This window comes from Thermobia domestica, chromosome 8, assembly GCF_964235325.1.
Source record: "Thermobia domestica chromosome 8, izTheDome1.hap1.1, whole genome shotgun sequence".
Lineage (NCBI taxonomy): Eukaryota > Metazoa > Arthropoda > Insecta > Zygentoma > Lepismatidae > Thermobia > Thermobia domestica.
Window position 1 is genome coordinate 285,175,417 of NC_137461.1, and position 288,358 is coordinate 285,463,774.

General features: G+C 36.6%; 5 protein-coding genes across 10 annotated transcripts in view; 3 read left to right on the plus strand and 2 right to left on the minus strand.

Moving 5' to 3' along the window:
• The first annotated feature begins 23,057 nt into the window (after positions 1 to 23,057).
• LOC145692597 (protein GVQW3-like) lies at positions 23,058 to 24,205 on the plus strand. The gene is made up of 2 exons (XM_081767916.1): positions 23,058 to 23,390; positions 24,095 to 24,205. The coding sequence occupies exons 1-2, from the start codon at positions 23,058 to 23,060 to the stop codon at positions 24,203 to 24,205; spliced, it is 444 nt and encodes a 147-aa protein (XP_081624042.1).
• A 4,488-nt stretch (positions 24,206 to 28,693) lies between these two features.
• On the plus strand, positions 28,694 to 147,826 carry LOC145693666 (dynein regulatory complex protein 9-like). Of its 2 annotated transcripts, XM_081769899.1 has the most exons (7): positions 28,694 to 28,875; positions 89,866 to 90,038; positions 131,780 to 131,881; positions 137,900 to 138,140; positions 138,447 to 138,653; positions 142,491 to 142,622; positions 145,884 to 147,826. In XM_081769899.1, the coding sequence occupies exons 2-7, from the start codon at positions 89,875 to 89,877 to the stop codon at positions 146,094 to 146,096; spliced, it is 1,059 nt and encodes a 352-aa protein (XP_081626025.1). In that variant the 5' UTR covers positions 28,694 to 28,875; positions 89,866 to 89,874; the 3' UTR covers positions 146,097 to 147,826. The 2 variants fall into 2 exon arrangements, with proteins under 2 accessions (XP_081626025.1, XP_081626026.1); XM_081769900.1 differs by lacking the exon at positions 89,866 to 90,038.
• On the minus strand, positions 147,822 to 192,302 carry Bcs1 (mitochondrial chaperone BCS1). 5 transcript variants are annotated; one of them, XM_081769898.1, is made up of 7 exons: positions 192,282 to 192,302; positions 182,770 to 183,196; positions 177,285 to 177,424; positions 170,620 to 170,814; positions 157,248 to 157,481; positions 155,357 to 155,474; positions 147,822 to 148,321 (listed from the first exon to the last, which is right to left on the minus strand). In XM_081769898.1, exons 2-7 carry the CDS (start codon positions 183,090 to 183,092, stop codon positions 148,063 to 148,065), a joined length of 1,269 nt encoding a protein of 422 aa, XP_081626024.1. In that variant the 5' UTR covers positions 183,093 to 183,196; positions 192,282 to 192,302; the 3' UTR covers positions 147,822 to 148,062. The 5 variants fall into 5 exon arrangements, with proteins under 5 accessions (XP_081626024.1, XP_081626019.1, XP_081626022.1 ...); XM_081769893.1 differs by lacking the exon at positions 192,282 to 192,302 and adding an exon at positions 191,973 to 192,114; XM_081769896.1 differs by lacking the exon at positions 192,282 to 192,302 and adding an exon at positions 191,919 to 192,007.
• A 278-nt stretch (positions 192,303 to 192,580) lies between these two features.
• LOC145693663 (uncharacterized) lies at positions 192,581 to 230,141 on the plus strand. The gene is made up of 5 exons (XM_081769892.1): positions 192,581 to 193,627; positions 214,952 to 215,489; positions 218,415 to 218,585; positions 220,358 to 220,507; positions 229,735 to 230,141. The coding sequence occupies exons 1-5, from the start codon at positions 192,681 to 192,683 to the stop codon at positions 229,888 to 229,890; spliced, it is 1,962 nt and encodes a 653-aa protein (XP_081626018.1). The 5' UTR covers positions 192,581 to 192,680; the 3' UTR covers positions 229,891 to 230,141.
• An 8,003-nt stretch (positions 230,142 to 238,144) lies between these two features.
• The window catches only part of LOC145693662 (coiled-coil domain-containing protein 39-like), an 82,479-nt gene continuing 32,265 nt past the window's right edge, over positions 238,145 to 288,358 (minus strand). The window contains exons 10-17 of the mRNA XM_081769891.1: positions 283,558 to 283,812; positions 279,586 to 279,725; positions 273,576 to 273,651; positions 269,227 to 269,386; positions 255,159 to 255,265; positions 246,015 to 246,218; positions 242,540 to 242,870; positions 238,145 to 238,412 (exon numbers count right to left, since the gene is read on the minus strand). Of these exons, the coding sequence (XP_081626017.1) occupies positions 238,330 to 238,412; positions 242,540 to 242,870; positions 246,015 to 246,218; positions 255,159 to 255,265; positions 269,227 to 269,386; positions 273,576 to 273,651; positions 279,586 to 279,725; positions 283,558 to 283,812 (1,356 nt within the window). The 3' untranslated portion in view covers positions 238,145 to 238,329. The remainder of the gene's footprint in view (positions 238,413 to 242,539; positions 242,871 to 246,014; positions 246,219 to 255,158; positions 255,266 to 269,226; positions 269,387 to 273,575; positions 273,652 to 279,585; positions 279,726 to 283,557; positions 283,813 to 288,358) is intronic.

The window sequence follows — 288,358 nt, forward strand, 5'->3', positions numbered from 1 at the left end:
GGACTTAACAAGTGAGTTGCAGATATTTCCGCCCAGATCATGTTATGTGATGGGTTGTGTTCAAATTTTTCATTAAAATGTAGGTTTTCTTTACTCCAGAAATAAATGGCTTTCGGATTGCGATATATTAGATAATCGTCCGAGAAAAACACTTTCTCCCTTGAAGGAAGACTTGTAAAGACATCGAGCATTCTCCCACAAGCCTGTCACTATCAATCAATTCGCTATCTACACCTACAAACGAAGATTTAAATGCTTTTAACTGCAAATCCTTCGTCATAATGTTTTTGTAATGTCGAGTATGGAACACCCAATTTTTGTGACCGCTTACGAATGGAGATTTTGGCGAACGTTCGATAGACGCTGCAGCCTTTACACACGTTTCCAGTCGTGTTGGTGGTCGTCCTGAGTTGAGCTTATCTTTTATGCACTTGCAAAGATCTTTTTCTTCCACCGTAAAATTGTTGGTTTTGGAGGAGAAGGTTTCTGACACCTTACAGTGAAGCCATGCTGGATATTCTCATTGATTCTCCTGTATGGAGTCATTCGTAAACCCACGTGCTTATTAAGATCAGTTTCTCTATGGTGGAAGTGGACTCATCAGCCATCTGTTCTACCTGCAACAGCAAGAAACAACAATTCATCAACATCTATGTAATTCAGAGGGGGCAACGGGACTTTCTGATCACTCTGTAGAACAGATCACATTATAGAGGAAACTGAAATATACAGAGGAAATGAAAGTTATATGAGTAAAAAGATGGCGGCCATTTTGGGAGGAATTGTTTCGAACATTTTGATTGGCGCTCATCGTGTGCTTCCGCCTTCTTCATTGGTCATTCCATTCTCGATCGGAATTCTCTATAATGTATCTTCCATTTACTTTGGGCAAATCCATAACGGCTAATAATTGAGGCTATGAACTATACATTTTATTCAATCTTTATAAGTTTGTTACCATATAAAAAAAAAAATCTAAAATCACATGTATTTAACATATGCACCTTAACCGTAGTGTGCTAATATGTTTTAATACTCTATAGATACTAACACGGGCAAGTTTTCACCCACAAATTTTTTTGGTGCATAATTTTGAAAAAAGCTAATTTAGTGTATGTGACACTTTAATACAAAAATGCATAACATACCGCTATAGAAAAAATAATAAAAATATTATATAAATTTAAAAGTTTTAATACTCTATAGATACTAACACGGGTGTGAATTTTCACTCATGTTAGTACTCTACAGTTAATATCGTTAAGTGATTAATAGACATGCCGATTCCCGGTAGAATTTACCTCAAATAGCAGGGGCAGACCAAGGCAAAATTTTTCACCCGGGCAAAATGACTTTTTGTCGCCTCCCCTAGTTCTAACCTATATTTTACATTTTATTACAGTGATTGTAATATTTTAAACCCATTCATCAAAAAGAAAAATCAATATTTAAATACGTGATAGCTATAGGTATATTTAATAGACATGTTTACTGCTATATTGTAAATTGTTTTGTTATAACAATAACATCAAGAGTCATTCTGCCATATATCCGACTGTGTAACAATCTATTTTAATATCAAGAGTCATTCTGCCATATATCCGACTGTGTAACAATCTATTTTAACATCAAGAGTCATTCTGCCATATATCCGACTGTGTAACAATCTATTTTAACATCAAGAGTCATTCTGCCATATATCCGACTGTGTAACAATCTATTTTAACATCAAGAGTCATTCTGCCATATATCCGACTGTGTAACAATCTATTTTAACATCAAGAGTCATTCTGCCATATATCCGACTGTGTAACAATCTATTTTAATAACATGAAATACCAATAAATACATTTCACATATGTTGAACGTGTTTTTACGCACAGCGCTATAAACAACCCTTTTATGTAGGTCCTATTCAGAGGTGGATCCAAGGGGGACGATCGGAGCGATGTGTGCCCCCAGAAAAGAAAACTTTCTTATTTTATATATAAATAAAACCCATCCCAGAGTTCGGAGCTCTTAAAAGAAGCTCTAAGTAGCAGTATTACAACCCATCGCTCCCCTTCCAGAAGTCCGTCCTGGATCCACCCCTCTTTCTAGTAGTTGAAGTGCATAGCATTCATAAAACGTATCTCATGAATTTGTACAAAAGCTGAACGCTATTACAAGACTAAAGTTTAATAACAGGCTTTATCAAGTAATGCTCTCAAACGGGTCGGGTTGTCGGGTCAGATTAGGTTAGGTTAGGTTAGACGGGTCAGCTCGGGTCGGGTCGAGTCATTGGGGTAGGGTCACGGGTCGGGTCGGGTCGGGTCGGACTTCAACCCGTCCCGACCCGTTGAGAGCACTATTATCAAGTAATATTAGAAATCCTTCAACTTCCTTAAGTTTGATAAGTAAGTAGAACATATCAAAGTTAATTTAGGGAGTTTATGAGAAAGCGTCTATATCTTTTTTTCTTCCATAAAAACAGTATCTTAAAATCGAATAATTTACACAAATTGTTTTCCTAATTGTGCAATCTTGGGCCTCAGGCACATAATAGGAATACAAAGTAAAAACTGGATCCATTTGGCTAAGGATAGAAGTCAGTGGAGAGCATTTGTGAACGCGGCATTGAACCTTCGGGTTCCATAGGACGTAGAGTTCAGTTAGTTATAATGAAACATAAGAAAAACCAAATAAGAAGTTAAATTCCAATATTACTGAAAATTAGCAACAAATTGAACCACATATTTGTTTTCAGCACCTCACAGCAATTACATAATTTTCCAACTTTTTTGTCTGTAAAATCTCTGACAATGACATCTATGTCAATGCCTTGAAGAATGTCGCCTGGTGAAAGTTCACAAAGAACTTTGTCCACTATGAACAATACCAACTCCCCCTCCACTTTTTCTTCTACATGCCATGTTTCCATTTGTCGATACAGCTCCCCTAGTACTATGAAACTCTCTTCTTCTATGGTGGAATGGGAAAACAAATGTAAAAAAAATGAAATTTTTGAGTTTTACGTCCCACTATTTATGCCGGTTAGGCTAAAGGAGACGGTGATGATGAATAATGAATGAAAAATGGTGGAATGAAGAAAGTGGGAGGAAACGGGAGAACCCCGAGAAAACCCACGCACACGGTGTTTGTCCACCACAAAGTTCACTTGGCGGGAGCAGGGTTTGAACCCGAGACCCCTACCACTGAGCCACCGCGGCCCCCTGAAAACAAATGTAATTGACGCTACTTTATAAGAATATAAACAAAAAAGTCTGTAGAAAACACGTTATAAAATTTACTTTTTGAGGCTCGTTTTGGCGCCCCGGACAGTCGCCCGGGTTGCCCGGCCCTTGGTACGCCCCTGTCGAATAGTAACCTGAGTAGTTACTGGGATCCTACTTTAAAGGAGCAGTTTGACTTAGAAATTCATTTTTTACAATGTATTTTCATTTGTAGAGTTGAAAATTCTAAAGGGAATGGTGTTTGATTGCGATACGTTCAGTCGTTAGCGAGTAACAGAGGAAGAAAAATTGTGTGATGACGTCATAGGTGGGCAAGGAGCGAGAGCAGGCTTACATACTACACAGTGCCAAGCATTTCGTTTGTGAGAGGTGCGGTGGCACGTTCTAAGTGCGGTTTCCTTTTCCAGAACTGATTTCAAAGACTTACAAATATCATCTGCATGTAAAAAACGATATCTGATGGTGGGCTGTACAAACGTTTTTATAATATTATAAAACGTATCCTATAAAGCATGAGTTCAGCGTTTCAAAGAAAAAAAATCGAAACCAATATATAAATAGATGGCGGACGAGATTGCTGCAACACCTAAGTACCTTTTCTTTAATCACTCTTCCGATTCCCAAACATAAGTATGTTCATTTTCACATTTTGCTGCAATTTTTAACGCTGATCCTATAATTTTGTGCTTCAAGGTATGTACAGGAGCGTAACATATGAGGCAAAAATGAAATAACATCTGTAAAGTTTGCCAGAATACGAAAAACACTTCACCGGTTAAATTTATTTTATTCTCATAGCTATCCGCGGAACAACTCTCATCACCCGTTTCATCATCATTGTCACATGATGCAGAGAAATTAAACGATGACTCAATGTCTTGAGGAACAGTCATCGTCACTGATTCCTTCTACAAGCCGGTATATTTCACTCCCTAATTCACATTGTATAGCTTATTTCTAAAGTAGTATCTTCAGAATCATGAGTGACATCGTCTCTATTACCCTCTAATGCCTCGTCTTGACTGCAACCATCAATTGTGTCTTGTACGATATTTGTACGTTGGTAACTGGACATAGATCGGTGCTTGTTCAATGGCTCGGATTTTAAACTTTTCAATAATATACTTGGAACAGCATTCTTTCCTAGTTTGCGTGTAAATAATTCTCCTGGAATTAGCCAGAAGTGGATCTAGACGGTAAAAACTCAGGGGGGATCAAAACCCAGACTATGATATGTATATCATGTTTACTAAAAACTTTCAAAAATATCTAAATAATAGCTTAAGTCAATTTTACCACCCAAAAAGTGGGGGGACTAGGGCCCCGGCCCAAGCCTAGATCCGCCACTGGCATTAACTTTTCTTTTAGTAAACTTGACTTTTCGAAGGCAGGCTCTTCAAGATGTTTGGAACACGAGTGATTTTATTTGGTACATTTTTTCCCATTGATTTTCTTGGGCCATAATTTATTTCTATATCGATCTGGTGATTTCTCACGACTTAGAAACATAAGAAAAGATACTTTACGTCCCCAGCTTCAATTGCACAAGAATTACAACCGAAAACACAGCAGGTGTTAGGCATTTCTACTTCACTTCACAGACACAGCACGCGCTGGACTAACACGTGTTTTCTACTTCACACTAGTGTTTCTTTCAGAAAAAAAATCCGGGGGGGGAGGTACACTTAGTATTCGGAGAGGCACATTATTTTTACACAGTACTATTATATTTATTACATTATAGACGTATTATTTTGGTCTCCTCCGGGGGAATCTCTCAAACCTCCGGGAGACATTGCCACCCTAACATCATGTCTGGAAGAAACACTGTTTCGCACAACAAACGTAATTACTGCTCTCTCTCTACTCTTTTTTATACTAATGCTACAGGAAAAACAACTAACAAAAACTTCCTTCAAGAATTCAACACAGAGCAAGATTGCTAACAAATCCAAAATACAATATATTAAATCCAATGCACTATTAAAAGTTTAACAGCTGCGTACAAGGGAGTGGTTGCTGACTCACATTGAGTTTCTCGCGTATCCCACCAATGACGTCACTATTTACGATTCATCAAAAACAAATGCCTGTAGAAGCTGAACGAGACAGCCTATCAAGATATAAAAAATACGGGTCTCTTATTTTTTGTTTCTCTTTCTATTGCACCAAACTTGTTTTTAACTCGAACTGCTCCTTTAAGCAGTAGGTCCCTCGGCAGGCACGTAGCCAAGACTTCGCAATAGGGGAAGATCCGTGACGAAATACTGTGGTTATAACAGCAGAGGGTCGATCATTTTAAACGGTTTTACTGGCAACATGTATTCGTTCGTTTGGCCAGGATTTCGTAATCGGAGAGAGGGGGTCGTGACATGAAATACTATGGTTACACCATTTACTATCGATCAATCTAAACTATTTTACTGGCAACATATCCATATTGGTCTTTTAGGACAATAAAATGAGGATATGTTAATAAGTATTTTAATTTAAAAAATTATGAAGAAATCTTGAGTAAACAAATATAAAAAAGTATTGAAAAAGATATAGTCTTCCAAGGTCATTCGAACTCGGTTCTACTTGTCTTCTTTTTTCTTCTTTTTCTTATATTCGTTTAATGCCGTCAGGATAGCAACGAGATCTCTTTCTGAAGTAAAGACATCCTATGAAATGGATTAGCGCTGCCACGATATTCAAAATGACTCATATTATTGATAATTCTGGGCATTTCTTAAGTTCTGCCTGAGAGTCTATCTTATCGAACCGATTTATCGATCGTCATTTGTAGTCCATAGGATTAGCATGGAGATGGAATTCGGAATACTTCGTTACAATAATATCCACTTTAAACTGCCCCCCCCCCTCCTGTTTCCTCCACACAAAGCTCCTCATAAGAAAGAATAACCTAACACTTGCTGTAGCTTTATATTGTTACCGCTGATTCATCTTTTGCTCGTTTCTTTTTCTTTTATCCTTCCTTAATATTTTTTGTTTCTGGATCCGAAGGGGGGGCCGGACCCCGCGGACCCACCCGTTGGCTACGTACCTGCCCTCGGTCTCATACAGCCTCGGCGATGGAAACGAACGATGAATTACATTCAATGAGCTTTAGCAAGTGTACATCAGTTATTGTATTTTTGACACACGGTTCAAAATGTAAAGTGCATATCCCCATTCCCTGTTTCTTGACGTCATTACATATTCAACAATTAATAAAATCATTCTGTGAGAAGGTTAAAATCCAACTGCAGGTTTATACAGTCTGTATGGAAACCGGGAGTTCCATGGCGCGTTCACAAAAGCTCTTAGAGGTTTTTTTTTTTACTTGTAGCACCTACACTAATGAAGCACTAACGTTAGGAGTCGGTCCACTAAGAAGCACTAATGATGGACTAACAATTGACTAGAAGAGATCATTAGTGCTTTTGAATTTGGTTGGAATTTGACACAATGAAAAATTAACCATGTATTTCTTATGGGAGTTTTGTGACACATATTCTAATTTGGCTATATCTACACTACTAGTGAAGCACTAAGGAAACTATCAGTGTTTTCTAGAAGCACTAACGAATGACACTGTTTTCGTTAGTTCCTTAAGACCCATATCAGTATTGTCACCATTTTCAAAGGTATTTGAACAGATTATCTATCAACGTGTTCTAAATCATGTGAAACCCGTGCTATCGACCTATCAACACGGCTTTGTACGAGATAGATCAACATCCACGAACCTGGCCATCATTACTAACTACATCTCAATGGAGATTGATAAAGGTAATCAAGTGGATGAAATCTATACTGACTTTTCTAAAGCCTTCGACCTAGTGGATCATGACATTTTACTAGCCAAACTAAACTCTTTCCACTTTTCTCAAGAGTACAAACAGTTAATATCTTCCTACTTAAGTAACCGTAGGCAATCAGTTGTTTATAAAGGGTGCATCTCTGAAAAGTTCAATGCTTTGTCAGGAGTTCCCCAGGGCTCAAATCTCGGACCGCTTTTGTTTCTCTTAGCAGTGAATGATTTGCCGACTAGAATTAAACATGCTAACTGTCTTCTATTTGCAGACGACCTCAAAATATATATTAAGGTAGATTCAATTGATGATTGTGAGAAAGTATAATACAACAAGACTTAACTAACATTATGGAATGGTGTAATGAAAATAAATTTAAAATGAGTGTAAATAAATGTAACTTCCTACGTTTTACATGTAAGAGTAGTTATATAGACTATACTTATTCGATTGATGGGACAAAATTAAGCTCTCCCAAGTATATCAAAGATCTTGGAATTTTCTTTGATCAAAATTTAACATTTAAGCATCATATGGGAACAGTAACGAGCGAGGCTTATAGAAACCTTGGTTTTATCATGAGGCTAGGTAAAGAGTTTCGTAATGATTTAACTTTAATGAAATTGTACTTCACTTACCTTCGGTCAAAATTAGAATATGCTACTGTTGTGTGGACACCAAATATGCAAAAATACTGTGATATGATTGAGGGAATACAGAAAAATTTCCTAAGACTTCTAACGTACAGGAAAACTGGGCCTTACCCGAAATATGAATCTTACAGAGAGTTACTGGAAAATTATCAACTACCCACTTTATACGAAAGAAGAAGATATAATGATCTAATATTTTTATATAAATTAATACATGATAAGATTGACTGTATTGTGCTGCGTTTGTTGCTTTGTTTCCAAGTCCCATCAACCAGAACGAGGATAGGAAACACATCTACGTTTTATCAAAGAAAGGCAAGAACAAATATCCTTCGGAAATCTCCTATATGGAGGATAAACACTCTCCATAACAAGCTCGAAAAATACTTCAATATTGATATATTTAGCATGTCGGAAAGTGTGTACAAAAGAACAATTAAACAGGCATGTTTTGGAAACGGCATATAAAGAGCACATATGCTAAAGACAATATAAATGTGTATTTTTAAATTGTCTATTTTGTAATGTGTATTTCTTTTAATTATTTGTATATCTCATTGTTCTGTACTAATATGTATTTCGTTGTCAAAGACAACACAATAATTGGGCCTAGAGCCTGTTGTGTTGTGCTTGAACTAAAATAAAATAAAAATAAAGTGGGGGGGGGGCCAAGTTCACGCAAGCCCCCCAGTTTTTTTTACTTGTAGACCTACATTAATGAAGCACTAACGTTAGAAATTGATGCACTAAGAAGCACTAGTGATGCACTAACGATTGCACTAGAAGAGATCATTAGTTTTTGTTTTTTTGTTTTTGTTTTTTCGAATTTGGCAGGAATTAGACGCGACGAATAACTTCCCATGTAATTCTTATGGGAGTTTCGTGACATGTAATTGGCCATAACTATACTAATAGTGAACAACTAACGAAACTATCAGTGTTTTTTTAGAAACACTAACGATGAACTAACGAATGGCAATAATTTTTTCATTAGTGCTTAAAGTGTGTGGCCAAGTTCACGCTAGGCCCCAAAGGTATTTTACTTGTAGTACCTACACTATTGAAGCACTAACGTTAGGGATTGATGCACTAAGAACCACTAATGATGGACTAACGATTTCACTTGAAGAGATCATTAGTGCTTTTGAATTTGGCGGGAATTTACGCGATGAATAATTTCCTATGAAATTCTTTTGGGAGTTTCGTGACAGGTAATTGGCCATAACCATACTGATAGTGAAGCATTAGTGAAACTGTCACTATCACTTTTATAGAAGCACAAATGATGCACTAACGATTGGCAGTATTATCGTTAGTGCTTCAAGTGGTTGGGCAAAGTTCACGCTAGGCCCCAAAGATTTTTTAATTGTAGTACATACACTAATGAAGCACTAACGTTAGGAATTGATGCACTAAGAAGCACTAATGATGCACTAATGATTTCACTAGAAGAGATCAGTAGTGCCTTTGAATTTGACACGAATTAGACGCAAGGAATAATTCCCCATGTAATTCTTATGGGAGTTTCGTGATATGTAATTGGCAATAACTACACTAATAGTAAAACACTAACTAAACTATCAATGTTTGCTAGAAGCACTAACGATGCACTAATGAATGGCACTAATTTTTCGTTAGTGCTTAAGAGTCTTCATCCTGGCGAAATTAAAATACCGCTTATTTTACAGTAATTATGTGATATCTTCAAATAGATAAAAGATAATTGAAATATGGGACAAGAGCGCCCTAGACAATATTTTTTGCGTGAGGTACCGTTATCACAAGTCAGCTAGTGGTTTTCCGTTTTCAGCTGTTTGGAAACGCGAAAATAAATGCCGATTTTCAAAATGGCTCGAAATCGAAAGCAGATAAGTGAGTCGTGATAACGGTTTCTAATGTAAAATAATATTGTCTAGGGCGCTCTTGTTCCACATTTCGATTATCTTTTATCTATTTGAAGATATCACATAATTACTGTAAAATTAGCGATATTTTAATTTCGCCGGAATGAAGACTCTTAAAGTGGGGTGAAAGTTCACGTTAGCTCTCCAAATGTTTTTTACTTGTAGTACCTATACTAATGAAGCACTAACGTTAAGGGTTGGTGCACTAAGAAGCAATAACGATGCACTAACGAATGGCACAAATTGTTTAGTTAATGATTGAAGTAGGGGACCAAATTCACGGTCATTTTCTTTCGTTAGTGATTGAAGTGGAGGGCCCGGGTGGTCTTGGTCTTGCACATTCAGTCTTTGTTCTGATCTTGCACTGGAATCCTTAGACTGCATTGCCACGTTACATGTATCTTGTAGCTGTCATAAAAAAATCTTGAAACCCTACCATATTTCACCATGTAAACATAGTCTTGAAAGGGACATACAACATTTTTTTCCATCTTGCAAGGAGTTGAACCATATGCAACTTTCTGGGACGTCTTGCTTGCTACCTGTTATAGCCCTCCCGCTGACATGAAGGAAAAACCAGTTACGCCGCTTCCGAAACAACGTATTATTTTGGACAGGGAGGGGGAAAGTGCGCCAAAATACACGTTTTAATGAGGAGGTTCACTATTTGTTCACTAAAGTGCAATGCTGCATGGATGGAGATTAGAGTGGGCCGAAAAAAACTTTTTATTTTTTTAAGTCGCTACAGCGCGGAAAAGTTGCCTTTGGTACTGATTAGAAAAATTAAGAAAAAAAAATTGAAATCGGTTAACATCTTCCGTTCGCGCATCACAGTTAAAGTTTACCAAAAATGACGAAAATCTTGCGATTTTTAATTTCTTTTATCTTATAAATAAATAATAGTTAATCAACTCCATTATTTATTTTCTATAGTATAAATTGTATTAAACTGTAAAAAATAGTTATTGTATTTTTTTAAAAAAAAATTCACAACATAACTGAAAATTATTTTCCAAAAAAATAACATTTTTCATTTGTATAACATAGTTTGGATGATTTCAATTAAATGACTGGTTTAAAAAGCAAAATAAACATTGTAAAACTGTTCATACAACTTTTTTTTTAAATTGTACTTAAAATTTAAATAATTTCATCTAAAACTCTTCGCCCATTCGTAAACAGGAATGACCCAGAACTCACCACGAGGAGGTGGCTGCAGTTCGAGTTCCACCCACACCCTTCCCAACTAACCATCCAATGCAGGTGTGTTTTACATATTTTTAGTTAATCATTGATTTTTGTGGATTTTTTCACTTGTTTTAGCCATGAGGATTCACTTTGAAATGGGATTTTTGGCTGAAGTGTGGCATAATAGCTCTGGATTGCAGAGTTGCCCTGATATATCCATCTCTTGACTGAGCATCACATACTTTGCCAGCTGCTTCTGTTAACAGTTTTACATGTCTCTCGACAGCTTGTGTGGGGCAAGGGAATCCTCTTACAACTTCCCAATCGGGTACCATGCCCTCTGTATAAGGAGTCTGATTTCATCATCATTGATTCGACGCAACAATGGAGGAGAAGATACTTTGCAGGTCGATCAGTCAATCATTTCAGTATAATCTTTAGCACCAAAATTGAGTTTGAGTGGTATGAAGTTCCTGATTGTCTTTCCTTTAATTTTTGCCTGTCTTGCCTTTATTATTCGTCTAAGAGCAAGTTCTCTAATATATTTCCTTTCGTCCGTTATCATAGCCAAGAGCGATTTCTGGATGGGCAAAAAATGCGTTTCTCTCAATTACAGGCTCTACCACTTGCCGAAGAGTTTCAGGGAGGTATCTTGTTGTAGCAATTGCTTCAAAAAGATGTTTCGAACCATCTAAAAAGAATGGCTTGTTTTGATTTTAAACCACAAAGGCACGTGCGAATGCAATATAAAAAGTACCAATTCTTTAAGACCTTCTGAGGGATTTTCAGTACTGATGTACAACCTAAGAATTTTGTTTGCGGTTGTCAGCCATCTTGAGTGCGACATAGGGCCAGGGTCTCGATAGGACAAGTCTTTTGGACATTACCCTGCATTTACTGATCTTGAAATATCCAAAAGGTACTACTGGTCTTTGCTGATAATTTGACGGTCTACTTCAGGGATTATGCAGTCAACTCTTTCAAATTCAACTACAGGTAATCCTTTACAGCCATTAAGCAGTTGACCGACCGGCCCACTAAAGATTTTAGGACATGTTGTTTCCTCATCAACGTGTTGAAATAAGTGGCGGAGACACAACTCATTAAAATGGAGAAGACATACAGCCCACTGCAACGGTCTACCTATATGAAATTCAATTTGCCGAATTACACCATTCCTCCATCCTGTATTGGTAACAGTACTATCACAGCCAACAACATCTAATTCCTCCAAAGAAATGTCAACTTCAGTCAAGTAGGAAATTATGCTGGAAGCGATATCAGTAGAAGACCCCGATGATGGAGAAATGTGGCCAATATATGTCGACCCAGGTTCTTGAATGATAGTGTAGTGCTCCTCTTTTTGAAGTCTACGAAATAACTTAGAATCACGTTCTTGAACTACCAAGGTATCATCTTTGCGCCCATCAAAGTATAGACCACGAAGCAAAGTATCAGGTTTAAACTGAAAAGATCTCCTGATATGACTTTTCTCTCTCCGTATTTTATTTTTATCGACCACGTGAGAATAGTCCGTGTCTGTCACCATTCCAATATCTTGTAGAGCGCTGGAAGCAATTGCAGCAGTAGCATGGTCAGATACACCAAACCTATCACTATTTAGTGCCGTTGTCTTCAGTGTTATTCTCATTTGCCATTATGACGGAGTTTTGGTGGGGATATCTGGGACGAACTCATCATTTTCACTTTCACAGAATTCGGAAGAGCCCGAACCGTCTTGTTGAAGTCTTGAACTGAAACAATCTGTAGGGTCGTTTTCAAAAATGGTTGAACTCGAAGGCGTATCATTATTTAAATCATTATTTTAAAAACACGTTTGTGTTTGTAGTTCCTTCTTCTCAGTCTTGAAGTTAGCCTTTTCGTTTCTTGAAGATCTATTGATCCAATTTTGCCCAAACCACACTTTCTTTGAAAATAGATGAATCGTAACTCAAGGGCAGGTATCTTCTTAGACTTTTCACACTTGCACTTGATAGAAATTAAACATTCACACAAATCTTCTGTCTTATCACACATACAGTTCAAAATGATAGGACATTTGCATGCTGCCACATCAAATAACGACAATGATCTTTGCTTGAAGTCTGCAATCTTCTTTGCAAATATTGTTTTGTTCTAATCACGACCGTACGACTTTCTCAGTTTATAGTAACTGTCATGATATGCGGCCGTCAAGATGGCGGCCGTTGCAGTAGTGATGTGAAGAAGCTCCGGCATAATTACTGAATTAAGTTGTTTAATATATCTGAAAACTTGTAAATTGTAGTGTTATAGTTACGTAAAAGTACAGTGATAAGTATGTGTTAAAAGGTTTTTCATCTTTCGCTAGAATACTGACTATCTAAGTATTTTCTTACGGGTTTGCTCTGCTAGGAAAGAAAGCCATATCGCTCAAAATGGCAGGTAGTGTTGAAACTACTGCGAGTGTAACTAACAATATGTTCGAAGAACACATTAAATGTCATAAGTGCAACAGAGTTATGAAAAATAAAATCTACTGTAGCACATGCAAGAATGCGTTTCATCTCGGAAAATGCAGTGGCGTTCTAAAAAGTGAAAATGTCCTAAACTGGGTATGCTCATTTTGCATGTCCAAAACACAGCAAACAAATGAAGATCGGAGTATGGTGCCAAGTACTGATGTAAATCTTGAACTAGTGTCTAAGCTTTACGAAGAAATAGCCTCACTACGCAAAATAATTGAAATACTAAGTACAGAAGTGCGAAACTTTCATGTGTCAATGTCTAACGAAAGCCCACCTTCAAATGTTAGCAGTGCAAGGCCGAATCAACTTTTGTGGAGTGAAGTTGTAAATAATAAAGTTCCTCCTCGTTTACAACAGGAAACATGTGGAAATCTCAATCCCCAAGTGAATGTGAAACGACAGAAAAAAGTAGAATATGCAAAAAACAATGACAAACAAGTACTTTCATTATCTCGTTCAACCCCTAAATGTCCAACAGAACCTGTAAAAACTGCAGTGCAAGGCAAAAGAATGACCACGTATACCGCTAGTGAAGGTGATTTATATTCAGTGTGTGTTAGTAATAGGTTCAGTGTATTAACTGAAGATGACACGTTCTCATCTATTCAAGACTCAAAGAGCCCAAATTCAGTACATACCAGAAACGACAAGGAAACGAATAAGTGTACTCGTAACACAGTGAACATAAAATCAATGAAAAAAACGCAGATTAACTTGTTCTGTGATAGTCACGGTAGAAATTTACGACAGTATATCGAAGAGAAAAGTGTTTACTCCGTACGAAGCGTAATTAAACCATCCGCCAAATTTCAAGATGTAACAACAGACTGTAAGCTACCCTCAGGTAAGAATGACTTCTCTGTATTTATAGCTGGTACCAACGACATTGGAAGAAATGAACAGAGGGATCTAATGACAGCACTACGGAGAAAACTTAATGAGCTACGAAGCTCAAATGTTATTGTTGTGTCTGTTCCTCATCGACATGATTTGACCACTTGGTCTTGTGTTAACTTGGAAGTGCAGAAAACGAATGAAGAAATGCGCAAACTTTGTAAATATTTCAATAATGTTACATTTGTAGATATAAGTAGATTAGGAAAAAGGTATCATACTTCACATGGCCTCCATCTTAATAGATTAGGCAAAATGTATGTAACTAACAAGATCATTGACATTGTAAACAAATCAATAACTTCAAATATGTCTACTGTTTCTAACATTATTCCAATTGGTTGGCCTAAAGAATCTTTAGATGAGCAAGCTTCAGTAAACTTACAAAAAAACTAACTTGTATGACCGATCAAATAGGCTCAGCTTGTTTTAACTCTGATCGGTCAGTAAAGACAAAGAGTAAGAACCTCAAACAATTAGATCTTGACAAGAAAAAATTAAATGAGCATGAAATAGAACTTAATAATAAGTTTAGCATCTTGCATTGGAATGTACAAGGTCTCTCCAATAAATTTCACTCAGCAGCCAGTTTTATACAAGATTTGGATATAAGTTTAGATGTGATATGTATGGTAGAACACTGGCTTGATTATGACGAGATTAAACTTCACAATATTAACGGCTACAACATTGCAAACTATTACTGTAGACCCTCACGACAACATGGTGGCTGTTTAATTTATGTAAAAAATGGTATAGATTATAAACGATTAGATGGTGTTACGGGATTTTCAGTTGAGATGGAATTTGAAGTAACAGCTATATACCTTGTAAATTTAAAAGTAATTATCATTTCCTTGTACAGACCAAATACAGAGAATAAGAATTTTGATTTATTTTTAGATAGGTTAAGCTGCATCTTAGAATATGTTTGTAAATACAATTGTAGAATATTTCTGTGTGCTGATTTTAACGTTGATTTTAGAAAAAGAGAAAGTATAGAGTGCCAAGACTTAAATAATGTCATATCCTCTTTCGGCCTAAGCATATCAACAACACAAGTGACTAGACCTAACCCACCTAATGGAGGGAGTTGCATAGACAATATTGTTACTAACAGTAGTAGTAGTATGGGTTGTTATGTGATAAAAACTTGGATTTCAGACCATTGGCCAGTAATAGGTAGCTTAGATTTAATTGTTACGAAAAATGACAGGTACAAAAAATTTAGTTCTATTCCTCAAGTTCATACTAAGCAACTGGCACGCAACATCACTGATGATAGTAAAGTTACTTTCAGACATCTTTTAAGTAACGTTAATTGGACCAATATGTATTTAGAACCTTCAATTGATTTTAAAATTACGTTTTTGTTAAATTCATTGATTTACGCAGCTGAGACTGCATTTCCCTTAAAGCCATTAAAAGACAAATCGACGATGCCTAAAGCTAACAAAGTTAAAAGCATAGAACTAGATCGAGTTAAAGATCTATGTAACATGTATTATGATTTCTACATAAGCACTGGCGATAAGTCATTTAAAGAACTTCATATAAAATATAAAAAGCAATTTAGGAAGTTATTGAAAGAGACCAGGATAAAAAATAATGACTCACTAATAAATAATGCTGGAAACAAAAGTAAGGCCATGTGGAATATTGTAAGAAGGGAATGCAATTTAACTAGGAAAAATGAAAATGAACCTACTTCAATTACCGCTACAGATTTGAATAATTTTTTCATTAATAAAATAAATGAAATAGTAAAGAAGATTAAGGCAAAAACTCCTAGTAGAAATTTTTATAATTATCTGAATTCTATTCCTCAACCATCTTGTACTTTTAGCTTCAAATTAGTAACTGTTAAGGACGTTGAAAAAGCAATTTTGAAGATGAAAAATAGTAGCACCTGTGATGTATATGGTCTTAATTCTATTATACTTAAAAGTGACATACATTTTATTGCTGAACCTTTAACACACATTGTCAACAGTTGCATATTAGAGTCGATATTTCCTGATATGTTAAAACATGTTAAAGTAATTCCAGTACACAAAAAGGGCAATAATTCAGAATGTGACAACTATAGACCTATATCTATAATCCCTGTAGTAGCCAAGCTTGTTGAAATATTACTCAATGATCAAATAGTTAAATATTTTGAGAGTAATTCATTGTTTAGTAGCTCCCAATTTGGGTATAGAGAAGGATTAGGTACAATTAAAGCAACAACTTCTTTAGTTAAAGATCTTTTAGACAGTTTAGAAAGTAAATACTTTACTAAAGTTAGATTTTATGACTTGTCAAAAGCGTTCGACACGGTATCTCATAAGATTATTTTAAGTAAATTAAAATACTACGGTTTTCAACATGATGCGTTAAACCTTATAAAATCATATTTATCAGACAGATATCAAAAAGTAGAATTCCATAATTCGAACTCCAAATACTTACAAGTGGGTTCTGGGGTACCACAGGGATCTGTTCTGGGTCCCATTTTATTCCTTATTTATATCAATGACCTTCCCAAAGTAGCTACTATTCCCGCTAAAGGCTATCTTTTCGCTGATGACTTTGGAGTCTGTGTAAGTTCTAAATCAACTATCGAAAAAGAACAATTAACCCAAAATATAACAACCGTAGTTGAGGATTGGTGTACTGCAAACCTTTTGTGTTTAAACCTGAGTAAAATACAAGATCTTAATGTTACATATAACAATCTAGATTACACAGAAAAATATTCTACAGTTAAATTTTTGGGATTTGAACTTGATTCAAAATTAAACTGGTATAATCACATTGAAATCACGGCAGCTAGTGTAACAAAGGGTATATACATGTTGAGAAAATTAAGAAGTTGCGTTAGTTTGAAAATCTTAAGAATTGTTTACTTTGCCCAAATCCACAGCTTTCTATCATATGGTACTATTCTTTGGGGTGGATCTAGTAACATTTATAAGCTTTTAAAGCTGCAAAAGAAAGCTGTCAGATTGTTATGTAGTCTTCCTTCTCGTAGTCACTGCAAACCTAGTTTCAAGCTACTCAAAATAATGACTCTTCCTGCTATTTTTGTTTTTCAATGTTTAATGTATGTAAAAGAGAATAGAGATAACTTCCCTGAACATTCCAGGTATCATTCATATAACACAAGATACAAAGATAATATAATGGCAGTGTATTACAATTATACCAAAACACAAAAGAGTTTTATTGGCACGTCCGCAAAATTATTCAACTCTCTCCCAAAAGCACTGAGAGATACCGAAGTGGGTACTTTTAAAAGTAAACTCAAATCACTCTTATTAGATAATCCAATATATGATATAGAAGAGTTTTACGAAATTACAAAGCAATTAAAGTGAAAAATTGAAGAACTATGAGAGAAATAAATAGACATGTATAGTACGAGTAGTTATCTATTGTATTGTGTTGTGATCGTTATTCTTTGTATTGGAATTACAATTGATATGTATTACAGTTATATCTTTATATATTTTTTCTTTCTTTCTTTTCTGTCTCCATATTTGTAAATATTATGTATCCAATTTTTTCCTTTTGTAAATATTGTATATGCATTTTAATCTGTAACTTTAAGATCTGACGATTGTAATGCTTTAGATGTCCTCTGAAGTTTCTGCAATAAAGACGATATGAATATGAATATGAATATGCAACAACAAGTTGCACGATCCTGTACTCAGTAACGGTAGGAATGGACGCTCTATCATAAATGTTTTTTATTTTTCTTGCTACTATCCCAGTAACTTTTGAAAAACTCACTTTTGCATTGTTTGTTTGTGGGTACAATTGTAGTCTTTCGTGAAAACAACACCGAAGTAGATCTTCATATGTAGGCAGTTTAGTTAGTGGCAAATCTGTGGGATGACCAAAAAGAGGACACTCAAAGTTTTGCCTCGTAATCATCTTCGAAGCTGCCATTGTAGCGCTACGAAAGATCACCGCACGGAATGCAGCAAAAATACTAAGCACTATAATTCAAGATTATAAAGAACAACTAATACAAATGTAATAACACAGCGAACACTGAAGAGGACTTCTGCACAACGCCACACGTAATCTCTAAGTGAGGAAATGACGAGGACGTAACGGACACGGAATGCGTGTCAAAACTTGCAGCGTTCAGCATTCAGTAACAATGCTCGAAAATTCTAAGTCAAGCTATCTTGCAGAAGGGGAGGGGAAGTGGGATTAAATCCAGTAAATTGTCGGACTGCGGTGAAATATTTTCCTGTCAATCTGCTTGTTTTTTAAACCAATCATTTAACTCATATGTGCAAAATTACCCCAAACATAAAGTATGAAAAAGTCTTTTTTTTTTTTTTTTTTTTTTTTGTAAAGAAAAGTTTTCAGTAAAGTTGTGCAATTGGAAAACATAAAACAAAACAAAACAACATACTGTAACTATTTTTATACTTTACTACAATTTATATTAACGAAAATAAATCATGGAATCGATTAAATATTATTTATTTATAAGACAAAAGAAATTAAAAATCACAAGATTTTCGTCATTTTTGGTAAACTTTAACTGCGATGCGCGAACGGAAGATGTTAACCGATTTCATTTTTTTTTTCTTAATTTTTCTAATCAGTACCAAAGGCAACTTTTCCGCGCTATAGCGACTTAAAAAAGATAAAAAGTTTCTTTCGGCCCATTCTAGTGGAGATACCTTTCTTGCTTTCAGGAAGTTGTAACATGTAAACAGTAAATAGGAAGATTGGGTTGCAAGATTTTTTATGACAGCTACAAGATTCATGTAAAATGGAAACGTGGTCTTAGTCTTGGTCTTGCTTGCAAGAGTCTTACAAGTTTTGCTTTTAAGAATTCTTATGCTTTTCATAGGTAAATTTTACTTTGGATATAAAGGTAAATGATAATAAACTCTACAATGCGCCAATAGTAACGGAAATACAATGTATGTTTCTAAATGTAATATAGTTTACCTTCGTGTAAATATAACCAATTACCTACATTATTACCTCAGTTACCAATTACGTATGTAAAACCATATACAGGGCCGGTTCTAGACATTTCTTAAGTGTAAGCAAGCAATAATTCGGCGCCCCCATCTAAACGATGATAAAAAAAATTAGAAAGTTGTAATGGACAAAAATTCTTAAAATAATTGTTACAATTGCAAATTGATTTAATATCTGTAGTCTTCCTGTGAATAGTAACGAAAAATGGAGAAATTATAACTAATGGACTGTGGATGAATACTGGACAATGTTCCATTTTTAATAATTAATAGTATTTTTATTAAAAAAGCACAAGACACAACTATGATATATAAATAAGATGCATTTTGACAAGTACAATTGAAACATAAGAGTTGAAACTGAATAAAACTCATGAGGTTCAAGTCCAACGTTATCACTGGTTTGATTTTGACAAAGAGGTATGCTCTTATGCTTCATTAAAAGATACTTACACAGTACTTTCTAGTGATACGATTATGGAAATTCGCTTAATTTCCCATTTTCTTTGCTACTGAAAAGTTCATGTTATAAAGACACTTTTCTGGCTTTTCATTTGGCAGAATCTCTTATTATTGCATCCGTATCGATTTCATTGAGTATGTCATTTTCAATGGCCATCAAAGCTGATCCATTTAATCGTTCTTGAATTATAGTTGATCTCAAATTATTAATTTTAGCATAGAAAAACTTCGTTCATTACTGGCCGCTGAGACTGGGAGAGTGAGAGGTATTCTTAAGCTTGCTAAAATGTTTAGAAATGAATCCACATACCTATTTTTTTATGATGAAAGAAAAAGCTTTGGCAGGAGAGATACCGGAGGTCAAAATAGGTCTAAATATTTGGAGCTCGCTGAAGACATTATTTCCATCAATGTCACGTTCCTCTTCATCACTCAACATAGTTTCAAGATTCATACATGTTTTCTTCAAAGCCTCTTTATCCTGTGTTTGCTGATGGTATATTTGGTATAGAAATTCACGCATTTACTGTGGTTTTCCATAAGTTGGAATTATTCTTTCAGTAATGTGATTGCTTTGCCAAGCATAATGTTAAAAAAGTTGACTTTGAAAGATGCTTTCCTGCCTCAGTAGGTTCATCCTCACTTTTATATTCTTTGGGCGGATTTGAGTTTCCTTTTCAAACTTAACACTGATTCCGATTTTGTCTGCAAGCTTTGTTGCGTCTATAATTTCACCATTCATTTCATCATCAGACCTAATTTTTTCAAGAATTCCTTGGACACTTTAGATGAAATTCATTGAACTTTGTAGGTCGGAGGTGACATTTTGTAACATTTTACTAACCGTGTTAATTTTAAACAATATCTCATGCCAGGTGACTATACAGCAAAGAAATTTGAAACTCTGCAATTTTATAGTAATTTTCAAAGCAGTGTTTCTGCCAAAGGCGTCAATTTTTTTGTCTTGGAAGCCTTCATACACAGCATCAAGAAATTCTACACTCCCAGTGTTTGCTGCTGAGAGGTTTTACTTACTGTCAATCTTGGTGAATGTTTAGTTAGAATGCACCAGCGGTTATTTGATGCTGAAAAAAAAGTACATTTGTTGAATTTTACGGATAAAAAAAAGTCTACTGGAAGGGGGCGGGACAGAGCATTGTTTACTACTAAATTTTGAGAATGGTTCCCACATGACGCAAAAAAAGACCCAGTATTCTCTTTTTGACATCATTATGCTTTTCTTTCATATTGGAGCCATTGTCATACCCCTGTCCTCTGATGGTTTTTAGAGGGATATTTCGTCTGCATAATTCATTAAGTAGAGATTCTGTTAGACCTTCGCCTGTGGTACTTGTGATAAGTACCAAGCCTAAAGGGTGTTCCTTAACATTCACAGGCTCATTCTTAATAATTTTAATAAATGTTACTACCATCGTCACTTGTTCAAGATCGGGGGTGGTGGCTCAGTGGTAGACTGAACTTTGTGGTGGCCAAACACCGTGCTCGTGGGGTTTTCTCGGGGTTCTCCCGTTTCCTCCCACTTTCTTCATTCCACCATTTCACTCATCTCTTATCATCACCGTCTCTTTGGCCTAACCGGCGTAAACGTGGGACGTAAAACTTAATGATTTCATTTTTTGGGGGGGGCGGTTCAAGATCCTCATCGTGTGGCTTAAATCAGGTGTGCAATCAGGTATGATTGAATATTATTTTGCATTTTCAAGCTTTGTTTAAAGGTTGTCTTGAATCTTGGTAGGCAGAAGACCGATAAATTCATTTTCCATTGTTTTAAGTAATGTACACGTGTTTTATCGGTAGTGAGCCTCCTCACATTTCAAACATAATATTGTCAAATTTTGCAGGATGTGTTCTACCAATTAAAAGAAAAAAATCCAATGTTACTTTTGTTAAGAGTTTCATTTGTACTTCTAAACGTCAAACTTTGAGTGTCATGAAATTGAACAATACAAAGTATGCGTTTTGGAACTTAATGCCCGTGTTCTGTTTCGTCTTGAACAAGGTGTTCATTTTCTTTATCAAATGTTTTATCCAAACGTAACCGTTTGTTCAACTCAAGCTATAATTGACAATTTTTTGCATGAGCCGGGGACTTCTGCCAATCCCGGGGACTACTAGTCAACACTCTGATCAAATTCTGCCAATCAGAATAATATTGATCTCTATCTAACAAGAGATGAATTTAAATTTTCAAAGAGTTTACAGGTAGAAAAAAATTACAGAATTTTTGGTTACAGAGTATATATCAACCAAATCCTTCGAACTTATTCCCCATTACACAGCTGTCTTACATAGCAGCTCAGAGAAAATTTTCTACCTTTAGTGACAACACAAAAGTCAAAGACAGTTATTTGTGCAGGAGGGTCTCGTTGAACTATTAATTTTTCGGATATCGATAGTGATTGTAGACGGACAGTCAGTTGGTAGTATCATGGGCTTGTTTTTGGGCAATTCCTGACACGTCCTTAATATAACATCTATTATTAAAAAGTTAAATTTCCCTACATTTTATCTCATATTCGTAAAATCTTCCTTTTTCCCCTCTTTAAAAAATCTGTCCTGAATCTCCCTGCGCCGCGGGAAATTTTCCTCAAGTTAGCATAAGTGTAGTATTGGCACCAATTGATGTATGAGTCCATTTCAATTGTAAAGGGATATTTTACAGCGAGCAAAGATTCGACTTTATTGTCCTTTTGATGTATTTTATCTGTATCTCAGTCTGCACAATAGTTATTTGAAGCTATTTAGATAATTTATCATCATAGTATTTTCCCTAATGAAGATTCACATTTAAACACAAAATGTCTTTTCCAGTTTGGAGCCACTTTAACCCTGACGCCTCCTGCGATCGCGTAGTTCGCAGGATTCTAGATCCGGCCCTGACCATATATGTGTTTTCTATATGTAAATTCTGAATATCACATACCTTTCTGTTTTCCTTTTTGTTTTCTTTTCTCTGTGAAAAATCTGGCAACACTATAGGGTGATTGTGCCTAAAGTCAGCCGTCTCCAGTAGTCAGTCATTTGTAGTAAAAAGCACATTAAATAAGCATGTGGTAGCCTGTTATCAAACAAATAGTGAACTAAAATCTAAATCAGAGCTCCAGTAGTCAACCTTATGCGTTCTGGCCTGGTGTGACATTTCGTGGCTGAAAAGAAAAATTAGCATTTGATGCTGCTGATGCAAGTAAACATTTTTTTAATAAAAAAAATCAGGAAGAAACTTTACTTCAAAGTTAAGTTAAAACTACAAAGGGTGTTCAAAAAGTTTTGCACAGTGGTCTCTAAGTTTTTTATTTGTTTCAGAAGGAGAATGAATTTTTTTTTGTGAACATACTTGGAACATTTAGCGATAAGTTGGTATATAAAAAGTATTTTCTTTTATTTACAGGTGAGCCATAATGGACCGTGAATTAGATGTCAGGTTGCGACAACGGTCGGTGATGGAGTTCCTCTTCAAGATCGGCGATGACTCTGCCACATCGATTCACAGGAAGTTGCTATCTGTTTATGGGGAAGACACATTAGATCGCAGCAGTATCCAACGGTGGTTGCAGAGGTTTAAAGAAGGTGATTTCTCCCTACTGGACAATCCACGATGCGGTAGACCATTGACGGTAGTGAGTGATGTGAATAGGAATACCATTAATCAAATCATCCAAAATGACAGATGTGTGACGACACGACAGCTTGCTGAAATGACTGGTTTGTCATTAAGTAGTGTGGTATCAATGGTACAGTCACTAGGGTACAGAAAAATCTGTGCACGTTGGGTGCGTAAATTATTGACAAGAGAAATGAAAAAGATAAGGAAGGATGTGTGCAAGGGTCTCATGACGACCTTTACTGGAAAATGGAAACAGTGTTTTGACTGCGTTATTACCCAGGATAAAACATGGTTGTTTTTGTCCGAATCTGAGAGCAAAACACGTCTGAAGGCCCACCTGCGCGGTAAAACATTTGATAGTGAGAAAGACCTTATTTCCTGTGTCAAGCGATGGTGTAAAAGTCAATCTCCAGAATTTTATCAAAGTGCATTTACATCATGGAAAGAACGTTGGACCAGATGTGTCACAGCTGATGGAGGCTACATTGAGTAGATTCAGTGTATAGCTAAATGTTCCAAGTATGTTCACAAAAAATTTTATTCTCCTCCTGCAACAAATAAAAAAGAAATAGAGACCACTGTGCAAAACTTTTTGAACACCTTTTGTATATTGTAAAATATGATAGTATGAGTTATTGCTTTCTTCGATGCATGAATGTCTGTAGTTTGTTAAAAGTTTCGTAATTGTTGATACAAAACAAGATATTGCGTAGACACAAGGGGGAGCTGACAACAGGCTGTATAACGTTTTCCGATACTCAGCCATTAGGGGCTGACTACTAGAAATATGCATGATTTGCGTTATCGCATTAGAATTTTCCACTTTTGCAGATGAAAGCATACTCGACACAAAGAAGTAGCGGTAAAAGACCCTTGACTTCGTTTTCCAGTGGTCAGCCCCTCATTACTTTCAACGGACGACTACTGGATGCATTCCTGTAGTCAGCCACCTATCATTCATTCAATTTAAATGCACATTTCGACAACTGATACATTTTAATTAATATGTATAAGGCTTTTCTAACGATGTAATGAAAAATTAGGTCTTATGAAAATAAAAATATAAGAATAGTCCAATTATAATATCAGCCACTTCAATTCTTGTATTTTTCTGGAACTGAGGGGAAAAAAGATTACGGATTTATGACTGGTCTGAATTCCCTCTAAAATTTAAAGGACAGGTAATGAGTATTTTTTTTTACCCTGATCATAGGTTAGTCTTTTAATCTAAGGTACCTATGAGGAAATCAGGGATATCAGTATCTAATTGATTTGATAATTTAAATTATTCTGCACAGTGTCGCGTTTCTGCTTATTTTCTTCTTCCAAGGCTGCAACTGCTCTTTAACTATTATTATTATTATTATTATTATTATTATTATTATTATTATTATTATTATTATTATTATTATTATTATTATTATTATTATTATTATTATTATTATTATTATTAATTGTTCCGTTCCTAGAATTGCCTGATTTCCAAAACAATACAGAATGTAACTCGTGTTTCTCATTCAGTACCTCATAGCGTAGCTACAGTTTCTCATAGTAGCCTACTTGCTTTCTAAAACAATCTAATTAAAAACGCAGTTTATCTTTTTAGAAATATAAGTAAATTCACGCATAGACGCACGCATTACTAATTTTCTTGTGGATAAAAAAAAATAAAGATAGGACTACAACTGCAAATAACTTTTGTGATTGTGAATAGAATTAAGGGATATTGAGCGTCTATCTTCAACACTCTGAGTTTGACTCTATTTGTTGTAAATAAATACTGTAAAATAATGAAAATTAAGTATTTTTGTAACGTATACTGCAATAATCTATAAAATGGCTATAAACAATAAAATGGAAACATAAAAATTGATTTCACTCGATGCGGAAATTTCCCTTTTAATGCCGATGCTGTGGACTACATCAAATGCATTCAAAATGCCTTAGGAAACATGAATGACAGTTATCCAACTGATGACCGACTCCGCACAAAAAAATTCAACAGAAGTGTATTAAAACGTACCAATTAAATTCGTTGAATATATGAAAACTAATCTTGAAGAGGAAGGAATGAATATTGATGTAATTCTTGAAGAAATCGTAAATGCGAAAACACTCCCCTTCCAGATTTTGAAAAAAAAAAAAAAAACACCTCTCTTGGTCTGGACCAATAAAAGACAAGACACCAGTGGCTTTAACCAGCAAACAACTCCTAAGTGCGATTTCTTCAAGATCCTGGAGAAACTACGAGGATTTGAAAACACTAAAGAAGGAAAGAGCCGAAGAACAGAAAACACGTCGTAAGATGAAGAGAAACCAGAGAAGACTGGGAATGAAGAATAAATCCCAGTAACTTTCTAAAGGACGAAAACACAAAGCGAAGGAGGGTGAATAATTTAGAAGAGGAATCATCAAACCGATCCAAAGACCATGTTAGGTGTGCAGCTTGCACCGAAGACTTAATTAGTGACGTTGAAGATGATGAACTTAAAAATATAGGATGTGATTCCTGTGAACGTTGGTATCATCTGAAATGTACAACTAGGAACAAATTATCATATGTTCAAGCTTCCAAGAAAGATTTTGTGTGTATGGTTAAAAAGTATGCTGATGTTATGTAACCAAAAGTTCATTTTAAAAAATGATATATCATGAAACAGCTTATTAGTTTCGACAGTTTTTTTTGAACTTTTGAGACTATGCAGGCACGTAGCCAAGGGGGGTCCGGATCCCCCCTTTGAGGCCAGAAATAAAAAAAATTAAGGAAGGATAAAACGAAATGAAATGAGTAAAAGAAGAATCGACGTTAAAAATAAAAAAAAATACAGAAAGCTTTTGGTTACTCTTTCTTATGAGGAGATTTGTATTACTTGCAATACATGGTGACGAGGTGAGTGAGATATCCTGGAAGAGTCAGGGAATTTGAAATTTCCGGAAGTTATGCAATTCTTAGAATGTCTTCTACTAGTCAGAGAGATTTCAAGCTTCTGAAAGCATAATGCCGGTTGTGTAACAGCGTGGACATTTTTGATAATAATTTTTCGTCATCGCATGCTTGCAGTATCAAACATGTTATTTCAAAAACAATTTTCTACTACTCCTTTAACCTGTCACTTGGAACAGACAGTAGTGAAACAAAAACTTATGTGAAAATAAAGTTCTGTTAACATTTGATTCAACAGAGAAAGGAACGCAGATATTGTAAAATATTTTACAAGACATTATTGAGTTTGTACACTCATGTCCAAAATTATTGTCGCATGTCTATAAATATGTTGTTGTAGGAGTATAATTTGATAACGAATTCGCCCTGTATTTCTTATAGTGTTAGTATGTGTATAATCGGCAAAGACATGTAAGTGGCAAATTTTGTCAAAAAAGCAGTAAATAAGAACAATGAAACAAAAATATTTTTTTTGGCCATTTAGAAACATTTCACTTTACTCACTCTAATTTTCGTATTTATAATTCTTTCCCTATGAAATTTACCACAAATAGGGTCTATACATTTCCCGATTATACACATGGTATCAGTATTAAATGTACCCTGCAAAATCATTATGGAATTATATTCTTACAAGAAGACAGTCATAGATATCCGACAATCATTTTTGACATGAGTGTAGTTTTTATAATAGCGAATATGTACTTTTTATAATAGTTGAGATCGTAATGAAAGAAAAAATGTTATATTTGAATGAACAGAGGAAGAACGTAAATATTGTAAAATCATTTTCAATACTTTTTTTTTTTTATTATTTTACTCGAGATTTTTTCGTAGTCTGTTGTTAAAATACTTACCAACAATCCTCATTTTATTGTCCTAAAAACCAATATATGTTGATAGTAAAGTAGTTTGGATTGATTGGGCCTTCAGTGTTTCATGTCACGTCCCCTCCCCCCTCCCGTTACGAAATCTTGGCTATACGAACCAGTATATGTTCCAGTAAAATAGTTTAGAATGATCGAGCCCGTGGTGTGGTGACCACAGTATTTCATGTCACGGATCCCCCCCCCTCACGAAATCCTGGGTACGTGCCTGGACTATGCAGTTACTAATACTTTTTTTAAGCATTCTGGTCTATTTAAGAACATGAGCCTAGGCTCATTTGAATAAGTTTGCATAGCATATATTAGAAAATTAGCTTAATAGGTATACTTTAAACGCTATTAATTAAAGTGTAATATTTTGTACTTTGATTTAGATATACACAAAGGTTTTGGTGTGTCCTCTGTAACAGCTGAATTTTATTTAAGTCTGTGTAAGTGGTTTATTTACGTTTAAATCCATGATATTGAATGCGGCTGACTACTGGGGTGAATACTAGCTGACCTCTGGGTAACTGGTGGCTGACTACTGGATTTTTACAGGTGATTTTGGAAATTTGTTAAAAATCGAGTTAATAGTCTACTTTCGCGCACAATCATGCTATGTATTCACGTTTTAAGCTTTATTCGTTGTACTCTCGCGATGTGAAGGAGATGTGATGAGAAAATCTACATGTAATAATTTGTCGAAATGGAATTCACCCTTAAAGGCACATTTGCTGGCACATTTACCCTATGCGATTTCAATTTTAACTGTCCAGATTACAAATAGAACCGCTTACCTATGCGTGTTCGGTAAATACATTTAGTTACATCATTTAGAAGTTTGGGCTGGACCTGCATTTATTTTATGAACAGTGTTGAATTCAGGCATGTTCAAGGGGGACTCAGCCCTCCTTGAATATATATGTATATGCGCCCCCTCTAGAATATCTATACACATGCATTAAAATATTTGCTTTTTTCTGTTTATTTTTCTCGGAAATAAAAGAGGCTTAAAACCAAAGATTTTTTTGTTTGTTTTTGCCCAGCCTAATTGTTCAAAGTAACACAACATGTTCTCGCATAAAGTCGAAGTTAAATAAAAGTTTGGAAATTAGATACAGATTCACACAAATGCTTTACAACGTTAGTTAGTGAAAAATGGCAATATGTTGATTATTGCAACCAACCAGACAATAACAAGTCGAGAGTTTTGTTGCGACAAATTCCTACTGCTCTATTGCAATCTATAACAGAGCCCGCCTATTTTTTTTTTTTTTTTTTTGTCCCCCGCTTGTACAAAAGTCTGAATTCAACACTGTTTATGAAAACCAAAACTTTAATAGAAAACATTATTTCAATATCCAAACCCTGTCATATTCAATAATACAGTCAATAGATTACGATGCTCGATATTGAGTTATATTTGTTTTTGTCTAACAACGAAATGTTGCTCACTTATTCTAATCCAGCATCGTGTTTCCTATTTTTTATTTATTTGTATAGACATTCTGTAACATAGCACAAGTTTCATTTGTTACGCATGAAGTGAAATTGTGATATTTATTCTGTTACTTTTTCTGTATTGAGCTGGCAACTACTTTTCCGTTGCCAAGCAACGCTGACAGCGGCCAACACGGGAGAAGCGATATCGGTATCGGAAATGTGTTCACTGCGTGTATCGTTAAATAATATGTAAACAGAGACATGGAAATGTGTTTGTATCAAATATGAAGACTGACTCGATTTATAATATGTAGAGTTTAAGACACCTTTTCAATGATTGTGTGCTGGTTATCGCGGTAAGTGTATTTATGTTCCAAATTCATTTGTTACTCGTATATTTAAATTTGCCTGTAGTTGAGCTGTTGATGACATTTACGCTTAGTTATTTCTTATTGAATATATACAATTCATTTTGTTAGTTTTCTATGCTAGGCTCGTGCTCTCTAATGTAAAATACGATAAGAAATTACTTATGATGGTTAAATTATGAATGAAGTGATTAATAATGTTTATTTATGCTCTAGGAAAGACTTGTTTAAATTGGATTCTTTCGGTTTTCTTTTCCTTTAGGCTTGTGTATAGCCCGCGTCCCTCAGTTCTTTGTCACCGGAACTGGAGGAGTCACTACTACTACTGCTACTACTACTACTACTACTACCAACGGCGCCGATTTCTATAAATTTGGGGGGAGGGATTCAGATGCAAAATGCATATATGAGGATTTTAAGACAAATTGCATTCAAATTATGTCAAATATTGTATATTCATAAATAAAATGCGGGAGCCTGCATGAGCTTTGGGGGGCAGGTCGCCCTGGTACCCCCAGGATCGGGGCCTTTGACGACTACTACTGCTACTGCTACCGGTACTAGAAAAATACTACTACTACTGCTTCTACTACTTCTACTTATATCGAGAACAGAACCCAACCAACCCCTGCGGGGCTTCTAGCCCGTTCCTACTACTAGTACTACTACTACTATTGCTACTAACTACCACTACTTCTACTACTAATACTACTACTACTACTACTATTACTACTACTACTATTACTACTACTACTATTACTACTACTACTACCGCTACTACTACTACTTATACTAAAGCTTCCTTACCACAATATTTACATCTTAAATCTTTATAACATGCGATTCCGATCCATTATGAATTAATATGAATCGTTAGAATCACTATGAGTCGTTAAAATCACTGGTGAAGCGCGCTATACTCAATCCTTCTTTTATGTCGTACTTGTATTTTTTGTCTTTCTTTCTAGTGGCTAACGCCTATATCTTCAGAGTACGTGCTCTCAGGCTCGACTTCGGGAGAAAGCACAAAAAATTAATTTCACAATCATTCACTTCCCATTAGTCACTAGCAGCAGCGCAAATCTGTCTATATAAGCGAGTTCAAAATATATTTATGAAGGTAAAAAAATGCTGTGGACCATCAGGGGAGCAGAGTTGTCTTCAACATTGGGAGACGGGCAGATTTGGAGACTTATTTTGGAGGAATATCAATTTTGTCTCACTTTCCTTTGTGGCAATCAGACACAAATCATCACATTTCTCCATACACAAAAAAAGAAAACATATTTCAAATCGGACTATTGGGGGGACAGTCGCCCCAGATCAAAGACTGGAGGGAACATGTCCCCCTCATTCCCCCGGGATTTGCGCCAGTGGTCACTAGTTTCCTTTAGCCTAAAAAGCATAACTGTGCGACGTTTATACTCAAATGCAAAAGGAGACAGTGATGATGATGATGATAATAATAACAAAATGAAATGAAATCTTTCAGTTTAACACCCTTTAGGCTAAGGGAGACGATGATTAAGACAAGTGAATGATGATGGAAGAATTGATGGAAGGAAAATGTGCCAGGAAACGGGAGTACTCCGAGAAATTCCACGGACACGATGTTGTCCACCACAAACATACGTGGTCTGGGATAGAACCAGAGACCTTACACACCGCAAGATCGAGCCGAAGTCTCATGAAACACCATCAACTTTATTATTCTCAGAGGTTACATGTACATCTCACAGATGACGAGAAGAACCCTAGCAGAAATAGTGTGACGTAGGTATGGGCTCGCCCACTTTTCGCACGGGGGTTTCTAATGACACCACGGAATAGCACATATATAACTTTACCCGGAGTAGCAGACGATATCTAAGTATAGACCACACCTCAAAAACCTAAAATGAACTTGACCATGTCGTTGCCCTTTCCCCGCTTCCCTATTTTAGGGTTCTTCTTGTCATCTGTGAGCTGTACAAGTTAAAAAATTATCTAACAAATAAACAATATGAGCAATTGGTAACAGGTAATGAAAACGGCAAATTTTTCGAGTAAAACAGTACACCACTGCCATATTATTCGAGTAAACAGTAACATTATAAGGATAATAGAGCGTCACAGCAAAGGCCGCAGCCAAGAATTCAGTTATAAAAATGGATAATTCCACACAATATTGGTCTATTGAAACACAATTTCTCCAGAAACATCAACCACCGCAAGGCATGTTGGCGTTGCGTCCACGTAACATTGATGCGTGAAAGTTTTGGTTTGACAAATCGATTGCGGTTGTGATTTGACATTGAAAATATTACACTACGAATGAAATTAAGTTTCTTATGTAACACTGCATAGGCAACAGGACAAGTTAGGTTTGTGACGAATGAACACCATACAATATACCGCCTACCAAAATCTGCCGAATGCGTTGAGAATTAAAAAAGTAAAGTAAAGGGCAGGATTGAATGATATGCAGGTATCGTTGGTCAATAGATAGTTGATTGTTATCGAAGTCAGCCCAAGTACTAAGGTATATACAATAGTTTCCTCACAGGAGTAAGTACAGGCTTTTGGACGTTGATACCCCATGTTGTCTCAACTCTGAGCCACTGGCCGTGCCTTCCAATAATAACGAAATGATGGAATGAAGTGCAAAAAATTAGGATAGCCTTTTCAGTTTCACCATGAACGAAATGCATGTAAAGTTACGCATTCAAAATGTAAATTGCTACCCACTACCTTTCTGCTTAATCAATCTCATAAAGGAGAAGTCTCAAACTGGGAGACTAGAGGGTGGAGTCCCCACATAGCACTACTATGTACGGTGAGTATCCAAAATTGCTCATAAAGTGAGTATTCAAAACAAGTTCATAAAATTTTTCCATTGCAGACGACCATAAAAGGTTAGGATAGTGTAGGCTATAAATATTTGATATTGTTATGCACTATCTTCGTCATTACTATCTACAAAACATTTCCCTAATATCATTCCTAACTTTTAAAAGCCTTACTCAAACATTCAAGGCCAAGTCTGTTGGCTTGCATTTAGACATCTGGATACCTAACTAAGGCTATAACAAATTTGCTAGCTCTGCAATAATTGCAAGCTTGCATCAGATTTATCAGTAAAACCTCGTATAAAGAGATCCTTAAAATGAATTTAAATTTGAATATCTGTTTGACATAACTTAAAATTTATATTTGACAATGCCATACACAGAGAGAATCTCTAAGGTTAAGTCTATTAAGGGCAAACGTAGACTTACCGTAGACGTGATTGCTTACCGGGTATCTCTGTCATTGATATCGTTATATACAAAGGCAACACTCTATATGAGACAAGCACATTATTTTTTCTACCTGGAAAATTTTCAGTTTTTTTTTTAAATAAAAGCGGAGGGGCTGTCCTAGAATAGCTCCAGCACCGAGACTATATGAGACATAGACTTATAGATTCAAGGTGGAATCCGAACCACCGTAGTAGTAGGGGTCCCCGTATATCTAGTCGAGTCAGCAAAAATTCCTCGATTCTGATTGGCTGAGAGAGGTCACGTGACGTTAGGCCCCGCCCACGCGGGAAATTCAAATTTTCAGGTCACGTGGTATGATGACCCGCGGGGAAATCCCTCATTCTCTTTTATGACCGGGATTTTTGAAATTTGTTCCCTTTTACGGGTAAGATGTGTGATTCTGATTGGTTGATAGCTGTCACGTGATTTTAGACCCTGCGATATTTGAAATTCGTTCCCTTTTACGGGTAAGATGAGTGTTTATGATTGGCTGATAGAGGTCACGTGATCTTAGGCCCTGGGATTTTTAAAATTCGTTCCCTTTTATGGGTAAGATGAGTGGTTTGGTACCTTGAATTTGATTGGTTGATAGCGGTCACATGATCTTAGACCCTGGGTTTTGAAATTTGGGTATCCTCTTTGATGAGTGCTTTGGTACCTCGATTCTGATTGGCCGACAGAGGTTACATGATCTTAGACCCGCCACACGGTGAACAGGTCACATGGTATGACGTCATGAGTCACCCCGACCTCACCCTGGATTTTTGAAATTTGTTCTCTTTTACGGGTAAGATGTGTGTTTTGATTGGTTGATAGCTGTCACGTGATTTTAGACCCTACGATATTTGAAATTCGTTCCCTTTTACGGGTAAGATGAATCCTTTTGGTACCCCAATGCTGATTGGTTGATAGAGGTCACGTGATCTTAAGCCCTGTGACTTTTGAAATTCGTTCCCTTTTTACGAGTAAGATGAGTGTTTTGGTACCTCGATTCTGATTGGCCGACAGAGGTCACATGATCTTAGACCCGCCACACACCCCATGAGTGAAATATAGAGCGATATGTCGGTGATCCTGTATTTTAGAATTTTGTTCCCTTTTATGGTTATCCTTAAAGTTCCCATGGAGGGTTCAACCTCCTCCTTAAATAACCCTTTTTTGGTATCATGATATTGTACTGAAGTTTACATTAAATATTATCGTTCTCTTTGACAGATAAGATGATTCTTACCTTGATGGAGATCCTGTCCTTGAATTAGTAGTCTATGTCTCTGGAAGTAACAATGGTGAAAGAGAGGTGTCGCTTGTAGATTTCTTATAACACATTGTTGTGAGTTTAAGCGATTTATTGCTCAGTAAGCGCTTCAATTATGGAAACAGCGTTGCCAGATTTTTCTTACCTAAACTGCTCCGATTCTTTTCGAAACGGTTCCGCAGAGTGCAAGAAATTTTAAACTAAAAAATTTTTCGAACTAAAAAAATTTTTGTAACTAAAAAAAATTTTCGAACTAAAAATTTTGAAACAAAAAAAAGTTTCAAACAAAAAATTTTCGAACTAAAAAATTTGAAACAAAAATTTCAAAAAAATTCGAACTAAAAAATTTAAACTAAAAACTTTCGAACTAAATTTTCAAATCAAAAAATTTTCGAACAAAAAATTTTCGAACCCAAAAAAAATCGAACTAAAAAAATTAAAAATTTTTCGAAAAAAATATTTTAAACTGAAAACTTTCGAACTAAATTTTAAAATCAAAATTTTTCGAACTAAAAATTTTAAAAAAATTTCGAACCAATTTTTAAAAATAAGTTTCGTACTAAAGATGTAAACCACATTTGAAAATTTTCAAATTAAAAATTTTTTCGAACTAAATTAAAAATCAAATTTTGGACACTAAAAAAATTCTTTAATTATTTTTCGAACAAAATCATGTAAACCAAATCTTGAATATATTTTTCACCTTAAATTTTCAAGATTACCATGATTTGAAAACAAGTGTTCAGGGTTTCAAGAAATAATAAAACATATTTTTTTTCAACTTGTTGTATTTAACGAAAAGTATGTGGTCTTCCTATACATGTTTATTAACATAATAAATACAGGATCTAGTTAATGAATATATTGGACGCGTCATCATCTTCGAATCTTGTAGCCGTATCCTGTAAAGAAAAAAGAAGAAACGACGGATTACTTTATGAATTTCCTTTTTTTCCTGAAACAATAAAAATGAGTCAATATTGATAAGAGAGAAATAAAACTTACTCGTAAATGATGGATGTGCTTAGGCTCATCTTCCTCCTCGGGTACAGGATCACTGCATTTTTTTTTCACTGATGGATGTTTATGAACTCTTCTGGGTACTGCATTTTTCTTGGTGTTGCACCTTTATGGTCAAGGTTCCTCCTTCGGTACGAGATGACTACATTTCTTCCACTGATGGTTGTGTTGATGTTTATGAACTCTTGTGGGTACTTCAGTTTCTTCTTCTTGGTGTTGCTGCTTTGTGGTTAAGGAGGGAAAGAAGAAAAGGAAAAGGAAAAAAGAAATGGCGGCCTTATTGGGTATTTACAGTTTTTTCTTCTTCATCATCTTCTTTTTCCAGTTCCATCTTCTGTTTTTTAACGTACCCGTACGGAACCGTATCATAAGAATTGAATTCTTTAAATCGACGTTTTGTGTACTGGATACTGTACATTTTTTCTTCTTTGCGTGTGACGATGGTATGGTCTTTGGTCCTGCATATCTTATGGGGGATAGTGATGGTGACTTGTCCACGGCATTGATTTGTAATCATTTCTTTTAGCGTATTGAAATTTAATTGTTGTCCTGCATTGTAATTTAATGTAAATCCTCTAATTTTGCATATGTAACTGGTGACGTTGGTATCCGGATTGTATATTTCTAGGCTGTAATTTTTTGGTCCTCCACTGACAAATGTCTTGATGTATGCTCGTGGTCCGTAAGACTCCATCTCATTCGATAAACATCCCAAGTACGTAGAAGGTTCAATGGTTGGCTCCCCGGGCTTCTCCGTAAATATCACAGAATCCGTGTCGAAATATAAAACACGTTCCTGCAACATTTCCAGGTACTTGTACAGTTCCAGACGTGCCTGACATGTTGTAAATGCACCTAACACGACATTGGTGTTTCGGTTTTGAACAGGCACATGTTCATTGTACTCCCAGAACGCATACAACATCGTATCATTGATGGGTACAATTTGATGGAGTTTAATGTCGGGGGAAGTGAGTTTTTCATAAAATTCTTCCGGCCGATCAATAATTGTGGTCTGGCTAAAGTTTGATCTTTGCGAAAGTTTTCCCCAAAGAGCATTAAGACAAAGCTTAGATAAGCTTCTTCGTGTAGGATTATTTTCAATTTTGGACCGATCCAATGCAATACCTTCACGCTCCAGGACGGTTTGTATGAATTTTGATTTGTCTTCTTCGGTCACACAGGAACTGGGCCAGCCAGACGCTTCCATTTTCGATTTCAAAAACGTATTGATATATTCCGTGAACAAGCCACCTGTTTTCGTGATGGGATCATATTGTTCAATGTCATAATCCCAAATTTCAAAAATTTCCACTGGTTGATATCCCAATTCTATTGCTTTCTGGATTTCATATGATACCCAAGTTCCAGTGAGGCATCGCTCCTGATCGTTGTGTGTACACGTTGCTGTAGGATCTGGGTTCATTTCTTCGGCACACGCAGCACACAGTGGAAAGAGTAGTTTCTTGTTACATCGGTAAGGCAGGAGACCATGATAAAGATGTTGACTTGGTAATATCGTCATTTTGATTAGACCATTGACTTTATTTATTGGTGGTATATTTTCATCACCCTGTAGATAAATTCGTGGATGGCCTACCGGGTATTTAGCACACTTATTGATGTAAGGATAAAGCGAAACAATATCGAAATATTTTATTACTTCCCCTGCTTTTTCGTCGACTTGGTGGTACAATTTCACGCAATTGGTCCTTCCTCCAAAAAAGCTATCTCTTGGATTTAATGGTCTGCGGTTCATGTACGGGTGATTCTTCAGATACGTCGCCATTGCAGGATTTTGTTTTAAGAACTGATTAAATTCGCACTCCCACATTTCATGTACAATGTACCCCAATTCACGCAGTCTTGCATTTTTGCGTTGCGTTCGTTCATAACGGAATTCCATGGTGTCTTCTGGATTGCTGTAGATGGGCTGATTACGGCCTGTAGTAAAACATACTTTACACCCGTGGTAAAAACAGCCAGCATGCTCGTAGACGTGCTCCTCTAACGTCTCAGGATCTTGGTAGTAACCATCAACATGGAATCCCGCAATAAACACTTCTTTTTGTCGGGCCGCATGTAAGATTTGTTTTCCTTCGCTTTTTTCAATGTAGGCCAGCCATTGCATTGCAGCGATCGATTGGGTACTTCTCCATCGATAGCCATGTGCCGGTAGAATTCCTATGGTGTTGGGTTTAAGGAAATTCCGGCGGAATACTAAATTAGAAGCACTGGCAATCGTGATCGTCTCCAAGAAGGGATTCACTTTGGTTTCTGTTTCAAATGACGTCATAAACGAAACGCATGCTTGTCGCAGTACATTGACATCTTGAATACAATACTTGAGAATTTCTTTCTGAAAATCAAACGTGTCATTACGATGATCGTTGTACCACTGCATGAACTTGTTTCTGTCTTCGACGGCCATTTCATTTGCACCATAATACTTCGTTTCTGGAAGTGGTCCAATATACGATTGATTCTCCTTGGTGTTGAAGAAATGCGGGAAGTAGCCTTTGGTTGCGGGTAAATTAAACGCTTTTGACAATTTACTTAATGCCATAGGTAGGAAGTTCAACGAGTCAATGAACGTCAGATTATTCAACGTTAAACTCAGTATCTTGGTCCCATTTAATATGACGTCAGGTCTCCATTGACATTGTTCTACCATAGCCTTTAAAATAAAATGTCCATCGTAGCCCTTAGCATTGTGCGCGACACAGAAAATCCTATTTATATTGGGACGCCGTTCCCGCAAGTACTGGAGAAAATCATAAACTGGATCCTCTCCTTGGAAAATATGCTGGCGCTGACCACACGTACTGCAAGACTGCTGGATATTAGCGTTTTCAACACATGCATAACATACTTGTTGTGCAACCAATAAATTTGGAATGTGTACATACGTATTATCGCCAATATTCGTGTCTTGCATAGATTCTATATCATAGAATATCAACAAGGCTTTCTTTGCGTGCATGAGTGAAGGAACACCAGGTTTCAAACATTGTCGATCGGGAAGCATAAAACATTGATGGGATCCTGGAACAATCTTCTTACAAACATTGCAAAAGATCTCATTACAATCATGATGTCGTTGTCCACTTCGTACAAAAGAATAAACTCTGTAACATCTAGTACATTGCTTCACCATTTTGCATACAGGTTCCCCTTGATGATATACAATATTACGATGATTGTTAAAACATTGTTCGCCGTAAAATTGACGATTGCAGTCGTTGCATAATATCGGCGTTTGAGTCTTGTCGCATAGAGGTCTCTGTAGACATTTGGAGCATGTTACAGGACAATTTTTCACATGTCTGTTACGTTCACTATACTTTTTATGGCACGCCTCACAGTAGAACTTGGTTGCAAAACAAGCAGTTAAGGATTGGATGATGTCAAAATGTCCAGCCAAACAAATCAAATTTATGGGAGTGCGATTTTCATCGTTCGGTCCCTCGTACATGATGTCATGACCTGTGAAACTGGTATACACTGTAATTTTATATTCTTTGAGGTATGCCTGGAATTGTCGAATTTCATTTACACTGGCACCATGATCCAAATTGACTCCTGCATTTGCACATAATGCATCCACTTCATCGTCCACAATACATTTTGTTTGATATTGATACTGCTTATGTCGTTTCATATCTACATTCTTGTATTTTTTCAGGCCAATAGCAATAACAAGGGCGTACGCCAAACACCTTGAATCTTGATTTTTTACACGTACAATCCCTCGCTTGCAACGTAATAATTCTTCATTTTGAAGTACTCCTTGCCGCAAACCGCCATAGCCACGTGGAATATCGACACGATGAAAATGCACGGTGAATGGCTCGTGCAGGAGAAATGCATTGTTACTTTGTAACACTCTTTCGAACGAGGCCCACATCGTTTCCAGTGTCAAGTTTCGTGCTTGGCGAAAACTCACCCAAAACGGTTTATTCGTGTTACGTGGCGATATTACCGATAAACCAACCATCGCCTCATCGTCGACATTGGCTAACAAATGGTCTAGCATTGCTTGGAAACTGTTGTGTACATACTGTATGATATCGGTTCCTACGGGTGGTGCATTAAATTGAACTTCGAGCATTCTGCCCTCGATGTTAAATCGTCTATAATGACGAGTGATTTCATTGCGAACAATAAAACCCGATTCGGCCATGTTAATAAAAGGAGAAAACAAACAAACAGGTACGGTAAAACAAATATGTAATGTGGGGAAAAAAGGAATTGAGCAGCGTGAATTTACTACAAAAGAAAAGAAGAAAGAAAAATCTTAATCACCTGATAACATTCATGATAAATTCTTAACTAAGCAATTCATGTAAAGGTCCTGAGTTTGATTCCCTAGCGGTGACGTTCAGAATCTCATTATGAAAGCACGTGTACTAGAAATCAAAGTTTTTTTTTAAATAATTATGTTACTGAAATGAGTGTTTTATTGTCGTCAAACTCGAGAGCACTACATCAGCATATAACTGACCTATCATTCTATAGTGATAAAAAGAATGCATGAATGAATGTTTCATCAGTGCTGAGATGTGACAAAGTACGCGTCAGCATTTTTTTTTTTTTTTTTCACTCACAACGACCTTTAAATGATGCGTTTGCAAGTTGAAGAGATTCATCAAGCATTAACGATACACATACGTAATTGTCGAAACAAAATCTGTATAGCGTATTTTTTTTTATTGTGACTAAGCGGTTAGCGTACATGCTTCGGACGTGGAAGGTCCTGGTTCAAGCCTCGGTGGGTTTGCTTTTCCACGTCGGGGGCATGTCAAGCCTTTTCTGTAATTTAATATTCTCACACGTTATCATACATTCTTTTCAAAACTAAGCTAAATGGTTGACGTGCACACCTCATAATACATAAACGTACATAAATCGTCTATAATGACGAGTGATTTCATTACAAACAGTAAAACCCGATTGGACCATGATTAAAAAAATGAAAACAAACAAACAGGTACGGTAAAACAAATATGTAATGGGAAAAAAGGAATTGAGCAGCGTGAATTTGAGTTGATTTTTTGATTTTTTAGTTTAGCGTCCCTTTCAGTAGCGAGGCTATATGAGACGTGGACCTACTGATTAACGTGGAATCCGAACCACATGAGCTCCCGCCGGGAATCGAACCCTGGTCTCCCACGCCAAAGGCGCGTATGCTAACTGCTTAGTTCGGGAAATCATAACATTCATGATAAATTCTTAACTAAGCAATTCATGTAAAGGTCCTGAGTTTGATTCCTGGCGGTGACGTTCAGAATCTCATTATGAAAGCACGTGTACTAAAAATCAAAGTTTTTTTAAATAATTATGTTACTGAAATGAGTATTTTATTACTGTCAAACTCGAGAGCACTACATCAGCATATAACTGACCTACCATTCTATAGTGATAAAAGAATGCATGAATGAATGAATGTTTCAACAGTACTGAGATGTGATAAAGTACGCGTAAGCATTTTTTTCTACTCACAACGACCTTTAAATGATGCGTTTGCAAGTTGAAGAGATTCATCAAACATTAACGTTATACATACGTAATTGTCGAAACAAAATCTGTATAGCGTAAAAACTTTTAACCACATATTCATGCACTCGTGGCTAAGTGGTTAGCGTACATGTTTCTAACGTGGAAGGTCCTGGTTCAATCCTCGGTGGGTTTGCTTTCCCACATCGGATCGCTGTCAAGCCTTTTTTGAAATTTAATATTCTCATGCGTTATCATACATTCTTTTCAAAACCAAGCTAAATGATTGACGTACACGCCTCTGGCCCTGGTTCAATCCCGGGGCGGTTGCTCGAATATCACGTTAAACTGAAGGGGCCGCTAATGGTTTCAAAGGGTATCGAACCATATTATTCTCAGGCATAGTTTTAGAAATTTTGTAATGCATTCTTTTCAAAACTAAGCGCACACATTTTCTGGCCATGGCTCAATTCCCGACGGGAGTTCACATTCAACATTAAGCTGAAGGGACGCTAAACCATATCATTTATCGTGCTTAGTTTTAATGTGTGGGGTTCCTGATTCGTACTCCCACTTTCCCATTCCACTAATTCCTTCATAGTCTAAATATTTCGTACTAAAAGTAAAACAGTGTATTCGCGATCCACCCCCACAAATATAAAATAAAAATGATTTTGGAATCTTGGGTGACTCACTGAACTTACCTCAAATTCAATGAACAAAAAGTCGGTGCAATGAAGCTTCTTAAATGAAGACACTTTTAAAAGCAGATCTTCTTCACACGATAGTTGAGAGCGATGTAGGATTTGAAAAATGAAATTTAGATTTTTATTTAGGTCGTTGTGAAAACGATGTCACCGTCAGCCAATCAGAAACGAGGAAATTTATAAAATGACATCACAACGAACCAATCAAAACGCTCGCTGCTCTTGTCATGAATCACGAACCAAAACGATGTGTAACAATCGATCGTGACGTCATTCAAGTTTCTCAATAGTTACAACATCTAGTATCACAGTTCTGATCCCAAAATGCTTTCTGTCAGGATCATGTCACTACTTGTCGTAACTGTGACGACATTTCATTTTCCTCATATTCCATACGAGAATGTCAATGTTTGCTTTTTTTTTCCATGAATCATGCTGACACGTTCGTAGTAAAACTAAAGTAATGCGATCCGCTGACGTTTGCATTTTTTCAATCATATGTGCTTCTATGTCGTCACACAAAGAAGTCTATCAGCATTTTATTTTAATCCACGTTACACTGTCAGATTTATTTTCTTAAAGTATATGTGTATCCTTTTCAAGAACCATGGTTCGAAACCCACCAAGCATAATTAAATCCGAATTCATTCATAGCTAAGCGGTTAGGATACACGTCTTTGGTTTGAAAGACCTGAGTTCGATTCCTGGAGAAACATTTCTTAGGATTTTTCTAAAACTTGGTTTCAATTTCTAGTTCGAAAATTTTAAAAGTTTAGTTCGATAAAAAGTTTGATTTGAGAAGTGTTACACTGTCAGATTTATTTTCTTAAAGTATATGTGTATCCTTTTCAAGGACCATGGTTCGAAACCCACCAAGATCGATTAAAACCGAATTCATTTAAGCGGTTAGCATACACATCTTTGGTTTGAAAGACCTGAGTTCGATTCCTGAAAAAAAACATTTCTTAGGATTTTTTCTTAAACTTGGTTTAAATTTCTAGTTCGAAAATTTTAAAAGTTTAGTTCGATAAAAAGTTTGATTTGAAAATTTTTAGATGTGATTTACATCTTTAGTTCGAAACTTTTGTTTTTAAAAATGTTTTAGTTCGACAAAATTTTGTTTCAATTTTTTTAGTTCGAAATTTTTTTTGGGTTCGAAAATTTTTTGTTTGAAACTTTTTTTGTTTCAAAATTTTTTTAGTTCGAAATTTTTTTTTGGGTTCGAAAATTTTTTGTTTGAAAACTTTTTGTTTCAAAATTTTTTTGTTTAAATTTTTTTAGTTACAAAAATTTTTTAGTTCGAAAAATTTTTAGTTTAAAATTTCTTGTACTCTGCGGAACCGTTTCGAAAAGAATCGGAGCAGTTTAGGTAGAAAAAAATCTGGCAACGCTGTTTCCATTAATGAAGCGCTTACTGAGCGTTTAAAAAATCGCTTAAACTCACAACAATGTGTTATAAGAAATCTACAAGCGACACCTCTCTTTCACCATTGTTACTTCCAGAGACATAGACTACTAATTCAAGGACAGGATCTCCATCAAGGTAAGAATCATCTTATCTGTCAAAGAGAACGATAATATTTAATGTAAACTTCAGTACAATATCATGATACCAAAAAAGGGTTATTTAAGGAGGAGGTTGAACCCTCCATGGGAACTTTAAGGATAACCATAAAAGGGAACAAAATTCTAAAATACAGGATCACCGACATATCGCTCTATATTTCACTCATGGGGTGTGTGGCGGGTCTAAGAGCATGTGACCTCTGTCGGCCAATCAGAATCGAGGTACCAAAACACTCATCTTACTCGTAAAAAGGGAACGAATTTCAAAAGTCACAGGGCTTAAGATCACGTGACCTCTATCAACCAATCAGCATTGGGGTACCAAAAGGATTCATCTTACCCGTAAAAGGGAACGAATTTCAAATATCGTAGGGTCTAAAATCACGTGACAGCTATCAACCAATCAAAACACACATCTTACCCGTAAAAGAGAACAAATTTCAAAAATCCAGGGTGAGGTCGGGGTGACTCATGACGTCATACCATGTGACCTGTTCACCGTGTGGCGGGTCTAAGATCATGTAACCTCTGTCGGCCAATCAGAATCGAGGTACCAAAGCACTCATCAAAGAGGATACCCAAATTTCAAAACCCAGGGTCTAAGATCATGTGACCGCTATCAACCAATCAAATTCAAGGTACCAAACCACTCATCTTACCCATAAAAGGGAACGAATTTTAAAAATCCCAGGGCCTAAGATCACGTGACCTCTATCAGCCAATCATAAACACTCATCTTACCCGTAAAAGGGAACGAATTTCAAATATCGCAGGGTCTAAAATCACGTGACAGCTATCAACCAATCAGAATCACACATCTTACCCGTAAAAGGGAACAAATTTCAAAAATCCCGGTCATAAAAGAGAATGAGGGATTTCCCCGCGGGTCATCATACCACGTGACCTGAAAATTTGAATTTCCCGCGTGGGCGGGGCCTAACGTCACGTGACCTCTCTCAGCCAATCAGAATCGAGGAATTTTTGCTGACTCGACTAGATATACGGGGACCCCTACTACTACGACCGTATTGAGTTAAATTCTATCGAATCCAAAACCATAAGCACTTAAGGCGTACACACCAGCCACGCCTGCTTAAGTGTTTAAGAGGCCTCATCACTGCGAAATTAAAATACCGGTAATTTTACAGTAATTATGTGATATCTTCAAATACAAAAAAGATAGTCGAAAAGTGGAACAAAACCTCCGTAGACAATATTATCTTGCGTGAGATACAGTTATCAAGACTCAATTATCTGCTTTCGATTTCCAGCCATTTAGAAAATCGGCATTAATTTTCGCGTTTCTAAATAACTGCAAACGCAAAGCTACTAGGTGACTCGTGATAACGCTACCGCATGCAAAATAACGTCGTCTAGGGAGGTCTTGATCCACTTTTCGATTATCTTTTATCTATTTGAAGATATCACACAATTACTGTAAAATTAGCGGTATTTTAATTTCGCAGTGATAGGGACTCTTAACTACCACGGGCTCAATATGCTTTCATATAAGGTTGGGAAGAGATAACAAAAAAGACGTGCATATCTTTAGTGGTGTCATTAAAATCATGGATCCTATGATTAGTATAGTAAGTTCAAATAGTATAATTATAACGATTATGCACTTGTATATTGTCCATATTATTTATTTAAGTTTACAGTGACTAGAATTAAGTCATACAGAGTATTTATATTGAACATTGTTGGCAAAACTTGTTGTTGAGTTAGACCTAGAATTAAAGCAAATGCTGTAAGGCTAGTTGATGTTTAGTATGATTCAGCTCATTGAAAACAGCGCAATGCAACTTTTGCGTTTCTAACAGGAATCTAAACAAATGTATTCTATCAGAAATGAATTGCGCCTGCACATCAACAGAAATACATTCCCATTGATGAAATGCTGTGTCATGTCTCAAGTGCAACATTTCTTCATTGTCTATTAAAAGCTGGATATATCCTATAGTTTCTAAGTTAGGGCGTTTTGAAACATGATTTTTCGAATATTCGGTGGTTCAAGGAGACGTTTTTGGACAAATGTTTATTAGAACTTTTTCCTTTATTTCATATAAGGAATCACTTCTCAAAGTTTTTTCGGTGTTGTTACCTTTCACTCTGTACATACATTATAGGTTGTCAAAAATGGTGGATGCGTGGTCAGTGCATCAGCTCTCACTTGTCATTAATTTTGACTTTCCGGACCTGAGTTCGTTACCTCTTAAAATTCACATAGTTCCTCAATTGTCTCATGATACAAAAAAATGAAATCAAAATTTTTCAGTTTTACGACCCACAATTATGCCTTGGAGGCTAAGGGGGGTGATGATAATGAACGAAATGAGGGATGAGAAAAGTGGGAGGAAACGAGAGAATACGAGAAAACCCATACAATGTGGAAGTTCACCACAAGGCCTACTTAGCGCAAACTGGGATCAAACCGGGAACCCACGCACCAGAGGGGGAACACTCTAGCACTGGGCTACCGCGGCACTTCTAAGATGATGGTCAAGGCCCAGAAAATGTTAGTGATCCAACTGGGAGCGCAGCCAGGGATCACACACAACCGATTTATTAGAGTTGAGTTGATTTTGAGTTTAACATCCCGTTCAGCAGCGAGGTATATGAGATAGGACCTACTGATTAATGTGGAATCCGAACCACATGAGCTCCCTCCGGGAATCGAAGCCTGGTCTCCCACGCCAATGGCGCGTACGCTAACCGCTCAGCTACGAAGGAGCTCCACCGATTTGTTAGAATCTTGTGTAGGGTTAAATGAAACTTCTGGAAAGTAAGTTTTGTGTTTAACATGACTGTGATAAATTAAAAGAAAAGTGGTACTATCTAGGATCACAAATAGAATATACTGTACAGAGGTTGTTCAGTTTACATTTGGCCAAGTTCGACTTACCTAAAAATTTAGAAGAATCCATAGCGCCAGGTGCGTAAGTGCTCGGTGCGTTTCCCTTGGTTTCTAACAATAGTCCGACAGCGTAATATCCACTGTAATAGGCTCCCTGAAGAACTGGGAGGGGAATCTTGTCCCATTCCCTTTGCACAGCTTTCCTGAGTCCTTCCACAGTTGTCACGCGCCGTTTTCCCAAAGCCCGCTTCAGCAATTTAAATCCACAATAGTCCATAGGACTTGCATCTTGTGTCGCTTAACTATTAAACACATATATAATTAGTTCTCTATAATATATATATAGTTGATAATATATTACATATATACTTTCAAGTGAAAATTTCGCTCCTTCCCGGTCTAATCCGGGGAAAAAAGAATAAAAAAAAAATCCTAACGGTTTCCTTGAATAGAGCTACACAAGTAACAGGAAAAATATAGAGACTATTCAATAACTTGTGAATCAATCTTTGTTTTTGCGAAAATTAAACATAAAAAAATATAATTATCTTGGTTTTAATTCTTTAATGAGTTCCCTTAAATTCTTTACAATTTTTGTACAATTTTTATACAATATTTATATTCTTGTTCATATCAAATTATATTCTTCGACCTACTATCTTTTAGGCCGTCAGTTCATTTAGCCGAGCGGCCAATATCCATTCCGGAAGAGGACTCATTCGATCCCCGACCGAAGCAAACCTAGTATTATATTTGTCGCCAGCTTGCTCGACTAGACGACTGTTAAAAAATGGGACCTAGTAGAAGACTCACTCGATCTTTTACAGGTTAAAAAAGAAATTACTCTTTCAGCTTTAATTCAGCTGTTCCTACTTAAAATTTCTTAAATAATAGAAAAAATCCGCAGCTATTCATCACTCAGATAGCTGGGTTAAAAAAATCAGAAATGTCCCCTCATTTAAGAGACAATCAAAAATGTTTATCTAAATGCCCCCTCATTCAAGAGACAATTAAAAAATTAAAACTCTAAATGCCTCCTCATTCCAAAGGCAATAACAACTCAGTGAATGCCCCCTCATTCAAGAGACAATCACAATATTCTAAAAAAAAATCCGCAGCCGACATCATTCAGGCGACTGGGTACTAAAAAGCAAAAAAAAGAACAGCGCCTCCTCATTCCGAAAGCGGTTCCAAAAAAAAAATTACCTTTATCTGGTTCGTCGTATAACGACCGCCATCACCTATTAAAAAAAATAGCTAAATTTTATCTCTATCAAATCCTCTTCCAGGCTCACTTATCCCGAAAGAAGAGTTATCATTATTAACTTAAAATGAACAGTCTCTATCATTCAAGAGAGCTGCCCAAATAAAATTAAGCAAAATATTTTAAAAATACTACATCAAAAAATAAAAGGTAGACTCCCTTATAATAGGAATCTAACAAAAAATCCTTAATTCATCCTATCTAAAAATATCCTAATTTCCTAAGATTTAAAAAGAAATGATAGGGTATATCTCAGAGCCGACTACTCATTGTGTAAGTCCGGTTGAGTGGTAGAAAACTTCATCCCTGCGTCCCTTCACTAATGGAGGCGCAGAGGGGTAAGGATCTCTGGGAGTTGTGAAGAAGTTAGTGGTTGAGAAGAGAGTGCCTCCCCCACACAACATGGACCGTATTTATACGATCAGCCTCCCAGCTCACCAAGCATCCATATGTTTATAAAAAAAAATCTTTTCCCACGGCTACTTCTTCTAAGGAGAACAGTAACTAAAGTGCAAAATACTGTATGTAAAACATCTTAAAAAACAATTTAAAAAATTCATGACAATTAATATAATCAATATACTATAATTATTTATGTAAATTATACAAAAATTAATGTGTAGATTTTTAAATCAACACAATCTGGAGACTTAACAGGTACCTCATTGAAAGGTGTGAGGTGCAGGTAGCCAAAGCCGAAACTGAGGATACCAGAAAAACACCACCACAAATAAAATTAATAAAATAAGGTGGAGTGGCTGGGAATATTCAAATTACGGTCAAAATTTACATAAAATGCAAATTACAGGCATCTGCATACTTAATTCCCTCCTTGGAGATAAAGTTGATCTCCTGTAGAAGCCGCCACTGCCACTAATAAATTCGGTAGAGCATATGAAAATTAATTAAATAGAACAACAGATCTCAGGGTACTCTGTATGACAGTCATGGCCTGGAAGCTACTATAGTGAGTTTCACCAATAACAATAGGTTAAAAAAAACTACTATAAACAAACAGGTAGCAGCCTGTTAACACTCACTATACTCATGACTGTATTCTTATGGTTCTATGGGCATAATTCTCCCTGGGCCCCATTCAGGGAGCTGGTCAGATGTACAACGACAAGGGAAAATGTTTCCTTGTCTCACACTCCTGAAACAAAACATTGGAATTAGTGTCAGGTACTCACCCTGCAGGAAAAACAGACCACTAGAAATACTGGGTAAAGATGGCGGTTTATTTCTGTCTTGGCAGACCATTTGATGAATGTTGATACACGTTAACACTCCATTTATACACCAATAATGAATTTTTCCTTTGATGGTGCACCACTCACACACACTATGAAATTTAATATTTCACACAACAATTGCTACTATTAGTTAAAAAAAATAAAAGAGGATTTGTTGAAACTTAATTTACACAGGAGATCTGTTTGATCTCAGAAAAGATTGGATTTTTAATATATAATTAGAGCTCCTCATTATTTTGAGTTCAAAGTCTCTGACTGTCTCAGAGAGGAGGATCGCAATAACACAAACATAATAGTAATACACACTTTTACGGAAAATAAAAATTAAAGAAAATAAATTGGTCAAATATTGTATATATTCGGTGCACTGTTCCTGTAGCAGATGTGACAAACACAGTTCCTGCTTGAAATCACCACATAGTGTTCCACATTTTCATTCCACTGAAGAAAAGCAACATTCTTGTCGATTTGATCGTCGGGACGACGAACTATAATGAAGTTGACATATTAAATGTCAGTAAACAAGCAATTCAACTACTGCTTGGGTCCTTGTACGATAGTCCAAGGAGGCACTGCCCTAAATGACTTGACAGGCCTGAAATATCTCAAATAGAGATATTATATATTTATATTTCTACTTCCATACTGGAAGTTGCCAACTGTACCACTGTGCTAAGAGGAAAGTTTCTAGACAAAACTGTCTACTTAGTTCTGCTGCCTAAAAGTTACAGATAGCAATGAGCCATGGATAAAAATAAAAAAAAAATCTTAAAGTAACTCTTCATGATCGAACGTCGTAGATAGGTATGACTCAGTTTTAACAACTTTGAAAAGTAAGCACTGTTCAAAACCTTGGTATATGTCACAAATAAATGTGATGAGTCGAAGCACTATTCACTACACAAAATGTTTCCCGATACATGTCGTTACATGTATGTTCACAGGAATTCCACGGGAGAACGATTCTCACACTTTTCCTGGGTCAAACTGCCCGGTACTTAGGAAGTATAGGAGACTTCCTACCGCAATTGTACGACGTTTACTCTCCTAGAGCTATGAATCAACCATCCTTGTTCAGACACAGAACAAGTATATTAACTATGCCAAAACTAAGAAAGGAAGGACTCGCTCTTCTTTGAGTCTTCCAACAAAGGTTTTCATGCCTCCGGCTATATCCACTGGGAGGTCTTCCGCAAACAACCACGGAAGCTTGCTTCTAGCTGCATGGACTCCCAGCAATCCTTTGGTAGGTGCTGCCATCATGTCGAAATGGCGGTAACATTTGAAGCTTCTGATCAAAACAGAAGTCCATGGAGTATTCACAGCAACATAACTATTTTCACTTGGAACTAACACTTAGAATAATAGAAATACATGATATTATATACACAATAAAAGAAAAATATACATAGAATACATTTATATTATTGTAATAAACTGTCATCTCTCGCAGTATCTGAAGGAAGTCTCTATTCCTGCGGCTTCCTTTCAAACTGTCTGATACCAATCCGCAGCCATGTTTGTAGGAGAGAGAGAGAGAAAACATCTTTGGTTACTATTAATTTTGAAAATTACAAGAGCCAAATGTCTTGTACGAAAGGGATACACGTTGACAAAAGTAGTCATGAATTTAGAACGGTATTTCAAAGAACGAGTGAGCGTAATACGTTAATATTAATATTTTACATAGAAAATGAATCAAAATAAAGTACAAATTTTCAAAACTGCTGTGCATCTTGGGTAAAACTTAGGGATGGTATCGAGACGAGACGAGACGAGACTTTGCACAGTCTCGGTCTCGTCTCGGTTGATAAATAATGGTCTCGGTCTCGGTCTCGTCTCGAGTAAAAAATCACCATCTCGGTCTCGGTCTCGTCTCGGTCAACAAATGCTTGTCTCGATCTCGGTCTCGGTCTCGTCTCGAAAGTCTCGAAAGTCTCGAAATAAATAGTGTGAAATTAAAATAGTGAAACTATCATTCTCGTACAGTCTGTCGTTTCCGCTTATTTTTTCCTTTCATTCTGACTTAGAATTATGGTATCGTGTACCTCTTCGTAGCTAATTTGCTAGTGGTAATGCTTTCCATGCGCGTATTCCAGGTTCAATGATCAGTGGATATATCACGCTAAAAACCTAATAGAACTCATATTTGACTCTCAGCAATAGACTTTGTCTCATATAGCCTCAGAACTGCGGATACATTTAAACTCTATTAAATTAACTCCAGTACTCTACAGTAGTTTATTTCCTTCCTTTGAATCAGAATTGTTCAATACCTCCTAACGGATAACGCAACACATAGCAGCACGAATGTATTTAATCGTACCGAAATTGAAACTTTACCATTTCTCATTTATTATTCAAAATATTCTGCTTTGACTGTCATTTTAAAAACCAAAAATAACGTTCACTATAGTAGTATTGATTTAGTATGGTAAACATCAAAGAGATGCCGCGCCTTGAAAAGAGATAGTTTATCGATTGTTTAATTAAGGATAAAGGCAGATAGTGAGTATCGAAGGAGGTGATGAAATAGGGTCAGGTTTTTTTTCCTGGAGATAGATGACGAAAGGAAAGGTTGAATGACCACTACGAAGGTCACAGTGGATGCTCCCTATTGCATGGTCCCTGTGCAGGACCACAATGGATGACCCCTGAAGACTTCCCCCTGTGCAGGACCCATGGCCCCTACGCTTCATTAGAAGCTACCTGTTAAAAAGCAAATAAAAGGAAATGGTTTCCTTCCCTGCTTGCAGGGACAGTGAATGACAGCAGGCCTCATGGCCCCTGGAAATGACCCCAACCCATGGCCCCTGAAGATTGCCCCCTGTGCAGGAACCATGGCCCCTATGCAGGACCCATACGAACAGAATGTGAGAAGTGAAAAATATAGCAAGCCATACTCCTTGCTAAAAAGGTGGGAGCAGATAAAAGGAAATGGTCCATGGTTCCCAGGAATACAGTGGATGACCCCTGGAAATGACCCCCATACAGGACCACTGTGGATGACCCTAGGCCCCATACGATTAGTATGTGAGAAGTGAAAAATATAACAAGCTATACTCATACACTATGTGTGTGAGCAGATAAAAGGAAATGGTTTTCTTCCCTGTGTGCATGGCCCCTGGAAATGACCCCATAGAGGACCCAAGATTGCCCCTACGCTTCATTAGAAGCTACCTGTTAAAAAGATGTGAGCATATTTTAATGTTTCGTATGGCAAGCCATACTCCTTGCTAAAAAGTGTGAGAAGATAAAAGGAAATGGCCCCTGTGCAGGGACAGTGAATGACCCCAGGACCCAAGATTGCCCCTATGCATGACCCATACGAACAGTATGTGAGCTTATATAATTGATTAGAAGCTACCTGTTAAAAAGATGTGAGAACAATAGAAGCTTGTTGGTAAAAAATAGGACCCATACGAACAACATGTGAGAAAGTTTAAAATAACCCCCCCTCCTTTTACCCCCTATTACAGGTATACTATGAAAAGGGTAATATTTATTAAAATTATTTTTCTTACTTATGAGCTGAAGACTAAATGGCACAGACGTCCTTCCTTGAGAGCCGTTGAAATTGAAATGAACGAGTGAAAAGCCGTTTGGCGTGGCTTTAGTGACGTCAAGGTTAACTTTGTACCGTATCAGAATGATAAAAGTGATTATAGACTTTACTTATTTACACGAAATAGAGATTACTTGCAATCATCTACAAACATTTGTATGATTTGAACTTAATGAGAACTCTGAATAACAATCACGTGTAAGGTTAAAAACCTTTATTATCGACAAGCATGAGTGATATCTAACAGAGTTAATCACAGATGGATCACGAGTTTATGTGTCTAAGTTTAAATGATATTGACGATAGAGAAAAAATAAACCGATAATCACGAGAACTGATGGGTTATTGAACGCTTGCCCTATCACAAAGAGATAACCAGAGAATGGCGAAAACATTTATTTTGTTATTAGAATTTAATACTAAAAAAATAAACTGCAACTTTAGAGATTAATACCTTGAACTGCACAATTATTATTATTATTATTATTATTATTATTATTGTAAAGATTTAATGTCCACGGTGAGAACATTGAGCATGCACCACTTATATGCAATAAAGCATATGGACTTATGGGTAAAAAAATGGTTCCGCCTATACTAAATAAAGTACTTATATATAAATCCCTATGTTCCCTTTTTTATATATTATAATTGTTGCTACTGATAGTGTCTTTTATAGTAATTAATTGTATGATTTTACGTGTGTGTGTGTGTTTGCTATTTTTAAAAAGTTTGGACGACCAGCGAAAATTGTAAGTTATTATTGTAGTTGATGTATATATTTACACATATTCACTGACGCGCCTTTTGTACATTAATATTTAAACCTAGGGCTAACGAACAAATGTAAAATTGTAATTCACTTTAAAAGTATAACACATAATCGTTAACGTGCCACCACAGGCATTTACATTGAAACGTGAGAAAAAAGTGATTAATTGTAAAATATTTTGGCATTAATGCTACGCGTTTGTTTAAAATGCTATTTATGTTGTGCGCTTACACAAAAGATGTATTTTTAATTATAGCAAACATTTACGGAAATAATTTTAAAATACCATTTTCCCCTATCACATATTGGTTACGCCTTTGTTATAATTGCACTTACGCGAAAGCGAAATAAAAATCAGTGTGTTCACCTAACACATGTTGGTTGTACTTTTTAAAATTGCACGTACGCGGACATAAAATAAAAATTACTGTGTTCACCTAACACATGTTGGTTGTACTTTTTAAAATTGCACGTACGCGAACATAAAATAAAAATTACTGTGTTCACCTAACACATATTGGTTGCACTTTTTACAATTGCACGTACGCGAAAGCGAAATAAAAATTAATGTGTACACCTAGCACAAGCTGTTTGTACTTTTAAAATTGTATGTACGCTAATACGGCCACCAACTTACATTTGAAAACGCGTTATAAAATAGTTCGTGTTATATAACTTCCGCGGACAAATTAGTTGCCTAGCATAAAATTTAAATTGCCTATCTATTATTAAGCTAAGCTAAGATGTTTATATTTGCTAATGCGCCTTTACTGGAAAACCATATTTTTTTTACTAAGCTATTGTAACGTAACCATCGCTAATGCGCCTTTACTTGAAAACCATATGGTTCATTACTAAGCTAACATAAAATGGTTATAATTGCTAACGCTACCTATCGTAACGTAACCATCGCTAACGCGCCTTTACCGTATAACCTAACTTAACGCAGCATTATTCACCTATGATAATAATGTATAAATTAATTATTATTTTGTTTTAACTTGTTGCTACGCGTTTGCTAATACTGAATAATTGCTTGGAAATGCACACCGACTTTGCCCTACCCTGAACCACTTGTTTGCGCGTATGCTTTACCCTGCCCTGAACCACTTGTTTGCGCGTATGCTTTACCCTGCCCTGACCTGCTTAAATGTTGGTGGGTATGCTTTTTATATAGAATAAGCGACACTGCTATGTATATACCCTAAACTTATTTGTGGTAACAAATGTATACCCGTTTTGCACGGCCCCGCCCACATGATGGCACGCACGTTTTTCAACATGTACACCGACTGCTACGCTTTTAATTTTATTTAATGTAATTATTGTACGCATGCTTCCCTATAAATGCAAGCACGTTTTTCACATGTACACCGTCTGCTACACGTTTAGAACTAACAAATATACGCATGCTTCCGTATAAATGCAAGTATTTTTTCCGAATGGACTTGCACTGCTATACGTTTAAACTAATAAATGTAATTATTGTACACATGCTTCCGTATAAATGCACGCACGTTTTTCCACATGGAAATCGACTGCTACGGCTAGAAATTAATAAATATAAACATGCTTCCGTATAAATGCACGCACGTTTTTTCACATGGACACCATTTGCTAAACAATTGTTTAATGTATATAAAAAATCACGTTTATATTTTAATAATAAATTAAGCACAACACATAAAATCATGTACATATATATCAAGAATCACGAAAACCACAGGAATAGAAAGTTGAAAATATATTATCCCTAGTGGAAGCGAGCTGTTTTATGATTTTGTAAGCAGATACATACTAAATAATACATAATAAAAGCATATACATACTAAATAATTTATTGCTAAAAATGATATTAAACTTACCTTTATAAATTCTTCTTATTTTAATACATATTTAATGATTGCACATAAAAGCACTTGTAAGCGGCGTGTCTGGTTACATTGAAGAGAACAGGAAGTGACTCAACTTCCTGTAGCAGTGTTGGTAAAACTTAATACTTTGTGTTTAGTTAGTGAATGGTAATGGAAGATTTTTGATTTAAAGAGATTAATAAATAAGAAATCATTATGAAATGGGGGTGGTTTTTTTGATATACTTTATTTACAAGCGCAGAAAAAGTATTTGTGTTGCCTAGTTTGTAAAATAAAAATAAATGAAAATGCTTTAGGTCAATTTGTATTGTAGCCTATAGGAATATGAGCCGATTCACTACCCTTTATGATATTTAGACTGCAAAACACAGACTATAATGTAACACATTTGCTTATTTTATGGATTTTGCGATGGATTATTTACGCAAACTAGAATGCGAAGACAATTTAGTAAGACACAATGTGTTAGTAACAGAGAAAAAAGGGGGCAAACTAAGAATAGTTAAGGTCTATTTAGGTGGTAATCAGGGATTAGTTACGGAATACTAAAGATAGGCAGGGAATAATTAGAGTATACTAAAGATAGTCAAGGGGGTAGTTACGGGATACTAAAGATGGTCAGGGACTATTTAGGGAATTTTCACAGGGGGAATACTAAAGAAAGTCATGGGGTATACTAAGAATAAAAAAGGACTATTCAAGGAATATTCAAAGGATATTCAAGGACTATTTAGGGGATATTCAAGGAATATTTAGGGGATATTAAAGGAATATTTATGGTATATTCAAGAACTATTTAGGGGAAGCTTAATTATAGAGTACAGAATGAGGGCCTTTTCTTTTTTGTTATACTTAGTTTGAGAATGAATATTGCGGTGGGGCGCAGTACAGAATGAGGACCTTTTCTATTGGTATATTTAGTTTGAGAATGAATATTGTTGTAGGCAGCAGTACAGAATGAGGCCCATTTGTTTTGGTATATTTAGTTTAAGTATAAATTTTGCGGTTGGCCGCAGTACAGAATGAGACCTTTTTTTTGCGATACTTAGTTTCAGAATAAATATTACGGTGGGGCGCAGTACAGAATGGGGACCTTTTCTATTGGTATATTTAGTTGAGAATGAATATTGTTGTAGGCAGCAGTACAGAATGAGGCCCATTTGTTTTGCGATACTTAGTTTCAGAATAAATATTACGGTGGGGCGCAGTACAGAATGAGGACCTTTTTATTGGTATATTTAGTTTGAGAATGAATATTGCTGTAGGCTGCAGTACAGAATGAGGTCCATTTGTTTTGGTATATTTAGTTTAAGTATAAATTTTGCGGTTGGCCGCAGTACAGAATGAGACCCTTTTTTTTGGTATATATAGTTTTAGAATAAATTTTGTGCTGGGCTGCAGTACAGAATGAGGGCTTTTTCTTTTGGTATATATAGTTACAGAATAAATTTTGTGGTGGGTTGCAGTACAGAATGAGAGCCTTTTTTATATACTTAGATTGAGAATAAATTTTGTGATGGGGCAGAATGTTCCTTAGCTTATTTTAGAATTGGAATAAGGCAACATACAGGTATACTGTTAACGCAAATGTGTATAAAATGGGCTTTAGGATATTTTAGGATTGGGATAAGCCTACATAGATGTGTACTGTTAACGCAAATACGTATAGAATGGGCTTTAGGATATTTTAGGATTGGAATAAGCCTACATAGATATGTACTGTTATTGGAAACACGTATAGAATGTACCTTACGATATTTTAGGATTGGAATAAGGCTACATAGATATGTACTGTTAATGCAAAGGGATATAGAATGGGAATTGGAAAAAATGGGCAGAGACCTGTTATTTTATGAATCCGTTTGCAGACGACTTAATACTATACTGAATGCTTTTGAGTCAAACCGCTAAGTGGCATTACTTAACATATGATTTTGTGAAAACATGGGTGAACTTGTTGAATATAATGATATATATATTAACATAATATTTTATTTGGCATTATTTTGTATGTCCAACCATATTTGATCACCGTACTAAAGACGGAGTTTTGTTTTTGTACATCCATCACCGAAGAACTTAAGACATGAACTGAGGTTTTGCGCGCGTTGAAAACCCGGATGAATTGACCTTTGTACGATTAGATAAACTTGTTGAACGACGAAACATCATGTGATGATGAGTAATTTTGACCGTTGATACATGACTAAACATCATGTGACTATGAGTAATTTTGACCCTTGATACATGATTAAACATCATGTGATAAGTAATTGGGGTCATTGACGTATGACTAAACATTATGTGATAAGTAATTTGGGGCTACAACCGTATGAATAAGTAACATGTGATTGATAACTAACCACGTTTGATTAGGCATAAGGTGAACACGTGATGGGATGTTCACCAACAGATGAATAAACATTATATGACACTGCCACAAGTAATGTTGATTTTACGTATTGTGAACATGTGATGGGAACGCTATGATAAGATATTATAAAAGAAACTGTTGACGTACTACGAAATAAGATAGATAGGGTATTGAACTTATATGATTAAAGATCCTTGTTACTAATTAAGATTGCCAGAGCGTTGAATACACAAGCGAGAGATTACCAATGATAAATAAAACTGAATTTAACATTATAGATGTTTTGAACTTTGAAAACTTGTTGTTTTCGAAATAATATTTGTTTTAATAGGATGGTTTAAAATATCATGTGGTTTGACTACAACATGATAGCATATTGTTTACGTGTTTTCCGTATATCATGTGCTTATGATGATGGGTTGTTTTCGAAATTATATTTGAAAAAATATAATGATCATGTGATATGACGTTGGTGATAAAATGTTTCCTTATATACTGGGGTTTGAAGAGAAGTTGTTCATAGAGGCATCAACGCTGTAGAGTCGATTAAGAGTTAAGTAGAGAGGCAGATTTGAGATGGATCCTAATATTGAACCGGCAATGAAGAAGTTTAAGTCTTTAGACGCTCCGGAATCTCCAGAAATAATTATTGAGGAGATTATTCATCTTAGACATGAACCGGTTTTAATTCCAACATCACCAGTGGGATCACCTTCATTATTGAGAGCATCAAATACTGGACCATTGTTTCGTACAACATTAAAAGTACCAGCAATGAAATGGACGCTGGATGTTGAGAAAGAAGAAGAAGCAAGACAATCACCACCACCAGCGATATATGTGGAGAATGAGAAAGCAAGACCCCCATCGCCGGATTTATTTATTGAAGAGGAGGAAGAAGGAAGAACAGCAGCACAACCACCATTGATATATGTGGAGGAGGAGGAAGAAGGAAGAACACCAGCACAACTACCATTGATATTTGTGAATGAGGAAGAAGCAACACCAGCACAACCACCATTGATATATGTGGAGGATGAGGAAGCAAGAACCCCATCGCCAGATTTATTTATTGAAGAGGATGAAGAAGCAAGGTTTCCATCATTATATGTGGATGCGGAGGAAGCAAGACCATCATTGACAAGTTTATTCATTGAAGAGGAGGAAGAAGCAAGACCACCAATGTCACATGTAAAGGAGGAGGAAGAAGAAGTAAGGTCCCCATCGCCAGACTTATTTAGTGAGGTGGAAGAAGAGGAAATTCTTCGTTTATTTGAGGAATTGGACGAATGTAAACCTGATACACCAATTGCAAGTGTTACACCATCACCACAAAAAGAACCAATGGATTTATCAGTGCAACGAAAAGAAAAGTGTGAGTGCGGTTTTGATATTGTGGACAAAAACTGTGTACATAAAAGTATTTTAAATTGGAAACCTGAAAATGTATTACTGTGTCAAGGCTGCAACTTTAATTATTACAATCAGCTTGGACATCATTGTTTGCTGGCTAACCAACTGTCATTAGAGGCGGAAGCATGGCTTATTATGTCAAGTGAAAATGTAAGAAACGACGTTTATATTATTTATTTGATTTCACATGCTAATACGTATGTTAATGAACAATTGTTTAACAAACAATATAATGAATTATTACAAAATCCGAAATATATTGAGGAATTACCCAATATACTATTGGAGAAAGATAGAAATGTAACATTTAAAGCATGATTTTTGTATTCATATTTTGTTTTGTACATATATTATTTCTTTGTATTACTATTATTATTACTTTGATTGTATATATTTTTCTGTTAGTGAAATAAATATTTAACCAAAATTTTATTTTTGATTTTTATTTATTATTAAAAACTTTTCATGAATAATAATAAAAATAGGTAATATACTATTATTGGATATAAGAATTGGTATTTACAATGAGCTTTAATCCGAAGAAACTTATTTTTCAAATACACAACTTGTAAATTATAAAAAGTTATACGTTAATTAGAAATGCAATATGAAAACTAAAAACTTTTTCATATACATATGGTATAAAAATTCGAAAAAAACAAGTTTAAAAAACTAAATGCAAAAAACGCAAACGAAAAAAGTTTTCTACTTGCATGCATTATAAAATGCACAAGTAAATTTTATGACATGTGAATTTTTGTTTTGTTATATGCACATGTTAAAGTTTTTTTACTTGCATGAATTAATTTTCACAGAATACTTTAAGTATAATAATATTGTAAAACGCATTTACACAAAAGAAAAATACATTTAAGGAAATAAAAAATGAAAACAAGTAATATACACTGATAAAATTTTATTAGCAATAAAATATACACACAGATACATTTGTATTTTTAATAATGTTAACATTCTTTGATATATTGTTTAATACATTCAAAATTTATATTAGTATATGCACAATTACATATTGCACAGTTTTCTGCTAATTTATACACAATGTTTTTATTATTTACAAATTGATTAACAGAAGAGTTTTCATTACAAATTTTTAAAATGCGGATTATATAGTAAATCTTTTTGTAAAAATAATTTGGTAATTAATTCAATGTTGTCTTTGTTTAATAACATGTTATATAATGTACATGTAAATTCCCAATCATCAATTTCAGTATCAGAATGCAGTGCTGCAAATTGTTCATATAAATCATCAAAAGTTTGTGCGCTTACCATTGTACGCCATGCATTATAACATAACATATTATAGTCCGAAGTAATACAATCGTGTTCTTCTATTTTGCTTCTGTTTTGAAAACATCCGTAACATAAAAGTTCTCGATGTGGTTTCCAACGGGCAATACACATTAACACACAGTGTTCTTTTATAGAAAAAGAAGAACAATGATATTCACATTCCTCGTATCTATTTAGGAAAATACACCGGTGTTTACAATAACGATTTTTGAAACACATTTTTATCCTTTTCAAGATATACTTCTCTTAAATCAAAAATATGATAATCAATAAATGTAATTTCCTGATATGTATAGTTAAATTTGTTTATAAGATTTGGATTAATGTTGGTATTTATATACTTTACATGAATTTTCAAATATTGTTTTATTATTTGATCACGTGTTGATTTTTTAATTAGGAAATTCCACACAACAGTATTTAATTCCTCATCGGTTTCAGTTAAACATTTATGTGCAGTTTTATTTTCACTACGATTTGCACAACCTTCACAAAGTAAAGGTTCAAAAAGTTTATAATTTTCTAGTAATTGTTTTACACAAATTTCACTTACGTTATTAGGAGTACAATTACACTTTACGTCGTTAAATATAAAATTATCATTAAAAATTGTATTTTCACTTGTTACTTTCTTTTCAAATGGTATTTCACTTAATTCTTTGAAACTTCTTCTATACACTTGTTCGGGTATTGACTCCTGTGTTGGAAATATTATGCGACATGTATCATTTTCTTCAGGAATTTCAGGATCATTTGGATTAACAAGTATAATCTTCTTTTGTTTTTTAAGTTGAAACTGTTTTTCACGTGGTGAAATATACTTAGACTCTACAGTATTACTTTTGGATAATAAAAGACTAGTTTGAATTTCACCTTTTTTTTATTATAAGAAGTTGAAAATGGTTTCATATGTAGTGATGTATTTCTTTTTCGTTTTGCACTAGCTGAAACAGACGGCCTTTGACTGTACATTTTATCATGGTAGAATCCGCTTTATATCAGTATGAGTCATGACCTGATTTATAATCACAAACCTGCGCAGAAGATTGAGCATAAGCCTTTTTACATAAGATTTCCTGGAAATCTAGAAAAAGAAGCATATGCTCAATCTTCTGCGCAGGTTTGTGATTATAAATCAGGTCATGACTCATACTGATATAAAGCGGATTCTACCATGATAAAATGTACAGTCAAAGGCCGTCTGTTTCAGCTAGTGCAAAACGAAAAAGAAATACATCACTACATATAAAACCATTTTCAACTTCTTATAATAAAAAAAAGGTGAAATTCAAACTAGTCTTTTATTATCCAAAAGTAATACTGTAGAGTCTAAGTATATTTCACCACGAGAAAAACAGTTTCAACTTAAAAAACAAAAGAAAATTATACTTGTTAATCCAAATGATCCTGAAATTCCTGAAGAAAATGATACATGTCGCATAATATTTCCAACACAGGAGTCAATACCCGAACAAGTGTATAGAAGAAGTTTCAAAGAATTAAGTGAAATACCATTTGAAAAGAAAGTAACAAGTGAAAATACAATTTTTAATGATAATTTTATATTTAACGACGTAAAGTGTAATTGTACTCCTAATAACGTAAGTGAAATTTGTGTAAAACAATTACTAGAAAATTATAAACTTTTTGAACCTTTACTTTGTGAAGGTTGTGCAAATCGTAGTGAAAATAAAACTGCACATAAATGTTTAACTGAAACCGATGAGGAATTAAATACTGTTGTGTGGAATTTCCTAATTAAAAAATCAACACGTGATCAAATAATAAAACAATATTTGAAAATTCATGTAAAGTATATAAATACCAACATTAATCCAAATCTTATAAACAAATTTAACTATACATATCAGGAAATTACATTTATTGATTATCATATTTTTGATTTAAGAGAAGTATATCTTGAAAAGGATAAAAATGTGTTTCAAAAATCGTTATTGTAAACACCGGTGTATTTTCCTAAATAGATACGAGGAATGTGAATATCATTGTTCTTCTTTTTCTATAAAAGAACACTGTGTGTTAATGTGTATTGCCCGTTGGAAACCACATCGAGAACTTTTATGTTACGGATGTTTTCAAAACAGAAGCAAAATAGAAGAACACGATTGTATTACTTCGGACTATAATATGTTATGTTATAATGCATGGCGTACAATGGTAAGCGCACAAACTTTTGATGATTTATATGAACAATTTGCAGCACTGCATTCTGATACTGAAATTGATGATTGGGAATTTACATGTACATTATATAACATGTTATTAAACAAAGACAACATTGAATTAATTACCAAATTATTTTTACAAAAAGATTTACTATATAATCCGCATTTTAAAAATTTGTAATGAAAACTCTTCTGTTAATCAATTTGTAAATAATAAAAACATTGTGTATAAATTAGCAGAAAACTGTGCAATATGTAATTGTGCATATACTAATATAAATTTTGAATGTATTAAACAATATATCAAAGAATGTTAACATTATTAAAAATACAAATGTATCTGTGTGTATATTTTATTGCTAATAAAATTTTATCAGTGTATATTACTTGTTTTCATTTTTTATTTCCTTAAATGTATTTTTCTTTTGTGTAAATGCGTTTTACAATATTATTATACTTAAAGTATTCTGTGAAAATTAATTCATGCAAGTAAAAAAACTTTAACATGTGCATATAACAAAACAAAAATTCACATGTCATAAAATTTACTTGTGCATTTTATAATGCATGCAAGTAGAAAACTTTTTTCGTTTGCGTTTTTTGCATTTAGTTTTTTAAACTTGTTTTTTTCGAATTTTTATACCATATGTATATGAAAAAGTTTTTAGTTTTCATATTGCATTTCTAATTAACGTATAACTTTTTATAATTTACAAGTTGTGTATTTGAAAAATAAGTTTCTTCGGATTAAAGCTCATTGTAAATACCAATTCTTATATCCAATAATAGTATATTACCTATTTTTATTATTATTCATGAAAAGTTTTTAATAATAAATAAAAATCAAAAATAAAATTTTGGTTAAATATTTATTTCACTAACAGAAAAATATATACAATCAAAGTAATAATAATAGTAATACAAAGAAATAATATATGTACAAAACAAAATATGAATACAAAAATCATGCTTTAAATGTTACATTTCTATCTTTCTCCAATAGTATATTGGGTAATTCCTCAATATATTTCGGATTTTGTAATAATTCATTATATTGTTTGTTAAACAATTGTTCATTAACATACGTATTAGCATGTGAAATCAAATAAATAATATAAACGTCGTTTCTTACATTTTCACTTGACATAATAAGCCATGCTTCCGCCTCTAATGACAGTTGGTTAGCCAGCAAACAATGATGTCCAAGCTGATTGTAATAATTAAAGTTGCAGCCTTGACACAGTAATACATTTTCAGGTTTCCAATTTAAAATACTTTTATGTACACAGTTTTTGTCCACAATATCAAAACCGCACTCACACTTTTCTTTTCGTTGCACTGATAAATCCATTGGTTCTTTTTGTGGTGATGGTGTAACACTTGCAATTGGTGTATCAGGTTTACATTCGTCCAATTCCTCAAATAAACGAAGAATTTCCTCTTCTTCCACCTCACTATATAAGTCTGGCGATGGGGACCTTACTTCTTCTTCCTCCTCCTTTACATGTGACATTGGTGGTCTTGCTTCTTCCTCCTCTTCAATGAATAAACTTGTCAATGATGGTCTTGCTTCCTCCGCATCCACATATAATGATGGAAACCTTGCTTCTTCATCCTCTTCAATAAATAAATCTGGCGATGGGGTTCTTGCTTCCTCATCCTCCACATATATCAATGGTGGTTGTGCTGGTGTTGCTTCTTCCTCATTCACAAATATCAATGGTAGTTGTGCTGGTGTTCTTCCTTCTTCCTCCTCCTCCACATATATCAATGGTGGTTGTGCTGCTGTTCTTCCTTCTTCCTCCTCTTCAATAAATAAATCCGGCGATGGGGGTCTTGCTTTCTCATTCTCCACATATATCGCTGGTGGTGGTGATTGTCTTGCTTCTTCTTCTTTCTCAACATCCAGCGTCCATTTCATTGCTGGTACTTTTAATGTTGTACGAAACAATGGTCCAGTATTTGATGCTCTCAATAATGAAGGTGATCCCACTGGTGATGTTGGAATTAAAACCGGTTCATGTCTAAGATGAATAATCTCCTCAATAATTATTTCTGGAGATTCCGGAGCGTCTAAAGACTTAAACTTCTTCATTGCCGGTTCAATATTAGGATCCATCTCAAATCTGCCTCTCTACTTAACTCTTAATCGACTCTACAGCGTTGATGCCTCTATGAACAACTTCTCTTCAAACCCCAGTATATAAGGAAACATTTTATCACCAACGTCATATCACATGATCATTATATTTTTTCAAATATAATTTCGAAAACAACCCATCATCATAAGCACATGATATACGGAAAACACGTAAACAATATGCTATCATGTTGTAGTCAAACCACATGATATTTTAAACCATCCTATTAAAACAAATATTATTTCGAAAACAACAAGTTTTCAAAGTTCAAAACATCTATAATGTTAAATTCAGTTTTATTTATCATTGGTAATCTCTCGCTTGTGTATTCAACGCTCTGGCAATCTTAATTAGTAACAAGGATCTTTAATCATATAAGTTCAATACCCTATCTATCTTATTTCGTAGTACGTCAACAGTTTCTTTTATAATATCTTATCATAGCGTTCCCATCACATGTTCACAATACGTAAAATCAACATTACTTGTGGCAGTGTCATATAATGTTTATTCATCTGTTGGTGAACATCCCATCACGTGTTCACCTTATGCCTCATCAAACGTGGTTAGTTATCAATCACATGTTACTTATTCATACGGTTGTAGCCCCAAATTACTTATCACATAATGTTTAGTCATACGTCAATGACCCCAATTACTTATCACATGATGTTTAATCATGTATCAAGGGTCAAAATTACTCATAGTCACATGATGTTTAGTCATGTATCAACGGTCAAAATTACTCATCATCACATGATGTTTCGTCGTTCAACAAGTTTATCTAATCGTACAAAGGTCAATTCATCCGGGTTTTCAAAGCGCGCAAAACCTCAGTTCATGTCTTAAGTTCTTCGGTGATGGATGTACAAAAACAAAACTCCGTCTTTAGTACGGTGATCAAATATGGTTGGACATACAAAATAATGCCAAATAAAATATTATGTTAATATATATATCATTATATTCAACAAGTTCACCCATGTTTTCACAAAATCATATGTTAAGTAATGCCACTTAGCGGTTTGACTCAAAAGCATTCAGTATAGTATTAAGTCGTCTGCAAACGGATTCATAAAATAACAGGTCTCTGCCCATTTTTTCCAATTCCCATTCTATATCCCTTTGCATTAACAGTACATATCTATGTAGCCTTATTCCAATCCTAAAATATCGTAAGGTACATTCTATACGTGTTTCCAATAACAGTACATATCTATGTAGGCTTATTCCAATCCTAAAATATCCTAAAGCCCATTCTATACGTATTTGCGTTAACAGTACACATCTATGTAGGCTTATCCCAATCCTAAAATATCCTAAAGCCCATTTTATACACATTTGCGTTAACAGTATACCTGTATGTTGCCTTATTCCAATTCTAAAATAAGCTAAGGAACATTCTGCCCCATCACAAAATTTATTCTCAATCTAAGTATATAAAAAAGGCTCTCATTCTGTACTGCAACCCACCACAAAATTTATTCTGTAACTATATATACCAAAAGAAAAAGCCCTCATTCTGTACTGCAGCCCAGCACAAAATTTATTCTAAAACTATATATACCAAAAAAAAGGGTCTCATTCTGTACTGCGGCCAACCGCAAAATTTATACTTAAACTAAATATACCAAAACAAATGGACCTCATTCTGTACTGCAGCCTACAGCAATATTCATTCTCAAACTAAATATACCAATAAAAAGGTCCTCATTCTGTACTGCGCCCCACCGTAATATTTATTCTGAAACTAAGTATCGCAAAACAAATGGGCCTCATTCTGTACTGCTGCCTACAACAATATTCATTCTCAACTAAATATACCAATAGAAAAGGTCCCCATTCTGTACTGCGCCCCACCGTAATATTTATTCTGAAACTAAGTATCGCAAAAAAAAAGGTCTCATTCTGTACTGCGGCCAACCGCAAAATTTATACTTAAACTAAATATACCAAAACAAATGGGCCTCATTCTGTACTGCTGCCTACAACAATATTCATTCTCAAACTAAATATACCAATAGAAAAGGTCCTCATTCTGTACTGCGCCCCACCGCAATATTCATTCTCAAACTAAGTATAACAAAATAGAAAAGGCCCTCATTCTGTACTCTATAATTAAGCTTCCCCTAAATAGTTCTTGAATATACCATAAATATTCCTTTAATATCCCCTAAATATTCCTTGAATATCCCCTAAATAGTCCTTGAATATCCTTTGAATATTCCTTGAATAGTCCTTTTTATTCTTAGTATACCCCATGACTTTCTTTAGTATTCCCCCTGTGAAAATTCCCTAAATAGTCCCTGACCATCTTTAGTATCCCGTAACTACCCCCTTGACTATCTTTAGTATACTCTAATTATTCCCTGCCTATCTTTAGTATTCCGTAACTAATCCCTGATTACCACCTAAATAGACCTTAACTATTCTTAGTTTGCCCCCTTTTTTCTCTGTTACTAACACATTGTGTCTTACTAAATTGTCTTCGCATTCTAGTTTGCGTAAATAATCCATCGCAAAATCCATAAAATAAGCAAATGTGTTACATTATAGTCTGTGTTTTGCAGTCTAAATATCATAAAGGGTAGTGAATCGGCTCATATTCCTATAGGCTACAATACAAATTGACCTAAAGCATTTTCATTTATTTTTATTTTACAAACTAGGCAACACAAATACTTTTTCTGCGCTTGTAAATAAAGTATATCAAAAAAACCACCCCCATTTCATAATGATTTCTTATTTATTAATCTCTTTAAATCAAAAATCTTCCATTACCATTCACTAACTAAACACAAAGTATTAAGTTTTACCAACACTGCTACAGGAAGTTGAGTCACTTCCTGTTCTCTTCAATGTAACCAGACACGCCGCTTACAAGTGCTTTTATGTGCAATCATTAAATATGTATTAAAATAAGAATTTATAAAGGTAAGTTTAATATCATTTTTAGCAATAAATTATTTAGTATGTATATGCTTTTATTATGTATTATTTAGTATGTATCTGCTTACAAAATCATAAAACAGCTCGCTTCCACTAGGGATAATATATTTTCAACTTTCTATTCCTGTGGTTTTCGTGATTCTTGATAGATATGTACATGATTTTATGTGTTGTGCTTAATTTATTATTAAAATATAAACGTGATTTTTTATATACATTAAACAATTGTTTAGCAAATGGTGTCCATGTGAAAAAACGTGCGTGCATTTATACGGAAGCATGTTTATATTTATTAATTTCTAGCCGTAGCAGTCGATTTCCATGTGGAAAAACGTGCGTGCATTTATACGGAAGCATGTGTACAATAATTACATTTATTAGTTTAAACGTATAGCAGTGCAAGTCCATTCGGAAAAAATACTTGCATTTATACGGAAGCATGCGTATATTTATTAGTTCTAAACGTGTAGCAGACGGTGTACATGTGAAAAACGTGCTTGCATTTATAGGGAAGCATGCGCACAATAATTACATTAAATAAAATTAAAAGCGTAGCAGTCGGTGTACATGTTGAAAAACGTGCGTGCCATCATGTGGGCGGGGCCGTGCAAAACGGGTATACATTTGTTACCACAAATAAGTTTAGGGTATATACATAGCAGTGTCGCTTATTCTATATAAAAAGCATACCCACCAACATTTAAGCAGGTCAGGGCAGGGTAAAGCATACGCGCAAACAAGTGGTTCAGGGCAGGGTAAAGCATACGCGCAAACAAGTGGTTCAGGGCATTGTAAAGCATACGCGCAAACAAGTGGTTCAGGGTAGGGCAAAGTCGGTGTGCATTTCCAAGCAATTATTCAGTATTAGCAAACGCGTAGCAACAAGTTAAAACAAAATAATAATTAATTTATACATTATTATCATAGGTGAATAATGCTGCGTTAAGTTAGGTTATACGGTAAAGGCGCGTTAGCGATGGTTACGTTACGATAGGTAGCGTTAGCAATTATAACCATTTTATGTTAGCTTAGTAATGAACCATATGGTTTTCAAGTAAAGGCGCATTAGCGATGGTTACGTTACAATAGCTTAGTAAAAAAAATATGGTTTTCCAGTAAAGGCGCATTAGCAAATATAAACATCTTAGCTTAGCTTAATAATAGATAGGCAATTTAAATTTTATGCTAGGCAACTAATTTGTCCGCGGAAGTTATATAACACGAACTATTTTATAACGCGTTTTCAAATGTAAGTTGGTGGCCGTATTAGCGTACATACAATTTTAAAAGTACAAACAGCTTGTGCTAGGTGTACACATTAATTTTTATTTCGCTTTCGCGTACGTGCAATTGTAAAAAGTGCAACCAATATGTGTTAGGTGAACACAGTAATTTTTATTTTATGTTCGCGTACGTGCAATTTTAAAAAGTACAACCAACATGTGTTAGGTGAACACAGTAATTTTTATTTTATGTCCGCGTACGTGCAATTTTAAAAAGTACAACCAACATGTGTTAGGTGAACACACTGATTTTTATTTCGCTTTCGCGTAAGTGCAATTATAACAAAGGCGTAACCAATATGTGATAGGGGAAAATGGTATTTTAAAATTATTTCCGTAAATGTTTGCTATAATTAAAAATACATCTTTTGTGTAAGCGCACAACATAAATAGCATTTTAAACAAACGCGTAGCATTAATGCCAAAATATTTTACAATTAATCACTTTTTTCTCACGTTTCAATGTAAATGCCTGTGGTGGCACGTTAACGATTATGTGTTATACTTTTAAAGTGAATTACAATTTTACATTTGTTCGTTAGCCCTAGGTTTAAATATTAATGTACAAAAGGCGCGTCAGTGAATATGTGTAAATATATACATCAACTACAATAATAACTTACAATTTTCGCTGGTCGTCCAAACTTTTTAAAAATAGCAAACACACACACACACGTAAAATCATACAATTAATTACTATAAAAGACACTATCAGTAGCAACAATTATAATATATAAAAAGGGAACATAGGGATTTATATATAAGTACTTTATTTAGTATAGGCGGAACCATTTTTTTACCCATAAGTCCATATGCTTTATTGCATATAAGTGGTGCATGCTCAATGTTCTCACCGTGGACATTAAATCTTTACAATAATAATAATAATAATAATAATAATAATAATAATAATAATAATAATAATAATAATAATAATTGTGCAGTTCAAGGTATTAATCTCTAAAGTTGCAGTTTATTTTTTTTAGTATTAAATTCTAATAACAAAATAAATGTTTTCGCCATTCTCTGGTTATCTCTTTGTGATAGGGCAAGCGTTCAATAACCCATCAGTTCTCGTGATTATCGGTTTATTTTTTCTCTATCGTCAATATCATTTAAACTTAGACACATAAACTCGTGATCCATCTGTGATTAACTCTGTTAGATATCACTCATGCTTGTCGATAATAAAGGTTTTTAACCTTACACGTGATTGTTATTCAGAGTTCTCATTAAGTTCAAATCATACAAATGTTTGTAGATGATTGCAAGTAATCTCTATTTCGTGTAAATAAGTAAAGTCTATAATCACTTTTATCATTCTGATACGGTACAAAGTTAACCTTGACGTCACTAAAGCCACGCCAAACGGCTTTTCACTCGTTCATTTCAATTTCAACGGCTCTCAAGGAAGGACGTCTGTGCCATTTAGTCTTCAGCTCATAAGTAAGAAAAATAATTTTAATAAATATTACCCTTTTCATAGTATACCTGTAATAGGGGGTAAAAGGAGGGGGGGTTATTTTAAACTTTCTCACATGTTGTTCGTATGGGTCCTATTTTTTACCAACAAGCTTCTATTGTTCTCACATCTTTTTAACAGGTAGCTTCTAATCAATTATATAAGCTCACATACTGTTCGTATGGGTCATGCATAGGGGCAATCTTGGGTCCTGGGGTCATTCACTGTCCCTGCACAGGGGCCATTTCCTTTTATCTTCTCACACTTTTTAGCAAGGAGTATGGCTTGCCATACGAAACATTAAAATATGCTCACATCTTTTTAACAGGTAGCTTCTAATGAAGCGTAGGGGCAATCTTGGGTCCTCTATGGGGTCATTTCCAGGGGCCATGCACACAGGGAAGAAAACCATTTCCTTTTATCTGCTCACACACATAGTGTATGAGTATAGCTTGTTATATTTTTCACTTCTCACATACTAATCGTATGGGGCCTAGGGTCATCCACAGTGGTCCTGTATGGGGGTCATTTCCAGGGGTCATCCACTGTATTCCTGGGAACCATGGACCATTTCCTTTTATCTGCTCCCACCTTTTTAGCAAGGAGTATGGCTTGCTATATTTTTCACTTCTCACATTCTGTTCGTATGGGTCCTGCATAGGGGCCATGGTTCCTGCACAGGGGGCAATCTTCAGGGGCCATGGGTTGGGGTCATTTCCAGGGGCCATGAGGCCTGCTGTCATTCACTGTCCCTGCAAGCAGGGAAGGAAACCATTTCCTTTTATTTGCTTTTTAACAGGTAGCTTCTAATGAAGCGTAGGGGCCATGGGTCCTGCACAGGGGGCAGTCTTCAGGGGTCATCCATTGTGGTCCTGCACAGGGACCATGCAATAGGGAGCATCCACTGTGACCTTCGTAGTGGTCATTCAACCTTTCCTTTCGTCATCTATCTCCAGGAAAAAAAAAACTGACATTATTTCATCACCTCCTTCGATACTCACTATCTGCCTTTATCCTTAATTAAACAATCGATAAACTATCTCTTATCAAGGCGCGGCATCTCTTTGATGTTTACCATACTAAATCAATACTACTCACTATCTTAACAAATAGGTTAAATTATTACTACAATATACGTATTTTGTTTGAAATTGATGAAATGTTATATTACCGTTTCACATCTCCGTGTTTAATTGACACTTTATAACACGAACGTCCTGAACCTTGTGGTGGGAGCTACTACACTCATCTTTGCTATCTGAGGTCTCGAGTTGGATCACAAAACAAGTTAGATTCAAAGTCCGCTGTTTCATATAGTTCGCGTCTCATTTTAAGTGCATTCTGTGTCTTATACAAGTTCATAAGGTCGTAATGCATTACGTAAGCACATATCCAGTGCCATAACATAGATTAATCTTATTCCTGAGCTCTCAACGGTGCATGCAATCTTTATTCGAGAAAACTAATCTTGCTTCATTACCTAGAAATTTTATATTGATTTAAAATTACTTGCGAAACATGGACATACATATTATATAAGTATATAGGTAATTCGAGCTATCTCCAAAACGAATCATTCTTAACTTTCTAGTTTTCTTTTGTATTAATTTTCCTAGATTTGCTGCAACATGATGAATTGAATAGTCAAAAATATGTTTTTCGCTCTATGATTTTAATTAAATTTTGGATCCATTTTTACCCTACCTTACCTAGTAAAAGTAATATATTTAGTCTTAGTTGAGGAAACGGTTTTTTGCATCTGTAAAATTACGAAATTATGACTTGGTTTAGTTTACCTCCGAGGTCCAGATATAATAAAATCATCACCATCATCATAATCAACAATTATCAATCCATTGCTAGATTTCCAATTCTTCTCCACAACTATCTAACTTGGGCAATTCTTTTCCAGGTTACTCCTCAGTGGCTCTTGATTTCGTCACACCTTCTTGTTTGGGGAGGTTTCCTAGGCTGGTTTTGTCTCGTGGTATCCAGTCTAGAATTGTTTTCGTCCGTCAATCATAATTTCTTCTTGCAATACGTCCAGCACACTTTCCAGCTCATATTAAATTATTTCATTAGCACCATCAGTATTCGTTTCTATATGTTTGAGCTGCAAATAGTTCGAATTCGCTACTTTCGGAGTACCGACACGCTACTTTTTAATCTTCAGATCTGGAAACACTGACGGAATGATTTAAATCAACACAATGTGAGGACCGCCATTTGGTCTGGCGACTAGCACTTTTGGTTTCGGTTCCCGTGGTCTGGAGTTCGATTTCCGGTAGGGGTAAAGTTGAACGACCGAAGTGGTTCCGATTCCACTATAATCATTAGCTCCACGTCTCCTTTAGCAGCCCTAGCATAACTGTGGGACGTTAAACTAAAACAAAACAAAACAAAAGTGAACACTGTGTATTACTAACTGTAAGTCCTTGAATAATTGCATATAGCTATATGGTATAGATCGAGTTTGAGGTGGTCGGTGGTCAAACTAAAGCAAGTGAAATGTAATTAGAATGTAATTAGAACTTTTAATTAAGTACGCTCTTAATCTAAAATGTACACCAGGCATAAGGCTTAGCGGGAACAACTAGTGTTATTTAAAATATATCAGTTACATTTAATTTCAGTTACAATTTGCATTTACATGTATTGCTGGAACGAAGACTTAAACATTAACGTTATAAGTAGCCCAAAGACTATGAAAAACGTCGTCTCTTGAAAGCATTCTTGCATCATGAAACAAATTACAAGTAATTTTAAAATATTTTTCAGTTTATCTATTTGCACATATTTAGAATAATATTTAGAAATTTATTTAAGTGAGCAACACTGCTTAAAATAATGTAACTGCGACTTGTAATTAAAACCACCAGAAACTATTGTTGTAATGTTATAGAAGCAAAGAAAAGCAATAATCATCATAAAAATTTAATACAAATACGTCATAAGCCGTATAACAATCACTACCAATGTGTTTGGTATCTCTGAAACGATTTGAAATAACAATTGTTGTAAATGGCGTTATAAGCATATAAGTCTTTTGGAAGCATCTGCATGATGAGACGTGATATGTCAGCGCGTTTTCGAAGTAAAGTCTTTAGAAACATTTAAATTTTCCGTTTCTTGTAGCTTTGTTCCTTCATTCATTCGAAATATATTATACCATGATCAGTGGCGTATTTACGATTTTGTTTCGGGGGGGGCTTGGCTAACTTTGGGGGGGGGCTTTGCCTGAAAATGTGAAAATTCTGCAAGATATTTCATATACTTTACTATAGTAAGTAAGATTTCGGGGGGGGCTTAAGCCCGGAAGCCCCCCCCCTAAATACGCCACTGACCATGATCATAGTATTTGACGCTAAGGTACAGTTGATGCGCATTGCACTGTCCATGTCATTTGAGTTATTAGAGATTTCCAAGCTACACTAAATAATGTGTGGGCTATTGTGGTTTTGTTAAATAACTAAATTAGAAATATGTAATACTTTACGTAGCGCAATTTGAGAAAATACAACTTTATTTTGCTTTAGTAACATTGCTTGTTTATCTAGTGATATTGCAGAGTATATCCAGGATGGCTATATATATCCAGGATGGCCCATTTTAATCTTTCCACAGAGATATCTCGAAAACGGTTGATCATAAATGAACCAAACAAAAACTCAAATAGGAAATGCCATGGGGGCACTGAATGGTGTTGTCGCGGTGCCTCCCGGGGCCGCCTTTCATGGGATACCAGGGCCAAACTTTAAAATTTTAAATGGAAACATGGGGCGAGTAATACCTCGTTCCATAGATCTTTGTTATGCCCCACAACTATTCTTGTTTATACCTTGTTTATTCCTTTTGCTTGTCATGTTGGTTTATTTGTGTCTGTGCTTTCTGTGTTTATATTCGTGTTGTTCAGTATGTAAATTTTATTTGTTATATGTTTTGTCATATGTCAACTTAATTTTGGTCGGTACCAGAAATTAATTTATTTAAATATTAGATGAAGAAGAAAGAATATTAAGAATAAGAAGAATATTAAGTGAAAGAAATGTAATTGTGATTGGAAATTGTTAATCTGTTACTTTTAACGGAAAATTTAATTAAAATAATAATCTTCAGAAGTGATTAATGTGTTTAAATTGTCATCGGCCAAAGGTTACATAATTTAATTTATGATTATTTAAGTTTCGAACGTTTTGTGTATATTTTAAAAGTGCCAAGAAAATAATGAATATGCAGAGTTAAATACTTTCTTCTAGGGCTTAGGCCCTTACTCTTCCCTACCGCCACATCACCGTAAAATGGTTCTAATGTAAACTATTGTGTAATCTACAAGTATAAAATCCAAATTTTAGTAACCTTCTACAATTTAATCAATATAAATCTTTTGAAAATAGTTATTTGTTTCGGCACGACTTTATAATAATCGTAATGCCTATTTTGTTACGGAATCTTTATCTACATGATTGAATGACATATGAATCCGCATATCATTAGATGTAATCTATTCCTTTGTGTGAGACTGAGTTAATCCATGAAATTTAAATATTGAATTATGAAGTTAAGTAGCATATACAGCAACGCCGGAACGACGATTATTTATACAGAGGCTATATATAAAAGGAATAAAAGATATAATTATGAATATGAATATTTAAAGATAAATGTATTAATGGAAGATTTAAGAATGTATTTGAAATATGATAGAATTTATAGTTAATATACGTTGCCTTTGTGGAATTAAGGAGCTGTGGCGAATGCTGGATATATAAATAGTAACTTTAGAGTCATAACAAGATAAGTTCTGATCATGGAAATGCTATATGCGGAATTCTTAACTAAGTTCGGTAACCAAACGGTATTATTGATTTGTATTAAGTTTAGTGTTAGAAATTCGTATTTTACTTGAAAACTTCCATACATTCCGTCAGTTAGTCACGGTTTATTCTCATACTGTACCGTGCAATGTGATCGTATAGATCTTCATGGTTATTTGCTTCTGAAATCAAGGATCTGGAACTAAAATACTTTTTTCCACGTTTTGCGTAAACGTGGTGGCGACTCAGTTTAGGCCAATACAATAACTCTAAAATAAATGTCAGATTTGTCAAAATAATAAAGCGTTGTCGAAGAGCGTGACATCTTTAAAAAGCAAAAAGCGTTGTGGCAAAAGATTTTTCATATCGGTCACCGTATTCAAGATGGCCGCCAAGACATGATGCCTGTATCTGATAAAACGTCCAGTACTACTAATACGAAAACAGTTGGAGATAAACGAACAGTCAGAAAGTGAAACAGGAAAGGATGGGGCGCGTCGAATAATGTTCTGGCGGTACTCCCAGGGCTGCCTTTCGAGGGAGCCAAACTTAGAAATTTTAAACCGAAATATGGGTCAAGTGATACGTCGTTGAATAAATCTTGAAACACTAAACAGTATTGTGGCAAAAGATTTTTCATATTGGTCACCGTTTACAAAATGGCCGCCAAGACATGGTGCCTGTATCAGATAAAACGTCCAGTACCACTAGACTCCTAATATGAAAATAGTTGGAGATAAATGAACAGAATAAAACTCGTATAAGAAAGCACAGAGGGTATTTATTATTCCACGGCTCGAGTATAATGTAACGGAGAAAAAGATTATTAAAATATAATTGACATGATGCAAAAGAGAAAATGATAGAAAATTATCTTTCCGGTCTCTGCCCGTAAGTAGGTGAAGCGGGAATGAATGGTAAAATCTCAAACGAGAACCTCACTTTTATTTGCAATAGATGTGGTTTGTCTGAAACACTTGTGTGTACAAATGACTGGTACTATAATGAATAAAAATAAAGTGAAATAAGGTGAATAAAAATAAGGTGAAATTCAAGTTTAACAACATTTTACCCGCCTCTTCGCCCTGATAATTTAACGCATTGCGTGCAAGATTTTTGGGACATATCTGCATCAGTATGTACCGTTTCGTTACCAAGGATCACAACTGAAATTACCGCTGAAAGTTATTCGGAATGTAGCTGTGGACATTTCAGTGAAACTCATCACATGGAAGGAACAGAAGACAGAAGGAAAAGAATCGAACCAATATCATAATATCATGCAGAGGACTGTTGAAGAAAACCAACGTTCGTAAACATTGTTCTAAAATTGCATTGTTCGACAAATTTGTTTTGCATTTCAGTTGATTCATTTCCGCATCAAACCATTGCGCGCAATCAAAATGGAAGGTACCATTTAACAAGAATTTTATATACTTTATCCCATTACAAAGACATTTATCTCTTTTAAAAACATATTTCAAATAACTTTGTTTCGTAGATACAATTTGCAAAAAACTAAGGCTCTCATTTGCAATTTCACCGATCCTTCCCGCTTCACTCACTTACGGAGTGAGGTTGGAGCGATAATTTTCTAGAAGTTAAATTTCTTCCTTTCCATTATGGCACTTTCACTCTAATCATCTTTTCTACTGTTGCAACATTCCCGAGCTATAGAATGATAAATACCCTCTGTGATTTCCCATTCGAATATTTATTCCGGTGTTTTCATATTAGTGATACTGGACGTTTTACCTGATGCAGATACCATATCTTGGTGGTCATTTTGAAAACGGTGACCCATATGAACAATCTTTTGCAACAGCACTCTTTAGTTCTTAAAGATATGTCGAACGAGGTATCACTCACCCCATGTTTCCATTTACAATTTTGAAGTTGCGCCCTGGACCCATGAAGTGTGGCCCTGGGAGTCTCCGCGACAATATCAATCGATGTGCCACATGACATTTTCTGTTTGAATTTTTGTTCGATTCATTTATGTTCAACCGTTTTCATATTAGTGGTACTGCACGTTTTACTGTATCCGATAGAGGCAACAGGTCTTGGCGGCCATTTTGAATACAGTGCCCGATATAAAAGATCTTTTGCCACAACGCTCTTTAGTTTTTCAAGATCTATCGAAAGAGGTACCACTCACCCTTGCTTCCATTTAAAATTAAAGTTGGGCCCCCGGGAACCCGCCAAGGGCGGACCTCGGTGGCAACGCGACCAGATCTCTCTCTCTCTCTCTCTCTCTCTCTCTCTATATATATATATATATATATATATATATATATATATAGAGAGAGAGAGAGAGAGAGAGAGAGATGAATTCTAGTTGCATCAGCAGTGGATTTTGTTTCTGGAGAGGCTTGAGGAACGAGTAAGAAACATTTGCGTTGTACATGCAATGCAAAAAAATTATCAATTTTTTTTTCGGAAGGGGTTTGAGCCCCATAACCACCCCCTAAATACGCCACTGTACATGAGTCAACCGTTCTCATATTATCAAACACAGCAACGAAACAAATTTTGAGTGAAGGTAATTTTAGTATCTATCAATATCAATATTCGAGACGAGACCGAGACTTTCGAGACTGACCTAAGTCTCGTCTCGGTCTCGTCTCGATTTATAGAGGTCTGTCTCGGTCTCGTCTCGGTGTTTGAAAGTCCGTCTCGGTCTCGTCTCGGTGTCTGAAAGTCCGTCTCGGTCTCGGTCTCGTCTCGATAATTCGAGACGAGACCGAGACTAGTCTCGGTCTCGGTACCATCCCTAGTAAAACTATAGGCCCGTTCGCTGACGGAGTACTGGACATGGGTGAAGGGGGGCGGAAGGACGCTACGAGCTCGCTACTCAAGAAATCACACCTATACAAATTCAAAAACTAACATGTTGACGCTAAAAATTTTACATTTTCAACAAAGGATGTTGAGCGTCAGTAAGCAATGTTTCCAATTCAGCTTTGCTTTACTAGAGGAAGTGAGTAGGATCCTTCCTGTATTTAATGAGTCGTATTCTCTCGCTCATTTTAGTGATTTCCTGCAACCGTGAGTTGTGAAGGACCTCACATACAGTTTTCCAGGCGACGAAGAGTCGCTGGAAAAAAAATTCTCTGTCAGCGTAGCTCCGTCTTCCAAAGTTCCAAACTTCAATGCATGAATCCATAGACTATGCCTTTATTTCTTCGTTAATTAATCCAATGTAGAATATTATAATAACTATCTTCCTTCATCCCCATGTATAATATATACAATACAATGTCCCAGTAATGAGATGCACGCAATAAAATCAAATATCATTTGCCTATAAAGGAAATAACATACATGAATAAATACAATATAATACAATATTGTATTAATATTTCCGTTCTACGCTCGGTGTTTCTCATTTATATTCATAATAACAAGCTAATATTCAATATGCATACTAATTTCCAAGCAATTAATTTTATCACAAATTAATATATTTACATAATAACATGTAAATGTGCCCCTCATCTGCATTTTGATATGCAGATGAAGGAGAAGGACTTCGGCCTTCTACAAAGGGTATCACCCAGATTGGCGTCATTTCCGTACATTGTTGGAATCTCATGCTCGTAGATCGGCCGCATGATCTGCTCCTGAAAATACTGCGAATTTATTTTGCAGTTCTTCGCCACCCTACGAATCTTCAGTTTACCTCGGTAACAGTAGCCAGTAACGACCATGAACCTTTATGGGAAGGATTCTTTACAGACACGAACTCACCTTCTGAAGTTCTTGGCGTCTTTCTCTCGGTACATGATGGCTCTCGGTTTGCCGCAGTCGGAAAGGTAAATCCATGCTTCATCGAGCGTTACACTTTCGTTCCTTTTGGTGGGCATTTGTGAGAAGATGGCCGCGAGCTTTCATGACTTCTTCCAGCTTGAGTTGATAGTGTAACGTCCGGCTCACAGTCCCCACAGACACGTCAAGACGATTAGCCATACACCTTTGTGTTGGCGGATTTTCTTGCATTGCCATTTTGCGAACTTTCCTCTTGTCACAATTCTCGGTATCGCGGTCAGAATGCTTCCTGTATCTATTAGCCTTAATAGTTTAAAAGGAAACTAAATGTGACCCCGAGTGACTTAACCACACCTGATTGGACAAATCCTGTAAAAAAAGATATTATTATAGCAAGTAAATTACTACTAAGTACCATTCACACCAGCACACAATCTTAAAACCTAAACTGAGTGAAGGAGGGTGATTAGAATTACAGATTTTATTTAATGAAATTCCAGAAGTGTTGATTTAAAATATTTAATGCAATTCAGATCCTTCAGAGCAGTTATAACAATTAAACAAATTCTTAATAGGTTCTTATTTTCGAAGGAGGTGTTCAAAATTTTAATTGAAAAACCTTTACTCTAACAACTACAGTTACTTTTTGCAAGGCAGAGATCATTTACAATAAATAGATTTTGAATGAGGATAACACAATCAAAACTCTCAATTCATTAAATATTAAACGCTAAATTGAATTCTATAATTCATAAACAGCAAAGCAACAACCACGTCAATAAATTTAATCTAGCTGTAACAAAAAGATATCGTGACTTTAGAAGTAGCCTCGTATTATTATTAGCAATTTACCTTCAAACTATTTATCTATTTAATTCTCTCAGTATTTCTTAATTAAGGAATGTTCGCAGTGCTTGTGCTACTATGAAACTATTTAACTAACTACAATACTTTTAACTAGCATTACTACTTCACACTTACCGTAATACAGCAGGAAATAATAGTGACAGTATAGCAGAGGTAGTTACCATTTCTCATTTCCAGATCCTCTTGGGTTGAGAGACTGTACCTTTCAATACCATTCCATACAGTACAGTGCACGCGAATATTTCAAGCATTTAAAAATTAAGCAAAAAATTTATTCGGTCGGAAAGCATGTTCTAGATTTAATCAAAATTATTCGTATTACTTCAATTTTACGTTTGTAACCTAGCCGAGATATCCAATAGAGCTAAAATAGCAGTATATGCATTTAACAGCAATTAATTAGTGAACTAGGTAACTAGTGACGTTTTCATTAACAGCACTGTAAATTAGTTAACCTACTTCCACAGCAGGAATTACCAATTTATAATTTACTTTAGTTCTTCAAAACCTTAATCAATTTATTAGAGACTGTTTTAGATTTTACAATTTAATAGAACGAAATCAAAAGTAATTAGGAATTTAAATTACCATTAATTACCGACAAAGTTTAGTAATGAATGAAAAGAAGTTATGGAAATCCTTCTTATATTAGTTACTACGCGAGTATGCAATTTAAAAGTGGAATTTTAATACTTGATTTTACTTTTTATTTTTCTTCCCCCATTTAAAGTTACCCAGTTAAATTTCTTACTCGACCTTCAGTGGCACAACGAAAGCAAGAAACGCACTAGACTCGATGACATAACACACGTGTTCCGTCTCTCACAAAACAGCGTTAGGAATTTAACGTAGTTTTTAGCCTTTAAAAGGGTTTAACTACGGAAGTATTATTAAGAGGAAATTTAGACCTTATTAATTTCATTCACTTGCAAGATACGTCTTGCTTTAACACAACTTCACACACTAGAAACACAAGTAACTTTTTCACTTTTAAACTGATTTAGCTTTTCAGAACTTATTTAAACACAATTTAATTTTATATTTCTGAAACTCTTATTAATTTAGCACTATGTTTTAGAATCACAGTTGTAATTAAGACACACTTCACAAGTTTAAACGAGGCACAGCTATAACGAACTCTCGACCACGTTTTTTAAAAAGAGCAAATTTCGGCGCGAAGTAATGATGTCTAATACTTGAGTCCAACCCGTGTTGGCTCAATAAACTACAATACAGTTATGAGGCGCAGCGGATCAGAATGCCATATATAGGAGCAAGACTCTCGCTACTGCGCAGCGCCCAACTCATTACATACGTCACTCCAGACCCCTGCTCTAACTGAAGTGGTTGTGTAATTTAAAAAAAATCAGAATTGATTCTCTGCCGTATTACAAGAATAACCAAGCTAACATATAAACATATATATATATCATTTTAAAGCTTTTTTCATGCTCTTTACAATGAAAGTACTCTCATTTCAATCCAACAACGCATAACAAAATAATTCTTCAAAAACAAAAACAGTAAACTTCTTACTTTTTTTAAAAAAAGGAAAACAAAAAAAGTAATTTTCCATAATGAAACTATGAACCAAAATGTAACGATTTTGCAATCGTTACAAACACCACCTCCTTGTTAAATATAAAATTTTAAGAAGAAAAAAATTTTATATACAATATTAAATATACAATTTTCAATTTAAACTTCAATTATTTTCACATTTTATATCATTCCTTTAACGATAATTTTTCAAAAGTCCATTCTGAAATTTTTGTCATTTCTGTAGAATTTCCATTTCAGATTGATGAAACATTCCACTCAAATGTGGACCAATTTTCCATGTCTGGGTTTAAGAACATCCAGCCAGATAAGAGATTTCCAAACTTCCAAATTTAAAGCTTTGGTTCCATTCGAGACCATATACCATTCTACAGGATGCGTTGACCATTTTGACATGTTTCCATAAAATTACATCAATGCAAGGAAATACAAAAGGCAATCTAAAAATATAAATAGAAACATTAATTTCAGGCAATTACTAGATGTTAGCTCTGAAAAGTAACAAATGTTTAATTTCAAAATGAGAACAGATCTAGTTTTTCCCTTTCACATGTAGATTATATTATTTCAGATGTAACATTTCAATTATTAACTACACTATAAATGATATAATTCTACCCTAATGCATGATTTACAAATGCAATTTTTAATGAACATGAAAAAATGAACGTGAAACGATTATGATCATAACCTAATTCTACATGACATCTTAATTCCTACATTAACCTACTTCTAAACCTAACTTAATCTAAATTTTCTTAACCTAAACTTACATAACTAATGATAGTTTAATTTCTTCTAGTTAAACTCTACATGTGTAGGATTCTCATTTTTATTTGTTCAGTTGGTGTTTGCTCCATTCCTTCTCACAAAGTATTTTTTAATATCACTTACATGAGCTCTCTTAGTATTGTTAGCATTGTTTACATCTTCTAATAACACGGAATTGTAAGTTAAGAATTTAACAATTTTGAATGGACCAATCCAATGATATGTTAAACTTTTGGTTACTTTATCCTTCAGAGATGATTTTTCGTGGTTTTTCACTAACACAAGATCATCTACAACCAAATTTACATCCTTTCGTTTACCTTCAAATAGTTTACGACGTTTTTCCCAAGATTTAACATGTTATCCATTGCATTTTTCCAAAGATCTTGACTATTCAAACCTTTAAGATCAGCATCCATAACCTTCCATTTGATCTCTAATGGACTATTTAACTCTCTACCAAAAAATAATTCTGAAGGTACAGCTTTTAGTCCTTCGTGCTCACACAAATTAAGATTAAACTGGAGCTCACGAATAACCTTACTCCATTTGTTTTGTCTTTCAGCAAAGTAAGATTTCAAAGAGTATTTCAGAGTTTTTATGAACCTTTCAGCAATATTTGCCTCCGGATGGTAAGGACTCAGTTTTATATGCTTAATACCCAAACTATACACAAATCCCTGAAAATACTCAGATGTAAATACTGAGGCGTTATCACTAGATATTGATTCTACAAAACCGTAACGGGAGAACAAATCATACAATTTGTCACAAATTATTTTAGAAGATAATCTCCTTAGTTTTTCAAGCATACAATATCTAGAACAATTATCTACTGCTATTAGAAGATAAGTATACCCTTCAGAAGAAGGTAGAGGCCCTACAGTATCAATCATCCAGTTTGAATTTATTCTGTTATTTACATGAGACCCTAATCTACCATATTTCTTAGTGTTTAAAGGCTTAGCCTTTTGACATTCTGGACAAGACCTAACAAATTCCTTTACGTACTCTACTAAACCATCAAATGTAAATCTCTTCATAATTTTACGTAAAATTTTATATATTCCAGAATGACCACCTGTAAGATATTCTAAATGGTAGTATTCGACCAGACTTCTTCTAAGATCTTTTGGAACAACGATTTTCCACTCATTGTTCTTTGCCCTAGTCTTTTTTAACAAAAACCCATGTTTGATCTGATACTTATTACTATTCTCACCACCTTCTACCTTAACAATTAACTCATTTATTTCAGGATCTTTACGTTGTAATTCAATCAATGGTTCACTTAGAAAAGGTAATTTCCAAAGATTTGTCAAAACTAAATATGTTTTATCATTATTTTCTTTGACTTTAACACTATGATCAAAATTAAACATATCATACTGCCTAGAAAGGAAATCTGCTACTTTATTCTCATTCGTTTTCAAATGGTGGATTTTAAATGAGAACTGAGAAAGTTGTTCTATAAGTGAGCCGTACTTTAATAGTCTTTTAGAGTTATTAATTATCCAGCTTAAGGCCTTGTTATCAGTATACAAATCAAACTCATTAAACAAAAAATGTTTGAATCTTACTATGGTTTTAACTAGACTTAAAAATTCAATCTCGTAGATTGATCTATGCCGGTCTGCCTCACTTAATTTCTTCGAAAAGAAACCCGCAGGAATTAAGTCACCTTTATCATTTTTCTGTGAAATTACGCCTCCTAAGCCTCGCGAGGACCCATCGACGTGAACTACGAACCTCTTAGAAAGATCAGGTGTTTTTAGAATAAGCTCTTCTGAGAAAATTCTTTTTATTTCTAAAAAGGAGTTATTTTGGGCTTCCCCCCACTCAAACTTCTTCTTAATAGATCTTAACTCAGATATAGGACCTATAATTTCTTGAAATCCTGGTATAAACCTTGAATAAAAATTAACTACTCCACAGAATCGCTGCACAGCCTTTCTGGTCTTAGGAGGTGGAAGATTAAGAATAGACTCAACTCGTTTAGGATCCATGGTGATATTATCCCCATCGACTATAAAACCTAAATATTTAATCCGTTTTTTAAAGAAAAAACTCTTATCAGGAGATATAGTCAAACCATATTCTCTAAACCTATTTAACACCATTCTAATCGCCTTTTTATGTGACTCCTTATCCCTATTTGCGATTAAAATGTCATCAAAGTATACATGAACACCATACGGTTCAAGGTCACCAAGTACATCTTTCATACATTTAGATAAAACACTACTTCCAACCTTAATTCCAGCTGGGAGCTTCTTATATTGGAAGATACCAATCGGAGTGACTATCGTAGTTAAATCTCGACTCGCTTCATCAAGCTCCAGCTGAAAATATGCTTTCTTTAGATCACACAATGATATATAGGGGCACCCAGATAGGTTACTTAAACATTCTTCCATGTGAGGTGTCGGAAAAACATAATCTGACAACATACTATTTAAATTTACAAAGTTAGCAACTAATCGATATGAACCATCTCGGTTTTTCACAACGAAACAAGTGCTGCCAAAATTTGAATGATCAGTTTCAACTAACACATCTTGTTCTACTAATTCTCTTATAACATTTTCAAAAATTTGTCTTTTTTCCCTGGGTATGGGAAAAGGTTTTTCTCGAAAATATTTTTGCTCTCGAAGGTACAATTTACATTTAAAACCTTTGAGGCAGCCCACCTTCTCACCCACAACATCAGGAAAATCCTGTTTGAGAGATCGCACAAATGACTCTATATCTGGATCAATCCAATAGTCACTATCATCTTCCGAAGAACTACCAATAGGAGATTCATCCTCAAGTTCATGAAGTTCTTTTCTATCCAAGTTAATTTCAGTTTCTTCAAGTGGTGGTTTCTCACAAACTATTATGTCACTCGAAGATTCCAGTCCAAGTTGTTGTTTTAACTTCTTAAATCTTTCACTAAATTCTTCTTCAAAGGATTCACTCCACTCGTTAGCATTTTTGGTTTCACCTGAATCTACCCGCTCTAACACTCCATCCTTGTCGGCGTACACTTCACCAGTTGCTAAGACGATTTTAGCTATTTGGTTCTTTCTAGTATGATCACGAAGTCCATTAACACGTCCAAGTTGATCCACAAGACCAGAAACTGATGTTGGAAAAGTGTTAACTATTGTATCTTCAGGTTCCGGATAGTCCAAATTAGGAACTGGTTCACACTGGATTCCAGTCTCCCTAGAATCAGACACCACTGAAGGAACGGAAGGGATGAAGTTGTTTCGACGACGGAAGCCATGTAAATAAATACAAACAGGCTTCAGACCCTCATCCTTCAAGCCGCTCGAACCGTGGATGTCATCTACTTCAAAGAAATTTTTTTAAGTCTCCATTGATCTCAGAGGAATGTATCTTCTTTGGTTTCGAAAATAAAGTTTGTTTCCAAGTACGTCAAGCATGGCACCAGTTGAACGCAAAAACGGAGTACCCAAGATCGCATCACAGGGTAATGAAGCTATCACTACGAAGTCCACTTCAAATCTGAATCCACCTAAGTTCAAGTCCACAGTGACTTCTCTTGGTTCTGTCACATTAGAACACATCATTGAATTCATTTTCATCGACGGAACCGATCGTTGCCTCTTAATCAGATGACTAATTTGATTAATTAGAGTCGACGATGCTAAATTTACAGAACTCCCGCTGTCAATACAAAGAGGAAGTCTCTTATCACTAATGGACCCAATCACAAAGGTTGCAGAACAATTATCTCCACTAGAAGGCACTCTGTACGTAGGAGATGCTTTTACATTCTTTCTGTCATTTATGGATTTCCCAGGACCTCCTGTGTTGAGACTGAGTTGGTTAGACTTACCTGAGTACAACCTCACATTATTACCCCTTACACATGTCTTACCCTGTTCAGATTCAAAGTTTTTCTTATTGACATTATTTGAAAAATTATTTTCAGAAACTTTTTTAGAATTATTATTAGATCTATAATTCATGGTATCCTTAAACCTATTCCCTCCATTAGGATAATTAAGCTTAAATCTATTGCCTTTATAAGCATTCTCAGCTGATGGACCACTACTGGCCACCCTTACCTCCTGATCTTCATTTGCAACAAAACAAGTTTTCAAGTTTCTGTTTGTAGATGAATTAATTTCTAAGTATTCCCTTTTTGATCTTTTGTACAAATCAAATTGCTCAATTATATTTTTCATTTCAGTAAGGTTTCGTGGAATCCTATCTGAAAAACATTTATACCTATACACAGCATTCAAACCATGAATGATAATTTCCAAGATTTCAAACTCGCTTGACCCTACATTTAAAACCTTGGCTGAATTATACACGTTATCTATAAATTCCATCACATGTTCACTAGGTTTCGTTGGCCTATAAACTTTAACTCCTATTAAATATCCCCTAACATTTAAAGAAATAAATTTATTCAACAAGGTCATCCTTATTTCAGGCCAAGTTTTATTTAATGTAAGACTATTCATTATTTCTGTATACAACAACCCTGAAGTTTTAACAGAAACTGCATACAAAATCATTCTTAAAGGGAAATTGTAATTTAATACAGGATCGTTTAAAATAAACATCAATTCAAATACTTGAAAACTGTCATTACCATCAATATTTTTCAAAGAACTAAGTTTAGTGTCAATAAGAACACTAATCTTATTGAAAACATACTTATCAATTAAAGGATCAAAAGATTTCCAATTATCCCCACAGTTTGTTACTACCGGAAATCTCTCAGGAATACTGTATGTATTTAAAGGCATAAAGGCTCTAAAAGGTTCACAATATTGAGACCTTACTGATTCGTGACAATGTCCATACGTATTAGGAATACCATCAAATACTTGAGCTCCCACTCTATCTACATACTGAGGCGGTTGTTCAAAGTTCCCTGAGTTTTGTTGGTCATGTACTCTTTGCTTTACTTCAGTTTCAATTTCAGAGTTCTTTTTAGAAATATTGTGAATACTAGATTTCATCTGAGACCTAACGTCTCTTACCTTAGGGATAGCACCCTTGTAATACAAGGGAGGAGGCGGAACAATAAATTTTCTATCATTACCCTGACTTTTCTGATTTAAATTATCAAATTTTATTTCCTTCTTATTTAAATGTTGATTCTGATCTGGCATGTGACAATGATCATTTAATCCTAAACCACTAAACACCACTGGTATGTTTGGATTACCTAAATTATGACCTTCATCAAATGGTTCTTGATGACTCACTTCAAACGACCTACCAGGCTCAAACCTTACCGCCTGTTCGCTTCTATGACTAAGATATTTATCAACAAAGTTAGGTTGTACTGTAAAATTTCTATTCGCATAGCGATGAGAACCAACAACTCGATTAAACGATTCAGAATTTTGTTGTAATTTACTGGAAACACCTAATCCTGCAAAACATCTGTTTGCACCTTTACTATTACCCCCATTTTCTATCTTCAGTTTATTCAATTCATCGCTTAGTTGGTAAACAATATCATTTTCAAATCTAGGTGGCGCTACAATATTCTCCTGTAAAAACTGAGTAGACATGTCAGCAACCTCAACTACTTCTATCATAGGATCTTCAATGTTAACTGAATTAGCATTTGAAACATCAGACCGATTGTCAAATTCCATGTTTAAACAACAAAAAAATAAACAAAATTTAAATTAAACACACAGTACAATTTGAATAAAGAAGTAGTAATACAGAAATAAATTCAACAGTTACAATATATAAATACTCCAATTTAACTACACTACAACTACTTCTACAATGAAACTCATTCATTCAATCTCTAGCACGCAAGCCAGTACAAATAAAGGTTGACAAAATTTATTAAATTTCACTTTATTGAACAACAACAAATGTAAATAGAAAGCATCCACAGCTGACAGCTTGTGTAGTTTCAAGTCACTCGTGCTTTTATAATTAATGGAGCTATGAACTTCAAACTGTTTTTAGAAAACAGCTAACACTGATAATTTTTACTAAATTCCAACTAATTCTCTTAAAATTTCAAACTCTAAACAAGCAAACCTAATTTTTATCAAAAATATTTTTGCAATCATCAACTGAACTGATTTTAACCAACAATGACTTCAAAAAAGCAAACGCGGAGTTTAATATTAATTTAGGACCTAAAAATCCTATCCCCCAATCAAAATTCCGAAAAATGATTCCCACAATGAAAGATCCTACACACCTTAACTTTTAAACAACTCTCGTAAATCCGGAATTTAACTTCAATCATGAAAATATTAACAATTACTGTAATTCTTTTTACTCTGGTCGGTGACCTCACAATAGGCTTAATCTACAGACTAATTTATGAATCACCGAAACCAAAAATATATAACTGTATCGTAGTTTATCTTTTCTGTCACAATTCTCGGTATCGCGGTCAGAATGCTTCCTGTATCTATTAGCCTTAATAGTTTAAAAGGAAACTAAATGTGACCCCGAGTGACTTAACCACACCTGATTGGACAAATCCTGTAAAAAAGATATTATTATAGCAAGTAAATTACTACTAAGTACCATTCACACCAGCACACAATCTTAAAACCTAAACTGAGTGAAGGAGGGTGATTAGAATTACAGATTTTATTTAATGAAATTCCAGAAGTGTTGATTTAAAATATTTAATGCAATTCAGATCCATCAGAGCAGTTATAACAATTAAACAAATTCTTAATAGGTTCTTATTTTCGAAGGAGGTGTTCAAAATTTTAATTGAAAAACCTTTACTCTAACAACTACAGTTACTTTTTGCAAGGCAGAGATCATTTACAATAAATAGATTTTGAATGAGGATAACACAATCAAAACTCTCAATTCATTAAATATTAAACGCTAAATTGAATTCTATAATTCATAAACAGCAAAGCAACAACCACGTCAATCAATTTAATCTAGCTGTAACAAAAAGATATCGTGACTTTAGAAGTAGCCTCGTATTATTATTAGCAATTTACCTTCAAACTATTTATCTATTTAATTCTCTCAGTATTTCTTAATTAAGGAATGTTCGCAGTGCTTGTGCTACTATGAAACTATTTAACTAACTACAATACTTTTAACTAGCATTACTACTTCACACTTACCGTAATACAGCAGGAAATAATAGTGACAGTATAGCAGAGGTAGTTACCATTTCTCATTTCCAGATCCTCTTGGGTTGAGAGACTGTACCTTTCAATACCATTCCATACAGTACAGTGCACGCGAATATTTCAAGCATTTAAAAATTAAGCAAAAAATTTATTCGGTCGGAAAGCATGTTCTAGATTTAATCAAAATTATTCGTATTACTTCAATTTTACGTTTGTAACCTAGCCGAGATATCCAATAGAGCTAAAATAGCAGTATATGCATTTAACAGCAATTAATTAGTGAACTAGGTAACTAGTGACGTTTTCATTAACAGCACTGTAAATTAGTTAACCTACTTCCACAGCAGGAATTACCAATTTATAATTTACTTTAGTTCTTCAAAACCTTAATCAATTTATTAGAGACTGTTTTAGATTTTACAATTTAATAGAACGAAATCAAAAGTAATTAGGAATTTAAATTACCATTAATTACCGACAAAGTTTAGTAATGAATGAAAAGAAGTTATGGAAATCCTTCTTATATTAGTTACTACGCGAGTATGCAATTTAAAAGTGGAATTTTAATACTTGATTTTACTTTTTATTTTTCTTCCCCCATTTAAAGTTACCCAGTTAAATTTCTTACTCGACCTTCAGTGGCACAACGAAAGCAAGAAACGCACTAGACTCGATGACATAACACACGTGTTCCGTCTCTCACAAAACAGCGTTAGGAATTTAACGTAGTTTTTAGCCTTTAAAAGGGTTTAACTACGGAAGTATTATTAAGAGGAAATTTAGACCTTATTAATTTCATTCACTTGCAAGATACGTCTTGCTTTAACACAACTTCACACACTAGAAACACAAGTAACTTTTTCACTTTTAAACTGATTTAGCTTTTCAGAACTTATTTAAACACAATTTAATTTTATACTTCTGAAACTCTTATTAATTTAGCACTATGTTTTAGAATCACAGTTGTAATTAAGACACACTTCACAAGTTTAAACGAGGCACAGCTATAACGAACTCTCGACCACGTTTTTTAAAAAGAGCAAATTTCGGCGCGAAGTAATGATGTCTAATACTTGAGTCCAACCCGTGTTGGCTCAATAAACTACAATACAGTTATGAGGCGCAGCGGATCAGAATGCCATATATAGGAGCAAGACTCTCGCTACTGCGCAGCGCCCAACTCATTACATACGTCACTCCAGACCCCTGCTCTAACTGAAGTGGTTGTGTAATTTAAAAAAAAATCAGAATTGATTCTCTGCCGTATTACAAGAATAACCAAGCTAACATATAAACATATATATATATCATTTTAAAGCTTTTTTCATGCTCTTTACAATGAAAGTACTCTCATTTCAATCCAACAACGCATAACAAAATAATTCTTCAAAAACAAAAACAGTAAACTTCTTACTTTTTTAAAAAAAGGAAAACAAAAAAAGTAATTTTCCATAATGAAACTATGAACCAAAATGTAACGATTTTGCAATCGTTACACTCTGCACGGTGGACATGGCTTTGGTGCATTCCCGCTTCCTAGGCAACTTCGTTGGTGATCCAAATGGTGGAGCTTCGTTGCCCTTGTACTTTTTAATAACATTTTTTTATTCCACTTAAACTGATGTTGCAACCATTCTTCTTGCGCTGTTTTCTAATGACAGAAACACTAAAGTGGGCGTCATAAAGAGCCGCAACATAGCCTTCCCAAAACCGTCTTAGTTTGGGCGGCATTTTGGTCACATAGCGGAAACCCACACACTTGGAAACAAATTTAACACAACACTCACAACAATGCTTCTGTTATGTACGTTATTGTCGTCCGCGCGGAAAAACAACTCCGTTCCCAGGAAGCCACTGCACAACACTGCAGGACGCCATGAGCCAGGTCGGGTGAGTCCATTCTGCCCGGAAGGGGGATGGAACGAAGTCGGCCAAACGTAGGCTGAACAACCTCTGTATTTGTCTATATAGTTTGTTGTTGCACCTTACTCTAAGCATTTTGAATTGAAAATATTGCAATCTAGATTCATTTTTTCGTCCATTCCAAATAGATTGTAATCATGTCACAGAGCGAAGGCGTGAACAATCAGACCTTCTCGATGACGGAAGCATGCTGTGTGATCTCGGTATTAGAGGATACGATAGATCAGCTAAATATTATGGCTCACGTCCTTCCGGTGGCAGAAGTGGAATGCAGACCAGAGTATAGGACTCTAGAAGATAGGTAGGTATATTATATTTTGTTACATGTATATTATATTTATTTTTTCTATTGTTAACCCAGGGCGCAAAATTTCCGGTCGCCATTGGCGACTTGACATTTAGATTTGGCGACCAGTGTTTAGAAGGAATGGTTTTTACCTAAACTCTCAGGGCTGTGCAGTTTCTGTTTCGCGCGAAAATAATTGTCACTGACTGAGAGAAAACACGGAATGTGAAGTCTTCACAACAGATATGGAAGGGCAGTCTTCACAACGTTGTAATTCGCCCAGCTCCTTTTTCACCCTCAATCGAAATGGTTTGCCTCCCGGTGTATCAACGCGAGAGATCGTTTCCCCCGCTGTTTGAAGGTAGTATAGCCGGGGAGACAGCCCATTGCCTAGAATAGATCAACCAATCACGTCACGATGTCAGTGATAAATAAATAACAAAATAAGTAAATATTTTAAAAATAGATATTTGCATGAGATACCGTTATCACTCCAATTGACAGACAGCTGGTGCTTCAGTGCAGAGAGAGGGAATCTAATTGTCTGGCTTTGAAATTTTATGCCCTAATGTAATCTCTTTCCTTATCAAACCAAAGGCCGTTAAGGGGCGAGAGACTCTCATAATTTGTACGTGAGAGATCCTGGCGACCATCAGTTTTGGATTGGCGAGTGCATCTGACTTTGAAATTTTGCACCCTGGTTTATCCCTTGCACTGAAATGACGAGTCTAGCTCGTCATGACCTTCTTCCTGTGGCAAATCGCACAATGACGAGCTACACTCGTCATAAAATTTAAACTATTATAGCATCACGTAGGGTTGCTATATTGATGTTTTGAAAGTTATATAATTATAAACCATCTACCAGTATAATACACTTTTATAACTTCAAGAAGTTTAATGCAACGGAAGGAGAGGCAGGAAATTCAGAAAATAAATCGTAGTGGAAGAGGTTAATGTAATACTGAAATCATACTTCATTGGCAATTTATTTTTAATTAACAAATTTTATTATGGTTTTCTCAACTGATTTTTGGGATAGAGTTAATTCCTTTTGCAAGGTTTATTTAAACCTTCTTTACATGTATACAATATTGTATATAGCCTGCCCATGACCCAGGGCCTAAAATTCAACGAAATCACAGCTCCACACTGGTAAAAATTTTATATAGTATAGAAAACTAGTCTATTCAGCATTTGTTTAGACATATAATCAGTGTTCTGTCCAGTACATCATGTTTACCTGCGACCCCCCCCCAAAATTATTATTATTTAGGAAAATTTTGGCATCCAGAGCAAACAAAATTAAAGGCACATTAGAATACATATTTATTTGTATTGTATTAAATCATAAAATACAGGAAACAAAATGGTAAGAAAAATAGTCACATTGGAAGAAAAAAGTCACTTTTTCTTACATAAGAATTTCACTGTCATTTTTCCGTGATCATCACGCTGTCTCAGTCTGTTTTCTGCCGAGGCAAATACACCGTTATACCAGGGCTGTTCCTTTGACTTCCTACCAACTTCAAAACGCCTTTACTTTCTGGCCAGCAGGGGTTGGGCTAAAAATCTTGCAACGGACCCATATTTATATTAACGTTAAGGTAATTTTTCACAGTAGTGGGAGCTAAAGACAGTTTGTTATCTGTTTTCAATATGTTGTAGTCACTTATAAGTCTTTTAACATCGGAAGAAGATGGTTTCAAAGCAACAACTCGGGCTAGACTTGTTGACAGAGCATGAATTGTCTGATTTCCAAAGATTTTCATGAGAAGGCTTTTAGCGTCCAGACCTTTCAACATACTACACGATGATGCCTCTCTATATTGCATTGCGAACTGCAAAAGATCTGTATCAAGACAAATAACTTTGTGGCATTCTCTTAGGGCATCATCAGTTACATCCTCTTGCAAAACACGCAAAGGCTCCAAAGCAACAATACTGTCTTCATGCAGCAAGCGCTGACTAACAAAGTTAATTATGGAATCCAGGACTTCGTAGCGTACTACAGTAAAATCTCTTTTCTCACTGACATATTTGTTATGGGACTTATTGCAACGTGTGTTGCGATAAAGTTGAATACCATGTAATGAGTACTGTATTTCTCCGTTGACGTTCTCTTGCACACGTTCGTTATTCTCCAATTGTGCTATAGTTCTATTTTTATTTGCTATTATGTCCAAAAGAAACATTTCATCACTCTCAAACTTCTGCTGGCAGTTCTTGAAAACATATAGAGCGCCTGTCACAAGACATAGAAGATGAAGGCGATCTACTTCTATCCATTTACGCAGATGGTCATTGGCTTCAATACATACATGGCTTTCCGTTTACAAGTAAAGGCAGCTTGGATAGCAATTTTTTAGGAGAGTAGTGAGCATACTGAATGAAAATTTTGTCCACCTGACGTCAAAATATTCTGGGTAGTGCAAAACTTCTAAGTTATTTTCTGAAGCTACCATCGTTAAACCTTTCGTTCGCTGCTCTGAAGGGTGATAGAAAACACACAGTCCAGATGCTGCTTATATGAGAGATGAAACTTCTTGGACATTCTTGGTGACATCTTTTCATGCTAAATTAATGCGATGGGCAGCATACCAAATTTTCAACAGAGGCAACGTTTCACCTGAAGCAACTCTTTCATCAGTTAACAATTTCCACATTCCTTTGTGTTCTCCTTTATTCATGTTTTCATTATCAGTAACTATCGAAGTCACTCTGGGAAACATTACTCTTTCTACTGATTTTCGTAACACTGTGCTTCAGCTAAATTTTTGGCGGTTATTGATGTATGTTATCTCTGGTAGTACATATTTCTATAACGGGGTTCAAAGGATTGTGTAAGTTTTATCTACAAAACAACACATTTCATTATATCGGAAAAGTGTAATGTCCTATTGAAACAACAGATAAACGTGCAGTTAGTTGCATATTTTAAAACTATATGAATGCAACCGAAAACGTTTGAAAACTAAATATAGTTAAAAAGTTCCTTCACCTCAAAATTGGCAATGGTTTTTCCTGCCATCTAGGAGACACCTATACGTATTAACTCTGACTTAATGTCTTATACTGGCAGTTATATGGAATTGAGTAACCTCCCATTGCATAATGAATGTATTGAATCAGTAAGACTTAGTTTGACACACTAAACGCTTTGAAATGTATAATCCGAGAAAAGTAAGGTACTCACATTAATACCACTCCACACTTTAAGAATTACAGTTCCACACTCCTTTCCTACAGTTCCACAAAGTGTGGAGTACTCCACTCAATTTTAGGCCCTGCCATGACCACTCATGCAGAATTCCCTTGCTTCTAGGTGTAATTTATGAGCGATATGAAAGAAACCCTTGGTAGTTCCGACTCATGAGAGTCAGTCTGCTGACGATTCTGTCTGCCCTTTTCTGTACCGTAGTTTCTAGTGTGACCGAGGATCAATGGCTTAATATTAAGCCAGCCAGATATTGATCCTAGGCAAGAGAGCCATGCCGAGGCAGAAGAGGATGCGGAGACAGAGGCTTGTATGTATTGACCGTGTCTTTCAATCAAAAAATTGGAGAGACTTTTGTCTGGCACGTTCTTAAGTGAATATAAAGTGCGGGGCCTTGTTGCATTGCTCAACCTCCGCTCGGTTGTCCTGTGTCCTCTGGTCAATGTACAGCCAGCCTTAGCCTAGATGCATATTGAGCACAGCCGAGGGCAGCCAAGCTGAGGAACAGTACATGCAGTAAACTGTAAACGATGTTACAAACCCTAGTGCCGCATAGCTATCAGAGAGCGTATGCACCGTACAGCAAGTAGACAAGTTAGATCCTCTGCCACGTTGTGATCTAACATAATTTCCTGTGTATCTCTAAAATAAAAATCGGAAAAGTACAATTCGTCCCTCTCACGATACTAAAGCCTGTGACAAACATCTTGGCATTTCAGCTAAACGAATAAAACGCAAACTCTGACGCGACGTTGCCGAGTGAAAAAGGGGTGCTATGGCTTGGCTAAGCAGACGAACTACAGCGCGATCAGGTGACAGGGGGTGAATGTATACAAAATAAAGGTGGCAATACCGCAGCCCTCTCATTTGCTAGCAGCATTTAAAGGGAACTTGGAGCGCCGCCTTCAAATGCAAAGATGTTTGTCACGACGTTTAGTTTAAAACCTTTTACTGGAAAATATTTTCTTTGGTTTATTTTCTACAATGTGCTTATTGTCCTTCATTCCTTGAGTAGCATCGTTGAACAAGCCCTTAGAAAATGGTTTTTAAAAAATCATTTTGGGTAGTTTTTTAAATTTAAAAAAATTCAACATAATCTCCTTTTACCTGGACACATTTCTCCAACTTTTGTAAGCCGTCCAAAAAGTAGGATTTCGAAAGGTCCTCACAATAGGCATCTGCTTGGATGGTGACCTCTCGTTCGACTTGAATCGTTTTCCGTCGATCCGTTTATTTTTTTCATGTTTGGAAATAAAACAAAGTTAATTAGGGCCAAATCTGGTGAATACGGCCTTGCATTTTCTTTTGTAACCCTTTCTTTGTCTGTTTCTTTTCGCAACTCATTTAACTCCCTGTACATTTTCCTGTATCAACATATTTCCACTCTCTCCTTTCCCATTTTTTCGGCAACATCTTCTTTGCAACACATGGTTTTTCAGCTGTTTTGTGTTCGCGGTAAACCTACTACTTGTTAAAGTTTATTATGCTCCCACCGTCTATTACTTCTCGCATCTATCCTTTCCTCGTCTGAGTATTTTTCTTCAAATTTTTCAACAAAAAGATTTTTTACTTCCTCGTTTTTCAACTTTTCAGTATTCAACATCTCGTTGCCCACTTTTCTTCTGCCTGCAGCCTTTTTTTTTATTTTTTTTTATTTTATTTATTTTTTTTAGTTGAATGTCTAGCAACAAAAGGTTAATTGTAGAAAATGTCGGCCCCGGGAAAGGTCTTCGCATTCTTCAAGCTATTTCAATACCTGTGATGAACTGATATCTTTGAAAGTCTAGTGAATATTCTCATGTATATCTTGTTCTCTTGTGCCAATTGAACTATGTGTTTCCAATTACTAGTGAATTCTGTCTACAGAAACTAATCACTCTCTCTCCCTCTTTCATTTCTTCCATCTAAACCATATTTACCTATGACACGTCCTTCTTGTTTTTCTTTCGTATTAAAATCTCTCAGTTGTATGTGAAGTCGTCGCTGCGTGTGTCTGTACCGTCACAAGATCCTTCTTTTCTCCTTTAAGTCTTAACATCATCAGTGATGTAACTAAGGCGGGGGCAAACGAGGCTTGTGCCCCGGGCGCCAGATTGTGGGGGCGCAAAACTTGGAAAATATTTAGAAGGTAAGAAAAGGGTTTTTAGCAAAATAAAGATCTTAAAATATTACCTCAGATACTTAACAGAACAGCAACGACTCACTAGCCTTAGGATCATATCCATACAGCGTAAGTTAGCTTCAAAACTACCTTTAGAGGACATTGTAAAAACCTTTGCAGCCAAAAGACCCTGCAAAGTTAAAGTTTAGTTCCACCTTTTCGTGTTTTCACTTAATTTACATTGATTAAAGATATTTGCAAAATGTCCGAATATACCTAGTTATATCATAAATACTGTCACAAAGTTTGGAGTGGCGCTGTAGTCATCCGGAGTGGCACAGTGCTGCCATGTGTGTATAAAGCGGAAGATGCATGCAGTGTGTGTTTGACTGTTCATTACATACGTTGATATTGTACTGAGTTCTGATGGAGTGGGGCGATTACGAAAATCGTGTAGCAGTAATTGCACTACACAAGATCGGGAAGACGGCAGGTGAGATTTTCAACCTCCTGAAACCCCTACAAATCAGCAAGAGATTCGTGTATCGCGCCATACAGCGATACACCAAGACTGGAACGGCAGCTGACCACGCAAGGAGTGGAGACCACGAACGGTACGAACCCCGCAGGTCCAGAAAGCACTCGCAGCAAGAATTCGAAGAAATTCTGTTCGAACACAAAGTGTGATGGCTGCTGAGATGAACATCAGCAGAAATTCAATGTCTCGTGTGCTTAGGAGTGACCTACATCTTCGGGCGTATAAGAGGCGGACTGGTCACTTTCTGTCCCAAACATTAATGTCGCAGTGGGTGCTTAAATCAAAAAGACTGTTCCGACCCTACGCCAACAATCTGCACAGAAAGATTCTGTTCACTGACGAAACGGTGTTCACAATTGAGCAGGCCTACAATGCTCAAAATGACCGTGTGTATGCCACGTCATCTACTGCAGCTGCTGAGGCAACTTCAAGGGTTCAGAGGGCACATCATCTTGCCTCAGTGATGGTATGGTGGGAAGTGAGCTACTCAGGCACAACCCAGATGCATTTTTGCGAACAAGGTGTTAAAATATCTGCCAAGGTGTACCAGGACACAGTGCTAACACTTATAGTGAAACCACTGTCTGCTACCATGTTCCCTGGAGAAAGGTGGACCTTCCAGCAGGATTCCGCTCCAGGCCACAAAGCGAAAACAACCCAGAACTAGCTGGCACGGAACGTCCCCGACTTCATTCTACCGCTGATTGGCCTTCTAGCAGCCCGGACCTTAACCCGTTGGACTACAAACTTTGGGCAGTACAGACAAAGGACTACCATAAATGTCTCCATCTATAGACAGTCTGAAACAATCCTTGACCCGAGCAGTGAACAATTTTCTCATGGACGTGGTGCGTAATGCCATTGGCAAGTGGCCGGACAGACTTCGTGCCTGCATCAAAGGCCAAGGGGAGACATTTCGAAAAATGATTCGTGCGTCAGATGTACAACATATCTAGAAAATATGTAAAACATGATCAAAAAATTGCCTTGATGTTAATACTCTCTGTGTTATTCACATTCAAGCTTGTGACAGTATTTATGATATAACTAGGTAATACTGGAGACAACAGCTTGACTGTTTGTCACAAATTAAATATTCTATTCTAAAGCAACAGATTGTTGATTCATTCTACACATATGCACATCCCGATAGAATTCCAAAAACATGTGATTTGCAGTTATTATGATAAGACTATAAGAATATATCAAGCATGTTATTCTCAGATTATTTGTTAATCAAATACTAATTAGGTTGGTGCTTTATCTTGTACTAAAAGTCAAATTGAGGAGTTTGATGTAATAAGGACGTAAGCGAGTTTACGCCCTTTTTGCATCAAACGCATTTGTGGCTTTTGTAATGCTTGTTTAGCCTCCTGGTAGCATTTCAATTCAATATCGGAATAAAATGCTGCATTACTGCTTAAGAAAAAACACTACTTAAATTTTCAATATCGTTTTTTTTTTTTTTTTTTAATTGCGTGTTTCAGACTTACGTCCTTATTGCATCAAACTCCTCAATTACATACAGCAATTTTGAAATCAAGCTTGTCTACTTGAAGAGAAAATGGAATAGGAGAATTACTGTGTAATGCCAATATCAGGTGTAGTCGGGGATGGTTTTGGTTTGGTTGTTCAGGGGAAGGGGCGCTAAGGCGATTTCTTGCCCCGGGTGGCAACTAGCCTACTTGCCTCGCTGAACACCATAGGCCTTATGCAGAGTCATTTTGATGTATGATTAGCGTCATACTAAAAGTTTGACTAGTGCAGGATACATATGTTAATCGAACTTTTTAGTATGGCATTAATCAAGCCTCAGAACGACTCTGCATAAGGCCACGTAAGTCTATCATTAAGAAATTTTACCTTCACTACCTTCTTTTCTAAGCGCTTAGCAAAAATTATTCCCACAGCATTACGACCGAGCTTTTCGTTAACTGAATAAAACATTCTATATCCTTCGCTGTTCAACCCCCCATTACCTTGCCATCTACTTTCACGAACTCTTAGCAAGTCTACGTTATTTTGTTTTCTTTCTGCTTTGATTTCCTAACTTCTCTTCCTATTACATGGTACGTACCTACCACGTCCCTATCCTAAACCTTTTGCTCTTCCTTTCTCTATCTAGGCTTAGTCTTCTCCACATTGTTACTTTCTCGTCCAACAATCCTTTGCAAGATATTCTCCTCCCGGAAATCCGAATAGGGGGATATTTTTCCTTCGAAACTATATTTTGACCTGCAAAAGACCATTGTACACTCATGTCCAAAATTATTGTCGCATGTTTATGAACATGTTGTTGTAAGAATATAATTCGAGAACAAATTCGCCCGATATTTCTTATAATGTTAGTATGTATATAATTTTCAAAGACATATATGTGGAAGATTTCATGTCAAAAGAGCATTAAATAAGAACAATGAAACGGAAATAAAACTTTCTTGTCCATTTATAACATTTTGTTTTACTCATTCTAATTTTTGTATTTAATATTATTTTCCTATTAAATTTACCACAAATATACATTTCCCGACTATACACATAGTATCAGTATCAAAAGTGCCCTGCAAAATCATTATCAAATTATATTCTTACAAGAAGACAGTTATAGACATGCGACAATCATTTTGGACATGAGTGTACATGTATTCTCTTTCTGCTGTCAGCAAACTAGGGAAAAGTAGTGTGGTGGTGTCCCGTTGCCTTCCGCCCTACAGTATCCCAGTTGTTAGTCACTCTGACGACGCCTGGGATTCATTATATTAGAAAATAAATAACATTTCGGGCCATAATAACTACTTTATTTACCATCTTATGGATCCACACTCACCGTGACGTCCCTATAATATACATAAAATCTTATTCTCGATATTGGGAAGAGCGGCTTTTTAAAAAATAGTCTTACTGCCAAGGGCGACCATGTTGTGGTTTCCAAGGTGGGGGGGCAAGTATAAGCTGCGTTTCAAATATAGTTTCAAATCTTGCTGTAACTAATGTAAAAATTCTATTGGGTTTTCGATATTCCTAAGTATAATTTCCTCTTAGGGGGAAAGCGCCCCACCTTGCCCTCCCCTGATGGACGCCCTTGCTTACTGCATTTGGACAGGTTAAATTTAGAATGATGTAAGTAGCTTTTCAAATAGAAAGACTTGGTCACAGAAACCAGATCTAAATAAGCCAATCTGTTAACAAAGAACGTGAAGTAAGCCAGAGCTTCACTCAACTGCCAACACATGGCAGTGGAAATTCTAACGATAAATGAAGCAGCTATTTTGTTGTTGAAATTATTCGGTGCAATACCTTTTGCGTTAAGATCTGGAAAAGAAAGAAAATGTAACCCTAACCCGTCCAATTCTTTATTTTACCCCACCAAAGAAATTATTTGTTTTTCTTTTTTTTCTGCTCGAGGGTAAATGAGACGAGGACATACAGCTTAATGTAGGATCCGACCAACATAATTCATTCATTCAAAAAGTAACGCAAAATATTTTGGATTGTCCTGATTTAGTTTCTTTATTGAATTTTCATGTCCCCACATTAAAAGTACGTAGAAACACTGGTCTTTATTACTGCAAAAAATCAAGAACTAATATAATGATGAAATCACCAATCTGGAGGACAACAGCTTTGTATAATAGAATGTGTACAAATAACAATGAATTTGATATATGTGATCGCCTAAGAAATTTAGAAATGCCATTATCGTGAGTTATCAAAAGTTATGAACTCAAGTTATGTTATCAAGAGTTATGAACATGTAATTGCGTAATTTACAACACTGTAATTGGGCTGTAGCCTGTTGTGTTGACAATAAATAAATAAATAAAATAAATAAATAATCTCCTATTGGCAATCACGTCAAAGACACATACTAATCATCTAGCCAGAAAGGCATTTTATTTTTAAAAAAATGTTTAAAAGTTTTTAGCGTTTATTTTTTTGATAATTAAGAGTTTTCCACACGCCTCAAACTTAATTATATGCCAAATTTAATCTTCCTTAATTTGGGGGTTTGTAGGGTGTAGGTGATTTGTGATTTTAGGGTCTCTTTCAGCGACGTGGACTCACAGCGTAATGTGTTATCCGTGCCACATCGGAAATCGAACCCAGGTCTCATGTGTCAAAGATGCGTACGGTAATCATACAGCTACGAGAGAGCCCATAGATTCCTGAGGTACGCTACAGATATTCTTGTCAAAAACAAACTAAATTCCCTTTACCTCCTTTAGATACGTTTTTTTATATTAAAAAATCCTTTCTTATCCCGTCCTTTTGTGACAAAATGACTTTCCTGTCCAAATTTCGCGTTTTAACTACAGTAGTATTTCTGCCTACGACAGTGTTCCTCAACCTTTTCTGACTGAGGACACACCTTACTGGACCTCCAGTACATTGCAACACACTTGTTTGATATTTTTATTATAAATAATAATAATAATAACTATTATAATAGTGAAACCAGTTAGTTTTTATAATGACTCGATATAGCACTGAGCATTATTGATACCGCTGGAGGTTGAGTTGAGTTGATTTTGAGTTTAACGTCCCGTTCAGCAGTGAGGCTATATGAGACGTGGATCTACTTATTAACGTGGAATCCGAACCACATAAGCTCCCGCCGGGAATTGAACCCGGGTCTCCCACGCCAATACCGCTGGAGGTGTTTGTTGACTGATACAGTCTATCTCGATTTTAACTAATTATTATTAAATTCTTAATGATTTTTAAGTTCTAAAATGTCGCGACACATCGTTTGAGAATCACTGGCGTAGGCGATAATTTTTAGTCTCTGTATACTAGTTTAAATTATTTTATTATTATATTTTCAATATGCTATATAATTGAAATATGGTCTCGACTGTGCGTGAAGCATGGGTTGTAGCAAATGTATAAATAAATTATTTATAACGAACAAAAATTGTTAATAGAAGTTTAGTTGTTTGATTTGTATTTATAAGGGTATAAATGATAAAGAAAACAAGAATCGAAAAGAAAAAATAAAATTAAACTCTGGCACTCTTATGCAGTAGTATAGTAATAGATAGCCCCTACCCAACCATATTTACAAATATCCAGCTAGGCAAACGGGAGTAGCAAACTCAAAGGTTAGTTTCACTTATTTTAAATGTTGGTTTGGTTTAAAATGCTTTTGTTAATATATTTCCTTTCCTATCTTATTATGATATAAGTATTCTTAATTTTTCTGGAAATACCAATAGTCCAGGAACTTTAGCATTTTTCTTCGGAAAAATTAGAAGCCAAGGTTTTTCCTCACGAAAACGTTCATTAGGTCATTCTAAATGACATATCAAAAGTCCCCGACTTTCTGATGTACGCTTCCCCTTTTTTCAGGGGGTGGAAGTGGGGGAGGAAAACGCAATTTAAAATACAATCAAATTCAGCTTATTTGCATGTTAACCTAAATATTCCGAATAAAAAACAAAATTTACCGGGAACGCTTAGCACATTCGCTTGTAAATTTCACAGGAAGCCAAAGAATATCGGGTCGGGTTTTGGAAATATGACGTCATCAAAATGGCCGACACCAGAATTTGTAGTGTTTTGTGGGAATGGTTATAACTTCCCGCAGAATAGTGGTAAAACCGTCGTTTTTGTTTCAGATTGAAGATAATTAATTACCAAATGTACGGAATGAAACGTGCTGTCTGCATTGTAAATTTCTTTTGAGATACAATAACAAAAATAACTAGGTTTTGAGTACCTGGTTTTAAGTGTAAATGCAAATAACTCAGTAATCATAAAATATTTCAAAATATATCTTCAAACAATGGTTGTAGGGCATTATAAAGCCTTTCCAACGGTACCTGTGCCTACAGTTTTTGTATTTTGAAATGTAAGGAAGGTATGTTGTTTTATTTAATAGACCGACAAGACAATATATGCCTACTTTAAAAAAAAATTGAAAAAAATCGGATATAAGATTCCATATCACATTAGAATCCGTAAGTCACACACACTCCAGACACAGATACAAAAATGAGGATTTACAACGTTCGGCGATAGATTCTTATCGTTTGTAGAATGAGAAATGTAAAATTCAGAGTAATAATGAATAAGAAATGTAAACTATTCAACTTACCTGAAATGGTTTACTTATTGAGTTCCTTTGCTGATTGGTAAATAATAATTGTAAATATAGCATATCCACCTGGTTTGAGACATGCTATAATTACAATTATTATTTATCAATCAGCAAAGGAACTCAATAAGTATTCGGTCTCTATTTCTTCGGCGTCCATGAATATTTCACGTTCAGAGGTTCCTTCCGTTGGAGTGACATTCAAACAGGATTGTCCGTGACAATTTGCACAAGCAAGAGAGCAGAACAGAACCAGCTTTCGACATCCACACACATTGCCGCATCCTTTAAATCGTGAACAGAAAATCATTTTAAAGAGACGGTGGAGCAGGTGGCTACGTTGATCGAATTGGTACTAACAAATTGTCTTTCATAACCCAACCCCACTCCTCAGGATTTAGTTGGTTTCCGATCCATGTTTGTACGTGGTAATAAATCCGAAACAAATGTTGTGCTGCAGCTGAAGTCGGTGGTATGGCTTTTAAATCGACAGACTTATTTCTCTTCACGAATTTGGTGAAATAATGATAACGGTAATCATTTAGTGAAATGTCATTTGCAGATGCACCGTATAAACCCCCCCCCCCCCAAAAAAAAAAAAAAAACTGTATGCCATTTTCAGTTATTTCTGGATGGGAAACATTACTTCGATTAAAAATTTCTACGACATGTTTTAAATCTTGACGTTTCTGTAATAATTTCAAACAAGCTGATTTCCCCTTCTGAAAAATGTTAGATGTTCCATCACAGCCTAAAAAAGCATGTAGAAATAAAATGTGATTTTTGAATACACCTTCTAAATTCCTTGATGAGTAAATCTTCTGCTCTGTCTTTCCTTTTCCTGGCTTCAAGAAAAAAAATCTAAATTCGGCGGAGATCGAGCTGTCATAATTACTAACAAATGAATATCCTCACCAACAATAACTTTAGAATTAGAATTAATTTTTGATATCGTGAATGCGGTTTCTACAATGAGGACATCAGCATCATTCTCTGCTTGTTTGACATCAATATTGGCAGCCTAGAATTTATCAGTGAGCAAACCAATAAACCTACTTTTGTTGTTTGCATTGGCGAGAAAGTTTTCTTGGCTCGTAGTCGCAACCATGTTTCCATTGTTTTTGATGCTGCTTTCGAGCACCATCGAAGTTGCTCCATGCCTTTTACATTTTTCTGAGGATTACCATATCCATCAAATACGATGACAGTGTTTTCACCGAAGTGTTTTTCCATATATGCCACATATTTATCACAAATATCCATGAAAGAATCGTTTTGACGCCACACCACTCGATGAAGAAGGAACCCTCCATCAACGACGTAGTTTGCGTTTCCGAGATCAGGATGAACATTGGTCGGGTTGAAGATGTTGAATAAGGATGATTTCTTCGTTTTTCTCATTCAAGTTGCATCAAAAAAAGCCATTGGGTAAGGAGTCAGTTCGAAATTTAAACATGCTCGAAGGTCATCCTCTAATCTTTTGATTACGCTGAATCGTTGAAACAACAGCAGTGGATCGACAGGCACAGTAACATCATGTATCGTAAGGTGACTGTTCACTGTTTGAAGAGAAAAAACCCTATCAGTACGAGAATATTTTATGTCATGAAAATTGTCACCAACTTTTCTTTCCATCATGGTTGCTCCAATGTTCAGTGCATCGTAGCAATTTATCTTCTCCACATTACTTGTAACCCCTGTTGCTATACACATGATCACTTGTACATTTGGGAAAGGGTTGTGGGCACTGAACCACTCTGATACTTTCCTAACATCTTCTTGGTCCCGTTTGATTCGAGATTCTCGTGCATCTACATGCTGTTCTTCACTTGCAAACGAAATCCCACAAAAGTTTTCTAGTCCTTCAGAAATGTTGCTCGCACTTAACAAACCAACAACAAACTTAGTTAAAACATTCTCTTTTGTACTTTTTCCATGCACAAAGCCTCCTCGTACCTTTAAAGACTTCATGAGTGACTGTTCTATTACCATATCTGTTAGACTTCCACTAAAAAATTTGTCTGATCGTTTAACAATGAAAAAGTCTGCAGTAAATTTTCTATAGATTTCTCCATCCATTAAGTTCTTCAACTTTACCATGTCTTGTACAAACAAGTTGGTACTTTTAGCGTACAAAAAATGTCCTGCGGCGTGGAAATACGGAATCATCCTCTTCACTGCAGACAGATATGCCTTCCAGTCACCCATCCTCTCTGCCCCAATAAACTCTTTGAGGATTAACACCATATCTAAATACTGGTCCCATAATTGTGCAGTTGGACCTCTCCTTTTTAGTTGGTTTTAATTACAAAACATGCAAGTACAGATACCTTTGGAAAGGCTTTATAATGTTCTACAACCTTTATTTGAAGATATATTTTGAAATATTTTATGATTACTGAGTTATTTGCATTTACACTTAAAACCAGGTACTCAAAAACTAGTTATTTTTGTTATTGTATCTCGAAAGAAATTTACAATGCAGACAGCACGTTTCATTCCGTACATTTGGTAATTAATTATCTTCAATCTGAAACAAAAACGACGGTTTTACCACTATTCTGCGGGAAGTTATAACCATTCCCACAAAACACTACAAATTCTGGTGTCGGCCATTTTGATGACGTCATATTTCCAAAACCCGACCCGATATTCTTTGGGACTTCCTGTGAAACATTTACGAGCAAATGTGCTAAGCGATCCCGGTAATTTTTTTTTCTATTCGGAATATTTAGGTTAACATGCAAATAAGCTAAATTTGATTGTATTTTAAATTGCGTTTTCCTCCCCCACTTCCACCCCCTGAAAAAAGGGGAAGCGTACATCAGAAAGTCGGGGACTTTTGATATGTCATTTAGAATGACCTAATGAACGTGTTTGTGAAGAAAAACCTTGGCTTCTAATTTTTCCGAAGAAACACCTATTTTTTGACTAAAGTTCCTGGACTACAAGCAAATTCAATTTACACATAATAGACGGACTCCATTTAGGGGAATACAGGAATAGTTGGAGTGCCGGGGCTCTATTTGTCCTCCCCCTTCTCTGTAGCTACATCACTGGTTGCACCGAATCACCCACTTTCATGCTATTTTATATTATATGTCGACGAAAAATGGCGTCTAAACACTGTGTTGTCATTCAAATAAAATAGCTCGCGCGCAGTACTGCCATCTAGTGAGCTACTAACTAATTACCATATATAAGAGAGAAAATTGCAATAATTTTTTGGTTTGGTCAATTTATCAAATTAAATTTAAAACAAATAATATCTAATTTTAGTTTTCTTCTTAAAAAAAGATAAGTATTGAAATATTAATATTATATTTGGATTTGCCTTCAAATTAATATGTAGCTCTCACAGGAGTCTTCAATAGTTTCAGGTTAAAATTTCTAATTGCCGGCGCGTCGCGTTATTGGTAAAGGAAATATAATTTAGCTCTTTTTTATTTTCTCTAGAAAGGACTAAGGTGTTATACTTTAGTCCAGAAGAAAATTTAAATTTAGTGTTCGTGTTAGTAAATGTGGTGTGGCAAACTACTTATCTTACTGGACCTAGCTCCTCATTTGCTTCGGCACTGATACGAGTCATTCAAACAAAAGTGCTAGTTCGTTTTTGAACTGGTTATCAAATTCCGTGTTGTCCTTCACGCATGCACCTTTTTGTTATGAGAGAGTTGAGTTGATTTTCAGTTTAACGTCCCGTTCAGCAGCGAGGCTATATGAGACGTGGATCTACTGATTAACGTGGAATCCGAACCGCATGAGCTCCCGCTGGGAATCAAACCCGGGCCTCCCGCGCCAAAGGTTTGTCATGAGAGAGAAACGCTTTTTATATAGATGGCACATATGTCTGTTTCCCACTTGCTTCTTGATCGCTGGTTTGTTTTTAGATTATCAAGAATCAGCAGTGTATTAGGAGGGGTGGCTATCGTTCTCAAGCCCTCCCCCCCTAAATAGTTTCATTATTATTTTTTGGCATTATACGTACACCACAAATGCTTCTTACTGGTTCTGAAGCCACTCCCGAGACAAGGTCCTAAATATGCCACTGTCAAGAATAAAAGTCTCATCTTCTTAAGTTGAGAGAATCATGAGATAATCGATTTTTCGCATGTTTCAACCCTCCTCTCCCCTTTAGAATACGCACATTAAACCTTTCGGAACCTAATGGTCAAAGTGACACATACGGGGTTGTCACTTGATTCTCTGCTGTATGAACGCTAATTAAGATATCGGGATGATTTTTTTCTATGCCAAATATGGTTGAACCATAGTTTATCCTGATTGTATTCTTTTCCCTCTGAATGTCGAATTTCCTTCTCAAATTTGAGCCCAGTGTAAAAAAATAGTGAAATTTCGAATTTTCTTTTTAGTTTTTTCGGTATAACTTCCTTCGTTTTAGAGAGATCTACTTAGGACTTGTCAGGTATATACCTCATATGGGTACCTTAGTTTTTAGACCAATTTGAACAACTTACAGTCAGTGTTGCCAACTAGGAAAATCAAAGTTTTCTATTTTTCGATCAGAAAAATTTGATTTTTCAAAATTTACTTTTATAAAATCGTACTTATACGTACGAACGCAAGTCAATTACGCCAGTCGAACATTAGTCCTTACTGAACAAAAGCAAGTACAGATCGTTACAATCGGGTAATAAGGGGACGCACGAAAAATTCGAATTTAGGTTCTAAACCTTGATTTTCTTTTTTCTTTTTTTACTTTTCTATTTACCATAATATATATATTGAAAATTACAAGCTTCATTTCTTAGATATTGACATGATACTTGCAGGATATATTAGTGGTGTACCAGTTTATTTTAAGATAGGTTTTGTCTGTCTGGAAGCAGTGTTTCCAGCTATGGAAAATTTCAGTTTCACATTTTAGGGGGAAAATTTTGAAAATATCACATTTTTCCTTCTATAACTTCCCTTTCCTGTTATTGACTGCATTTGAACAAACGTACCAGTATCTGAAAGCTTCGTCGTTGGCCTACACAAGCACTATAGAAAGTTCCACTTGGATAATTAGGGGAAGTACAATTGAGGTTTACAGTAGACCTTGTTCTCTAAGTGAAAAGATAATTGTGATATTTTAAAAGGTAGAATGATATATTTATTTTAAACGCCATGCTTGCAAGGAACGGATATGAACCTGTCATCCGGACATCCGAATCAAACCTAGTCCATTCGATAAACATAACAAGAGTATGTTCATGCACAAAAAAATTAGGTGCCATTGACAACGGAGTAAGTCGCTGGGGCTCATTAACCCTGTTAGTATAAAGAAAATCGTATACTTGCAGTGAAATAGCTATTGCATCAACACTGTCCATGGGAAAGCCATGGTTTATTGTTCATTCTCTTCAGCATGAAACAAGCTTTCCAGAGGTGCTATATATTGGGGCTGTTAACGTACTTGAACAGGGAAAATTGGGAGAATGTCGGGAAAATTCTCTCCAGAAATCCCTCCCATCAACTTTGGACCCCTCTGGAGTGACACCGGGTAAAATCACACAATCGAAATGTATCTAAAAAAATATTATAGGGATAAGAAACGACTGTACTAACTGTCGTATAGATGGACGGAATAGATATGAGGGAAAAACTCGTATACCAATACACGCTTTCTCCTCATATCTATTCCGTCTATCAATACAAAACTTGGTACACACATTTCTTATCCCCTATAGCATTTTTCGAAATACATTTGCATTGTGTGCTTTTACCTGGGGCCACTAAAGTTGAAGGGAGGGATTTCTGGAGAAAATCTTCCCTACATTCTCCCAATTTTCTCTGTTCAAGTACGTTATGGACCCCAATACATAGCACCTCTGGAAAGCTTGTTTGATGCTGAAGAGAATGAACTATAAGTCATGACTTTCCCATGAACAGTGTTGATGCAATAGCTATTTCACTGTGAGTCTACGATTTTCTTTATACTAACAGGGTTAATGAGCCCAGGGACTTACTCCGTTGTCAATGAACCTTTTTTTTTTTTTTTTTTTTGTGCATGAACATACCTTTGTTATGTTTATCGAATGGACTAAGTTTGATTCGGATGTCCGGATGACAGGTTCATGTCCGTTCCTTGTGAGAATTCTGGACTTTTCTTCTGATTTCTCCGAGGCAATTTTTAATACTCCTAATCAGGTTTAAGGCAATTTGTAAATTCAAAATTTCTTTTAAAGCTGTTTTCTTGCAAGATTCATTGTGAACAATTTGTAGTTCCATATAACCAAATAACACACAAATGGATGTTAATATAGATATTTTAGGTCTAGGTCTAATTTATTTACAATATTAAATAAATGGAAAAAGAAAATATTTAATAAATAGACTATAGAAATGCAAATGACATAATGAAATCTCTAGAAATATAAATAAAATTGAGCATATTTAATTCGAATTATGTTACAAGAATTTTCTGAAATCACTTTTATGTTAAAAGTGTACTTAACACTTGTAGTTGTGATATTGTTCATTTGTTTCTGTTGTACTAGAGAAGAAACACCTCCTCCAGTTCCCTTCCAGGTGGCAGCGTACCAAGAACTGACAAAACGTTACCACGTTGGACCGCAATGGATATGCGTTATATTGAGAAAGATGCTGAACGAACATTTCCAGAAACGATAGATATGCGTCTGCCTACCTCACTGATAAAATCCTGGCTTCTAGAACCCCATGCCCCATTGGTCTCGATGGTTATTGGGGCAAAAATAAATTTATCGAGGAGATTATTGTATTTCCTTTCCCTTTCTGGCTCTCTACGTCTAGCAACTTCTCCAGCATTCACAACAGTTAATGGAAGGCTTGAATGGGCAAAAGTGTCCCCCATTTGAACATTACTTTTTCAAGTATAAGAAGGCAAGTGATAAGCGCCCCTCTTATTTGTCGCCATCACCCCTGATCGTCGGTACGAATGAGGCTGCATCTTTCACACGGGCCCAGTGACATAACTAGGGGGACAAACAGGGCTTGTGCCCCGGGAGCCGGATTGGGAGGACGCAAAATTGGGCAAATATTGGAGGGAACATTTTGGTTTGTTTGGTCAGGGGGCGCTAAGGTGAGTTCCTACCCCGGGTCACCCGGGTGACAACCAGAGATAGAGTGGGTCAGTGGGTCAAGTTTTTGAGTGGATCAGTGGGTCGTGGGTCAACAGCATGTGACCCACTACAACCCACCACCCACCATGACCCACTGTGACCCACCAACCACCGTGACCCACTGCGACCCACCACCCACTATGACCCACTGCGACCCACCGACTCAGTATAATCTACCGACCCACTCTGCTCACTGCATTGTAGACAGTATCTTCTGAAGACTGGTAAATTTGTCTTCGTTTTACTTTCAAGGCCTTCATTTCCCTTCCTTTTCCATTTGTTTCTGTCTACTTACCTAAGGTGAGTAAATCTAACCAAGTGAAAAAAGAACTTCAGGCACTTTTGGATATTGATATTTTTAATCGTAATAATAGCAATATGACTTAGAAAAAATATATAATTACTACTACTTGGCTTTGAATACATTTTTGAATCACTGTAATATATAAATTATTAAAAAAATGAATGTAACTATATGTGCCTGATCATCACGGTCAAATTGCAAAGTCAAATTAAATTACTTTTGGTATATAGTTAGGCCTTAATCCAAACTGGGATGTTATATTGCTTTCATTATAATGCATAATATCCTAAGGAGGTAGTGAGAATCCGAATATTTGCGAAAAAACAAAGTGTATCTCGCAAGCCGTTAAACTTAAAGAGCTGAAATTCAGTGTATTAACTCTTTATTGAAAATAAACATCCTAGCATTTTTTAAAATTCTTCTTTATGGGGGGAGGGGGGCACTTTATATATATGGAGAATTTGTGGTGAGTTGGTTTGTAAAAAAAAAAAAACGAAAACGATTTATGTTATATAAGAAAAAAATCAGAAACAAAAAATACAGTGCTCGGCTCCATATATTCATTGCTTTCTACTATAATTGCTGAAGCTTATATTTATTATATGGAGCGCTTACAGCAGAGGGCAATCAACCCATAAAGTTGTGAGAAAAATAGGCATAAAATTTGTACTGGAAGCTTAATTGCACGGAAATTTTAAGTTTGGATTGTAAGCATAATTATATAGAAAATTTTACACTTTTTTCCCCTTTTACGTTGATCTACTTACCTTAATTTGGAATTTTCAAATTTCATCCTTTTTTCCACTGAAAAATGTCGATCATTCAACAAGGAAATAATTATACTATGATAATTTAATTGAAATTCATTGTAATTTGGCACATGGCAAACAGCAATGTGGTAATTGAAGGGAAAGAAGGAGGGAAATTCCCATTCACCTCTGAACACTTTCCAGGAACCTCGTTCCCTTTCACTTTCTAGACGGGGGAGGAAACTTGGTAATGGCATCAAACCTTCATGTGTAATTACAAAAATTAAATGTATAAACAAATAAGAAATCATCAGTTTATCAGTCTTTAATTGATAATTTATTCACAAGATTCCCTATCGAAGGCATGGTAGTTGAAGTTTCTGTTCTCCATGAGTCGACATTACCAACTGACATGGTCGATATGGAAAAGATCAAAAGATGTTGTATGGTGATAGAAAGATGATAGTTCTTGCTGAGTATTTCAAAACTGACCAACAAAAATCGTTATCAGACTTAAGGCTAACAAGCAGATTGTCGATAAGGAGTTGCAGAAATCGGGTAGAAGTATTATCAATTTCCACGACAGAGTGCGAACGGGGATTTCCCCTTATGAATTTACAGATGACTGATATTAGAAATAGACTAAGTCCTCAAAGATTACCTAACTTGATGTTCATCAATGTTAATGGTCACTGCTAGACAAGCTCAAAGTAGACGAGCTAGTTATTTCTTGGCTGAAGGATAGACATCATTCCGCTGCAGATGATTTACCACGAAAAAGTTCTGGAGGCCAACAGGAAATACACCCGATTTCAGATTTGTTTTAAGGTGGCAAATTACGAGTTATGGAAAATGTATACTTGTATTACTAATGGCTTATTTGTGTTATTCAACTTTGTACCTAATTTTTAGTAAGTCTCTTCTTTGCTTTAGGTAAACTCAGTGATTTATTTGTGGATTTTGTAGAAGGGGGGAATTTTTATAAAGGATTGCTACTAAAATGTGAAGTTGAATTATTGTACTTTATAACAGATTATATAGCCTATTAAAGGGGTATTTTCCCTGGGAAGTCTGAACTAAGAGACAAGGAAGTCAAAACTTAGAAGGGGGGAAATTCCCAGGCTTCCCTGGCTACAAATAAATCCCTGGGTAAACTACTTTGAATAAATATTCATAACGATTGTAATTATGCATATTTGTAACTTAAATTTAACTTGGTGTTTTAGTGACTACACAAATTACAATTATGAGCATAGTTTATGGAGATGCTCTCACATAAGGTACCCGAGCACCTTAATACGCTATGAAAAACTTATTTTTCAAGTCTTTTGTGAGAAAAATACTGTGAACTGAGAAACCATAACCTTTTCCATATTGTACAGGGATATTTTCCTGCAAATAGAAGTTTCTTTTGGAATTCGTTCAGAAATTAACACTTGCAAGAATACTTTTTTAGTACAAGTATATTTTAGGCATACACTAATTTCCCCCCACCTCGAACTATTTCAATTTCCTCACTGACAAACACTTTACCATTTTATATCGTAAAGGTCAGATGCACCGTTATTGTAAGAGTTATGCTTGAGCGATTGACTAGAAATTCAAACTCCAATTAGTGACAATTTCACAGTCTTGTTTTATTACAAGTGTAAACTCTTTAGTCAGTACAGAAGAGGCCGTGGATCGTGTTCAGAGTTGATGACGATGGCTTTTGGTAAGTCAGAGTAGGTCACAGTGGATGATAGTGGTTCATGGTGGGTGGTGGGTCACGGTGGGTCAGAGTGGGTCACGGTGGGTGGTGGGTCATGGTGGGTCACAGTGGGTCGTGGGTCATGGTGGGTGGTGGGTCAGTGGTTCATGGTCACGGTGGGTGGTGGGTCAAGTTTTCATTGACCCACGCTAACTCTGGTGACAACTAGCCTAGTTATTCGCTGCATAGGCCTTGCGCCAGCCCTTTTCGATACCCAAACCCGTTCATCGCAGACTCCTAATTTTGAAGAGTAATTGTCGGAGCTGAAGGCTTGATTAGTGTGCGATATAAACCGGTAGGGTGCAGAGATGTGTCATATTCATAATTAACTGTTACATTACCCTAGTTTATTACCGTCCTGTTCGTACATAATTGTTACAGAAGACCAAGTGCACAGGACACATCACAAAGAGTATATGTAATTACAACGTAAAGTAAAAAAAAGCAATTCTCTTGATACAGGGCCGTACTGCAACCCAAGGGCCCACCAAGAAGATACTTTCTAGGGGATCCTCTCACATGTATGTACTGCTCCCATTCCTGACACTAAAACTAAGTCTGGGAGTGTTACTCGGATCAAGTATGCTGAAAACTCTTAAAATGTAGATTTAAAACTTTTTAGGTAGTAATTTCTCCCCTGCCACTGACTGATCTGACGTAATGCTCAATCCCCATTCTTCTCTTGCAACTGTACAGTCATCTGCACAAGCTTCATTACTTCACATCTCCCCCTAAAATAATAATGGAGCACATGTGCCATGAACCCCTCATAGGCTCCTCTGGTGCATATACAAACACATATATGAAGCATCAGAAGTAGTTTATAATTTATACAAATTAAACATTTCTCCATTGTCTTGCATTAACAGTGCCGAGGGATCCCCAAAAAACTTCAAAAATTACTGAAAACATTTTCACCTAAAAGTTAAAAAAAAACTAGATGAGTCGCTCCTATATAATTCATGGACCCTTTTGAACATATTGAGAGTGTGCCCAACGTAAAAGTTTTTTGATAGGGCACCCCTTGTATTTTCTCGCTCCAGGATCCCCAATGGTCTTAATCCGGCCCTGTATAGGGTAATTTTGGGTAAAATGGGCAGAAAAAAACAAAATGTAATATTACTTATATTCATCAATAGATAATATGACAAGAAATGTTACAGAAACATAGAATGATACCTTACTTATCCTTTCATGGATTTTATGTTCACCAATATATAAGGGTCTTGCGAGGAAATATTAAATACTAACCTTACTTCAAATGTCCATATTAACCGAAGTATATGGGTAATATGGGCAGGTAGTTTGGATAATATGGGCAGGCGTACTGTTTGGTTATAATAATAATTGTTTTAACCAATTCGTTTTAAATCCATTATTCACGAAAAGAAAATCCAAAAAATATGAAGAAGTAAGAAAACTAAATTACAAAACATGAAATAATAAGAGATCAAAGCCACGATCTCAAACTAAGCTTATGTTTGGATACATTAGACACCACGTACAGTTCTTCTCTAATGAGCATTGTTTCACTTCAAAGTCTGTATTATATCTTAGATTTAACGCAGATAAACTCACTTCGAGACCCGGTACCAACGAACAACTCATGATACCACACAGCACACATCTGACACTCAACCCACCTTTTTCCATGTGTTTTAGAATAAAAATCAACGGCACAAATAGGACATTTCGATTGAACACTATTGCTCGTTGTTGCTTTCTTCCCTCGTTTAGATGGCTGAAAACTTGACTTCTCTTCCAGGTTTTTTTTTTTTTTTTCCTAACGACTGATTCATTTATTTCCGCGTCGCTAGCTAGTCAGTTCTCTGGTGCATCGACGTCGAGAGTTCACTCTCCTGGCTGGGAGCTTTATCTTCGGAACAGGAGAAATAGAACGAAGAATGTCTGGTAGACCTCGCTGTTAGTCCTCCACCAAACTTACCGACGAATCTGACAAACGTGATGAAAAAAGTGTTGTGGGAGGGAGCTGTGTTGCTGTTGCCTCTGTAAGCCTTTGCTACATCATTGCATGCCGGAAGGACCAGGACTTGCATCAGATTGTTGTGAAGCTTTCTTGCGATGAATTGCTGCGGTACTCGCTGCATTGGCTGTAGCAGATGGTCTTGATAAAGGCAGCGTTGTTCTACGAAGGTATTGGTGTTGACTCTGTAAGCCTGTGCGACATCGTTGCATGCCGGAGGGACCAGGAATTTCATCAGGTTGTTATGAAGTTTCTGCATTGGAGCTTGTAGATCGTCTTGCCGAAGACTCTGCTTGGATAGCACATTCCACGTCTTCTCCGAGAAAAGCCTATTTGGAATTGCATGTGGAATAATGGTCAAATCACTGTTGCACGGAATCTATTGGTGGCATTTGCTGCATGTGCCGACCTTTGCCATGCTTGTGAAAATACGTCACAAAGTTCAAGTTTGGTGAAAGCGCGACCCTGGTGATTACGCACAAACATTTGCGCAAACTCATAAAAGTATTTCTTCAATGGTTTGAAGAAAGACCTGTCTTTTGGTTGCAGCCAGTGAGTGTGAGGAGGAATACACACCAAGCACACCCCATTGTCCTTAAAATATGTCAGCATTGCAGGATTACTACAATGAGTGTCGTGACCATCCAGAAGTAGAAGCGCAGGGTTGTCTAAAGTAACACTAAAATACGATACAAACTGTTTGATGAAAGAGAAAAATACCTCAGGAGTTACGTATCCAGTATCAGTCATAGGAATGTGACTTCCAGGAGGAAGATGGTCTTCGAATTCCTGCCTTTGCCGTTTACCTTTGAACAAGACGAAGGGAGGAATATAATTTCCCGCAGCATTACAACACGCTAATATGGTCACTGTCTCTCCTTTTTCTTTAGGACTGATAGAGTAGGTAGTCTTCTTCCCTTTTTCACAAACTACATGTCTTGGTCTTGTATTCATTTGCAGACCATTTGTTTCCAACAGTGCTTATAAGAGCTGTGGCCATTAGTGATGGCCACGAGAAGAGACAGGACTTTTGAAACTCGAGACGATACCTTCCCTACCTGTCTCGTCTCGTCACGTTTGTCTCGAAAACTTTTATGATTGTTTTTGCAAGATGAGAGGAGAGGAGACGAGACACCTATTTTACGAGATAAGACGAGACAGGTTCAAGTCTCGTCTCGCCTTGTCTCGTGATCAACACTAGCGGCAATGAGCTATGTTAATTAGTTCTCACTTGAAGTTTTCGTTTTTCTCCCTACCTTACAGTTGCAATGTTTGGGAAACACATCCGGCTGAGTTATTGAACAAGTACCAACAATTCAAACTTGCTTGTTTGCTGCATTAACTGCAATATTTTACTCAATTTTTTTAAACCGCATATGATCACTTTTAATATTATGGATCATGTGCTCGATTCAAGATTATATATTTTCACATTTAGTACCTAATACAAATTTAATGCTAAAGATTGTATCAAAGGATTAATTCTCCATTGTTGTGACCACTCAGCGAATCGAATAGAAAGAAGTCAAGTTGTAATGCTACTTAAGTACAATATTGAAGAAAATAAATTAGTAAATTTATTTATAATTTTTCAGAAATGTGTATTTTTAAATATGCCTGTATTCTTTCATGATGATGAACTTCTTAACTATGCGAATCCTTTTATTCGATTTTCTCCAAAATGTACTTATCCTATGTTGAATGCATCTGCCCGTTTTATACAAAACGTATATGCTCATTTTCCCCATAGTGATATTATTTAGTAAGTTGGAACACTGCAGCAAGAAGACATAGTGCGAGTTCCCTCCAATTTCGGATAACTATGATGCAATGTTCACAGATTACACCCACCAAGATGATTTTTCTACCCAAACGTTTATTTCGCGTGAATTTCTTATTTTTAATGCCTTATATTTTACAAACAATAAAATATACAATAGAAAATATGCAGATTGCCTCCCTTTTTAATTCCAAAATACCACGAACTTGAAGCCGAACACCACAACGCTGTCTCTTCGTTGTGCCAATACTCCACACAGTGTTACCAACTACCAGGTTTCGTTTCTACCTAGTTTTTCTTCCAGTGGTACTATGAAAAGCTTAGCTCTGCCCATATTATCGGACTGCCCATATTCCACAAAATAACCCTATTTTCTATAGAGAAAACAACGGTATAAATTATTATTTAGTTTCAAGTTGTGGCAACATTGGAGATCTTAATGAATACTTCAATATTAGCAAAATTATAAAGCAGAGTGGGAAGTCAGGAACTTTTCAAGGGTTGAATTACGAAAAATGTGTAACGCTGTTATTGCAATATAATGGGCTAGCAACGCTGGTCTGAGCAGTGTGACCACCGCTAGTACTTTCGTACTAGATCTAGTAACTTTTATAATTCAGAGGGGCCCAAAAGTAGGTATACAGTCCCGAATTGATCAGCTCACTGTATTTTACATCATTTTTATTGTTATGAAACAGGTAGATCTAGTTTCTTTATTATTTGTTCTTAACCTCTTTTTACTTATAACTTTAGCCCGGAACAGTCGAAGCAAATAAACCCATAAACTAGAATGTTATAATTGATCAATGCAGGGGTGTATATCTACTTTTGGGTCACTTTTCTCCTTTTTTTTTTTTTTTTTTTTTAACAGTGGTATTTACAAGAGCGGAAGTGGGACATAGGCGCCTTCCGGTCGTTTCCTCTATCTAGAAGGAATTCCGACAACTTATAGTTCATTCTATTGGGGAGAATAGGAAGTACAAAAGTGTCAAAGCACGAAGGGTTGTAACTAATAAATAGGGATGCGCACGAGACGAGTCGAGACAGGATTTTCCTGACAAAATTCGAGTCGAGACACGGCTCTTCCAATAGAGAAATATACATTTTTCGAGTCGAGACCACTTTTAGGACAAATTTTCGAGTCGAGACAGCCACAAATCTTGTCTCGTGCGCATCCCTACTAATAAATGATCACAGTAAACAACATGACATATTTGGTGATCCGTTTAAACTATGCTATTAAGGAATTAAAACTCGATTTTCTCAATAAGCTCATTTTATGACATTTCTTGTTTTTTCCCGACATCCTCTATATTTGTCATACTTGTGTTGCTTTAGTGGTTTTACAGTGCGTTCTAATACGCCAATTAAGTAGGGATTCTGCCAGGATGTTTAGTTTGGGGGTGTACGTCAAAATTCGAAGGGTGTAAGTGGTTTGCACGGTTTGTATCGAATTTTGATTGTAAAAAAAAAAAAAAAAATAATAATAATAATAAAGTTGGGGATTCTCTCAAGAATGTAGGGGTCACTTCCCCACCCACAGGGGAGAGGGAGCTGCCGGAAACCTTCTGATAAGATATTAATATCGTAATATGTCATAAATAAGGTGAAACTGAAGCAGATAAAATTTTAGTACTTTTTCCGCAGATCTAGTACTTTTTTTTTCTGCATAGGTTAGTACAAAATATTTTTGCTGGGTGGTCACATTGGGTCTGAGATTAGTGACTGTACTCGCCGGTACTCGCCATTTTATCAAGAATGTTATCGTTCTCCGTTCCGTTACTCCCGTATGCGAGAAGTGTGTGACGTGTGCCTTTTTGTACATATACCGTCATTGGCGTCTCTGGCATGTGAAATTTGGGGGGGGGGGGCATTAAAGGAAATGATCTAACTGCTAGTGAGTACCTAAATAAATTAAATTAAAATAAAATATTGAATATTTCGTATTTCAAAATATTGGGGCGGACGCGTCCCCCCGCCAGAGACGCCCATGTATACCGTACGATGCGAGGCGGAGGGCCCACTAAAAATTCACCGTCCAGGGCCCGCCTGGTAATTTCCTGGTTTCCTGCCAGGCCAGTGCGGCCCTGTCTTGATAAGATCCACACCTTTTCAGTTTACTTTGAAAACTGTTATGTCAATGACAATATATATACGGTAATTCGCAAGTAATAATAAAAGTATTGACCTTTATATTGGTTTCTTAAAAAATATAAACATTTTAAAAATAATCACGGCCGACTTGATATTCCGTCTCTCGCTAATACGTATAACGAGTCACCCATGGAATTTCTCAAGAGAATAAAAAATCGTCACCCGATGGCAGCACAGTTTCACTTGTAAATGTGAACAGCCGGTATGATAACTAGGGGAAAATATAGACATGAGTATTGTTAATTAATTGAACATTTTTACTTCCTATTTATAAAAGAACGTTCTGGGAATGCCTGTTCGTTTGCATAATTCACACAGTGAAATTAAACGAAGTTGCCACTTAGTAACTCTGAAGCTCGGTAATATACTCTCACGAAGGGGGTAATTTTTAGTTGACAGGAAACGCATAACAGTTTTCTCTTTAAGATTTTCTCTAGAAAGGACGAAGATACTTCTGTCCAAAACTTAAATCTGAAAGTAGACCATCGATATCAACATTTCAAGTAGTAATCTCGATTTTGCAGTATGATCAAGTGAGTCACGTCAAAAGAAAGAAAGACCACTTTCCTAAAACATTCTTTAGCGTATTATGTGGCATGTTAAACTAGAATTATTTATATATAGTCCATAGAAGGGCGGCGCAAGAGGAAAATATCACCCATGCAATGAATCAATATGACGCCTAATTCTTAATATTTTTGGGTTTCCGTTTGATCAACGTACTTTGCCTCTATGCTATCTTGAAGGAATCTGTTTTTCAAGGATAATTTACTGATATACGAAAATGAGTCAGAAGTTTGGGCTTCTAAAGTTTCCCTATAAGGGAAAATTTTTGGTATACGATAAATCTTATCATCGAAACACTTGTTAATAGATATAGGCAGTGACGTAACTAAAGGGTTGGGGGCCCTCCTGCAGACAGCGTGGAGCGGGGCCCCTTCTCTACGTCTCACTTCACGATTTGGGGCCCCTTGATTGCTTCAGGCTCCCCGCAATGCACTGTCTGCGGGGCCCTTATTTACGCCCCTGGATGTAAGAGTATTAGAATGATACATTTCATTTAACATTATTTTCTGAATTATTTGTATGTAACATTGATTTACAAGATGAATAATATAATAGAACACTTGTTTACAAAGAAGACGGAAGAATAGGATCATAACTGCGGACGAAAGTATAATGTCTGAATAGAAGAAAAATAAGTTTATAGCATATCATTTGGTTCAGTTTAATGGTCACCGATTGTGCCCTTTAGGCTAAAGGAAACGATGATTAGGGATGAGAATGTGGGAGGAATTGGGAGTACCCTGACAAAACCCATGGATACGATGTTGTCTATCACAAACATTTAGCCGGGGATCGAACTAGGGACCTCCCGCACCAGAGCAAAGCGTTCTACCATTAAACTACCGTGCCCACATGTATATCTTTATAAAGTTTTAATACAAATTACCTTTCATTTACAGAAACTGTATACTCTTAAATGAAATATAAGAGATTGCCTATCACCGGCTGTCAGTTTGGTGGGCACTTAGGGTCCCGCCTCGGGCGCCTCTACCCAAGCGAATGCCTTGCTTTCTATTCATTAGTATTCTTCATTGAAATCTTTCTCGGATGCTATTTCCTTCGTACGTTTGCCCGCACCGACGGAAATAACGCTACTGGTGGCGAAGATGTTTATCAGTGGCGTATTTAAGGGGGGCATTAGGTACCCCTTAAATACGCCAAGGATGTTATAAAATAGAGGATCTGCCCTTACTACAAAATCATGAAGCCATACGTCACAGTTTTGCCACTCCTACTCTGCCCACTCCGCCCAATAAGATCGCAATGTTCTGAGCCAACAATCATGGCGGAAACAAAAGTAGCAAATCAGGCGAAGGCGGAAACGAGAGTAGCGAATCAGACGTGCCGATTCTCTGTTGTTTTTTGGCTTCATTAATTTAATAGAATGAACATACGTATGGGCAGATCCTTTATTTTATAACATCCTTGAAATACGCCACTGATAGGGGTAATCTAGAAAAGTAGAAAAATTAATATTATTTAAGGGAATCGATTGGAAACACTGATTTCCAAAAGTCTCTCAATAACTTTCGTTGCTAAACCAGCACTGCTACATGTTACACACCGTTGGCAAGGCTATTCCACCCAGAGTTGCTAATCTCAGAGAACAAAATTATCGATTTTCATCTTTAAATAGGGATGGGCATGAGTCGAGCTAAAACTCTGGGTTTTCTCTGAGTTTTGAGTCGAACAAAGATGATTTTCTCGAGTCGAATTCCGAGCCGAGTCTCTGTTTTTGAGGTCGAGTTTCGAGTCGAGTCGAGTCTGATAAATGGCTCGATGTTCAGCTCGTTTTAACTCGTTTTGATATCATGGCCTGATTAGACTGGAAAACGAAAGCCTTGAGAAATGTAAGCAGTAATGTGAAATACTTTTAGTGTTGCTCACGACAGGGGACACTACTCGCACCTCGTCTCGTCTCGATAACGAAACGGTAATATATTTTTATAACGAGACAGCCTCAAATGTCGTGAGCATCTGTAATTCCTACCATCAACCCAAACAACACGTACGTGTACGACACATGTGCACTATCCATGCATAAGCCGTACATTTGCACATGTGCATTTGTGTGGATGATGAACACATGCATAACCCGTACATAAGCCGTACACGTGAATTTGCGTGGATGAAGCACACATACATAACCCGTGTATGTGCACATATGCATTTACGTGGGTTATGCACACGTACATAACCAGTGATTCAGTCGTGCATGTGCACGTGTGCATTTGCATGGATAAAGTACACATTTACACAACCCGTGCCTAAGCCGTTACATACACATGTGCATTTGCGTGGATGAAGCACAAGTACAGAACCCGTGCTTAAAGTCGCTATGTGCACATGTGAATTTGCATGGATGAAGTACACATTTATATAATCCGTGCTGTAGCCGTTATATACACATGTGCATTTGTGTGGATGCAGCGCACGCACGTAACCCGTGCATAAGCCGTTATTACACATGTGCATTTGCGTGGATGCAGCGCACGTACGGAACCCGTACTTAAGCCGTTATGTGCACATGTGCATTTGCATGGATGAAGCACATATTTATATAACCTGTGCTTAAGCCGTTATGTACGCATGTGCATTTGCATGGATGCAGCGCACGTACGTAACCCGTGCTTAAGCCGTTATGTACACATGTGCATTTGCGTGAATGCAGCGCATGTACGGAACCCGTACTTAAGCCGTTATGTGCACATGTGCATTTGCATGGATGAAGCACATATTTATATAACCCGTGCTTAAGCCGTTATGTACGCATGTGCATTTGCATGAATGCAGCGCACGTACGTAACCCGTGCTTAAGCCGTTATGTACACATGTGCATTTGCGTGAATGCAGCGCATGTACGGAACCCGTACTTAAGCCGTTATGTGCACATGTGCATTTGCATGGATGAAGCACATATTTATATAACCCGTGCTTAAGCCGTTATGTACGCATGTGCATTTGCATGGATGAAGCACATATTTATATAACCCGTGCTTAAGCCGTTATGTGCACATGTGCATTTGCATGGATGAAGCACACATTTATATAACCCGTGCTTAAGCCGTTATGTACGCATGTGCATTTGCATGGATGCAGCGCACGTACGTAACCCGTGCTTAAGCCGTTATGTGCACATGTGCATTTGCATGGATGAAGCACACATTTATATAAACCGTGCTGTAGCCGTTATATACACATGTGCTTTTGTGTGGATGCAGCGCAAGTGCATAACCCATGCTTGAGCAGTGGATGTGCACATGTGCATTTGCGTGGATGAAGCACATTTAAATTACCGGTTCTTAAGCCGTTGTGTGCACATGAGTATTTGCACGGCTACTGCACGTGTGTATAAGACGTCCATAATACCGTGCAAGTGTATACTTTTACTTTCATTCTTTTACTCTCATTCTCATCAACAGAAAGCAACCTCCATTTTTGGTAGGTGTCGTTTTTCCTCCAGGCGGTGTTATAGAGACTTTTCGACGAATAACAGCTGAATGATTGTAAAAACTCCATAACGTCCACTGAGCTAGGATACAATATCAACAGGTGGCAGCATTGTACTGATGTAACTACTGTCAGACAGTTCATAGGTTTACAAAATTATTTTCGTGACCGATTACAGTAGAATATGTTGCGTTATTTATTATTTGGCAAACATGTCAAAGATACTACCTAAAGCTTTGCTCGTTGCAAATAAAAAACTCCAAAACTAAAATTCTCACTGACAATTATTAGTTACTTGTTATATACTTTGAAGGTGATGTCTTTGCAGTTGTATCTGTTTATTTGTATCATCATGGCCTCAGCTTCTTCTGGTCTACCATCCATTTCTGCGGACGCTTCCATTTCGGCTGCTTCGTTAGCTATGCGGAAGGACCGCACAAAACGCTCCAATGATATTGGGCCACCCATTCACGACGATCAACATGCTCATCTATCTCATGCACCAAAGGCCAAACGTCATCATACCCTCAGCGAATCTTCACAATCATCCTCAGGATCTCGTATGGACGATGACTCTCTGGAACGCACCACGAAGCCTCAAATTCACTCTTTCCTTCTCACTAATTATGACTCCAAGTATCAAGATCTGAAACTTCTGTATCTTCGCCTCGTCAAGTATGTACCACGGACTAAAATCACACAACTCATCAACACTCAGAAAGGCATCATAATCAAGACACCAGATCCAGATTTCGCCAAACATCTCCTTAATACATATTCATTTGAAATCTTCGGCAAACAAGCTAAGATCATCAATCAGGCACCTCGTCTATCCAAACAACCGCCTCCACCACGCCGTCAGCCTGCACTTTCTGTCGTCATACGAGGTGTCGATCCGTCTTACTCAGATGATGAAATCACCGAAGAACTACGCCTTGACGGCCTTTCCATCGTCAAATGCATCCGCATTAAGAATGCCTCCGGAAACACCTACATGGTTCGGGTCTTAACCCAATCCAAAGAAACCATTGACTCATTGCTTTCCAATGGAGCATTCATCTACCGCAAGAAACACCGCGTTGAACCATCTAAGTCGCCTTCACCGCTACCCATGCGCTGTGAAAAATGTCAAGCCTATAACGCGCATGCGACTAGTTCTTGTCCCAATCAGTTAAAATGCGGATTCTGTTCAGGACCTCATAACACCCGTCAATGCACTAACCTTCAAAAACCTCCACATTGTTCAACTTGTAATGCAACAGATCATCCTACTTACAGTTATAAATGCAAGGCAAGACCAACCGCCGATCCGTTCAAACCTGAATTAACTGTTCCGTTACGACCACACGCTACCCAAACTCTTCCACCACCTACAGACGCTTGTCAGCCTATCACGATTACGCAGTTCTTGTCATTTATCACTGTTACTTTGCAGAACATCCATCCACTTCTCCGACATCATATATTGCACCAAGTTCAACAGGCTGCTAAGGATATTTTGCAAATTAATTTCAACGCCACATACTCAGGACAAACAGTTTACTTTCACTCGGACAAACTCCAGACGGAAGTCTAACTTTCTCGATCTTCCTTTTCTCTCCCCTCGTCATGGCACTTCATTTCCTGTTTCTCAACATTCGATCACTCATGCAACATAAAATCTTATTCCAACAGCTTCTGATAGAGGAAAATATTCATTGTTTTATGCTAAATGAAACCCATCTTACGCCTCGCTTAAACCCGCACATCTCACGCTATACTCTTCTTCGCCATGATAATACCGCACCCGCTCGTCGAGCATGCGGAGGTGTTGCCATCGGCTTTTCACCATCCATTCCATATCGACAGCATTCTACTTATCTAGCTCCTCTTCCCGAACATCTCATCACTACTTTATATTTCAAAACCCTTAACATCACCGTTGCTACAATTTATGTTCGCCCTGGTCACCCCATACCATATTCTTTCTTTCAGTATATCTCTGATCATTTTCGTACTTATGTCATTTTAGCTGATATTAACTTTCACAGTCGTACTGCCCGTCAACAGGAACATTTTCGAACTTACCTCACTACCCATACTACAGGTTTCTTTCACGATCTACCACAACCCACACGCCCTGAAAGTGGCACAACACCCGATATCGTCATAACATCCTCCAATTTACTAACCCGGCATACACTTGCAGTGTTAGATCCCCTAGGCAGTGACCACGTCCCAATTCTTCTCACTCTGACACCTACTCCACAACGCCCTCCTACTCCAGCACCATTAGTTCGCACTGTACCTCGCTTTGACAAAGCTAACTGGTCTGCCTATCGCACTTCTCTACAAACACAGTTAGATTGTATCGCCCCTCCTACAACAGAAGACGAAATGTATCACTCTCTTGATTCTATAACTGACGCCATTCATACTGCTTCTGCACAGTATATTCCTCAGAGCACTCTTCATTCCTTTCGTCCACCTCTTCCCCCACAGTATCTTCATCTCATTCATCGCTCTCGCCAACATTTTCGAGATTTCACTCGTACTGGCAACCTCGAAGCACTCCGCCTTCATCGCCAATATCAACGGATAGTGCATAACTACCTTGTAGCCTATAAACGCCGTCAGTGGATTAAATCCTGTAACCAACTTAGTACCACATCTCATCCTTCCAAATTCTGGAAGCGATTTCACCGACTAACAGGCAAAAGCTCTTGTACTTCCTATCCACTTCTTGATCACGATCAGCCACTCCCAGACGATCTTAGCAAAGCCAACGCTTTCGCCTCTTATCTCCAAGACATCTTTACTCCTCTCCCTCCTGATCCTACCTTGCGTCGTCACCCTACAGACATGTTACAGCTTTCTTCTCCTGCACTCCAACCCCATTCAACCCACACTCTCCCTCCAGATTCTGCCCTTACATCACCTGTTACCGTCGAAGATATTCACCATAGTCTCCGTGGCAAACGAAACTCTGCACCCGGTTCCGACCGCATATCCTATCGCCATATTAAAGAAGCACCTTATGTCCTCTTTTACCTTCTGGCTACTATCTACACGTTTATACTGCGTACTGGATTCCTACCAACACCCTGGAAAACCTCTACCACGTTAATGTTTTTGAAACCTAACAAACCACCTCATGCAGTCTCTTCCTATCGCCCAATACAGCTTACACTCGTTTTCAGTAAAGTACTTGAACGTATCCTCGTCTCCCGTCTTCACCTCCATCTTTCCGATCGTAATCTCATCCCACTTCACCAAGCAGGCTTCCGTCCCCAATTCAGTATTAACGACCAACTCCTTCGCTTAACCACTCACATTACAAATCAGTTTAACTCCAATCAACCGTCCTGCTTAGTTCTATTTGATTTAGAAAAAGCCTTTGACAAAGTTTGGCATCTTGGTCTTCTCTATAAACTGTTTTCCTTTGATCTTCCTCTCTGCTATATCCGTTTTATTTTTCATTTTCTCACTGGTCGCCTTAGCTATGTTTCCATCAACAACCACTTATCGCATCCCATTTTTCTTCACTCCGGCGTTCCTCAAGGTTCATCACTCTCTCCACTCCTTTATCTACTCTATGTGGCTGATTTTCCCAATCTTCCTCCCAACATCAATCTCTATCAATATGCTGACGATACGGCGTTTCTTGCTGTTGCCCCAACCATTCATCAGATTAACCGTACATTACAAACAGCTATCGATACTTTTCTTTCTTGGTGCAGATACTGGCGCCTCAAACTCAATGCCGATAAAACACAAACCATAATTTTCCTTCCGCCTGGCAAACGAACTAAAGTGTACCGCAATCCAGCCAATTTTCACGTTCATGTCGATCATGTCCCCTTGCAACCACAGAATACAGTGACCTATCTCGGCATCACCTTCGACCGGCATCTTAAATGGTCACCTCATCTGAAGACCATCTGTAAGAAAGCCTATAATCGAATTAACCTCCTGCGCCGCCTAACCGGTACCACCTGGGGACTCACTGCCCACACACTCCTTACTACATATAAAATGTTCTTACGCCCCGTCCTCACATATGGCTTTCTTGCCTGGATATCGGCCGCCCCATCATTTTACGCTCGATTGCAAATCTTGGAAAGACATGCTCTTCGTCTTGCTTTTCGCATTCGCCTTCCCAGTCCCACCAGAGACCTTTACAATCAAACACCTTTTCCGCACATCCTTTACCACCTAGAAACATTACGTCTTCGCTACATCTCACAACGATATCACTCTCACCACCCTCTGCTTTTCGATACAATGCATCAGTGCGCTCTCATCAGACCCCAAACTCCACTCCGTCACTCTCCCCTCTCACTACTTTTTACACTCTACCGCTACTCTCTCCCCCCCGATAGCCCTGATCTCATCCTCGTCAATGATTTCATCACCGATACAGCCCCACCATGCATCATTCCATCATTTGCACAGTAGTCCTACTGTTCTACCAGGGCTTCCAACTGTCTTCATCAGATTCGGAGCTGCCCCCGAATCAGAAGATAACCTGCATCTGTCTTACTAACACAACCCGATGTTGTGATGTCTAGTGCACCTCACCATCATCCCTATCATCCCACCGCAATAATGATTATGGTTAATGGCCATAATGTCCACAACTCTCCACAATGTAATTATTTCCCCACTCCTATGATGAATGAATAAATAATTGCTACCAAGTTATTTGATATGTAAACTATAAGGTTTAATAAAGTTGAATAAAACTCTAGAAACCCACCCATCGTTCTCCACTCCTAGTTATTCCCTGTAACCCACTTCCCGATATAAAGGGCGGTACCCTTTGGACGGGTGCTAGTCGTAGTCGGCTAGCAAAAAAAAAAAAAAAAAAAAAAAAAAAAAAAAAAAAAACTTTGCAGTTATAGATTGTGTTACTGCGTAAGACACCAAATATATAAACTTCTTTTTTTCGTTGCATCTGGAATTTGCTTGTACATCACCTCTGTACTACGAGGAAATCACCTGTGCACTACATGTAAGTCATCTAGGTACTGCTTCAAATCACCTCTATCGTACATGTAAATCATCTGGGTACTGCGTGTAAATCACCTTTGTCCTACATGTAAATCACCTCTGTCCTACATGTAAATCACCTGGGTACTGCGTGTAAATCACCTGTGTGTTACGTGTAAATCATCTCTGTCCTACATGTAAATCACCTGGGAACTGCGTGTAAATCACCTGTGTGTTACGTGTAAATCATATCTGTCCTACATGTAAATCACCTGTGTGCAACGTGTAAATCACCGCTGTCCTACATGTAAATCACCTGTGACCTACATGTAAATAGAATACGTGCTACTTGTAAATCACCTGCGCGGTAGGTGTAAATCACTTGTGCAGGACGTGTACGTTGCACATGTTCTGTGCACGTGAAGATGTTGAATAGGACCTGGCATGTATATGTGCATCACATGTACAGGCGTGCATCTATACAGATGATGCACATGTTGCATCCGTGCAATTGTACATGTACTATACGGATACTGTACGTGCATTGTGCTGTCTGGGAAGGCTGAGACCTGCACAGGCGAATTTTTTAGTCAAAGCAGAAGCTCAACCCGAGTAGTGATGACAACTGGCTCAGCTCGGTTCAACTGGCGAACAGCTGGAGCCGATCGGGTATGATGAGCTACCGACTTGGCTCAAGTGAGCCATCGGCTCGGTTTGACTCGGCTCAATTGAGCCGATGGCTTGAGCGGCTCGGGTGGGACGAGCCATCAACTCGGCTCAATTGAGGCAATGCCACAAGCCGGCTTGGTTGACATGAGCCACCGAGACGGCTCAGGTGAGCCATTGGCTCGAGCCAGCTCCGTTGAAGAGTCCATGGGCTGGGTTCAACTAGACTCAAGTGAGCCGATGGCTCGAACCGACTCCTTTGGAGTAAGTCATCAGCTCCGTTCGGTTCGGCTCGGCTCGGTTGGGTGAGTTGTTGGCTCGGCGTACTTTTCTATTCGGCTCGATAGTAAATCAGTTTGAGCCAAGTAGTAGTAGTATCATTGATAATTATATTGCCTATGTAGGATACTTGAAGATAGTACTTGAAACTACACACAGGATTTAGCTCGATTTTGCTCGACTCGACTAGAAACTCGACCCGAATTCGAGTCGAGTTGGAGGACATTTTTCAATTCGAGTTCTCGAGTCGAACTCAAAGATGTCTGTTTCGAGTCGAGTCGAGTTTCAAAGAAAACTCGTTCTACCCAGTGGCGGACCTAGCCCGGGGCCGGGGGGAGCTAGGCCCCCGTTTTTCGAGTTACAAAATATTAAGCTATTATTTAACGTTTGGAAGTATATAGTAAACTCATGATATACCTATCATGGACTGGGTTCTGGCTGCCGCCCCAGTTTTTACCTTCTAGATCCGCCACTGCTCGTACCCATCCCTATCTTTAAAGTTATCGTATATCACAAAAGAATTACCTTATATTCGTTATGCACGTAATAATTGTAGAAACAAATAACAGTACTAATAATAGCAATAATACATAATAAACTTAGTGGTCTCGTAACATTTAGTTCCGAACTTCAAATCGGCGCAGTTGTCCACATCATTTTTTAAAACTCATATTACCACTTTAAATAACAATATTTCCATGCTCTCGTAACTGTAATTGAATTTAAAGAATGGATGCAAAGTTTCCATTTGCTAATTCTCAAGTCATTATTGATTTACTTTATCGGGAATGACTGTTAAAAACCTCAATGTCTCTGTTGTTTAATTATTTAATGCACATCTACAGCATGGTCCGGAAGTGTGCATGTACCCTTAATTGGTGTTTTCTGACGGTTTTAGGTTTTACCCACATTTGTTTGGTATCATTGCTTGGCATTGTCTGGCAACATTGCTATCCATGTTCATTCACGATTCGGCACTTCTCGATTCACGTGCGCAATTACCTGAATCAGACGTTTCCTGGCCGCTGGATTGGAAAAGGTTGTGGATCTTCACCAGCTCCCTTTGCCTGGCCTCCAAGAAGTCCTGATCCGACGACACCAGACAATGCTCTCTGGGGTTCCATAAAGAAACAAGTAAGAAATACTCGATACCACACAACGCAGAAATTACGAGCAACTGTGGAACACCCCTTCACCCTCGTGACTCCGGAGCAAGGGCGCCCATGTTGTGGTTTCCAAGGGAGGCAAGTATAGCGATATTTCAAATATAGTTTCAAATTTTGCTGTACCTAATGTAAAAATTCTATTAGGTTTTCGATATTCCCAAGTACAATTTCCTATAGGGGGAGCGAGCGCCCCACCTTGCCCCCCTTGATGGGAGCCTTTGCTCCGGAGTATATCTGCTAAACATCTACGAGAACTTGGCGCAGAATTCAGCTGTGTTACGACATGGAAGGTGATCATACCGATGTTTATGACCCTTAAGACTCCTAAGACTTCAAGGTAACTGTGTACAGACATCCTATCATAACTAATACTATACTATTGAAACTAAAAGGTGGTACGCCCACTTCCGGACCACCCTGTATAATTTATTTGCACATTCAAAACCTGCAAAAAGTATGCGTTCTAAAATTATCGAATATTCACCTATTAATGCAAGGGCATTATTATATATAGCATTAAGGGTTACGTTATCGTATGGTTGGCAAGCCTGATTCCATCACCTTTCAAATGGCTATATCTTTCTTCTCTAGAATAACTATAAGATATATACGGGCGCGGATCAAAGGGAGAATATAGGGGCTGTAGCCCCCCCTTGACGCTCAGGTATACACTGGATAAAATGGGCTTCAATCCTGCTTTACACTGGATAAAACGGCAAATTATGGTTTAGCCCATCATATCCTAGATCCACCACTCTATATATATATATATATATATATATATATATATATATATATATATATATATATATACAATAAGCAACAAAAGATCAAAAATGGTTCATAACATGTAGGTCTCAAACCCTTGAGAATAGGCCCCATGTGCATATTGACTTTTTCCCCTTAGAATCGCCAATACTACAATTTACCAAAGTATTGCCACTTGGAACACCCTGTATAGACTATACAGGATGGACTGTTATCTTGATTCACTCTTGCAACTTTTAAACTCGTCCACGGAAATCGCTGAAATTATATCATGCAAATATCGGCAGGGAGACATAGCTTGATATATCCTGTAGTACTACAAGGTTAACAGTGTTGCCAACACACATAAAGTAGTGTATTTTTCAAATGTCATTACGTCATACTATCACATATTTCAATTCTACATTTAAAATGAAAACATACAATCAGTGTTCGAAGTGAAAAAAAAAAAGCAGAGGCGGTATGTTTTAATAACATGTAGAACCATGTTCGATTTTGGCTTGACATACCGGCTATCTAAATGTTGCAATACAGTGAATGTATGTTGTGTTTCTATTTACATAATGACAGAAAACCATAGGAGAGCTTCTCTGTAGTTCTGTCAAGAAAGGCGGAGAGACATGAAAAGACGTTGATCCTCTACCAACAACTTGCTAAAAAAAAAAAAAAAAAAAAAAAAAGTAGAAATGTTCCCTTATGTTTATTATAGAGACTTATATACGAAAATGCTCAAAACAAGTTTTATATTAACAAATTTCTGTGGGAACTCCCGAATCCCTTATTCGACTGAGGGGTAATCCAAACCTCCGGAAATCGGACCCCCACAGCAAACAACTCCTAAATCCGCCCATGCTCAAAACACGACATTTATATGCAGTAGCGTACCCAGGAATTTATTTCGGAGGGGGTTCAAACTAAATATGAAGCTATTTTATATTAAAATTGCTAAAATTGCCCCTAAAATTAGGCTAAATTTTTAAAAAGTCGAAATTTCGGGGGGGGGGTCCGGACCCCCGTGTCCCCCCCTTCCGTACGTCCCTGTTTATATGCATTAAGGCAAGACGACACATATACATAAGAAAGAAAATTAAATATGGCAATCAAAATATAAAGTAGATGAATTTCTTTGAAGACACCTCATTTTGAAAACAGAAGCTAGGAAAATGATAATAAAAATGTCTGGGTTGTCAATTTAGAAATTATTTTTATATATAAAAAAAATTAAAATATTTTTACTTGCAAAGCTATTCGTTAATTAATGTGTTTAAAATGGATTTATTAAAGGAGCACTGTATTTAGCATCTACTCTTCAATGACGGTATGTATTGATCACTGAAAAACTAGAGGTGGTATGCCTTCATCACTGAAAAACTAGAGGTGGTATGCCTTCATCACTGAAAAACCAGAGGCGGTATGCCTTCATCACTGAAAAACTAGAGGTGGTATGCCTTCATCACTGAAAAACCAGAGGCGGTATGCCTTCATCACTGAAAAACTAGAGGTGGTATGCCTTCATCACTGAAAAACTAGAGGTGGTATGCCTTCATCACTGAAAAACTAGAGGTGGTATGCCTTCATCACTGAAAAACTAGAGGTGGTATGCCTTCATCACTGAAAAACTAGAGGTGGTATGCCTTCATCACTGAAAAACTAGAGGTGGTATGCCTTCATCACTGAAAAACTAGAGGTGGTATGCCTTCATCACTGAAAAACTAGAGGTGGTATGCCTTCATCACTGAAAAACCAGAGGCGGTATGGCATACCACTGCATACAATACCACATTTGCAATTCTTGGGATACAAAATCTTATAAATTCACTTATAAAGTGAGATGGAGTAGCATCATCTTTGGCATTTATCTAGACCTATTAACAACTTGTAAGCTAACACATATAACATAGGCTGTGAGAATCATTCCCTTTCATTACTGCTGCTTTGAAGAAAGAAATGAACACTAGGAATTCCTTTCTGAACCTTGAATATCAATACGTTCTCTAAATTAATGAAACTAATAAACCCGCACAGTCTCTTTCACATATTACATACCACCTTCAAATATGTCGTAAAATACAGAAGAACAAAGTTAATAATAATTATTACCTCTTTCAGATATCTAAGGAACCAGTCAACACCTGCACTGTACAAAGGAGATGTTCCAGATATAGATGCTGTACCGTGTGTATTGGAGATGAAGAAACTACAGATGGATAGGTAATATTACATATTAAGCACACCAAAAGAAGACACTTAACTTTCAAGGCTGAACATACCCATCTTCAGAATGTATTCTACAATGATGAGACGCAGAGCCTTGAAAGCTAAGAACCTTTATTTTGTTCTGTCACTGTATTCTTGTGCACTGCCTTGCATATACATTGACAATATTGTAAAGCTTTTCCCTTTGTGGTAGGTAGAGCTAGCAGTTTGTGGGGGGTAGGTAGTAAATTAGAGTCCGGAATCGACTCCCACTACCGGTATTTATTATAAAATCTTCTAATAATACAACAGTATTTACAGAAATACCTCAATATAACTTTCTCTAATGCGAGGTGGTCCAAGACCGTGCAGCCTTGGGGCAAGATCTCTACAGAGCCCCGAAGCAAGCTAAGCAGAGTGGAGTAGGAAACCTCAACGCTCCAAAGCAAGCAGTGAGGGGGCCAATAGTCACGGAGCCCCAAAGCAGGCTAAGCGATTGAGGTTGGGATCCCGACAGAGCTCCGTACAAGCTAAGGTGGGAGGAAGAGAAGGTTAGAGTTCCAGAGCAAACTAGAGCCTTTTAGGTTGGGTTTCTCCTAGAGCTCCAGGCAAGCTAGAGGAGAGGGTGACAAATTGCGGACTGGTAGCTGTCAGTTGAATTCTCTTCGTTACATAGGCACTCCGAGCAGTGGTGGTGCTGTTGCTCTCTTGTCGTCATGTGACTATAGGTAGGCTACTGGTAGTCCGCGCTCTGCCTCTGTAGTAATTCAACGTAAGGTGTAGTACTCCATCGTAAAATATATATGGTTTGTTGTTTACAAACAGCAGCACGTGTAATGTTTATAAACATAAGCACGTGGTATATTATAATATAAAATGTTCAACACTGGACCCTAAAGCCACGTGGCTCCAAAATAAATCTCAGCCAGCTTTTAGTGATACATTTGTACTCAGAATATTGGGGGGACACGTCCCCCGCCAGTCCCGCCAGAGACGCCCGTGTTTAGATGGTGGAGAAAAATACTATTTTGTGGGACCTTGAATAAAGAGTTGAGAAAAAGACTCATAAGATGTTTCGTGTGGAGTATTTTACAGTACGGACCAGAAACATGTCTACTCATGTCCAAAATTATTGTCGCATGTCTATAAATATGTTGTTCTAGGAATATAATTTGATTACGAATTCGCCCGGTATTTCTTATAATGTTAGTATGTGTATAATCGGGAAAGAAATGTATGTGGCAAATTTCATGTCAAAAGAGCAGTAAATAAGAACAATAAAACGAACATAAAACTTTCTTGTCCATTTAGCAACATTTTAACATATAACATGTTTTTCGGGCCTAAATTTGTAAGTGTACTGTAGAACGATGTTTATTGGACGTTTGGACCGTTCTTTCTGGAGAACTTGTAAAGTACAACTGCAAAATTAAACTTCGAATTGCTGTAAATAAAAATACAATTTTGCGTAAATTATAAAGTTTCTGTAATTCGGGCTCATTTGATTATCACACGAACTCGGGCCTAAACTAAAAATATTTTTGACTCGGCTCATCCTCATGCTATAAATTCACGGGCCGAGCCCGGGCTAAAAATTCCGGCCCGTGCAGACCTCTAGTGTGGAGAAGAAAGGAGAGAATTAGTTGGGTCGAGTTGGAAACGGATGAGGTCTTAGAAATGGTGGGGGAGAAAAGAATAATTTTATATATTATGAAGAGGGAGAGAAATTTATTGGGACATTGCTAACAATGAAGTGTCTTATGAGGAACGTGCTAGAGGTTACGGTAGCAGGAAAGAGATGGAGAGGACGAAGGAGATTACAATTAGTGAAGATATCAAAATAGAAAAATCGTACGTGAGAACGAAGAGGTTAGCGGAAGATCGTGAAACATGGAACCTTCTCAGTTGCGGCAAGTGACCTACTAATAATGGCAGAATACCTATGATGACGATGATGATTATGTTTCTTTACTTTATTGTCTATCTCTTATTCATCTTTTTATCATTATCACATGGATTGTGTTTTTGAGCGCAAGGAATGCACACGAGACGAGTCGAGACATGATTTTCCTGACAAAATTCGAGTCGAGACACGGTTCTTCCAATAGAAAAATATACATTTTTCGAGTCAAGACATCAGTTTTACAGCACATTTTCGAGACGAGACAGCCACAAATCTTGTCTCGTGCGCCTCCCTACTCTTCCCTAGGGTGCTTCTAGATAACTGAAAACCAGATGAAACTGCATTCTTTCGTTTCCATCCTTCCAAAATGAAAATGCTTGTAGCGTATTACTTCGAATTATGTAAACAGGAGGTTCAAAAGTTCGATTTACCCACAATTTTTTACCATTCTTTTCAATACAGTTTTCAAGGGGAATAAATTTTCGTTGGAATTATCCTAGTTCGAATTACCGAGATTTCACTGTATATTACGAAAAGTGATCGAAAAGTAAGGTTACATTACCAGTAGTAAAACGTGTATATATTATTTCATACAACCAATACGGCCAACAGATAGTACATACATTAGGTTATTTTTCGACATAGTCTCCATGTCGGTTGAGGCACTTGTCGCATCTTGGAATGAGTTTGAAGATTCCCTCCTGGTAGAAATCCTCTCCTTGCGTTAGGCCACGTTGTCATGTAGTGTTTCACCTCCTCGTCTGAAGCGAAGCGACGGCCTTCTAGATGCTCCTTCAAGTGCGGGAACAGGTGAAAGTCACTTGGAGTGAGGTCTGGGCTGTAGGGAGGGTAGTCGATGATGTCCCAGCGAAACCGCTTCAACGCGACTGGTGGGCTGAATACTGGCGCGCGTTGTTCTGAAGGAAGATGATGCTCTTGGTGAATCACACAATTTTACCAGCTGCCGGTGAATTTCAGGCGCGGTACCATATTTCGCACACAGAAATCGAATAACTCGCGAGTCCAGTTTTCGAAACGAGTCGCCATTTGTGTTTACATACAACTAGCGCCGTAGGTAGCGGGTGGTTGAAACTTTGCACAGTTGCCAACTCCGCACACTCTTCATTTCTCTATAACAGACGAAAACTCAAGAAATATCGGCCTTATAACCTTAATTTCCGATCCTTCCTCGTAATAACACTTGCGTTACATTCCCGAAACTGTTACACAAGTGTTTTGTTTTATTAATTATTTATCTACTGTTCCGCGACTTACATAATAATCAGTTTCTTAGCAAAGTGATTGGACGACAAGAACCAGTTAAAAGCCTACTCTGGTATTCATGGAGGAGTTTGAAGTCTCTGATCTAGCAAACGCGTCCTAAAATCATATAAGGTCTTACAGAACGAATCGTATAGAACACGGTATAATTACGAAAGGAACATGATTTCGAATTGACAGCAATGAGCACATAATTATACACAAACTAGCACCTTACCAGGGGATATACTAGACACGAATACTTCCTCTGTTAAGTCTCTAGTTTGTTTAAGAAAGAAACATTTCCTCATGATCAAGAAATGATTTCGTTATACACAGTGGCGTATTTACGATTTTGTTTCGGGGGGCTTTGCTAACTTTCGGGGGGGGGGGGCTTTGCCTGAAAATGTGAAAATTGTGCAAGATATTTCATATACTTTACTATAGTAAGTAAGATTTCGGGGGTCTTAAGCCTGGAAGCCCCCCCTAAATACGCCACTGGTTATACAACTGATAATTGTTTACAGGTGAAAAGACCATGGGGTAAATGTATTCTTTAATCTATTGACTTACTTCGCATTTATCTCTATTGTTCACCTTCTGGCATACCCTTTAGTACAGAAGTGTTAATCAGGGCACAGACATTATTAGGCCTATTTTTGTAGAGGTAAATTATGCTAAGTCACTTTTTGGCCGAAATTCAGTTATATTTTTCTTACTTACATTAGTACATAGGGAGACTAGGAAAGTTTTGAGATGTGAACGACTGGAACGCGGGAAGTGAAGAAGTTTTCCGTGAATAAACAATCGACGCAATTGAACAACATATATTGTCTTGGAAACATTTTTTTCGCTTCCCCTCTGAAATTAATATTTTATGACTTGTACTACTTTACTTCTCAGCCCCAGATATCGTCGACAGCGTCACAAAGTGTCGTATCTAAAAAAAAAAAAAAATTGAAAATTGAGATATTTTACTATGTAGTTGCATACACTGACTTCTACAATTTCCCAAAACGACACATCTGTAATGTGCGTTGTTTTGACGGTGGTGATGACGTTACTGTGTCGTATCTTAAGATGAAGCATATAAACCATTCTCAGAAACAGTCGTATCTTGAGTTACGACAGTTTGTGAGCAACTGATCTTTCGCAACTAGACAGCTACGCCTATATTCAAAGCAATTTGTATATACGAAGTGGCCCAAAAGTAGGTATACAGTCCCGTACTGATAAACTCATTGCTTTTTATATAATTTCTTATTGTTATCCATCAGGTAGATTTAGTTTCTTTATCATTTGTTCCTAATGTATTTTTACTTATATCTTAAGCTCGGAACACCGAAGCAAATCAACTTATAAGTTAGTATGTTATACTTGATCAATGCGGGGCTGTATACATATATATTTACACGGCATGAAAACCTAAAAATCGCTCTCCTGAAAAGTTTAGAAAACTGAGATACGACAGTTTGTGACGCTGTCGACGATATATACAGGGTGTTTCAAGACAACACCGACAACATTTTCGAGGTGATTCCTGACACCAAGATAAGACAAAAAGTATAGACCAACCTGGATGCACAAATGCTTCCTTTCGGAGTTATAGGCTGCCGAAAACGTGAAAAATTGAACTTTAAAAGGTCCATAGCTCCAAAATTATGGGACCTACCGTAGTTGGGTCGACACTTCACTGAGGAACTAATATGTGCCCTATCCAAATATATACGTTTCACAATCCAGCAGTACTTCCGCAACAGTTTTTTATAGGGGTAGTTGGTGTGTATTTCAAATTGTATGTCCGCAGCCAAACTCCTTCTATAAAAATTGTTGCTGAGTACCTCAGGATTCTGAAACATGTAGTTTAGCACCATCAGATGTTTGGCTTTTCCCAAAGCTAAAAATGGGCTTCAACGGTACACGTTTCGACACCGTAGGAAAGGACTTTCGTCAGTGTTTCCAGCAATCGCACGAGCTGTTGAGGAAGTGAGTGTGTTCCGGACAGTGGCGGATCCAAGGGGGCAATCTCCCCTCCCCCCAGAAGAGGAAACTTTCTTATTTTATATATAAACTAGCAGCGTTCACCCCGCTTCGCTGCGGTCACCCCGGAACGCAATAAACTTTGTTACTTAGATAATTTTTACTTTTTCGCTTTCAAGTGATATGATAAAAACCATAGAAGATTGCAGTAAATCTTAACATTATATCGCCTGTCATTTATGTTAACCCGCCCCGCTTCGCTGCGGTCATCCCGGAAGTTTTCGCTTTCAAGTGATATGATAAAAACCATAGTAGATTGCAGTAAATGTTAACATTATATCGCCTGTCATTTATGTTAACCCGCCGAGTGACACGGTCATGCGGGTTGCATATAAATACGTTTATTTTTACCTATGATGAACTAACAAAGGATTTGTACGTTATGGACACTTGAATGGTCAATTATCTCAAGACACTGGTAATTAAAAATTAAAGTGATATGATAAAAACCATCTAGGGTCCAAATCCTAATAACCCCCCAAAAATAAAAGAAATTGGTTCAGCCGTATTAGCGTGATGAGGGAACAAAGGATTTGTGCGTTCTCTTTTATATAATAGATAAAACAGAGTTTGGAGCTCTTAAAAGTAGTTCTAAGTAGCAGTATACAACCCTCCCCCAGAAGTTCGTCTTGGATCCGCCCCTGGTTCCGAAGGTGCTTACTGTCGATTAAGTAATAGACAGCTAAAACAAAATTTCGGGAGCGTTTTAACTGTCCCTCAGATATATATATATATATATATATATATATATATATATATATATATATATATATATATATATATGAAAAAGTTTGTTTATGCCTTCAAATTTGAGGTTTTGGAACTTGCAGGGGATTTGTGGAGGCGGTGTTCGTTGGTGCGCTGCATGAAATTAAAAACAAGTTGTCGATCAGTAGTTTGATTCGAGCCGTGAGACAACAGCAGGAGCAACGAGAGGACGAAGAGCAACTGATACAAGACGAATTTGAAAGTAGAATGAAAATCAAGGATCTCAAGGAACAAATTGAATTCCATAAACAGAAAGGAGAAAAAACATTAGCTCAGAGAGATGAAATCATTGCATTTATAAGGGTGAGTTATTTTTCTATGTTTTATCTTGGTTTACTATAATTATTTAAAGGGTTAACGGAATATATTAGTCAGTGTCTATCCTGTGTTTCGTCATTAATCAAAAATTGTTGTGTAATCAAATTTATTAAAATCCCGTTTACCTTCATTTACAGGATCTTTAATTACAATTGTAAACTGCTCTACTCACTTATCTGCAGTGATCCCTCTTTTACCGAACAGAAAGGATAAAAGAAAGAACTAAAGCCTCTTTGTTGGTCTGTAACGCTAGAAGTTTGCTTTCGTTTTAATAGTTTGTAACTGTTTCAGGATCAATACGAAGACGCTAAGTTGCAAGGAGGCTTGGAGATAAAATTTGTAACGAAATGGGAAGCAGCTCGTAACAAACAACATATGTATACGCTGCATTCACAAGAAGATGAAGCGGAACGTGAACTCGGGAACCTGCAAATCCAATTAGACAGTGAGCGAAGAGTAAATACAGAGATAGAAGAATATCTACGAAACGCCGTCTCGGTAAGCATTATTATCTACAGAACTAGTCAATGAAACCAACAATTTTGGGGCAACCAAGTCAAATTTTTGAGACATTGGATTGTAATTATATGGAATAACGAGAAAGCTTAATTGTAGTCATACAGGGTGGCGCAAAACTTATCTACCAATTTAAACTGTAAATGACTACTAAATAAAAAAGACATGAAGTTCTTATTTAAAGTTATGATTCTATATCCTGCATTTATATTAACACAGTAAAACCTCGTTTTCAACGAACCCTTTATTAAATAGAAATTTTAGGGTCCCATAAATTTACTGGCGAAAATCGTGTTAAATTCTCTTCACTAAACAAAGACTGTATTACGCAGACAACGGAAATCAAAATAAGTCTCTCAAAGGAAAATTTCAAGTACCGGAGTGCAGCATTTAGAAAGTTTTTTAGACATCCTATGACAGGTTATATATATATATATATATATATAGCAAAACAAACAGTGATGTGCAACCGAAGCAAACACTACGGATATACAGTAGGGGAAGTCAGTTGAATATGAGCATAGTTAATGAAAATTCTAATATATCTCAAAAATGATGTAATACAGAAAGTAGAAAGTCTCACCAAAAGAAAGCCTGATCTTTCGTCTACAAACGTGAAAAAGTACAAGGTTATACTTACTTTTGTTCGTGAGTAATAAACAGGTTAATAAGAAAGGTGCGCAGTGCTCATATTTTCCGTAGTACAAGGATAATATGAGCACTTCGTAGGGCAAATATGAGCAGCATTTCTTTTCTACTATTTTCATATGAAATATAAAGCAGATACAAAAAAAGAAATGAAACGTAAATGATAACAATAGTTGCACATGCACGTAAAACATTGTTCATTTGAAGAGCCCTGTCTATTGGTGTGACCTAAATAACTAGGCATTAAATCTGCTACAATAATCACAAACAAAGAACTCAGGGCACTCGACGTTCACACAAAAAACATGATACCAGTCTTGGCACATATCACACTTGATCCATTCTTTCCCTTTGGAGTTTTTTTTTTTACTAAACTTTCCTTCACAAATATGGCAAATACTTTCATTCTCCTCACACTGTGTGGATGAGATTGTCCTCTTGGCGTAGCATTTCTGGCGTTTTCTCAATGAAATTATTATTATCCACTTGAGCTTTAGATTTATTTATGGATGTCAGCGATCTTTAGATCTATTTATAGATGTCTACGAGCTTTAGATTTATTTATGGATGTCTGCTTGTTCACCTTCTTCATACAAAGTGTGACAACACCCATCCCACACAGGGTTGGAGTGATAGACCGAAAATACGCGAAATGTATCCAAGATGATCATAAACTTGAAGATTGTAGAATTATATCCATGTTATTACGGAATGTCTACTTTAGTTAACATCTGCAAAAGCTCCTCACGTCCATTTTTTTCATTACTTTGAAAAGAAAAAAAATGTGTGTGCCCATATTAAACTGAATTCAAAAGCTCATATTTCACTGACTGTTAATGATATTTTAATGTGTTGTGGTCGACAACTCTTTTTATAGAAAAGATGTGAACAAAAGACTGGCGTTGTGTTCCTAGACAGATCTGACTATAAATCCAGTGACGAATTATATACAACGCATAGATAAGAAGTTTCAGCTTATTATCCATTACCCTGATTTAACTATAGCTCCAAAAAGCTACACTTTTTTATTCTACGTACCCGTAAACTTGTCTATTATTTCACAACAACTGCAGCGAACGAACTTAGGCTACTCTCTGCAAATTCATGTAACTCCAAACAATACTACGAACTTCGTTGTTTTCCTCTTGCGCAAGGTATATGTGTGCTGTGTGAGTTTATGCTTCGTGCTGCTCATATTAAACTGACTTCCCCTACATGCTTTAATTGGGAATTGTAGGAAAAGTCTGAAAGAAAGAGAAGAGTAGGAGAAAAAAGGGAAATATGGCATTGAGTGGAAAATGAGTATAGGCTAAAGACTTATCAAGATTCTGTCAAAAGTTTAAAGGAACTACAAAATTTGTCTTATGTCGAAACCATACTGATATGCTTAGTATGGTTTCTCAGGCTAAAGTCTTTGTTTAAAGTTGAACAGACAAGCAGCGATGTGTACAGAAAACCCTCCTCGACTGTTGGAAAAATTAACATATGTACAGTACTTTTTTTTGTTCGTTGTAAGTTTTACGTGTATTATTCGTAGTAGAAATAAATACTATAAATTGACTAAGATACGTACTGCATCTTACTTTATCTCAGTATGTCCATGATATGCTTTTTTTTTTTTTTTTTGCTATCTTCGTTAAGCGGAAACCTATCTTTAAAGGAAATTTTTGCGAGTCCCGTTCGATTCCGCTAAAGACAAGTTGTACTGTATTACATTTTCAGTATGTTTTTCTTCTCAATTTCCATGACCTTACACAATCTTATCTCAAAATTTGATACAATTTCTAAAGCTGGGAAAAAGATTTACGTTCTAAAGCTAATATTAGCTCTTCCAAAGATCTGGGATTGCACTGATAGTCTGATTGCCAAACTACCTATTAGACAAAAGGTAATGCATAAATTTCGTCAAATTTTATAACTTATTTGCAGAGAAACTTACTTTTAAATTTGGTAAGTAGGTTTTGCGCCAACCTGTACAAAATTTCTTATTATTTCATTTCATTTCCTTTGAGTAATACTTCTTACTGCTAACAATTATTTTATATGCTATCCGTTTTTCTGAATAAAGGCATTCTTTGCCAAGCATCTTTCAAAAGAAAAATAGGTATTTTTTTTAAAGTTCAATGTCCTACAATTATGCACCGAAGCTAAGGGAGACAGTGATAATAAAATGGAATCCCAGAATGAAGAAAGTGTGACGAAACGGAAGAACTCTGAGAAACCCACGCACAAAGCTCACTTGGCAGATAAGAACGAACCAAGGACCTCCTGCACAACAAGTGATCGCTTTACCATTGAGTCCCTAGAGTTACTCTGATGTAGCTATCAGCAACACTTCCTCTATTTATTTGATGTAAGAAAGAGTTAGGTATGCCATTATGTAAATTAAGACTGCAAACTATCTTCGCACTCAGAAATTCTTTACTAAAACAATGGGAAATCCTGATGTTTTAAATTTAAAACCCAATACTTTACTTTTTGTGATACACATAAATTTATAACGTACTTTTAATAACAAAAAAAAATATTAAGGGAACAGACTACTAAATATTTTTCAAAAGCTAACAATTTAATCTTTAGCCAGTTCTTCGTAAATGAAAAGAGATAATGAAATGTAACTTACCTCAGTAATAGGTAATGTTATTCTACACCCGAAAATACGAATCGGAAGAAATTTCAGTGTTGTAATCCATAGAAATTAGTGTGACCAGAATTTGAATTATCCAAAAATCTAGGTTATGGCAGCGACTAGAAAAATGAACTAAACGGCAATTGATGACTTATCATACTGTCTGTGTTCCTTGTTAACTACTTTTTAAATAATATTTGTATTTATTTTGTAATAAAGAGTACAAAATAATTAATTTTTAATTATCAGTAGAATTAAAATACAAATGTTACTTAAAAAGTAATTAACAAGGAACACAGGCAGCGTAATAAGTCATCAATTGCCGTGAGTTCATTTTTCTAGTCGCTACCATAACCTAGATTTTTGGGTAATTCAAATTCTGGTCACACTGTAATTTCTATGGATGGCAACACTGAAAATTCTTCCGATTCGTATTTTCGGGTGTAGAATAACGTTATCTGTTACTGAGGTAAGTTACATTTCATTATCTCTCTTCACTTACGAAAAACTATAAACGATTTATGTTCCCCTGCCTTTCCTAGGCTTTGGAAGAGAACGTGCGAACATGGCTGATAAAATACGATGATGACATAGAAACTAAGGACCACGAAATGGCCCAAATGAGAGCAACACTTGAAGCATCACAGCAGGAATTGGAAGACCTGATGAACTTGGTAAGTACAAAATGGTCAAATCATTTCTCGCGATAACTGTCATCATCTTGTAAGTTTCTTTCTGTCCTTTCGTAGCTTTTAAGTATTTTGAGCACTACTTCAGCAACCTTGTGAGGGAGGATCAGAAACTAAGGTTACAAGACCGATATTTCTGGAGTTTCGTCTGTTATACAGAAATGAGGAGTGTGCGGAGTTGGCAACTGTGCAGTTTCAGCCGCCCGCTACCTACGTCGCTAGTTGTAGGTAAACACAAATGGCGACTCGTTTGGAAAACTGGTCTCGCGAAGAAATCCGCTCAGTTATTCGATTTCTGTGGACAAAACATGTAACTACGGCTGAAATTTATCGGCAGCTGATAGAGGTTTACGAAGAGACTGTAATGTCTCGTCAGCATGTCACAGAATGATGTCAAAGCTTGCGGCTGGTAGAGAAAACGTCACCAACGAGGAGCACAGTGACAGACCCAACACTGCATCAACAGATATGAACACAGATCGCGTGGAGGAACTGATTCAAGACAACAGGAGGATCACGTTACGGCCTGATGACAGAATTGGGAATGTCGTTCGGAAGTGTTCATCACATTGTGCACGATATTCTGCAGTACTGGTACCAGAAAGTTTCTTTCCGATGGGTTCCAGACAAGGACATCTTCAAACTCATCCCACGATGCGACAAGTGTCTCAACTAGGGATGGCCACAAAGTTCCGGTTCCGGTGGAACCGGTTCTTGAAGATCCGGTTTTCAGAACCGGTTTCAGACTTGGATCCGAAACCCCGGTTCCAGAACCGGATCTTGGGAACCGGTTCCAGACCTGGATCTGAAAACCGGTTCCGGAACCGTTCAGACCCGAAAACCGGTTCCACCAGGAACCGGTTCTGGCCATCCCTAGTCTCAACCTATATGGAGGATATATCGAAAAATAATCTAATGTATGTATGTACTATCTGTTGGCTGTATTGGTTGTCAAATAATATATACACCTTTCACCGCAGGTTTTATAATCTTACATTCTGATTACCATTCGTATGTCTGTCACAAAGTTTCATATATAGAAACAGCAGTAGAAAATTTAGTTTGCTATTTCTGGATAAGACACTAGCTTGTAACATTGTTTTAGATTTCATCAGTGGCGGCTTTTGAGTGAAGTCATATCAATTAAATTTATATTTTATCGTTGTAACCTAAGAGAAGAAAGCTTATCTATGTATTAATTCTTGTGCACAGTTATCTTCCCTTAACTTGTAGCAATAAATGTATACACGGTATGCCAAAAGTCACGAAGGAGTTATAACTGAAAATAACTTTTTTATTTATCATTAATTTCCATTGATATTTCACGGACTTAAAGACCAAGGATGGGAGATTGTTTACACTTATGTGTGGAATATAATCTCAGTTAGATATCGGCCATTATGGGCTTCACGGACACGGGCTCTGTGTAGTACAGGATTCATCATAGAGATCAACATTTCTGGTCCAAGTGGCCATATTTTTGCACGAATATTGTCCTTGAGCTGATCTTGTCCTGTCTGTGGTTTGTGCACGCACATTTTGTGCTTCAGATACCTTAAAAAAAAAAAAAAATCTATCGGAATACGGAGTGAAATCCACCAAAAGAACACCTTTACGATCCCAATGAACTGGCGGTAGAAGAGTATAACATGGGAATTCTGATGCTTGTGAACAGATACGACAAATGTTTAAATGAATGTGGCAATTATATAGAGAAGCGAAGGAAGTTCCAGCTATGTAACAAAATTGTTTGTTCCAATAAGTATTGTGTTTTTCATTTGTATAAGTAAATGGTGTTTATTTTCTAGATGATCCTCGTAATTGTTTTAAATAGCGAGAAAATATTTCTGATGTAGATTCTGCGTGTGAAGTACAGGTGACATCTCTGATCTTATCCCTCTATTGCAACCGAAGTTACAGGCCTAGTATTCCGGTTTTATTATTGCAGTCGCATAGTTTGGAAACCTCTCATGGTTTTATAATGTGATACGAAACTCATTGTTTTTCCTCCCTCTCTCTTTCACACACGCACAAACACTAACTTACTTGTATTCCCCCCTCTCTCTCGCTCGTTTTTTCTCCTCCCTGTTTCTCGCAAACACTAACTCACTTGTTTCTCTCTTTCTCTCTCACGCACAAACACTAATTCACTTGTTTTTTCTCCCTCTCTCGCAAACACGAACCCACTTGTTTTCTCTCCTCTTTCTATAGGACAAACACTAAATACTTGTTTTTCTTTCTCCCTCTCTCTCTCTCTCTCTCACACACACAAACACTAACTTATTTGTTTCTCCCTCTCTCTCGCAGAAACACCAACTCACTTGTTTCGCCCCCTCTCGCATAAAAATTAACTTACTAGTTTTCCCTCCTTCCTCCTCTCTCGCACAAACACTAGCTCACTTGTTCTCTCTCCTTTCTGTCTCTCGCACAAACACTAACTCGTTTCTCTCTCTGTTGCACAGCACTAACTCGCTTGTTTTCTCCCCCTCTCTTCTCGCACAAACACTAACTGACTTGTTTCCCCCTTCTCGCATAAAATTATCTTACTAGTTTTCCCTCCTTCCATCTCTCTCGCACAAACATTAACTCACTACTTTTCTCTCTCTTGCACAAACACTAACTTCCTTGTTTTTCTCCTCTTCTCTTTCTCGCACAAACACCAAATCACTTGTTTATCTCTCCTTCCTCTCTCTCTTTCGCGCAAACATTAACTCATTAGCTTCCTTTCTCTCTCTCTCTCTCTCTTGCTCAAACGCTAACTCACTTGTTTTTCTGCTCTTCTCTTTCTCGCACAAACACTAACTAACGTGTTTTTCTCTCTCTCCGTCTCGCACAAACACCAGCTCACTTGTTTATCTCTCCTTCTTCTCTCCCTCTCGCACAAACATTAACTCATTAGCTTTCTTTCTCTCTCTCTCTCTCTCCTGCTCAAACACTAACTCACTTGTTTTTTTGCTCTTCTCTTTCTCGCACAAACACTAACTCATTAATTTCTCTCTCTCTCTCCGTCTCACACAAACACCAACTCACTTGTTTATCTCTGCTTCTCTCTCTTTCGCACAAACATTAACTCACTAGTTTTCTCTCTCTCTTTCTTGCTCAAACACTAACTCACTTTTTTGGCTCCTCTCTTTCTCGCACAAACACTAACTCACTAATTTCTCTCTCTCTTTCGCACAAATACTAACTCGCTTCCCCCCACACTCTCTCTCGTACAAATACTAACCCTATCATTTTTACTTTCAGTTTGAGGAACACAAACAGGCGATTATAGACTACAAAATATACCGGGAGAAGCGTCGCCTTGAGTTGGAATACAGGCAGAAAATGACAGACGCTGCCCTAAAGATCCAATCCTGGTGGAGAGGAACTGTGGTCAGAAACTATTTGGGTCCTTACAAGAAGCTCAAAGCTCAACTAGCAGCCAAGAAGAAGGCGATGCTCAAGAAGAAGCGATAACTGGCTCACCAATAGGCTACATTGAATTTGGATTTTCATTTCCCCACAATTACAATTTTGATCAAAGGTATTTCAAAATGTTACATGTTGAAAGTTTGCGCCAGGTACCAAAATGTCTATGCATAGATACAGATCACAAAACCATAATCACGAGAGTAAGAACATTATTTCTAATTTATCCCGATACAAACGCATTTTTAATTAGAAACTACATTTTATTTTTTTATTTTTAAGAAGCAACTAGATAATAGTGTAAAAATATTTTTATAATGCTTTTAGAACTGTGGATTAAGAAATGGCATTTTTATATCCGTATTGAGAAATACGATCAATATGGAATTGAGAAATTGCAAAATATGCAAGTTTAAAATAATGTATTTAGAACTTTGGAGAAAGATCTGTTTATACTCTAGTTAGGTCAACCAACATATATATATATGATGATTTTTTTTTTAATGTATATTATTTAGGGGTTTATTATGCATATTATATGGTTTTATATTCCTAATTATCAAATAACATGTGCGACTAAGAATTAAGTAATTTTTGTAAGATATTCTTTTCAAAAGCTTATTGTTTTGGAAATCGTGTAATAAGAGGTGTACATTTATAAATATGGTTGTCAAATGTTATTTAGGATCTGAATAATTTCGCAGAATGTAACCTTTTAAATATACATATACACTGACTGTGAAATAAGGTATGCTTTTATATCTGTAATTAGGCTATCGAATGGTATACTGTTAACTAAAAAAATGAAGTGATAAATTAGGGAACATGGCGTAAAAAAGAATGGCTTGCTTTCTCTATAATTATTTCGTACAATAGGAATGAAACAATTTACCAAGATGTGGTTTCACTAAAAGTACTACCCTATTCACGCGAATGTAAGACGCACCGCCAATTTTTGAAGAAAAAAATTAGGAAAAAAAAATCCTCGAATGTAAGACGCACCCTTGGCGAAAATATATTTTAAAAAAACCTACACTGCATTGATTTTAAAGAATGAAAAAAAAAAAAAAAAAAAAAAAAACATGGGAAAACAAATAATGTTACGGGGAAATGAAGATACACTGAACTTACTGCTGGAATTCATGGTATATTCATGTGCATCTACTGGTACTTTTTTATTTTTAATGTAATTGCGGTACAACACTTGCTTGCCTCAGTTTTAAAGGGTTTTTATTTCCCGTAAAATGCACTACTTTAGTTCTGCACTCTGTTTGTACACACAACATACACTTTTTTTTTTTTTTTTTTTTTTTTTTTTTTTTTTTTACAGAATCGTGACTAACGAGATTAGCAATTTTTGGCAAAACTCCATCTAATCTTGCCTAAATTCGCATAACTCAAATCTAAGGCAAACCTTGATTTTGGAGGCAAAAGAAATCGGAAAAAAAAAAGCGTCTTAGAATCGCGTAAATAAGGTACTTTCAAAACTATGGACCATACGGTATTCCTTTATATCTACATTAGATAACAATATATTACGAACTAGAAATTGGATAATTTTGTATTTTATTTTTCTTTTTCAAATATTCCTTTGAAATTGTGAATTTTTATTTTGAATAATTAGTTGTGAACCTGGGATTCTGTTGAACTTTGGTGCAATGATTTTTTAAAAATATTTCTTATGCATTTTGCTTTAAAAGAAGTGATTTAGATATACTAGTATATTTTTACCGTTCTTAGTATGAGAAGCTCTAAACAATAAAAAGATTTCAAAAGTTGTTTCACAATATATTTTTAAAACATACATTAATAATAATAATTAAAAAAATCTTATTTTTCAGGACAAACTTATTTCTTCAGAAGAAGAATTACAAAATATATTTGCTACAAATATATTTTTATTAAATACAGCATGACTTGCTCACCATTTTGAGACACTATTTCCTATTACATCGCGCAATGATTCATTTGTTTATTTTTAAAATGTTTTTTTGTCGCTTACTAGCTATTCTCTTTATGCTAATGCCCACATAGTGCTCACGTTATTTATAGCTTCTTTCGGACTAGTTTTGTAAAACATAAAATAGCCTTGGACCAATGCAGGACTGGCAGCTTTCCCATGTTGTAGAACAGCATCTGTGAAACTTCGTGCGTCTTCAACACTTGCGTCTGGATAAAAGCGTAAGAACATCTGTTCCAACTGATGTTTCGAACAATATCCAATGTATTCTTTCATATCCACTCTACCTGGTCGGATAAGTGCAGGATCTAACCTAAAAGAAAAACAAAAAAAGTCGTTTAATATGAGGGTCATTCAAATGCAAACCGAACACACGTGAAAAAATACCAATGAAATGTTTTTTATTCAAAAGTAATTGCCAGACGCGTTAATACATTTACCCCACTGGGAGATGATCAATTCCAGCCTTGTAGAAGGAGTTAGGTCGCTGACGGATCCACTCAGTTTTCTTCAGGTCACCAAAAATGTGAAAATCACAAGGGAAAATATCTGGGGCTATATGGAGGACATTGAAGTGTTTCCCAGCCAAAACTCTAAAGCGTATCTCTCACCAGATTGGCAGTACCAAGACGGGCATTATCACGCAAAAGGATGATTTCGTTCGACAGCATTCTAGGGTGCTTTAGTTTTACCGTGCGTCTGTTTCTGTAAAGAGTCGTCATAGCGCTTCGTATTTATTGTGGTCCCACGCTCGAGGAAGTCAAGAAGCAGAGGGCCCCTTCAGACAAAGAAAGTGATCACAACTTTACCGGAACTTGTGTGAACAGCTTTGGCGGAGGAGAATTGGGGAGTTAGCTTTGCTGTTTGCTCTCGGGCTAATTCCGACCTGAACACGAATTTCTTCCTTTGTGATTCGTCGGTTTTCCCGAATAAGACCGTCTGCGTAATCATCAGGTGTAATGATTGGATGGACTTGTCCTGGGCGCGAATCGTTTTGCAATATGTGTCTTTCTCGAATCTCTTATGCCACTCCTACACACTTGTTAGTGACATACAGTGTTCGCCATTCACAGCAGACTTACGACGATGAGTTTCGCGTGTTCCAACACTCTCAGCCACCACAAAACGAACCATACCTCTGCTCTTCTTTGCTTGGCTCCATTTCTAATGCCGGACGAACACACTTTTCACTACACTCACCTATAGAGCAATAAACGAACAACTGTGTGTACCTGCGAATCGTCACTATGCATATCTCCTTCCGAGAGACAGCAGTATCGATAAATAACAGCAGTGTTGCCAATGTTTGCAAGGAATGTGTTTTATGCAGAGTGTTCGGTTTTCATTTGACTGCTCTCATATATGTGGGGGACTATTAACCTTGAAACCCCTTTGTAACTTCTAAACTAATTACAAATCAATGCAATTTTGTAACGTGCAAATATCGAGAGAGGGGCATTCTTTAACATATTCTACAATGTCACCAGATTAACAATGTTTCCAACCACCGTAAAAAAAAATTACATTACATCAGATTATCGCATACTTCAAATTACATGCCAAGGATAATTTAGAATCCACCATTTCTTATTCAGTGACACAAACTACAGTATCACAAATATTTGTAAAGATCCAAAATTTTGAAGGTGTCCCCAGTAGTAATAACTAGACTTCGGATCGATATGTACTAAAAAACGGCAAAATATGCGCTAAATCACGAAAATATGCACTGAAAATATGCAAATATGCACTAAAAAGGATAAATATCCACCAATCAAAAGCTAAAGTTAAATGAGAAATTTTATTATCATTAGAGAAAACAAGTTGTAGATATTACTTGAACTACATATACTTGGGGTACAACTATGATACATTCATGCCACAATAGACAACTATGTAGTTTTCGGTATTTTCTGGCAAAAGCATGCATTTGTCATTCAAAACATTACTGTACATTGAAAATGTTCCTTCCGTGTTACGGGTCGTTAAGGGACAGTATCTCAAAGAAGCAATGTTACTTGCCGATAAATCTGTAATTCGTGCGTCGTTGTTCCCAGGAACACTTTATTTGCATTAAATAAGAATTTTATGCCAGGATTTTTCGCGTCTATTGACTGTGCTTTTCGAAAAAATGTCCGATTGATTTTGGCGGAGCCTGTTTCGTTTTTGAATCAAACAGCTCAAATGCACTACAAAGTCCTAATCATCGCTCTTCTCATCTCATAATGATCTTTGAAATTGAACTGAAATGTGTATTGATAAACGCAAGTTCGCTTTTAATGTTTTCAGCTCCGCAAGCATCCACGGCTTCTTGTATACATTTGGATTCTTCGGGCTCAAACAGCCAGTATAAGATCAAAATACATCTACCCCAATGTATATATATATACACATAAAAAAGATTAGAATGCGCCAAGTATCTGTGAATAAAGAATAAATATACTCAGAGAAGTAAATAAACAATAGAAGTATATAGTAAAACACTAGCGAAATTGAACAGGACTCCCTTTTTTCCCTTAAAGGTTTTAAAGTTAATGGAGATAGATCTATGCAAAAAATGTATAATGGACATAGTGAGATAAAATGTTACACATACCGTATTAAATTACAGTATTTAGTTATACTACAAATTAATACACATAAAACTTACAGCATAAAAAAAAAAAAAAAAAAAAAAAAAAACGCCTACATACGTTTTCCAAGGCTAAAACAAAAAGTAGATGCTATGCCCTTTTCAGTGCTCCTCCCTCTGCTTTTGGCTCCCTTTGATCTATTGTGTATATTATGCTCCTTTATCCATATCTCTAGACCAGCTAGAGAAATAGTTATTGGTTTGGAAATTACTATATAAATTGCACTTTGTTCAAAAGTTGCACGGTATCTAGGGCCTTATATGGCGGTGGACTAAAGATTAAATTTGTAGGGAAACAAGTAAACGAAGACCTTCACAGACAACGTAGTTCATATACCTAACCTCTCACGGAATGTCAAAAATATTTTTTTGTAAACGCTGCATTCCGGAACTTGAAAATTACCGTTAAAAAGTATATTTTAATATCCGCTGTTTGCAACACAGGTTCCGACTAATCAAGAGAATTTAACATTTTTTTTTTAAACCTTTAAATTCACGGGACTGTGAAATATTTCCGTTTAATAAGGAGCCTGTTGAAGGCAATTTTTGCTGTATTAAAAGCCTGTATTCAAAACCTTATGTCCTTGTTTAAAAGAATATAAATCCACTTGAAATTACTTTTTATATCTAATTATGTGTTAATCCTAGAATACTTTCTTCTTGCGTAACATTGTCCGTTTCAAACAGCAATAATTTACAATGTATAATATTGATACTTTAAATGGAATAAACTGATTTGAGTGAGACATGGAGCATGAATGGGAAGAAGGTAAAGTTATCGAAAACATAACAGGAGAACAAAATGGAAATGTCCTCTTCTGAAAACAAGCATACTTTGAAAATATTATTTCTTTAGCATACACTTTGCAAAACATATTTTCTCATTGAACTGTTAACGTCTCTCAATTTCAATCCATTGTTTCAGAGGGTCCATAACTGTAGTGCTACACCTTCAAATTTCAATTTTAACTAGCTCAGAATTTTGTCTATTTTTGTCCACCCAAGAAAAATTTTGTACCATTTAAATATACGAGGGAAGGTCATTTTAAAATTTGGGCCACTTCCATCACCTGTCGTGAGACATATCCAAATTGGAATTTTCACTAGCTTAGAATTTTGTCCAATTATTGTCCATTTTTTCAATCCAAGAAAAAAGTTTGTATTATTCAAATTAAGAAAGGAGGCCCATTTCAAAATTTGGTCATTTAGATCAGTTTTAGTGCGATATCTTCAAATTCGAATTTTAATTAGCTCATAATTTTGTCCGGATTTTGTACATTGGTGAACCACGAAGAAATTTTTTTACAATTGAAATAAACGAGAGAGGACCATTTGAAATTTTGGCCACATCAATCACCTGCAGTGCGACATCTTCAAATTCGAATTTTAACAAGCATAGAATTTTGTCCAATTTTTTACATTCTTGAACCACCAACAAAAAGGTATATGGAGGTTCATTTCAAAATTTGGCCACTTCGATCACCTGTAGTGAGACATCTTCAAACTCGAATTTTAATTAGCTCAGAATTTTGTTGAATATCTTCACATTTTCTTACCACCAGGGCAAATTTCGTACCATTCAAATAAACCAGGGACGGACATTTAAAAATTTAGCCACTTCGTTCACCTGTAGTCAGACATTTCAAATTTGAATTTTAACTAGCTTGTTGGTACAAAACTCTCCAAAAAAATTCTAAGCTAGTTAGAGTTCGAATTTAAAGGTGTTACACTACTGGTGAATGAAGTGGCCAAAATTTTAAAATGACCCTCCTTTGTTAATTTGAGTGTTGAAAATGTTACACTACAGGTGATTGAAGTAGCTAGATTTTGAAATGGTCTTCTTCGTTTATTTGGATGGTACAAAATGTTTTGTTTGTGTTACAAAGATTGGACAAAATTCTAAACTTGTTAAAATGCGAATTTGAGCATGTCACACTGATCGACGAGGCCAAAATTTCAAATGGCCCTCCCTCGTTTATTTCAATGGTACATAATTTTTCTTGGTGGTACAAAAATGTACAAAAATCGGACAAAATTATGAGCTATTTAAAATAAAGTTTTTGAACATGTCGCACTACAGGTGATTGAAGTGGCCAAATCTTTAAGTGGTCCTCCCTCGTTTATTTGAATGGTACAAAATTTTTTCTTGGGTAAACAAAAATGGACGAAAATTGAACAAAATTGTGAGCTAGTTAAACTTCAAATTTGAAGATCTCTCACTACTCTTGAAAAGGTCAAATTTTGAAATGAACCTCTCTCTTTTACTTGAATTTTACAAATTTTTTTCTTGAGTGAACAAAAATGGACAAAAATTGGACAAAATTCTGAGGTAGTTAAATTTCAGATTTGAAGATGCACTACAGTTGATCAAAGTGGCCAAAATTTTCCCCCTTTGTTAATTTGAACAGTACCAAATTTGTTTTAGGTTGGACAAAAATGAACAAAATTCTGAGCTAGTTAAAATTTAATTTGAAGATGTCGCACTACAACTAGCTTGTTTCAGGAGATAACTTCTATAAGATTTTTCTTTCGGTACTTTTATACTGCCACAGGACCACACAATTTCAAATCCACACACACACACACACAACAGTAGCAACTTTAACTTTCGAGATGAATGACGTGAAAATTTTGTTCTAGATGGTTTGACACCGTTATTTATTTCTATTAAAAAAAAGTGACAGTCATGCATCATTGCCGGGAGGATGAGCCACTCACCCCTTTCTTATTCTCATTTTACATAATCTTGGAAGATATTCTAAGCCGAGAACAGTGAACCATTTCAAGGTCTTGAGTCTATTTATATTAGAAACTTGGAATTCCACTTATGAGGGAACTTATTCCACGTTAAAAATTATAAATTTGGTCGTTTCTTTAAATATGCATTTATATGCAATAACGACATAAACATGCACTAACCTCCGAAATATGCAAATATATGCAGTATAAAAAATCTACTATTTTACCCCAAAACAGCTGAAATGAATTTCTGTGTAAAGAGCATATCAATATCACGTCAGGAAAAAAACATGCAAATATGCAAAAGTCCGAAGCCTAGTAATAACCCAAGTGAGATTCATATGACAATGCAACGTTGGAAGTATCTTAGTGTCAAATATTGTCACCATAATGTGTCATATTTCTGACACGTAGGAAAGTTACAAGCGATTGAAAACTTTTCGTTTTTCAAAAAGTTTTAACTGCTTAGATAAACATCAATATCCAATCACAGGTCAAACAAGAATTAAAAAAAAAAAAAAATCCCTTCTAACTTTGTTCCTATGTAACAGGATGTGATTTTGGGACCCGCACATCTTTATTAATCTTTGGGAAGCACTTGTCTAGCACCGAAAGCCAAGTAGTTAAATACATCTCTGAGTTAAGAGTTCAACAATAACGGCCATTCGCCTTGACGTGGCCAGCTGACAGTTACATTCTAACATAGGACATAAGTTCGTTTCCTATTCATTGTTTGTTGCTTACAAGGAAATCTTTGTATTTGTAAAGCTTTTTTCCTTAACCTTTCTCCCCTATCATCTTTCGCTTTGCTGCATCATATCTACAAAATCTCACACGCGCTGCTTTTAAATTTAATTATGATAAGATCAGGCGCTTACTGGATCTCGTCGTTATATGTCAACATGTCCTCTTCGATCGTTCACCTGTCACTCGTCGCAGCTACAAAGAAGTATTGACAGCCGTAAACAAGAACTCTGACGTCCATGAGCAGTTACTCCCTGAATTTTGGAATGCAACATATAGCAACGCTAGAAGCTTGGTTTGTAAGCCTGGCCGCTTTGTATTAGATCAGCTGAAGGATGCAATAAACATTTTGTCTGCTTCGATTTGGAGTAATTGACCTCCTCTGTGCGAGGTAGGTTCGCATGGTGTTTATTCTGTTACGCCTATGACGTCAAAGCATGGCCGTGCCGTGCGGGGCGACGGCCCCGGGCGCCGAAGTAAGGGGGCGAAAAATTTGGAAGAAAAAAGGAAAAAAAGATAGGAAAAATTGCTTGGAATATATGCATGGGGGCGCCGTCGTATACTCTCGCCCCGGGTGCTGATTTTCAACGGCACGGCTCTGTGTCAGAGGGGCAGTCAGATCAAAAGAAACTAAGAGAGCATAATCTTGGTTATTCTGCCGATAGCCATTCTGTTGGATGATCGACTTTTGATCGAAAGCACTTTCGAAGAAGATGCTTAGCTTTTCGACATTTTTGAACTTCGACAACATCGTTCAACAGAATCAGCTGAAGGGCGGATTATGGACTAACTACTTTGGTGAGACTTTCTTAAATTAAGTTTCTATACCCAGCTCTACCAACATCACAATTGCTACCACTAGTCTTTATTCAAACCATTCAATTTATTTAAATTATAACTCTCATTTATATCCCACACCCTTATTTTGTCTCTTTACACCAACTTACTAGAAGTACATCATATCAGGTCATATTTTATTGTTGACTGTAAATTTATTTCACAGAACTATCACTATAAAACCAAAATCTTGACATTTCTTTCTTCCTCAAAATTTTTGGAAGTATGTAAAAAAAGATGGGGTATAACTAACACTGCCTATTGAGCTATTTGACGGGCTTCCCTAAGAAATAATAATATTCTCGGCACTTAACTTATTGGTGATATAAGTTTGAAATGATACAACAATAATAAATGGAGGTCTTAATCAATGATAGCAATAGTCAAGATACTAACCTATCAATGTAATTCGTTGTCATGAAGAGTATACGCGCCTCAGTAGACGCTACACCATCCAGGCAATTCAGTAACCCACTGAATGTCACGCGAGTCAGACCTTCATATGCAGCCTGTACTGTAACAGAAAAATATCAGGAAGATTTATCTTCTGATCAGAAGAAATTTACTGTTTGACACAAAAGTAAAAACAGAGTTTGGACTGTTATTTTTATGTTAAAGAATGTATTCTACAACAGATAATGTTGTTTTACACCAGAAAATATGAACCTGAAGAATTTACAGTGTTGCCATCCATAGAAATTACAGTATTGCTAGAGTAATATTTTCCCCCAAATCCAAGTTAAGGCAGGGACTAGAGGAACGAACTCAACTGCATTTAATTACGTATCATGTTATTTTGATATCGTGTAAGCTACTTTTTAAATAACTTTATTATTTAATTACAATAACTGTATGTTAAAACTATTTTGTTTATTACAAACTAAATACTGCACAATTATTATTTAAAAAGTAGTTTACAAGATTTCAAGACACCATAATACGTAATGAAATGCAGTTGAGTTCGTTCCTCTAGTCGCTGCCTTAACTTCGATTTTGGGGAAAATGTTATTCTGGCAATATTGTAATATCTATGGATGGCAATACTGAAAATTCTTAGGGTTAATATTTTCTGTTGTAGAATAACATTATCTATGACTGTGGTAACTTGCCTTTCATTATCTTCTTTCACTTATGAAAAACAATCAAAAGAAAAATGGTAAACTTTGTATTATTTTTAATACGAGGGTAAGTCAACTGAAAACCATAAAAGTAGAAATAAAAATCCGCATAAGGCGCCAGTGAGCTGTAAGTTGGCATGCCTGTTTACGATAGTATGCCAGATGTCTCCAAGGTGGCAGCAGCCGGTAGATGCACAAACACCGGCGCAACAACAGTTCCAAAATAGCAGCCCCACTAGCCACATGCACTAGCGAGGACCAGCGTTCTGTGATTCGGTTTTTGCGAAGTGAAGGTGTGAAACCGATTGACATTTTTAGGCGAATGAAGGTTCAGTATGGAGATGCGTGTTTGTCACAGCCACAAATCTATGAATGGTGCCGGAAATTTGCAAATGGGGTTACGTCTGTGGCCGATGCTCCACGCCCCGGCCAGGCTCGGCGCATAGTGACTCCAGAGCCATTGCAGCCGTTTAAACCATCGTTTTGGAAAACCGCCGTGTGACAATAGACGAAATTGCAGCATGTGTACACATGAGTCATGGATCGGCACATCATATTGTGAATGATGTTCTCCAGTTTCATAAGGTGTCTGCAAGATGGGTGCCCCGACAACTGACGCCTGAATTGAAACAGCGACGTGTTGATGCGTGCGAAGACCTTTTGTGGCGTGCTGAACGTGACGGTAATGCCTTCCTGTCACGAATCGTCACTGGTGATGAAACATCCACTCCACTCCGATGAAGAGGTACGCAACGCGGTGCACGAGTGGTTGCGCCGTCGCCCAAAAGACTTTTTTTCTGCAGGTATTCAGGCTCTTCCGAAGCGCTGGCGGACTTGCATTGAACGAAGAGGGGACTATGTTGAAAAGTGATTTACTTCTGTACCCTGTGTGACCAATAAATAATATTTAAAAAAATAATTATGGTTTTCATTTGACTCCCCCTCGTATGTCAGGCTCTTAAATTTGAAAAACGTTAAAAGTCAAACGTAGAAGAAAGAACCTTTTAGAAATGACAATTTAATTCTAGTCTCCATAAATTATCATTTGAAACTATAGTCTAAGTATATTAGAAAAGTAAATGCAAGTGTGTATGGAAACACAATCATAAAATATACATGGAACTGAAATCGTTGGATTTTTCACACCAACTCTGCAATAACTTTCTGACCTTTAGAGTTCTCCTCTCGACTGGCGAAAGCAGCGTCTATGTCTTCCAGCAAAAGGATGCTTTTATAAGGAGCCACATTCAACAAATGGTTGAGTCGATCATCGGATAAACCACGTTCACTAAGATTCATCACACAGATCCCATATTCCAGTTCCCCTGCCAAAGCAGTGATAAACGACGACTTCCCACAGCCTGGTGGACCATGTAACAAGTAGCCTCTCCTATATGGAATACCTAGAAGAAAAGACCACGTACACATATAGTATACCCTTTCATTTTGAGTGTAATTTTCGATATAATTTATCATAAACTAGGTACTGAAAACAAACAGCTTTCCAGAATTAATTTTTAAAGAAGTTTTGAACTAACAGTGTGACAATACCTGCAGCTTCAAAAGTATCAAGTGTTTATAATTTGAGAGTAAAATATACGTTTGGGAGTACTTGATCACTCTTCACCTACCTCTCTAAAATTGATCTGCAAGTACTGGAGCATTCTTAAATATGAATATTTGGATAGTTCACACACTAGTTCCTCAATGATGTCTTGATCCGACTACGATAGGTCACATAGTATTGGAGCTATGAACTTTTAAAGTTCGACTGTTTCACGTTTTTGGCACCCTATAACTCCGAAACTATCCACTTTTGAGCACAGGTTCATATGAACTTTTTTACTTATTTTGATGTGAGGAACCTGTTCCCAAAATACTGTGACACATTTTTTGTAACACCCTGTATATATATTTTCATATCTTTCTGAGCACGACGACGGCAAGTTTAAAAATCATTACTGAGAGGTATTTCAGATCTCTATACGTATTTCGATGAGTTCATAACTTTTTGTCTCTGCTTGCTTGCAGTGTATACACCAAAAGTAGCGTGAGGCAAAGATACTTTCTTATTACGTAGAGCGTCTACCATTTATGCTCGGCGTTATTCCATGCGAAAAGTACAGGAGAAACCCTCAGTGCACACCTCTTGACATACATTTCCTGGATCAACTTGTTGCACTCAAATGATATTTTTTTAAAAAAAGTAATACGTACAAAATCACCGATATTGGGTATGCAATTAATTCTTTTTTTTTTTTTTTCAAAAAAAGAAACTGTCCACATGTATTAAATTTATAATATGAGATATTATCAAAACAAGGAAACAATTCGAATATTCCACATAATTTTCATGGAGATATTTGGGAATTATTGTACAATTGTTGTGCTATACTCTTAATTGTTACATTATTGTCATTTTTTATATGTAGCGATCAAATATGGGCAATTCTATTGGCATTTTATTGATAATTTTCAAGAGAAACTATAAGAATTCATAAAAACTTGTTCTAATCGAGAAATACCTTAGTTCTAATCGAAAATACTATTTGGTACGGCTTTAACACCATCAAAATTATTCGATATATATATATATAAATACATATCACTGCTGGTGTAACAAAGGAATCGGCACAATGAATCATGTTATCTTTGAGAATGAACTTCTCCAATCTTCCCAATCAAATTTAATTGCTGTTACAAAAAGTACATGGTTACACTCCTCTTTCATATAGATCTGTTTTGGCAACTAACAATTGGGACTCAATCAAACTTCTGTTACAATTTCTACTGAATTCAGGCTTAAATCTATAATAAAAAATAAATAATAATAATTAAAAAAAAAAAAATTCAAGATACTAGTTAGTCCAAGAGCTAGGAGAGGTTTTATTTACCCTTGATACCCAAAAGCGTCATAGTGTTTTTCTGAAAGTCTACCACTTACACAATCAAAATATGGAAGTCTTACTAAAAAATCAGTGGTGGGGACATGAAATATGACGTCATCAATACGGCCGCCGTCACAATTCACAGCACAGTCTTTAAATGAGGGTAACTTTCCAATCAATGAAGCTAGAAACTTCATTGTTGTGCCAAATTAATGGTAACCGATGTGTTAAGTACCACAAGTCATTGCTGTTTACATATATTGCTGTGATTTTTAAATATGGCGAATAATTTGCTTAGAATTTAACTTCTTTTGCTTCACTGTATTTCTTTCATGGCAAATATCTATGAAACCGCTAGAGATAGGGGAAAACAGCTTGAAATAAATGAAATAGTGCAGAATCTGACCTTTCCAATGGTACCAATATCATTATTATATCTTAAAAAGTGACTGAGATATTCAGGCTGAGAGACGCCACGGATATTTTCTGGAAGCGGGGGGACTGCGTCCGTCCGCGTTCCCCTTCACTTTTCCCCTTCCTTAGAACCATATCTGAAGAAACCTAAACTTCTAAACACTCTTTGCCCTTCTGCTGTAAAGTGTCCTATTAGCAGTGATTGAGAAGGAAATTTGAAAAGAAATTTTGTTTCACAGACAAGACAAGAAAAGGTTTGCATGGTAAAACTGCACAATTATTTCGAAAGTACATAGATTTCGTGGAAATGTACAAATTTTTCTGTAGATCATACTGAACCTGTAATGTTGACATGTATATGGAAGGCATAGAAAAAACGTGCCCCATTTTCTTTACGTGTAATAGGCCAAATTACGCTCGTTGGATGACAGTATAACTTCTGAAGCTTCTTAATATGGAAGAGATATGCCCAGGCGTCAGAAAAGCTCTTTCTGAAGGAGGACTATCCATCAAACTATTCACGTAGCGGAGGACTATCTGCTACATGTTCTTTTTCTCGTGTTCCAGTAGACATGGCGCTAGAACAAACCGTGAATAAGGACGCTGCGTCAAGGTTTGGTGGTATCACAGCATTTGCTAATTCAGATTCTGCAAAAGCAAGATGGATGAAAACAAGATTGTGACTCATTTATTGGAACTAAGTGGATTAACGCATGCAGAAGACATTAAAGCGGAATTTCATATCTCTAGAATCAACAGAGATAACAATGATGCTACAGAAATCATGAATACTGTGGTTGAAGTTTTAAATCCTTTCTACAGCATTGAACCGAATACTCCTCTTTGAAACTTATTCACTGGCCAAGTTATTGCGGATGACATGACAGATCAGCTGACCCAAAGTTATAAAAAAGGTGAAACGTTTAAAAATATGTATGCTAAGGATCCTAAAATTGTTGAGAAGCTGATAACAAGAAACATTGGTAAATACTGTGTAAACATTTTAGCCCAAAAAGCAAATACAACTCAAAGTTGGAAAGCGTGAAATGTCGCGAGATCTTTTTGGGAGATTACTTTATCTTGCTGCAGTCGAGAAAAGAGACACTGAAAAAGTGATCAAGTATCCACTTACCCCAGTTCCCCTATTTTTGGGTCAAATAGGAGGTTATATGAACAAAACTGACAAGACCAAACTAATGCATGAAATAGAGAAATATCAAAAATCAAGCAACGAAAATCCCCATCAAGTGCATTCTGTCATATATAATACAACGTTTGTCATTCATTGTTTGAAGTTTCCTAAGACTTACGGTGAACTTACACATAAACTACTAGAAACAATTTGCCATACACGCGCAAATGATGTTCATGTAATTTGTGATGTTTACAAGACGCCAAGCATAAAGGATCTGGAACATGACCATCGATATGGAACAATGTTCTGTGGTGACACAGTAGTGATAGCACCAGAACAGAAAACTCCAAAGAAGTCACATGAGTCCTTGAAAAGCAGTTCATTTAAGACATCTTTCCTTGCCTTCATTTGTAATGAATGGAAGAAGGATGAATACTTGTGCATCCTTGGTGAAAAAGTATTGTATGTAAGCACTGAAAGCACACACTATCAGTACAGCAAGCAAAATAATGTTATGAATTGCAAATTGGTTTCTGAACTGAAATGTTACCACGAAGAAGCAGACACACGCGTAATTTGGCACATTCAATACATAATCCAGAAGCCAAACAGCAATATCGTCGTTCGAGCTAATGACACGGATATATTTATTTTGCTGGTTTATCATCAAAGGCACTTTCAGAATTACAAAGTGGATGGATACAGGATTAGCCTCCAATAACACCAGACGGTTATTTCATGTTAAATATTGCGGAAGAACTAGGTGATGATTTAGCTCTAGCATTACCTGGATTCCACGCATTCACTGGATCAGACTTTACAGCAGCATTCGCTTGACAAGGAAAGGTTAAGCCGTTCAAAATAATGTTGAATAGTGTAATATAGAAGATTTTTTTCTCGCAAGTATGGAAGAATCAGTACATCTCAAAATAGCCTCTTATCTAACGCAGAGCAATATGTGTGTTCCCTATACGGACAGACTCTTTGCACATCAGTCACAGAAGCAAGGTACAATCTATTCAAAACCAAATGTGCTCCTAAACAGGCACAATAACCTTTGAAGAGGATACAAAGTACTGACCCCACTCTTCTTCCTCCATCTAGAGCTGTTATTCGTGAAAAGTTTAAAAGAAGTAATGCTGTTGCATAATATGGAAGAAAGCCAATCAACAGAATCCTCACAAAGGAATTGACCCTTTACAACACGGATGGTATTTGCATAATGGGAAGTACAAGATTCAGTGGTTTGAAGGACTTGTGTGACCAGAAAGCTACAAATTAAAAATGATGAACATTCAGAAAATGAAGAGGATGAGTACAGTGACGACATTGATGAAAGCGATAACTGAAATAAAGAGAAGACTGATATTCTTCGTCTTCAACGATTTCAATTATTATCGGGAGCATTTATTAATAATGTTAAAAGCCACACTGTAAGATAAGCAGTGGCGGCTCGTGAGTATATGATATGGTAGTGCCAAAACGTACACCATAAATAAGACATATCCGAAATAAACTCCAAATCGATTTTTGGGAGGGTCAAATCTAGATGGTACATATTAGTGCTGTTGAATTTTTGTGACATTTGCGGTTTTTGAGAAAACCGATTTTCTGAAAACCGAAAACCGCAAATGCGGTTTTCAAAACCGAAACCGCAGATGCGGTTTTCAAAACCGAAACCGCAGATGCGGTTTTCAAAACCGAAACCGCAAAAGCGGTTTTCGAAAGCGAAAGCCGCCCGAAACCGTGTTTGTGGTTTTATAAGGGATTGTCCTTTTCAAAGCAGAAACAATGTTTGCTGTTTTTAATTACACCTTTTAACAATTGTGAAAGCATCTATCGATCGAGACAAATGTATTGATTTATGTGTGTGTTTTAACTTTTTTTATTTGCTCCAAGACTATTATGGTAATATGTGCAGCCCAGTGCGAAAGGGATAATTCGATGGTTGTACAAGTCACAGCTAAATTAGGGTGACAAATACTGACGTTCGATCTTTAGCTTTTTTTTTTTTTAGTTATTTCTTTGACGACACTTTTAATGTACCTTTCGGCTGCAGGGAAGCAAACTGGACCCCACCTGATTTTCATATATGTTGTAAATTAGACCACCAGGAACACGAATCTGAAGGAATTTTGACATTTCGAATGTCGGAACTCGAGATATTCGAACATAAATTGACCATGGAAGCAAACTGGACCCCACCTGATTTTTATATATTTTGTAAAGTAGACCACAAGGAACACGTATCTGAAGGAATTTTGACATTCCGACTTTCGGAACTCGAGATATTCGATCAAGTGAAAACGGAAGCAAACTAGACCCCAACTGATTTTTATATATTTTGTAAACTAAACCACGAGAAACACGAATCTGAAGGAATTTTGACATTCCGAATTTCGGAACTCGAGATATTCGAACATAAAGTAACCAGGAAGCAAAAAGGACACTATTTGATTTTTATATATTTTTGTAAACTGGACCAAAATTAGCAATTATCTGAACGAATTTTGATATTCCGATTTCCCGATCTCGAGATACTAGAACTTATACAGTAGTTTTATGTAATATGTATAAAAGTAACGAAGAAAGTTCTGTCGCTTTTTGACCTATCACTTAGAGCATAGATATGTCACCAAAGACGTACCTGGAAGATCAAAAATAGTACCCATCAGTATCAATGACCTTCTGCCAACGTTCGGGATGGGCATGGATTCCTTCGCAGTAGAACTTGGTTTGCCGTGAAGCGAAGAAGGTATCAAGTGCATTTAGCACCTCTACTACGGAGTTGAACTGCAGTCCTCTAAAGTGAGTGTCCAAGGAAAGGAACAGGTGATAACAGGACGGTATAATGTCCGGACAGTATGGCGGATGCAATAGTGTTTCCCATTCAAGGTGTAGGATGGTGTTCCGGCTCATTCTAGCTATGTGGGGCATAGCGTTGTCCCGTAATGGGGGAACCCCTTAGCGATTGAGAAGTGTTGGCTCCAGGGTTTTGAGTTTTTCTTGAACACGGCTCAACTGCTGACAGACAGTTGCATTGATGTTCTTCTCTGACCGCCCGGTAGCAGTTCCCGATGCACGATGTCGTGAGCAGTCCACCAAACACACAGGAGGACTTTCTGGCCCGAAAACAAATCATCTGGGACACATAGACCCAACTTGTAGTGCTTCCCAAATTGATGGAGGTGCTGGCGAATGGTTTCTCGACTAACATTGAATGTTAGCACCAGTTCCTTACATGTCTGTTCGGCTCAATTGCTACCTGAAGATCCTCATTTTGTACATGTGTTGGTCTTCCGGCACGTGTGGTGCGTCTTTCGTGAGTGTTTCGTCACCGTTCTTAAACTTGCTAAACCACCCTTGCACTGTCTGCGTAATCACGACACCCTCACCAAAGCCCTGAGGTATCTTCCGCCCCGCTACAGTGGCGTTTGATCCAAGTTGGAACTCGTACAGCATACACGCCTCTATGACGCTTTGTGGAGGTTCCATATTCACTCCGTCCTTACATACGTTTACGTTGTAACTGAACTTCCACAACCTGGTAGAATGTCGGATATACCCACACCAACAACTGACCTTCGCCTTATCTCCATTCGCATTAAACTCACGGTATGAGGGTCAATTTTACACAGAATTTCACAAAAAGCGACAGAACTTTCTTGGTTATCTTTATATATCTCTCAGGACATAATATGTTTCGTATAGAGAATATTGTGTTTTTTTCATATAACGTCTATATTAAACTTTAAGTTTTAATATCTCGAGTTTCGGAGGTCGGAATGTCAAAACGCCTTCAGATTCGTGTTCCTCGTGATCTAGTTTATAAAATATATAAAAATCAGGGGAGGTCCAATTTGCTTCCCTGCATCCTACTTTTCAAATGAAACAGTTTTCCAGAGTGTACATTTTGCTTCAAACTGAGTTCTGCCCTGGCTAAGAAACGTAAATTCGCTTCTATAAGAGTCTTTCAAGTTACACTTGAAATTGTCGTTCGGCATTCTTGTAGCTTGTGAAGGTATGAATAATTCAAGTATGTTTGTTACAACATCTACAAACGAATACTCATTCGTATAGAACCTCCAATACATTACATAGAAAACACATGAACTATACAAAGAAAACCATTGTGCATTAGAGCAGATCTCTTATTAGCAAATGATTCTGCACACGCGCACTGCTCAGATAACCCAGAGCTTGAGCCTGAGCGCGAGTCCAAATTTAACTCAATCGCGATTGAGATTGTCAAAGGTGTAGCGGTTTACGTTGAATATACCATACCAACACTTTATCAACTAAGTCCTCGTAGATTTTTCTCCAATCCCAAAAAGCGGGTGGTTTTTCGTGATTAAGATATATTTAAGCGGGGGACGAATATATAACCTGAAAATCGGGTGGTACCCGCTAAAATAGGGTAATAAGCCAACACTCAATAGAAATAAGGTATATCCCTATTTAAGATCATTACACATGCAACTCATGAAATCCAATTTGAAATATCATCCACTTAGACTGACATCTTTTATATTATTATTACTCTTTCCCCATATTTTTAAAAATAGTACTGCCACTCTTTCTTTTGTTAACAAAAAAGGCACCACCTCCCTTTCTTAATATAAAGAAAGAGAAAAGAAAGAAAGAAAATCTCTATCGCAATACACAATTTTATTGTTGATTTGTTGCCACTCCGATAAATGTGAATGTTGTGGTTTTGCATGTGTCGACTGGCTTCTTATCGCAAGTCCCAGACACCTGCAATAGTTTATACTAGACGGAAACACCGATCATATTTTATTCTGTATCTTTTTACTTCCCAATAACGATAGCCGTGCCTCTTTGAGAAATTGCAACTTATTTTTTTTTTTTTTTTTTTTTTATTCTGCCAATTGTAAAAGTATAGAATTTCCCTACACTTTAGGACATTTTAAGAAAAAATACCTTCTTTTCCTTCTGCAAATTTTGATCATTTTTCCCTAAGCCGCCGAGGGAAATTTCCCTCCATCTGGCAACTGAGAGCCGGTGTGGGAAAAGATTCTTTGCTGTTTTCTCGTCGTTACTTGATATTAGTGCTGTAGAATTTTTGACATTTGCAGTTTTCAAAACCGAAACCGCAAAAGCGATTTTCAAAACCGAAACCGCAAAAGCGGTTTTCAAAACCGAAACCGCAAAAGCGGTTTTCAAAACCGACATTTCGGTTTTATGAAATTTCACTTTTTTCAAAAACCGGTTTTCGGTTTTTTCAAAAACCGATTTCGACAGCACTAGTACATATTGATATGTAATAAGTAACTAGTTTGGAAACACTGCAATAGGAACAAGTGAATCAGGAGTCACTGGTTAGAATTCCAGGCGACTTAACTCCAAACCAAAGCCCCCTTTCCTAGAGCATCAAAACATAGGACGAAACAAATCTCTCGCTTCCGAGCCACCTTCGATCGTGGCACAAAACGCTAGTTATTTCTCCGTACTTTCCTCCTGCTCTCCAACTAACGGGCATGCGCACAAACCACTTTTAGAACAGTCGGAAGAGCACGGGAGAACTTTGGCACGAACAGATTAGAGATAGGGCTATGTACTGCTAACGTGCGAGTAATTCTGAGTGCATTCAATCACTGAGCGCGAATCAAAACAGCTTCTCGTGAGCAATGATGACGCTGCAAGTAAAGTATTGTGCATAAAATTAAAAAGTTTGTTATTTAGTAACATGCATTAGTATTATTTTTTGTATTATTTGTGGTAGTGCCACGGCACATTGGCTCCCCTTCAGCGGCCGCCGCTGAAGGTAAGTATTTAAATACGTAATATTATTAAGCTATTAAGTGATGTGTTATTTTATTATTATTATTATTATTATTATTATTATTATAAGTAGTAGTACCATTATTGATCAATTATTAATCCATAGATTTCAAAGGTGTAGATGTTTCTCGAATAATTCATTTCTACGAATTATCATAATTTAGTATTTACAATTATTCTTGAAATGGAACCAAATACAGTGGTTTGCTTTGTATATTATTGAAGGTCGAGAACTGCACTATGACCAACGTAAAACTGAATATCTCAGTCACTCTTTAAGATAAAAAAAATGATTTTGGTACCATTGGAAAGGTCAGATTCTGCTCTATCTCGTTTATTTCAAGCTGTTTTCCTCTATCTCTAGCGGTTTCATAGATATTTGCCATGAAAGAAATACAGTGAAGCAAAAGAAATTAAATTCTAAGCAAATTGTGCGCCATATTTAAAATTGGCAGCAATATATGTAAACAGCAATGACTTGTGGTACTTAACACATCGGTTACCATTAATTTGGCACAAGACCGAAGTTTCTAGCTTCATTGATTGGAAAGTTACCCTCATTTAAAGACTGTGCTGTGAATTGTGATGGCGGCCATATTGATGACGTAATATTTCATACCCCCACTACTGATTTTTAGTAAGACTTCCATATTTTGATTCTGTAAGTGGTAAGCTTTCAGAAAAACGCTATGGCGCTTTAGATTTTCTAGGGTAAATAAATCGGCCCTAGCTCTTGGACTAAGTATATCATATCTTTATCATGCCGAAAAGCAAATTTTTCAACTAAAACACAAGTTTTCACTTCTATATATAGTAGTATAAAATTCTATTCTTCGAAATGATACAGCGTTCACTTCTGATGCATGGGGCCCTTGGTTCGATCCCAGCTCGCCCCAAATGAGCTTTGTGGTGGACAAACACCATGTGCGTGGGTTTTCTCGGAGTTCTCTCACTTTTTTCATTCCACCATTTCATTCATTTCTCATCACCAGCGTCTCCTTTAGCCTAGCCGGCTTAACCGTGGGACATAAAACTGAAAGATGTTTTTCTATTCTTCGGAATTCGCTATTTCAACGAAGCAATATAAAATAAATACTCATATAAAAAGAGTCTACATCAAATTTCACATTAAATTCAGACAAAGGCAATCTACACAAAGAAAGAGTATACAACGGATTTATCAAATCAAGAAATATTTTCAGCTTCATCTAATTATATTACTTCCATCGCTCTTAATTCACACAATCACGTGATATTTTGATTATTTAATTTAATTATTCTTTATATGCAATTTATCTTTCAGTAAGAAATGAATTTTTTGAGTTTTACGTCCCACGGTTACGCCGGCTAGGCTAAAGGAGACGGTGATGATTAGAAATGAATAAAATAGTGGAATGAAGAAAGTGGGAAGAAACGGGAGAGCTCGAGGAAACCCACGTACACGGTGTTTGTCCACCACAAAGTTCCTTTGGCGTGAGTTGGGATCGAACCAAGGATTCCAAGCACCAGAGGTGAACGCTCTACCGCTGAGCCACCGCGATCCCTATCTGCAATTTTAGCATACTTGGGTTGCAGCCTGGTGCTCTTAATAACCACTATTAATTGTGAAGAAGTGGAACGGGATCAAATGTTTTACAATGTTAAGTTTAATTCAAATTTATAATATTAACCGTTTTCTTAATTTTTCTTCTCATTTTTTATTGTAATAGGATTGATCTAATTTCAAACCTTCTTCTCCATTCAAGGTGTTATTGCGTAATTTTATTTCTATTGACTCTTTTGTTAACTCTTTACTTCAATGAGTACTTTTGCTAGTAACTGACGTATTGTCCAACACAATTTTTTCGAATGCCCGGTGACGAATGTTAGGCATGTATGTTTTAAACTATGCATTTATGTTTATCTTCTTTTTTTCTCTTTCTTCTTACCGTTCTTCTATGACTATTAGACTATGGATGCGAAGTATACCTCGTTGCATTTCCTGTTTCATGAGCTTTCCTACCAAGATGTCATTCATATCTCTGTGACAATTAGGAGTGGGGGAGACGCCAGGGTTGCCAATGTGAATGCATACAAACCAAATTATATATTTTATATAGGTGATTGCACTTCGTTTTGTTTCTCCCTTTCTATTGTAGCTACGGCTTTCATTTTCTATATGGTTGGTATTACTATGTAAGGAACTTGTATTCATTTTTTTGATCAGCGTGGAATTACTAACAGTGTTGTCAGCGGACCGGAAATTCATTTTTTTTTTTTTTTTTTTTACAAATATTTCGAATTTCTTCTTCTTCTACAAATGAGAGCTCAGGGGTACTACACATACCTCGTTGGATTTCCTGCTCTATTACCTTTCCAACAAGGTGTCGATCATGTCTCTGTGACAATTATGAGGTGCCAGGGGTAACAACGTGAATGTTTACGAACCAAAAAATTTTATAAACGGTGGTTGCACTTTGATTTTTTCGTCGCTTCCTATTGTAGCTACGGCTTTCATTTTTCTATATGGTTGGTATGACTATGTAAGGAACTCGTATTTTTTTTACCAACGTAGAATAACTTACAGTGTTGCCAGCGTGGCCGGAAATTCAAAAAATGACATTTTATTTAATAAATATTTCGAATTTCTTCTTCTTCTACGAATGGGAGCTCAGATGCACCAAACATAGCTCGTTGCATTACTTGTTCTATTAGCTTTCCAACAAGGGGTCGTTCATGTCTCTGCAATGATTAGGAGAAGCACCAGGGATGACAACGTCAAGATATGAATTCCCTGGCAGGCGTCTACAGGTTATTTTTTTTTAATTTTGACATTTTCGTGATTTGTGTAAAAAACCTGACGTGATACACAATTTTGAAGGTCATTTTCGTAATCTGCAGAAAAAATCGATTCCGATACAAATCTTCACTTGAAAACAACAAAACCTTGCATATCAGTGCACCTGAGATAATTGTGATTGCATGTCACTCTGTAGGGCACGCCTACAGCAAGTAAGTGTTCCAGTGCAGCCCTCCCACATTTTAATTTTGCCTCCCAGATAAAATGTTCTGCAGAAAACCTGATCCTAACTAACTTTATTCTTGTGCAGTGAAGTGGTAGGCGCAACTAGGTACGTATGACGATTGACAAAATATGTGTGTAGTTTGTACACGAACGAAAACAAACGTTTTCTTGAAAAGTCAGGATCTAAAAGGGCAACACTATTCAAGAAAAGAGCCTGTCAGTTGTCCCTGTGCCACCTGACAACAATAAAAATTGGTTAAGAGGAAAAAGAAAGGCTGTTTATAAAGATGGCAACAGTCTACTCATCGACACATTAACACAACTGGTCATTTATGCCCTTTAACAGTTTTCCTGTGGGTAAGAACATTTTATTTAGTTTTCAATTCCATTATATAATAAAGATTAATGAATTATTACTACGAGATGATTCACAAGGTAATGCCTCAAAGCCCACTACTTGGCCAATAGTACTTCAAACATTCTGAACTATTTATCATTACTGTACTGATGTTTGAGCTACACAATGTCACTTGTTTCACCTTCCTATCTCTTCTCGTTCCAGAGTGATCCATGGCATCCACTGATGACCGGCTGAAACAGCGGGCTGTCATTGAATTTCTGACTACGGAAAGTTGTGCGCCCAGGAATGTTCATCGCCGACGATGAGTCGTGAATACACCATTACGAACCGAAAACGAAGCGTCAGTCGATGGAATACCGCCACAATCCTCACCTCCGCCAAAAAATTCAAAGTTGTCTCGTCTGCTGGCAAAGTGTTGTTGACATTCTGCCTCATCCCACCTATAGCTCGGATCTTGCGCCCAGCGACTTTTGGCTCTTCCCTAAACTCAAGGATCACCTTACGGGCCAACGCTCCAGTTGTAACGCGGAGATGGAAGCAGCAGTTCGACAATGGTGTCGCCAGCAGGCACTACAATTCTTCACCGACGGCATGAAAAACTTTGTTTCGAGTTGGCGCAAGTATGTTGCCCATAATGGAGACTATGTTGAAAAATGATGCTACCATTTGTAGCTGACATTACAAGCTTTCCACTGATACCTGTATCAGTTCTATCTGTCAAACACAAATAAAGGTATCACCTTGGAGGCATTACTTTCTGAATCACCTTCGTACTGCTCTTATAGTGTCTGACAAACATCGTGCACAGGAATGGAAATTTTGCCGTATCTGTTGAATCTGTATTTTCCGCGCAAAATACGCCTTTGCGTTGAAAGACAATATAATAATGGGTATAATGGGTTACAGAAGAGAAATAATTCACATTCCATGTCCTTACCTCGTTCGCTATACCACCCTGGGTTCCCAATAAATTCTTTAACATCTGAAACTATTCGCTCTGCTATTCCAGAATCTAAAACAACAGAAGTGAGAGGACGCCGTTTCCGAGGATGTCCAAAGGGCCGCCAGTCTGATCCAAGGGCAGTGTACATAATGGTTTTGCCTTCTTGCTCTTTAAGAGCCAATTGCCTAGCTAAAACAAACACATGCATTACTATTTGAATTCAATATTTCTCACGTATTCAAGTTAAAACAGTAACTGAATTTATCACAATTATTCATGTTTAAAAATACATACTATGGCGCGTTAAGATTTTGTAGAGATCATAATTTACAAACTGCACTTACCACTTTACATTCTATGACTTCAATACTACTATACAGGGTGTTAATAAACTCAATGTCATAGATTTAGCAGGTGATTAATTATACCACATGAAAAATACTTCTAACAAATATGGATGGGGAAACGTCTCCCTTCAGAGTTATATGAAAGAATACAATGAATAATTTTCTTAGAAAGAAAGTAATAAGCTTACAATGGAATTTGATTTAATCTCCTTCAAAGTACTGTCCTTGGCTAGCAATGCACTTATCTCAACGTTGAATCCATGGCTGGGAGAATTTCTGGAAGGCTTCTTTTGAAAAGGCCGTTCAGCTACTCTGTTGTGGCCCTCTCAATGTAAGGAATGCTGTCAAGAAAGCTTCTTGTGTTTTACATTTTAGATAGATAGAATATGTAGTTACAGTGCAATGTGTTTTCCGTATTACGTTCAATTGCAATTCACCAAGTGATATAGCATCCGTAATCGTATCACCAGTTTGAAAACACCGGCTGTTTGTGGAAAGGAAAGAGTATGGGACGACCAACAGTGACAGAAGAACATTCTGAACGAGTGAGAGAGTCTTTCACGTGTACCCCCAAGAAATCAATTCGGAAGGCTAGTCGTGAATTAATAATACCGGTGACATCTGTGTGGATAATTTTAAGGAGAATGAGGAATTTAAGAGAACTGAAGTAGTTGTTGCAACAATTACTCCAAACACATTGATCAAGATTTGGGGAGAACTCGCCTATCGACTCGATGTGTGCCGTGGGAGAAATGCTCACATTGAACACCTAAAGCAAAAACTGTTTGAGTTGCTCTTTCACGTAATGTATTATTTATAGTTGTACGTTAAATGTAATAAATACTACAGAGCCTTAAAATCCCGATACTCAATTTGAAACACCCTGTATACAAAAACAACACAAAATGCCAGAACCAAACTTGGTGTATATGGTGGAGGGGGGTAATTTAGCCTTTCGTTTTTCCCTCGTCCAAGAAGTGGCTCTTAGACAGAAGGTTCATCCAGCCTTTGTTAAATGGGAATATCTGAAAGGTAAAGACTGCCTCACCACACCACTTTTCTCTATATGAAAGGATGACATCACGAAAGGATGGAGCCTTATTTTCAGACTGCTCGAGGGCCTCTTCCGAACGGAGTAACTTTATCAGGATTTACGCTGAAATTCTGATATTGATTCTTCTAAATTTCCATGACTCAAGACTAAGTAAATAAATTTTCTCTGACGCGCGAATACTATCATTTATGCTTAAATTTACAAGAAAGAAAGAAAAAATAACTTTTCCAATCGGCCTGCACTACCCCCATAACCATTCAATGCTCTACTTCTTATTTTTTAAATACAGCATAAGCTTACTTTCTTACTGTAAATACTGACTATGATGAGTCTAAAAGCTTACTTTCTTACTGTAAACACTTACTATGAGTCAAAAAGCTTACTTTCTTACTGTAAACACTTACTATAAGTCAAAGAGTTTACTTTCTTACTGTAAATACTTACTATGAGTCAAAAAGCTTACTTTCTTACTGCAAAAACTTACTATGTCAATAAAGCTTACTTTCTTACTGTAAATACTTAATTATGAGTCAAAATTCTTGTCTTTGGAATACAATTAAACATTAGTACCAAACTATAATTACATATTAACCATATCTTTACTATCTTAGCATTTTGTATACGCTCATAAGCGTCAACAAGTAAACATGCATCATAACGTCAATAAAATATAGCAATTTCCCTGACTTTCGAAATATTTTAAATCATTTCCTGACTTTCAAAGCCAGTGCGAACGCTGTTTACCTTTACAGAAGATGTCAACACCACTTTCACTAGAAACACAAACATTCGAATCATTTTGTATGATAAGAAATTACCTTTAAATATGGACCAAGGTAACTTAAGCTAAACTTGGGACATCAAGGATAGAAAGGGGGCCGCGGTGGCTCAGTGGTAGAGCGTTCACCTCTGGTGCTAGGGGTCTCGGGTTTAAACCCTGCTCCCGCCAAGTGAACTTTGTGGTGGACAAACACCGTGTGCGTGGGTTTTCTCGGGGTTCTCCCGTTTCCTCCCACTTTCTTCATTCCACCATTTCATTCATTACTCATTATCACCGTCTCCTTTAGCCTAACCGGCATAACCGTGGGACGTAAAACTCAAAATTTCATTTCATTTTTTCAAGGATAGAAACTTCAGGGACAGAAGATTCTAACTTCTACATACGTATTACAAAGTTTTCTCTTTAATATGTTACTCCAACTATGTAGTTCTTACGTGAAAAAAAGTTTCTTGGCATTTTCTGTGAATCTTTCATATGTTTTGGGTGCATGACCGAGTTAACATCTAATGTTGAATTCGCACAAGGCTAAGTGGTATGTGTGATTTGTAAATTATCAATATTCACCATTGATTTAGATTATCTAATATTAAATATACAGGGTGGTTCAAAACAATACAGACAAGTTTGGGAGATGATTCCTGACACCAAGATAAGACAGTAAATATAGACCAATCTGGGTGCAGAAATCCATCAATTCGGAGTTATAGGCTGTAGGGATGGCCACAAAGTTCCGGTTCCGGCGGAACCGGTTTCAGAACCGGTTCTGGACCTGGATCCGAAAACCCGGTTCCAGAACCGGATCTCAGGAACCGGTTCCAGATCTGGATCCGAAAACCCGGTTCTAGAACCGGTTCCAGATCTGGATCTGAAAACCCGGTTACAGAACCGGATCTTTGGAACCGGTTCCAGACCTGGATCCGAAAGCCCCCAAAGACCCGTCAAAGAGGCATTAAGTTCACCTTCAAAAATAATGCAAAGAGGACCATGCGCTTGTGCCTTCCCCGCCCAGACCCGCTTGTGGCCCCAGAAAAAAAATTTTGGTCCACCAGTGGGTGTTTAGCCAAATGAGTTGGCCAGTTTGCCTGTTTAGCCAATGATTTTTGCCAGTTACCCAGTTTATTTAGCCAAATGAGACCGCCGCCTGGGCGCCTGCCTGTCGCTTCCACCATTTCATCTAGCATACTGTTCACAGCTTGCCAGCAGCTCGGGTTTAGCGTAGGGATGGTCACAAAGTTTCGGTTCCAGACTTGGATCCGAAGAACCGGTTCCGGAACCGGATCTTCTAGAACCGGATCCGTTCAGACCCGAAAACCGGTTCCACCAGGAACCGGTTCTGGCCATCCCTAATAGGCTGCCGATAACATATGAATGAAAAAAAAAATGAACTTTAGAAGTCTACTATGGACTACTGGTCCAATACTATGGAATCTACCGTACTCGGGTCAAGACTTCACTTACGAACTAATATGTGCACTATCCAAAAATACACGTTTCAGAATCTTGCGGTACTCACGAAACAATTTTTATAGAGGGAGTTTGGCTACGGGCATATAATTGGAAGTACTCACCAACTATATAAAAATTCTTGCGGAAGTACCGCAGGATTCTGGAACATCGATATTTCTATAGCGCACATACTAGTTTCTCAACGAAGTCTTGACCCGAGTACGGTAGGTCCCATTGTATTAGATCTATGAACCTTTGAAATGCATTCTTTCATGTTTCTGGCAGCCTATAACTCCGAAATGACGGATTTCTGCACCCAGGTTGGTCTATACTTTTTCTCTTGGTGGCAGGAATCACCTCCTAAACGTTGTCGGTGTTGTTTTGAAACACCATATGTATATACATCTGATTATATTATGCTGTCACGTCTAGAAGTTGTGTTATAAATCTCTTTTATTTTTTTTTTTTTTAAACAAGTTCATTTTGAGTAAAGCCACATGCCACATATAAATAATTACAATATTTGGACGAGGAAGTGTTGTTTCTCATAGAAAAAAATCTTATTTGATCACCCTCTGATAAATAAATTAAATGTACTGCAATAAGTTACTACATAATTATTAAACTCCATGCAAAATTCTAATTACTTACAGTTTTAATAAAATAAGTTGTGTTTTGAACCTATCAAACCATATACTGAATTCACATCCACCAAGCGAAAGTAGAGATTACCACGAGATGCCTTCTCTACTGGCGTTCCTCCTCTCCCGGCACTTAGTCTATGAGACGGAGAAGCTGAAGGTTTTTCATGAACAACAAAGCAGAGCAGCAGAAGCTATTTTCCGCACTACAGTTTGCCAAGTATACAGCACTGAATAAATGTTCCAGTGATAAAATTTTCGAACATGGTGCCATTTTATTCAGATGAGGATGATTGCCACTACCTTAATGAAATTCTTCCTCGCCACTGGATTGATCACAGCGTAGTTCACGGCTCTCCTGGTGGCCTCTACGTCACCTAGCCTAACGCACTGCAATTTTATTTTCTCTTTGGACATATTAAGAATGCTTTATATATTAAAGGACGAAACAACGGGATTTTTTACAGACCAAATCCTCTGTAAGTGAGTAAGTAGAGAGCACTGACTTCAAGAGTGAGAGAGCTTATAGCTCTTCTGGGAAGCGAAGTGGATAGCGTAGTGGTTAACGAATCGACACGGTACGTCGAGGATCTCGGCTTCGAGTACCGGTCGTCACCCACTTTTTCACTCTGTGTAATATTGTGAATGCTGTTCAAGTACCACCGTACTCGAGATGAGCTTAAAACTCACATCACTATTGACCAGGAGTTGGTGACATAACAGTCAATATGGTAGAATTAGTACAATATAAACTCAAAATATCATATTCACGTCACTAAAAGAAGTTACATAAAACAGTCGTAAGTGAATAGCATTAATTACAAAAACTCTTTTCATTTTTCTTAAAAAAAAATAATAATTCTTAGCTGTTACTCAGTTTTTTACATTTTATACATCTAAACATTTAAAAACCAATGATTACTTTTAAACACTGACAACGGTACATTAACGGAAGGAGGAAACAACTGATTTAAACTTATTTTTACAAACCTGATCCTCTGTTGGTGCGAATTCAACAACACAAAGACTGGAAAAGTAAATGACTGGATTGGGATTCGAACCCAGCATCTTCGGCGTACCGTGCCGATGCGTTAATCACCACGCTACCCAGTCCGCCTCCCACAACAGACACACACTTTTCCACTCCTGAAGTCGGTGCTTTCCACTCAGAGTGTGTAGCTGTTCTGGGAGGCGGACTGGGTAGCGTGGTGATTAACGCATCAGCATGGTATGCCAGAGATCCCGGATTCGAGTCACGGTCCAATCATTCATTTTTTCACTCTTTTTGTGTGTTACAACAGTAGTCACGACAGTTACTTCAAAAGTCTTAAATATTTCACATGTGCGAACTGCAGGATAATGCAGTCAGCACAACTGTCGCATCATTTCTGAAGCAGGATCTGAATCTAAAATATTGTGTTTAGGTTTGTGCCTAGGTCTTCCTAATGGTCTTGTTCCGATTGGGTTTCCAGCTAAAATTTTGAAAACATTTCTACTTTCTTCCATCCTGCTTACATAACCTGAGCACCTGTGCCTCCTAGACTTAAAGATCATAAAAAAAAAAGCTTGGTAAATGGTATAAATTATACATTTCTTCGTTATGAAGTATCAGCATTCCCCAATCTCGTTCCTCTTGAGTCCAGATATTCGCCTAAGGATTTTATAGTCAAAAACTTTCACTCTGCGTTTTTCCCTCGAGTTAAGAGACCATGTTTCGCAACCATACAGCACAACTATGATTTTATATGACATATTTTGAGTTTCAAATTCTTCGGCAGAATTCGCGAAGACAAAAGAGTATGAACTGAATAATAACATAAATTTTTTTGCTTTCAATCGACATTTAATTTCTTCGTGGAAATGTCTTTGGTCTATTAATGTTGATCCTAGATATTTGAAGTTGCTCATTGTGTTGAATGTATTATCTGATGTTTGCACGGCACGATCAAGGCAAACTTCTATGTATCTCTTCTGCCAACATCTGTTGATTTTCCCCAGTGGCCACCCATTGAAAAATGAAATGAAATCTTCAAGTTTTACGTCTCACGCATATGCCGGCTAGGCTAACGGAGACGATGATGGTAAGAAATTAAGAAAATTGTGTAATGAAGAAAGTGGAAGGAGATAGGAGAACCCCGAGAAAACCCAAGCACACGGTGTTGGCCACCCACTGACGAGTCCCCAAAACCGAAGCACGCGGTGTTACCCCCCCCCTCCCATTGACGAGTCCCCATATAAGATTATTATTACTATTGTATAAAGAAAACTTAATGTGTGCAAAATTTTCGGCATAATCCAGATACATACATTTTGTGTCTAATATTTAAGATTGATATCAACTGATAGAAATTGTTTTTATTTTCTATAGCTATTTAGTAGAATGGACTTACCTTCCTCAAGTATATTGAAGTACAGTTCCTTATTTTTTCCAAACGCTGTTAGCGTTACAGTTTCCCACGGTACTCCAGTGCTAAGATCAAGGGTATGTTGTTCTCTCGACCTTTCAACTCTGATCCACGAGCCACGGTAACTAATAAAACACATTCATTCACAAATTAATATGTAATGCAGGCGTTTACGTCTTAATACATAAGAATTACTTAACCATCTACTATACTCTAAATTATCTATTAAACTAGTTGAACCTTCGCTCTCTACACAGCGCATCATTCACGTATGAGCATGAATCTCCTTATCATTCCTCACAACATATGTACTGTCCCTTTACATACACAAGTGTCTTGATAAAAATCGGCAAGCGTATCATAAAGCGGGGATTTTTTTCAATATCTCGCACGGTTTGCAAGATTTGAGCCTACTTCCGGTTGGAGTTTCTAATTCATGTACGATCGATGTTTTCTTTCTTCTTGCATGCAGTATGTAATAAGCAAATATATTACACATACAATTAATTATAATGTCAGTGATATATGGTATTCATTGGACAAAACACTCAAAAAAAAAAAAAAAAAAAAAAAAAAATTCATCAGACTGGAGAAATGGTTACTCTACGTTTTTCATTATCATTTGGCCATGAAACAAATGCCTGAGAGATATACTATCCCCGTATACAACGTTGTGGTGTTGGAATGTATAATTCGTAGGATATGATGCTTTACTTTTTAAAAATTTCAACACTTCCAGTGTATCCCTAAAAAAATGCAATAAAAAATAACGGCCATGTTTCTTAACTATTCAATTAGAACTGAACAATCTACACAAAATTTTCAATCGATCAGTGAAAACGGCATCTTTCTAGAGCTTGTGGTTTCCGAAATGTCATTGTTAAAAGAACTGACCACAAATATAAACGTCCACAAGCATATAAACTTAGCATTTTAATATATAGATCATCAAAACTTTCGTGCTTTGGAACTGCTATTAACAGTTATGAGCTTAAGAAAGTTAATGAGTATGTTTCCATGACAATTAAATGTTTTTTTTTTTTTTTTAGCACTAAGGGTATATGAGAACGAACATTCTACTAAAATGAAATCCATGAGCCACATCAGGATCAAACCCTAGACCACGTGCACTAACAATGTGGAACAACTTTAGAATTTCATTGGTAATAACTGAATTGTCAAAAGAATTTGGAAAACAATTGAGGGGATCTACGTGAAAAGGGCACATAAGCTTATGTGTCCTTTTTACCCAGATTGCATATTCTTGATCTCCTAAAAGTTCAGTGGTACCAGTTTCATGTCAATACCTCAAAAAATGAGGCTGGTACACCTGTTTGAAGTTGATGTCATATGCTTTCTGATGCCACAGATGGGCAAAATAGAAATTTTCTGATGACTAAGTTTACTCTTTCGTTTGTAAGAGTTTATGTGCTTCAACTTTATCCGGTCAGAGGGCTTAGTTTTTCTCAGTGTGATGGCACTTTGGTCTGATGAGGAAGAAAATTTTACAAAAGGAGATGATTAGTAATTCAAAGCCCTGTCTCACTGCATTGGTATTGTGGAGGGAAAATCCATCACCTTTTGAAGTTTCTTTTTTGATAAAAACCTGTCTGAAAAATGAAGGTTCCCTTTACTTTAATGAAATATGTAATCAAATCATTACACAATGCAATGCATAAGTTGCTGTGTCCTAAAACTTATCTTGGACATTATAATGTGTTTACTCATTGGCGACCTATTCAGGAGATTGGAGATTTTCACAACGTTAAAACTAAAAGCTGTCCTTATCCCGAAGTGAATCAATTAAAAGTCAATTGTGTTATCATTTTTAATAGCAGGGCGATATTGACTTTATCGAACATATGATTTCACAATCTCCATAAGTTTCAGTTTCAATACATTTTTAGAAATAAAGAACTTCAATATGGCTTTCAATTATCCACTTTGTACTACACAAGTGTTCTGCATAAAAAGGGCACATAAACATACCACGCATTTGTATGTATTGCTCATTAATATACAGATGCAATACAAAAATGAAAATGAAATCTTTAAGTTTTACGTCCCACGCTTATGCCGGTTAGGCTAAAGGAGACGGTGATGATGAGAGATGAGTGAAATGGTGGAATGAAGAAAGTGGGAGGAAACGGGAGAACCCCGAGAAAACCCACGAGCACGGTGTTTGTCCACCACAAAGTTCACTTGGCGGGGGCTGGGATCGAACCCGGGACCCCAAGCACCAGAGGTGAACGCTCTACCACTGAGCCACCGCGCCCCCCACAGATGCAATACAGTGCTATCGGGAAATTACATTTTGCAAAGGAAGTGTCTCCTATGCGGTTGGCGGTTCTCTCAAGTTTCTTGATCAAAATGTATGTAATTTGAAGTGGTAGTATGTGTTGACTTTGGTTTAGTATATCACCTATCACATTTCCCTAGTTGCAACAGAAAATAAAATAAAAGAAAAGAAAATAACAAATTTTAACGGGATTGCATGATGGCATATCCTCTCTAACATCGGCTATTTCAAATAAAACGTACAATACTAATAAATCACAAACGATTGGAGGAGAACGGAAAATATGAGAGCGCGCATTTTCGGGGCGAGGGGCCATACCAAATTTGCCGGCTAAATACACTGATCATTCTTGACTCATTTTAATCTCAAGTACACAAGTTTATGGAAAAAGTCGAGAAAAATATAGCTAATATTATATCAAAACCGAATAGGTTTATGCCAGTTGTCAAGGAACCCAAAAAATCGCGGGAGAAGGGATGGGGTAATACTATTTTACTCTGCTGAGTGAAAAATGAAATGAAATGAAATCTTTGAGTTTTACGTCCCACGTTTATGCCGGTTAGGCTAAAGGAGACGGTGATGATGAGTAATGAATGAAATGGTGGAATGAAGAAAGTGGGAGGAAACGGGAGAACCCCGAGAAAACCCACGCACACGGTGTTTGTCCACCACAAAGTTCACTTGGCGGGGGCTGGGACCGAACCTGGGACCCCAAGCACCAGAGGTGAACACTCTACCACTGAGCCACCGCGGCTGAGTGCTGAGTGAATGATTCAAAAACCTTACAGGAAATGTGCGGCATATTACACCAAAACTGAACAGCTGTAACGGGAATGATCATAAAACTTTTTTTATTTTTTTTAAATGGCGGAAGGAGGATTTGTATCCTGTATTCATCTCACATGAGCGACTGAATTCACCGTTCATTCGTGACTGACTTTATTCCAGTCGCTGGAGATTGCGGAAAAATGTTTAAGAAAATGTACATTATATTGTATCAAAACCAAATTAATTTTAGAAAATCGGGTGCGGAGAGGGCTACCAGGATAAATCCACTACTTTACTTTTTTTTTTTAAATTGATTTTAACTTCCTGCAGAAGTAACGATCGGAACCCTTAAAAAAAATTAAAAAAAAAAAAAAAAAACATATTACGGCAAAATTGAACTTTTTTTTTTTAACGAAAAATTATCGTGGAACATATTTTTCAAATATACATTACATTTTGTCTAAATCGAAAATTTTTTACGTGGTTTATAACAGAAAATTGTCTTACATGTGCAGTCAGCGACAAAAGTTCTTTCCGTAAAGAACGATGAAATTAGCTTTGTAAATAATTTCAGAATGGAAGGACAATTTGAGTATAGCTTTCAGTAAATTAAAAAGGATGTAATTTTCTGTACGTTCCAGCCATATCACCGTTATTTCCAAAATAAATTTTACGAACCGGTAAGAACTTTTGTCGCTGACTGTACATGTGTAAATTAACAATATGGGGTGGATTTTAACCCCGCCCCCTCATATACTTGATTGATTGCAACCTCAAATAATAGGGTTATTTCTGCAAATGGAAAAAAGAGCACACATTAAGTTCCATCGAAATCGGATACGTTTTATAACAATTATCGCGGAACAAATGGACGGAGAGTGGGACAGACATACAAACGCCAAGCGAGCCAAAGAGCAGAAGGTTCGCTAATGCTGGCAAGAAAATTATTTTGCTAGGGATTAGATACCAACATTCTTATTTTTGTGATACTCAGTATATTTCTACAAAAATAATGAAATACTTACAATGATATGTGGAAATCAGAATAATTTTATGATAATGGAATAGGATATATGATACATGAACTGCTTCGTTGAATACGAAAATGGCTACTTGTGAACTGATCTCTCTCTTTATATATAAATGAAAGTTTTATCTTTGTGACTTAATAACTCTTGAACAAACTGACCGATCTCGATCAAATTTTCAACATAAGTTCGGGTCTAGGGTGGTTTTTATCATGTTACTTTGACGGTACAATTTAAAAGAAGAGGTGATATTTAAAAATGATCAAAAATGACGGATATTAGTGTTGAATCGATAGTTTTCGGGGTTGTTGAGACGAACAGTGATACTTACAATGCCGTTTAAATATAAATTCACCTCTTTATGTCCAAAATGAAACGTATTCTCCCCGTGCGAAGAACGGGTATTTTGTTAGTAAATAATAAACTTCAAGTTACGGTATCAATTTTTTCCCACACCGTCCTGAACTCCTAAATTCTATACATGTCAGCTGAAAGTTAATACGCAATAACTAACTTATGATCAATATTTGTCTACGCACAATCTAATTTGCTATAATTCATTATCTAAGGAAATTCTATTTTCTAAGCCTACTTATTGGATATAACAAAGAACACTTCAGAACACAACACTAGTTCTTACAAACGTTTTTAAAGAAAATATATATTACTCAGAAAACTTGTTATAAACACTGAACATTATTTACACATGTATAAATTCACCGAAAAACTCTCAGTACATAAATAAAACAATGATTGAAATTGAATATCTGAATTTATCGATAACTGTCTTTTTGACGAACGGAATCGTGAAAGTCTGAAATATTTCAACAGATTTTAAAAGCTCAGAGCTCAGCAGTCCTTTGTGTACAGTAGAGTTCTTTAACTCGGCCCTCGATAACCCAGTAGTCCTGATAACTAGGCCACACCCTGACTGAAAAAAAAAAAAAAAAAACCGCTGGGACCCATTCAAGGTCATTACTGGGTATTTTTCTGAGGTCTGTCTTATAAGATAAATTCCAGTACAGTGTGTATTCATTAATTTTCATTTTCATGTATAGTAAAGGCTCTATGCCTACATAAAATACGTACTTTTCTTTTGTTTAAGGGTAATTGGGCAGTTTATTCTCTATTGTATTCTCAAGCAACCAACACATACAAATACAGCATTGTATTTTCTGAGGAAACACTTGTACTTGTTATTTTTTAACTCTATTCAAGATAACCTGGCATTTTCACAAAGTCGGCCACCCTTCGGTCTACATTAGGGCGAGTTTTCGGTACTCTACTGTATTTATAACCCCAAAAAAAAAAAAAAAAGTTCTTGATAAAAGCACTAATACTAAACAAGTGTATGAGATGTGATACTAGGACTAACCTGAAAAAATGGGTTCCTAGACTAGGAATAAAGCTGTATTTGGTAGAGACGCTCCCTGTGTCATGTTGCTGGTACACAGTCTCTACACTGAGATGTTGAGTTTGCCTCGCCCCTACTGTAGTTAGCCAATACAGTAACCAATAGTAGCTCTTATCCTTACATGGCACTTCCAATGTCATCATGTAATGACGACGAAACAAAACCATCGAAAACTGGTAACCTTTCCTTAATAAAGCTGCACCAGCTCCTACACCAAACAAACCGAAACCGGCTCCAAAATAAGGGTTGTCGGACAGCGATGACAGGTACTCCATTAACGTCATTCTGAATTACTTTTTTTCAGAGTTTACAGCGGTTTGTAGCTTTTAATTCTTTCAAATGTCATTTCACATAAACTCTTTCCATGGCGTTTTAGTTGTTAGCCGACCTACAATGGAACAACAATAATTAGTCAATTATTGCCAGAGTTGTATTAACACATTCATTAAATTAAAACTTTATCTAAAGAAGAGTATTTATTGTTGATGTAATAAAGAAACTGGAACGTAGAATTATCTTATATTTCAATGCCAACTATGTAACAACAGATGACTGGAATTTACTCAAATACTTATAAAACACATGAAAGCTACACCATGATGCATCGAAGTCATTTTGGCACCAAGAAATCTACAACTTATCAAACATCTGTAACACTTGCAGGATAATAATCTAATAGTATGAACGTACTTGTATTAGATAACAATCTTAACAAATACTCATTTAAAAGTATTATAACCGCTTCTAGGTTATATATACTATTTTTGTCCCTGACTATACAAGGAAACTTAAGGAAAAAAACAGTTTAATATATTTTCATGTTCTAGAAAAAGAAAACTTTCTTTATGTTGGTGAACATTGATGAGAAACCAATTTCCTTCAATCATTGTAACCAAGAGAACAAAGCAGTCTTTCATTTCAATTCTATTTTCATATCATCAGATGTTACCAAGACAGACAGGTACCAGTCCACAATCGGGTTAATCACAGTTAAATCACAGACACTATTGTTAATCACAGTTTATTTGAACTAAAGCACTTTTATATGTAGGGTGGTGTTGATAAATATTTAGTGAAATGAAATGAAATGAAATTTTGAGTTTTACGTCCCACGGTTATTCCGGTTAGGCTAAAGGAGACGGTGATAATGAGTAATGAATGAAATGGCGGAATGAAGAAAGTGGGAGGAAACGGGAGAACCCCGAGAAAACCCACGCACACGGTGTTTGTCCACCACAAAGTTCACTTGGCGGGAGCAGGGTTTGAACCCGAGACCCCAGGGTTTGACCTCAGAGGTGAACGCTCTACCACTGAGCCACCGCGGCCCCCAAATATTTAATGAGTTTTCGGATATTTTCATTTAGTTAGTTAGCAATATTTACATGTCTGAGAAATTGAAATCAGCAATTCTCTCACGAAACGTAGTGCTCCGATAAAAGAATCAATCTTGCTGGAAGTAAATATTTCTCTTAAAGCATAATTTCTATACGCTTTATATGTACAATTGCGTTTGCTCATCCTGAATATTTGAACAAACTACCGTCAACACTTCGGGATTTTCTCTGTTGAAAGAACAATGCATCAGCCACCCTAAGAAACTACGTTCTTAAAGAACAGTCTGTATTTACATTAAGAACAAGGAACATCAACAAGTTATCTTCTTCTGTAGAATCTTGTGTACACCGAAAACTGCACATTAAAATGGATTGAAGGCTATATTATAGATCATCAAGAATCCACATCTACAATAACATCCTCGCGAGGAAGTAATTGGCTGGAGCTGCTACTCTCCCTTTTTCCTTCTTCAAATAGTGCAAATAGTGTAGAAAAGCGTAACGATGAAAATGTGAAACTTTATAAGTGAACCACGATCAAAAGGGCATTTCATAGATATTCGTATGTATTTTTAATTATTATCGGAAGAAATAATTTCTTCAAGTTTTGTGGAAATTTTTGTGTTTTATTATTATTATTAATATTATTAACGATTCAAATTACCAATAAATCTTCGCTGTCCAGGTAATGTTTTATATATTTACATATGTTTGGGTGATTGACGATGTCTCGTACTCATATTGAATTGAATGCATACATTCTTAACTTTTCTAACTACGGGTGAACAACAGTGGAAGTGTAGCTATAATTGTCTTTCAGAGGACAAACGTTACAGTACTGACTGATAAAATAAGAACTAGAAAACTTGCAACTCACTTCTAACAAGAAAAAAGAGAGGAAAGTATATATCTACATCAAGTAAACGAATGAAGTTCAATTAAGACTACAACAAGAATTATGTTAGTCAAATACAAGGACACTTTTAATAATACAATGAAAACAACTCAGCATACATAGAAGAGTAGCACAGGGGATTACGCCTAGGACTAAGAATGGATGAAGTTAATGTACACTCATGTCCAAAATTATTGTCGCATATCTATAATCGTCTTCTTGTAAGAATATAATTTGATAATGATTTTGCAGGGTACGTATTTTTAATACTGATACAGTATGTATAATCGGGAAAGGTATATTCGTGGTAAATTTCATAGGAACAAATTATAAATACAAAAATTAGAATGAGTAAAACAAAATGTTGCCAAATGGACAAGAAAGTTTTATTTTCGTTTTATTGTTCTTATTTACTGCTTTTCTGACAAGAAATTTATCACATACATGTCTTTGCCGATTATACACATAGTAACATTATAAAAAATACCGGGCAAATTCGTTATCAAATTGTATTCCTACAACAACATATTTATAGACATACGAATATAATTTTGGACGAGTGTACCTGTGTGTGTATATCTATATTATAAAATTGAAAGTGACTATGTTTGTGAATCTTAATCTCTTGAACCGTCCGATCGATCTCGATCAAATCTTTGACGTAGATGCGGTTCTGGGCTGGGAGTAATTTTAGTTATTGGCAGAACTAAGGGGAAGAGGAGGTGGGGAGTTACAAAAATATACGTAAAACTTAACTCTAGAATCAAACGACCAATATCTATCAAATTTTCAACATAGATGAGGTTCGAACCTGGGAAGTTTTCTATCATTTCACTTTGACGATAGATCTTCGGGAAGGGGGAGGGGAAAAGGAAGAAATATACGAAAATGAATAAAAATAACTCTTGAACCACTCAACCGATCTCGATCAAACTTTCAACATAGATAAGGTTCGGGTCTGGGAAGTTTTGGTCATTTCACTTCCACGGTGCAACGTAGGGGAAGGGGAAGAGGGATATATATATATATATATATATATATATATATATATATGTAAAAAAATAAATAAAAGTGATTGTCTTTGTGACGTCATCGCGCTTAAACCACACGCTCGATCTTAAAGAAATTTTCAACATAGATGAGGTTCGGACCTGAGGTGGTTTTTATCATATCAATTTTACGGTAGAACTTAGGAGAGGGAAGAGATCAATAAAAATAAATAAAACTTAATAACTCTTGAACCACCCGACCGATCTCGATCAAATTTTCACTACAAATGAGGTTCGGGCCTGGATTTTTTTTTTTTTTTATATTTTTACTTTGACGGTAGAACCTGGGGAGGGGAGGGGAGAGGAAGATTTTTATATATAAAAATAAATAAAACTTAACTCTTGAACCACTCAACCGATATCGATCAAATTTTCGTTATAGATGATGTTCGGGCATGCAATAATTTTTATTAATTAACTTTGACAGTGCAACGCAGGGGAGGGGGAGATATATATGTAAAAAATAAAAATAAAGGGACTGTTTGTGACTTCATCACTCTTGAACCACCCAACCGATGTTGATCAACTTTTCAACATAGACGAGGTTCAGGCCTGGGATGGTATTTATCTATTCACTTTGACGATAGAACTTAGGGGAGGGGGAGGGAGGAGTTAGAATAACTAAAACTTAATAATTCCTGAACCACCGGACCCATCTCGATCAAATTTACAACCTAGATGAAGTTTAAACCGGAGATGTTTTCTGTCATATCACTTTGATGATGTAACTTAAAGGTGTTGGAGGGAAGAGACATTTAAAAATGATCGAAAATGACCGTTATTAGTGTTGATAAATAGTTTTCGGGGTCGCTGAGATGAACAGTGACACTTCTGATGTCGTTTAAATCCAAATTCAGCCCATCTTGGGAGAGATGAATATATATATATATAAATGATCGACATGTCTAATATCAGTGTCGAATTCATGGTTTTCGGGGTCGCTGAGATGAATAAAGAAACTTCCGATGTATTGCCCCGCAACATGGTAAGGGGAGGGGTAGGCCTATATATAAAAATAATCGAAAATGGCTGATATGAAAGAGCGCTTTAGTAATCAGGGTTGGCATAAAACACGTTTTTTTGTTAAAAAACAAACAAACAAAAAAAAAAAACAGTTTTTTGGTTTAAACCTTTATTTTTTTGTTTAAATAATTTGCTTTATGTATTTATATCACATATGGACAGAAATAAGTTTGTTTCGCCTTGGTAGTATTATACAACAACCAGGTTATGCTGGAAGGGGTCACATAAACTTAAAGCGGAATCCAAACTCCTTCTCGGGTTACATCCGAGAGAAATTATCCTCTATTTGAACTCGAAACTGGGATTAACTGGCGATACGTATGCCGACTCACTCACGAACGACTCCTGATAAAAACACATTGTACTGATCTTTACATACTTGTTAATATAATTGTCAAGAGCCATTTCAGAAGAACAAAGAAATAAACAGTTATACAAGTGAAACCATTATACAGAATTATATATGGACAATTTCAAAATATTGCAGAGTATAGAAGAACTAATTTAGTCCAAGATAATTTACTACGACTTTTATTAGTCCAAGTTAAAGAAATACGACGACTTAATTTGCATATCAGTAAGAAAAGTGAATCAAGATACGGATTATTTTAGTCCACTTTGGTTCTGACCCACTTATACATAAATAGATACCAAAGATACTTCAGATTAAATGCCTGACGTGGTGCCCCCCCCCCCCAAAAAAAAGAACGACACTTCGATGTATTTCACCAACAGTAAACATTATTAAAACGAAACAATATTTAGAATTTTTCTCTGATTGCAATTGCATAACAATAATAACTATAAAATAAATCACAAAAGAAACATTCATAAACTTATAAAAAGAACAAAAGTTGCTTTTGTAGTATAATCTCTTTGAGTAATGAATGGGGAATTTAGGGCTGAATATAATACGAATAATATACAGGAGTGAAACGTGATAACCCACAAATGTGTTCATCAAGATTTTACGAACACTTACACTTTTACGAACATTATTCGTTTTTTGGTTAAAAAGAAAAGCAACCCTGTTAGTAATAAAATAAAGTGACTCACTAACGGAACATATTACTATTTTTTTTTCTTAATTTAACCCAGCGAAGCGGGTAATTAATGCAAGTATATAATTAATTAATTTAGTGTCCCGCGAGTGTTGCCAGAAACATGTATTGTACATCTGCAGTTCTCTTAAATGACAGTTTCTATACACGAAATACAGGAAATATTAGTTTAATTAATCACATAAGCTTTTTCGTACATAATAAGAACAGAAAAAATTAAATAAATCTACGTTACAAAGTTACATGCAGTGTGAAGTGTTAGTGGCAATAACTTTGGTATAAACAAAAATAAATCATCCTGGCGAGATTACCTCAATTTCTTCAGAGTTAATAGACCTTACTCCAGCCTTCACGTGTTGAAACAACATTAGTTCCTTACAGAATACGTGGTTTTAAATTTTGATACAGGACTTTTTTTTTTTAAGTTTAATTAGTGCTTTCTGGTTTACTGACGTATTAATCGTGGCTCAAATCTCGCGAGAAGGCTGAAACATTGAAGACATTTCTTAAATGAAGCGCAATAGCAGCAAGTGCAAAATGAATTGTTTTATGTAATAAACATATACTTTAGAGCATTTACTACTGAAGCCAGCTGGATCAATAAATAGTGGATGTACCAGACTATTGTATTCCCACTTCTTTTCGAGTATTTGTTGAATCGTAATTATTTGGTCACGAGTTTATCGATTCCGTCTAAATCCGCACTCATAATCTCTAATAATTCAATCTGCGTATGGAATCAATCTTACTACAGAATATTTGAGAAGATTTTATAGGATGTTGATAGAAGAGAAATGCTTCAATAATTATTACAATCAATTTTATCGTCTTTCTTGTGAATTAGAACAATGATTGATTCTTTCCACTCTTGTGGCAATTCCTCCTTGTTCCAGACAAGGAGAATTAATTTGTGTATCTTGTTCCACCATTTTTCCTTTCCAACTAAAATTAACTCAACGGAATTTCGTCTACAGCCGGAGATTTGTGTTTCTTTAATTTCTTTATAGCGATTGACATTAAGAAATGTAATTCATTACCATGCAGCTGTATGTATCGTAAGTACGCAACGAGTATACACGATGATTACATGACACAAATAAGAAGAACTACTATGGATGGGGCAGTTTGGTATTGAGGAAAACATAACTGAACCATTAAAAAAAATGCATACGAAGAAAATCGTTGCTCGCAAACAATAAGCTGGGAGCACGAAGGTGCATACGAACACAGATTAGATCTCCTAATTTGTACAGGATTTTTTCATCCTTTCGTCTGCTGCACAAACTCCGTTCCCAGTATTTGACGGTGCGTTACGAAATAAATCCTTTTGTGCAACAACACTCCCTCTTTCACCTAATAAAAGTGAACAGTACACACTGGAATCGTTTTAGGGGTTTTATTGTCAATTCATGTTTGCATACACATTATAAATATGTAGCTACGCACTTTGTGAGAAGGTGCTAATAAAATAGAGATCTAAACGCATTCGTTACTATACACTTGCACTTGAATTCTTACCCTGTACATTATTTTAACCTTATTGCTACAGTTAACAGATTTGTCGCTTATATGAAAGATGATTGTATTAGATACCATCTCCCACAGGCGGTGTATCTCCGCACGGTGTGCAGAAGATGTATTTTAGGTTTTGTAAGTGGAGCGTTACTAGTATGGAACCATGTTAAGTACTATTGGAACTCATATCATTGCCAAAACCTACCTGTTTTCACCACCGTCACTGACGCACCCTCTCGCTACCGCTTGCCCCTTCCCCAGCTTTGTCCTACCTGACTACATTAGACAGCATTTGTGTTTTTTAGTAGCTATCTACCATAGGTTCGTCTCTGTTTTTTTGCGCTGTAGGTTTTATGCCACACATTTAGACGCCCTATTTATACGCAAATAATAAAAGATTTTAATTTTTCAACAACTTCTTTAGCATGACTCCTTTGAATTTCATGTATGCCACATGAAATATTTTCATGTCGCCCAGCGTAAAAATTTAGGAAACAATAAGAAGGAAAGACATTAGTGCTGTATCGCCGGACCAATTTGAAAATCGAAAAGAAGTACTAAAATGTACTGCATTCGGTAAAATTTGGTTGGATCCGATTAAGTTACGCCTATATTAGGTTTGGGGCATAAAAACTACAGTGCAAAAAACCCCCAAACCAACTTGTGCTAAGTGACCATTAAAAAAGCACGAATGCTACCTAATTGAGCCAGAATTGGGTGAAGCTGGTGGTTCCTTACAGAGGTGAGTCAGGAGGTAGGCGCGTCAGCGACGGTGAGTACGCGGAAACGAGGAGTATCGAAAACATGTGGGTTTTGGCAATTATACAAATTTCAATACCACTTGTCATGGTTTCATACTAGTAACGTTTCACTTGTAAACATTAAATACAACTTCTGCACACTGTGCAGAAATACATTGCCGTTTGATTAGAAGTTACTTACCTTCAAAATTGAAGCTTGTAAACTTTGGCAATTTCAAGAAGAAAATCTTGTACAACAGTTTCTTAATTGTCGATCGTTATTTTTTTTAATAGTTCTATATAACTCACACATGATAAGTGACCATTGATATAAACGTACCTCCTGCAGTTTCGCACCACTATATCATAACATGTATACCTCTTCGCGCAATAGTCCACCCCGTACCCACATACAGTACCGCTTACAACATCAAAAACAACCACTTTCTTAACTTTTACTATTACCCTTACCTAACATTCACTTATTCTTTCTCACAAACTTTAATAAATTCTCCAATTCACCGGGTAAATTTCCTAAAATTGGTCCAGTGATATAGCACTTGACCCAAAGGAAATTACCGCAATGAAAGAATTAGGGTTTCAACAATTATTTCAAGTAGTGTGCCAAATGTACACTCATGTCCAAAATGACTGTCACATATCTATACCGGTAACTGTCTTTTTGTAAGAAAATAATTTGGTAATGATTTTGCAGGGTACTTTTAATATTGATACTATGTATATAATCGGGAAATGGATATTTGTGGGAAATTTTATAGGAAAAGAATTATAAATACGAAAATTAGAATGAGTAAAACAAAATCTTACTAAATGGACAAGAAAGTTTTTTTTTTTTTCCTTTTATTGTTTTTATTTATTGTTCTTTTGTCATAAAATTTGCCAGATACATGTCTTTGCCGATTATACACATACTAACATTATAAGAAATACCGGGCGAATTTATATTTATAGACGTGACAATAATTTTGGACATGAGTGTACATCTGTATGATTTCCATTTACATGCTGCGCTATTCTAAATCTATACTTTAAACAAGATATCTTTTGCAATTATTCCTGTGCACACCTAATCCTGATCTGTGCAGTGGTTACTCTACAAATGTGAACTGCTATAATGCAAAGCATCATGGAACTAGACTTAGTCATATTATATATGTGACAATTTTTTCAGCTCGCAAGTTTTGTAATCCGGCATGTGAACGGCTAATATAAACGTGAGTTTCATTAATTGCGATGAGTAACAGAATAACTATATAACTGCATTTCCTACGCCAAAAATTAGATTCAAACCAGAGTTCGAAGTGGAAAAAAAGCATAGGTGTTGTTTTATGATTTTGACTCAACATACCGGTTATTTAAATATTGTCTTGATCACTGAAAAATCAGAGACGGTATGTCCTCATTACTTAAAACTAGAGGCGGTATGGCATACCAGCAAATACCGTCACTTCGACCACTGATTCAAACAGTACCTGTCAGCTTTAAGCAGTTTAAAGCCTATTATACATGTATATACTTGCACTTACGTTCAGAGAAATATTGAAATAGGGCAAGGCAAAGAGCCCGAGCAACGCGGTGCGATGCGTTATAGTTGATCAGAAATAATAACATATTTCTCAATCCTTAACATTGCAAACCACTGTCTTCCAAACCAAAATACGCAGAATCATTATTGAGATCATATACATCCAAATAAATAATAAAAAAAAAAACAATTAATATTCGTTGAAAAATCCCAAATTAAAAATTTGAGTACACATACATCTATATATTAACATTAACTGTGTCATTAAAGTATAAAGAATTATACTTAACATTAAAGTATAAAGAATTACCATTTAAAACGTGAACATATGCTCATTTAGTACTTGATCTGAGACGCTGAAGAAAAACGATACTAACAGTGTTAAAATGTTTGTTTATTGGGAAGAAAAGGATGTTACGCGACTGAAAAGTAGAGAGGAAATTACATAGATTTTACAGGAAAGGTAAGGAAGTTTCATGTGTATCGTTAATAGTTGATAATATTTAATATACAATTTGTATATCATGGCGTTAGGTTATGAGAGTGCATTTTACGAAGATGTGATACGGAGATTGTAGATTCGAATAGGTGAGTATACACTGTGGTGTGGGATGGTGTTACAGCAAGTTTCGAAACGGCGTGATCGTGGAAGCTATACTTTTCTTTAAACAAGTGACATCAATATAATACATGGACTAAAAGTTATATCATGGCAGTAACTAAATCAGCGGTTTCAACAGTATACACCAGAATTTTGTCCATATTTCCACAAGATATAGAATTTTGTTTCGCGTATGGATCCGCTGTATTTAAGCAGCTTGATTCTAATATGGATAAGAATATGATAGACTTAATTTTTGCAGTGAAAGACTCTAAGAAGTGGCATGATGAAAATCTAAAACGAAATTCCAGTCATTATTCTGCCCTAAGGTGGTGTGGAACCAATTGTATTCAACAAGTACAAGAGAAATTGAGTGCAATGGTTTACTTCAATACCTTAGTTCCATTTGAAGATGGTATGATAAAATATGGAGTTGTATCACAAAAAGCACTTGTTACTGACCTTCTAGACTGGAATACATTATATTTAGCTGGAAGACTTCATAAACCAGTAAAGGTGTTACTCCCAGCAACGAGCGTAGACTTGCGAAGTGCCTTACAGTTGAATCTACATAGTGCGGTTCACGCTTCCTTGATAATGTTACCCGAGAAGTTTTCCGAGTTGGAGCTTTACAAATGCATAGCAGGACTTTCATATAGTGGAGATTTTCGGATGATATTTGGAGAAAACAAGAATAAAGTAAGGAATATTGTTGTCCCTCAGTTGGAGGCCTTCAGGAATCTGTACTCTTCCTTTTTGAAGTCACAACACGATTGGCTTAGTATTGATGACACAGGAGTTATAAATCAAGATACGAGCCCAACTGCACGCTTTTACCATCTCAGTCAGCTTCCAAAGAAACCTCAACTCCTGTTAGTAGGAAGTTGGAGAAAATTTGATTCATCTGAGGACGTTGAAGATACCATGAGGGCTTTATCTAACGATATAGAGTGTGGAGAAGAATTACAGAAATGTATTAAGCGCATAGTGTGGTCATCGAGTGTTTTCCAGAGTTTGAAAGGAATACTGACAGCAGGTCTAATGAAGTCCATACGGTATAGCGGTAGAAAAGTTCTGAAGATGTTGAACCTAAGATGATATATGTGTGGCTTAAACATTAGTAAATGCCTAATGTAGTTAAACCTAGCTGACTGTGAGAAGAGCTCGGTGTAGTTGCTTGTAAATGGGCTAAGCGTCAAGAATTTTTGCGGCAACATAGTATTGCGTGGCTATCAAGAACAGAAGTCTGCAGAAACGGTTTGGAATGCACTTTTTGCGTTTACCGGTATCAACAAATTAAGCGCAGTCTCATTATAGAAATTTATTTCGTGTATAATATTGATTTTTCTTTTAATAAGTACAATTATCTAGGAGAACTGTTCGATGTTGCTAGTTTTAGGCCTTTTGCCATAACACTCACACACACATAATAAAAAAATTAAAAAAGGCGAAACTCAGGTTATGTAATATCATGTAAAACCCAATTGATTAATAGAATTTAACAGCCGAACGGTGGAGATTGAGTTATTTTAGGTTCCTCTGCCATGAACGCTATGTAAAATAAGATCTACAGTTTACGTTGGCTGCGAATCTCGCTGGGACACAATTTCATATGAATTGGTGGACCAACATATAAGATCCCCTCGTTGAGAACAGGCACTTTTCCTGAAACTCTCCAAGAAAACCAAAGGCATTACTGCTGTATCGCCGGACCACACGAATATCGAATATATATACCAAATGTGGCAGGGCCATAATCTAGTATTTTGGAGGAGAAACTATATATATAGTTTCTCCTCCAAAATATTAGATTATGGCCCTGCAACATTTGGTAGTGGCATAAATTACGAACCAACTAGATAACCAATAAAAGCAGCATGATATCTAACCGAGTCAGGGCAGAGCGGTAGGGAGCAGGTGCGTCAGCGGCGGTAGTTTTACATATAACCGGGGATAGTGGAAAATCACTTTATATGTCATAAAATTCATGGTTTATGTGTTGCACAGCTTTGGGGGAGATACTAAATGGCATCCAAACTGTTCTAAATTAGATTAGGTTTGGTTAGATGTTCGTCCTCTTTTCTGTAGTTTTCATTCGTTTCTACACTTACGGCAAACTGTTCGCCTGTTTAGTAAATCATGTCTTTCACACAGTTTCAACCAACTAACATTCCTTATTTTTGTATAAGTCGATAAAACTCAAACACGTTATGTGACAGTCTTGTCATTTACGCACCATTTCCACACTACCTTTCCCATAAATCATAACATGTGTACCTCTTTGCTAAATAGTCCCTTCCGCCTTCACATATACTGCCGCTTACAACATCAAAAACGACTAACAACAAGTAGTTTCTTAACTTCAATTATTTCCCCCTCCTGACTTTCACTCATTCTTCCTGAGAAGCGAAAATAAGTTCTCCAATTCATCTGGTAAATTTTCCAAAATTGATCCGGCGATACAGCAGTTAACCCCAGTAGACAATAGTTCTGGTAAATTTACTCGGCACCTCTGTAGGCAAATAAGATTATAATATTTGACATTCTCATTGTTGAATGAGGAGTTAAATTTCAGTGAGTCATAGGAGCGGCGGTGACTCACTGGTAGGGTGCGTGGAGTTCCTAGTTCGATTCGAGCTTGGGCCGAATGGATTGTATGGTGGACAAACACCGTGTGCATGAGTTTTTCTCGGGTTCCCCCACTTCCATCATTCTACCATTATCGTCCGTCTCGTGCTTTAAACTCAAAATCCAACAAGTTATAATGTGAATCTCAGGTTGTTTCTTTCCTTACAATCTGTTCATTCACGAGAGCAGTATTCACATGATATTAAGTTTGGTGGCTTGAAAGGCTAGGTATATATTTAAAACAATTGTTTTAGAACACTGGAATGAAGCTGACCGTTTAGTTTTGTGTACTTCTGAAGTTGTCACTAGAGAATGGCAGTAGATTTCGTATATGCAGGTGGTGTGTGTTTTGGGAGTCAGTAATATCATTTCAGACAGAATACATCATGTTTACTTCCCTGCCGTGCGACCTGGAAACCTCGGGTTAATGCTGTAGCTAATTGTAGGGGATCTCGCTTGTTCTTTGTGGGAAAGAAAAATTAAGACGATAGTGGCGTTTCAGCTTTTGATGAAAATAGTTAATTATACGTGAAGTAACAACAATTGTAGAAGCCAGATTCTTATTTGAAGATGTAATTGATTTCGAATCCTTGACGCTTTCCTATGACTTCCTGTTGCCAAGTATGCCAATGAGATGTTTTCAAAATGAATTTCTTTGCCTTTTGAATTTTTTTGCAGTAGAAATTAATACTAGTAGATATGTATACACTATATTGCTCAAGATACAGAACTTGTCTTTGGGGTATACTTTTGTCAGAATCTGTGGTACCGCACCACAGCTTTAATGTCTATCAAAAGATGAATACCATTACAGTATGCTTTAGTAATGCAACAGCAACTTTGAAAGCCTTGTTGGACCCAGAAGAACGGCGGCCTAATGATACAGCGCAAGGAGTACCTGGTTTGACTGTACTAATTAAGTTTGTAGATAGCATCGCGTGTATGGATGAAATAATAAATTGCTTAATTAAATGCGCTTAAATTGATTTTTCAGACAATATTTCGCCAGTCCTGCTGCAACGTTTAGCTGGTCTACGTATAGAGATAAGCAATTTATAATTTTCATTCATTCAGTGCGAATCATAACCTACTATTGTGTCTACGACTTTTTTTTCGGATCTCTGTTTTATTTTCATTCTCAATCTACCGTTTTTCCTTATTATATAGTTACGTCTACTTTTTTTAAAAGCCTGAATAGCATGCCAATGGAACGTTCAACTATAGATATCGTTTCCTCGTTGCTTGTTTGTCTATCAAAACATGTTGGCATATGAGGTGAATAGAGATCAATCGAAAGAAATGTAGGTGTTAAAAAACAAGGATTTAAATTGACTCATTAAAGTTATAGAGTATGTATTCATAAGAAACTAGACTTATATTTCGATTTTCTTCCTTTAATTCAAATTATCAGTCTACGGAAAGGTGCTCCGTCACTGGACCGTTACCTTTACGTTTCCATTTCTTAAGTAGTCCCGTATAGCATAATGGTGAATGCTCTCGCCTTTGGCCCCGAGTTCGATTCTCGGTAAATACACGGTCGAAAGTGTAAACCTTTTTCAGGTCAGTCATGCTGAATGATTTTTCCTGGGTTTTCCTCAGTCACACAAGGGAAATCCTGGGAGAGTATCTAACGTAACTGTCCCGGACCGCTTCCTTCCTTCCCCAATTCCGTAGGTAATGTGATTTCTGAGGGACGCCATTCTTCATTTGTGACGGGCTAGCACGGCCATAAATGCCGAAAGCCCAAATATCTAAATCGTGGATTTTAGCTTTCCTATAAAATACAATTTTACACAAGAGTATTCTGCCAACTTTTTTAATGTTTTTAAATTTTCTTCAATTAACTGTCACGGTAATATTAACAGTCCAGTCGATATTATATGAAAGACCTAGTTTTCCCAATTGACGGTTATTTATGGAATTTCACAATTTTGGAGATGTAAAGGAAGTGATCCGGTGGCGCAGCATGAACCGTTGATGAAGAACATCTCCGTGTAAATTAAAAATTTCAGTTAAAGGAAGAAAGTCAAAGAACAAGGTAAATCATGTTTCTTTTTAAGGCTTTAAATTAGTCTTGTAAGTAGTCGTGTTGTTTTTCAGACACAGTTCGCTGCAAATAGTACTTCTGGAAGCAGCATCTCTGTAAAATGAACTTTTTATTGCATTGAGTAGGTATTGCATTTGTTTTTTTTTTTAGTTGTTATTTTATGTACCCTAATAATGTACAGTTTTATTTGACGGATTGACAAAGGGAGAGTAAATTAGACACAAGCATGAGGTAGAGCTGAAAATGATTGGAGCGCACAATATGAAGAAATTATATTCTTTGTTACCGACATATATACATATTTTCTTTATAAGAAAACAGTTGTTAACACTCCTGCATTATTATTGTTATGTTTAAAGATAGAATACCCAACTGATTTAATTATACTGTTTAAAATCAGAGTATTCGTCTGATTTGATTATACTGTTTAAAGTCAGTGTACAGTCGATTTAATTATACTGTATAAAGACGGAGTATTCAACTGATTTAAATACTATAGTCAGAGTACTTAATTGATTTAAATATACTTTTATATTTATTTAAGGATATGAATTGATGGATACTTGTTTTTAATTGGATTAGAGTTTAGCTTGCCTTTCAGCAGCGAGGCCGTATGAAACGTGGATGTAGAGCTCAAACATGGGATCCGAACCACATGAGCTCCCGCCGGGAATCGAATCCGGGTTTCTTGCGTCGGAGACGCATACTATAACCATATTGCCACGAGAGAGCTATTAATGCATGTTTATAATAATTTGTAAACGTATTCTCTTATTTACGTACCATTAACTGCACTTCCTTGTCAACTCTCTCAGGAGATCCGGGCATCTCAACCCGTAACACATGTACCTTATCATATTAAGGAAATAGTGCAAGAGGAAATTCTCAGGTGTAAGATTTCCGCGTTGTGCGTGAGTTGCTTGGATTTGTTGAGGATGATGTCAGAAACACTGAAACAGTACAGTTAAAAGTGCATTGAATGTTAGATGTAGTGAATAAAAGTACGTTTATAAATTATTCTACTATTATACAGGGTGATTATAATTAAAGTCCCACTTTCTAAAGGCTGTAAAAAAAAAAAAAAAAAAGTCCCAATGACTTCAAATTTGAACGGAATATACTTGAGGAAGGGGAAACGGTATGGCATAAGAAAAAAGTTCAAAAGTGTATCAATAGATGGTGCTGTAAGTGGCATAATGAAAGTGGATTCGGCTACAAGTGACATTTTAAATGGAAATACGCATGAGTTGCACATTAAACCAACTGTACTGTTCAATGTTCCCGATTGCTGCGGTTTTGGAACGGAAAATATGACTTTCAAGTCTTTAACATGACGACTTTACCGTGGTGGATGGGCTTTTCACTAACAGTGCCATAACTGTTGAATAACTTGGAAGTAATGTTTTTACGTCACAAGACCGCAACAAAGCTGTCGTATTTCGATTCAAAATGTCACTTGTAGCCAGGGGTAAAAGTGGATCTGAAAAGGTGGAGGGAAGGTAGGTAGCGGCATGACGCCACGTCATCCCCCCTGCCTATCTTTACCCATTGTAATTTTTTTAAGAACTGAGGGGACGCCGTACATATTTCTTCGAGGTGGGGGGACGGCGACCCCCGCGTTCCTTGCACTTTTACCCCTGCTTGTAACTGAATCCACTTTCGTTATGCCACTTACAGCGAATCTATTGATACACTTTGGAAGTCCTTTCTTACGCCATTCAGTTTGCCCCTTTCTGACCATTTTTTTTACAGCATTTTGAAAGTAATTATAATAATTTCTTTTTTTAAAAAATAATAAAGAAGCGTATTGAGTTTTAAAGCTTAACTACTTGTATTTAGTTCAATGCTAATGTTGAGAAGCTTTAAGTTACTGTGTATAAACTACAGCGGAAAGATGCTTAGCCTAAGTGTAATTTGGTGTCTGCGTAGTTTTATTCAATATAGTCTATTTATTTCCAAAGTTAAGGTATTACTTATTTGATGATAAATTTCATTATGAAGAATATCAGATGTGTGAAAGTGCAGTGTTTATTTCAAATGTTTAACTCTTTGTTAATGTATTATGTTCGTGTTATTATGAAAGTTTTTAATTCTAATAAGTGTACGCAATAGATGGTTCTAAAAATGACACAAGCGCTCAGATACAAGGACATTATTTTGTTTCATAAGTATATTGTTTTTTCTTTGTAATAAGTTTTTATTTATGTTTTTGACTATAGCGTGTGATTTATTTAAGCGTATCACGATAATGCGCCAAGACTAACGGGGGCGATGAGGATGATAACGAATGAAACAGTGGAATGAAAAAAGTGGGAGGAAACGGGAGAACTCAGAGAAAACACACACACACACACATGATGTTTGTCCATCACAGTGCTCAGTTGGGACGACCCTACGCACCAAAGATGGACACTCTACCACTGAATCACTGTGGCCCAATAGTAGTAATAAAATAATATTATTGTGTTATTTTAGGATTAAAGTAGTGTTTTATTATTATTATGTAATATTTAAACTGTTATTGTCAGCGCGTTTAAAGAAATAAAAATGGTAGAATTTTCTATTTCTATATATAAGATGAATTGAAGTATAGTAAGCAATTAACGCATGCTAATAAATCAAGAAAATGAGTCCAATATATCACAAGACAGTTTTGTTGTAAATTCGTAGTGTGTGTAGGGTATGCATTTTAAACTGGATGCTCCGTGGAAGTACAGTGGCGAGAAGCAAATAAGGAGATGAATAATGGATGGTATAGCCGAAGGTTTTACAGGTACGCTATTCGTGGATCTATTAGTATTAGTACACGTATATTCTTTTTCAATCTCGTTTGCTCTACCTGTTTCTCGCTGTCATTTCACCGATTGTATAAAGCATACTCCTATGTCATTACATCGGACAGCTGACGTTGGTGTTTATTTCAAGTACAGGTGATGCACCTGTTCCACTGGAAGTCAAAATCAAAGCCCAGAAGGAATATTAATTAGTTTGCGTCAGAGTTTTTAAATTATTAGTGTACGTAGGGAGCCAGTAAAATTCGGTGTACACTCATGTCCAAAATTATTGTCGCATATCTATAAATATGTCGTTGGAGGAATATAATTTGATAACGAATTCGCCCGGTATTTCTTGTTAGTATGTGTATAATCGGCAAAGACATGTATGTGACACATTTCATGTCAAAAGAGCAGTAAATAAGAACAGTAAAACTTTCTTGTCCATTTAGCAACATTTTTTTTTCCTCATTCTAATTTTCGTATTTATAATTCTTTTCTTATGAAATTTAACACAAATATACATTTCCCGATTATACACGTAGTATCAGTATTAAAAGTACTCTGCAAAATCATTATCAAATTATATTCTTACAAGAAGACAGTTATAGATATGCGACAATCATTTTGGACATGAGTATACTTATTATACAGTCGTTTTCGTCTGGCCGATATATAAAACGGTTTTTGTAATCGAAGGAGGGTCCGAGAAATAGGTGAAGCAACAGATGCAAGGAGTCGAGATAGGGGGAGTGAAGTAAAACAAGTGTTAGCAGTGTGCAAGTAATCATGGATCCACAAAAGTAACGTAGCTGCAAAACTATCGACTACGCTATCATTGCTCGAGTTCGCCTGTCACCACTGTAGTTTTCAATGTTGATGTGTACTCCTTGTTTTCACTGTGCGGTTTGTTGAGAATATGGGCAGCAAATTAACGTTACAGAGTATTCAGTTGCCTATTACTATTCTACATTTTTTAAATCAATAAAATCAAATAAGTTAATTAGTCGTAATAGTTTTGGGGGATAGAGTGCTTGCCTCTGGTCACGGAGTCCCTGGTTCGATCCCGACCAAGTAAGTTTGTGGTGGACGTCATCGTGTCCGTGGCTTTTCTCGGGTACTCTCGTTTCCTTCCCCTTTTTCATTCCAGCAATTCTTCCATCATCAGTACTCTCGTTTCCTTCCCCTTTTTCATTCCAGCAATTCTTCCATCATCATTCACTTGCCTTAATTACTCCCTCTCTCAGCCTAAAGGGCATAATTAATCGTGAGACTTTAAACTGAAATATTTCATTTCATTAACCATCCGTTTTCCTTAGCGTAAAGGGTACAATCGTGGATATTAAAGTAGAAATTTCGTTCATTTCATTTGTGATTTCGTTCCAATATTATACATAAAAGTATATTCTCTCTACATCAAAGAAAACAATTAAGATTGGCGAATTTGTTCTAAAGTCATTGACAAAGGAACATATAGATTTTCTATATCGATTTTACTGGAGACTACCATCCAAGCCTAAAACATTTGCCGGTTGAGGGATTCAGGCCTCAGAATGTCCTGATTTCGAATCGAGAACACTTAAGTATTCACTTTTTTGCTTCATTTCCTGTGTCGTTTTTATTAGGAAAACCTTTCGAGCATAAGTTCTAAACAAGCCATGTTTCATGGGCTTTCAAAACAGTAAAAATTTGTATTCCCTGCATATAACTGTACTCTCCAATAGCCCTTTAATGTATAATTGTGAAAGGTAAAATTAAGGAAAGTAAATACACTATATGCCTTGAAATAGTATTCTAAATGTAAAGTTTGAAACTCTGTATTTTTAAAAAGCTCGTTTTATTTCATTGTTAATTCGCCTTTTACGTATAGTTCTATAATGCAACAGTTCGGGTTGCAAAGTCACTAATAACCGTTTTATTGTTGTTATTGTTTTTGGTATAATGTTTAGTCTTACAGAATTACCGTAATGCAAATATATGTTTCTCGCTTTCTTTAAAATATATTTTCTCTAAATTTATCATGAAATGTTTAATTCAACTTGTACAGTTGTAAATACCTTTTTATGTAAATCATTAAATCATTTATGTAAAAAAGTCGTATTCTCTCGGTCGGTTCGTAATAGTTTCTACGAGGGTTTTTCCAAAAATTTCGGCTTGACACTGAAATATCGCGCCACACGTAATAACCCGTTCATGGCATATAGTAACATCTGTGGAAGAGGTAATGCATCAATTTCAACCGTAACCCTTCATGGCCATCATATAATACCATCTACGAAAGAAGTTATTATTATTATTATGTATTCTGTCTTTCGGCAGGTCCTGGGACTAATAAGGATTTTTTTATTTTTATTTTCAATTTTTAGATTTGGGCCTGCAAATGTTTCTTCCACTTTTCTCGATCTTCAGCTTTCCCATTTAACTTCCAATATTTTCTCCCATCTTTCAAATCATCCATCAGTTGTGTTCTTCTTCCTATTCCTCGCTCCCCTTCCATTTTTCTTTCTATGGCGGTGTGAAGAAGACAATTTCTTCGCAAGATGTGTCCAATCCAATTGGCCTTTCTACAAAGGGTGGTGGTTAAAAGTGTCCTCTTCTATCCGTTTAAAAACATCTTCTGTTGTTGTTCTCTCTGTCCATTTTATCTTCTCCATCTTCCTCCAACACCACATTTGGAAGCTCTCTAAATATTTCTTTTCTAACTTCCGTAATGTCCAAGTCTCTGAACCATACAGTTCAATGCTCCATATGTAGCACTTGACCAACTTCTTCTTAAGTCCAGTATTGAGCCTGCTGGTTAAGAGTGATCTTTTCTTGTTGAATGCTTCTTTAGCTATAGCAATTCTTGACCGGATCTCTTTGGTGCAGTAAGCGTCTCTTGTCAAAATACTTCCCAGATACTTGAAATATTATCGACCTCTTCAAGTTCTCTTTGTTCTACTCTGATCCGTAAGGACGGGTTTCCATGGGATATTCTCATGACTTTCGACTTTTCGATGTTAATTTCCATTCCATACAGTTTTCCATTGTCAGCCATTTTGTGAATCATCTCCTTCTTGTGAACCGTATCACCTGCATACCCGATCTTGTTAATGATCTGTCCTCCAATCTTGAAATCACCAATTCCCGTTAATGCTTCCTTCATTAAACATTCACTGTAAATGTTAAATAATTGGGGCGACAAAATACATCTTTGTCTGATTCCTCTTCCAATGCATAAATTTTAACCGTACCCGTTCATGGTATATAGTACCATCTACGGAAGTAGTAATGCATCAGTTTCAACCGTACCCGTTCATGGCATATAATACCATCTATAGAAAAAGTAATGCATCAGTTTCTACCGTACCCATTCCTAGCGTATAGTGCCATCTATGGAAGAAGTAATGCATCAGTTTCTACCGTATCCATTCCTAGCATGTAGTACCATCTATGGAAGAAGTAATGCATGAGTTTAAACGATACCCGTTCATGTCATATAGTACCATCTATGGAAGAAGTAATGCATCAATTTCAACCATCTAGCTAGGTCGATAAGATTCAGCACCCACCTTACAGCCCAGATTTAGAATTGTAGCCTTGGCAACAACAGCCATGTGAACTGGAGAATTGTTATGCAGTATGTGACCTCAGCGCACTAACGCAGTCTAAACTGTTGAAATTACTTTTTCCATAGATGGTACTATATGCCATGAACGGGTACGGTTGAAATTTATGCATTTCTTCCATAGATGATACTATATGCTGTTAACAGTTGCGGTTGAAATTGATACATTACTTCTTCCATAGATGGTACTGTATGCCGTGAACAGGCATTGTTGAAATTGATGCATTTCTTCTTTCATAAATAGTACTATGTGCCAGGAACGGGTTATTACGAGTGGCGGCACATTTCAGTGTCAGGCCGGAAACTTCTAGAAATACCCTCGTAGATGAGGAGCAAAATGGATTCTTACATCTTGGAAAACGTTCCACTAACAAATAATTCTGTATATGCTCAATTTCAAAACCGTTATATGAAGTGCTCTGTTGAAGTCTGTTTTTGCCGACAGGGTTAATGGTTAATGCTCAGATGTTCAGGCTTAGAATTGTAGACTGAAAATGAAATCCATGCTAAGTACCAACAGTAGAAAAGTTCGGTTTAATTTCAAGATGTGGGTTATGTGCCTAACACTGCTTAGTTAAAATCAAACTATCTAGTATTAACTGTAGAAGTAGTTCAAATACTACCCAGAAGAATGCGCGTGGGTCTCCAATTTACAATTCATTGATAGAGATTTACCTAGGGAAAAAATATGGCCTCGAGCAATTCCTAGAACGAATTTTGTGCAGAAAATACTATATGCTAGACACACATTTGTTATGAAGTAGTAAGAGTCCATTTGGCAAGTGTCATAAGAGATTCTCGAGATTGAACATCTTTGATTCTTCAGGCAATTTCATAGTTATAATGTTTGTTGGTAATGTGTCTATTGTACTCTATTACATTAAAATTAAAAGTGTTACAAATTTGATATATTTATATGTTGATTTTACTATAATTGTGACCACAATCTTTGATATTCCTAGATGTTAACTTTCAATAAAGCTTGAAAGAATGCATCTTATGCCCGTAGCTAAGTGTTTTATTATACTTCAGACTACTTCTAAAAATAATTTTCACTGTCGATAATTGCAGTTAAATATTGTTAAGAGCAATAACACTGTTGTTCAATATACTATAGCTGTTATCTAAATTGATTTCAAATAAATTTATAAAAGAGGTAAAGCATACATTCCTTCTTTCCTAACCTCTGTTACTGTTGAATCAAGATATGGAAAGCCATTGTAGTTTAGTGTTTCAAAATAATAATTGGCAACATTTTTATTATTTACATTATTAAAAGTAATAAAATTTAGAATGTTAAATTAGAAAGTTACGTTGATACTTGATGAATTCAGGGGATGCTTATGTAATGTGAAGACTTGCAGAAAATTTCCTCCGAAGGGAACTTCCAATGCACAGGGTGTGTGAAGTATTACTGAAAAAAATACTTCTAATCTACATTAAGCACGATCAGAGATATGACGTTCGGGGAAAAATTTCTGTCCTTTCCTGGACCACCCCTTGAAGTTTTCACTATCCGACCAATCTTCACTATAAACGTTTGAGCGATGATTTATCGCCTTCATCAATGCAGCTACTTAAGAAATCAATGCTTCTTGAATCCATCATTTTTTTCCTATAGTAAATAAGTACGTTTCTTGTTAATCAAAATATTTCAGCTTCAAATTATTTCTACAGCGCAGATAAGTTACCGAGAATGTAACTCTTCCAAGCAACGTTGATTTCTTAAGTCAATTGTGTCTAGCGTTCCAATATGTAGAGCTCGTATAGGTTTAGTTGTGTTTTTCGATATATTACAAATTTTAATGTTTTTGTGCTTTGATTTATCAAAGTTAGTTGTATTACCGTCCACGTATCAAATCGCATCTTAGAGAGTAAAGCCATCAGCAAATTAGCAGTTTCAAAAGAGTGAAGAGTGACATATGCTTCATCATGGCTAAGCGGTTAGTGTACGCGTCTTTGGCGTGGGAGATCCGGGTTCCGATCCCACGTTAAGCTGTATGTCCACGTTCCATATAGCCTCACTGCTGAAAGGGACGCAAAACTCAAGTCACATTAGAGAGTGACATATCGTCGTCTAGAACTTTAGTTTTTTTTGAGCATTTTCTGGTATTTATAAAAATCGTATATATATATAACCTTACGATATATTTCTTCTTATAAAGTGCTTCCTTTATTCTCTCAGAATAGACGTTAAAAGTTTGGCGTTCTACATGTAGGACGTTAGGTATGCGTACTGTCTCGAGAACACAAGCAAGTATTCTTATATATGTGTTGAACGGAATATGATATGCTTCGTAACGGACGAAAGCAATAAATTAGTCAATTGCATATAGTCAGAATTATACGAGGTGCGTAACAAAAGTAAATCCGTTTAGATAATATTTGGGTAAGACCTTTCCGTCACTGTTCAGCGTAATCTCCTTGCACCTCCACACACCATAAGTTGTGTTTTCACCTTTTTAGAAGCATCTGCGAAGTCATGTGGGGGGAGGGAGGTTGTTTTAGACACTAAGAAATGCCACTTCCAAGGGCGCTTCTGGACGAAACACGTCTGCCTTTGGAGTGAATTCTGCAGTTTTGTAAACGGACAGAAGTCACGGGGAGATAGTTCTTAGAAGCAGAATCGATGAGCGGGCACTTCGATCTTCTTTCACTGTAAAAACCCGCCTCCTTATCGGAAGACCATCTCTTCACCCAGGTGTCGAGGGACCTAATGTAAGCTGACTTGGTCAGCCAGACCTCGCATCTCGTGCCGTACATGTGTAGCATATAACAGCCTTTGCTTCTTAATACTCTCTTAATCACTCGCAATTTATTTTTACAGTAGCCTTTGTTTTGTCATTCACAATGTATCGATTTATTGTATGATGATGATGTGGATTTTCATTTTCAGAGGTTATTTATTTGTTATTTCTAGTTTTCAAAAAGAAATCCGGGGTTTATGTTCGACCACACCTCTTGCATACTGCAAACGCAAAGTTTGATTCTTTTTCTTATAACTTTGTAGTATTTGCTTACCACCCCTAGGATATCCTGCTATAGGCATAGGCCTCTTTTAATGCGGCTTTTGCTTGGTTATGTCTGTTGTATACTACCAACTAGAACTTCAGGAGTATTTGTGTCTGCGCAGGTTCCTATTATACTGCCGAAGTTAAGTTCAAAATATGCCCATTTAAATAACACAAGAATTGATTTCTTCCTATTAGATCCACTAAAAACTAAAATATTTACTTTCAGTAATTTTCCTGTGGGTTAGTCCTGAAAAGTTACAATCATGCCGAACTTCAACTTTCCATGTCAAGCGGAAGTGCCCGTTATTTTGTCAGTGCATGATTCAGGTAGTTTATATATATATATATATATATATATATATATATATATATATATATATATATATATATATATATATATATATATATATATATATATCCACAATGGTTAACTTTTTAACTTTTTGTTCTCCATGACCAGGGCCTGAACAAGAGCCTTATTTTCTGAGGTAGTTGTACAAATTCGGCTTCTGGACCTTTTCAAATGTCCGATTGATCTCCGCTCCACCGTAAGTTCACGCATCCCCTTCCGCACAATACAGTCAGCAAGAGCAGTGTATGCAGAAGCATCCTTTAACTGGCGATGAATATTTATACCAGTTTCACAACATATAGAGGAAATATTTATGAGGCACCTCTATGGTGAAATCTATTATTTCAGATCAGTGTCAGAGAGAGCTTTCTTTCACAAACTAATATATTAAAATCAAACATAGAAACTTTTTTTTTTTTTTTTTTAAGTTAAGCCTTTGATTCGTGTGTAATTATATTAATATACTCTTTTGAGTTTTTAAACTATAACAAAACAATACGTACTTTTGATACGTACCTTCTAGGGCAGGTAGAATGGATCAAGATATTAGCCACTATAGGATCACTATACGTTTTAAAAAACGTACAGCTGGCTTGTGATGTTCATGATTGATATTGCAGTCCAGAATGCTTGGCAACTGTAGAGCTATATTCTCCAGAAAAACTAATATTTCGAAGAAGAATATAAATTTCAAACCTGCAGACTTACGGGAGGACATCCTTCAGGTCTTCATCTTATGCTGTATTCCTGTTTTGATGGTGTTATGATATTCTTGTGTGTTTGTTTACGCGAAAAGGATAACACCAACACAGGATTTACCAAGTCTGATGCAATGAATGTGATGGGAATTTGATTACACGCTGTTTGGTACAAAACTTGAACCAGTATACAATTCATTAACAATTTAGTTTAAAAGATATTGCACTGTGAAAGGATATTGAAGAATTCAGAGTATGTGAAAGAACAACTCAACATGTAGGTAATCAACTTGGTTCTTCGTTCTTCAAGGTAAAATGAACTTGAAAAAGTTACCAGGAATTCTTACAGTTGCTGAAATTATTGTCCTTATGTTTGTATATGGGTCATTCCAAATGAAATCACCAAATTTGAAGCTGAAATGTGGCTCATATGTTTTAAATTTTCCTCAAAATTTGTGTGTGTGTTATGATACTCAAACATAACACACCTGTAAAATTTTACAGCTCTACTTCAAAGGGGATTCCTGTAGGGGCCATTCGAAATTTAGCGGTTTTGTGCAAAAACACCTCGACTTAAGGTACTGAAACCGCTAGATCTCTGGAGATATTGAGCTATTTGAAAATGGTTTTCACTAAAACAATCTTAGAATTTGTAGCAATTAAAACATTGTAATAATGAACTTCCCAAGTGGGGTTAAGCATATGAATTTCACCATCAAAGAGGAAAAAAAGGAGAAAACATAATGTCAAAATTTGGGAATTATTTCTGAAAAAGACCCACCTAACACCAACCTCAAATTTTCAAAATAAGTAGCTTAGATGTTCCTCTTTAACATATAAAAAAAATTAGGAGAGGGTTTTTTGGTATGCTCAAGAAAACCAAATTATGACATAATGTAAGTTGAGGGCGGATTTAGGCACTTTTTGCACAAAACCTCCAAATTTCCAATGGCTGTTTCCAGCTTTCCATGCTGAAAATGTTTATAATTGTCAAGACAGAAGTGATTTAATATATGAATTGTATCAGAAATTTGAAACTTCAAGTACCATTGCTAAAACTACTCAGATTTTGTCGTTAGTTCCAAAATCATGCTCTATAATATGAAAACTTGAAACATTTTCAAACAACCGAGTATCTCGTTGGTATACCCAGATGATCAGAAAGGAACATGTTATTTTAGCCAAACCTGGTTCTTTAAAGACAATAGTATTCCTGCAAACAACTTTAATTTAGTCACATAATTTTACAACAGGGATAAAGTGCCCTGAAATGCTGGATTCAGTATCAGTGTCAGCAAGTATATGAATTTTACCATCAAAGAGAGAGAAAAAAATATCAAAATTTGGCATTTTTTTATTCTGAAAAAGGCCCACCTAACATCAACCTCAATTTTTTTTTTTAAATAAGTAGCTCTGGTATTCCTGTTTATGATATAAAAAATTAGGATGATATTTTCTAGTATGTTGAAGGTAAAATATCAAGTCAAGTCTCATTATTTAATTTTCTGGTAATATGACATGGCTAAGTATGTTCCTTTACAATGGCTGATGATACCTATGAAAAAAAGTGGAAACTATTACCTTAAATGTAATTTATAAAGTTATTTTAAAACAATATGTGCTTATTATGCAGCCTATATAGTGCTGTTTGATTTAACAAAAGAAACACTGAACAGTAGTGAACTATGGTCATATAATACACAGATAACATTTACATCTTTGGTTGATTTTAAGCAATTTGAAATATTGAGTCTAAGATCTCTTACCACCAATTTCAGAAAAGCTCTTCTCAATAGCTTGAATTTCTTCAGAAATGCTGTAATTTGTGCCAGTACCAGTTGAAATACTGGGTAATCTAATATTAATGGTGCAGTTTTTGTATGGAATCCAGCATGTGTCAGGTGCTTTTGACCAGAAAAAACATATTCTTGGGTCCATAGGGACGAAGGACCCATGTTCCGATGTCACGATGTTCTTGTGAATTCTCAACTATTTTTCCAATCCACCATTTCTTTTCATAAATACACGCAAAAAAATGCTCACATGAAAAGCTAATGTCTTTCGATTCTGCTCGAGAATTTAGAGTGAATGTTGACTTTGAAGAAGATACACGACTGACTTCAAGTTTTGACAGGTTGATGTGTTTATAATAATGACTTTCACGTGGTGACTTTTCCAGTCTCTTTTGAAGCATTGGACGAACGTTTTTAACACACACACACACACACACAAAGTTTGACATTGTTATAGTTTGACAAAAAAATCGGCAACAGTAACAATCCTGTTATCCAATGGATTTTGTAAACTAGGATGTCTAGCTAGACATTTCAGCGTCCCACATATGCCATCGCAAACACTTTTGTCGTGGCTTGTGGTAAAATAGTTCCACTCACAAGTGAGTCCAAAATCACTCATGAAGGCAAGTTTTCTTTATAGTTTTTGTGTCCGGCTGCTGATACATCTCTAAAGTAGATAACGTGTTTAATCTGAGAAAGAACATCGCTAACGTACTTCAAAACAATAACTTGGAAAGCATAATATTTAACTGTATTCCAATTTCTTCTGGACTTTACGAACGAGATATTCGGTTGTTTGAAATGTTTCAAGTTTTCATATTAGTCCATGATTTTTGAATCAATGACAGAATCTGAGTCCTTTCAGCAATGGTACTTGAAGTTTCAAATTTCTGGCACAGTTCATTTATTAAATCACCTCACTCTTGACAATTATAAACATTTTCAGCGTGGACAACTGGAAACAGCCATTGGAAATTTTGAGGTTTTGTGCAAAAAGTGCCTAAATCCGCCCTCAACTTACATTATGTCATAATTTGGTTTTCTTGAACATACCAAAAAACACCCTCCTAATTTTTTTTATATGTTAAAGAGGAACATCTAAGCTATTTATTTTGAAAATTTAAGGTTGGTGTTAGGTGGGCTTTTTCAGAACTAATTGCCAAATTTTGACATTATCTTTTCTCTTTGATGACAAAATTCATTTGCTTAACCCCACTTGAGAAGTTTATTAGTACAATGTTTTAATTTCTACAAATTCTAAGATTGTTTTAGTGAAAACCATTTTTAAATATCTTCAATATCTCCAGAGATCTAGCGGTTTCAGTACTTTCAGTCGAGGGCGAACTTAGGTGTTTTTGCACAAACCCCCAAATTTTGAATGGCTCCTACAGCAGTCCCCTTTGAGGTAGAGCAGTAAAATTTTACAGGTGTGCTATGTTTGGATACCACAACATTTGTACAAAATTTGAAGAAAATCTAAAACTCTTGAGCCACCTTGATTTGTTGATTTCATATGGAATGGCCCCATATTATATTTACGTTTAGAATAATATTTTATTCAAAATCCTCAAATTTGTGTTTGTTGTGATATTCAGATCACTGTCAACCTTAATTGAGACATTTTAAAAATAAAAATGTTACTTCGGCACAATGAGATAAAAAGTTGATTGACGAAGGTTACAAATAGACATTGAAACGTTTACGGTCAAGATTACATTATCTATCGGTGGGGTGCTTACATGAGTCAAGCTTGAGTAGTACATTAGTCCCTAAAACTCGGCACTAGATAACTCGGCAACGGCCGCGGTGGCACAGTGGTAGAGCGTTCACCTCGTGTTTGGGTCCCTGGTTCGATCCTAGCTCACGCCAAGTGGGTTTTCTCGAGATTCTCCCGTTTCTTCCCACTTTCTTCATTCCACCATTTCATTAATTATTTCATCTTCACCGTCTCCTTTAGCCTAGCCGGCATAATTGTGGGACCTAAGACTCAAAGATTTCATTTCGATAACTCCGCTACACCCTGGCAGGGCGAAAAAATGCGCGTGCAGACCCGTTCAAGGTCATTGCCCGCGTGGGCTAGTTATCATTTATTATAGACAGCTTTATGCCTTCACAAAGTATTTTTCTGAGGTAAATTACAGTACAGTGTGTATTCATTAATTTTAATTTGCATGTATAGTAAAGGCTCTATGCATTCATAAAGTATGGACTTTTCCTTTGTTCAAGGGTAAAAATATATTCTGCAGTTTATTCTCTGTTGTATTCTCAAGCAACCAATACATACAAGTATAACCCGCATCTGAGAAGGTTGCAAGGCTACGGAATTCGGTCTTACGACCCTTCTAGTTGAGTTTCTCCACCCATTCCCGGCTGTGAAGAATTTTTACAGGGTGGCCAGTCTTATATCTAAATTTCCTTCTAGAAATCACAATTCAAGGAAACAAAAAAGATGCAAGTGATGGAATAAATATTAAATGGTTAGAATATAATGACGTAATTACATAATTTAACAAAGGTAAAAAGTAGGCCTACTTTCAATTACATTAAACTGAATCCATTATATGGACTAGCTAATCCTTAATACCCTACAGTTTTCACTCTTCAGTTTCTATTTACATGTTTAACCTCGATAAGCTAATTTCGTTAAAATAGAGGAAAGCCATGTGTGCATTTTTTCTCTCTTCATTTTAAAGACTAAGTGGAATTTCTCTGCTCTTTAACTGCTGGCTAGGTGTCACTGAAGCTTGATTTACAGCATCTCCTTCCTCCAAATGATCAGAAGGAAACATTTCTTTGGATTTCCACACGAACATGGCATTCGCCATATTCCTGGCAACTCTGAAGAAATGTTTGCGTTTGGAGAGTATAAACTATCGTAGAAGTTTTCAGACGGCAACAACTACATCCTCTGTTCCTCGCTTCCTCACCCCGCACTTGTATTCTTCTCTGAAGGGGACATTACAGTACTGTATTTTCTGAGGAAACACTCGTACGTATTCTTTTCTAACCCCATTTCCGGTAACCTGGCATTTTCACAAACTCGGCCACCCTTCGATCAACATTAGGCTGAGTTTTCGGGACTCTACCGTATTACATTGATACTATTGATTATCTCTTATTTTATAGGGCGTTTGAAAAGTTACAAAGTCTCGCTTGAGAGACATATACTTTTCTTGGTTTAAATAATGAAATTCTACTAAATCCACTGTATCTTTTTATGTGTAAAGATAATAGGATCCGTGAATACAAACTTAATGGAATTTTTAAAAAATAGAACTCTGAGCAACATAATTTTATTTTAAAAAAATAGATTGCTCAAAATCAATGCTATAACATCCAAAATCAGTATATGATCGGATATATATGGTTATTTAGGACATGGTGCTTAGGGACCAGGGCCTGCCAGTGCTTTGGTCTTTCATTCCTTTTGAGTGATGTGTGGTCAGCAGATCTGCTCCACTCGATGTTAACGCTGGATTTTTAGACCGGGTTTAAGGAGTTAGCTGCTGCTTTCTTTCAAGTAGATCCTCAGTTGCTCCCACGACGCTGGTTGGACAACGGACCGTCAATACGATCTGGTGAGTGCGAACGGTCACCCATCTTTCCTTAGACCAAACCCGGGACTGCTTGACTTTGCTGACCTCACGAGAAATGGTATTCCGTGCGGCTAGAGTGTTGGCATTAGGACAGTTATTCATAGTAACTGTTGTGAAATATAAGTAAATAATCCGTACAGAAAATAAAGTGCACAAACTGCAGTAATACTACGAATTAAAGTAAAATTATGAAAAAATAAATAAAATTTCAACATAAACCAAACTTAGGTAAAATTATTCTCCATTTAATATAATTTGACCAAGCCAGAAGCTGACAGCAAGATCATCGAAACGATCATTGGTCGTAAATTTTAAATTACACGACGTACCCATAACGATGAAATAATTATCTGTATTCCATGTAAATAGATGACATTGTATAGAAAGAACGGTATTCCATGACTGGAAATAGACTATTTCTTAATATCTGGAACATTGTTCAATTTTGGTGATTTTTCTGTAAGCATTATGTGGTTATTTCTCAGGAAAATACTATGAAAGATGTCTTTGTCATACGCCTAAATGTATGATACCGTACATGTTACGTTGGATGTTATTGAAATATTTGTAGGGCATAAATATAAAACTTTAAAAAATAAAATTATAGTCTTGAATGTACATATATTTTGTTCCATTAACTTCGCGAGCATGAATCCTATCACCTTTGTAAAAATCATCTCCACATGTAAAGAGAGAAAATGTTAGTGATATAAACAGTCCTAGCTGTCAAAATCAGTATTTCATCTTTCCTAAAACATCTCCATACAACATGAAAACAGGAGTTAAATCAGTAAAATTCTCGAGTTCTGTACTTGAAATTTTATAAAGAAATTGTCATTTTTGTTTGGGACTTTAAAAAAAATGAAAAATAAATATTAGCAATGTAATCCAGATTTTTGTCTTTCTTTTCGCATTGGCAAAATACAAAGAACAAAATTTTCTTCTTCTGATAAAATCTTTTATTTAGTCTTTACGTCTGTTTCATTATTAATTTATCGAAATTTGAGGGTTGAATCTAAAATCTGTTACAGGAATATGTAGATTTATCTACTCTTTTATCATGTGTAGAAAGGGATTATTGAGGTAACTAACGTAGGATTCGATCGTGTACATTTTGTCAGCGCCCATTAAGAAGGATAGCGTGAAGTTTGAAACTTTTCTTGTAAAGCTGACATTTGAATTGGTGGGCATTACCTTGTTACTAAATGATTCACAAACTCTTCTTTCATATGGATGATGCAGGTTTTGTTCTTGATGGTGTTTGGTATAATTCGAAACTTAACATTAAAAGTTGCAGGGCCACTTTTTAATTTAATTCGATTTTAGTGTCCCTTTCAGAAACGAGGCTATATGACACGAACACCTACAACTTAATGTGAAATCCGAATCACACGAGCTCCCGCCGGGAATCGAACCCGGTCTCCCACGTCAGAGGCGCGTATACTAACTACTTAGCCACGAGAGAGCTCGCAGGGTCAGTTCTCACATAGCCTTGATCCTAATACTCCAGTCAAACAGGGGGCGCAATGGCTCAGTGATAGAGCGTTCATCTGTGGTGCGTGGGGTCCTTGGATCAATCCCAGCTCGCGCCAAGTGAACTTTATGGTGGACAAACACCGTGTGTGGGGGTTTTCTCGTGTTTTCCTGTTTCCTCTCACTTTCTTCATTCCACCATTTCATTCATTTCTTATCATCACCGCCTCCTTTTAACCTAGCCGGCATAACCGTGGGACGCAAAACTTAAAGATTTCATTTCCATTCCAATCAAACAAGTTCAGCTTCATTGATCTTGAAAGATGAACTTCTGCTTTTTTCATGATCTATGAGCTTTGTGTATCTAACAATTTTTTTCTTTTTTTATGTGCAGGTTTTCTCTTAATATGGACTCGTTTATTGGACCCGCGTTGCCACCTCATTTACGGAAACAGTTGAACGCCAACAGCAGTGATGAAGAAACACAAGACAAAAGGCATCAAGAAGACATGATTGGTCCTAATTTCCCATCCTCATTACAGAAGAAACTGGGTGACAGTGGTTCAGAGGAAGAGAGACCAACAGGAAGCACACACTCGAATGAGAGTGGAAAAGAGGAGCCAGAATCAGAAGACGACGGAGCTTATGGCCCAGCACTTCCTCCGGGATTTAAACTGAGAAAAGCTGAAAGTGAGAGTAGTGCAGTGATAGGACCATCTATCCCGGATAGTTTAAGACAAAAATGCCGTGATAGCGGAAGTGCTTGTGAGAGTGCAACAACTTCGACGAACTCCAAAGATTCAGATTCAGACTTTGACGAAGGTGAAGTTATAGGACCAATGCCTTTTACAGGAGAGACAGATTACGAAGCTTATCTGCGACACCAGGTGGAAGCAAGATCCAACAGTATGAAAGATCGACTTACAAAAAAGGTAAATACAAAACATTGTCCTTAAGAGCCTGCCTGACTAAAAATAATACAAAATTTCTATTTTTCTTTTGCTTGTTTATTCATAAGTGAAAGGAGATAATCAAATGCAAGTCACCACAATCATAGATAATGCTATTCTACAACAGAAAATATGAACCTGAAGAATTTTGAGTGTTACCATCAATAGAAATTACAGTGTTGCCAGAAAAACAATTTTCCTAAAATCTAATTTAAGGCAGCGAGTAGAGGAACAAACTCAACTGCATTTGATTACGTATCATGTTGTTTTGGTTTCCTGTGAACAACTTTTTAAATAATAGTTGTATTTAGTTTGTAATAAACAAAATAGTTTTAACATACAGTTATTAAAAACTAAATACAACTATTATTTAAAAAGTTGTTCACAAGAAACCAAAACAACATGATACGTAACCAAATGCAGTTGAGTTCATTCCTCTACTCGCTGTCTTAACTTAGATTTTAGGGAAATTGTTTTTCTGGCAACACTGTATTTTTTATGATTGCAACACTGAAAATTCTTCAGGTTCATATTTTCTGTTGTAGAATAGCGTTATCTATGATTGTAGTAACTTGCATTTCATTATCTTCTTTCACTGATGAATAATCAAGCAAAAGAAAATGGTAAATTCGTATTATTTTTAGTAAGGTATGCTCTTAACGTGAACAGGAGGAGAGATGGAAGGATTCTTGTATCACCACCCTGTCCTCGAACAACTCCCCTTGTCTTAACCGTCTGTAATAATGCTTATCCTGTACATCTATCTTCTATCATCCATTTTCTATCTTTTCTTTATTATTTGAATAAGAAATACAAAAAATTCGCAATATAGAAATAAGTGCATTGAATTAATCTGCCCGACACCGGAAGATAGACATGACTTCTGGAAGTCCGAAGTCCTGTCATCTCTGAATACCGGGTACGTTACGTTTGCTCTTTCTTACTATTCTATTTATTTCATGATTCGAGTTTTGTTTTCTCCCCCATTATTGACATTATTTCTAGAGATGAAACTTTTTCGTTAATGCGATATGTACGGAACGTTAAAAAGAATGCGTATATGTTTCAGGAAGCCTCAAACTTTTCATTTCAGAGCCATAAATCACGTCTATATTATCGTGAATTTTTGCAAAATTCGGCATTACTTATGATAAATGCGAATTAAAACGAAAAAGTGGATTTTTTGTTAAATATTGCTAATAATAACTAAAATGCTTATTTCAAATATTATTTGACTTAAAAAACGTTGCATTTACGAAAAAGCTCTGCAAGTTATTTGATCCAAAAAATGTTTCATTTCATAAAGGTGTAGACATCAGCAAAACTGAACTGTTGTTTAAATCGTTGACTGTGTTTTGTAGTGAAAATGTTCATGATCTGTTAGTTTCTTACCGTGAATTTAAAAGTAAGGTTATTGAAGTTCTCTAAAGTGAGGATAAGAAAGTTTACATTTTAGCATTGTCAAACAGTTTAAAAGTTGTCCACAGGTCTTTTGCTGTTAGCTCGTTACGTTCAATATGGTTTCCAGTCTCAAGTGTTAATGCCCGAAAGATTCTTTTCCAAATATAATTCTTACTGACAGGAGAACAAACTTAAAAGAAGAATTGCTAATGTCTTGCTGCATGTTATCCTTTAACTAAGGATGAGGTTAGAAGAAGTGTTTAAATTTTTGCATTAATTTCTATATTTCAGTGAATACATTAGCTAGAATGTGCACCTAATCAAGGTATATCCTCATTTTTGTATTAGATATACACCTTACCACCAAAAATATGCTGTTTACATGTTCCATAATTTAGAAAAAAAAAGTGCTACATTTGAAAAAATAAGTGCGAAAATTGTGATAATTAATGCTACAAAATATGAAAATTGTTGCGAAAAAGTTTCGTGTTTACTTATTTCTTATTCTTCATAATTTCTTTTTAATATTTTTTTTTTATTATTTGTTGTGCTTTTATTCTTTTATATTATCTTATATATGACGGAATGCTGAGAAGTCCTTAGCCCAATCAGAAAGGAAATGTACGACAGCGGAGGAAAATTACAATTTATTCCACATATGCACTTCTGACAACGTTTCTGTAATTTCATTAAATAACTGCAAATAAAACTCTTAAGATTGGTCTGAAAAAGAAAAGCTGTTAAGCGGGGTGTATTACCTCTTCGTCACCAGAAAAAAACTCTCTTTTCAGATTTTTTTTTTTTTTTTTTTTTTTAAGGTTTGGGAATAGTCCATAGTCACTAGGAACTAAATCTGGTGAGTAGGGTGCATGGTCAATACATTGAAACTGTAGATCCCTCAGAACATTTAAGAATTTTGTGGGCGGGAGCATGGTCGTGAAGAAAGCACAAATTTTCGAAGCTTGCCTCGCCTTTTCTCCTTCAGAACGGTATGCATTTTGTACAAAAGGCTGCAATAGGAATCTGCAGTAATTGTCTGGCTCATGTGCAGGTGGTCAATTAGTAGCACATTTATTTTTGTCCCAAAACACTAGCAAGCACCTTTCGTGCAGACACTAACTTTACAGAACGAGGAATGGGAGGGGCTAAGAACATATCACCACCCTCTCGTAATTATACATATATAATTGTCTGTTCATTTATTTCTTTTCGTGCCTGCATTTTCCCGACAAACCCAGTTTTATCTTCATTTGTCAAGGCTCCAATATGACACCAATTGGACGCTTCACAGCTGTTTTTTTTTTTTTTTACAATGCTTGTTTTTTTTTCTGTTTGTTAATGTCAAATCCTTCTATAAACTTTATATATATAGAGTTTTTCAGAGAGAGAGGTAGGTTTCCAAGTGTTTGAGTGGGCTGTGTTTGAAATATCATTGTGTGTATAAAAATGAAATTAGCCACGTGGGAAAAATATATAAATACACATTTTATTGGTATTATTTTCTAGGGGTCTGAAGATTGCGCGCCGAAACGTGAGAGTTGGATGATTGAGCTTCCAGACAGCAGAGCACGACATATAGGACTGGGGCCTCGATCGTTTCAAATGAAACCTGCACCAGAGAATAAAGATCGCTCTGTGTGGACAGATACGCCTGCAGACAAAGAGAGAAAAGCCAAGGTAATATATATTTTTTTAATTAACAAAATACATAAATAAAAGGTACATATATGATTTATAAAAATAATGTATTTTTAAAACAAATATACTTCATAATAGTTATACTGTAAAACTTGTGAATAACAGACATCGATGAAATATGATTACTTGTCCGTAAAATGAGAGGGCTTACACAAATTAGGTTCCTTACAGCACATGCAGTTAGAGTAAACACTTAGTTGTAAATATATAGGCTAATATAGACAAGGGTTCTATCCCGTAATAATACATATTGTAAAGTTCTCCCTGTGTAAGGGTAGGTAGAGCTTGGTACAGTAAATTATAGTCTGAAATTGTCTTTTACAACCGGTTTTTATTATAAAAAATTTTTATAAACAGTATTTCACATAAATACTATAATGATGTAACTTTTTAAATATAAGGTAGAGAAAGGTGACCCAAGGACTGAGTAGCCTAAGGCAGAATATCCACAGAGCTTCGAGCAAGTAAGGTGGAATGGATTAGGAATCCTCAATGCTCCGAAGCAAGTAGAAAGGGGGTTAAGAATCACAGAGCTCCAAGCAAGCTAAATGACTGAGATTGGGAATCCCGCAGGGCTTCGAGCAAGCTAGGTGGAATGCATTAGGAATCCTCAATGCTCCGAAGCAAGTAGAAAGGGGGTTAAGAATCACAGAGCTCCAAGCAAGCTAAATGACTGAGATTGGGAATCCCGCAGGGCTTCGAGCAAGCTAGGTGGAATGCATTAGGAATCCTCAATGCTCCGAAGCAAGTAGAAAGGGGGTTAAGAATCACAGAGCTCCAAGCAAACTAAGTGACTGAGGTTGGGAATCCCGACAGAACTTCGAGCAAGCTAAGCGGGAGGAAGGAAGGCCTAGCTTTTCCGAAGCAAACCTATTAGAGTTATAAATATGTCAATAAATACCTTAATCAAAGACAAATATATGTACAGAGTGAACCTGAAAGATGTGCAAAAACTCCAGGAGGTGATTCGTGACATCAAAACAAACGTGAGACAAAAAGTCCTCTTGCATATTGTCGAATTCTACGTCGTGTTAGAGTAACAGGGTTACCAACATGGAATCGAAAATAGAATCGTAACAATTGAAACAGAACAGAAAGATGTCCACATACTTCAGGATATGATTCGTGACATCAAAAGAAGGTAAAAAAAAGTCCTCTTGCATGTTGTCGAATTCCGCGTCGGGTGCGAGTGGCAGGGATGCCAACTTGGAATGCACAGTCTAATCCTGGCAATTGGAACAGAACAGAAAGATGTGCATAAACTATCTCTGTCTGTGCAACTGCCTAATGTACCATTTCGCTGATGTTCATAGCCACATTAAACGAGTTTTGATGTCACGAATTACCTCCCGGAGTTTATACTTATCTTTCAGGTTCACCTTGTATATATATTTGTCTTTGATTAAGGTATTTATTGACATATTTACAGGTCTAATAGGATTTTCTTTCCTCAAACGCTAATCGTGAGTTTGGCATTCTTGAATAACATTTTGATCTGTGTGTGAGTGATGGCTTCATAAAGAATGGGCACATTTTTATGGAAACCCTGTATATGAAATTTCCAAGACATTCCGACAAATTCTAGGGAGAACTTCTAACAAAATCTGAGAGTTCTAGCTTTGAAAAAAAAAGAGTATAAAGTTCTTGGTATTCGAGGACCCGTACGAACCCTGACTAATGAACATAAATTAAATGGTATATTATATTCGTATGTGAGCAATCTAATCAAATATGTTTGTTCGTTCGTACAGATGCAGGGTGAAAAAAGGAAGCCTGATATTTTGGAGAACCGAGCTGTACAGAAACGTGACCAGGAGATGGAGCAAATAGCTAAGAAACACAGTGGGAATCGACAGGAGTCATTGCTTGAAATGCATCAACGGGAAAGGAAGAAACAACTGGTAAAATTACTAATTTGTTGCTGTTTGTATGTGTTGTACTGTTAATTTCCTTTGTTTTGTGAATGAAGTATACAGATTCTTTGTTCTTCTTTTAAACTTGCCACTATAAATCAACGGCCCAGACTAGAAGTACTAAGGGATTAGTTTTGATATGTTTTAGTCTATTTAAAACTATATGTTACCCCACCCCCTAAAAAAATATGCTTTTCAATGTGTCATGGTGCATCCGCAATGACTCGGTATAACAGGTAACACAGCTGTGGGTACGTGACTTGAAAAGGGCGATCTAAGTGAATCTGGTGACTGTTAGCTAGTCTGCAACACTCAAATAATCCCATAATATTAATGTAAAAATATGTATTCGGGTATACCTACTTTGAGTACAAGTGGGCCACAAAGGTAGATATAGCAGCTTGAAACATACGTAGGGCATTTGGGGAAAAGGAAATAAGTGCAAGAACAGCCCAAAAATGATTCAGAAAATTTCATCGGAGCAGGAATCCTTGGAAGATTAATCGTGCACAATGACCACTAACCATCAACGATGATTCATTGAAAACAGCGATTGAAACTGATCCAAGCTGGACTTGGTAGGAACTTGCAAAAAGGTTTCAGATAAACGACAAATTATTCGGTTGAATTTACACCAAACTGGTAAATTGTGAAAGCTGCCCAAAGGGCACTCCATACACTAACAATACACAACAAACTTCAACGTGTTAGCATTTACTCGCGTTCTAACCCATTACAACGTACCCACTTTTCCTTGCATAGACTTTTAATATAATTATGATAAGAAACTGATGTTGCACAGTTTTTAAGGGTTGTATCAGAGGTTGGTTCCAACGAAAACGGTGCATTCTCTCTGCCCTACCTATTGCTCCCAAAACGTGAAGTTGTCCACTATGAGCTGCTATTTAATGATCGAACAATCAATGCGGATGTGTACTGTATCCATCTACATTCTAGCAAGGGCAGCTTGCTCTGATCAACGGAAGAAATATTTTCTATGTTCAGTACAATTCTTGCTCTCAGACGGTGCAGATCAATAAATAAATAATAGCTGGAAACTATTATCCCATCCTCTGTATATTCTCTAGATATCACCACGTTTTCCTCTTCATTGCGAGAAACGGAGGATTCAAAAAGGTGAATGACCAGGAGAACAAAGTGCCTACTCTCTTCGCCTACAAAAACACTTCATTACATCGGAAGGGCATTGAAATGCTTGTTTAGTTGGAAAACTGTAGAACAAATGCGCATGCAATGACCTCCAGTGAATAAATCCACGTTCTTTCAACGTCTTTTATTTATATTTTTCAAATGCGCACGAACTTTTTTTTTTGGGGGGGGGGGGATAGCGTACGTAATTGTAACTATTGATGAATACAGACAACCTTCTCAAGTCTATTTTCATCATTCAGTGAAAGAACCTTAAGGTAATACAGAAAAAGTGACAAAATGCGCGACTCGTTGGGAGTTCGAACCCGGGTCTCCGGCTTACTGTGTCAATGCATTACGTCATCCAGTTCCCAGTACAGCCGCACATTCTATCGTTTTTGAAATCGGTGTTCAGTCATTCAGACCATATGAACTCTACTATAATTTATTTTGTCGTGGATAAACCAGTGTCTACATTATAGAATATCTCTGATGATGAATTGTATATCATGTAGAGGAAACAACCGATTTATATATATATAATACTGATTTCTCTTTAGGTGGATATATATATTGGAACTGCATTGAGTCAGTGTCAAGAAAAGTCCGACTTTTCACGTTAATTATTGCGTTTCCGGTGCCTTTATTGGGGCCATTTTTTTAAAAAAAAAATTTTAAGAACCAATATATAACTTGTGTTTTATAAAGTATTTTCAACTTTTATTTAAAGAAAAAACACTAACGTGAAGAAAATAATTTTGGAATAAGTTTAATATATATATATATTTTTTATTTAAGATGAAATGTTAGTTAACTATCATAAGTTATATTCTTTTTTTTTTTTTTTTTTTTAAGTGAAATTATTTTCTGCATTGTATTTGGGTAAGTTGTATATTTTACTTTCTACGATGTTCTTTTACACGTATTATTTTAGTACAATGTAGTAATCACTTTATTTTTCTGCTCAACATTAGTGCGCTGTAAATTTGTTGGTCGATGATAATTTGACTATCAGTTCCAGTAGGCCCAAGGTTATACTTTAACGATTTTAAAAATGGAACCCGGTTCTCACCGATAATATTTTGTCTTCTTTCCTTTCTCGCTGAGTGGGAAGTAATGATGTTATGCATTGATTTGGTGCACCGAACCCCAAACCATAGTTTGATTCACCTTCAGTATTTGGTTCAAATCCCGGGAAGCATTGTAATTAAGTCTACAATTATTGTAACTTGCGCCCTTCTAATTAAAAGCTTCTGTTAGCGAACTGCGATACAAAGAACTGAACCCAAAACTCTTCTGTGTGCCCTCTTCGTATTAGGATAGATGGGAAAGCAACTTCTGAAGGCTAGAATTCAAACCCAGGAACTTTATTCCGGAACATACAAGTTTGCCCTCCGGTAATGTTACATATTGTACATTGTTTTCTCGATTTTTTTTTCTGTTTTGCTAAGTTCTTTTATATATCTATATAGCAAAGCGTAAAGAGAACTATGTAAAATAATACATTACTTATGTTATTGTTTGATAGATACGTTAAATATGTCTATGTTACTAAATTGTGCTCTCGGGTACATAGTCCAAAACTGAAAAGTTAGATTCAACTATCGCACGCGTTTAAAACATTATTCTACACAAAATTTCAATCCTCTCTCGAATAATCTTGAAGTGCAGGCTTTCAGACAGGTTTGTTTGCACAAAAACTTAGAAGTTTGGATAGAATTGACAGGTCTGCACCGTGAAATACTCGCAGCCCTATTTTTCTGTTTGTAAGTTTTGGAGTGTTATAATAATGTAATAAAAATAGATTCCGGATAGCATCACGCCTGCTTTGATAAAGATTTCAGAGACGATTGAAATATTCTGTAGAATAACGTCTTAAACACGAGCGGCAGTTGGGGTACAAGGTAAGCTTTTGAGAATATGTACAGTCATGTCCAAAATGATTATCGCATATCTAGAAATACGATGATGATGTAGGAATATAATTCGATAACGAATTTGCCCGGTATTTCTTATAATGTTAGTATGTGTATAATCGGCAAAGACATGTATGTGGTAAATTTCATGTCAAAAGAGCAGTAATAAAAACAATAAAACGAAAATAAAACTTTCTTGTTCATTTAGCAACATTTTGTTTTATTCATTCTAATTTTCGTATTTATAATTCTTTTCCTATGAAATTTACCACAAATATACATTTCTCGATTATACACATAGTATTAAAAGTACCCTCCAAAATCATTATTAAATTATATTCCGACAATAAAACAGTTATAGATATGTAACAATCATTTTGGTCATAACTGTACATGCATTTTTTAGGATTTTGTAGAAAGGTTCTTTGTGTAATTGTTATAAAAGTAACTCCTGTCCATGCTAAAAGTTTACTCATTTCTATTTCTGTTTAGTAGTGTGCAACAGTGTTTCCCAATCTATGGTCCGTGGATTATTTTCATTAAACTTCATCTTATTCATGTTGCTCACACTTGGGATAATTGTAAAGTACATTACTTAAATTTTAGTCAATTGAGAACAATATAATACAAAAAGACAAAAGAAGAAATAACAAAATTATCAGCCAAAACTGAGTGATATATGTACGTAAAACACGTTTCAACACGAAGAATTTTAACTATTAATTCGAAAGTAAAACCTGGTCCAACCTATTCATTCGGATTAATAAATTAAACTACTCGCTTTTTCACGTACCTTTGCACCTTTCAAAAACAAACCGCGTAACTCAATTTGTATCACTCCGCGCACGAGTATTCAGTGATTGGTGCAGGAGAAAATGCTTCGTCTGTTTCCCGCAATATTTCTGCTTCTGCACGTGCATGTAATCCTTCACTGGTAACCTTCCTGCCTGCATGACCATCATCAACTATAGCGCGCGCTCTGCGTATTTGTCAGTGGTTGTGGCTGTTTTCTTGTTAAATTTAATATTTTTGTGTAAGATATCAATCCACATGTAGGGATGTGCTTTTAATTGAAACTACAATGTTCTTAGTGTGATTTAAAAATACAATAATTGCTACCTAGATTGAACAAGTGGAATTTCTTGGGGACTATTTTCTTATGGAAGAATAATGGTCATTTGGCTCATTGTCAGTGTTGCTCACTTCTGATTATATTTCGTTTTTTTTTTTTAATCGTAGTCACACTGTTTAGTCAGTTTTAGTTAATTCGACTGCAAATGTCCATTATGCTACCCAAAAAAAAAAAAAAAAAAAAAACAGCCCTTGTACTAAATGTCTATTTAATATATTAAATGCATTATACTTCGGATAATTGGATATAAAAAGTTGTAGGCCTATTATTTTAAAGATAAGTAAGAAAGAAAGATAAAAGCTATTTCACCGATTCGAAGTAGCGTAACGTCTGATGTTAATTCTGTATGTTATAATTAGGGGTAAAAGTGGATCTGAAAAGATAGGGGGACACTAGCAAGCGGCATGACGTCACGCCGTCCCCCCGCCTATCCTTGCCCATTTTAATTTTTTAGGAACTGGGGGACGCCGTACATATTTTTCCAAGGTCGGGGGATGGCGTTCTTCCGCGTTCCCCCACACTTTTACCCCTGGTTATAATTTGCATATCGATTAAAAGAAACGATCGGGTTTAACCCATAACATACCATCTAGGGACCCCAGAGAGTGATATTTGGTGATACTGCTGCAACTATAAGAATCTATTTATTCTCGATTTTTATGTGTGTCCTGCATCCGTTTGGGATATACTATCTATTACATAATTAGATCAACGATGCGTTCGTTAAAAAAAATCCAAAAAATAAAAACATACTTGAAAATGTAAAAGGTCCATTGTTAAACTTGTATTTCAGATTTACGAACACAAAAGTATGAAATTGTACGTAAAACTGAATATTGCTCAAGTAAATATAATATTTGATGTCAACAATGCTCATTTAAATTAGGTAAGCTTTTAGACATAATAATAATAATAATAATAATTTGAGTTGCAATACTATGTTGAGAAATTAAAATAATACTTGGGGTCGCCAGAAGACCCCAGCTTTGTAAACAACGTTGACGAGTTAGGCTTGGTACGGTAAGGTTTAAATGAACATTTAAGAGTCGCAAGAATGATTGTCCGTTCTCAGGAGTAACAAAATATCTGAAAAAATCTTCAAGGGATACTAAAATTGTAATCCATTCAATAAATAAACTCTTTCGCTTTTTTTTTTTTTTTTTTTTTTAATGAACAATTATCTACTTGTTCTCTTGCCTCTACTTGAGAGTTGCGTAGTGATCCGAAACAGTCTTGAAATAGACAGGAGTAAAGAGCATATGTTTTAGTAGATCTGCTAGTCAAGCTAATAAACATAGTAAGACAACAGAGACTAGAGAACATAGTAAGATCCAATAGCTCTGATTCTAATTTTCCATGTTATCCCTTGACGCTATGGGCAGGCTAAATAAAATTTAGTTGTGATAAATTGAATATTTTGAACCATTAATGCGAACTCCCTGATATCAAAGGACAAGGATTTATCGTCAACCACGATTAGCCATGATTTGCAGTTACAGGGAAAATTTAAGAGATTGTTCAGCCCGGCTTCCAGGCATGAACATCCGCAGGACTTTTTCAAGGGGGTAAAATACCGATTCCAGGGGAGGACAAAAGACCGACACACAAACTCAGTCGCGAATACACAATATTTTGATACACGAGGGCACATAATACATCAAGTAAAACAACAGTTATTTACGCGCGTATGCCTTTTAACTAAAGTAAATAATCCATAATACCAGATACTATAATATTTAATATGAATATATTAAGTGTTACAACATTTAAGTAAGCAAATTAGTATGTCTTGACATGCACTTCCAAAAACCTTTTAAAACAAAGGGAGGCAACATCCCCTTTCCCCCTTCCCCATTGCGGGTAGCCATGCTTCCTAGTGTTCTGTGTCTATATTTATATGCTACTTCAAAGATTCAGGAGAGAGAAAGTGCATCTTGGTAATATATCAGAAGTCCATGCCATTTCATTTTCAATCTCCCGCTCTTCGATTCGTTTCTTAACTTGTTAGCTCGAGGTTTGCTATAAACTTTTTAGTCTGTTAGTTGGCAACATTTACACACTGTCGTCTGCATTGTTTACAAGGGCTGCAAAGCTTCGTGAAAAAGCGAATAGGTGCAAGCAGTATGCCGTCCAAAATGAAAACCGTTCTTGACGAGGGAGTAAAAATAGATGATTTTATTGGGTCAGTACTCTTTAACAATCTGTTATGTTCTGCTCTGTGTAATGAAGTGGGAAGTGATCAGGAACACTTATTACTACTCAGAAATTTGTTTGCTGTCTCGAAGTAAAGTTCTGACGCGGTTGTTTGAGCTTCGTGACGAAGTAGGATTGTTCCTCATTAATTCTAATTTCATTTAACATTCAATTTAAAGGATCATCAGCGGACATTCTAATCACATTAACTAATGTTTAAGAACAGACAAATTTAATTTGTTCTGCCTATGTTTTTACTTCTTCCATATAGATCTAAATACTTTCAGCATTGATCCATTTATCTCGTACTCAAAATATTTGGGGGGGACGCGCCTTCCACCAGAGACGCCCGTGGTCTCTAAGACACTTTTGTCACAGTGTTCTCTGTGCAAGGCAAGATACAGACAACCATTTGTGTTGCACCTATTTGGAGAAAAGAAATGTGTACGATTCCTCTCACGTACTGAATAATTTCATTGATTTCAGCGAACAATCTCTTTCTGGTGATGTTGCTGAGAGCATGATTAAAAATATTTGAGATCACTGGCGTCTCAGCTACGCCTGTATTTTCCTCCGAAGAAACAATATGATTGGATCAAAACGCTTTTCTAGATTCGGAATATGGGCTTGTTTCTGTCAAAGAAAAATAACTTGTAAAGCTGTGTTGTGATTCGAAGTTTAAAATGCTGTTTCATTTGTTACCAGAGCACAGTGGTTCAGTGGTAGAGGGCTTACCTCTGGTGCGTGCTGTCCCTGGTTCGATCTCCGGCCAGGTAAGTTTGTGGTGCACATCATCGTGTCCGTAGGTTTACTGGAGGACCCGCTTCCTCCCGCTTTCTCATTCCATCAATTCCTCCATCATCATTCACTTTAATTATTGTCTCTCTTAGCCTAACGGGCATAATTGTTGGACGTTAAACTTAAAATGTTTCAGTTTTTCTTTGTTGCCTGGAGTTTCGGTTCCAGACTAGGGTTATTTATCCGGAAATTCCGAAAAGGACTACAAGATATTTGCCACCATTTACCACTATATATCTGTGCGAGACAACATTTTCTCATCCCGTGCAAATGAAAAATAAATACAGGATCATATTAACGTGGAGCCAGATCTACGTCTGAAGTTATTCAGTTCTGACCCAAACATACGGAAGTTGACGTCTGAAAAACAGCTCATTTAGTGAGTGTAGAATTCATAATATTAGGTCCAACTGGTAGGATTGTATTTCGTAATTTGTAACTTCATTTTTATGATATCTAATTTTTTTTTTAAATCATTTTTCATTTCTTGGAGGCTGCGGAGAATTAACAGTTGCCAAAGGGTCCGCATCATTAGGAAGATTGGGAAACGCTGGTATACAAGGTTTCTCAATAAAATTCCAGGACTGATGCTGGTAATGACAGAAAAATATTTATTATGTAAAATTAACACTATGATCCTCATCTTCTGCAGAATATGTGAAGATTTGGTAAAAAGAACGTTGTGTCGTAAACATCGGTCGTCTAACACACCCTGATTCGTAACATCATGAATTCTTACAAGGAGCAAAGGGCGAACATTAAGTTTTGCTGGAAGTTATGGAAATCAGTAACAGAAACTTACGAAATGATCAGAATTGTTTACCGTGAGAAGGCCCTATTCTTGTGGTCGTGTCAGGGTGTCTACTGATACTGGAAATACTTGAATTATACTGGAATTTAATTTTGATACTGGAATTTTGATCCACATACTGGAAAAATCATGAAACTAGTAATTTGTCAGCAATACTTTTTGTACTTGTTTTAATAGTCTTAGAAACAAATTTGTATCCATTGAGATTGTAAATTTTTCCAAAGCAAGAGTTGTATACATTTTGTAATTAGACATTTAAAGCAATGGGTGGAGTGGAGAGCTGTGAAACCTTTTAAAAATGTTAAGAAATCATTTTATTTTAAAAAGTCAAGTTTTATTAAAAATAAAATATTCTTTTGATGGTAAAACAATTACAAACCTGAAATCTTCAAGAGTGTGATTATTCCTAAAGAACTTTAAAAAAATCATTGTATTAGGTACAGGAATTTTGCTGATAGTTATACTGAATATACTGGGATTTTGAAAATGAAACTCAGTAGACACCCTGCGTGTGTTTGAATGGTACACCCGAATTTTGGTGTCTCTAAAGACCTTTCTGATTACCCTAGATGTGGACTGTCAACCCGTTATCATCTTAATGTTCGCTCTGTGTTCCATGTAAAGGAAACCCCGTAATCTAGTGGTTAGAGAGCTGTACTCATGTCCGCGTGGTCCCGGGTTCGATTTCCGGCCGGTGCCTCCCCAATTTTCGACATCCACCCAGTGTTGTGAGGCAAATTGGGGAGTCGCGTGAATAAAAGACGTGACGCCCACTCGGTCTAGAAAGCTTCCGATACGACGGTTAGCGATAGGGCGACACGTTCATCGCTAGGTTGGATAGTTTCACCATTCGCTAACAGATGGCGTGGAGCGGCTGAGGTCCACAAATCGGGCCGTTATGCCAAGTGATATATTCCATGTAAGAATCCATTACAATGGGACTGAAAGTGTCTTTGATGACCGATGTTTAGATTGAGATAAATGCTTTCTTTACCAAATCTTCATACAATTTGCAAAAGAATATGATAGGATGAAAATCACATAATAGTTTCGGTTATTAGCAGTTACAGAGTGCCAGTATCAGTCCTGGAACTTTGTTGACAAACCTTGTATTTTGCACATACCACATGCATCTTGACTAAGGGTCCAGTACTATTTTACTTATTGTTACGTAGTAACTCCGATTTTTATAGCAGTTAACTCATGTTTATTTCAGAAAAAGGAAGAAAATAAGCCGAAAGAGCGCCGTCCATTTGACCGTGATGTCGATCTGCAAGTGAATCGATTTGACGAAGCCCAGAAACAAGCAGTTATAAAGAAGGCTCGACTCTTAAACGACAGGTTTTCATCAGGAGTTCAGAAATTTCTTTAAAACATTTCTTCTCGTAAACGTATGTTTTTTCAGCACCAAAAATATATGTATGTCGATCTGCAAGTGAATCGATTTGACGAAGCCCAGAAACAAGCAGTTATAAAGAAGGCTCGACTCTTAAACGACAGGTTTTCATCAGGAGTTCAGAAATTTCTTTAAAACATTTCTTCTCGTAAACGTATGTTTTTTCAGCACCAAAAATATATGTATGTGTAAATATTTCGTGTTTTATAATAAAAAGAAGAAAGTAAGTGTAATACTTTCATTGGGTAAGAGTGACATCACATTTGACGATGTAATTGATCAGTACTTTTGCATTTTTGGATATAATTAGAACAAAGAAATTTCAGGATCCATTCTTAAAAGACTTGTGGCGTAATCTTTTTCCATTAATTTAATTTTTAAGTTACTAATAGTAAGTAACTGTAAGGTCAAAATTTGGGCTTTGTAACGATCTACAAGGGCCATTCACTAAAAAAAACGGAATTTTAAAAAATAATCTATTACGAGAATGGAATACAACACTTATTTATTTTTCAACGTAATTCCCCTCAAGTTCTATGCACTTCTGCCAGCGCTGGACAAGCTTCTCAATTCCACTTGCGAAGAATTCTTGGGTGCGTATGCGTAACCAGTTATGCACTGCTGCCTGAACTTCCTTATGGTCAGCGAATTTTGAGCCACTAAGAGCTTCTTTCAGTGGGTTAAAAATCTAATAATCTGAAGGTGCTAAATCCGTGGAATACGGAGGAGCAAGGAGACGAACTTCAGGTCTTTGATAGTATCTAATGTAACTGTAGCAGTGTGTGGCCTTGCGTTGTCTGCAGTAACAGTACGCCATTTGACACCAGTTCACGCTACCACCTCAAAATTACTGTTTTCAAAGTTTCACGCATAAGGTTTGCGTACGTCGCACTGTTTATATTTTGACCTCTCGGCATGTAATGCTCAAGAATTGCTCCCTTGTGGTCCCAAAAGAAAGTCAACATGGCCTTACCAGCATTTCCTTCAGTTCGCATCTTCTTGGGTTTTGAAGATGAGAATGAAGATGAAGAATCTTCAATACCTGTTATACCTCATTTGAACTTATCATCCCACTCATACACTTGTGTTCGTCTTAAACAACTTTCACCATAATGCACTGCTATCCGAAGGTGAATTTCGATTGGTTTCAATTTTTCAGCTAACAGAAATCTAATGACACCGCTGCTCTGCGTTAGTGCAAACCTGCAAGGGTGCCATCTTCTTGTTTCACTGATTTCCAGCATCCCGTTCACGTGACAAGGTACCAAGCCCATCTAATAATAGTCCTAGGTCACTAGCAAAAAAATAACAAACTTTTGTCGAAGTTTTGTGTTTTTTATACAGCTTTTCCGGTTATTTATTGAGTAGACCTTGTACTTAGAAAGAATTAAAAAAAAAAAAATTGTTTTTGTGGTGTTGTTTAATGCAGCGTAATTTAATTACTTATCATTCATGACCTCAGTTGAGAGCACAATGGTAAAGCACTCATCTCTGGTTCGATCGGACATGGGAATTCGTGATGGACAACATTGTGTTCATGAATTTCTCGAGGTTCTTCCGTTTCTTCCCACATTATTATTCCAATAACTCTTTATGGGGCCGCGGTGGCTCAGTGGTAGAGCGTTCACCTTTCGTGCATGGAGTCCCTGATCCGATTGTAGTTCGCGCCAAGTGAGCTTTGTGGTGGACAAACAGCGTGTGCGGGGTTTTCTCGGGGCTCTCCCGTTTCCCCAAACTTTCTTCATTCCAGTATTTCATTCATTTCTCATCATCACCGTCTCCTTTAGCCTAGCCGACATAACCGTGGGACGTAAAATTTAAAAATTTCATTTTTCTTTCACAACCGTTTACTCTCATTAATCATCTCCTTTAGCCTAAAGCGCTTTCACTTTTTTCCTTTTATTTGCTTATTTTCGTTGTCTTAAATATGTACAGCCAGTAGCGTACGTAGGAATTTATTTCGTTGGGTCCAAACTTAATATGAGGGTGTTTTATATTAAAATTCCTAAAATTAAGCTGAATTTACACAAAAGTGAAAATTTCAGGGGGTCCGGACCTCCAGGACCCACCCCCTGCGTACGTCCCTGTAGTACAGCACTTCACACTTTGCACATAGTAATACCGTATTTTCTTACATAATTTGTGCCATCGCGTATTTGTGTACCCTAATTTATTTTCAGAATTATTTTGAACTCTATTTTTGCTCCGTGTATATTACGCATAGTTTAAACTTATTTCCAATTATCTTTATAATCTTCTCATTAATGAAGACTGCCGGTACTAACAGAGAATGTTAACTCTATTCCATTCATTATGATTGTCATAAAGTTCGTCATTGATAATTCAAGATTAGTCCTATGTTACAAAATTACAACTAAATAGTGACGGAAGTCGTGTGTTCTTCATTACTGTATAGGGTGGTAAGATAAGACACGGACAAACTGGAAGAGGCGATAGTAGACATGAGATTAGGAAAACAGAGAAAGTATACTGAACATGGTAGAAAATGGCGCCGTTTTCACGTAAGAGATGTTGATATAATGCCGAATATCTAATGAACGCGGAAATACGAGGGGCAGTAGGGATGCGCACGAGACAAGATTTGAGGCTGTCTCGACTCGAAAATGTGCTGTAAAAGTTATGTCTCGACTCGAAAAATGTATGTTTTTCTATTGGAAGAGTTGTGTCTCGACTCGAATTTTGGCAGGAAAGTTCTGTCTCATTTCGTCTCGTACGTATCCCTAAGGGGCAGTCAAAATGTTCCCGGAATTTCATTGTAACTATTACTACAATATAGGTTCCGCTGGTGCTAAATCAGCAAATTTTTCTTCACCTAGATCAAAAAGGCCCTCAAAGGTAACCGTTACGTTTTTGCCACTGTAGATGACATCCAAACCAACTCGACGGCTGAACTTCGGAACATTGTTTCCAGCAATGGCAGAAACGGTGGAACAAGTATGTGTGTTTTTAAGGAACCTATTTTGAAGATTTAATGAACGTGTACCTATATTATGGTAATAAATAATTACGTACCTATATTATGGTAATAAATAATTACAACGAAACTTTTTGATTGCCCCTTGTATATCGCTGTCGACTCAGAAAGTTACACAGAGAGCTACCCGACAAATGCAGTGACGTACAGATGAAAGGGGAACGGTCGTTGCGATCCCCACAGACGGGGAGTACATGTATGAATTCTAGTGTCTATAAGAGTTGCCATCAATTTGAGTCGTTTCGTGTGTTAGAGATTGTTTTACCGGTGCTTTGGGCGAGAAGAATGAAATGCATGCAAAATAGTTCGATCACGTGCCAAGGAGTTGCTAACTATCGAAAGAGAAACACGCCAAATTACAAAGTATGTCTGCACAACATACGGAAAAACTGTTCAATAATGATTGTACTTTATAATATTAAAGTTTGTAATTATATTTGCTGAAAATGTAAAAATCGTTATGATTTATAATAGTACTTTTATTAGTTACATTCATTTTTTAAATCGTTTCTGCAGCTAACTGGGATCTCTCTCTTCTTCTTCACATTCATTTTTTTAAATCGTTTCTGCAGCTAACTGGGATATCTCTCTTCTTCTTCAAATTTATCATACAAATTGGCATAATAAGTTGAATAATGTCGCTTTACGTTGAACTTCTTTGAGCTAGTCGTAAGATTTTTGGACATGGTAAACATCTAATAATATTCCTGTCTTGTACGGAAAAGATACAAATCCTCGCAAGTGCAGTTGAATGAACTTGAAACTGGTGACTTGCGTTTTACATAAAAAGTCTGCTCCACTCATACTAATCGATATGGTGTCACAAATATCAAAGTGGAAACACTGACGTTACTTTGCTGATTTACTTAACAATCTACTGCTGCTTGCATGAGCAAATGGAATCACCAGTTTTTCCGGACGGAGAAGAATTCTGAAGAAGCATCGTCTCTAGAGATCTCTGTATCGCGGCAACCGCTCCGCTCCAATGTGTGCTCATTGCGTTTCTTGGAAGCGACTTTCTGTGTAATCTTTTGACCCGACAGCGATTTCGTTTCGTGTTCATGAAATATTCGAAATTATATCAGGAGCACTGTCGATTTTTCAATGCCTCTCATGTGAAAACGGTGTCTCTTTCGAGCAATATTCATTACACATGTTTTCCTTAATTTCATATCTACTATAATTTCCTCAGTTTTCCAGTGTATTGTCTTACCAGCCTTCATACTAGAATACAATTCAGATTAATACTTCTTACGTTTCTCGATTTTTCACTGGTTCAAAATAGATTAAAAATTGCGCAAATTATGTGAACCACTACAGTATGTTATTTAAATAGAATATCCGTGAACTTATCCAGTTCAAATTTTAATGATAATTATACTTATCTCTTAAACCCAAAGATAAATAAATACTTTATTATTTCAACATATTTCAATGCTGTGTATGTAGGTATTATTTAGATGTTGATATGGAAATAGTTCTTGACGTCAACGCTCGATATTGTACGAAATGATTGAATTGTGGATTTAAAATAAACTGAAATGAGAGAAATCGTCAATGAGGAACAGCATGATTCCCAGTGTGATTGAATACAATGCTGTTTATCGAATTGGCAAACGGCAGGTTTATGCATTATTGACAGTTTACGGAATATTCATGGCAAAGTCGTAATATGTGTGCTTTTAAATTACTTGGCTCCTGGGATCATTATTTTTGCCATACTGCAGTACGAGGTGCATGTGATTTCAAAAAGAAAACAAGAAGTTGAAATTTGTAAAAAAAGCAACTGACCTGTTCGGAGAAACGCAGCAGATATTTGCTTCAGAATAAATGTTAGAAGTGAATTCCACGTTCTCCTGATCACAAGGTCACGCGCTTAATATGTTGTGTAAAAAGTTGCCCTAAAAATTGATCAACTTCTGTTACAATGCAGCTGAAGTAATTAAATAAATATGCATTTTACGAGTATGTCGTTAATATTTACAACGAACTTAAAAAGTTAGTTACTGAATTCTCTATGTCCCTCTCTGTCTGTCTGTATGTGTGTGTGTGTGCGTTATTTGCGAATTTTTCAATTTTGAGCCCTCCATTCGATAGAGTATCAAAAACTATCTAAAAGAAGGATGGAATTTTTCGCGTCACTCTTACCGTTCCCGAGATATTGGCCAAAAAAGTTCCGATTTCGAGAGACTTCAGGAGCCATACTTCGAGAACCATAAGTCATAGAAAGATGACATTGGTGTTGATCAATACCTAAGAGGATGGTGAGCATTTTGGTACCAAATAGTAACTAGTGGCCACTGGCCACCGTTCCCCAGATATTAACCAAAAAGTTTTGATTTCGGGATATTTAAGAGAGCCATATCTCGGGAACCGGAAGTCATAGAGAGACTATATTTTGCGAATTTTTCAATTTTGATCCCCCCCCACACACACACACACACATTTTGAGCATGTGTCTCCGTGAAACAACAACGTTTTAACACAACTCTTAAACAAAATATGTGGAAAAACTTTAGTGCTCAAGGAAATTATAAATGGGTAGATATATTACAAGAATTGTTTAATGAGTATAATAATAAAGTACATAGAACAATTAGTAATAGCCTCTAGAAATTAATAAGAAAAATTGATTCTTTTTTAAGTTCGTTCTGGCAATGCTCTTGGAGCATTCTCAACTGGTCTGAAACTGCGAACATTATACAGGGTGTTTTTTTTTTTTTTTTTTTTTTTTATAATATTCACGGATTTCATTTGGGTCTAGACTTTCTAACAGAAGTCTGATTTTCATGCGGTTTGTGGCAAATGATCAAGGAAGGGTGGGAGATTTATGGCAGCACCATGTTTAATGGTTTAAATTTATCCGAGGTAATATCGGCCACACTTCAAGGAAAACCGCAAATATTCGCTAGTGTACCTTACAATTGGAATCAAAAGCGGTGCGGTGTGAAGATTTGAGTTTTCTTCGTACATGAAATCCTCGCCAAGGTCAATAAGAATAAGAAATAGGAAAGTGGGCCGTTGTATTGGGAATTGCGCTATACAATACTGTGTGAGTATAATCAGGACACACTGAGAATAGTGTACTCTTTGGAGCAACATGAGTTTATTGTTAAAAGTGTTTGGTAAACGGAATCTGTTGTTGCTTCGCGAAGGTCATTTAGAGACAAATTTGCCTCACGTTCTGCCCCAGATAGTAACATAATATACCTATGGTCGCTAGTGAATAAATTGCAAGAAACAGGATCACTTCTGAGTGAGACAGGGAAAAATCAGATCCTATAGTTAGCTCTTGTGCAAAGTGTCATTTATTGACTCCTTAGGTCACCCAAGAAAGCTCTCCGGCTGTAGCTTCTCAACATGGGATTTTTGGGTGTTACCGCTAACACTTAATTTGTATTCTCACTAACACTTAATTTGTATTCTGCAATTTCGCTTCAAAAATCCAAAACCTCATTTCAATTGCAAGGTATACTGGTGAATATTTGCTGTTTTTTCTTGAGGCGTGGCCGATATTACCCTGGATGAATTTAAACCAGTAAACATAGTCCCATAAATCTCCCATCCTTCCTTGATCATTTGCCACAAACCGCATGAAAATCGGACTTATGTTAGAAATTCTAGACCCAAATGAAATCCGTGAGTTTTAAAAGAATCACTCTGTACAAAACTCAGTTTTTCGCCAATTCAATAGAAAGCGACGCATACTGCTTATTTATGCTGGGAATTATGACAGGTATTTCATTTCGTTCCTCATTACAACACTTCAACCAGTTTCATTTTATATTGAGCGTTAACGTGCACGATTGTTTCCTTGATTAATATTGAAATAAAATTTACTTAAATAATATTAAAATGTATTGAAAAATGGATTCAAAAGGCATGTGAGATTAATCTGAAATTGCATTAACTTTAGGGATCATGCTGTATTAATTTGAAGTATCTATCTATATATTAAAATCCTAGATTTATATGTTTGTGGTCAAGAAAACTGTGTGTTCATTGCCAGTTCTTTTGAAAAGGATATCTCGGAAACCATATGCTCTAGAAAGATATCGTTTTCACTGATCGATTGCAAATTTTGAGTAGATTGTTCAGTTCCAAATAAGTATTTTTTTAAAAAAAAATATGGCCGTTATTTCTTTATTACATTTCTTTAGGGATACAATAGAAGCATTGAAATTTTAAAAAGTGCACTATCCTATGACTTATACATTCCAACACAACATAATTGTATACAGGGGTTGTGTATCTCTCGGACGTTTGTTTCATGGCCTAAAGATAATGAAAAACGAAGGATAACCAACATCTCCAGTCTAAGATGAATCTTTATTGTTTGGAGTATTTTGCCCAATGAACACCATATATCATTGACATTATAATTAATTATGTATGTGATGTATTTGCTTATTACATACTGCATGCAAGAAGGAAGAAAACAGTGATTATACATGAATTGGAAACTCCAACCGGAAGAAGGCTCAAATCTTGCAAACAGTGCTAGATATTGAAAAAAGTAATCGAAAAAATTTCCCTTTATGATACCCTTTGCCGATTTTTATCAAGACGTCCTTCACTTGTGTCTGTAAAGGGATGTGTACAGGTGTTGTGGGGAATGACAAGGAGATTCATGCTATATGTGAATGATACGCTGTGTAGACAGAGCACGTTCAGCTAGTTTAAATAAAAATTCCTCTCTTATTGTAAAATTTTATTTGTACATGAATCAGCGATGTTTAATTTTTAACATGCATAAGATTTCATAGATCTTACACCGAACACACAATCATAAAATATTTCTTGAATACAATCAATACTGTCTCTGTTACAAAAATACATAAAATTTGTATCTGTAAAAAAAAAAAAAAAAAAAAAAAAAAAAAAAAAAAAAAAAAAAAAAGCATTGGATATAACATATTACAAATTAAAAGACTAGATCGTTGATAAAATTAAAACTCCAATCACAGATACAATATCACAAATAATAATGAAAAGATAACAGTATTAGCCTTTTTCGGTCACATCTGTTGTTTTAGGCTACGTCTATCTAACAGATATCTGTAACGAAAGAACTGTCTTGATTGCTGAGATCATCGAATAATCAAATTTTAGCCAACTAAATCGAAGTCTAAAGGTTTTCATAAATTAACATTAAAAAAAAAAAAAATACATCAATATACAACACACAGTACCTTTCCTGAGAAAAGTGGACGGATTACAAATGAATCTCAACAATTCTTACAGATGACCTGTCTAACTAGAGCATTATGCATTTTCACAGCCCTAAAAAAATAATTTATATACAAACTACGTCTTTACTTCATAAATAATACTTATGCTCTACCTCGTACTACATTAATTCTCCTACAATTCAAGTCTGGGCAATCCCTCCCTCCTAAACCCCTTATGAAATTATGGAATCATGATTTACCGCCGCTTTTTCTCTTCTGAGAACTTCTAACACTTTCTGAAGAACTACGACGAACACTTGCAGCACCTTCACCTGAGGATTAAAACAAAAATATAGATAAAATCATTGGCGATACGTACTGAGTCGTTAAAGAAAGCTAGCGTTTAACAGATAGGTGTATATACTGTAAGCGAAAAGAACAGTAAGGCTCTTCGCCAATTACTGCAGTGGTCTTTCACACTGTTGCCATGGTCACTGGCCACACTGTTGCCGGTAGTCGAATGTTGAACATTCTGTTGTTGTCAAATATTCTAATATTATTAAAATTACGCTAGTGGTCCTTAGAAAACTGTAATGCAAGTAGTTACCGTAAATGTAAAGTAAGAGTGTAATGCCTTCGTTAATCTGCATGATAATTCATACGTTGGCGCAAAATGAAATGAAGTTTTACGTCCCACGATTATGTCGATGAGGCTGAAGGAGACGGTGATGATGAGAGATGAGTGAAATGATGGAATGAATGAAGTGGGAGGAAACGGGAGAACCCCGAGAAAACTCACGAACACCGTGTTTGTCCACCAAAAAGTCCACACGGCGCGAGCTGGGATGGAACCAGGAACCCTAAGCACCGGAGGTAAATGCTCTACCACTGAGCCCCCGGCGCAAAATGAGTTACAGGAATCTACAGTACCTAGGTATAGATTAACATCAAATTTAGTGAGGGAACCAAAGTACGAGTGAAACTTTAGTCTGTCACTAAAAGCGAATGGTGAACACGGTATTAAGAAATCAAGTGTTTTGGAATCTCAAGTCAAGCAAAGGATGTACGCAAATGTGGACTCAGTACGAATCGTAATACACTCTGATCGAAGATTTGAGTGCGAATGAGTACAAGAATGAATCAACGAAGGCCATGAGGATGAGAACAGTTTCCATAAAGAGTGTGCGAATAATGGGAAGATTGAATAATGGAGGACCTGAGGAGAAGAAAGATTTCCCCAAAAAGTGTGTAAATAATGGCAGGATTGAATTAGTTGAGCTGAGCTCATTTTGAGTTTAACGTCCCGTTCAGCAGCGAGGCTACATGAGACGTGGAATCCAATTGATTAACGTGGAATCCGAACCACATGAGCCCCCACCGGGAATCGTACCCAGATCTCCCAAAAGCGCGTATGCTAACCGCTTAGCCATGAAGGAGCTCTAGGATTGAATTAATGGAGGAATTGAGCAAGGGCGCCGATTGCTCTGTACATTTAGGGGGAAGGCCACTCAGACGCAGAAGGTATATATATGAGGATCTTAAGACAAATTGCATTCAAATTATGCCAAATATTATAAATATACTAGGGGGACCGCCCCCCCCCCCGCCAGGATCGGCGCCCTTGGACTTGAGGATCAGAAAGATTTGTACAAAGAGAGTGCAAATAATGTTCGGATTACTTTAACAGAGGAGCTGAGGAAGAGAAAGATAACTAACGGAAGATATGAAAGAAACGTCGCGTCCTCCTCAAATTTCATTCGATCTTTTGAAGAATGCAGATATCATTAACACGATTAACGAAATATGTCATTTTTGGTTGTTTCCAAAATTAATAACTGCTTCAAAAGGACACACATATAACGACTTTCCAGTCATACATACAACTCAGAATCTCGCAAAACGAGTTTCAGGGGAATTTTCCCGATAATATATAGTCATCTACTAAAACATGTCGCTTCACAAGACAAGTTTAAAGGAGGCCATAGCCGCAAATGTACAGATAAGAAAATGTCTCCTTTTTACAGCAAGATTCCAGGATTTATCACATCTCGTACATTATGGTCAAATAACTGTGTGCTTGAAGTCATTTGAAAACAGGAAGAACAGTCTCAAATTGCTCTGAGACGTATTATTTCAGATGTATAGTCCGTTACAACAATTAGATTCAAATTCTTAGCTCATTTAGAACTGAATATGTAGTATGTATAATGGTGCCTTAGAACATTAGGCGTGTATCCAAGGGTGCACGAAGGGAGGAATTCGGGAATCAATTTTATTCGAGGATGGTAAAACGTGATATGCACATTTGTACAGGTAAGGAAATTTCAATCTTATGAATTCAATTTAAAATACTTTCAGTTTACTAGTGACAATGATATACAGGATGATTCAGGAGGAATGTCTCATAATTTGTGAGGTGATTTTACATGTGAAAATAAACCGAAAAAGTCTTATGAAAATGTGTCCGATTTTCGATCGTTACGGAGCTAGAGCAGGTTTAAGACTACACACATCTATGAATGATTATGAAGACAAGTGTGAATATTACTTACCAAAATGCTGTGTAGGCGCTGTGGTGCACAGATCCGTCCTACAAGAGGTGTCCAAAGTGTCCCCTACCCGTCTCAATACACTTGTTAATGCGTTGGAGGGTGTGTTGTGTTGCACATCGAACATAATCTCGGCGGGCTTTAATGCAGGTAACAGCATCGGTGATGCGAGCGACAAGTTCTTCACGTGTATCCACCTTCGTCGCGTACACATTCCCCTTTAACCAACCCCATAAACAGAAGTCTAATGGGGTTAGGTCGGGTGATCTGGGAGGCCAGTTAAGGGTCCGCCACAGCCAAAAGACCGTTGAGGGAATGCGTTATTCGCATATTGGGACACTCATTTGGTACAGTGAATCGGTGCAACACTCTAGCACGACAAGTACACAACCACCCGACTTTTTACTGATCCAACCCACGATTGCATACTGGGTACGCTTGCAGCTGTTGCCTCGGTGCGAAAACACAGTGCTGCCATCTGTTGGAGAACCCCCATACCTCTTGTAGGATGGATCAGTCATCTGTTCCACCATTATTCTGTCCACCACAGAGCCTACACAGCATTTTGGTAAGTAATATTCACATTTGTCTTCATAATCATTCATGGATGTGTGTAGTCTTCAACCCGCTCCAGTTCCGTAATGATCGAAAATCGGACACATGTTCATAGGACTTTTTCGGTTTATTTTCACACGTAGAATCGCCTCACAAATTGAGCCGCCTAATGGTGTGAAATAGTCACATTCTGGTTGCTCCTTAATATGACTCAATTTAAACCTCAATACCTTTGCCCCTATTCAAGCTAGGAAGATAATTTTGGTATCTATGTATTTCTGGAGGACGACGCTTTCCGCCGATATGTATTTTATATATGTGGGGGTTCCACGGCGGACAGGGAAGGGTAATTACGTGTTTTTTGTTTTTTCGCATCAAGATTTTGGGGATGACATTCCTTCCCCCTGGGAGTTACACTCATAAAATGCATATCGGCGGAAAGCTTCATCCTTCAGGAACACATTGCTACTAAAACTATCTTTCCAGCTTAATTAGGGTTTGAGTTATTGAGGTTTAAATTGAGTCATATTAAGGAGCAACCAGAATGTGACTATTTCACACCATTAGGCGGCTCAATGGCCGTAACTCTGTAACGATGCATTTTCCGACATATGGTCATATGAACTTTTTTGCTTGTCTACCCGTAAGGAATCCACCCCTGAAATTTTGCCGTACCTTTTTGTTACACCCTGTATATATACTGCTAAATAGAGAATGTTTAATTAAGTCATTATCAACTTTTTCCAGCATAGGTCTCAATGTGACCAATTACCGAAGCGAAAAGTCAGTAAATGGTCAAAACGTAGCATATTATGCTTTGCCATTTTCGTGTTAATTTGATTCATAAGTTTGAAATCTGCTTCCCTGTACAAATGCACATATGTTTCGTTATTCTCGTATATAATAAACACTTTGTGAATTGTTAACTTGAGAACTGCTGTGCGATCTTATATGTATAGCAATACAAAAAATGATGTCCGAATAATTGTATGGAACTCCTGAACCTCCCTTACCCCTGTAGAGTATTGTTCAAAACGTTCCGACCACCCACCTCTAATCAGAAAGGCATGTATTCTTACCCACACGCGGAAGTAAATTAAATACTTGTGAATTCCCTTTAGCTATTAAAAAATCTTTACTTCAAGCAAATACAATAAATAAATTTATTTACGTACAGTTGTGAATCCACGATCTTTTAAAGAGAGGTGGGTGACCAAGTCTTTTTGAACAAGACAGTACAGTACTGCCCACACAACACATTTCTTTTTCCTGCTTGCTTGCCTATCAAGCTTTCATTTGCAGTTAAATGTCTGCTTTTCTATTTCAAAATTATTTCACAGGATTCTTGAACTTACCTTCAAATTGACTAGCATCTAATGTAACAACACTCGGACTTCTGGAACTAATCATTGTAGTCTGAGATCCTGAGCGCGAGGAAATTGTGTCTCTTGCAGAGCCTCCTGTGCTGAAGGGCGACAGCAAATCCCCTGAAGTACTTGCTCTTGAGCTAGCTGAAAGCCTGAAACGAGAGCCAGACGCAGGATGCCTTGGAGGGAATTCTAAATTCTTATCTTGTAAATAGCAAACAATTATAGGGCTCGCCTCAGGGTTTTTATCTGCTAAATCACTCAGCTGATTCAGCGCCATCTGGTTTCGATCTTGAATATCACGGACATCGAAATCTTTCTGAAAGAAAAATAATTTCTTTTTAAGTCAATATTACGAACGCTATGATGTAATTAATAAAAGGTAATTAATGTAATTAATAATGTATGATGTAATTAATAATATTTAAAAATTCGTCTTCATACAAAATGATATTATCCCGATGTTTTGCAATTTCGCTACTCTATATTCCTTCTTTAGTTGATTGACTTAAATTTTGTCCTTTGTCAACGTCAAGGCTTATATAGCTCGAAACCTACAATTTAAACTGGGATGTGAATCACTGTAGGTCCTTTGGTCCTCTTACCGGGCATCGAATCCGAGACTGTGTGTATGAAAACCACGCGCGTTATACACTAGAACAACAAGGAGGGCTAGTCTGTATTTTTGTTAGTGATTCCGAATAATTAGGGTGACTTAACCAGATTTTGCCTTGGTCTTCTTGAATTTGGACTATATATGTAAAAGTTAAAAACAATGTATTGGAGTTCCTGCCCAGAATCGTGATGAAATTTACCTAACAAAAAGATGTATATGTACAGGGTGTTTCAAAACAACATCGACAATGTTTGGGAGGTGATTCCTGACACCAAAAAAGATAAAAAGTATAGACCAACCTAGACTCACGCAACAATTTTTATAAAGGGAGTTCGGCTACAGGCATATAATCTGAAGTGCTCACCAAGTACATCTAAAATCGATGAGGTATAATTCAAGAAACTTTTACTTTTATTGTTTTAGTGTACACACCCAAGGACAGCAATTAATACAGGATTTTATTTGGAGCATTTGAAAAAAAAAAAATAAATTCTTTTGTTCTACGTCCCACGGAAATGCCTTTCAGGCTAAACGAGACGGGTGATCAATGAAAATGAATGATTACGAATAGAACTGGTGCAACGAGCAAGTGGGAACAAACGGGAGAACCTCGCGGGCACGATGTTGCCCACCACAACTTCACATGGGCTGGGATCGAATAAGGAACCTGTCCTACCAGACATGAGCGACTTATACTAAGCCACTGTGTCCCTCATGGGCGATTTCGGTCAGTCTTACTACAACATATATATATTATAAGGTTACATACCCTGACGCATAAGCAAATGCGTGTGTTTATTATAAACATATGCTCCTACTACGAACATGTGTTATTGTGTTCAAAGATAAACAGCAGCAGACGATGCAAGAAGGCTACCAGGAAGACACAAAGAATTTTCAGAAGAAAAGCGAAGACGGTCGATCACCCCTCAAGGTCCCCCCCTATCAAGATGATACCTATAAAAGAGGATCTCAAGACGACAGAGGCATCAGTACCAGTGCTGATAGCTAACCTACCTAAACTTTCTCCCGAGACCACTATGGATTACGGAAATTTCCTTTAATCCTTACTCCTGAGGCTGTGATGAACAAGGGAGTATTCCTTTAATCAATCTATCCCTGAGGATGCGATGAGCAAAAGGGGTAATCCTTAGCTACACTATCTCCGGAGACTGCCATGAGGAAATGAAATATGTTTTAATTACCGTCTGACCCCGCTCTTGGCTAAGACATATAATCTTCAAATTAGAGGCCACCTTGTGTGGCAAGATCTTTCGCACACTGGAAATATATAGACTTTAAAATACTTACAAAAACTTTATAAATTTTTATATTAAGACTTTATTTTATAATAAAAGGTGTAGGGTTCAAATCCCAGACACCATTTAGATTCTACCGAACAATATCAATATATATATATATATATATATATATATAGATAGATAGATAGATAGATAGATAGATATAAGAATTCCATTTATTTGATTTATCTAACCCTTTCAACCCTGATTTTATTTTAGTCGTTGAAAAAAGTATTTATATATTTCTGAGAATTAAACAGAATATCGTTCGATGACAAGTTATCCTATTTATAGTACATTCTACTATGCATCAGATGTTCTCAACTAAAGCATTTCATTATAAGAATAAGAATTAACGCGATAAACTTCGTGTCCATTGGAACGGTTACTTGAATACATGCCTGATGATAACTACAGTTTTATTTCTGTTGATTGTCACAAGTGAATACAATAGTTTCGATAGGAAATCTACAGTTGTTATTATTTCGGTCACATGGTGGACTACCTTAAAGAGTCGAGATCAAATTGGACTTACGCGCACACGCGTATGGGAAGGCTGCAAAACACAGTATTTCTCAAATAATCTACCCTCTTATGTATCTTTGTGTTATGGAAGTTTCATTATGGTTCTAGGCTGGAACACTAAGGACATTCCTTGTTATATGTAGACTGAGAACTTACACCTTTTAAATGCTAAAACAAATATTTGGAGACTACCAAAAATTATCCTTGTATCATGTAGTTCTGCACAAAGGATTAAAATCCATTCTTTTCAACATTTAAATGAGGATTACAATATTTTATTTATTTTCAGTGTTCTACATAAGCCAGAAAGCCATTTTAGACTCGATAGAGCAACAACGAGAGATATGAAGGAATTTTTTGGAAGGAAGTAACTCATAGGCTATACATTAAAAGCACCATCCTACCATTTGTTTAGAAGATTGAAGATTTTTTTAAATAGTAAAGTTCAATGAAAGACCGGTGCTCGATTCGAACCTAGGATCTTCAGATTTTACCTGTTTATGTACACTCATTTCTAAAATGATTGTCGCATATCTATAACTGTCTTCTTGTAAGAATATAATTTGATAGTGATTTTCCAGGGTAATTTTAATACTGATACTATGTGTATAATCGGGAAATGTATAAGACAACAGTAAAAAAAAACTTATCAACACAATAAATTCAAGTCTTAATAAAACCATCAGTAAATGCTTACGCTGAATAACAAAACAATTTGTGGTAAATTTCATTGGAAAAGAATTATAAATAAGACAATTAGAATAAGTAAAACAAAATGTTGCTAAATAGACAAGAAAGTTTTATTGTTCTTATTTACTGCTCTTTTGACATGAAATTTGCCACATACATGTCTTTGTCAATTATACACATACTAACACTATAACAAATATCGGGCGAATTTGTTATCAAATTATATTCCTACAACAACATATTTATAGACATGCGACAATAATTTTGGAGATGAGTGTACGTCCGCTAAGTGTGAGTGCACAAGATTTGCAATTATATTTGTAACACCTACCTCTTTTATGCTTCTCAAAGACAATTCACTACCACGTTGATAGTCTTTTATGGCCTTCTTCATAATTTTTTCGGCTCTCTCCAGTTTGGCCTCCTGTTCCTTCAATTGTTGCTCCAGGTTCAACGCCTCTTGCTCCCTATCCTTCAATGTATTCTGCAATTCTTCTTGGGCGCAATTTAACTCGTGTAGTGTTCCTTCCATTACCTGTCAGGAGATACACAATTGTTTAATATATACAAAGAGTAGCAGAATACATTTAAAAACAATGAGTACATTCACAGAATTAAGAAACTATACCTATAATAAGTTATTTTTTGAAGTCCTGCTACATGGCTAATTAAAAGTACACATGTATAGCAACTATGGCAATTGATGATGATGATGATCATCATCATCATCTAATTATTATTATTATTTTGAAAGTAAGAGGGGCTTGAAAATTTTCTGGCTTCTTTGTTTCCTTGCAATTGAAGCAGACAAATAAAATTGTTGGTAAAAATTAAATGAAATCTTCGAGTTTTATGTCCCACGTTTATGCCGGTTAGGCTAAAGAAAACGGTGATGATGAGTAATGAATGAAAATCTGCAATGAAGAAAGTGGGAGGAAACGGGAGAACCCCGACAAAACCCACACACACGGTGTTTGTCCACCACAAAGTTCACTTGGCGGGGGCTGGGATCGAACCCGGGACCCCAAGCGCCAGAGGTGAACGCTCTACCACTGAGCCACCGCGGCCCCAGCCCGTTACCCCAAGCACCAGAGGTGAACGCTCTACCACTGAGCCACCGCGGCCCCCTAAAATTGTTGGTATATGGAAGCCTCATATCTTAATATGAAACTCCATTAACATCAATTGAATCCTAAGTGTACAATATCTGTCATTGTAGGTAGAAGGTGAGATGGACGAGACACGAGGAAGTTTGACGTCGTCGGAGCTAAGGACCGTTAAGAAATTCTTATGGTTCCAGGAAAAGTCTGCAAAGGAAATTCATATAGAGATGTGCCAAACACTGGGGAAGAAGTGTCCTTCATACAACTGTGTAAACACCTGCATGTCGCGTTTTAAGACTGACCACTTCACGGTGGAAGATTAACCCCGCAGCAGACACCCGTCAACCTCAATAGACCAGCAAACACGCAATGCTGTCCATGCACTGATTCTTGACGACCGTCGAATATCAGCAAAGAAAAGATCGCCCAGCTAATGGACATCTCCAGGGAGCGAGTTGGTTATATTATCACCACAGTTCTAAACATGCGCAAGCTTGCAGCAAAATAGGTGCCGAAACTTTTGTGTTCGAATCAAACGAAGGAAAGTGTCGAAGCATTCAAAGCCACCTTGACCCATTTTGAAAAGACGAATGACTTCTTGGCTACACTAGTAACAGAGAATGAAACCTGGCTCCATATTTATGATCCCGAAACCAAGGAAGTCAAAGGAAAGGTGCCATAGTGGTTTTCCCCGTCCAAAAGTTCCGTTCCCAGAAATCGGCCAAAAAGTCTTGGTGTCCGTTTTCTGGGGCAAAGATAGCATTATAATGGTGGACTACCTACTGAATGGCGCATCTATCACCGGAGAGAATTATGCTAATCTTCTAGAGCAGCTGAAAGAGGCAATTAAGAGGAAACGCCGTGGAAAGCTCACAAAAAGGATCATGGTGTTGAACGATAATGTACTCGTACACAAGTCCAACATTGTTGCTGTCAAATTGCCCACCCTGGGATTCCAACTGGTCCACCACCCACCTTACTCCCCAGACTTGGCTCCTTCTATTTTCTATTTCTCAACCTGAAAATACACCTGAAGGGTCACCGTTTTGAGGACATTTCTGACGTCACACAGACTGCTGAGAGCTGGTTTGAGGGACAATCAGAAGAATTCTTTTTTGCATGGGCTAGAAAAGCTTCAACTGGGGAATACGTTGAATTAAATATGTAATCTCGGACCTCTGACACTTGTTCTTCTTGGCAAAGCCACGAACTTTTCAGCACTCCGTCGTATTATACGCGATATGACTGCTTAGGGATTTCCGGAGAATACGTTTTTCGGCCTTCATTACGTGACGTTTATTTTTATTGATCTTTCCGCATACATGGAGTTTTAGTCCAGAGGCGACCAGCTCAAGCAACTTTTTACGTGCAATTCTTGAATGTGACACTCAAGAACTTTCGAACTGTTACGTCCTTTACCCTTTTCAGCAAAAATTCAACAACCATAAACATTATTTTTACAATGAAGTAAACTTACCAAAATAAATAGTTCTTCAAACAACGTAAATTTTTCAGAGGATACGCACTGAGGATGGTAACAACTTCTTAGAACGTTTGTATCCATTTGCTAATCGGGTGCTTTGCTGATTGTCTGTTCTGATTACTTGATAAACAACCTATTATATCATTAAGGTTTTGGTCTTTACCTCTATTGAAAACCCATCTAGAAGATTGGATTTGATACTTGTTTAAGTAGAAGGGGTGGCTCAATGGTAGAGGGCTCACTTCTAGTGCGTGGAGGTTCGATATCAGCTCGCTTCAAGTGGGCTTTATGGTGGACAAACATCATGTGAGTCAGTTTCCTCAGGATTCTCCTATTTCCATATATTTCTATCATTCCACCAGTTCGTTTATTATCATCAGCACCTTTACCATTAGTCTTGGAGCATAGATGTGAGATATTAGACTAAAAAATTAATATATATATATATATACCTAAAGTGTTTTTCAAAATTAAACTTTTCAAAAACAAAGTCAATTTTTCAGTTCCTTGTAACTCTGTACTCATTCGAAGTACGTCGTACCATTATCATAGTATAAGTATTTTAACTGTATAAATCAGTTATTAATCATTTTTACACGGTTCCTACTGATCTGGAGAAATCTATTTCCCTGACCTTTGGCAGGAAATTCCCTGACTTTCATGACAGGTGTCTGATAAGGTTAACATATAAATAAGGAATAAGTAACGGTGAATATTTATATATGAGAACATTTATTCTATAGAGACAAATAATAATCAATGCTCATACGTACATTTCACTTACCACCCATAAAAATCTAAGCAACGTTCCATACTGTGATCATTAATGGCTGGCTAAGCTGAAATTGGTGTACAATTAATGTTAGAAAAAATATATTTTATAAAATCACTCTGACTTCACCAGATTTGCAATCTTTTTCCCTGAGTTTCCCTGACCTGCACCATTTCCCCTGAGTTTTCTCTGACCAGTAGGAACCTTGTTTTAACTTTTATGAGAGACTTTATTTTGTCTCACTGAATATCCACCCCAAACGAAGCCTCTTATTTCTTGGTATTTTGTCTGCTCACAAAACCAGCCGAAGTTCCTCCGTGCGATCATTACTAGTCACCCACACATCGCATGGACACATCACCTTCCTGTGACGGTGTAAAATTTCCGTATTATCGCAAAATCAAATATTGGTGGAAAATTAATGCTTTCAAAATGGTACACTTGTGAAATCGGGACGAATAAAAATAGTTTGTGCAAAGTGGAAAACTATCATCGGTAATATGATATTTTAACAACATTCTAATCGAACTAGATTCAGTGGTGTAATTGTATCATTCCGCCTCCTCCAGCTAGCCTCAGGAACAACGCAGAAAATAAGGTGTCTCTTAACCAGTGCCGCTTGCAGAAGAAAAATGTTTAATGATCATGTCTTCGTAAATTAGGATAAACAAAGGAACAGCTTTCGTTTACTCCTGAAAATAAGAATGTGATTAGTTTTTGAACACTTCTAATTTTCTTTACAACACTAGTATAGTAATATTCCATGATGACATGAACTGTCTTCCTGTGTGATAGTAAACGTATCCCTTCGTCGCATGTCTTTTTCGAATATCTATTGTACCGTCGCAATCGATTCGTGTTAACCACAAAATGGTATCCGGTCAAAAACAGCGCATACAAATACCGCGTGCACAAAAAAGCGCACGGACAAAAACCGCGCAAGGACAAAAACAGCGCGTGCACAAAAATACCGCATGGACAAAAACAGCGCATGAGCAAAAACCGCGCAACGATATAAACAGCGCATGCAAATACCGCGTGGACAAAAACAGCGCATGAACAAAAACCGCGCAAGGACAAAACAGCGCATGCAAATGCCGCGTGAGCGAAAACAGCCCATGGACAAAAACCATAGAAGAACATTTTGTACTAGGCTCGCTCGCGCTCGAGCTCACTTCTTTCAACTGGGCTCGCGATCACTTACCTCAATTGGGCTCGCGCTTCCGACCACTTCCTTCAACTGTTCTCGCAATCACTCGCGCTCGCAGTCACTTGGGCTCGCACTCACCTCTCTCGACTGGGCTCGTAGTCACTCGGGCTTGGAGTCACACGAACGGGTCAAGATATGAATTAGGTTGAGAACCACTGACACTCTGTTTATAATTTTTATAGACATCCTTAGGAAAGATGAGTCAGGAAAAGTACATCAGAAGTCCCTTAAGTTTGATAACCCAAATGTCTTTACTGTGTTGCATAATTGACAGGCATTCTTCCTAGTTAAATAGATAAAAGGGCAAAAACCGCACAAGGACAAAAACAGCGCATGCAAATACTGCGTGGACATAAACAGCGCATGAACAAAAACCGCCCAAGGACAAAAACAACGCATTCAGATACCATGTAAGCGAAAACAGACCATGGACAAAAACCATAGATGAACATTTTGCACTAGGCTCGCTCACGTTCGAGCTCACTTGTTTCAACTGGGCTTGCTTTTCCGACCACTTCTCTCAATTGTTCTCACAATTACTCACGCTCGCGGTCACGTGGGCTCGCACTCCCCTCTCTCGACTGGGCTCGTAGTCACTCGGGCTTGCACTCATACGAGCGGGTCAAGAATTAACTTGAGAACCACTGCCACAGACTGTTTTCAGTTTTTATAAACATCCTTAGGAGAGATGAGTCAGGAACAATTACAGTAGAAGTCCCTTAAGTTTGACAACCCAAATGTCTTGATTGTTTTTCAGGTTGCATAATTGACACTCTTCCAGGTTAAATAGATATAAGGACAAAAGCAACGCATGTACAAAAACCAGGCGTGGACAAGAACAGCGCATACAAATACCGCGTGGATAAAAACAACGCATGCAAATACACGTGGACAAAAAACGCGCAAGGACAAAAATAGCGCGTGGACAAAATAATAGATAAACATTTTCACTAGGCTCGCTCGCGCTCGAGCACACTACTTTCAACTGGACTCGCGCTCACTTACCTCAATTGGTCTCGCACTCACTCGGGCTTGCACACTTCCCTCAACGGGGCTCGCGATCTCTTCTCCATACTAGACTCGCTCTCATACGGGCTTGCACTTAATTCTCTCGAATGAGCTCGCGCTCACTTTTCTCGACTGAGCTAACGCTCACTTCTCTCAACTGAACTCGCTCACTCGGACTCGCGCTCACTTCTCTGAACTGGACTCGCGATCACTTCCTCAAAACTGCGCTTGCGATCACACAGGCTCGCACTCTATTTCCTCGAATGGGCTCGCGCTCACTAATTCTAAGTGTGCTCGCGTTCACTCGAACTCGCGCTCACTTCTCTCGACTGAGCTTGCGCTAGTGATCACTTCTCACAACAGGACTGGTGCTCATTGGGGCTCGTGATCACTTCCCCAAACTGGAGTCGCGCTCGTACTGGCCTTACCCTCACTCGGACTCGCGCTCATATATAATTGAGGCTTGGGCTAGCACTCAATTATTGAGCCCGAGTTCATCTGAGCACGAGTGCCAAGTTCGCGTGTGTCGGGCTCGTGAGTTTGGATACCTATGACAAAAACAGCGCATGCATGGCCCGCAATGCACATCCTTTCCCAAAGCAAACGTTGTACAGTTCTTGATATCTCATTAAATAGTATGGCGTTTATACTTTTTATATTGTTTTCTCTTTATAGGTCAAGTCATCGGTTCGGTTTTCTAAATACACAGCGTATTGGTATACCTTTCCGTTCATGTCTATTCCGTCTATCAAAACGAAACTTGGTACTCTCATTTTTAACCCTGTAGTATTTTTCAAGATACATTTGGATTGTGTGCTTTTATTTGGGGCAACTCCAGAGGGGGTCAAATTTGATACGAGGTATTTTTGGATGGAATTTTTTCCAATTTAACATTCTCAAATACGTTATAGATGCCAATATATTGTTTGCTTTGGGAAAGGATGTGCACTGCGGGCCATGTATGCGCTGCTTTTGTCATAGGTGTCCAAACTAGCGAGCCACACTCGTGAGCTCGGCATTCGCGCTCAGCCGGGCTCTGGCTGAATAATTGAGTACAAGCCTGAGTGAGCCCGAACCTCAATGAAATTAGCGCGAGTCCGACTGAGCGTCTATCGCGAGCCTCAGTGAGCGCAAGTTCAGTTGATAGAAGTGAGTGCGAGTCCGAGTGAACGCGGGCCCGAGTGAGTGCAAGCTAAGTTGAGAAGTGATCCCAAGCGCAAGCCCAGTTGAGGGAAGTTAGCGTGAGCTTGAGTGAGCGCAAGCTCAGTTGAAAGAAGTAAGCTCGAGACCGAGTGAAAGCGATCCCACTTAGGATTAGTGAGAGTGAGCCATTCGAGACAATTGAGTGCCAGCCCAGTTTCTGGAAGTGATCGCGAGCCCGAGTGAGTGCAAACTAAGTTGAGAAGTGATCCCGAGCGCGAGCCCAGTTGAGGGAAGTTAGCGTGAGCTTAAGCGAGCGCAACCTCAGTTGAAAGGAGCGCGAGTCCAAGTGAACGCGAGCTCACGCTTATTGAACGCGAGCCCAATTGAGAGAATTGAGTGCGAGCTCATGTGATCGCGAGCCCAGCTGAGAGAAGTGATCGCGAGCTCAAGCCATGTTGATGGAAATGAACGCGAGCTCGAGTGTGCTAGCTCAGTTGAGAGAAGTGAACTCGAGTCCGATTGAGCGCGAACCCAGTTAAGATTAGTAAGTGCAAGCTCGTGTGAGTTCAAGCCCAGTCGAGAGGTGAGCGCGAGCCCCATTGAGGTAAGTGATCGCGAGCCCAGTTGAAAGAAGTGAGCTCGAGCGCGAGCGAGTTTAGTGCAAAATGTTCATCTATGGTCCATGGCAAAATGTCCATGGGCTGTTTTCGCTTACGCGGTATTTGCATGCACTGCTTTTTTGTCCTTGCGCGGTTTTTGTTTATGCGCTGTTTTTGTCCTTGGGCGGTTTTTGTTCATGCGCGGTTTTTGTCCACGCGGTATTTGCATACGCTGTTTTTGTCCTTGTGCTGCTTTTGTCCTTATATCTATTTAACTAGGAAGAGTGCCTGCCAACTATGCAACCTGAAACACAGTAAAGACATTTGCGTTGTCAAACTTAAGAAACTTCTGCTGTAATTGTTCCTGACTCATCTTTCCTAAGGATGTCTATAAAAATTTTAAGTCTGTGGAAGTGGTTCTTAAGCTAATTCATATCTTGACTCACTCGTGTGTGCAAGCCCGAGTGAGTACGAGCCCAGTCGAGAGAGGTGAGTGCGAGCCCACGTGACCGCGAGCGCGAGTAATTGCGAGAACAGTCGAGGGAAGTGGTCGGAAGCGCTAGCCCAATTGAGGTAAGTGAGCGCGAGCCTAGTTGAATGAAGTGAGCTCGAACGAGTGCAAAATGTTCATCTATGGCTTTTGTCCATGGGCTGTTTTCGCTCACACGGTATTTGAATGCGCTGTTTTTGTCCTTGCGCGATTTTTGTTCATGCGCTGTTTTTGTCCAAGCGGTATTTGCATGCGCTGTTTTTGTCCTTGGGCGGTTTCTGTCCATGCGCTGTTTTTGTCCTTGCGCAGTTTTTGTCCTTATATCTATTTAACTAGAAAGAGTGCTTGTCAACTTTGCAACCCGAAACACAGTAAACACATTTGAATTGTCAAACTTAAGGGACTTCTGCTGTAATTGTTCCTGACTCATCTTCCCTAAGGATGTCTATAAAAACTGTAAACAGCCTATAGCAGTGGTTCTCAACCTAATTCATATCTTGACCCGTTCGTGTGACTGCAAGCCCGAGTGACTACGAGCCCAGTCGAGAGAGGTGAGTGCGAGCCTAAGTGACCGCGAGTGCAAGTGATTTCGAGAACAGTTGAGGGAAATGGTCGGAAGCACGAGCCCAATTGAGGTAGGTGAGCTCGAGCGCGAGCGAGCCTAGTGCAAAATGCTCATCTATGGTTTTTGTCAATGGGCTGTTTTCGCTCACGCGGTATTTGCATGCGATGTTTTTGTCCTTGCGCGGTTTTCATTCATGCGCCGTTTTTGTCCTGGCGGTATTTGCATGCGCTATTTTTGTCTACGCTGTATTTACACGCGCTCTTTTCGCCCATCGCTGTTATTATTTGCGCGGTTTTGACCTAGAACCCCACAAAATAGGGTAAAATACCTTGAGTGCTAAAATGTAATATTAATCATTTGTTACACTCAAAGAAAATAATAATAATAATGATAACAATAAATCGTATATGATTTGGAAAATTTACTATATACTATATTTTATATATATTTCTGTACTTTACGTTCGTGTTGTTTTGTGACTGTAATTTAGTGCTAATGAAGCGATGTTAGTCTTACGTTTCCATTGGTAAGTGTGAAGCATTAATTTTTTAATGTTTCTTTTGCAGTTTTAAATTGAAATGCAGTAATTATTGTTGTTTGCTGCCCAACATTGATGCATCTTAATTCCTAGTCCGAAATGTAATGTAGTTCTTTTTCTATCCCGAGGCTATTTAGAGACAAAAGGAGGAGTCGAACCCGGCACTTACTAGTAATGTTTTATTTCTCTCTTGTAATTTGCTAATAGTTCTATGGTTTAAGTTTTCTGGTAAGTGTGTATATTTTATTTCTCTGATTTAGTTGGTGTACCGAATCTTGGATAATAGAATGATTTACCTTACGGTAATTGTGTTAAATCCCGGGACACACAGTAGGTAAAACCATACCCGTTATAGTATTCGGCACTAAGGCACTTTAAATGTGCATTGTCCGTCCGTCTCAGTTACGTTATTATTACGTTGTACCTACAGAGTACACTTGTGATCCGCGAACCACAACTTGGGAAATGCTGCTCTATAATATTCGGGTAAGGATAAGGAGGTTCTAAAAATCTGATTAGAAAGTAACTTTAAAAATACTGATTAACATTTTTTAAAGGATTTACCTCAATATCTTGTTCCATTTCTTTCACCTGCGATTTTCGAAGCCTCAGCTTATCGACTGCAACACCATACTGAGATTCTAAGTACAATTTCTCCTGAAATTCAGGACCTGAAATGTTTCATACAGAAAAGGAAAACTAAAGTAACATGCACACACATATAACTGTTTCTTGATGAACTATATATATAGGGTGTCTCAAAAGTCTCCTGACATAGGTAACTCTGTTATTATCAGAGTTACAACAAAATGTAAGGGAGGAAACCGTCTCCAAATATGATGTTTTCAATATAAAGTGAAGGATTTTTTTTTTTTTTAAGTCGGAGGAGCCGTTTGGGCTGTACACTCTTTATGCGTCCAATGTTAAATGAAAATGCAACGTTGCCATTTACCGGGAGCTGGATAAGTTCTTTAAGAGTATGGTGAATGTGGGCATGTTTGAAATGGGGGCTGGCCATCGACACGTTAGTGCGTAAAAGACAGTAACTTCATTCACTTATGTTGTAGCTCAATGTAAATAGCAACGTTGCATTTTCATTTAACATTGGGGCCATAAGAAGTATACTCCAGCCCAAACGACTCGTCCGATTTAAAGAAAAAAATATCCTTCACTTTAGATTGAAAACATCACATTTGGGGACGGTTTCCCCCTCTTACATTTTGTTGTAATTCTCATATCAGAATTACCCTTATGTCAGGGGACTTTTGAGACACACTGTATTTCCTTCGAACTTTACTTCATTTAAATTAGTAGCATCATAACCTATAGACAATTCATAATGTTTAATTACGATCCTCATAAATATCAATAAGAAAGACGATACTCCCTTTTACAACATTTTTACAGATTGTTTAACAAGTTACAGTGTCACGTGTACACTACGTAAAGGAATTTGGTTTGTACGGTGTAACATTTACTCAATATTCAAAGAGGAAATGACAGTAGATTTCTAATATTTACAGTTTTAGTAGAGAGATTAAAGTGATGAAATATATTCTTGGAGTGCTTAAATGATTGCAGAAAACGGCCTCTTGATAATCATTACTGCATCTTTATTCTATAGCGGCCAACGTTAAAACCGGAAATAGTTGATTCCCACCACTTCCGGTCTGAATAGAGGGAAGATAATACTTATTCTTAGAACGCTAAATCAATTCCCAAAAAAAAGAAACGATTCTCGTTATCTCTAATCGTTTCTGATGAGTATTGAAACCGGAAATTGTAGTGGATTTCTATCACTTCCGGTTTCATTAGTGAGTTAAGGATGGAGATGAAATATATTCTTGGACGTTTATTCGATTGCAGAAAACCGCTTCTCACTATTTATTACCGTTTTCACTCTATAGTGATCAATGCTAAAATCGGAAATGGTTGATATTTACCACTTCCGGTTTGAATATCACCTCCATCAACGAACTCGATATCTAACTTTAGACCGTCTACATACTGGCTAAAATTGATGGTATCCCATTAAGTACGAATTGAGATTTTTTCGTCTTCCGGACCGACACGCGCACAGACAGAAGAGTAAATATGTAAAGAAGTTTGGTAGTCGCGCACACTGACGGAAGGGTAAATATGTAAAGAAGTTTTGGTAGTCGCGCACACAGATAGAAGGGTCAATATGCAAAGGAGTTTTGGAACACGCGCACAGACAGAAGAGTAAATATGCAAAGGAGTTTGGTAGTCGCGCACACTGACGGAAGGGTAAATATGTAAAGAAGTTTTGGTAGTCGCGCACACAGATAGAAGGGTCAATATGCAAAGGAGTTTTGGAAGACGCACACAGACAGAAGAGTAAATATGCAAAGGAGTTTGGTAGTCGCGCACACTGACGGAAGGGTAAATATGTAAAGAAGTTTTGGTAGTCGCGCACACAGATAGAAGGGTCAATATGCAAAGGAGTTTTGGAAGACGCACACAGACAGAAGAGTAAATATGCAAAGGAGTTTGGTAGTCGCTCACAGACAGAAGGGTAAATATGTAAAGGAGTTCCTCTCGCAAAATACCCCCACACCACTAGAAACTAGAATTAGTACAAATCTCTACTCAACAATACCTTATATTTTTGGAAACGCATTACAATTATTATAAATCAATAGTTATAGAGTTATACATAAGGGGAGATGAAATGAAACCCGTTCTGCATCCCTGGTAGGAATAGTTGATGAGTGATGACATAAAATTGTATTGTTATTGCGGTACATAGTGGCGTGTATACTTGAGCCATTAGTGTATTAATCATTGTAAAACGTTTCCCGCCTTTGCACGAATAAGGTTCGATCCATGAGATTTACCAACCCAAATCCATCCAAGTCAGATCAGTGAGGAGTCATCCAGTTTCTGAGAGCAGAGGGATGTCAACCGGCTGAGATGTTCCATCGGATGAAGAACGTCTATGATGATGCATGAGTATCGAAGACAATTGTTGTGGATTGCGCACGAAAGTTTCGCACAGGTCGAACAAAATAAGCGATCTTGCTCGTTCCGGCCGGGCGCGTGCTGTTACCACAGATTACGATCATATTGCGGTGGATGAGTGTGTTTGAACAATAAATGTGTGAGTATTAAGTAGCCAAGGAACCGAATACGAGCTACGAAACAGCATAAACAATAGCTAAGGACCTGGAGTACCACAAAGTATGTGCACAGTAGATGCCTGCTCGCTGATCCAACTTGGACGGATTTGAGATGGTAAATGCCATCCAGGGCTGCCAAAAATGGCGAAGCGCACTATGAGGTTCTGAGGCCGGTTCTACCCTGTTTTCTACCGTATATTTTCTTTATCTTTGGTTTCTTATAAAATAAAGTCAATACTTCAACATTTCGGATTTTTCGGTAACAAAATAGTAGGCTGGACACACTCGAAATCCCTTCCGTCTGAGCCTCGCCAGCTCGCTAGACAGGTTTACGGGCTGTGCTGCTCAGGGAGCGAAGCTATTTTCGCTTGGGATTGCATGCATCATTGGAAAGGTGCGAAGGTTAGCCTCTGGGAGTTTAGTTTTAACGTTGAAAGAATCTTTCAATGCTAATATGTTATAAAATGATTTCCTTAACACATAGTACGAAGTTTCTGTGTAGAATTATGTATTTCTGTTAGTGATAACTTGTTTAATTTAGGTATGTACTCCCAGGAGTTATTTAGAGTAGCTTAAATTAAACATAACTTTCTTACAAGGCTGTCTAATTCTTTATTATAAATTAACGAGAAATGTAACAGTTTCGGAAGTATATCACTTCCTTCTTCAGACAGTCTGAAAAAGGAAGTGATATACTTCCGAAACTGTTACATTTCTCGTTAATTTATAATAAAGAATACAGACAGCCTTGTAAGAAAGTTATGTTTAATTTATGTTTAAGATGGACACAAGGCAATTTTATAAAAATATCTATGTTAGAGTAGCTGTTTTTTTTTTCTACGTGAAACCTGGTCCATAATAGTATATAGAATATAACTCTGATACATTGAACAAGTGTATAAATTTATAATCGCTAAAGGATAAAATAATTATGTTTATGTATAATTTTACTTGAAAATGAAATGAAATGAAATCTTTGAGTTTTACGTCCCACAGTTATGCCGGTTAGGCTAAAGGAGACGGTGATTATGAGAAATGAATGAAATGGTGGAATGAAGAAAGTGGGAGGAAACGGGAGAACCCCGAGAAAACCCACGCACACGGTGTTTGTCCACCACAAAGTTCACTTGGCGGGAGCAGGGTTTGAACCCAGAACCCCAAGCACCAGAGGTGAACGCTCTACCACTGAGCCACCGCGGCGCCAATAATTTTTACTTGAGTTTTTCATTTCGTAGAATCAGTGGAATATTTACGATTTTGTTTCGGGCGGCTTTGCTTGTTTCCGGAGAGGCTTTGTTAACTTTATTCCTGGAAAGGTGAAAATTCTGTAATACGTATAAAACAATAGGAAGTTGTGATAAAATTTCAGTGAGTGCTTAAGCCCGGAAGCCACACTCTCAAATATGACACTGCACAGAATTACAATATTAAATATCTTGCGCTGATTCAAATCAAGTTCCTTCTGAGCATGAGCATTTCTATGTCAAGCTATTACCACGTGATGCTTTAATTAAATGCAGTATTGTACTTACTTTAAAGTGCGGGATGCAAGTAATAAACGCTTATCCAAGAAATTTGGCAGGTAACTGTAAGAAAGTACTTTCTTTTTCTCTCCTTCCATTTTCAAATATTCAGGAAATGAAAACAGCAAGTGAGGAGGAAATTTGCCTAATATTAGAAGAAAATATGAACTGCATTTCAAAATATTTGTAGTGGAGCTAAATGGAAATATTCAACTAATACATATTGAGTGTTTTGTTGAGGAGGAGGAGGAGTAGTAGTAGTAGTAGTAGTAGTAGTAGTAGTAGTAGTAGTAGTAATAATAATAATAATAATAATAATAATAATAATAATAATAATAATAATAATAATAATAATAATAATAATAATAATAATAATAATAATAATATAGACTACTTTACGTCTACTTTTCCTTATATACTTTTGCTTATATATTCATTCTTTCTTGTTAAAGAACAAAAACAGTACTATGTATACATGCACATAAATTCAACTCTAAACAGTGTTAGAAATACAGCTAAGTAAGTTCTTTAAAATAAATAGGTTGGTAGTTTTTTTTTTTTAACTCAATAAGGAAAATATAATTCTGACTATAATTTTAAACATTTTATGATACATTAAATGTTATTTGTGTTATTAGTTTGTTGGGCCTACCCTACTTGTGGGATTATGCTTCGCCACTGCCTGTCAACCGTACCATAATCAGGGGTGTACGTATACCATAATTTCAAGTCCTGTACCATGTACCATACTACTTTCATTTAGTACGCAAAAGTACTAAAATCCAGGAGATGCGACTGTCTTTTTGCTCCTCTTAAATATCGAAAACTGGACAAATATGGATTTTTGTTTTGTTTTGTTTTGTTTTCCACATAGAATAGAAAACTATAAATATGATACTGGTTTCACTTACCTGGTCCCACGTGTTCTCTGTCTCCAATTTCTGAAGTACGGTACCATAAAGATATACTATACTATCTTTGAATGTTTTTATTGCCCGACAACTTTGTTGCACTTTAGAAGAAAGTGACTGGGGTGTTTTTTCTTTTCAGAGAGCAGTTAAAGCCATATGGGGATTTTCTCTATTCTTTACTACTTGCGTTTGGGCCGCGAAAGAAATTGAAAAGGGAAGAACGATGCAAGGAGACCATTGTATTGTATTACAATTTTTAAAAAGAACTTTTTTCGTATATTGTACGCTTCAATAATAATACGAAAGGGGTTTTAGGCAGAGATATTCCCAGGATTTTGATTTCAGGGAGTCTCCCGACTTCTGTATATTAAGTTTCTACTATACAGCGTGAGCATAAAGTCTTGCTCTGATTACAAAAATTTATTACAGAAGAACCGTTTGACATACTAATGTAAATACTGGTCAGTTACATAGGTTAGTATTACAAATTCTTTTAAGACCACTTACGTTACTTATGTTACTGATGGGCGATTTGATTTCGTGGTACCACAGCACGCATTGCGCTTTCTCCTGCTTCGATGCCATTTCGCCAACTAACCCGCGCGCACCAAGTAACGTACTGCGTCACTCTTGGGTAGCACTAGTGCCATCCATTGGTCTTTAAAAAAACTTGTAATACTAACCTATGTAACGAACCAGAATTTACAATATTCTGTCCAACGGTTATTCCGTATTAAATTTTTATAATCAGGGCAGGACTTTATGCTCACGCTGTATATCTTTTACCACATACGTACACTTAATGTTTATACGTATTTAATGTTAAAATGTATTAAAGAGCTAATATACCAAGTTAAATGAATGTAATCATAGCTCGCTACCTGCGTAGCCTACTTCTCGAGTAATATTAATAATATGTTTACTCATCGTTAAACTATTGCAACTATTAAGAAAAAAGTAGCACTCACGACTTCTGGAAGCAGAATTATTTTAAACCATTTCTCGTATGCACACATATTGATAAAAACGCATAAGTCTATAAAACACATATTAATACCAAATATACAGGAACTTCACTTTATTTGGAAAAGGCAGCTAGCAATCCAAACACTAATCACCTTGTTCGCTTGCAGTTTAATCATACGTAACTTAAGGTTGAAATACGCGACTTTTCATTTCACATAAGTTAGCACACTTGCAGTATGTGTCACCATGCATATCTAATGTTTTCTTCTTTGTTTCTTAAGCCAGCGGTTGTAAGATCTCTCAATGAAATCGTGGAATAGGCGAACACTTTCTTCATCATCTTCCCATCCATCTAGAATCTTAGGACCCTCGATGGACACTTTCATAAGAGCACACACGTGTTCAGGAGAGAGTCTAGCTTTTTCAGAGCAGAACATTCTGTTCGTTGTCGAGAACGATCTCTCCACAGAAGCTGTTCCAATGGGCAGAAAAAGTATCTTCCTCGCAACAGTTGAGTCAATACGTATAAGTTAAACTACACAAAAATCGCCACTAGAAATATTCTCTGACAACCCGTTTTACATTCTACCTAGTATACTCAAAAAAAAAAAGTTCTTCCGACACTTTCAATAGAAAAGACATTTTCTTGAAGTCTGGCTTCCCTTCTTCTTCTCTTTCAAACTTTTCTGAAACATCCCCAAAACCTAAGAATCGTCGTTAAAGCTGAGTCTAACATTTTCCACAACTGTCTTTCTGTATTTCTCAGAAACACGCAGCATTTCAGCTTTGTCAACATCACTGACGGAAACAACAACAACTTCTTGCTCAGACTCGATCATTTTTGCTGACAGATCGAAAATATCATTTACTTTTAGACATAGTGAAAATTCGAAATGCTCTAATTCAGAGATGGATAACCTAGGCATCCGGGCGAGATGAGGCCTCCTAAACGGTTCCCTTCGTTCCACAACATGATGCCTAATCTTACGAATAAAAATAAGAATGGGGTTTCTTCGATAACACTGCATTAGAACAGAACGATACATGAATATTTTACTTCACTTCACAGAATCACTGCATCCCAGTACGAACCAGATTACAAAAACTTCATTTGGTAATAGGGCTTAGTATTATAAGAATTCTCAAATGTGCCATTCTTATTTTAGAAAATTATATTGGGCCGATTAAGATTCTTTTCCCTTTTTCTTTGGTTCTCTCTAAGAAAGTTCACCCGTCACTATCCTAGTTCGTTCTTCTGTTTGGGAAACGAACGTGTAATAATCACCCGCACCACAAGGGAAGCCCGAGTTCGCCTCATATGGTACGTTCAAGTGATGACGCCATGAACAACACAGATTATACCCGAATTATGCAAAGTGACATTCACATAATGATTCGCGTTCGTTTCATTTATCGATCTTTTGACAATCGCTCAGTAGTATCGACAATTATATATATATAAAGCGCCAGTTTTGTCGCCGTCATTTTAAAAGTCGTTAGTCGCTTTTCTAAAAATTTTGTCGCTATCTGCCTTTCGGAATCCGCTAAATTTAGCGACTTGTTGCCAAGATCGGCAACATCAGCACCGAATTACGATATAAAGTGTTGCCAGTCAAAACACGCAAATGTTAAATAAGTTTTAATAATGTTCCTTGCTAAATAACACAGACAAAAGAATACTCTCCATTATCTACGCTAAATTTTTTATTTGTCAAACAAACTAAATCTACACATTACATACTTCAAATAATTTTCATGGAGATATTCGTAATTCAATAAATAAGACTTTTGATATTCCATCCGTGATTATTTTGTTCGACTTATGATTCAAACGCACTTACTACGTTCATCATCAGAGTTGTACTAATTCAGGGAATTGTTATATAATTATCGTTATATAATTTTAATTGTTACATGCATTAGAAGAGACAATATTTGAAAATGCGCAGTTATATGCAGATCCACTCATGGATATAAAAGGTTATTAAGAGAAACAATAGAAATTAACTTGAATGATGGGGAATTGAATAGGGGATGGTTTGAAACTAAGTGAAATTTGGAATATTTTATTATTATAAAAAAGGAGAAAACGAAAGCAATATTAATAACATTGAAGAAAACTGTTAATTTATAAATCTGAATCAAACTGTAATATCTAACCATATTTCTTTGTTAAATATTCAAATATAAAATAATAATGTAAGATTTTTTTATTTTTATTTATTTATTTATTTATTTATTTTTTTTTTTTTTTGATAGAAATTTTCAGTAGATTTATTGAATTTTTATAGTAATTTTGCTCAATTTTCCAGTAGATTTGCTTTCAAGTTACAGCAATCTATTCTATTTTTATATCTAATATAAATTTAAAATTATTTATTATACTATATACACGTATATATAGTTACAAGAAATATACAGTGAAACATCTGAATAATGAACATCAATGTAAAATAATAAACTTAAGAATATTGAAAATTCATTGCCACAGAAAAAAAATGGTTGTCATAGACAATTATGGACAGAAGATACATTACACTAATTCTTTTGTTTGAAATGTAAAATCTAGAAACTAGGCTATTCATAATTGAGAAGAGCGAATAAGTACATCTTCCTCATCTTTGGAAGTAGCATGAAAAATATCATGCAGCTAACAAAACTTAAATAGTTTACAAAATTTTCAGTCCAAAATGTTCATAGTTTCTGGTTCATTTCAAATAAAAAATTTCTTCCATTTTAGAAGAAGGGAAGGAACTTAAAATGCTAACTGCATTACCTCGCTGAATTGCTAGACTAATGCGTTGAAATAAAAATTGTGCACTTCTTGGATCTCCTGTCTTCAGATTTAATTTCAATCCGATTTCCTTTAGGAATTCCCTAGCTTCCTTGCTAAAAGCTCCCATGGTTTCTATAGCAAAGGCAATAAACATATGATCTTCTTTTAATTTGGAATATTTCGTGTGTTTCCGCTTACAGGCAGTCTCAGCAGCATTTACGGCCTCTTTACATGATGAAGCTACGCTAAATTAGAATATATCTATAGAATAGAAACAGAAATAAGGACAGTAAAAGGAGCGGAAATATCTTGTAAATGTCGCTAATTCTGTAAAGCCTGTCTCAGATGGGACTGAAGTAAGGATGCGATTCACGATCTAAAACTCACGACCTTACTTAACGATCGTATGAGAAGTGACTTGTCCTTACTCCAGGTTGAAATTTTCTGCTGTCCTTATTTGGATCCTGACTTGGAAGAAATAGAAGCAGTTTCTATTTTCTCCTGGACTTGCATACAACTACCAATCAGAAAACAGTAATGCCTGACGACATTCAACTTTATTTCTCACTGTCATTTCAAAACAATGCTGCCTGAAAACAAGAGTAGCATTAATGGTATTAATAGAATCATACGAAAAATATGCCTTTTTGTATAACGTGAAGCACGATTTATGTTATTAAAAAACTGCACGAATAGAGACCTTAGAGAAGGTATGCAGTGAAAGAAGGAGTGTCCGCCCGAACAAATGTCATTACATCTTTTAAAAGATTAAAAAATTGTGCAATTTGTATAACAAAAGGTAATGTAATATATTAAATAAAGAAACAAGGAGAGTTAATTGTCATTAGTGTTGTGTGGCCTTCATGCATTTTTAGGGAACAGTTCTAGAATATTGGGGCGCAATACCAACAGTCCGGTTGTAGTGCATGAGAGCGGCGTGGTATAAGTTTACTTTATGGGGTATGTAGGTATCTTTTGTAGGTAGTGAGCTGAGTGGATACACTTAGTACTTATACTAGAAAACTTCTCTTCCTCCTTTATTTTAGCTTTCTGCACTTGATAACTGCCCTCATTTACATATTTGGACAAGTCATTGTCATTTGATTTTCAGTTCTACAATCTGATTAATGCAAAGATCTACCAACCTTTTTCAGCTGATACAGACTCCCTCATGTTCGTATCTTGCTTCCGAATTTGCGGAGTTACTAATTCCAGTAGCGTATGGAATTCTGAATAGTCTATTGTGTAGAATTTTTTGTAGGAAGGAGGATCTTCTGCAAGTAGTTCATTATCCACCATTGAAAATTCGGACGTTCCTGTGGATTATTGCGGCGAAGAATCCATTCCGTAGCCCAGCAGATCTTTTTTTTTTTTTTTTTTTTTTTTTTTTTTTTTTTTTTTTTTTTTTCAATAAAAGAGCAGATATTGCTGCTATGGCTATTTCATCCTCTTCGGATGAACTCATATTGCGAAATATAAAAAAAATCTACGATTACAGCAGCTCATTGCCCTGTACGTAACACATTCTTCAAGTTTTTTTTTTGTTTGTTTGTTTGTTTGTTTGTTTGTTTGTTTGTTTAATACAGCGGCCACGAGGGGCTCTGGTGGTAAAACCTACCTAATTTTAAGGAGCGTCTGAGACCCCTACATCACTTCAGGATAAAAGAAATTGCATGGAAGTTTGAGTTAAACAACACTGTCAAGTTGTAAGTTGAGTTGAAGCCTTAGTTCAGGTTCGTGAGACGGGCTTAACCATAAAACTGTGCATCGGCAGAACAAAGCAGCTTGCCGTGCTTAGGGTCCTTCTTGGAGTGGTTGAGGAAGGAAGGCAAGGCAATGTGAGTTAGAAAGAAGCAGATGTTGCTTCAGGTAACCTCCTCCCTTGCTCAACGGCGCACCTAGAAGAAGCCACTCGCTGTGTTGATATGTACCTTACGCTTTTCCTTAGTAATACAAATTCTATACAGTACAAGTGACTAGGACGGTGACTTATCTTTGACAGTACTGTCGTGATAGTTTTGAGGTGTGTTAGGAGGATGTTAACTGTAATTATCTAGGGGGATGTTCCTCGTAATCTGGAGGGGTGTTGGGAGGGTGTAGAGGGGGTGGGAAAATCTATGGTTTTTAGGCAACCTTTTTTAGGCTGTAATTTTTGTAGTGAATATAGATTTATTTTATTTATGTATACATGTTTCTGTCCATTATTAGCATCTATGGCCTTATGCCTGCCATGATGACCACTGTCAGCGATTACATTATTGAGGTAAGGGGAAAGGAAGGAAGCGGCCTGCGATCTATATGATAGGTTCCATACTGGCATTCGCGTGGTGTGAATGAGGAGAAACCAGGAAAAACCTCACTCAGGATGACTGGACTGAAACAGTTGTTGCATCTTTTCGACCGAATGTCCCCACCAGCAATCGAACTCGGACTGATGGCACCAAAGACGATGTCATTAGCGGCGACGCTACACGAGGCAATGTAGGGCATATAGAACCATTCAATTTTGTTCGTGTTTATGTTACCCATCAATGTTTGTATTTTTTTTTTTTTTTTTTTTCAAATTATAGTATGTGTTTGACTGGAATTTAAGAATTTAACATTCATTACAGCACAGAAAGATGTAATGTTGAATCTGAAGCGATTTTGCTTCGTCTCTAAAGGATGTATTAAAAAGGCTGTTTCGTCTGGAAAAAAGAATGTATGTTTTTACGAGAAGAAGGCTGTTCATCTCGTAATTCCTCACGAAAATTCTTTCTTGCCTTGTCTCATGGGTAATACTAGAGAGAATGAAGTTAATCGGGAATCTCATCGGAAATCATACTGAGGTTTCAAACACCAGAAATAGTAACAGGGATCCTCTTAAAACACTGCATATACGTATTACCGAGCGAGCGTAGGTGAATGGTAAGCATGGGCTTTGCATTCGGGAGAGTCTGGGTTCAAATCGTGAGGCCAACTATCTTAACTGAGGTTTTTCCATGGCTTACTCAGTCTCACCAGGTGAATATTGAAATGGTACCTTTCAATATATTGACCCTGTCCCACTTACTTCCAAAATTTCCTTCCCTATTTATTGATAGTGTTTCAGTGTAAAATGGCCCTTCAGTTGTTGTCTCTGAAATCTTGTTAATAAATAAATAATAAATAAAAGAACAATCTTAAATAAGAGAGGTTAGTTATATAAAAATCCCTATTTGTTATTCTGTGCATGAAAATAGAATTTGATGCGGTTAAATGGATCACAAATGAAAATGAAATGATTTTTTTTAGTTTTACGTCGCACGCTTATGTCGGTTAGGCTAAAGGAGACGGTGATAATAAGAAATGAATGAAATGGTGGAATGAAAAAGTGGGAGGAAACGGGAGAACCCGAGGAAACCCATGCACACGGTGTTTGTCCACCACAAAGTTCACTTGGCAGGAGCAGGGTTTGAATCCGGGGCCCCATGTACCAGAGGTGAACGCTCTACCACTGAGCCACCGCGGCCCTGCATCACAAATGAAATTGTACAACATTTAATTTTTATGCGGAAGTTAACATTTTAGTGAATCCGCAAAAATTTTGTGTACATTTTAGCGTGTTCTTTTTACTTTTCCATAACCCAGTATGATGAAACTGATACAATCTTGTATGTAATGAACCTGCAAAAAATATTAGCTAATTGAAAAGATTATAATTTTCTATCTTGCATTTGTACTTCGAATAAGGTGATTTGAAGTATATCTCGAGTTCTATTAGTGAGTATTTTAGTTATTCTAATTATTATATTATTTGCTGCACAATGTAGCCTAGTGCATCATAAGAATGAAAATAATTTATTTCGTTCAGATGTTATTATAACAATACAGACGTGCACACAAAAATGTTTGCTGGGAGGGGTCTAATATTTCTATGCAATATTGAACCTGTCTTATTCTGCACCCGAAAAGATGATAAATAATTGTTAATTGTCGTCATCTATATATTTTTAGAAACTAGATATACAACTAGATTATTTTTATGATACAAGAAAGATTCCAGAGAAGCGGACAATCAAAGATCTAGCCCACATCAGTCATTTCTCTGTTAAACAAGTATAGTTCTGTCAAGAAAGTTTACAAATGTTAGTCGAGTTAGAAATTTCGGGGGTCCGGACCTGAGGAACCCCCCATGGGTACGCTCCTGCTTCACCAATACGTAAAAGAAACAACGTTCGTACTATTGTCACACGCACAAATATATATATCGCTCGAGATAAGTAGCTTTTAAAACTGAGAAATAAACAGGAAGGCAGTAATAATTTGTATATCACGCTTGATTTTTGGAGCGTACCATAATACCCTAAAAAAATACCATAATTTTAATAATCGTGCACAATAATTCCCAGCTACTTAGTTGGCAGACCTGATGCCATTTTTCAAACATTATTCCTGCAAAGACAGGAAACGTTTCACAATGACAACTATACTAATACCATAAGTATACATACCAGTACAAGAATCTAGCGTGTTTCAAAATTATTATGGAGGTTTCAAGGCTGTGTAATATTTATTACAACTAACTTACAATTATAAATAATACAAATGGAAGAGCAACTCAGTTTTGTACCACGCATGCGCATGCAGTTCCCTCTGTCTGCCGTTAGAAAGCGCTAGTAGCAAAGATGGCGACTAGTGAGCAGAAAGCTTTTTGTGTTTTATACTTTGCAAAGACTGAATTTGTAGTTATAGTACAACTGCCTGTGTGGAGAATTTTAACGAAACGCTAACAACTACGTCCTTATCGTTTGCAGTTGCTACAAACCCTAAAGCCTACAGACTACGGTTTACAAGTCAACTTTGCGAATGAAATGTTGCTCCATGACACTGAAGATTTCCTGAATTGTGTCGTCTTCAATGATGAATCGAATTTCAACCTAAGTAGCAAAGTGAACGCTCATAATGTTCGCATCTGGGGTCAGCGAATCCCCACGAGACTCTCCTAAATTGAATGTTTTGTGCCATATCTCGGCGAAAAGTTTATGGGTCCTTCTCGCCTATCGATTAGGTGTGTGCCATGTGACGAATTGTGCGAACACTTGTAGCGAAAAATGTCTGAGTTCCTCTTTCATCTGATGCATTATTTATATTGTACATTAAATGTAATAAATATACGAAGCCTTAAAACTTCGATATTCATTTTGAAACACTGGGTGTAATCCTACGTCGTCAACTTTACCTTCCAGGAGTGCCAAACGGGTTTCAGTTGATCTCCTTAACTAGGACAACCCAACCTAGTTTAATTGTTATGCAAATTATTGATTTCATAGATCTACCAATACCGTAAACACTCACTGTTTTCATCAACCACTGCCAAATTCCTCTTGTAGGTGTCGTTGGTGGTATTAATAAGCTTAAGTGTGTTCTCCATTGCTTGGATCTCTTTCTCTGTTTTCTTTATCTTTGCATCGAGATCATCGCCTTTCTCTTGAAGTGCGTATTTCTCTTGGGCTGCCTACAAACACAAAATATCAAAAGATACAGATAATTACCAAAAGGATGTGAAAGCAAATACGATATTTAATGCCTGCAAAAACAAGCAATTAGTTAGTGTTTAGTTACATAAAGAAAGTTTCTTGTTGAAGCTCACGAGGGATAAGAAATACTTACAAGGTGCATTCGTCAAGTGTCCTCTCGGATTCGTATAAAATTGATTCAGATGCAAAGTTCTCCGCGGCCCAATGTGTTTATTTCATCTTCAATAAATTTTGATGCCACGGACTGTAGTGAACTGATAGATTGTTGAAAATGTAAGCTGTCGCCCCCTCCGGTGCTCGAAAGCTTGACAACAGAAACTATCTTATCATTTATGCATGACAAATGTGCACCTTTTGAGCCCCATTAGAATTCGATACTCGAAATTTTGATTTTTTCGCTCCACCCTAACATCTAGCAATATTGCCGCACCTCAGCTTTTACCACCAAGTGAAGCAGGAAATAGATATCGATGTTATTTCTGACTGTTTGCTGACATTCGGTTGAAGAATCTTATTGCCAGTTGGACGGACTTTTGTGCCTTTTTAACTCTGCAACGATGTCTAAAATATCGCCATATCCGAACTACAAGCATTGGACAAAAAAAGACTGTGAAATCTTTAAAAAAAAAAAATCATAGTAAGGGGTAGCCCTCCCACCCCACCCCGGTCCGAATTAAATCTTGTATTCTACGTGGAATGGACAAATACATAGGAGGGCCTGTATAGTTTGCACGGGAATACGCAGCCATAAAGAAGATTTGTCTGACCATATCATACGTTCCCACTGTTGCTGTGTCCAATTTTTGTACCCTTGGCACTCTCTTCGTTTTATTGCATTACGTGGAGTCACCAACGGTTTGGAGATGACAACCCTCCCATGAATGTTTGCAATGTGCGATTCCCTTTGAATGGTTTTGGTTGATACAAGGTCCTGAAGGTGGTTGTTCATCTCGGCTGTTATCTACAACATTGTTGTCTCGTGCTTTCAGGTCACTATTCGCCCACTGTTCTGCGTAGCCGATGGTGACTTCCCATATTGTCTATAGGCTGTCATAACAGTTGACACTCTGCTCCTTGCTACATAAACAAGTGTGGCTGCTTCTCTTACAGAGGCTCTAGCGAGGCAAGCTTCTATTATCATGCCTCTGTCGAAGCCCGGAAGGCCTGGCATAACCGTATTTGACGGACAGCAAAATGATCACATTCAACCCATACAGCAGCCGATGATAGACTGATATCTTCGCCTTTCTCATTACTAGGTAGCAGACGTGTGCTGGGTGCTATAGATTTGCCACGAGAGCGACTACAGGCCTGTTTACAGCTAGGTGTTTATAGTACTTTGTCCAGTGCTTGTATTTGTAGGTTCTGGAAAGCATATCGAGAGACTCGGGAAAGAATGCCAGATCCATTCTCTCTAGTGCACTCTCCAATAGTACAAACTATAATATCGAGCGATTGTTTACAATGTTGAAGTGATGGTTGTTTAATTACATACTACTATTGGTAGTGACATGCCATTTCTTAAAATAACTACAATATCAAACTTATTTGCATGTATCTGGAACCACCTTCTATATCAGATCTATTACATTAAGATTTATGATTTTTGAAACTGCCTGAATTTTAAGAAACACACAGTAGATTAAGTGAAAATACTTTTTTAATTGTTGTAACGCATGTTCGACCAAAATTGACTCTCAAAGAAAACACGTAAATTGTACAGCAAGAGAGAGTTTATTTAAAACCCAGTTACACGAGGACACAGAATAATATTCTAGTGAGATAAAAGAAGTTAATGTATCATAACAAATGGTACATCTAGCTTTTTTTTTTTTTTTTTTCTGGCTACGTTGAATTTGGCAAGAGTTGCATCCATGTTCCTTAAGTACCGTTTGATCCTCTGCACAAGCAATCTTTCACCGGATGACACTGGGGAAGATCGGTCGGGTTCACACAGTTGTCTTTGGGAACTTTATTTGTCAGGCCAAAATATGTAATTGTTTTCTTCGTGGTTTGCTTGCAAAAACAGCAGGTTATATAGGGCGTCTTGCTAATATCTGAAGTGTACAAGTCCTTATGATTACTCTTATTGACAGTGAAATAGACTTCGTCATTCAGAACGATACTTTTTCTTGGAAATGTCGACTTAACGCGAAGCACTGTTTTTGCACCACCTGTTCTTGCTCCTTAGTGTATTTTAGAACATTTTTCTTCCGATGTTCTTTAATATTGTTCTTTGTGAGTGAAATTTCATGGACAGTGGAGGCTACGCAGTTAAACTTTACTTTGCTCCAGCATTTCTTAAAGATACATCACTTTTGTGGTCCACGAATTTCGTAAGTGACGTCAACTTCCTTCTCTTGAACAAAGTATTCTGCTCTCCACTTCCGACCTCTCCTTTGGTGCTTCCTGTATCTTCATACCCTATAATTATTCTATACACTCTTTTTTTTTAAAATGTATATGCGTGTGCGTTTCCCTTCGGCCACAAAACGCTAGGCAGTCGCTAACTTCTTTCTCTCCACTACTTCCAGATAATGCTTGATATCATGTAACGTAAACTGTTGTTAAGTTAATTTATTCCTCTGTGCTATTTCCAGATAATGCTTGGTAACATGTAACCTAACTATTGTTTAATTAATTTGTCCCTTTGCGCCACTTCCTGATAATGCTTGATAACATGTAACATAAAATGTTATTCCGTTAATTTCTCTCTCTGTATCACTTCCAAATAACGCTTGATAATATGTAACCTAAACTATGGATCCATTAATTTGTCCCTTTGCACCACTTCCTAATAATGCTTGATAATAATTTATCCCTCAGTACCACATCCAGATAATATGTAACCTAAACTATTGTTCCATTAATTTGTCCCTCTGTACCACTTCCTTATAGTATTTGATAACATATAACCTAAACTGTTGTTCCGTTAATTTATCCCTGTGTATTAATTGCAAGTAATGCTTGATAACATGTAACATAAAATGTTATTCCGTTAATTTATTCCTCTGTACCACATCCAGATAATGCTTGATAACTGTAACCTGAACTGTTGTTCCGTTAATTTATCCCTCTGAACGAATTCCAGATAATGCTTGATAGCATATGACCTAAACTGTTTTTTCGTTATTTTTTCTCTCTGTACCACTTCCAGATAACGCTTGATGACATGTAACCTAAACTATTGTTCCATTAATTTGTCCCTCTGTACCACTTCCTTATAGTATTTGATAACATATAACCTAAACTGTTGTTCCGTTAATTTATCCCTCTGTACTAATTGCAAGTAATGCTTGATAACATGTAACCTAAACTGTTCTTAAATTAATTTATCCCTCTATACCACATCCAGATAATGATTGATAACATGTAACCTAAACTGTTGTTCTGTTAATTTATCCCTCTGTACCAATTCCAGGTAATGTTTGATAACATGTAACCTAAAATGTTTTTTCGTTAATTTCTCTCTCTGTACCACTTCTAGATAACTCTTGATGACATGTAACCTAAACTATTGTTCCATTAATTTGTCCCTTTGCATCACTTCCTGATAATGCTTGATAACATGTAGCCTAACCTGTGTTACGTTAATTTATCCCTTTGTACCAATTCCAAGTAATGCTTGATAACATGTAACCTAAACTGCTGTTCCGTTAATTTGTCCCTTTGTACAAATTCCTGATAATGCTTGATAACATGTAACCTAAACTGTTTTCCGTTAATTTGTCCCTCTGTACCACATCCAGATAATGGTTGATAGCATGTAACCTAACCTGCTGTTCCGTTAATTTGTTCATCTGTACCATTTCCTGATAGCGTTTGATAAAGTGTAACCTAAACTGTCGTTCGTTTCCGCCATCTCCAGCCCATACACGTTACGAACGTGTTTTCTCACTTTGACTGTGAAACAAGCAATAACAACCTTCTCTCGCGCTCCGCTTGCACTTCGTCAAGGCTCTGATTCAAGGTGTCAATTTTGCTCGAACTTATGTTAATTTTGTGTTAATTGACATGGTATTACTCCATTTAATCTCAGAAAATCCGCTCGTGATACTAGAATGACCGAGATTGACCATCCCTAACAGAACGTAAAGAAAATAGGTTCACAGTAGAAAAGGAAAGTATGGATAATTCACAGGATGTAACTGTCGATCCTCACCTTACCTTTATCTTGACATCCGTCACTGATAACTCCCTTCCTTCTTCATCTTTTCCAATTGTTTTCATGATAATTTCAAACCTGTTCAGAAAGAAAATAATTTAACATACTATCACAAGAAAAACTGCATACTAATGCTTAATAACTAGAACATTCACTTCCGAGAGGGAAAACCTTTTATGTCCTATATATATTCGGGAGACATGGCACAACATTTCACATAAATTGACAACACTATTTTTTTCATACAATATGCTAACACGCTCAGGAATTTTCACAATCTGTTCACATACTCGACATGGCGTTTCTGCACTGCTCTGCTTCGTGAATCGATTCTTTTATACTTTCTTGTTTTTTATTTATTTTTATTTTATTACTTTTACTTATTTAGGAAGAGCCGAAACATTGGGAGTGCACGGAACTTTCTGGAATAAGAATTTAAACTAACTTTCAGGAATCAGAATTTAAACTACGCGAAAAAACACTTTTACAGGGTGTCTACCGAGTTTCGTTTTCAAAATTTCAGTATATTTCCAGTATATTCAGCATAGCTATCAGCAAAATTCCTTATTAAAACAATTACAAAAAAGTATTGTTGACAAATTACCAGTTTCATGATTTTTCCAGTATGTACATCAAAATTCCAGTATTTCCAGTATCAAAATTAAATTCCAGTATAATTCAAGTACTTGCAGTATCAGTAAACACCCAGTTTTATAATGTGCCTCTCAGCACAGAACGACATAGCGAATAGCTTTCCATTTGGTTTGTATTTTTTAAAATTAATCATACTCAGTTTTATGTTGTTTAAAGATACAAAACACAAGATTACAAAGATACAAAAAGATTTTTTAACGTACATTTACAAGTTTACAAAATGTATTATATTAGCACATGTTGACATAAAACTGAAAAATATCATGGTTTAAAATAAAAAATAATAATGATAATAATAATAATAAAGCGTCTTCTGTACAATATGGAGAATGTTTTCACATGAAAATTTCTCACTTATGATTGCACAACTATCCATAAAAGTGGGGAATAAAAGAGTTTATATTTTTAATAAGTGTTCCATATTACAAACTGCCTTTCTTCTTTTCCAGCTCATCGATTCTTGCTTGAAGAGCACTTTCTTCTGATTTCAAGTTATTCTGCAACTTTTGTCTTTTGTCATTTAAAACTTTTAGCTCTTGATTAATCCTTCTCTTTTCTACAACTTTCTTTTCTTCTTCGCGCTGTACACTTTTCTGTTTGTCCAGATATTCTTGGTACCTTCGTCTGGAACATTTTACAGACTGTAGTAAGCTCCTGGTGATGGATATATTACCTACACCCCCAGCACTGCTGATAGCATCATGCACAAGTCTTTGAGACACCAGAGAGTGTTCTACAAGATTTTCTACAAGTAGTGATTTGTTGATGGAGAAACCACTTTCAACCGGTGAATTGCCATGTGACATTATAAATCAAATTTTCACTACATTCAAAAGGCTAGCAAACTTGACATCATCCTTTAGCATCTTGTAGTAAAACTCATCTAATCCTACAGAATCGTCGTGTCTTGCAGTAAACTCGCAAAAGTATGATTTCAAGGAACCTTGTGCTTCAACACACAATACACTGAACTGTTTCTTTGCCTGTTCAGCCACATCTGACGAAATCCTGTTTGCACTGTGAAGGTCTTCAAGAACAATCTGCGCTCTCTTTCTTGCTAGAGATGGCTGCTCCAAAATAATACTTGGGGCAAAACAAGTGACACCACGCACAAACCTGTACTTCAGCGGGCTTCTTTCACGCAACTTCTGAACTAAACCTGTGATTAATTTGCGAAACTCAAGTTTGAATTCTGCTTTTTCCTTGTCTGTACATACGGTTTCTCTTAATACTTTCCTCGTAGCAAAACCAATGTCAGTCATTGCTGAAGGAAGAAGGTTCTCATTTGAAAGTTCCAAAGACATCAGTTTTTGAGCAGAGTCAGCTTGCTGCAATATTTCTGGTTTCACACATCGAGCCAATAAACTATGCATTAAGTCCAAAAGTGCTGTGTGCAAGAAAGGCATTAGTGGCTTTGGAGACTGAAATCTTCGAAGAAAAGTTTCACATTCTGCTGAAACAACTCTATAACCAGCCAACTTACTCTTCAACAGAGGGTCTTTCATCTGTTCCTTTAAAGAAGATTGTTGCCGACAACTAGGTAGTGTAGAATCTTGTATGAATTTCTTCACATTGTGATAAATTTTCACAGCCCTTTCCAAGCAATCCACATTCTCAAGCCATCTGATAGAACAGAACTTTTTTGGGAAATCGGTGGATCCTGTAATGGTAGTATATTCCGCCCGGCGAGCTGGGCTGTTATTAAAAAGGTAATACATATCCCTAAGAGTCTCATCTAAATGCCACTGTGATGCCTTTAGCCCATTTTTCATGCTACCATGCAAAACATGTAGTCCACAAACACCAGTGTCTATCAAACTTTTTCCATCGGGATTTCGTTGGCACATTTCACTCTTTAGTTTTTCCCTGAAGAGGAGATTTACGTTTGGTCCATCCATGGAAACCTGCAGTAAATTGTCTAATGAAAGACCTATTCCCTCTCTGAATCTCTCCAAAAGATCATCGGCTCTTGCCCGTCCCAAAAATACACTATTTAGATATGATGTAGAAACTTTTTGTTGATTTACATCCCAGAATCTTACGACTAGGTCCATCTGGCCTCTCTGAACTACTTTATTCAGAGATTCGTCGAAATATATGACATAATCTGAAGCCTGTTTAACTCTATCCATAACACAATCTTTAAAATATGGAGCCAAGCCATGATTTACTAGATAAGAGGCTTTTGTCTTCCCAAGGGTAAATTTGGAAGCAATAGAGCTGTCAGGAAACATCAACTGGAAAGTTTGGCTAATGTTCTGGCAAGCATTCAAGGATATTTTCTTTGCAACCAACTCCAAAGTCCATATTATTTCTGCCTTCATAACTTCTTCGGTCTGTATGTATGAATGTAAACCACGCTCTTTATTTTTGCTATTGATTTCACCACTTCCTTCACTTGATTCTGGCTGATCATCTTTATGCTTACACACAGTTTGATCAGATTCCTGGCTACAGTCACTTGTACCTGATGACTGACCTGTTGAACTGGAAGGCACAAACACACTGACAGCAGGTTGCATGAGTTTAGCTTTCAAGTTCTTAAGATGTTGAGGTCCTTTAGCATGAGAGGACACTGCTCTTCGTCCCATGTTACTAAGCTTGAATGATTTTGAACACACTTTGCAAAACGCACATCCACTATTGCCATGTACACTCCAATCTAACATGAAAATTCCGGGTACAACTTTTCATCAAGCCATTGATCATTAAAAGAAGTTGACTTATTAGCCATTATGATGACTCATAAGGTCAGATTATTGAGTTGACATCCCACTTAAACCTGCAAAAAGAGAAAGTGATATTAATTTCTGAAGCAATGCAAAGAAAGGCATCTAAAATATTTTTGGAAGTGAAATTAGAAATTACGTACAATGATATACTTACCAGACAAAAGGTACTGATAGTAAACTGTTACCACAATTTGATTACCATCACTAATATATGTACGAGCTTTCAAGAACTAACTCACTGTTCACATCATCGTCCGTGCTGCCCTCACCCATCCTATTCTCCCATCTAAGCCTGATGATGAGAACAGTGAGTTAGTTCTCGAAAGTTCGTACATATATTAGTGATGGTAATCAAATTGGGGTAACAGTTTACTATCAGCACCTGTTATCTCGTAAGTATATCAATGTTAGTAACTACAAAGCGGTCCAACTTTTGCTGTTTAGAAATTATGTAGATAGGTAGATACAATAGAATATTATGCTCTGAAGCACAGAAAAAAATATAAATGTATTATAAGAAAAGGTCACCCTTCACCTCCAAGGGCAACCGGAAACAAGATTTAGATTAATACAAAATAAGAGTATCTTTTTACTTTTTAAACTTAGTAGACCTGCTGTATCCTTAAAAAAATAATAATAAAATAAATATGGACTGATCACTTACCCACTGATCGCAAAATCGACTTTTTCTTGGCATTGTAAACTAATGATCTATACAAGAAAAATTTAAATACAATTAAATTAGCAAATATGTATAGCTCATAAAGGCATATGCATATTCTAGTCCCTCAGAAAAAAATCCTAAGACACAATTAGCATATTGCTAATATGTAGCAATTTAAATCATCATTGGGACTGCACTTGAAAAATAAAGGAAATAAAGGACATATATATTTGTCCTATAATAATTGTCACAAATTTCCAAAATATAGGAAAACAGGACAAGTGGGAGCCCTGTTTATATAAAAAACACTGTGTTCAAAGGAATAGTTAACTGATAAGGACTTTGGACTGACAGCTAGGCCAAGTTTGTTTACGGGAAGCAAGCGCTCACGGAATAAGCAAGCCCATTATGCCTGCATCATTGACTCACAATCACATGTTCACGGATGTAGTTTATGGTGCAAGTCTTTTGAATCATCCTGTTGCTTTTCATCATTGGGTACAGGCCATGCGAAACAATCTATTAAGTATCTAGACAAGCCCTCAGTTTTGGTACGTTTCATTATTGGGCTCAGGTCGTGCGAAACATTTCAACTGATATTAACAACTGAATTTTTTTCGCTTAGCCTACCAAAGAGCCTGAAATATTGACTTGGTATTCCTATAGTACAGGTGTTAGAAAAAGATGAAAATAAAGTATGTATGAAACCAAGAAGAGATTCAAAATACTCTACTGTCAAGTAAAAAGCAAACAAACAAAACAAAACAAACAAAAAAAAAAAACGGAAGAAAAAAATGAGCCGCTAGGAAGGCGGGAAAGTACCTTCTGATAAGCATCAGAAGGTGAATACAAAAATACTTGTACATTTCCATCAACATATGGTGTTTGTCCCTCCAGGAATCAACTGCAAAACATACAAGAAATCTTTCTAATTGTAATGTTTGTAATTGATCGTACAATTTCTTGTGCATTTTCCCTGACTTGGCAAGCTTTTCTTGTGATTTCCCTGACTTTCCCTGACTAAAATCCATTTCCCTGACTATCCCTGATTTTCCCTGACTTTCCAGAATGTGGACACCATGTTTATGCTGCTTCCAGTTGGCAACACTGACCAGAGTTCAACGACAAATGCTTTTCTTTTCCGATCTCGAAATAAATCTCGAAGTTACTCATTGTTTATCGTCAAAACAAACACATGTGTGCTGTAATTGAATGCTTCCTTAGGACTACCATTTACTAACAACATTTTGTTTGTCTTTAATGTCAGTAAAGTGTTGTCACCTAAGGAAAACAGTAGAACTAACTAGTACCTTTCAACCACTAAAAAATTTCATCATCTCCACGATTAATACGATCCTTAATAAAGGATATGTTTTCATAACATCAACATGGATGTCACTGGTACGCAATGGGATAATACTTAAAAAATAGTTTCAATAGATATGCTTAAGATTTTTCCGATCACTGTTCGTTATATTTTTTTAATTGTCAGTTTGAAAATTTTACTTTAAAAATTTTTAGTTTGAAAATTTTTAGCTTGATAATTTTGGTCTGTATTATTATCAATAAATAATACAACAAAACAGAAATAAAATGACTCAGACAACTTGGTAAATTTACTAGTACGAATAAAAGAGAAATGCAATTAGTAACAACACCGTTATTTTTCCAAATATAACCAAGATCACTAGACAATCCTAGACGTTCTCTGAGTATTCAGAGCATTCCGACACAAGACTATGCCCGATACTCTGTAGAAACAATATGTTTTTCACACGTCACGGAGGGTCAACGTCACGTACTAAGTAGAAGTTAGCAAGATGAAAGCATTTAATATATAAACGAACCAAAAGGTCTCCATCTGTTCGACTAGTACGCGGCGACGTCTGCCAATCACTCAAACCAGACTTATACTTCCATTTCTACATTAGTAGTAGCACTAGTAGAAACATAAAAACTAACCTATTTTTGAGTTTTTCAATTCTTGATTCTCGTGCTGTTATATCCATTCGAATCATGTTTCTTTGTTCACTGATAATTCTCTTCTGCGTCTCCAGAATTTCCTTATGTGCATCTATTTCCACTCGACGTTCCCTCATTGCCTACAAAATAGCGAATAGATAGTAATATTTATGCCTCATTAAAGAAATAGGGTCTACTTGATATTTTCGACTGACATTTTATACTTGTAGACAAATTTGATTAAAAGGAAACAGTACCAGCTAATACTGATAATAAAAATAACAATATTGCTTTATTCACGAATTTGAATGCTGTGCTGCCTTGGCTAGCCCTACTCTTACCTATCATAAGCTAATGACAGGTAATACTCTCCTATATATTTCTACCTTAAATAGTATAAAAATTATATAAACAATATACAATACAAACTATACAGTATGTCTAAAATCTAAACTAATCAAACAATTAACAATAGTTAAAGAACCTTTAAAACCTGAAAGTTGAAACCTAACAGTAGGGCACTCTTAACTAGCTGACCTGAAATTAAGAAACACATCAAAATTCAAATTACGGTAACTAACTCTATGGCCTATGGAACCCAGAGGTTCAATGCCGAGATCACAAAAGCTCTCCACTGACTTCTATCCTTAGCTAATTGGATCCAGTTTCTACTTTGTATTTCTAACTCTGCGAGATCCATCTTAATATTGTCCTCCCATCTGCGCCTAGGTCTTCCTAATGGTCGTTTTCCGATTGGTCGTCCAGTCAAGACTGAAAGCGTTTCTACTTTCTTCCATTCTAGCTACATGACCCGCCCACCTAAGCCTCCTAGACTTGACGACCCTAACAAGGGTGGGTAAACCGTATAAATTATGTAGTTCCTCGTTATGAAGTTTCCTCCATTCTCCATTCCCCTTCCTCTTGGGTCCGAATATTCGTCTCAGGATCTTGTTCTCAAATACCTTCAGTCTATGTTCTTCCCTCAGAGTAAGCGACCATGTTTCGCAACCATACAGAACAACAGGCATGATTATCGTTTTATATATTTTAAGCTTCAAATTCCTTGACAGAATTGGCGACAACAGGAGATTTTGAACCGAATAGTAACACGAATTTCCTGCTTTTAGTCGACATTTAATTTCTTCGTGAATATGATTTTTGTCTGGTAATATTGATCCTAGATATTTGGAACTATCCACTTTATCAAAAGTACTATTTAATATTTTAACGCATCCATAATTTGCCGTATTACGGTCCCGACCAACTTCCATGTATTTAGTGGTCACGACGAACTTCCATGAACTTCCATGAACACAGGGTGTCTCAAATTACGATAATACAAAAAATAAATAAATAAATAAATAAATAAGATAAAATAAAATACAAAAATAAATAAGATAAATAAATAAAAAACGGCTAACGTAACTTAACCAAAATTAACGAAAGATAGCTAATCTAGCTAACTATGCCTTGCCTTATAAAACTTTATTAACAAAAATCCATAATACAAAACCAACAAAATAATATAACAGAATAATGCAACTAATATACAGGGTGCCTCAAAAGTTTCCTGACATAGGTTAACTCTGCTATTATCCGAGTTACAACAAAATGTAAGAGGGAAAACCGTGTCCAAATATGATGTTTTCAATCTAAAGTGAAGGAATTTTTTAAAATCGGACGAGCCGTTTGGGCTGTACACTCTTTATGTGCCCAATGTTAAATGAAAGTGCAACGTTGCCATTTACCTGGACTCACAACGTAAGTGAATTAAGTTATTGTCATTTACTCTAACATGTCGATGGCCAGCCCTCCTTTCAAACAGTGACTTCATTCATTTATGTTGTGGGTCCAGGTAAATGGCAACGTTGCATTTTCATTTAATATTGGGCACATAAACAGTGAACAGCCTAAACGATTCATCCGATTTAAAAGGTTCTTTCATTTTAGATTGAAAACATCGTATTTAGAGATGATTTTATCTCTTATATTTTGTTGTAACTCTGACAATAACAGTTACCCTATGTCAGGGGACTTTTGAAACACCCTGTATGTTAAGTAAGCATATTGAAAGGCAAAGGCCAAAAACCGTTAATAAAATGAACTTTAAAATACACACTAAAAAGGCAAAATCCAAATAACCTTAAAACTCAACTAACTCAGACTTAACCTTATAAAATCACAGTAACAATATAAGCCACAGCTAACCTATCTACACGCATTACAAAGAACGATTCGCATTAACAGATTTTATCTTAGTACAACCAGGTAAATTCTCAGATGGCATTTTTAAATATAGGTAATTGATTTCTTCCAAACTTTCATCCACACTCCCTACTGTTAAATCTCATTCCTGTATCTGGGACCTTCTTAAATTAATGAACAAAGAACGTAAGAAAACAATAACGGGATTGAAATAACGACGAAAACAATATTATTGAACTGATAAGGATTAGAACCATACGTTTTCCAGCTTGCTGAGTGAAAGCCAAATTGTTTAAGCTAAAAAGTGGACCAACCGTTTGTGTGTGTGTGTGTGTGTACGTGAGTTTGTTTCTCAGACTTTATTCATTAAACACTAACTATTCAGCTATCTATTCGCAATTATTTGCGGATGCAATCCATTTTTGATTAAACATGCTTTAAACATGTATAATTACTTTAGCGGGAGATCAAAGTTCGAATCCCGCCAGTCCATCCGATTTGTTGTGTTACTGGTACTCCAACATTGTTCCATAACTAACTAACTAACTAACTAACTCTATGGCCTATGGAACCCGGAGGTTCAGTGCCGCGTTCACAAAAGCTCTCCACTGACTTCTATCCTTAGCTAATTGGATCCAGTTTCTACTTTGTATTCCTATCTCTGCGAGATCCATCTTAATATTATCCTGCCATCTGCGCCTAGGTCTTCCTAATGGTCGTTTTCCTATGGGTCTACCAGTCAAGACTTTGAAAGCGTTTCTACTTTCTTCCATTCTAGCTACATGACCTGCCCACCTAAGCCTCCTAGACTTGACGACCCTAACAATGTTGGGTAAACCGTATAAACTATGTAGTTCCTCGTTATGAAGCTTCCGCCATTCCCCATTCTCGTTCCTCTTGGGTCCGAATATTCTTCTCAGGATCCTGTTCTCAAATACTTTCAGTCTATGTTCTTCCCTCAGAGTAAGCGACCATGTTTCGCAACCATACAGAACAACAGGCATGATTATCGTTTTATATATTTTAAGCTTCAAATTCCTCGACAGAATTCGCGACGACAAGAGATTTTGAACCGAATAGTAACACGAATTCCCTGCTTTTAGTCGACATTTAATTTCTTCGTGGATATGATTTTCGTCTGTTAATATTGATCCTAAATATTTGAAAGTATCCACTTTATCAAAAGTATTATTTAATATTTTAACGCCTCCACAATTTGCCGTATTACGGTCCCGACGCACTTCCATGTATTTAGTTTTCTCTGCATTTACTTCTAAACCCATGTCCCTGCAAGCGTTTAATAATATCTCTGCATTTATTTCTACTGTTCTCCTATCATCCCCTATCAAATTTACATCATCAGCATATGCCATAACCTGGTGAATGCCGTTCAACTCTAGGCCCTGGTTGCTATCTTTTTATTGTTTTATTATTGTTTTTGGACACAAAAACTGAGAATCATACAAAAAATAAAGCGATATTATCTAGTTAAAAAACCAAATACCTAAGTGGTTCTTCATAATCCAATCTTTACATCAGTAGACTCGATTGATTTACCGTTCCTTTTTAAGCACCGACGGAATCTACTGTTTAAAGTAGGATCCGGACCACTAATCGGGTTTGTATCCACCTGGAATGACACTTGGGACCATGGACACCCAATGTATGGACGCAATCCAAACTCTACACCAACTTCAGGGAAACAGAATTATCTACAAACTACTTAAAGAACTTTGAGCTTTTACAAGAGTTCAGCACAAAGCTTACCGCTTCCAGCTCCAGCCGCTGTTTCTCTAGCGTATACAAGCGCCCTCCAACTTTCGAAATGGCCTTCTCAGCTTGGGACAGACGTAAACGTAATAGATTTTCTTCCACAAGTTTTTCGTGTTTCCGATGTATAACACGTTTCAATTCCTTTTCGCCGCCTTCGCAAACGAGCACTTCATTATGAACTCTGTCTCGGAGGCTCTTTTCTTCGCTTGCATCGTTCAATAAAGCTAATCGCAGACGGCGGATGTCCTCCTGAAAGAGATAAAAGTTCTCAATAAATATTCCACTCACAACACTCGTGATGTTATGCTGACAGAAGCGACCAATGGAACTTACTTTCTTTTGTTGCAATGTAACTTCTACTTTAATAGTACACTTACAGTAAGTTATAGGATACAGGCAATAGGATGTCATTATCAATGATTTTTAATATTCAAATAAGAATATTAATTAACTCAATATACCACATGAAAATTACACAGGGGTAAAACAGAAGAAACATTATCTATGTTAGTCATTTTATATGCCGAACACACTCCTCAGAATCCAGAGGTTAAGGAACATAAATCACAATTGTCAAGACTTAGTTATAACCCAAAGCAACAAATCACAAGGACATCAGGCAATACAAACAACTGAAAAGTGACTTCCGTCGACCAACCGAACAGGAGAAGAAACACTCAAGAACAACACAGTTATAAAGCTACTTCGTATTACGTTTCCTAAGTATTTATGTATTACATAATGTATACATTTATATGTTTTGAAAAATTTCTAAACAAGAAGTGCATAACAAAGTTTAATAGTACAATTAACAATTAAAGTAGATTTCCATTTATAATAACAGCTTCTTCACGAAATGCCTCTTAGAGGTGATCAGGATTTCTATAAACTAGATTCTCATAAAGCTCTTCTGCAAAAATTCTTACAGGAATAATATTTTCAAAACAAAAGAATTCAATGCAAGGAAGTTACATCATTATTGTTCACCATGCACACGAAATACAGCAAGATAAAATTCTAAGAAGTAAGATGCGTTGTTCAGATCTGCTGAAGAAAATGTTAGGAAACACCGAAAGAGTTAATACATTACTAATTAGACGCAGTAAAGAAAAGAGGAGGAGGAGGAGGAGGACGAGGAGGAGGACGACGACGACGACGACGATGATGATGATGATGATGATGATGATGATGATGATGATGATGATGATGATGATGATGATGATGATGATGATGATGATGATGATGATGATGATGATGATGATGATGATGATGATGATGATGATGATGATGATGATGATGATGATGATGATGATGATGATGATGATGATGATGATGATGATGATGATGATGATGATGATGATGATGATGATGATGATGATGATGATGATGATGATGATGATGATGATGATGATGATGATGATGATGATGATGATGATGATGATGATGATGATGATGATGATGATGATGATGATGATGATGATGATGATGATGATGATGATGATGATGATGATGATGATAATAATAATAATGATAATGATAATAATAATAATAATAATAATAATAATAATAATAATAATAATAATAATAATAATAATAATAAAATATTTCTTTGAAATGGAAGTTTCATTTCCTTAAATGAAATGAAATCTTTTAAGTTTTACGTTCCACGGTTTTGCCGGGTAGGCTAAAGGAGACGGTGATGATGAGATGAGTGAAATGGTGGAATGAATCAAGTGGGAGGAAACGGGAGAACCCCGAGAAAACCCACGAGCACGGTGTTTGTCCACCACAAAGTCCACACGGTGCGAGCTGGGATCGAACCAGGGACCCCAAGCACCGGAGGTGAACGCTTTACCACTGAGCCACTGCGCTCCCTTATTTCCTTAAAGTCATGGGTGAATACATCCTCTTATCCTAGACCTAAATTGAAAAGGAACTGCTGAAATATCGAAATTAAAGCGAAAGAGATTCAGCTACGCTCACCTTTCACTGACACCTTGCACGAGACAAAAGTAAAACAAAAAATAAGAAACTACGAATCTTTCAGTTTCAGTTTATTCCGGCTAGATACATTTGGATTATATGCTTTCACCCGGGGACACTCCAGAAAGGTTCAAAGTTGATTGGAGGGATTTCTGGAGGGAATTTTCCCGAAATTCTCCCAGTTTCCTCTATTCAAGTACGTTAGGTACCCCAATACATAGCCCCTCTGAAAAGCTTGTTTGATGCTGAAGAGAATGAACTATAAACCATGACTTTCCAATGAACAGTGTTGATGCAATAGCTATTTCACTGCGATGCTACGATTTTCTTTACACTAACAGGATTGGTGAGCCCCAGGGACTTATTCCATTGCCTATGGCACCTAATCTTTTGTGCATGAACATATCTTTGTTATGTTTATCGAATGGACTAGGTTTGATTTGGATGTCCAGATGACACGTTCATGTCCATTCCTTGTTAGTATTCTTTGATTTGGTTAGAACGGCACGATAGCTCAGTACTAGAGCGCTTACCTCTGGTGCGTGAGGTCCCTGAAACGATCCTCGACCAAGTTAAGTTCGTGGGGGACAACATCGTGTCCATGGGTTTTCTCGGTGTACTCCCGTTTCCTCCCACTTTCGCATTCCATCAATTCATCCATCATCATTCACTTGCCTTAATCATCGTCTCTTTTAGCCTAACGAGCGTAGTAGTGAGACGTTAAACTAAAATATTTATTTTTTTTGTTTTGTTTTGTTTTACGTACACAGTGAACATTAAAAAAAAAGTTGTGTTTTTACAATCAGTGACGCTCTACGTTCAGATTTTCTTCTTGTACAAGGAAGTGATCTGAAAGAAAAAAAGTGGAATGCATGATTTGCCATCCAGTGTTTTCTATTGCACACGGAGATCGTTCGGACATCACTGACTACGTGGCCACAAAGAAGTACGAAGTTGCATTTGCTTGCAGCCTCGACTTTCAGCAGCAAAGTATCGTAGTATTTTAAAAACACAGTAACATAAACACCGGAACTCAAGTTAGATGCTGAGAAAAGTGTACCAGTTTTTCAGTTTGAGACTCTGGTCAGGCTGTTTTTAACAAAACAGCAATGAGTCACACCGTGTTGGTAATAAATGGTGAACTAAACTGAATATATATTACACATTGTCTCAAGAGTAGTGAGAATACCGTAGTTCTTTTTAATGTTAGCGTGGGATAATTTACATGCTTATCAGTACTTTTACTGAAGTGATCACATTAAACAATTGCCGTCCGTCAACTAGGAAATATAGGTTTGGCAGGAGATAGACTATCGACTTGATGTGTCCCGTGTTAGGTGAAGGGCGCACACAGAACACTTGTGATTTATTTGAAGAAAACTTCAACAATTTACCTTTCTAAACACATGTCTCATAATAACATACGTTTATTAGATTTCACAGAATACATTTCTGAAATCGGGTCCATCTTTTGATTTACCCTGTATAAGATTAAGATCCCGGTTAGATAGGAGATAAAAGCGTAACCCGTATGAGGTACAAGGTTCGGGGATCGGTTCTCGTACTCCAGTAAAAGGGCAGCCAAAAGATGACGGGTTGAGTGCAAGGGTAGATCCCATTAACGACAAAACTGACTAGATTTGCGCAGGAATATCCCAAGTACAAAAATAGGGATCCGAACTACTAATGGATAACCTTCTATTTATATCGTGTTCATGATATATCCTTCCGTCTAATGACTTGTAAATTTAGATGGCTCTCTCCAATAGGTACCCACCATCCGGGCAGGAGTATGTAGAAAAGATTCTTAAGTGTACCTATGCTTTCCTTCTAGAAAATTTCATAGACAATTACATTTAACATCTGAAATTTGTGTCCAATTGACAATAATCTCTCGGGCTACGCTGTAGGTGACTACATGGCAAAATAAAAATCGTAACCAAAACTCATAAATCTATCACTCGTTACACTAAATCAGATATTTTATATAAATCACAAAATCAAAAATTAATTCACTTAAATAATGATCAAATTTATTGGGGTAAAAAGCACTCACAATATCAATTTTGAAAACACACTAATTATTTTCACATGGGATAGAAATTTTAAAAATTAATATGGCCCATTTACGCTTTACGCTTGAATTTACTACGCGACTCGAACGGAAATAAAATACGGATGCGACGCGATTATGTTGAAATCACTCGAAGTTTATAATTCCATTTTATGAGAATTGCAAATTTTACGTTGTTCACTGTTCCATTTTTTTCATCCGGTGGATAATATGTATTTGTAAGCACCATACTTAAGATTATTCATGGTAGGTGTAGAACTTTATGTTGTTGCAGGGCCGTGCAGTGGAAAATCAGAGCCAGGGGCGAGAGTGTACGACGGCGCCCCCTACATATATTCCAAGCAATTTTTCCTATCTTTTTTTCCTTTTTTTCTCCCGGATTTTATGCCCTCCTTACTTCGGTGCCCGGGGCCGTCGCCCCACTCGCCCCCCTTCCCCTCCGACACGGCCCTGTGTTGTCGTCTCCTTTTTCACTGGACAAATAGTACGAAAACTAGAACAAACACTATTAATAGCTTCGTCTTTCACATGAGAAACACCACTGTTGGACTTAGAACACAATATTTTTCAGCACTATGTGAAATGAAGGTACGAATATCATTATTATGGCTGTGCAGTCTTATTCATTCTTCATACGAATGACACAGTGTTGCTCTTGCTCTAAATTCCGGATGCACAGTGTCCGCCTCTCTCACCTCAATGTTTTTTGCAGACAAAAGAGAGCGGATTAATACGAAT

Excerpts from the sequence above, each read along its gene's own strand:
- Bcs1 (XM_081769898.1), bottom strand. The coding sequence starts at position 183,092 with ATGACGTTAATGGAGTACCTGTCATCGCTGTCCGACAACCCTTATTTT. Across the intron at positions 157,482-170,619 it reads AGGGTGGTATAGCGAACGAG|GTATTCCATATAGGAGAGGC; the intron begins GTAAGGACATGG and ends CTTTTCTTCTAG. Across the intron at positions 148,322-155,356 it reads ACAACGAATTACATTGATAG|GTTAGATCCTGCACTTATCC; the intron begins GTTAGTATCTTG and ends TTTTTCTTTTAG.
- LOC145693663 (XM_081769892.1), top strand. The coding sequence starts at position 192,681 with ATGGCAGTAACTAAATCAGCGGTTTCAACAGTATACACCAGAATTTTG. Across the intron at positions 218,586-220,357 it reads ACAAAGAGAGAAAAGCCAAG|ATGCAGGGTGAAAAAAGGAA; the intron begins GTAATATATATT and ends TCGTTCGTACAG. Across the intron at positions 220,508-229,734 it reads GGGAAAGGAAGAAACAACTG|AAAAAGGAAGAAAATAAGCC; the intron begins GTAAAATTACTA and ends TGTTTATTTCAG.
- LOC145693666 (XM_081769899.1), top strand. The coding sequence starts at position 89,875 with ATGTCACAGAGCGAAGGCGTGAACAATCAGACCTTCTCGATGACGGAA. Across the intron at positions 138,654-142,490 it reads ATCTACGAAACGCCGTCTCG|GCTTTGGAAGAGAACGTGCG; the intron begins GTAAGCATTATT and ends TGCCTTTCCTAG. Across the intron at positions 142,623-145,883 it reads TGGAAGACCTGATGAACTTG|TTTGAGGAACACAAACAGGC; the intron begins GTAAGTACAAAA and ends TTTTACTTTCAG.
- LOC145692597 (XM_081767916.1), top strand. The coding sequence starts at position 23,058 with ATGGACCGTGAATTAGATGTCAGGTTGCGACAACGGTCGGTGATGGAG. Across the intron at positions 23,391-24,094 it reads TAAGTAGTGTGGTATCAATG|ATGAAAGCATACTCGACACA; the intron begins GTACAGTCACTA and ends CCACTTTTGCAG.